The sequence below is a fragment of the Dipodomys merriami genome, unplaced genomic scaffold, assembly GCF_024711535.1.
Source record: "Dipodomys merriami isolate MVZ:Mamm:240054 unplaced genomic scaffold, mDipMer1.0.p SCAF_22, whole genome shotgun sequence".
In the NCBI taxonomy this organism is placed as follows: Eukaryota; Metazoa; Chordata; class Mammalia; order Rodentia; family Heteromyidae; genus Dipodomys; species Dipodomys merriami.
In genome coordinates this window covers 355,795-644,152 of record NW_027203604.1, presented here as the reverse complement: position 1 = coordinate 644,152, position 288,358 = coordinate 355,795, and the positions used below count along the sequence as shown (strand labels likewise).

Here is a 288,358-nt window from a genome sequence, read left to right as displayed (position 1 = left end):
CTTCATGCAATTGTTTCTAACATATGTATAAGATTATGTCTTTGTTGCTTTGTATGTCCCTCCCCCATGGTATAACCCCTGTTTTCACTATATATGATGTTGGTATATGTGGAGGGGAAGGGAAAAAACAAATCGTTAAAACAGGGATACAGGAGGACCCATTGCAACAATGAGATGTACAAGTCGTTATGTCAAAAAATGAACTTTACAACTTTGGTGGGAGGTGGGGGGGGAGGATGCAAAGGTATGGGAAGGGGAAACAAAGGAGGAGGCTACAATGCTTGATAAGAAATGTATTCATTATCTTGCCCATGTAATTGTAACCCCTCTCTACAGTATTTTCACAATAAAAAGAATATGGAAGCAAAGCATTTTTTTCCTGGGTATGAAGAGACATTCTAGAGTAAAGACACTAGCACAACCATGTTCACTGCAGAATTACTCACCATAGCCAAGACATGGAATCAGCCCACATGCTCCTCCAAGGACAAATGGATCAAGAAAATGTGGTATATGTACACAATGAAATTTTACTCATCCTTAAATTTAAAAAAGAAAAAAAGTATTGCATCATTTACAAGAAATGGAAGAACCTGGAAAAAACTATGTTGTGAAATCAGGCCCAGAGAGACAAAAGTTACATGTTTCCTCTCATATGTGGAAGCTAGTAAATACTTGAGGAGGCATCCAAATGTACACAAAAACTGAAATATGGTAGATTCAGGGCAGCGTGTGTGTGTGGGGGGGGAACTCTTGTAATTCTTTAGAAAGTCTAAGCCATGAGGAAACGTCTACTAGAAAGGGTTGAGGTGTGGTCAAGAGAGGAGTAGATGAAGAGAAAGTTGGGGCAGGGGGATGGAACTGCAGTCAAATATGAACGTATATCCAACAAAATTAAGAAAAGCGAGGGAAGGAAGGATTGGGAGGGAGGGCTAGAATGTTCAAAGGAGTGACCCTGACCAAGATGCATTGTATTTATAAAATGTTTTGTTGAATGGCAACCCCATTTGCACAACTACTTCAAGATAATACATCTTAAAAATGCTTATCCTCCAAAACAAAACATAACCAGAAAATAGAAACACATCAAGTAATTTGTAAAATTCTGGAAAATATAGGTGATTGTTTCTTGACATTGACAATAATCACTAGAAATACACATAAATAGTTAGGTTGTGGTTGGGCACCAGTGGCTCACACTTACCATCCTAGCTACTCAGGAGGCTAGGACTTGAGTATAATGGTTCAAAGCCAGCCTGGTCAGAATGATTCTTGAGACTCTTATCTCCAATTAACTTGTAAAAAGACAAGTAGAAGTGTGGTTCACGTACTAGAGGGATAGCTTTGTGAAAAAAGCCAAGCAAGAGCCCAGTCCAGCCCACGTGCCCAGCACGCACACAAAAAAAAGGTTGGAGAAATAATTTTTACAATAACATTAAGGGTTATTGAGTATATGAAGTAAATGTAGCCATACAAATGTTGGTTGAAGTACAGGTTGGTTTGCCAGTTTGAAGAGCAATTTGGGAATTACCTTGTAAAGATACACATATACCCTGCTGTTCACTATTGTACTTTTCTACCCTGGAAAAACTCAGGTACTCGTGCACATTTAAACAAGTTTTAACAACAAAAAAATGCAACCCACTCTGAATAAACACATCAACTATGGTTTATCCAAACAACTACTTGGTAAAATTACAATGAATGAACCAGATTTTCATGAGTACAGATGGTGATTTTAAAAAGTTAAATGCTGAGTAAAGAAGTTGTGAAGGAAAAGTATAAAATATTCATGTAAAAATTTAAAATGGTATAGCTCATGAATCTTACATACACAACAGAAGCACAAGAAATAACCATGAAAATAATATACAAGAGCTTAGGATAGTGGCTGCCTCTTGGGAAGAAAATGATGTATTTAGGATACAGATGCAAAATTCCACTTTTTTTTTTTTTTTTTTTTTTGCAATTGAGCTGTAGGACTTAATGTATTTTCATTATTAACACTTAGCAGACAGTTTGAAAATATTGCTCCCAGTTTCAAGCTGACAACTCACTGTTTTCTTGGTTGTGTAGAAGCTCCTTTGACTCAGTCCCATCTGCCTCTATTTGCTGTAGTTATGCCATTGGGGTTATCTCCAAAAAATCATCACAAAGATGATTGGTAGGAAAGCTTTCCTCTACATTTTAAAAGGTTTAAGTTTTTAGGTTTTATAAAAAATAAGTGGTAAAAACTGAACATTTCACAATACTACTTGAATGGATTGGTACTGTTCTACACTCTGGGCACTTTTCTGTACTGAGAATATTTGAAATGTTTTAAATATTCAAGAACTATGTCAGACAAGTTTACCATCCCCACCCCCCCAAGCTCAATATAGATCATTTCCACATGAAGTATTCTTCTGAGCCTGTTGACCTGAATGAAGTATTTGACCTACAGCTACTAAGCTTATACAACTTACAGAATTAAATTTCATTAGCCTGATGATCAATACCTATTCAATGGTTTCCCATCCATATTTCAAATGTCAACTATAAATTCTCCGTGTCATTTTATATCCTCAACTATTCAGTTCTTGCCAAGGATCACTGTAAATATAATCCAGGGAACCTATCCAGCTTACAAATTTCAGTAATAAAAGGATAAATGTCCAGATGATTTTTCAGTCAAACTTACAACCAAGGACACTTATCTCCAAGAAATCATCACCAAGATCATGGTTAGGATGCTTCCCTCTGCATTTAAAAGGTTTTATAGATTTCTTGGAGATAACATGTACATGTTTAGAGTTGTATATTCCAACTCTCCTACTTCCTAAATACACACAAAGCACATTGCTATTTGAATATTTTTGAAAAAAATATGACATCCAAAGGATATACAAAGAATGTGCTGTCTGATACAAATAGTTCTGCAAGTAAGCTAAGACGCAGTGCTTTTCAATGTAACACATATCCCTCCTCAGTCCTGTTTGCTCAGCTGGATGTCTACAGGGTCCAATTTTCTCTCCAATTGCCCTTGCACGCTAATATAATTGCTGTTCATATGGGTAATTGGTCAGCCTAGAGCAGCATTTGCATGCGCTTGTTCATCTATAGTATCTGGCAGCTTCTCAAATGATTTTTCAGTCATCCTATGCTATCACACACTTTTAGTTTTGTCTCTTTACAACAAGCTAAATAATGTCCATAAGGACACTATATTTTTAGTGTTCAAAAGCTGGAATGCATGAATATATATATATATATTCCCTTTTAATGTTTCATTTTTATTAAATAAGGAGCAAATGAAATCAAGTTTCAAATGTGTATTTTTCTGTTCCAACTCTATTGTTTTCCCCATACACAATTAAATTAACTAGATTCAAATAAATCTAGCTTCAGAAAGGTGACAAAGCAACTATATCCTAACTACCAAGAAGGATGAGAGCTGAAGATAGAGGTTCAGAGGCAGCCTGAGCAGACTCCTTGAGACGTCTATCTCCATTTATCTACCAAAATACCAACCTAGACAATTAGCTGTGGTAGAGCATTAGTTGTAAGGGAAAAATGTAAGAACTTGAAGCCTCGAGTTCAACCTCAGTATTGGCATGCACACATGCGCACACACACAAGTGACAGAAGTCCAGGCATGCTAGTGCATACCTATAATTTATGTAGAGAATGCTGAGGCTTCTAAGTTTAAGACTAGTCTGTGCTATATAACAAGTTTAAGACCAGTCTTAAAAAAGACTGGTCTTGTTATTATTATTTTCTTCTTAAAAAAGAAAATTAAAAAGTGGCAAGTTTTGTTTCACTTAATGATGCCCTTGATGCTTCAGTAAAAACTATTAAATCTTGCTCTTGAGCATATTTTTAGTATTGTTTAGCAAAATAGGAAGCATACATTAAGCCTCTTGTGTTAATTCCAATGTACAATTTTTTTTTTTTTTGCCAGTACTGGAGCTTGAACTCAGGGTGTAGTAAGCACTGTCCCTGAGCTTCTTTTAGTTTACAGCTAGCACTCTAACACTTGAGCCACAGAGCCATTTCTGGCTTTTTCTATTTTTGTGGTACTGAGGAATCGAACCAAGGGCTTCATGCATGCTAGGCAAGCACTCTACCACTGAGCCACATTCCCAGCCCTGATTACTTATTCTTAAGGGAAGTATTTGTGTTATAGTCTGAATTGCAGGCTGAGCCAGTCACTGAGTATTATTGTACACTTAAGAAACATAACTAACTGTGGACTAGGGATAGATGCATTTGTTAAAAAATGAGTTCAAGTCATTTGTGACTTCATGGAAAACCAATGACAGTATGCAGCTGCCATAAAATAGTCTTTGGTACAATAATAAATAAATAATGTGGCTATCTAGGTCCTCTCTAAAATATTATCTATGTAATTTCAACTCCAAGATGTACATTGAGTTTTTCCTAAATACTTAGAATCCTGTGATTGTGATATAACAGTAGCCTAGGGTCACCAATTATGAATACCCATCCAAATTGCATAAAGCTGAAAAATAAACCACATTTACCATAACTAGAAGTATAATAAATAAGAGACAAAAACCTGTTTTTAAAAAATATTTATTAAAAATAAGATTTCTAAAAATACAGTACATAATACATTTGAAGAGAAGTAAAATTCCACAATTTAAATTAAAAACAATCTGCAAAGAAAATAGAATATCATATGAATAAAACCAAATCACTAAAATAACTTAAAAAAAACAAGATTCTTAAGGTAGATGTATGGTTTGTTTTCATTTTAATAACCAGTGTAGACTTTTTATTAGAATAAGTATACTCCACCACATAGCTCCCTTCCCACCTACCATTTTCATCCATCTTCCTCTCTAATCTATTCTAAACTCACTCAACTACTGTCTTCCTTATGAGCATTAGCACTAGAAATATTAGTGATACTTTTTTAACTCTCTTGAGGAAGAAGACAAAATCAGTAGACAATGCAGGAAAATGGCCTCCAGACATACACATAGTATGTACTTCGCAAGAAAGGGGGGAGGGCAGGCAAGTGTAAACATGGGATTTTCATATGGCACTCAAAACAGACCATTATTAAAATATAGAAAGGTCTTTAATTTTAGGGATATAATGCTTGACAAAATCTGGTACAGAATATGAGGGGCCTCAAAATAACACAGATTTTGTCTATTTACTAAATTAGCAATTTGTAAAAAATACTAACTCGAAGGACATAAAATATGCTTACAGTACCATCCATGTGTACTCTCCTCCCAAGAGCTTATCTTTTTCCTCACATGTCAGACTTGCAACTCATTTGTCTGAGCACTGTCTGAGTATCTCTGGGTATAAAAGTATTTCCTCTGGTATTGTCCATTGCTTTCTTTCTACCTATGCTAAGGTATGTGTGTTTTTACTTTTCAATATTCTCTTTTTTAAATATGCTACTGGAACATGGTAAGTAGTAGTGATTTCTCTAACTCTGAAAAATAACAACATTCAGACACACTAATTTAAATGATGGATAAACTAATGAAATTATCCAGAGCCAATTCAGTGGCAACATAATTCAGGGAATATTGTTTACAAATTAAAGAAACATAATGTTGCTTCACTCCATCTTGTTTTTACATTTTACTTTCACCTTTAACATGTTGATCTGTCATGTTTCAAGTCATGATTCTTTTTTCCATTCAGAATTCACTGCAAAACCATATATTATATATACATTCAAGAAGGAATTGATTTTAATAATCAGTAATGAAAAAACATTTCAAATGTGATTGTCTACTTTTCCAATATATGTTATCTTCTTGCCAGAATGATCAACCATTTCAGCTGCACTTTTAAAAACAATAAATGAGTATTTTTTTTTAGAATTTAGAAAGAAGAATTATATAGATAGCAAAATCACAACTGGACAATTACATTTAAGGGATAACTTCCTCCACTTTTGTAAAATGAATCACTAAGCAAAATTAGATTTTAAAATAATCTTAATCCAAATTTTCAGGTAATTATAATATACAGACATTCTTTTCTTTTCATTTCTGTTTTTTTTTAGATAAAAGTTCAATGTTCAATTAGCAGTTTTGCTTAAATCAGGGTACATTTGTATTTCCTATTGGGGAAGTGTAGATATTAAAGTTTCTTTCATTTTACCTTTATCTTCAAAACAGACAAAAGCAATATCATTCTTTAAAGCCACTGAAGATTTGTACACATAGAGATCATGAATTCTTGATTTGTAATCGAACTGAACCATTACTAAACATCCATTTTAGCATTGTGTTTCAGTAGTCCTTAATAGTGCCCTATAAGTTATACAGCTCATTTATAGAAATAAACGTTGAGATGTTATTTTTTTCATTGCAGCAGAAATACAAATGAAAATTTCTTATGAAAGTGCTTCAATTATCTTCTGTAATTTCAGTCTATTAAATTACTCTTGAAAGTAGCCAAGCTATATTAAGCTACAAATCTAAAGTCCAAACTAACCTACCCAAACTGAATTTTCAAATTCAGTACAAATAAGGGACACATAACTAATTAAACTGAGGCAGCAGATGCAAAATATTAAGATCTGATCATCAAGCTGTTTTTAGTACCATTTGCTTCTTTAAAACACAAAAGATGTGAGAAGAAAATGAACTCTTTGGTACAGGAATTAAAATTGTCACTCTATGCTAAAGTGAATAATAGCACCAGGATGTTTTAGTTGTTGAGGTTATAAATCACTAACTTCAGGCACCAGTGGATAAAAATGTCACCTATGCACACACTGGCAAGAATGCAGAACTCGCGATAAGCAGACATTTTTCCTTTAGTGAACAGCCTACAAACAATTCAACCCTGTATTAAGTCTAACAGGTGAGCAAAACCACAAGAAAGAAACACCTTTTGTTGTTGATGTTTTGTCTACACCTTTGTTTATATATAAAGCTATTAATATCAAAATCAGCAGGGTCCATAAGCACTACATTTATGTGTAACAATTTAATTCAAAGTGACAATAGTGAACAGTTCTGAGGCCTCAAGCATTCCAAACGATTCCAAATATTAAAGTATAAGCCATCTTTACATATGAATGTTTCCTCTGGCACAAATATTCTTTAATAGTATTCTCTCTTTTGAAAAGAGACTCCTAGAAAGTTCCTAGAGGTAACCTCATTTCTCTCCTCTGCATCAAATAGCTGCATTTTTCACATCACTTTTGATATTGTATGTTAACATATACTACACAATTGTTTACTTAAAATTAAAATAATTTCTTAAAGAAATATGACCAACTGGGAAAAAAAGAATATGACTTAAGATTTAAAAAATAAAACTAAATGCTTACATGTAGGAACAACTTACAGCAATACAGTATGTATTGACAAGAGATGAAGCTACAATGACTACAGGAAGGGAATGCCGAGTTCACAGCAGCTGTTTCCTGTCAACTCTGCTGCTGAGATGTTGATTATCCATGCTTTTTAGCCTTCTCCTCATCTTTTGAACTTTTTCTACTCTACTAATCCAATTCTCTGGTTACATACTACTCATCTGTACTGGTTCTCTAAGAGTGGACAAAGGAAAAAGGATGTAGAAAAGTAAAAAAATATGATATGGAAAAATCAGTAATACCTGTAATACCAATTTCAAATATCATTGTTATTTCTGTTTAAATTTAGCATTAGTGGGTAGTATTGCAACATCTGAAAAAACAGATAATGGAGTGGTTTTTTTAAACTGCAATATGATAGGAAAGAAATGTGAGAAAAATCATTTTCCTAAAGCTAACCATCATTACCCCAAATGTAGCAGAAATGCTAAATATAGACAGTAAATAATATTTGTACAAAATACTTCAAGCAAGTAGGTTCTAACACTTTCTCAAATTCTATTCTAAGATATTCTAGAATTCAATTAAAAATGAAAAAAACACACTAAAATTTTTGATTTATAAATTCAGATGATGATTCCAACAATGAAAGTCAACAAATGTGGGCACTCAAGAATATACCATTCATTAATTATGTGGTTAGTAATACAAGCAAGCAGGACATACTGAATATACATGACTTACCAACTACATTTGTTAATATTTATATTAAAAGCAATAATAGAGTTGGATGAAAATCTAATATTTGTATCTATTTGTAAACTACTTAATTTTATTAGTAATTCTAGATATATCTGCATATCAGAAGTAATATAAAACTTACTTAATGGAGTAACTATAGTTTAGTAAACTTGAGCTAGGTAAGCAATTGATACAGGAAGCACTAAAGAAGTACTGAGAATAGAGAAAGCCTAGAGAGAAGCTAGTTATCTCAGTTAATAAATATCAATAACATATTAAACTATCACTACATATGTTGTGATTTACAGAACATTTTATTTTATAGAATATTCAAACTGCCCCATGATCTAGCACACATAAAATTGTGTGTAATAGACATTAGTTTGTACTTCCTGGTCGGAAGTGTTATTCGCACTTTAGCATTCATGATCAGCATTTAGACTCAATATACCCTTTTGAGCAAAATGTATTTCTAAGTACCCACTTAGATTGAAGTGACTAAAAATCTGATGACAAAAAGTGAGAACCAGCTACCATCTATAGGCTGGGAAGGTGGCTCAGTGGTAGAGTGCTTGCCTTGCATGCATGAAGCCCTGGATTCGATTCCTCAGTACCACATACGCAGAAAATAGCCGAAAGTGGCGCTGTAGCTCAAATGGTAGAGCACTAGCCTTGAGCTGAAGAACTGAGGGACAGTGCCCAGGCCAAGAGTTCAGGCCCCAGGACCGGGGGAAAATAAAAAGAAAATTTACCTCTTCATCAGTAAAAATGCAATCATGTTAATTCTGATGGAAGTTTTAACTCAGTTGTTTTACTGAATTTTATGTAGGTTTTTGGTGTCTATTTCATTTTCTTAAATCCATACTGGGAACTGAGACCAGGGTGTACATGTGCTGAACCAGCCTTAAAGTCCCTGTTTCTTTACTGTTAAAAGTTTTAAAAAAAATTCTGAAAAGGAGGCTTACATGTTGATTATGATTTTAAATGGCTGGCTTTTATGTTAAGTGCAAATATTTTAAAATTGCACTCTTAACCAAAATGGTATTTTTACTGTAATGGAGTATCAGCTAACGATGTTTAAGAACTCTGAGTCTAGCTTACAAAGTACGAGGAGATCTCTAACTAAATGCCTACTATTGGCTGGAGTCTCAGCTCAGTCTGATTTTGCCTATGGTCTTGAGTCTTACACGGAGCTCATGAACTTTTTTGTTTACAGAAAACAATGACTGACTTTTCAGTCAGGATAACTGTACCCTGGTAAAACCATTTCATTTCCAGAAGCCCAGTAAATGTGATAATGTAAAAACACCATTTAGTTAAACTTTAAATAAAATGGAAAGGTTTTAGACATTAAAAAATTAAATAAAAATAACTTTGCTAAAATTAAATGAGAAGTGTATAAATATTTCAAGTAATATACAGATTATACCAGTGATCTGGCTGCTAACAATTACTTTCAAATTCTAAACCGTTTTAGTTATATTCATGGTTATTCTGAATAGATGGCAAATGGGCTGTTGAAGATACTGGGATACTCTGACTGGGAAAGTTAAAAAAAGGACAAAAAGAACAAAAAGAACAGAGCTAGAGTTACTAATTAATCATTTGTTGATTTAGGGAAACAGATCCAGTTTTCAAAATTCATTCTAACTTGACAGGGAAAAATTAAATATACATTTTTAGATAATTAATTAAACAGTAGATACTTATTTGCTATTGTAGAATCAATTTCCGTATTTGTAATAAACTGGTAATTTAAAAAGGAATAGCTTTGTCTACTACTAAAATTTAATTTGTCAAAGCAAGGTTTAAAGTAAAATACATGAAATAGCTTAGTTTATCCTGATCTAGTATAAAGTTATGACTGATAGTAAAACTTGCACTAAAATATACATAAACAAAGCAATCACTCCATTCATTTGAAGTATAAATAGCATCCGAAACAGTAACACATTCACTTTCATAAATTTTCCACTTTTGTATATATACTCTTGTGTACCTCTGACCTTGGCTATGCAATTTACTAATGAGACAATAAACCTCGTGAGCCAGTATAATTACATCAATTAGCCAAAAGAGGGCGCAGAAAGAACACCAGACTATAATCCCCAAGAAACTGTCAATTGGCTTCTCTCCAATAATCTAACAATTACAAATTTATCATAGGGCTATGAGAATAACTTGAGAATACTGAAGGTTATGGGTAAATTATATATATATATATGTATATATATACTTTAACATAGGTTCTTATATAACTATGTTGATATGTAGCATTTCTGCAAATCAAACAAAATAAGGATTAACTTGTCTAGTACATTAATTTGTAGTCCAACAACTTAAGAGGAACTTCTTACAAAGAGATCAGGACCAGAGAGGATAAAGAGAAAGATGAGACTGTCCTAGAAGAGTTAAATCTAAAAAAAGAAAAAAAATGAACACAAATTCTCACAATGAGAAAGCGACCTCCCTGATTTTCACTGTAGCTACTACTTCTGCAGAAATATAAATATGTCCATAAAGCTCCTTTTGAGGTCTGTACTTGGCTCTACTATTCTTCTCAGGTTCTTGTATGAAACAAAGTATATAACATAAGACCATCAATTTACATCTACCTACATTATATATACATTGCTAAATTTTAACAGTTCTGTCACTAGTCAAATTTGGTCATTTAGTTTACCCAAAATTCAACTCTGTTGCCTAAAAGACACATATTGATTTTATATTTCATTAAACTTTATAAATATATTTCTCATATTAGACACTGTGCATCTTATCAGCACAAATAAATACTTTCATCTGCTAAATCTGTTTTCAAATAATAAAACATAATTAAGATCTGAAAGCTTGGTATTAATATTTGTGAACTTAGTCTAGTATTTTAGAGTATTTTTGTAGGATATTTATAGTTTCTGCAAAAAACTAGCCATAGTATAATTAGTTGACAACAATAACATTCGACTCATTATTTTTCCAGGTATGATTCCTTACTTTCAAAAATACAATAAAATTATGAATATAGTTCAAGAACAATAGACTCAATCTTCTTTTCAGGGTAAAGATGGAATTACATAAAATTTTACAACATATATGGGTTTGCAGTATTCTAATGAAAAAAATTAAAATCTGGTATTTTTCCAAAGCATACCTAAATGTCTTTTCACACAAATGTTCTATATACTTTCCAAGAGACCATCACTGTCAGCAATTTAAATCTGTGTAAGGCTAATGAGATAGATAATAATATTTCCTTAGGTTAAGGTCATTTTCTAACATCAGCTTCTAATAAAAGGTCTCTATCACAATGAGAATTATAGCTGAATAGAAATTTAACTTCAGTTTGAGTTTTCAAAACCTGAAAATTAGTCACTTACTTTTACTAGTAACTTTCTATTAATAAAACTTCAATATGAGTTGGCCAGTTTCTGTTATGTATAAACCTTCAGTGCATAATTTTAGATTTACTAGTAGACAAAAGTAAAAAGTATATACATTTTAAAAGCACAATATTCTTCTTTATGCTGTACATCACATATTATTTAGTAATACTAGCATTTTAAAAACATTCATTCTAATATAACTGAACTAGAATTATTGCAGATATTCTACCCTCTTTGCTCATTAAATCTTAGGTAAAATAGGAATACATGCCCACTGCTCACAAATTTTCTCCTGGGAACAAATATTACAATAGTAAAAAGAAGAGAAAAGGAAAACTGATGTCAGAGAAATTAATCTTTCCTTACAGTAACATAGGTAGTTGGTGATTTACTTGAGTGGTATTTTTATTTTGGTTTTGTTGGAAAGAAAAGGAGAAACACTGGAAAGTTACTCCTAAGAAAACACTGCCCTTTGTTGTTGGGCACTTCTCTGCTACATTAAAAAAAATCAGCACATATAAAAGGAAGTAGTATTTACCTTGTATTTGAAAAAAGAAATTTACACATAAAAAGGTATTTTGTAAAATCTTAAGAACTGATTCTCAGATTTTGGTTAGTACTGCTTAATTTTTTTTAATAAACATCTGATATTTTCCATAAATTAAAATCTGTAACACTGTCAGTACTAAAAGAAATTTATGTACAATGATTTCATCCCAATCATTGCCTTTTATGGTTAATAGAAAATCATTTAAAGAAATCCTGGTGGAAGCTAATTTGAAAGTAAACATGCTTTTAAACTTAAATATAGATCTTGTATTAGTACCACAACAGGATCAAGATCACTATTAAAATAAAGCCTGGGGCACATTATGATCCTAAGATTGGAGGGTGGATTTTAATTGACTTGAAGACTGTCATAGTTCTATTATCATAAAACCTGTAACGCATTTCCAGCATGGAGGACCCATCTGTGCCCACCATCCATCTGTTTAGACGTGATTGGCAAAGTGGTAGGGAACTCGCAGTGGTTGCCTCTGCCTGAAAGGAATGAACCACAGGATCTTCCAACGAGTGCCAAAAACTTCTGAGAAGGTCTGCTGCCATGGCTTTCGAGGCCTCGATCTACAGAAGACAGCATTATTAGTGAAAGACAGCACTCCCATGGTGCACTTCAGTCAGCTAAAACAATACAGGTTGGCTGGGGATCCATTACTGGACTCTGATGAATTGTGTCCCAGCATCACAAATACAGCTTTTCTTTCACTGTGGCATGCAGCTGAGTTTTAACTCTGGATAGCATATATTGTATCTGCATCGTCAATCAACCTACGGCAACTTTTGAAGCAGAGGAGAATCTCAGGATTAACAGAATGTGTGTCAACCACACAGTAGCAAATCTCTTTTGATGTACTTTCAGGACAAATAATTTAACTTACTTTAGTTAGACAAGAGAGAAAGAACAGTTAGTCCTTACTTAGTTTAAAAACTATGTCTAGAAGACCCCCTTTGGTAAGACTGGGGTATGTATGCTTCTAGCTCAGGCCTCAAGCAAGGCACCAATAAAAAGCTAGCATTGTGTTATCTTTCCAGTAGATGCACATAGCTGTTTCCATTTTAAAATGGAAAAAATCACATACTTCATTTTTATACTTACATTTCTTCACAACAGTTTGACATCTTTTCAATAGATGTTGTATCCTATTAAAAAATTAAAAAATATATACTCAGATATAACAAGCTATCAAGTTTTGATATTTTATGATTATGAATCTTCAGGATATTCTAAAGATTTTAAGTTTATATATCTTTAAGACTTTTAGGTTATTTACATTCACTGAAGTTCCATTTGGGGAAAAAAAATTAATGTATTATTCCCCAAAATTCCCAAATACAAAACCTCACCAAAAATTGTGGGATTTAGCATTGCATTTACCACACTTGCTTTTTCAAAAATTCTTTTAAAAGTTTAGTACTTATTTTCAACTCAACTGTTAGCAAATATGCACTACAAAATAGACACAAAAAGAGTGACTTGCAAGACAATAATAAACAGAAGATTACTAACATTGCTACTGGATTTCTGAAAACAATAAAATTTAACAAGGTAATCTAAGAATCTGCTATATTCCAACAACTATTACTGAAAACTAAAGCTAACAGATTAACATTCTTTTGTAAAAACTATTTCTTTTTCAGCAAAAAATCAACTTAATAATACAACTGTTTTTAATAACAAATGTGTAAGAGAAACAAAAAGGCAAGTTTTGGAATGCTGATTTAAACTATGTAACCAGAAGACCATTAGATTGACCAATTATTATAAGTAATCCAAATAATCAACTCGCAAATTGTACCATCTTTTTTTAGAATTGTTTTTTCATTTTTGGTGGTATTAAGGTTTAAACTCAGAGTCTTGCACTTGCAGGCAGACGCTCAACCAGCTGAGCCACACCCATAATCCTTTTTTACTTTTTTTTTGGGGGGGGGGCTAAGGTCTCTCTTTTTACTTAGGCCAAGCTGTACCTCAATCCTTCTATTTATCCTTTCTATAACAGGCTGGATAACAGGCATGTACTTGTGCCCAGTGCCCAGTATTTTATTGGTCAAGATGAAGTCTAACATACTTCTTTTGACCTGGGAGAGCCTCAAACCACAGTCTTCCAGATCTCAGGCTCCCAAGTAGCTAGGATTGCCAACACAAGCCACTATGCCTGGCTAAAAATATACAGTAGAAACCAAACACTTTGGGCCTGTAATCCTAGCTACTTTGGAAGCTGAGATCTGAGGATCCTGATTCAAAGTCATCCTGGACAGGGAAGTCTGTGAAACCCTTATTTCTAAGTAGCCACCAAAAAAAAAGCCAGAATTGGATCTGTGGTCAACTGGCATCATCTTTGAGTGGAATTAAACCCTAGTGCCAACACAAAACTAAATAACTAAATATTTAAATAATTAAATCAATACTACATTTTAAACTAACCAAACACAATACAAATCTTTGTGCATCCTTCAAATACACAAAACTGTTGTATAAGTTTTTCTTTCTTCTCTCTTAAGATCTTGCTCACATAGGAAAGAAGGTGGAAGGTACTATTAATCTATTTATGCCAATACTTGTGGTTACAACTCAAATTGTAGGAATTTGTCTCCAGAACTTTCTTCAATGCTAATATGCATCAGATTTAAAAACCTCTTTATAGAGACATTATATGAATGGCTCATAACACTAAGTTCTCATATATGATAGCTGAGTCACCAGTTACTCTCTATTAAAACTTGTCTCACTTATTTTTGTACTTTAGACAAACTAGTAACCAGTAACAGTTTCACTTACATACTTTCCAGGGTTTTGTAAACAAATTATCAATTAGCTTCATATTTTCTTTGTACTCATATACTGTTTTGTAGAATGGGACTTCTTGTACAACTACTTAAAGATAATAATTTTAAAAAATCAAAAAAGCTACATATTTGTTTCCCTACCATGCTTTAAAACTGATTAAATGAGAACTTTATCTGTAATTAACTATCCTTATTTCTGCTGCATAATTTCCTCAAAACATGTCTCTTTTTATGAAAATAGAATCAACAAATACATGAGGACATTAGTTAGAGTCTCAGAGAAAACCTGGGCTTCAGATTCCACATCTGTAAAGGAAATGAATGAAGTTGTTTAATAGTTTCTTAGAATCTAGTGGTGACAGACTGATCCAAAGCAATTAGGATAGCTGTGCAAACGTAAGAAGGAAAAGATGGGCTAAAACTCAAGAAGTGCTATCAGGATGGGAATATGAATAGCCTAAAAGTAGTGCCACAGTTAATATTCAAACTCTGAGAACTATTTTGGGAAAAGGAAATAAATTATATAATCAGATTTCTATAGAATATGAAGGAGAACTTTTACTACAAAGAAAATTACCACCAGCCTATTGCCTTGAGAACTTTATCTGTGGCACTGAATCAACTTTAAAGACTTCAAATTTAGATTTTATTACAATAAGGCTTTTTTTTTCAAGTGTTTTGACACTTCTAGAATCCATTTTAGGAAATAACTGGTACACTACCTTTTAAATCATCATGGGAAGCTGGTTATTCTTGCAAAAGATATGATATTTACTATCACTTTATGAGTAAGGTTAGTGTAGCTGGCAAAATAGGCTATTTCACTTGAAAGGGCAAATGTTCATCTCTGAAACTCTACTATCTGGGATAGTGGTATAAGAAAAAGGTAAACAATTTATATTTGAGCATCCAAATAGGTCATCAAATTTTTGTGTTGGATATTACACAGCATACTAAAGCAACACAAGTCATGCTATCACATTCATAAGCAGGACAGGACAGTAAACAGAGACAGAGAGATAGAAAGAGAGAGGTTGCTTTACTGAGAAGAATGAATCCACAAGTAATTTTCAAGTACTAAATTAGATTTATTTTGTTTCATTTTACAAAGAAGAAATACGATTTTTTGGAAAAAATTAAAATACCCAATTTAAATATTTGGTGTACATACTTTCAATATAAAAGACTCAACGCTTTTAATGTCTATTAGGAAAGGAGCAGTAAGACAAATACTACCTGAGTGAGACTGAATATAACTATTCAGAAAAACATCATTCTTCCAGGAATGATTTCTTAAAAGTAGTTATTGTGTTGCTGCAAGTAGGGTATCTTATTTCCTGAGAAATACACTTATGCCTGCTATGGTTTGGTGATCAAAATATCTAAAACTTCCATCAATCTATGTAACTAAGCAAGCTGTGAGAATGCCTCACTATTTTAAAAACTGGGAGTCTGGGGGTTTATTTTTAAAGAATAAACTAAAACCAGGAAGACCTAACAGAAATAAGTCTCATCTATGTCATCAATCAATACTTAATGTTCTCCTGATGATGGTCCTAGTCTACAAAATATTCTTTCACATCCAGTCTAGAGAATATCTTTTACTATCAAATAAAACCTTACCCTCAACTAGTAAGATTATTCCTGGAATGAAAGAAACAGCTCCTAATAGAAGAGAGATGTATCATTGGCCAGAGGTTGGAGAGGAATGCCGAAGAGCAAGAATTTACCATCAGAAGTTTCCTAATAGGCCTGAGAACCACTCTCTTTGCATATACAGCTAATGATTCAATCCATCCAACTGGTCCTACCAAGAGACACTTTGCCACATATGCTATCATATGGGAAGAAAAAAAATGCTACAGAATGCTCTGTCACACCTAACAATTATACATATATGAACAGTTGAGGGTGCATGCCTATAATCCTAGCTACTTTGGAAGCTGAGTTCAGGAAGGTCTCAATCTTCCTGAACTAGCCAGGTCATACTAAAGAGACACCTTCTCAACCAATAACTGGGTGCAGTGGTGGACACCTGTTATCCTGGCTTGTTAAGGGAAGCTTAAAACAGAGGGAACTTTGTACAGGTGTGCACCCAGGCAAGGGGTAAGAGTGTAAGATCATATTTCAAAAAATAACCTATGCAAAACAGGGCTGGAGCCTACAAAGCAAGCTCAAACCCCAATACTGCAGAAAGAAAGCAAGGAAGCAAGGAAGCAAGGAAGCAAGGAAGCAAGGAAGCAAGGAAGGAAGGAAGCAAGGAAGGAAGGAAGGAAGGAAGGAAGGAAGGAAGGAAGGAAGGAAGGAAGGAAGGAAGGAAGGAGGGAAGGAAGGAGGGAAGGAAGGAGGGAAGGAAAAAGGGAAGGAAGGGCGGACAGACGAACCCCTCTGTACATCACCTTGACAGTATTTTTTTTAAAGAAACATTCTATCTGGTTTTATGATATCTCTGTCATTGGAGGAAATAAAAGCCCTTGTTTCTAGGTCTAGTCTTGGACCTGATGCACTCAGGAAACAGTTTCAAAATCACATTTCTAGAACTGCTAAACTAAGACCTGATAAAAGTATTTTTTTTTTTTTTTACCAGTGAGAGAAGAACTCTTGAAGTCAGTTGGACTGAATCTCAATGATCTCAATTATCTAGTCTCAAAATAGCTCTTATTCATTGTCCATGTTCCTAACTCTGCTGCATATATTTACCTAATTCAAAGCGTCTATGTTGATTTAATTTAGAATTTAAAATACCATTCACACAAAATGTTTTCATAACTAGAGCTAATATACTGTACCTGTTCCATCTATTACAAATTTCTCCTAATTATAAGAGTTTCATTTGGCTTCTTAGCAATTTTGATTTACTTTTTAATTTTTTCAGAGCAGCAACTAGAATACAACATACAAAAATGTGTAACTTTTTTATATATTTATGACTAAGTTAATTGGACATGACCATAAACTGCATGATCAAAGTTTTACTTTTCTTTTGAAAATCCAAAGGCAAACAATGTTTGTTTAATCTTATCTTTCTCTCTCTTGAGGTGAGAACTCACTGTTTAACTCATTTGGAAGAAATTCTTTGGGCTGGGAAGGTGGCTCAGTGGTAGAGTGCCCGCCTTGCATGCATGAGGCCCTGGGTTCAATTCCTCAGCACCACATAAGCAGAAAAAAAAAAGCCGGAAGTGGCACTGTGGCTTAAGTGGTAGAGCACTAGCCTTGAGCTGAAGAGCTGAGGGACAGTCCCCAGGGCCAGAGTTCAAGCCCACAACTGACCAAAAAAAAAAAAAAAATATATATATATATATATATATATATATAAACCCTATATACTAAGTAGAATATTTCAAACAGTTGAAATGACTGCAATCAACACAAATTCAATTGCTCTTAACATTTATAACATCAAAATTATACTTTTGAAAAGACTTTTAATATCAACAGAATATGAGCATTTAATGTGTTCCTTTCCCTAGGATTCTGGGAAAAACTAATTTATCAATAGAATGTGACTGCGAAAAGTGTATTTGGGGGAAAAAAACCTATAAATATGATTTCACTGCTTTCTTCAGTGTCAGGATATTTTAAATTCAGGTTAAATTTTCATGTGGATTCAGATCATGAGGTGATCAAAAGGACTGCCTGGGAACCATTGCAAGTAAAAGCAAAATTTCTGTTTAGTTTCCTTACAAAAACATCAATAATGAAGAGCACCTATGTAATCACTTAGCAACTAGTAATGCTTTAGGAAAAGTAAATGTACTACCCTACAAAAATTGTTGAAACATTTAAATTGTTTTAAATTTACTTTTAATTTTATAAAAATAGTTCTAGCTATTACACTGAAATAACTCAATATAAATACAATACATAGCAATATATTTATGCTAAAAAGCAATTCCATTCCACACACAATAATTTTGATGATTCTTTTTGAAAGACAAATTTTTAAATGTTTCCATCAACTGTAACTTGGTTTTTACATTAGTGCTTCAGCAAAGGCGAGCTCAGTGTCTATAAATTTCTTTACTAAACCCAAAATTCAAAGAAATACAATGTTTAATAATAGCACTTAAACAGTATCTAACAAAAACAATGACATTTAAATTTTTAAATAACTTTTCTAGGTTTTTATGGATGTACTGAGATTATTGATATAATAAGTAGAAATACTATACTAGAAACAAACTTACTTTGTTTTTATTAAATGAATATATAACTTAGAAAGGAAAGCAAATATGGTATACAGAACTATAAAAGATAAGTGAGCTGCATGGAGCTCAGTAATACACAGATAACTTGTATAGTGGCTGCACTAAATGCTGCTAATTTACCACAATGAGTCAATGGGATAGTTGGCAAATTTAATTATAAGATTAATACTTCAAGTCAACATTTCTGGGTGCATATCAAAAGGCAAGTAAATAAATGTACTCAAAATCTGATATTCTTTAAATTAATTTAAAATTTGGGCATAAGATACTTCTCATGGCATGAGATAATCAATTTAAAATTAAGTCACTCATGCAGTTGTGATTCTCTCTATATTTAGCAAACATGAATACTGCAAATTAAACATGAACTTGTAACTACAGTACTTACTATACTGTAGCACAATAAGTACAGTACTTACTGGGAAAAATATTTTCCTCTCTTAATTTGAAAAAAAGAAAAGCTGTAATTAGTAATTCAACTAGAACTCACTCAACAACAGTACCTATGAGACAAAATGCAAAAAACCACCTATTTTTAAATGAAATTTAAGCCTTTTTTCAAAACTGCAACTAACTACAATTCTCCTCACCTTACCCCCGATCTCACCACAACTGAAAAAAGCATAAGCTCCAGAGACATTATCAAAAGCTCATGTTATAAGAGCTACAGTGCCAAGGAAACAAAATGAAGTGTCAGAAGAGTGTCATGGTAGACAATAGCTCATGGTCACAACCTCAGCAGAATATGCTGGACCAGCTGTTACAACACTTCCTCTCCCCAAGCCCAGTCACTGAAGACATGACTAATACAACCACCCAGCACTATTAGCAGTGGTGCTTATCAGGATGGACATTACTCCTGGCTGTGTGTGCACTACTGCTTCATAATTCCAGCAACATCAGTTACATTAATAACAACATCATTATTGATTTGATTTAGAAACAGAGAAAAGGGGGCTAAACAACCTCAGTAGAGACTGTCAAAATAACTTGCTTCTATAAATAAAAGAACACCTCAAAATCTGTTTTTGAAACATTTTAGCTTGAGCATTAATTTGTATTTAAATCCTATTTAAAACTAAATCTATATATAAAGTAAGCCTTTAGAATTGGGCTTCAGATGAACAGAAACAGCTGGTTGTGTTGAGATCATTTAACCTTGAAAATAAGATTAGAAATCCAAAAATTTTAAGTTTAAGTAATTTCTAATTATTTTATCTGGGTCACAGATAATCTACTCCTGCCAGATCTAAAATGACATCAGATTATCATTGCTATGATTATCCTGTTAACTTCTACAAAGACAGGATTTTTCTTATGCAGGAGAGAAATTAATTTATTTATCTCAAGTGAAAATGAATAATGAGGAAAATTACTGAAACTTCATACACTGCCTCCCTGAAACCACAAGCTAAACTTAAAATGAGGCATTAGTCTTGCTTGTTATGTGGTAGGTCTTCATTCAAGTTATGCAATCACAAAGTTTACACAATGAAATGACACTTCTAATAGTGTCAATGCTTCTTAATCTTCGGTGTCTAGGAGTAGGAGAAAGAGGAAGATGTCAAGGGAGTGTCTGAATTTACTGTGATTCCTTCTCTGTCTTCTTTTAAAAAAATATTATGCTACCTCACAAATTGATCACTTCTCCCACATTGTAAAAAAGGATCCTTGAATGCAGATTACAACAAAAATGTATCTAGATAGAAACTTCCTGTAGGTAGTCCTAGTTATGGTATACTAAGGGCTTTTTTTCATCATAAAATGAAGTTGAAAATGTATTTTATAAAATAAGCATAATCATTATTTTAACTTTAACATATTAAATACTATTTTATTTAGATGTTGATAATTCATTCAACTTCAAAATTAAACAATAAATCCATAGAAACTGTAAACAAGCCTTAAAGAACTTTGAATCATATGGAAAGAAGCACATTAAGTATATTCTACAAATATTTTATTTTTTAATAACAAAGAGCATTGTTTAAGCTGCAGGTAAATAGAATTAAACATTACAAAAATATTTATGATCTGAATTCAAGAGGTTAGTACAATGAATAAAGATCAGACTAACAAGTACTCCTTTAATACTTGCATTCTTTATTCCCATACATATTTTTATTGTAAAAATACTGTACAGAGGGGTTATAGTTACATGATTAAGGTAATGAGTACATTTCCTATCAAGCATTGTTACCTCCTCCTTTGTTTATCCCCTACCATCCCTTCCCTCCCCCCCTCCTTAACTTTTCCCTCCCCTCCCCCAAAATTGTAAAGTTCGTTTTCAACAGTGTCTTTTACATCTCATTGTTACAATGGGTCAACCTGCATCCTTATTTAAGTATTTTTTTATATACCTTCCCCTCCCCAAATTATAAAAATGTATATACAAGATGCAGGACACAGGAATCAGATACAGTGAAAACAGGGGTTATACTGTGGGGAACAAGAAACAAGAGAATCACATAGTGCATTATAAGTACATTAAAAACAATAGCAAGAAAAAAAAACACTTGTGTCCCTATCTTGGGGTTCATTTCACTTAACATCATTTTATATGGTCATATGTACATACCTTTTGACATTTTTTGCTTGTCCTAATTTTAAACATGTAATAGTTATTGCAAATACTGGCAAAGGACATAACTAGCAAGATCAATAGAAAGCCCAGGGACTGGGAGAACATCTTCACTAGCCATAAAATGGACAAGGGTCTCATATCTAAACTATACCTGGAACTCAAAAAATTAAATCCCCAACAACAAATCTTCAAAGAAATAACTGCCCAATAACTAAGTGGTCTAAAGACTTAAAGAGAAACTGCTCTGAAGAGGAAAGAAGGATGGCCAATAGACACATGAAGAAATGCTCTCTAGACATAAAAGAAATGCAAATCAAAACAACATTGAGATACCACCTCACTCCAGTTAGAATGGCTATAATCAAGAACTCTAATAACAACAGATGCTGGAAGGGATGTGGACAGAAGGGAACCTTGCTGCATTGTTCGTGGGAGTGTAAACTTGTTCTAAATCTAAAAATCTAAAATATACTTAGAACTCAAAAAATTAACTCCCCCAACAAATCCTCAAAGAAACAATTGCCCAATTAATAAGTGGGCTAAAGACTTAAAGAAATTTGCGTTGTGAAGGTTAAAATGTGTTTGTGACTTTAAGTATAACTATTCCAGAATACTGTGAAATATTCAAAATTTATGTAATCACCTAATCTCAATTTTTAAAAAAAGTGAGAGAAGGGATGGATTAGGGGCAATGGGTGACAATGTTGTCAGACACCTTGTACTCATAAACTGTTCTGTAGAATGGGAATTTCTTTGTACAACTACTTAAAGATATAATAAAAATGTAAAAAAATAAAAAGATAATGAGCAAGTACAAAGGTCTGTCATTTTTCTGCTGGCCTTCTGGAAGAAGAGGAAATGTCAAAATACTGGAAGAAAATGTTTGATATGGTAAAAAGAGGGGGGGGGAGAAAGAGAGAGAGAGAGAGAGAGAGAGAGAGAGAGAGAGAGAGAGAGAGAGAGAGAGATTTCTCTGAAGAGGAAATAAGAATGGCCAATAGACACATGAAGAAATGCTCAACCTCCCTCCCTAGCCATTAAAGAAATGCAAATAAAGACAACATTGAGATTCCACCTCACCCCAGTTAGAATGGCTATAATCAAGAAATCTAGTAACAACAGATGCTGGAGGGGATGTGTCCAAAAGGGAATCTTACTGCATTGTTGGTGGGAGTGTAAACTTGTTCAACCACTTTGGAAAGCAATATGGAGGCTCCTCAAAAGATTACACATAGCTCCGCTATGACCCACAATCCCTCTTTTGGGCATTTACCCAAATGATCACAAACAAGGTCACACCAAAGCTACCAGTACAACTATGTTTACCGCAGCATTATTCACCATAGCTAAGCTATGGAACCAACCCAGCTGCCCCTCAGTAGATGAATGGATCAGGAAAATGTGATATATATATATATATATATATATATATATATATATATACATATATATATGTAATATATATATACACACACACACGCACACACACAATGGACTTCTATGCCTCCATCAGAAAGAATGACAATGCCCCATTTGTTAGGAAATGGAAAGAGTTGGAAAAAATTATACTAAGTGAAGTAAGCCAGGCCCAAAGAAGCATTCTTTTTAATATTTCACAGATATACAATTTTGACACACATCTTTCAGAAGAAGGTACTTTAGGTATGCATAAAAAGGAAAAGCTTTTAGAGACATCACTACTTAACAAAGGTGTTTTCTGCCCAGTTTTAAAATACCACAAAAAAATTGAAATCTTTTTTACTTCATACAAGTAAATGTTCAACATTTCAGAAAAAAAAGAAAGCTGTGCAATTTAAGAATCAGTATTACCATATTGACAGAAGAGTTGAAATAGGACCTAAAATACATCCTTGGTAAATCAACAAAAATAATAAATAACTTACTTATTCTGCCCAAGAAGAGAATGCTAAAGTTTCAAAAGAGCTTGAAATCCTTGCTGCAACCCCCACTGGGATAGCCCTTACTAGAAAAATGTACTTAATGTAATAATTCTAAATGTACATTCCCAATCACTAAGAATAAAAATTTGAGTAAATGTGAAAAATCCTGAGACAGATACAAATACATATAAATGGTTTCAGTAAACTCAAAACTGGAAATCAAAAGATTCAAGCTTAATTTGACAATTTTGACATGATTTATGAGTCATGAAGTTCATGATTAAGAAATAATTAAGAGTAAGCATAAAGGTAGAAAGATTTTTAGGGTAAAGTTATGTTCATCCTTAGCACTGTTACTAATACCATTACACTATTTATCATAATCATCATTATTATAAAAATCACAAGGGATATTAGAAAATATCTCAAATGGAATAAAAATATATATTCAAAGAGACATTATATAAAGATCCATGCACAGCCAATATGTACAAGAAGTATCTAATACTAGTCATTGAAGAAATCCAATGAACCCCAAGATAAGGACTCAAATGTTTTTTCTTTCTTGCTATTGTTTCTAACATATTTATAAGATATTTCTTTGTTGTTTGTATATCCCTCCCCCATGGTATAACCCCTGTTTTCACTGTATTTGATGTAGGTATAATTTGTGGAGGGAAAGGGAAAAAACAAATTGTTTAAATAGGGATACAGGTGTACCCATGGCAACAATGAGATGTACAAATGAGATGTTATGTGGAAAAACGAACTTTACAACTTTGGTGGGGGGGGGGAGGGGGAATGGGAAGAGCTGGGAAGGGGAAACAAAGGAGGAGGCAACAATGCTTGATAAGAAATGTACTCATGGGCTGGGAAGGTGGCTCAGTGGTAGAGTGCTTGCCTTGCATGCATGAGGCCCTGGGTTCGATTCCTCAGCACCATATAAGAAAAAAGAAAAAAGCCGGAAGTGGCGCTGTGGCTCAAGTGTTAAAAGCGCTAACCTTGAGCTGAAGAGCTTAGGGACAGCACCCAGGCCCAGAGTTCAGGCCCCATGACCGGACCCAAACAAACAAAAAACAAACAAACAAACAAACAAAGAAATGTACTCATTATCTTGCCCATGTAATTGTAACCCCTCTGTACAATATTTTCACAATAAAAAAAGAAAAAGAAAATAAGATAGTATTAAAAACCAATAGAATAGTTACCATGAAAAAGGTTGACAACAAATGGCAACAAGGATATTAAGCAAACAAAATTCTCATATACTATTGGTGGGAATGCAATAATAGTAAAAGTATTTGCGTAAGTTTTTTTTAGAAGTGATAAACTGACTTTATGTGACCCGTAATTTTACTTTTAGAACACATTCATCATCCCATAAAAATGTATATGTGTTGTTTTCAAGGTTCATTTCTTTTATATTTTCATGGACAAATAACATTTTATTTATCCACTCAACAACTGATGGATATTGCTTGTAGTTTAAGTTTCTGTGAATAATCTTCTATAAATACATATGTACAAGACAGTTGCTAGTGGCTCATACTTGTAATTCTAGCTACTCGGGAGGCTATAATCTGAGGATGTAGGTTTGAAGCCAACCTGGGCAGTAAAGTCTGTGTGACTCTTCTAATTAAACTACCAAAAGAGCCAGAAGTGGAGCTGGGAGCTGTGGCTCAAGTGGTAAAGCAAAAATGTACCTAGAGCAAGAAAGTTCAGGGACAGTGTCAAAGCCCTAAGATCAAGCCCAAGAAGCACCATAAAAAATTTGTAAAAATAAACACATGGGCTGGGAAGTTGGCTCAGTGGTAGAGTGCTTGCCTTGCATGCATGACCCTGGGTTCAATACCTCAGTACTACATAAGCAGAAAAAGCCGGAAGTGGTGCTGTGGCTCACATGGTAGAGTGTTAATCTTGAGCTGAAGAGCTGAGGGACAGCGCCCAGGCCCAGAGTTCAAGCCCAGGACTGGCCAAAATAAATAAATAAATAAATAATAAGTACATAATGTACAAATTTTGTGTGCACATAGAAATGGAACTACTGAGTCTAATGGAAATTATGTTCAACTTTAAAGAACTGCTAAACTGTTTAAGTGGCTGTAACATTTTACATTTCTACTAGCAGGGTATTAGGGTTTGATTTCTTCTTTATCAACCACCAATGTCTGCTATTAACTGCCTTTTTTAGTGTCACTACTCTAGTGATATATTTTGTATTTTTGTTACTGGGGATTGAACCCATGGCCTTGTATAAGTTAAACACATGTTCTATCACTGATCTATAGCTCTAGCTCAACTCTACTGGTTTTGAAATACTGTGCCATGATAGTTTTAATTTGCATTTTCTTGATGATTAATGAAGTTCATTGTCTTGTCAGTGTTTATTGTTCATTTGCATACCTTTTTTTTGGAAAATCTTACAATCATATTTTCATTAGGCTATCTTATTTTCTTAACAAACATTCTTTATATATTCTAGATATAAGTCCCTGGTCAGACACACAGTTGGCAAATAGTTTCTGTGCTGTATTTTCAACTCTTGATAGTGTCCTTTGAAACACAAAAATGTTAATTTTGACTAAGTCCAATTCATCAGCTTTTATTTTTGGTAGTGTATGATTTTGATGTTATATCTAGCCTACCCTCATTGCCTAATACAAGGTCACCAAAACGATGTTTTCATTGAAGAATTATGTCTGGCTCTTACATTTAACAAATGGTTCATTTTGTCAATTTTTTGCATATACCAGAAAGCAAGGGTCCAATTTCATCTTTTTAACATATGGATACCTAGTTGCCCCAGTATCTCTTGCTGAAAACAGCATTCTTTTAATCATAGAATAATCTTGGCACTTTTATTGAAAGCCAATTGGTCACATGTATACGCCAAATACGTATAGTTGGCCCACTATATCCATGAGTTCTGTATCTGCTGATTTGCCAACCACAGATTGAGAATATTGGGGGTGGGGGGAACTGTACCTATAGTAAATTTGCAGTCATTTCTTTCTTGCCATTATTTCTTAAATACTGCAGTATAGCAAATATTTATATAAAATTTATATTGCATTAGGTATCACACATATTCTAGAAATAATTTAAAGTACCCTGGAGGATATGTTTTAAACACTATGCCATTTTACATGACAGACTCGAGAGTCCATTGCAGAACTTGGTATCCACTACCCACAGAGCATCCTGGAGCCAATATTCTCAAGAATACCAAAGTATGAATGGATTTTTCTGGATTTTCAATTCTAGTTCAATTATCTATGTTTATTCTTATACCAGTCCCATATTTTCTTGATTACTGTTGCTTTAGGGGATTTTTATGCACTTTCCTTACTGAGTATTTTATACTGGTTATATTCTGGTAAGTTACCTAATTTTTATATACAATATGTGTTATATACTATATATGTTATATACAATATATGTCATATACAATATAACTCTGGAACTCTTTCTAGCATACATGTTCATACACATTCAAATAAATATCCTCTTTAAGAGAACTTTGTATAGGCTGGTCAAAATGGCTGTGAATTTTTAATTTTGATAAACATTAGCAACTTCTCTTTCAAGGTTACCAATTTACACTCCCTCCACAAATGTAGAAGAAAACCTATTTGTCCTATATTTTCTGCAATATTATTTGTAATATTTTCTGTAAAATCTCACCATTAAAATCCTTAATATAATTTTTGTAATTTTAGACAATCCCTTGTTTCAATAAACAGATAAGAGTATGATAATTGTGAAGAAAGACTGATATTATACTGTATATTTCAATTTTACCTTCTATTGCTTCTATACTCCAGTCTCAAACTGGCCTATAAATGACACTCATGAAAATAGTACCTATGAGGGGACCAGTACCTAATAAATATATATATATATTACATACACACAACATATATATAATATTTACAAGTTGTTTAATGTAATTTTTCCAATTAGGTGGTGTGAAAAAATGACTAAGTCTATATAATAGTAAAAATAAGTAAATATTATTTATATTGTTATGTAAAAATATAAAAAATAGATGTTACTTGAAGAATTTTCTATATCAAATATAAAATATGGAACTGGTAGTCAACCTTTCATATAGACTAAACAAATCACTTTATTACATGACTTTGCACATCAATAAGTCACTAGGTATATGCAAAAAAAAGAATTGCTAATGAAATCTTTGCACAGATACCTCTGCTTTGAGGAATAAAACCTAAACAGTTTAAAGTGGGAAAAAATGTTAAATGTTGTAATTTAGGAAAAATGTACATGCTGAAAAACTGGTTATAATGGTATAGTCATCAAACCAACTATATATGTAATGATTAAAAGTCATAAAGTCTGTATAGATATATAAAGTCTGTAGTCATATAAAAATACTGTTTCTGGTTTAAAAGATATAAAATTGTATTAGAATTATATGCATATGATTATGCATGCATATAATCATAAATACTTTGAAGGCATATAAAAATAAAAATATAGTAACAAATATGGGTGATTTTTTCTCTAATTTGATACTTTTAAAAGTCTTTTAGAATTTAATCCATAACCAGGTAATATATTCATACATGTCACTTTATAGTAAAAACATACTTACTGTGATGATGCCAATTAGTTGAGTATAAAAGAGTCCAGATATTCCAACTAACATAGTAATGCCCATAAAGGCAGCTAGTCTCATTATGGCCAATTCATGTCTAACAACAAAGAGGTCCTACAAAGAAAAAGAAAATCTTAAAAACAATTTGAAAAGCTTCTTATTGTTGCAATAATAATCTAAATTTAGCCATGACATAACTTACTGTTTGGTTTTTTTTTTGGTCCATCATGGGGCTTGAACTCTGGGCCTGGGTGCTGTCCCTCAGCTCTTAGCTCAAGGCTAGCGTTCTACCACTTGGCCACAGCGCCACTTCCGGTTCTCTAAGTGGTTTTCATTGGAGATAAGAGTCTCATGGACTTTCCTACAGGAGCTGGTTTTGAACCATGATCCTCAGAACTCAGTCTCCTGAGTAGCTAGGATTATAGGCGTGAGCCAACAGCGCCTGGCTCTCTAATTATTTTAAAACAAAAATTCATAGCTATCTCTGACCCTCTTGATTTTGTTCTAGTTATTCAAAATATATCTGAAATTTTCAAAAATAATTTAGTAAGCTGAAAATGTTAAGACTTCACTGGTCTATGTAAAAAAAACAACAACAAAAAAAAAAAAACAAACAAAAACCCACCCTCAACTCCAAGGTTACGTTACCCTTGTTTTTAAACTAATTTAAATAAATCACAGATAGCAACTGATATTTAATCACAAAAGAAATTTCACTGTTATTAAAATTGATTCCTATTATTAAATTTCAAGTAATCCAAATACACTGAAATAATTTCAGGGGAATACACATAGTACGATCTTAAGAATAGCCCTCTTTAAGCCTCCCTCAATCATTCTTACACCTAATTAAATATTACACCAAATTCCACAAAGAACTATGATACTTAGAATGTAAAGATGTAAACATATCGCCTATGTCCTCAGAATGAGTTTTATTTACAAAGAAAACTCAATTTTGTGAAATTCCAGATGATACAATATGCATATGGGCAAGGAGAGGTGGAAATGGTGGAGAAACCTGATTTTCCGGTTGAGGACATGAAAATGAAGGCCAACTATGTACTGTGGGGGGATGGAAAAAATAAATTTTTTTAAAAAAATAAAAGAAAGAGGCATTTCATTTACCAGCAGTGTTAACCAAACAGAAGAGAGAATCATATAATTCCATTTTCTCCTAGAAACCTGTTGTGGTTGACTTTGGGGTAAAACACCCACAGTACCTAAGGTAAGAAATAGATTGGAAGAACCCCCAAAATACAACCACCTAGATGCTTTCTTTTAAAATGACTGACGGATTAGAGGTGTCTCAGTAGCAAAGTAGAGAGGGCACTGAAAATAATATACTTGCTTAAAACAAAGAACTGATGCTTTTCTATGTATTACATTGATACACCACTAGATTCAAAACAACTATCTGGATCCACAACCAAAAATCACTTTTTTAAAAAAAGTTAAATTCAGCAAAACATTTAAGTGCTACAATGTAGTCAAATATTAGGCAATTATTTCAAAACTTCAACAGAAGGGTCTTTTTTTCTATTTGTGTTAAGAAATGTGTCTGTATACAAATAAATGCATAAATTTTATGCTCAGTATTAAAAGGTAATTCTATCCTCATCTGAAACCACAATCAGCTTCCTGTGCATTCCTTCCCTTCACTATCTGTCCCTCACCTCTACCCTAAAGATTACTGATCCTTTCTTTACACACTCTGAATACTACTGGGTCAATCACATATAGAAAATATTTTCTCCCACTCTGAAGTTAACTAACTGTTCACACTTTTTAAGGTGCCTGTTAATATATGTAAGTTCTCAATTAATATAATCAAATTTATCTTTTCTTTTGCTGCTTTTTCTGTATCTAGGAAACTTTTCTTGACCCTAAAATAACAATATTCTCTTATATTATCTTCCAAAGCCTTCAAAAGCTTTATTACAAGTTTTGCCTTTCACTTTCAGGTCATTAATACACCCAAATAATGTTTTGTATCATCAGTGTATAGTAAAAGGCAAGGATTTGAATTTATTTTTACTAGACAAATAATTTTACTCTACAAGTTTAGTCAATTCTAATAAAGTTTACAGTCATCAAGTGTACATATGCATGCAGATGCCTGGATCTGATATGGCTTCTTATTCTGCTCCCGATTTGTTACTGTTCCAGTGAAGTGTCTGGGATTTGAAGAAAGTCTTGATCCCTAGTAGGTCAAATGCTAGAGCTTGAACTCAGAAGCACTTTTCCTTACTTAGCTCTTTCACTCAAGGATGGTACTCTACCACTTAGGTCACACCTCCATTTCTGCTTTTTGTTGGTTAATTGAAGATAAGTCTCATAGACTTTCCTGCCTGGACTGGCTTTGAGCAGTGATCCCAGATCTCAGCCTCCTCAGTAGCTACGATTATAGGCCTGAGCTAACAGGGCCTAGTATTATATAACCAATTTTTTAACTGGATTTTTAAATTATAACATATTCAGACATATATTCACATATAATATTCTTTCCAATTAGGTTTAAGTTCCACCAGGAAGTCATGTATTTATCTTATGTAAAAACAAGTGATTTTAAAAAATATTTTAAGGTTACAAGTTTAAAAGTTTCTTAAAAGTCCCAAAGAATCTACAGATTCATTATTCATATTATCTGAAAGTAATGCAGTTTTGTTTCTTTCAGCAGTTATAACTTCTTTTTCTTTCTCTTGCTTTAGTAAATGGCTAGAACTTCTAGTACTATGTTGATCACAACAGTAGTAGTAGTTACAAATGCCTAGTCCTCAAACTCATGAAAAGAAGTCAACACTGCATTCCAGCATGTATACGTGGTTGAGTATCTCATTTATTTTCTGGGAACCTTTCTATCATTTAGCTAATTAAGAAAGTTAACATCCGGTTGTAGTTTGCTAAGAGTTTGTAACATGTATCACACTGAATTTTATCTTTACTTTCATTCACTGAGATATTCATTTGAATGTTTCTGTCAACTCTGTTAAAGTGATAAGCTATATTGACTTCCAAATGCAAAAATTGCTTTTTATTTTTAGAAATAAAGTCAACTTGTTCAGTCTGAGTCAGATTGCCAATTTTTAAGGAATTGTTTTTGTTCATCAGACTAGTCTATAATTTTCTTTACTTTTCCTGATAGGTCTTATATCCAGGATAGGCTATATTCAGGAGTTTATATGGCTCAAATTATTATTTCCTTTCATATTTTATGGAGCTAGAACTTACTAGTTAGCATGTAAATTTGCCCTCAAGAAAAATATTACCTACTTACTTATGACTACAGGATGCTTCCAGTTTATTTTTGAAGCAAATATTTGTAGATCACAGAATTCAATCATGTAAAGATGTCAACTATTCACACTGATCTACAAAACTAACATAATCCTAAAACAAAAATAAATCCCTATGATAGTACAGAGCATATTGTGTTGGCAAGATTTTTTTGTTATAATTTTTAGAAATTGCTTTGCTGTTTCTAAAACACAAAGGATAACATAACACTCTTCCATGAATAAACAAGGGAAGAAGGTCTGCTCTATTGCATGCATTTTCAACAGGGCCAGGGTTGACCCCAAGTAGGAGAAAAAAATTAGCTGAAGGTTCTACACAAATAAATCTTACCTGACAGAATCTGTCTCTGTTAAATTCACTGGGGAGGGAGAAGGGGAAAATGTCTGAAAAGAATACTTCAGAAGACAATGATAATAATTTTAAAAAGACTGAAAATACTGCTTTACTAGATAACAAGATTATAAAACTATAATAAGGTTACAGTTATAATGACAGTGTAGTATAATCATAAGGAAAGAGGAATAGACCATGGGACTAGAAGAGAGTCAGAACCAGACACACACACATGTGGATGCTGATTTATGAGAAAGTAGGCACTGCACAGCAGAGGAGGAAAGAATTATCTTTTTAATGCATGATGTTAAGTCAACTGGATGTTCATCCATGAAACAATGAAACTCTGATTCCTATCTTACCAGAATCACAAAAAATCAATTCCAAGCAGAAATGTAAAAGTCAGAAAATTATAGTACCTGCATGACAACGTAAAAGGATTTTAGTTTAGAAAAACTTTTTAAATTGAGCTCAAAATTACTGCCCCCACTTAAATAAAGACTATTAAGTTAGAGTTTATTAAAATTTAAATTTGAGAAAAAACCTGAGAAATGGAGCTGGGGCTCAAGTTATAGAGTAGTCACTTTGAGCAAAAAGGTTAGCTATCCAGAGTTTAAGCCCCAGTACCAGTAGCAGTGCGTGCATGTCGTTCACGTACACATACACACACACACACACATGCGTGCGTGTGCGCACACATACACAGATCCTACAGAAAATACTTATAACACATAAAGAAGTTCTAATCTAAAACATCATGAAATTATAAGAAAAAAAAGTAGGCAATGTTACAATGGAACTTCCCCTTATCCAACTAATGTATGCTAAAAAAAAGTAGGCAAAGAGGTTGGGGCCTGGCTCAGGTATAGAGCACCAGTTGAGGAACAAATAGCAACAAATAGAGTTCAAGTTCCAGTCTCAGACAAAATAAAAAAAAGTAAAATATTTACATAGGTGCACCTCATCAAACATCTCATATGATTCATAAATATATGAAAAAGAGCTCAGTTCCATTAGTCTCGTAAGAAATGAGAATTAAAAGATTATGAAGTTCTGTTCACATGTATCAAATACCTAATATAAAGAATTCTCAAGTACTTATATATAAGGAATTCTTAAGTACTTATATGTAAGTTGAATTTCAACTTATATAAGTCTATTGGTAGTAACACTGAACATTAACCCTTGTAGCTAATCACAAGCATGAAACACACACACACACACACACACACACACACACACACACATGAACAGCAAGAGGCTTAGCTGAATAAGGTGGACTGAGGTTGGTGACCAGACTGGGACATGGCCCCTTCTCAACTACTAGCTGAACTTGGTGGTATGAGTGTATCAACTCAGCTATGGAGAAGGCTGCAATCAGAAGAACCAGGAATTCAGGTCAGCATGCGCAAAGAGAAAAAAAGAAAAAAGAAAAAAAAGACTGCAAGACTCCATCTCGATTGAAGTAGCTAGGCATAATGATGTGAGCCATAATGGTGAGCTAAGGTAAAAGAAAGGTAAAAGAAAAGAATCTCGGTCTAAGTACACGTCTAGGCAGGAAGTAAAACCTCAACTCAAAACAAACAGTACAAATAACAATAATACAAAACTAGGAAATAATGAAAGCATTAGTGCTTGAAGCTAAATGAAAATAAGTCAATTTGGCTACTTAGGATCTAGCAAATAGTTCTTCAATACCTGTCTGTGAATTTCTTAGACTCATTTCCTATAATCTTATCTCAATTGTCTGATGAGATAAGATCCTTTTTCCTTTTCCGTGCTGGTATCTGGAGCTTGAACTCAGGGACTAGGCGTTGTCCCTGAGCTTTTTCTATTCAAAGCTGGCACTCTACTACTTAGCAACACTTCCACTTTTGGCTTTTCTTTTTAAGTGACTAACTGGAGTAAGGAATTTCACAGACTTCCTTCCCAGTGTTGACTTTGAACTGTTATGCACAGATCTCAGGTTCCTGAGAAGCTAGGATTATAGGCATGAGCCTGGCAAAGATCTTGCTAACTTTTTGCAAAGGACCAGCCTCAGAACTCATGCCTCCCACCTAGGCTGAGATTACTGAACCTAGCATTTTAGTGGCCTAGTAAGCAGTCTTTCTTCTGTTGTGCTGGATCCTCACTTTATTCTTCATGTAATGAGAATCTTCTTTCTAAAAGGCAAATATAATCTTATTTACCTTCAATAGCTCCCCAAGTGCCAGCCACTTAAGAGAGCAAAACAAAGTCTCCATCTCCAGCTGTCACTTCTCTCAATCCATCTCATTACTCTCTCCATAATTCATACCACTTACACGTGGTTCTTACTGGTTCTTGAAAATGTCAAGCAAGTTTCTACTTCATGGTGTTAGCAATGGGTCTTTCCTCTCCCTAGAACACTCTTGCTCCTAGGAACAGTGACTCTGCTAGCTTCACTTCCAAGTCTTTGTTCAATTGTCACTACGAGAAAAACTTTCTCACTATATTGTCTATTATTTTTCTTGCCTGTCTTCTGCTTCATTGTATATCACATGACTCATGTTTACTATGTGTTTGTTTATCATCTGTCTCCCCATTTAGAATGTTGTTTCTTACATGTGGGAACTTAGTTTTGTCCACTGATGCATCCCACAACAAGGACAGGTACACAAAGGAAGCATTAAATATTTGTTAAATTACTGAGTGTCCTCAAAATTTTAAAGTGTTTTACAAATAAAATTTTACGCAGTGATAATAGTTTTTCATAAACTGACTATGAAGCAATTTTTACTACTAAACCACTGCCTGCCAATAGTTTTCTGTCTTTAATAAGGCTAGTTTGAAAAGTGACAATATGACTTATTTATGACTGTCCTCCTACTGGAACCACTGGCAATTTGGGCTAGATAATTCTATTGAGAGAACTGTCCTATACCTTGTAGGGTATTTAGTAGCACCAGGGGCCTCCATCTACTACAGGCCATTCCCCAGCTCTGGGATCAAAAATGTCTCTAGATCTAATCACCAAATATCCCCTGGTGGGCAACATGCCCCTCATCCCCAATGAGAATCAGTGTGTCACTGGTGAGTGATTTTGTTTTTCTGGTTTGCAATAAGAGAAATAACTTGGATAACATCCATGATATGTACAGATTTGAATTTTCAAAATGACTAAATAACCAGTTTCACATGCTAAGGTTGATTATTGACAATTACTCTTATATTAAAATAAACTTTAGGCATGGAATCCCAGTTACTTGGGAGGCAGAGATAGGACAGATGGCAACAAGAAAAGTCTGGCTATGATAGTACACATCCCAGCTACATAAGAGGCTGGGAAGTATACATAGGAAGACTATAGTCTAGTCCAGCCTGGACAAAAAGCAAGACTATCTCAAAAATAGCCAAAGCAAAAGTCATAGTCCAAGTGGTAGAACTTCTATCTAGCAAGCACAAGGCCCCAAATTCAAACCCTAGTACTGCCATTTTTTTTATCTTAAAATAAAAATATCTACCATATTTGCATGATTATCTGCATATTTTGGGCCTTAAGTTTATTACAAAATATAGGCAGAGAAGATACAGATTTATTCTGTAGTAGTTTTGTGGGGGGGGGGGAGTAGAGAGAGAGAGAGAGAGAGAGAGAGAGAGAGAGAGAGAGAGAGAGAGAGAAAGATTCCTGGGGCTTGAACTCAGGGTCTGGGTGCTGTCCCCAAGCTTCTTTTGCTCAAGTTTAACACTTTATCACTTGAGCCAGAGCTCCATTTCTAGCTTTTTGGGGGGGTAGTTCTCTGAAGATAAGTGGACTTTTCTGCCTGGGCTGGCTTTGAACCATGATCCCTCCTGAGTAAACAGGATTACAGGTGTAAGACACCAACACAAAGCTGTACTAGTCTGTACGCACATGCATATGCTCAAGCATGGGCCTCTCTCTTATTTTCAGTTTTATTACACCCTAATGGATATTAATATCCAAGGAAGGAGGGAGAAAAAAAAAACCTCCCAGGTTTGAACCATTAATGACATTGCCCCATTTGTTAGGAAATGGAAAGACTTGAAAAAAATTATATTAAGTGAAGTAAACCAGGCCCAAAGAAAAACAGGTCCCAAGGTTTCCCTTATTTGCAATAACTAGTATATGTCTGACACAAGCAGAAAAGGTCAGATAAGATGGTGTTGGGCGAAATGAACCCCAAGATAAGGACACAAGTGTTTTTTTTCTTTATTACTACTGTTTCTATTTATTTATATATTTATAAGATGATTTCTTTGGTGCTTTGTATGTCACTCCCCACAGTAAAACCCCTGTTTTCACTGTATTTGATGCTGCTATAATTTGGGAGGGGAAGGAAAAAACAAATTGTTTAAATAGGGATACAGGTGGACCCATTGCAACAATGAGATGTACAAGATGCTATGTCGAAAAACGAACTTTACAACTTTGGCAGGAGTTGTGTAGTCATGGAGATGGGAGGGCAGGGAGGGATGATAGGGGAAAAACAAAGGAGGAGGCAACAATGCTTGATAAGAAATGTACTCATTACTTTGCTCATGTAATTGCAACCCCTCTGTATGGTATTTTCACAATAAAAAACTTATTTAAAAATTTAAAAACCAATAGTCTTCTGGAAATTTTCTATGCTAAGTGCTTTTATATTTATAACTAATATACTACATAAACACATTTAGTGAGGACATTCATGTAGTTAACCAGGTATTGCAACACAAGATCAAGATTATTACGCTCTATCCATCAGTAAGCTTAGGGATATACTAACAAATACAATTGACAATTGTTGAAAAAACTGATTTAATCTGTAAATATAAACTGAAAATCTGGCACTTTAAGAAAAAAAAATGTCACAGAGATACTTTTTCTACTAACATTTCAGGACACATGAACACAAATGCCAAATAACTTTTATGCTAGCATTAAAAAAGATTTTTATTTCATATCAATTCCACACTATTCCTAGCAACATTGTCAAAAATCAAAAAAAGCTAAATACATTTAAGCAACTTAGTCCATTCTTCAATGGCTGCCAACAATAATAGATGGTATTAACAAAACCCAAGATTATTAAAGCCTAAATATCTGATAACAATAAATAGCAGACATTATAAGGCTACCTTAACATTATGTGAAAATATTAAAATAAATTATAAAAGATTTACAAATATTCAAAGCTACCTGCAAGTCTTCTGGCTATTCCTATTCTTCATTAGCCAAAAGCATAGACGAATAATTCTGTGGCGCTGTTCTGACATCAAATCCCTAGCAACGCTATTAGACATCAGCCAATTGGAATAATAATAATGTATCTTCCTAACACAAGAGTTGGCTGGGCTACTAAACATTATTTATTTTCCTCTTCTGAATATTGGCAGCCTATCCTTTATTGAAATTCTCCTCTCTTTCCCTTCTGTCACCCCCTGCTCTTGTAGAGGTTAGCATGTTAGTTTTTGCCCTATGCATAAAAATAAGGATAAAAGAATTCGAAATTATCCAGATCTACTTCACATAAAAATGATTTAAAAGATGTAACTTTAGAACTAAAGTGGTATGCCGCAAATGATTAGCTACATAAGCTCTGACATTAACAGCCATAAATTATCTGTTATTTTAAAAAGAACTTGGTTTCATATATATATATATATATATATATATGTATATACTTATATATACATATATATATAATGTTAACCTACTATAATGCCTTGTAAGACACACTAGACAGTCTCTATTTTGGTAACTCTTCTTTAATTTGCAAACTGAAGAAAATAACAAAACATTTCAACAATCTTTATAATAGAAAAAATATTAAAATATAAAATAAATATTAAAACTGAGTTGATTTGGTTAAAAAAAAGTGAAAAATACCAATGAATAAATCTACCAATCAGGAGGTTCAGCAATCATTCAGTGAAGAATATTTTGTGATGTTTAGTCATTTTAAATCTGTATTTAATTTTTTAAGTGCTGGAATAACATTACTTCAAATTTTCCTCAGGGGAAAATATAAGAAGTATTTGTAGCTTGATGTAATAGCAAAAATACAACTTAAAGACAAACAGAAATAAGCCCCAAATCACACTTCTGCCAAAAGGTTATTCTGTGACTACACTGACTATTGAATCTTCCTCAATCTCAGTCACCTTACCTATAAATAAAATGGAAACTACACTATTTATCTTCTTATAAAAAAGAAGACACTTTCCACTAATCCAAAGCAAAAATCCAGACTATAAAGTAAAAATTATGAAATATGCAACTAATAAAGAATTAATGAACCAACACATGGTGATTTAAGCAATTATTTAAGATATTATTTTTTAAAAAATAGTATCTTCCTTCACACTTAATTAAAAAGTTATAATACTCCTTTCTTTCTCTTTCTTTTATTTTTCATAGTACTGGAGATGGATCTTGTCCTTGCCAGGCAAGGGTGCTACCACTTCAGCTATACTCTCAGCCCTAAAAACTATAATTTTCTTATATTAGCTTTGTAAAACAACCAAAATGTTAATATTTCAATAATATGCCAAGTGAAAATTTGCATATGAACACTTAACCATATGAAATAATCAAATACAAATCTTGACCAAACATAGAAGAATATCACTTCCTTCATTATCTATTTTATCCAATTAGGATACCAAATCATTTTCCAATATACAAGTTAAAAAATTATAATAATTTTTATCCCACTACTTAACTAAAGCAAAATGTTATTTCAAGTAGGATTAAAAGTAACCAACATTTTACTGGCATAAAGGGTCAAACAACTTAATGCCTAACATTTACTAACTTTATCAGCCAACTCAAAGTCCAAAATCTTTACAGATTTTTCTGATTCTACCCAAAGCGTTTCATTTATCCCATTATTTTTTTGGGGGGGGGGGGAAGCATACTATCATAAGTAAAAACATAAATTTTTAAACATTCATGATAAGTATTTTCAAAGTAAGTATTAAGACAAAATCTAAAGGGCTAGGGGTACAGCTCTGTGATGAAGCTTTTACCTAGCATACACAAGGCCCCAGGTTCAATCTCATACCACTGCAGAGAAAGAAGAGAGGGGAGGAAAGAAGAAATGAAGCAAAGATAGGTCCCATAGTTTCCCTAATTTTCAATTACTAGTATATGTCTGAGACAAGCAGAAAAGGTCGGATAAGTTGATGTTAGGTAAAATGAACCCCAAGATATGTATTCAAATATTTTTTCTTTCTTGCGATTGTTTCTAACATATTTATAAGATGATTTCTTTGTTGCTTTGTATGTCCCTCCCCCATGGTATAACCTCTGCTTTCATTGTATTTGATGTTGGTATAATTTGTGGAGGGGAAGGGCAAAAACAAATCATTTAAATAGGGATACAGGTGGACCCGTTGCAACAATGAGATGTACAAATCGTTATGTCGAAAAACGAACTTTACAACTTGGGGCAGGGGAGGGGGGGAAGATGGGAAGGAAAGGGAAGGGGAAACAAAGGAGGAGGCAACAATGCTTGATAAGAAATGTACTCATTACCTTGCCCATGTAATTGTAACCCCTCTGTACGGTATTTTCACAATAGAAAAAAAAATAAACTAGATAGCTAATAATAAAAAAGACTAGAAGAAGGAGACAGAGACAGACATTTAAGTTACTGTGATACACATATGTGTGTGCGTGTGTATATATATGAGTCAATTGCAAAGAAATTACAGCTCAGAAAGCACTCTGCTAAAAATATAAGCAGAGGAAAGAGAAATGGAAAATCAAACTCCCAAACTGTTCGTTTCCCAGAATTTGTCAACAGTCTGCTTTCTCTCAACTTTTTTTCCCATGAGGTAATCATAATGTACTAGTTTCTTCTGAACAGAGGTTAAGTGATATTTAAAGGGCAACTCGCTTTTTCTTTTGTTTAATGAATAAACACTTTCACTTAAAAACAAACACCTAAGAGTTGTTAACACTTCCTTTTCCAAACCAGAAAATAAAAGCACCAGCTTCGGAATTTAAAGAGCTAAAAAAAAAGATACTATGCTGCCATCTATCTACATAAAAAGGTATAAAGGAACTTCAGGCTAAAGCTTAGTACTTCTGTGTTACAGAAGAATAGCAGGTCAAGGTCCACGGCATCATTTAACTGTATCATACTCCCACATGAGAGATGCACAGAAACCATCAGTACTATCTCCAAAGTCATGTGAGGATTTCTAGGTATCTTTATCCCAAGTAACAGAACTTGTAAAAAGGAATGGGCAAGATTTGACTATCTGGTCCAGCAACTGGACCCAAAATGAAGAACTGGAAATAGCTGTTTGTTATAGGAAAAACAAAAGGACACAAAGAACGCCAAAGGAAAAGAAAAAGACAAAAGAAAATAGAATACTGATGAAATAGGATTATTTGAAAAATTATGTACTATAAAACATTGCTTAAAATGCCAATGCTAAAAATGCTGACTTGTGTACTGAAATTCAAGGCAATTTCTTTATTAAAAGCGTATCATTTTCAGCTGGGTGCTGGTGGCTCACACCTGTTATCCTAGCTACTCAGGAAGCTGAAATCTAAGTTAACTCAGTTCAAAGCTCTCCCAGGCAGGAAAGTCCACGTGACTGTTATCTCCGATCAACTATAATAAAGCCCCATACTGACACACACAAAAAATTTTGTTTTCAAAAGACATGTTTCTAAGACTTAGCCTTATAATGTTTGCTATAAAATTTATATTTTGTAACAGATTTAGCTTTAAAGCCAATTATACCAGTTACTACCACAAGACTTTTTTTCTTGCTCAGCAAAGACTTGTTTCATCTTTCATTTGGTTAATATCTACCTAACATCTAAATTCTGTCATGAGTCTAACAGTTTTCAACTCTTGGGGCCACAGAAGTTTTCCACTGCACAATTCCAAAGGACATGATTTACATAGATTATGACATGAGTTACATAGAGTATGACATGAGTATTGCCTCCTGGCGTTGTGCAATTAAACAGCAATTATTAAAATCACTTGAAAAGAAATTTTTAAATACAGTGCTACCGCCATTGAGAATCATTTATATGAGACCTATAAGAGAATCATTTATATGAGACCAGCACTTTCATCAAGAACACTATGAAAATCCAGAAAAAAATCAAATTAATTATTAAACAGCTATTGGAAGACATGTGAAAACAGCCAAGTTAGCTAGAATTTAAATGGCTGAGATCCTAGAGAGTAGAATCACTTTCAGGTGAGTCTTGCATTCTGCATTGCTTTTTTCCTTGGGTAAGAAAAACTGGAGGGGATGATTCACAGTAACACCTCAGTTTTTCTGCTAACAAATCACAAGGAAACACCATAGGAATAAAAGCAAACTAAAACCAGTCCGTCACAAAAACCAACTCAGTAATCTTAAGCTTTTATAAATATTAACAAAAACAATGAATGTTATCTTCCAAAGAAGAAATACTAGTTAAAAACAAGGTTCTATTTTCTTGCATTAGAAAAACATGTTATCAAACCACTGACTGGATCAAGATGAGCATTCTCTTATACCTCACACAAAAATAAATGAATAGAGTAAATAGTATAGTTCGAATACCAGAATTCTTAAAATTTGAGAAGAAGTAACATTTAAGGTGATTAAAAACAGGACTGAGGATGACAGTCAGTAACAGAGTACTTGCCTAGTGTATGCAAGGCACTGAGTTTAATCAGCAGCACCACAGACAATAATAATAATCACAATCATAAAGCCAAGGCATTTCCATAGCTTAAGAATTTTATCAGATAAAATATTTAAGAAGTTGTATAAAGTATTCAATAGGAAAAATGCAAGAAGACAACACCACAGCATAATATAAAAATCACAGAATAACTGCTAATATGCAAAGATAAAAATAATCACAAAAGAAACAGTGAAAATACATTTTTTTTATACTAAGGCCAATAACCGCCTTGACAAAAGCAAACAAACAAAAACATAATGGACAACCAGTTTTAATACTGAAAGTAACTACCATCCTATAAATTCTTCAAAATGAAGGACTAATAAAGATGGTTCAGGTGTATTAACACTGGGAACATTTGTTTCAGCAGACTTTATGTAAAAAAGCCAACAATAATCCCAAGAGAAGCTTAGAAATGTATGAAGGCATGAAGGTCCAGGAAAAGCACCAATATGTAGATAGGTTAAAATAAAAACTGACCATATGTAATGTATGCACTGTAACATAAAATGTACAGACAACAACGTCTTATCATGTGATTTAGTTCTACATCTATTTTAGTTCCCACAATACCAAAAATGATCACGATAGTGAGTATTCCAAGGCTCTTCCATTCATAATATGGGCACTGGTAACAGACCTAGATTTCTTCAATTAAAAAAATCTTTTCCTTTCTGAGAAAACTATTCCAAAAAAACAGAGTGAAAGGAAATGTCAGCATTAGAGATAAGTAGAATTTTAAGTAAAAGTTCCAAAATAGTCAAGAAAAAGGAAAACACAGGGAACAAAGAATAGGTGAGTCAAATAAAAAAAAAAAACAGGAAAATGACAGAATGTTACACTAAATAAAAGTGGACTGAACATTTTAACTAAAATAAAAGACTATGATTTGACTAGTTCTTTAAAACTGAAAAACCTAGGATCAATAAGAAACACACAGGCATAAGAAAAAGATTGAACGTGGAAAGACAGAAAAGATATACTGCAAAAGCACTAACTGGTAATAATGAGATTTTTTTTAATAATAGGAAGAACTATTGCCATAGATGTAGAAGTGGGGATTTTTTGTCATCATTTTTTAAAAAGGGTTGGTCTAGTGAGAAGATACAGCACTTCTGAGTTTGTATATTCTTCTTGTTATAGCTTCAAACTGTCAAAGGTAAATCCATGACGTAAGTATAATTGACTTCTCTGAATTCAAGTGACTATTAAACATTCACTTTGCTGCAGATCTTGAGAATATTTTGGGTTATATACATTATAAAATACTTCCTCTGAGTTGTAACTCTGGTCCTAGTTAGCTTTACTGTATTCAAGTTTATCAAATAAAGTTGTCTTTGCATATATGACCAACACTGTGGCAAAACTCTCCTCTACATTTACCTAACTTCATAATTTTTATAAATAAATCCATTTGCTCAAAATTTATCATAGTTACGGTATTTTCACAATAAAAAATTTATCATAAGTAAGATGATGTGGAATGTTCTAACACAAGCTGAGTTTCCATGTCAATACTTCTAACAATGGTAAATAAGAGCATCCCATTATGGCAACAGGGCACCTTAAGCCTCAAGCCTGCTCCACACTACTACATATAAATAACTGTTAGATCCCTACAGTCACAATTGTCTGCCTATAAGTAAGTAGCCATAAGTTACTACATTTTATGATCATAAAATGCAACCATGATAAAAAAATATTATGTTGGAAATGATCTGTACAACGTGGGGGGAGGATGGGGAGGGAGGGGAAGTGGGAGAAAAATGAAGGAAGGGAGTGACAAGTTCAGCAAGAAATGAACTCACTACCTTATGTAACTGTAACCCCTCTGTACATCACCTCGATGATAAAATCAAAATAATTTAATTAAAATAATTTAAATTTGCTTTGCTTTGACAATGAATTGCTCTAATGAATAACAAGTTTGAGTTTTCAAAACCCAACTTGAACTCACTTTTGATACATTTTTTTCCTACTACTTTAATGTCAACTTCTATTATGCTACTAATGCTTTTTCAACATTCAGTGGATATGTATGAAAACACATATACTAGCAGGCTCTGTTGTCTCATACCCGTAATCCTAGCTACTCAGAAGGCTGAGGTCTTAGATTTGCACTTAGAAGCCAGCCAGGCAGGAAAGTCTGTGAGACTCTTTCTTCCAATGAAGGAAAAAGCTGGAAGTAACACTAGCCTTGGGTACAAAAGCTCAGGCACAGTGCTCAGGATCTGAGTTCAAGTTCCAGGACTGGCATACACACAAAAAAAAATCCCAAAATACCTATAATTGTTCACTCCATTAAAGAAAAGGGATTCTTGCTCCATCTAGCATTAATTTCTAAAGCTAATACCTATCATTTAAAGAAATCAATTTGTAATTTCAAATGTGTTAATCTTTTAAGTATTAAAATTGGTTATTTGAATTTCCTCCATCTGTCATCAGTTTCCTAGAAAACAAATGGTCAAAATATTCATGAAGATTAACAGGACTTAAGAAATGTACTCATTACCTTACTCATATAACTATAACCCTTCTGTACAGTATCTTTACAATAAAAAGGAAAAATAATACAATTCTTAAAAGAAGATCTTTCTTTCTGAGAATTTTCACTAGAATCAAATGCAAGGTGAATTGAGCATCTATTATCTACCATACAATTGATGTTTATTTCCTTATATCATTATTTCCTTTTTATTATTTCATTATTATTCCATTTTTCAAAAGAAATAAAAAATCACAGAGGTTTAACACTCTGTACAAAAGTCAGACTTTTCTTATTACAACTTAGTTGTGTCTATTTATATAGTTCTTTCCATTACCAGGGATTGGCAAAGGTAATGTAAAGAACACAAAATTAATACATAAGGTTTTGTTGACTATCAAGCCTCTCTGTCACAAGTACTCAACTCTGCTGTAGCACAAAAGTAATTACAGACAAAATGTAAACAATCGGAAGCAGATGTTTTCCAGTGAAAATGTATTAGCACAACACTTAAACGTAACCAAGAGCACAATTTGTCAATTTCGGCACCACACTAAACGTACTGCCTCTTAAAAACATTTAGTGCTTCATTAACAGGTCTAAATTTTCTTCTTACTTTTAAGATTTTATCTTAATCCTATTGCACAATTGTATTTCCTCTTTCTTATGCTCAATAATAATCTGCTTACTTAAAGAATTCTTGTATGTTCTAACTGTATGTCATTATCCAAAATTAATCAATAGATAGAATGAAACTATAAGCATGTGCTATTTTTGCAATGCAAAAATGTTAAATACCTATAATTTTTTCTTTTGAATATTTTAAAATTAGTACTTAAAATTGTTCATTGTTTAATAAACATAATCACAATTAAATGCACTAATACATACAGCCAAACAGCAATACCAAATAGTATTTCAACTACTCAAAATTACTGTGTATACTAAAATAATTCAACACATAGAAGTTGAAACTCTCATTTTTCCCCTTATTCCAAAATTCAACTGTATGTATCACCAGAATTTTTTTATTAAGATTTAAGCAGTAAAAAATACGCTATAAGGAAAGCATTATTCCCCTCTCCATTTGTTCTGTTTTTTCTTCTCCCTTCTTACCCTGCATCTCACTTATATGCTTGCGTACTTTTTATCTTCATTTTTCAACCTCTCTCACATACATATACACTTCTCATTCTCCCTCACACATGCTTTCACACACATTCTGTTTCGCACACAATTTTTTAATATAAACAGTAGCCACAGTTTATTTCTCACAGTTTTCCTGACAAATGAACATTGTACAATTTTTAAAAATATAAATGAAGGCTCAAATCCCAGCTCTACCACTAAATCTAATTAAATAAGTACTTCCTAGTTTAGTTTGTTTTTTTCATACAAGTGTGTCCATAGCACACACAAAGAATCAAAAAAATCCAGTTTCTGCTATCATTACCATCTCCACCATCATATTTTAAGTAAGTCTGAACATCTACTGTACTTCCACGACAAAATGGGAAAAGCACTGCCTCAAAAACATCCAGCAAATTCATCTTATAAATGCTGAAAGTCAGAACAGAGGTTCAGTGACATAGGAATCAGGAGGCAAAGGCTGGAGGAGCTTGAGTTCAAGGTCAGCCTGGGCAATACATAGGGATTCCATCTCAAAAAAAAAAAAACAAAAAGAAAGAAAAAAAAAAGAAAAGAAAAAGAAAAAGTCAGAGGAGAAAGAAACTCCTTTTGTCAAAAATTTAATTGTCCTTTAAGAACCTTTACAACATTAAACTATGAAACAAGTATTTAGCATTTCCCTTTTCCTTCTCATCATTTTAAATCTTTTGAAATCGACATGTACATTGAAAGATCTATTGTGTTATTTTGTAAAGAAAATCACTCAACTAAAAAATACTTATAATGAGATTTGTTTAAAAGGCAATGTCAACTAAGGCCTACTTTTTCAATTCTATTATCATTTAAAACTTACCAATCTGGGGTTTATTTTTACTGTTTTACTTTAGATCATTTGCACTTAGCCCAATAACTATATGCGCTAGAAGCTCTAATATTAGTGGATAAAAAAGAGAGCTTACCAAATTACGCTTTTTTAGTGGAAGAAAGTAGTAATAGTGGCAGAAAGAAAACATCAGTGCGTAGCAAGTTAGAAGTTCAGTGTAGAAACACAACTGCAGAAAAAGCCAATGATTATCTTCACCAACACAATTGTTTATCCTGAAGGAAACAAACAAACAATAGTTCAAACTTTAATAACATGTTCATTTCAGGATCAGAAAAACTCAAAGTTTCACATGTGCTTAATTTCATGGAAATATGCTGAAGCCAATCATATCTTAGAGCAAACTGTACCAAGATATAAACATACCACTCTAAATTTATAAAACACTCTTTACAACGCAAGATCATTTATATACTACCCTCCTGTAATTCACAGCAACCCCGTATAGCAGAGCAACCCAGTATGGAAGAACAGCAGATGGTAGGTAGTTCTTTGTTGCACTGATTAGGAAACAGAAACAAAAGATTTAAGCCACCAGTGAGAGGATGTGTAATTCGAAGCAATAGAAGCCAAGAGAAGACAACGGAAGACCCCTTTCTGATATTGCTTTTCCTGCGTAGTTCTAGTTATGGGGAATGATATGAATGCCTTCAAGTAAAATAGCTTAAACGTGCCACTCTGACATAGCTGCTAAGCATCACATTTTCAAAACTATCCCTGATTGATGAAAATAAAATGTATTCAAACTTATGTACACGTTGAGCTACATGCCATCAAAACAACAGTGAAGTGAAAACTTAGACAAAAGACTAATGCTATAATCCCACAATTTTCAAAACTAATTTCAACGGGGTATTTTAATGTACTAAAAGCCACTGTAGTCAAATCTGTGAAGAATTTTAAGATTACAACAGAAATAAAAACTATGGGGGGAAAAATCTAACAGGTTCTATTCCTAACTTAATAGCTTTTAAAGTATATCATTTAAATTACTTTTTAAGTCAAATACAAGACAGAGTGAAAAATCTTGTGAAAATATTTCTCCACATTAAGAACATGTCTTTTGTAAACAACGATATTCACTGTCTTGTTATTTGCCATCAGGACTTTTAAGAGAAATGAGCTCCTATGTGCCCTCAAAAAGGTTCTTTAACAGATGCTGCTTAAAAGCTATCCTTGTCTCACCCTTCTTGTTGCCAAAACACTTGGAAAAACCTACTGTGCTCACAGCACTTTGAACCAGGGTTCTTTAAAAAGGACTAAGGTATTCCACCTGCATATGAATTCTTTTTAAAACATTTAAATAATTTTGAAAGAATGATCAGAGAAAGAAATTAGAAAATCTTGAGGCAATCAGAATTTTCCCCCAATATCTGGACAGTTAAAACAGTGCTGTTTCTGAAAAAAGTTAAATATTCTCTTTGCTTTCTTTTGGGGTTTTCTGAGCAAGGTCTTCTTCCTATGTAACTCAGTCTGCCTTGAACTCAAAATCCTCCTGCCTAAGCCTCCGACATGCTAGGATTACACCGATCCGGCTTTGCTTCCAATTGTACTGCACATTTCCCTTACTCAACAGTGCTCTACTAGGAAATTCAGTCATAAATTCAATTTCTCAGTCTATTTGGGACCAGTGTATTCACTTCCAAACTCGCATTCTTTTCTGCGTCCCCCTCTCTCTCTTATCAATATTGAGAAGTTACCTAAAAACCTGAAAAGAATTAACCCTCTAAAGAGAGAAGTCATCCCAATATCATAATTTAAGCAAAACTTTACTTTCTCACCAACAATCAAGTCTTTATCTCAAGCACATTACTGTCTACAAATATATTTCCTAGCTGATATTTTTTTAAATCTCAAAACTATGGCATACTTTTACAAGGATATCAAATTCACCATGAAAACAAATTAAGATTTTTAGCTAATTCGATGTGCTACTATTAAAAGTGTTAAAAAGCACTTTGAGTTTTTCAGTGTGATTATCACTTATCTGAATATATGTTTCAAATAGCTTTGTTTAATCTATTACTTTGAGGTTTAGAGACTCACTTGAGAATCTTTCAAAGTTAAGGTATTTTTTAACACTATATATCATACACTATAGTATTTTATTAAGGAATTTAGGAAATTTAAAAATTTTGTATACAGTAACCAACTAAAGTTTGCTAATGACCTATGTCATCAAATGAAGTTATCAAAAATAAGAGAAACTCTAAATTGATCAATATTATTAGGCAAAACAATTTTTACTCTTCAAATTTAGAAAAATGCAGTCAGGTCACTGGTAGCTCCCACCTATAATCCTAGCTAATCAGGAGGCTGAGATCTGAGGATAGCAGTTCAAACCCAGCCCAGGTAGCAAAATCCACGAGACTCTTATCTCCAATTAAACACCAAAAAGCCAAAAGTGTACTTGTGGCTCAAGTAGTAGAGTGCTGGCCTTGAGCATAATGCCCAAGCCCTGAGTTCAAACCTCAGGACCAAAAGAGAGAGAGATAGAAAAAGAGAGAAAGAAAAAGAGGGGGGGGAAGGAGAGGGGGGGCAATTATAAAGGCTATTATATAGTTGACTTTGAATATATTGTATGCATTCATGTGTGTACCAACATAAACATTTATGTATGTAGTTATATTTATAAAGTGTTACAGTATACCAGTTTAAATATTTATACAAAATCAAATGCTAGGAAAACAGAATTAAATACAATATCTTATTCACAGATTTTTGTGACAGCTTTGAAATGAGACAATACAGAATTCTCACAGCATTTGTTTCTGAAGTTCTATTTTTCAACATATTTTCTTTAAGTATTACAAGAGAGCCCCCTATTGACCAAAATGTTGGCAATTCAGCAGCAGAAACAGCTAATTATCACCACTTAATACTTCCAACAGGAAGGAAATATGAACAGCTGCACCCAATATAAAATATTTTAGAAGGCTTAAGGGGGAAGATGGGTGTTTTCAGGATGTCTGAAATGTATTCTTCTTTAACTGAACAAGGAAAAGGGAATGCAAACAATGGGATATATATAGTTTGTACATCAGTACTTCCTACACATCAGATACTGTACCGAATGTTTTTACACACATTGCCTCATTTAATATAAACACCCTAAACCTTTTGTATATTTGGTGCATGATATTTTTTAATGTTCTATTCAAACATCTCCTTGTAATAAAAGATGATCTCTGGCAATATTACTGAGAAAGTTCATACCACCATATGATCAATAAAGGTATACTATTCAGAATTTCTTAAATAAGGTAACTTTAATATAAACTTTTTTTAACTTGAAAGTTCTAAGATTTTTATTGTTGTTTGCTTGCTTATCTGTATGGTCTTTTGAGACAAAGTCTTGTTGTATATCTGGCCTTGAACTCATAAATCTGTGCCTCAGCCTCCCAAGTGCTGAGATTACAGGCATACGCCTCTAAGCCTGAAAATTTCTCCTAGTATTTCCTGTCAAATTTTCGTCTTTGTTTTCTTAAAAATAGATTTGTTTCTTACCATGGACAGTGATGATCCATTCTCCTCACACAGTGGCCACAGCGGCTGCAGTGATGGGAACGCTTTGGTCTCATCAAGTTACACTTGTTACATAACTCCCAGAACTCCCTTTCTAGAAATGAACATGAAAATCCACTTGATAATGGCAAGTGAGCAATGCTGAAATTCAGCAACACTAGATCAAGATTTTATAGAATGTATATTTCGAAGAGATTTTTTTCTTCTGATTCTCCAGTGTAAATATCTTAGCCATAAATGTTGCTGTTCTATATATGTCTACAAGTATACTACAAATAAAGAAAAGAAAATAATATATGTGTGTTTCAGACATGTTACTAGAATATAAGTAAAATCTAGTGCCAAAAATCCAACGTATTATACAAAACCAAAATTTTATCTAGACAAGCTTATAGGAATTTTATGATCTGAAAACATTTAGGAAATAATGCTAAGTCCTATTTCAATTAATACATTAAAATAAATTCCTGTAAACTCAAGAGGAAAATAGAAATGGAACACACACACACACACACACACACACACACACACACACACACACACACACACACACACACACACACACACACACACACACACACACACACACACACACACACACACACACACACACACACACACACACACACACCTTTCCCTAAATCATTTCATTTTTGTTTGTTTGTTTGTTTGTTTTTGGGTCCGGTCGTGGGGCCTGAACTCTGGGCCTGGGCACTGTCCCTCAGCTCTTCAGCTCAAGGCTAGCGCTCTACCACTTGAGCCACAGCGCCACTTCCGGCTTTTTTCTTTTTGCGTATGTGGTGCTGAGGAATCGAACCCAGGGCCTCTGGCATGCAAGGCAAGTGCTCTACCACTGAGCCACCTTCCCAGCCCCATTTCATTTTTTTTAATATCAGTGTTCATTTGAACATGTTGGAGGTCAGATGGGTTTAGAAGGTGTAAGAATGGTTTCACAAATGAAGAAAATTTGCCAAAGTACTAAATAGTTCTTTTAGTCTGGCTGGTTTTTCCTTCTGATTTTGTTTTTTTGTTTGTTTGTTTTGCTTCCTTTGGAACAGATGTAAACCAAGCTGATCCTGAACTCATCATCCTCTTGCCTTAACCTCTTAAGTGCTAGCATTACAGGTCTAGGCCATCATGCCCAGCAGCAGAGAGGTTCTCTATACAGCTGTCTCCTGGCACCCAAGTAGCAATTCCCTCTGGTCTAAAGGAAAAGAGTATGCAATTAAATCCAGTGGCAAAAACATGAAGTTTGTGTTAGGAAAAAGTATTTGGTCTTCGTTATAAATTGTTCTAATCATATCTGTAAAACTTATGGAAGTTGTCTTCCAAGACAAAATAGCTTTATTATATAAAATCATACATTTATTGAAATGAAATTTTATAAAATTCTTTAGTTTTTCTAGCATTCAATGTTCACACTAAAGCCCATTTGAAGTATGGGCATGACCCATTTAAAGTATGGGCATGGTAAAATACCCTATTTCTCATATTCAAAGTGAGTATTAATACATGCAGTGTGACCCTAACAAACAGCAAGCAGTAGGGAAGGGGAGGGGGGAATCTGGAGAGGGGAAGGGAAGGGGAGGGGAAGGAAGGAATCTAAAAAAGAAGGTAATAGCAACTGTCTAAAGATTCCTTATTTGAATTGCATTATTTTAGTTTAAAGGCTGGGAATTCTATGCAGTAAGGTTCCAGGAAAAGTCTCTGAAGAAACCAATTAAGTACAAACATATCAAATAATTTGTTCCATCAATATTAAATGGTTATATTTGCAATATCATCTTAAAAGACAATGTTTCATTTTTTACTTACACTTATTATTTTACTGAAAACACATCAGGTGAGACCAACAAGACCAAAGCTTAAGTACAACTAAACTAATCTGATTTGGAAACATTCCACTGGAACATACTATATGACCACAAGCATACCATTCTTTTCTCCACTTAGCTCAATGCTCCCAAACATCCCAATGCTACAACTTGGAATTCACATACTGCAAGGAATATAGACAGGAAGGAGACTCCACAATAAGCCAATTTTCACAAATAGTCAATACAAAAAATCATGCTTATAATTTGTCCTTTAAAATATGGCAGTTTCACTGTAGTATTTTCTAAGAAATCAACGTAAAATAGTCTAAAGAATAAATGCTTTAGTTCATATCTAAAATGTTCTATCTTCAGAAAATAAAGTATTTGGGTATGGTAAGGGAAAGCCTAGAATTCCATAGTCCAGACCACAGGCTGGCAAACCATAGCGTCTGCAAACAAGGCTAGTCCACCACCTGTTTTCATATGACCCATAAACTAAGAAATGATTTTACAACTTTAATGACTGAAAAATAGTAATTTGTGACATGTAAGTATCATATTCCAGTGTTCATGTTGTTTTATTTGCTATATGGCAATTCACATTGTCTATGGCTGCTTTTGTGCAAAGCTGAGTTGTGGCAAAAACCATATGTACATAAAGTTGGAAATATTACTTACTACCAGGCCTTTACAATAAGAGTAATTTTGCTGCTCTATGGTCTGAATCATAAATTTCTTTTTTTAGCTAGCTGGATGAAAACATCAGAAAGAATGATATTGTACCATTTGTAAGGAAATAGAAAGTCTTGGAAAACAATTAAGTAAGCCATATCCAGAGAAACATAGGTTGTAAGGTTTCCCTTATTTATGTGCCTATAAATCTACAAGTAAACACACTGGCTGATATGCAAGGGATTACACATGAACTAACTGAAGTGTAACAGACTATGAAAAGTGCAATTAGTGTAATTCTTTAAAAAGAGCAAGTCAAAGCCCCAGAAAATAAGTACCAGGAAAGGGTACTTGCAAGAGGGGTACGTGGGGACAATGGGAGAAAGGTAGAAGAATGAAGGGGGAAGGGAGGAGAATGAAGGCAAGATTTCATTATACATACATATATATATATACACACACACCACAGTACTGAGAAATATAAGGGAAGGAATGGGTTAAAGGGAGTGAAGATGTCGAAATGATGACACAGATCAAGATGCACTATACACATAAACTGCTTTGTTAAAAAGGCAAGAAAAACCTCAATACACAGCTTAAAATTAAGTAAAGGGTGGGTTGGGAGGGATAGTTAGGAATGTTGAAGGGGGGCACTGATCAAGATGCACTGTATTCATACACTGCTTTGGTGAACGGCAACTCCTCTGTACAAATACTACAAGATAATAAAAATATTCAAAAATATATCTGGAAGCAGGGCTTTAGCTAAACTGAAGACAATACAGATGTATATAAAATGAAAGGAGGGACTGATAAACAGTTTCACATACATGCTTTTAAAAGCATACACAATACCTCCTATTTGTTCAGAAAAGAAAAAAAAATCACTATTGTAAAAATCTAGAAATGGGAAGTTGAGCCTTGGTTCAAGTGGTAGAGAGCTTGCCTTGAGTTGAAGAGCTGAGGGGCAGGGCCCAGGCCCAGAGTTCAAGCCCTACAACCAACAAAAAAACCAAACAAACCTAGAAATGTACACCGTCTGTGGTGGCTCATGTCTGTTATTATAACTGTATCAGAGGCTGATAAGAGCATGTCTGAGTTCCAGGCCAGCAAGGAGGGTGAGAGGAGAAAAACTTGTAAAACTCCATCTCAGTGGAATGAGCTGGACATAGTGGCACACACAACTGTCACCCAGGTACATACTGAAATGAAAGAAGTGTAAAACAGGAGGACTGTAGTACAGGTATATGCCTCAACAAAAAGTGAGACCCTAACACACACACACACACACACACACACACACACACACACACACACACACACACACACACACACACACACAAAGTGAGACCCTAACACACACACACACACAAAGTGAGACCCTAACACACACACACACACACACAAAGTGAGAGACACACACACACACACACACACACACACACACACACACACACACACACACACACACACACACACACACACACAGTCTAGCCTATATTCCTTGCTACTAGGAAGGCTGAGATCTGAGAAATGAGGTTCAAAATTAGTCCAAGCTGCAAAGTTCATGAGACTCTATCTTTAATTAACCAGAAAAATGTCAAACTGGAGGCATGCTCAAGCAAAACAGTGACAACTGTGAGGAAAAAAACAAACAAACAAAAACAAAAAACACCATGCCAGAGCTAAAAAGGCCTTAAGTTCAAGTTTTGGCACAAACACACAAAAAGAAAAAGAAAAAAACACAATATTAAAAAAAGGAAGGGGAAGCGAAGGTATGTTTTTACCTGGTATAGCAAGGTGGGGAGATCCATGTACCTTGTTTATTAAGAAAGCATTTAGAAATCTTATCCTGCTTCAGGGTTTGCTTATATCTAAATAGGATCTTGGTGATGGGTACATTCTGATATCTGCTGAATATCTATGAGATTTTTATACTAGTCATCAAATAGTATAAAATAAAAACCCAAAGGGACAGAATCCAACTGATAATCTATGATGCCTATAAAAAATTAAAAGCTAACAGACACATTTATGAGGAAGAAAACTCAAAGAATAAAGCAGAGAAAAAGATGGTTGAGTTTTTGTTTTGTTGCCAGTCGTGGGGCCTGAAACTCTGGGCCTGGGCACTGTCCCTCAGCTCTTCAGCTCAAGGCTAGCACTCTACCACTTGAGCCACAGCGTGACTCCTGGCTTTTTCTGTTTATGTGGTGCTGAGGAATCAAACCCAGGACCTCATGAATGCAAGGCAAACACTCTACCACTGAGCCACCTTCCTAGCCCTGGTTGAGGATGTTTAATTTTTTGGTGAATAACTAGAAATAAGTCTCATGCAGTCTCCTGCCCAAGGCTGGCTTTGACCCAGTTCTCAGATCTCAGGCTCCAGAATAGCTAGGATTGCAGGCATGAGCCACCAGCACCTAGCTATTTGAGTCTTCTTAAAGACTCACATCTAGCCAGATATAGTGACACACAATCCCATCAGGGAGAAAAAGGTAGGGGATTATGAATTCAAGCCTAAGCTACGTAGTCAGACCCTGTCTCAAAACAAAGCAAATTTTTACTGTATCTTAAATTATACTGTAATGTTTTATGGAGAAAAATATTACTTGAAACTACCAATATTATAGGTAGTTTGGATTCTAATCTAGATTCCCTTACACAAATAGTCTTCAGTGTAGGAAATCAATGTCCATTCTGTTACAGGAAGAAAAAGGAAAAAATGAAGGAACAGAAGACACTGTACTGAAGGAAATATACTCATTACCTGATTCATCTAATTGTAATCTCTCTGTGTATCACTACTATAATAATAAAGTAAATTAATTTTTTAAAAAAGAGGAAGGAAATGACAAACTATGAGTGAATAGATGACCTCAACTATCAATAATATGTATTCTCATGGCTTGGTGGGATTTTCTGAGGAATAGCATAAAAACTTACTAAATAAAAAGAAAATAACTTGGGGCCAGGCACTGGTGGCTCACACCTATAATCCTAGCTATTCAGGAGGCTGAGATATGAGAATCTTAGTGCAATTATCAGCCCAGGCAGAAAACTCTGTAGGACTCTTATCTCCAGTTAACTACCAGAAAAACGGAAGTGGCACTGGCTCAAGTGGTAGAATGCTTGCCTTGAGCTGAAGAGCTCAGGGCCAATGCTGAGGCCCAGAACTCAAGACCCACGACCAACCAAAAAAAAAAAAGCTAAGAGCTTTATCTTATAAAATGTGAAAGTCCTTTTAAATATATCTAAGGTGTTATTTTATATTTGCTATTTCAAGCACACGTGAATAATTTGAAAACTACACAATTTTAACAATTTCATCTACGTTCAAGTTTTGTTTTGTTTTGTTTTGTTTTGTTGGGGGGGGTCGGTCGTGGGGCTTGAACTCTGGGCTTGGGAACTGTCCCACAGCTCTTCAGCTCAAGGCGAGTGCTCTACCGCTTGAGTCACAGAGCCACTTCCAGTTTACTAATGGTTTATTGGAGATAAGAGTCTCATGGACTTTCCTTGCCCAGGCTGGCTTTGAACCATGATCCTCAGATCTCAGCCTCCTGAGTAGTTAGGATTACAGGTATGAGCCACAGACACCTAGCCTATGTTCAAGTTTTAAAATTAAATTTTAAGAATATATTCACAGGAAAATATAATAGTCCCTGAGGTTCCATTTGCCTTTTATTTAATGGGTCACATGCATATTAAAGTTATTCTTGAAAATAATAATGTAAAATATTTCAGAGTAACTGAATTAAAAAATGGTTAAAATCATAAAAGTACTAGAATTTTAAACATCCTTTCCTGAAGAACGCTTTTCCATTAAACTTCCCAGCTCCAAACATTCCTAAGTAAATGCCACTATTCTACACCTTCAACCATTTAGTCATGCTATATTATTTTTCACTATTAAAATTTTGTAACTTACTAAGTTAAACCATATTATAAAGAATTGGGTAGCTAGCACCAAAAAGTATGTAATGACTGAAATTGTCCCAGAATTGAAGCAATGAGCTAAAATTATTCATGCATCTACAAATCCATAGTCAAAAGATCATAGAGAAGATCTAGGTTTCATTAACTCTGCAACATTACAGGTATACAATCTGAGAAAGACCATCTGACTACTGACTACCCAGCCTCAATTATCACAATTATCCTTGATTATCATGGGGATCATGTGATGTGAGCTACCCCAAAGTCTTTAGAAACATAAAATATAATAATTTTTTTTCAATTTGGTAAGAGGGAAGTTTCTTGGATTCAGGGAAGAAAAACACACCAACTGTGAACACAGACAGAGAATATCTAAAAAGTCAGCAAGATGCCACAATATTCTCCCATCCCCCAGAGCTGTGTGTTAAATAAACCTCTTTTCTTCCTAAGTGGCCTGCCTCAGATATTCATTATGGTAATACAGCAGGCGCCAGTAGTTCATGCCTGTAATCCTAGCCATTCATGAGGCTGAGATCGAGGATCTCGAGGATCTTGGTTCAAAGCCAGCCCAGGCAGGAAAGTCCGTGAGACTCTCATCTCCAATAAACCACTCAAAAACCTGAAGTGGAGCTGTGGCTCAACTGATAGAGCGCTCACCTTGAGATGAAGAGCACAGGGACAGCGCCCAAGCTGAGAGTTCAAGCCCCATGACCGATCAAAAAACAAAAAAATAAGGTATGCTATATCTGGCATGTAACAAAATAACTTATTTTCTTTCCTTTTATCTTTTTCATTTCTTGTTGGTACTAACACTTGTTAGGCAATCATTCTAAACTCTTAAGTCATCCTCATCATTAATTTTTGTATTTGAAGAGTTACTATACAATGACTAAAAAAATGTCTTCAAGTGATACCAAAATTAAAAAATTACAAATTTTTCACAGAATTACTAGATGTTAGAGAAGATGGTGTCTATACTCCTATATTTACTCCAATGTCATGAGGGAAGAAGAAAATTTCTTTCATAAATATAGTATTCCACATATATACACATATATATGTGTGTATATATATATATGTATATATATATATATATATATATATGTATATGTATGTGTGTGTGTGTGTGTGTATATTTTGTTTGTTATTGTTGTTATTGTCAGTCAGGGCTTGGGCCCTGTCCTGAGCTTTTTTTGCTCAAGGCTGGTACTCTACCACTTTGAGTCACAGCTCCACTCCTGGTTTTAGGGAGGTTAATTGGAGGTAAGAGTCTTCAGTCTTTCCTTCCCAGGGTAGCTTTGAACTGCGATCCTCAGATCTCAGCCTCTTGAGTAGCTAGGATTACAGGTATAAGCCATCAGCTTATACCTAAGTGACAAAGGCTTTTGGAGACTAAGGAAACAGTATTAAACAAAGAGAAAACAAAAAAAAAAATCTGTACCATTATATTCAGAATAAGTGTGAGAGAAAATCATCATAAATGAATAAGCAGAAAAAGTCAAGAAATAAGAGGGAGGTGATGGGGAGGGCTTATGATTTTAAATAAAGAGAATTCTGTAAAGAAATGTGAGGAAAGACTTAAAAGAGCTACTAAATACACACACACACACACACGCACACACACACGCGCACGCACACATACACAGTATATACACCAAAGGAAACAAAAGCATCAATAAAGATGATAGTTCCTACAAAGGAAATTTGATAATTCAAAGCAGTACTATACCTCCATGTGGGATCTTAGGGTTTTCAGGGAGTCGTCCTGGGTCAGTTATTGAGGCCCTCACTAAGGCGACCAGACAAAATATGGAAATGCCATAGAATACTTTAAAATAAATAAATTAAATGAGTTAGTCATTTATCCTTTAAAAGATATTACTAAGAATCACATTTAAAGTTTAAAATGCACATTTTATTTCTTTTTTCTTCATTTTTTTTTTTTACCAGTCCTGGGGCTTGAACTCAGAGCCTGGATGATATAACTTTTTTTGCTATTTTGCTCAAGGCTAGTACTATACCACATGAGACATCCCTCCATTTCTAGATTTTTAGGGGTTAATTGGAGATAAGAATCTCACAGACAAGCCTGCCCCAGATGGCTTCAAACCATGATCCTCAGATCTCAGCCTCCTGAGCAACCAGGATTGTAGGTGTGAGCCACCAGCCTGGCTAAAACACATATTTTAATTAATATCAGGAAAAAATTTTCAAGAGATGAGATGGAAAAACTATGTGACTAACTCCTTTCACTTACCTAACACTGATAAGAAGTCTGTATGAGATGTATCTATTTAAAACATTATTTTACATTATAATGGATATTTATGTTACAAATCAGATTCTTTCACAATCGTTCCAAATAAACAATGGTATAAATTAATGGATTTCCTTTTTGAGTAAAAAATGAGAACTGTAATTGCTATAGACATATAAAATATATCAATTTGGGCTCCTCTTTAAATCATAAGGAAATCATCAACAATGAACTACTGAAGATTATCTTAATTTCAAAATGCTCTCATAATCAACAATTTTTTAATGGAATTTTATCTCTCAACACATACCATCTTCTTAAAACTTTCACATTAAGCCAGGCACAGTGGCACACACTGGTAATTCCATAGTACTCAGGAGGCAAAAACAGAAGATTACAAGTAGGGGACAGCATACAAGTAGGGGCCAGCCTACAGAGTGAAACTCTGTGTCAAAATATCAGCCAAAAAATTAGCTTTCATATTTGCAAAAATAGAAAACAGAAATATTAAAATGTACACAGACACATACCATTGGTACTGATAAGTTTTTATAAATAATCTTTATATTTTTCAGAGCTAGACAGATATGGAGGTAGCATTTTTATCTAACTGAAAATATATTACAAGTACTGTTTTTCAACTTCCATAGCATAGTCAGTAATATTAATATTACTAAAATAATATTCTAAAACATAAGCATGGTGCATTATATTTCAAATACATTCACAATGAGAAAAAGTGTTTAATTATACAAGGAAATAAATAAAGACTTAGAAACTTACTTATTATTAATATGCCTGGAATATGTCCTTCTTCATAGTGAGGAAAGAGAACAATTTTGGGAATTAAAACAATATTGTATAACCAGACAAAGACAATCAAAGCCATGCAGCACCAACCATGTGGGTCAACAACAAAGTGAATCCGGAGACCCATTTTGCAGTCCTACAACTGCTTGCCAACCCACAAGGAAGACAATCCTAAAAAGGAAAAAAAAGAAAAAAGTTACTAACAGAAAAGAAGTAATGGTTTAAAAATTACATTTATAGAAACTCCAAAATAATATTTACTAAGTTTCTTGACAAATTTCTTTTTTAAAAAACAGAAATTTTGGGACATTTAAATTTCACCAAATGCTTCAATAATTTAATTTCAGTTATTACTGCTATTAAGAGTGAATGCTGGGGCTGGGAAGGTGGCTCAGTGGTAGAGCACTTGCCTTGCAATGCATGAGGCCCTGGGTTCGATTCCTCAGCACCACATAAGCAAAAAAAAAAAAAAAAAAAAGAGTGAATGCTGACAATTTCTTAAGTTAAAACACATTTGTCCTAAACCAGCAATTGCACATCTAAACCCAAGAGAAATGAGTGGATATGTCAGCAAAAAACATGTATAAAAATGTTTAGTAACTAACCATAAGACTAGCTGATGGTCACACAAGTTAAAATTGTGGCTATTTGGGGGGAGAAAGAGTGTATTAACTGGAAAGGAACTTTAGACAAACCCTGAGAAGCTAAAAATGTTCTGCATCATGACCTTGGTAGAACTTTGTTGGCGTGTGTGTGTGTGTGTGTGTGTGTGTGTGGTGTGTGTACACATATATATGTATATTAAAGATAAGAGTCTTATGGTCTTTGTGTGTGTATATATGTATATATGCACACATATATATACATATATATATACACACGTATACATGTAAACTAACTAAGCTGTGCACTTGAGACTTGCACACTTCAAGTTGTAAATCACAACATTTTAAAAGTCATTTTTGGTGAAAATTTAAAATTACAATTGCTAAGAATACTAAAGTCTCATTACAATGTCCTGAAGAAGCTTCCACTTAAAATGGGGATTCATTTTCAGTTAAGTGTTAACAATCCACCAACAGATCTTCAAATGAGACACAGTCTCTAAGTGAGTTAAGATACTTCAATACATATGATATTGATATAGTGACTGAAAATATATCCATATGTTGAAAAATACAACCTACAAAAGCTTAAACAATAAATTACTGTTTAAGGTCTAACATAAAATATAATGTTATAATAAACTTGGACAATGGTTCTCCAGAATCAACTAGGGAGCTTTAAAAAAAAAAAAAAAGCAAAAAATTTTTTTAAAAACCCTAATTCCAGACTACATTCCAAATCTACTGAATCGTAAGTCTTCATAAAACTTGAAAATCAGTAAGATACTCTCCAGAAGCCTGATACAGCTGAATATTATCTAAGAACTACTGAACTACTGAACTTCACTCGAACATCAGTGTTACAGCCATGAGTTGAACTTCCCCAGTTCAACTAGATTTCATTGAGTCTCCAGTATCTACTAGTCATTTGCAAGACACTGAAGATACAGCTCTAAGTAAAACACAGACTTGTTTAATGAACTAACAAGCTAATGGGGAAAAGAGTCATAGAAAAGGTTTAATATTATATGCTAAAATCCAGATTTGTGGGCAAGTTGCCAGTATGGGCATAAGGCGATAGAGACTAGTTAAATCAGATTCAAGCAAGACTTCCTATAATAGGTCAATCATAAAAGTTAATCAAGCAAAGTGATAATAATGCACACAGAAGGAAGAGCAGGAGATATGTAAGACAGGAGATATATAAAAGGTGATGTTACAAACTACCATCACAAATCACCTAGCTTTCTGTGGACAGTAACTTAGAGAATATAAAGGGTTATAACATGAAGGACACAAAGATACCATTTAGCATGGTAAGACTTCATTCCGAGGCATGAGAAGGCTATGGGTGGGAGGAGGGCTAACATGAAAAAAATCTGTGCTTCAAACAAATTACTGAGGCTCTGGAATGGAAAATAAAACTAAAGACAGGATAACTTAGGCTAAGAGAAGACAAAGACCAAATCTAGTTTTAGAGCAGGGACTAGTTGAAGAAACTGTTAGAATCACATCAATGAGTCTCACTAATCGATTTGGTATCAGGTAGTACTGCAGAGTCAAGAATGATTCCCAGAATTCCAACTTACATTCCTATTTCATTCTAAAAATAATTTATCTTCAATTGAAGAGATTCCAGGTACCACCCCTTCGAGGCCTTGAAAATGTTCATTAAAGCCCTAAGTTACTGAAACAAAGGAAGGTTAATTTTAAAGGTCTAATCCTCCTCCTCATACCTAGATACTAGAAATTACTAGGGAACAGAAAAGGAACAGAGAGAGAGAGAGAGAGAGAGAGAGAGAGAGAGAGAGAGAGAGAGAGAGAGAGAGAGAGAGAGAGAGAGAATGAATTCAAATGAATGGAAAGATTTAAATCAGGTGTAGTACAAATTAGTGTTTGCATATGAGTTCTAAAGAATGATGCCTAGGCCTTTTTTTAAAAAAAAAAAAGTAAAAGTTGAATATTGTTCCCTTTTAATTAGGAAATCAGAAGACAGATCAGTATGGTTACAGTGAGCAGTGAGAGGGAATAAAGCATACTATGTAATTTGTTAGGCATCGCTCTTTTAAAACTAAAGGAACATTCCAACAAATGTGATTTTTGTTTTTCATTTTTCTTGGTCTTTTTGTTGTTTTTTAATACAAGGTCTCAGTATGTCACCTATGTTGGCCTTGATCCTCCTGCCTCAGCCTCCTCAGTGCTATCACACACATAGTAAGGTCAATTTTTGTTCATCAACTGTCAAATGCTTAAAAAACAAAGTGACAGGCTCTGTCTCTCAACATGCTCAGTATTACTAACTTCATGTACATTTAAGTTTCAATTCCACTCAGGACTCAGAACCAGAATGTAAACTTCAATAATCATATAAGATAGGAGAATTTTATTACTCCTTTCTAACTTTATTAATATTAGAAAGAAAAATATATTCAAGCCAATGAAATGAGGAAAACTACCAAACACTCATTCATTTTTTAAAATCTGTTTTCCCCCTCTAGCAGAAAATAACAAAGATCTCTCACAAAAGAATACATAGTAACAAATATCCTGAAATTGCTCTTTTTTTTTCTTGTACAGATGATAAGCTCTAAAAGAACAACTGTCCCCAAGGGAAAAATGAACGTTTTTTTCCACAGACACAAAAAACTGAACAATGAACAAGAAAGATATTAAATATTTAAAATACCTGATTAGTAAAATTAGTGTCGTATAATCCTCACAATAGGGTTGTACAGAGTAAACCAATGGTCTTCTAGGAGCTCCAAATCAGATAACAACCACAATCCCGTAACTGGAAGATGTGGCTGGATCACTCCATCTATCAGGCGTGGCTTACTGCTGCCCAGAAACTATTACACATCCTGAGCAACAACTGATGGATCACAGAGCTGCTACTCTGGCTGAGGGGCTGCATTTGTGAAATCTCTAGCTAATGAAAGTTGTTCAACATACTAATTTGGATATTAAATGGTGAGCTCGGTTCTCAAACTTTGATGTCACTACTGGATAGACTGGTACTTCCACATTTTTTTATGATTGCTATCTGGCACTATACTTGAAGGCAGTGAGGAACCTCATAAGTATGTAAATTACTACAGCACAAACTATTTTTAAATAAATTATAATTCAACTTTAGTAAAAGTAAATATTGAGTAAATATTTATGAGGCTTGAATTAATGGGACATAACCTTTACTTTTCTTCAGGCAATTGTATTTCAGTACATATTTCTTCAGGAAGAAAACACCAAAGCCAGGTGTTGGTAGCTCATTCCTAGCTACTCAGAAGGCTGAGATCTGTGGATTGCAGTTCAAATCCAGCCAAGGCAGTAAAGTCCCTGAGACTCTTATCTCCAACTAACCACCAGTAAACTGGAAATGGAGCTTGGCTCAAAGTGGCAGAGAGCTAGCATTGACCACAAAAGCTCAGAGACAGCACTCCGGCCTTGAGTTCAAAACCCCGCAACCACCACCACCAACAACAACAACAAAAAAAGGAAACAATCAAAGGCCACTGTACGATAAGAAAACCAACATTGTAAGGTAAGTTTTAGACAACCATAAAGATCAGTCAAAGGACTTAAAAAGAAATCTAGTCAAACATTTATCTCTAAACAGTTTTATAAAACTCTATATGAAATTTATAAGCCAGGAGCCAGTGGCTTCTGACCTATAATCCCAACTATGCAGAATGCTGAGATTTGAGGACTGTAGTTTGAAGTCAGGCTGGCAAGAAAGTCTATGAGACTCTTTAACTCCAATTAACCAGCAAAAAGCCAGAAATGGAGCTGTAGCTCAACTGATAAGAGTACTAGCAGTGAACAAAAAGAGCTCAAGGACAGCACCCCAGGCTCTGAGTTCAAGCACTAGGACTAGCACAAAAAAAAATTAACTTATAATTCAAAGTCAATATGTATCTCAATCTCCATATGAGTGTGTGTGTGTGTATGTACGCACATGTGCGCATGACATGCGCGTGTGTGTTACTAGGGTTCAAATTCAGGGCTTCATACTTGCTAGGCAGGAGGCAGGTACTCTATCACTTCAGCCACACCTCCAGCCCTTCCAGATTTAAATTCTTTTAGATGCCTATATTCATAGTGACTTCTTTTTCTCTTTTAAATTTTAGTAAAGAGCAAAAATACTGTAAAAACGAAAAATACCAAGTGTTTTTAAGAGCCTGAAAAGAAGACAGCAGGCCGGGCACCAGTGGCTCACGCCTGTAATCCTAGCTACTCAGAAGGTTGAGGATCTGAGGATCGCATTCAAAGCCAGCCCGGGCAGGAAAAGTCTGTGAGACTCTTAGCTCCAATAAACCACCAGAAAACTGGCAGTGGCACTGTGGCTCAAGTGGTAGAACGCTTGCCTTGGGCTGAAGAGCTGCGGGACGGCACTCAGGCCCAGAGTTCAAGCCACACAACCTACCAAAAAAAAAAAAAGAGGACAGCATTCACAACTAAGACACATAAAACCACACAAATTTGAATGTTTGAGCCCAAAACACAACAAAAGCAAAATTAAAAGAAAAACAATTGTTGGAAAAAATGTAATAATACATTGATAAAATGTAAAGTATATATATGAAAAAAATTAAATGCAATGGTTAAACATTACTGATTAGAAAAATATGAAATAACTAGGTTTTTCATCTATTCTCCAAAAGACGTTAGAAAGACAGATGATATCCAATGTTGGAAAGTCACAGAAAGAACACTCTCACGTATTACTGACATTCATGTAAACTGATGTAATCATCTTTAGAAGGTAATTAGACAAAATGTATCTATCAAACTATAAAACCATTTTACCAAAGTATTAGTGTTAAAAATAACTACAAAAGTACTCATAGAGTATACAAGCATATATACACATACAAAGATATACAAGGATACAACACATCTTGTAATCATAAAAATATGGTACAACCTATTTGTTCATGTAGAAAGGGGAATGGCAAAATAACTTACAATACATCCATAGTGCAGACTATTTCCAAGCTACTGCAATATGTGGGAGAGGAAAGGTCTAGATATACCTATGACTATCTATAATATAACCCTAAATGAAGGAAGTTACACAGGCAAAGGGGAAATCTATAACAGAAATCTGTAACTATTTCTAGAGGGAGATTATCGAAGAAGAAACATTAAGGGAACTTTCTGTGGTGAAAATAAAGGGCCATACATTTAGAGTTTGAGTACTCAAACTCTAAAAATTCAGCAAATGTACACTTAAGATTGATACATTTCTTGGTATGTAAATTAACACAAAAAAGCATGTAAATCAACATTGAACTACAGTTAATAATATGGATACCCAAGTACAGTTAAAGGGAGTGTACTGAGATCTACAATTTGCTTTGAAATAGATCCAATTCCTGATGGGTAGACATGGACAGATGAGTATATGATGCAGTTAGTTATAGAATCTAAGTAATGACCATTCAGATGCTGCACTACAAAAATTACTTCCAAAGCCAAGCACTGGTAGCTCACACCTCAGGAGGCTGAGCTCTGAGGATCATGGTTCAAAGCCAGCCTGGGCAAGAAAGTCCGTAAGATCCTTATCTCCAATAAACCACCAGAAAACCAGAAGTGGCGCTGTGGCTCAAGTGGAAGAGTGCTAGCTTTGAGCACAAAGAGGCTCAAGGACAATGCCTATGCCGAGTTCAAGCCCAAGAACCAACACTCCCACTCCCCCCGCCCCCCCAAAAAATTTCCATGCTTCTGAATGAATTCTTTCAAAGTTAAATGTTAGAGAAATCAAGTTGGAGTACAGTTTATATAATTTTTTGTTAGAAAATACATGTAAGTAATTTTACATGTAGTATAGGGGAAAAAAAGAAAATACAGGAACCAAATTGTCAGTGATTATCACTGAGCTTCTGGAAGAAAGCAGTGAGGAAGAAGGCTTTATGTAGATATTTGTGTTCTTCAAAGTTTATCAGTAAACATGCATAATTCTACATTTTTTTTTTGCAATCAACTAAAACTAGAAATAGCCAATTGGACACAAATAATCCCTGACCAACAAAGCATTTAATCTGAGCCTTGCTTTATCACTTAATGCTTAAAATGCAGGGCAGAAAGATCTGCTATAAAACCATATAGTTTAGAAAAATGGTTGTAAGACTTCTATTACTTACAGATTATTTCCTCTATGGAAAAAGTACTTAAGAAAATCAGCTTAATTAAAATTTACTATGAACATTTTTAAATAAGCAAGTTAATTATAGTTGCTAATAAACAATTACATGCATCTAAACATTAGACTCCAAGGACGCTATTGCACATACATCAGAAACATATTCCCAAATAAAATCAAATGCAAACTTACCACTTGCAAATTCACTGAGATATGTTGTGATTTTTCTGGAACTTGCATTTAGAAGTTTTATCTTGATTCATTTTTTTTATTACATTCCACCAAATAGACTTCTCTTCAACAACAGTTCTCCATGAGAATCTATTAATGGTTTAACAAATAATGATCTCTCAACAAAGGTAAAAATTGTAAGCAACCAAATATTCTGTGAAAATACCAATTATGAAAGTTTTAAATTCTGAATTAAGAAAAGATGACTCAATTCTACTTAATTCCTTGCTTTTATATTCTTTCTAACCCCCCCCTCAAATTTTGCATTTGATTAGCACCATATATGTAAATTCACTTTTAAGATCACTAACTCCAAGCCATGCACCCATGGCTCACTCCTGTAATCCTACTTAGGAAGCTGAGACCTGAGGATCATAGCTCAAAGACAGGCCAGGCAGGAAAGTCCATAAGACTCCCCTCTCCAACCACCAGAAAACCAGAAGTGGCACTGTGGCTCAAGTGGTAGAGCATTATCCTTGAACCAAAGAGCTCAGTGTCAACTAGTGTACAGGCCCAGAGTTCAAGCCCCACGACCCACCAAAAATAAAAAATCACTAACTCCTATAAAATCAAATATGCATTTTTCCCAGTGTTTGGATGTCACTAAATTTGCATGAATAAATCAGAAAATAACAATCAATTCTGAGATATTCTGTAAAGAATGAATATAGTTCCCATCCTATACTAGAAGTATCCAATCACAATTCATATATAATGAAGAGTTTAAAATAAAACTTTTTGCTCCTGATGTATGAAGACAAACTTGTGCTCTTGAAGCCATGTGCCAGTGGCTCACACTTATAATTTTAACTATTCAGGAAGCTAAGATTTGGAAGATACCAGACAGAAAAAGTCCACTAGATTCCATCTCCAAAATAACCAGCAAAAAGCTGAACTGGAGGCATGACTCAATCGGTAGAGTGCCAGCCAAATAAACAAGCTGAACACATAAGCTAAGCAAACTCAAGATACTGAATTCAAACTCTGCTACAGGAAGTGCTCCTTCCTTCTTCCTGTACTGAAACTACAAAAGTAAATTTCTACAGTTCAAACTAAAAAAACAATAGTAAACAATGTATACCAATTAATATTTTTATTCAACCTATGTGTATTAACTATGTACCATTCTTCGGAACATTATCCTCAATGGGGAGAGATGGTAAGGAAACAAAATAAATATTATGTAAGACAAGCTATGACAGAAGGCAAGAAGGCATCTCACATAGTACAAACAGCACTACATCAAACTTTTATCAGTTATCTGAATATTTTTATATGTTTATTTCATTGTATTACACTGACTTCATACAGAAAGTTATCTTCAGGAAAAGACTCCTAGAAACAATGCAGCTCTGAGTTAGCTAGATAAAATATAGAGGCTCTTCTGGCCAAGAAAGAACAAATAAAGGTATGAAAGTAGGCCAAAAAAATTACTTATTCTATTTTACTTTAATAAAAATTTTTAACACTGGTCACAGCCGTCTAAATTTGAGCTCCAGTTGCTCAGGTACAGTGAGCACAGGACTGAAAAAAAAACACTGAAGTTATGTCAGTGAATTTATACCTCATCCTAACATAACAGAAAATTATTGAAAATACCAATGGATTCGGGGGATCAAATTTCCACTTGGAGAAGAATGGCAACAAACTGAAGGCTGGACTTGGGTAGATGCATAAAGAACTGGGATGAACTATATGCAACAAACAAGCTAGCTATGGAAATGCTGAGTAGCAAGCATCCTGAAACTTGAGAAACTTTAAAGGAGGATGGAAGGGGTGGCATTGCAGAAAGTGACAGTTAAAGTACAAGGTCTAAAAAAAGGCTGATCCAGGAGAATTTAATGAATAAACCCAATAGGACCCAGTGGTTAATTTAGAGGCAAGGGTGGTTAATTTAGAGGCAAGGGCCTCCTAGATAGCTCCCAAGTTTTTGGCTAAGTGAAGGATGGAAAGAAAAGTTACAAATGTGTTAAGCATACTGCTTTGCACTGTGGCAGCAGTGCATATCCACAAAAATGGGGATATGAAAAATAGATCGGTCATTTCTATACCCCTTAATAAATTCAAGGAAATAAAACAACAATAACAAAAGTATCGCATTGTATATATAAACTGCTTTGTTAAATGGGAAAAATATCCTACAAAATTAAGAAAGGGTGGTTGGGAGGAGGGTGAGAATGTTGAAAGGATGACACTGACGGAGATGCACCATCTTCACAAAGCACTTTGTTGAATGGCAACATGTCTGCACTACTACGTAAAGACAATAAAATTCTTTTTTTTGTCTTAAGTACTGCCTATATCGTATCGCAGGGTCAATATTTTCTGTGGTCCATGATACACTGTCAAATGTCATTTCTTTCTACTCTAACTTTTTAGCATGCCTTAAAGTGGTTTCCTTGATTGTAGAGACCCTCATAAGGACAAAATATGGCATTCGAAAGTTAAGGAACTGCCATTCTAATAGTGAATGAATTCTTTTTCCAGATGAAAATTTGAAAGACCTAATGTTTTGAAATCTGCCCCAAAGTCAACAATGCTACTCAGGTCTTGACTTTACAGTGGCTTCCTATGTATTCCAGCAAAACAGCAGTTCATGACAGTAACATTATTAGGTATGATAAACACAGGCCAATTGTCCATGAATCAAAGCCAATCACTCACTGGCTTAAAAATCAAGAAAAACCTAACTTTACTAACCCATAGCTAATAAAAATATAACTAATATGTCTAGTGGCTAATAGAAATATTAGCACAAAATATTGATAACGTGATTAACATTTCAGGTACTGAAACCACTATAGCCAATATGGAATCAAATCTTATCTATGTGGTATAAAAGCAATGGCGGGTCCCACAATCTGATAGGGGATAACAATATGCCAAAGTACCAGAACTAACAAATGCCTCTAAAACATTTTTTAGGCTGGGAAGGTGGCTCAGTGGTAGAGCGCTTGCCTTGCATGCATGAGGCCCTGGGTTCAATTCCTCAGCACCACATAAGAAAAAAGCTGGAAGTGGCGCTGTGGCTCAAGTGGTAGAGCGCTAGCCTTGAGTTGAAGAGCTGAGGGACAGCGCCCAGGCCCAGAGTTCAGGCCCCACGACCAGAGCCCCCCCCAAAAAAAATTTTTTAACATTGCTAAGTCTGAAAGAATACAATCAACAATTCATAGGGTGAATTTTCAAACAACCACAAAAAACTCTTAGGAAGCAAGAGAAAAATGGATCCTATATTAGATGACTATATAAAATTCAAAGTATTTTAAATTTAGGAAATATAAAATTATAGTTTTATGGAATTAAAACATACTAATAAAGCTATTTGACTTTTGATTTAATTTGACTCTGAGAATTGATTAATCATGAGTTAATGCTATCTAACCATCATGTCTTTGCCACCTATAATTAGCAATGAGGGAAAGCGGGAACAGTTAACATAACATTGTACATATCACCCAATGCAGAAAACATAGTTGTACTGTCAAAGCTTATAGAATTCACAAACTTTCAAAACCAAAATAATGACAATTTGCCTTGTGAAGGTTAAAATGTGTTTGTGTCTTTAACTAGCCTACAATATCCTACAATACTGTGAAATTTATATAATCAATCTCAATAAAAATATTTTAAAAAGTATCACACAGGTATTCAATTTATTATCAACAGTGTAGAAAATAAAGCTTATACAGCTGTTAAAAATAGAAAGCCATGTTCATACTGTGACACAGCTTCCCCTGGCTTTTTCAAGATTTGACTATCTGCAGTCAACATACAGGTTATTGCCATGCTTAAATGAGAAGTTGCCGAGCAAGGAAACAGTGTCCCCAAAATAGCAACTTTAAAGGGAAGTGGGTTTGAGGAGAAGAAAAGAAACCTGAAGACTGGGTTTGCTTTTAGCTTTAATCTCCCAAATGAAAGTGTTTCTAGGTCACATCATTAGCAGTAGTGATACAACTTAACTATATCCCACTGTTTTCTCTAACACATGAGGCTCTAAACTGCTTGTGAGAAACAATGTCATATACTACAGCCTTTCAGCTAGTTTTACACTATAAGCACTAGGTAAGTTGTATTTATACACCTTACTCTTGGGTGCCTTCATGAAGGAACAAAAAAAGGAGAGAGGTTAGAGCTAAAATAAAGTGACTGAACTAAAGCTCATAATCTAAATCTCTTTCAGATACAAACAAGATGGTCTGCTAAGAAATGAAGTGTAGGTGAAAATCAGCACTTGTTTCAGAGGCTAATGAAGAATGTATAATTAAAGCAGGGAATAATCAACCAAGAGTTGATTATTATTTCTCCAAGAGTTGATTATTATTTCTCCAAGAAATTTTTGTAAAAATAAGGGTGGGGCAAAGTGTCAAACTACAACCTTCCATCATCATTAGTTTCAAGAATCAAGTCAAGAGAACAACTCTCTTAAATCACTGCACTAAACCAACACTGAAGTTTGCTCTTCTGGACACCTACCTCAAGGGTAACAAGTATAATACTGGACCTCTTTTAACAATCTTGCACCATAGTGAAAAGCTTCAGAAGAATCTCCTACAAGTTTGGAAATATCCATTCAACTGGCAAATATTATTTCAGTCAACACAAATAGTTTATCTGTTCATTTTTCTTTAGGGAGGTAAAAACAAAGGAAAAAGACCAAAAAGAGAGAAAGAATAAATGTAGCGTTAGCAACAAGCAACAAGGATAACCTCTGCTCAAAAACAAAAAAAAAAGGAAAACAGAAAACACACAAACACACAGACACACAGACACACAGACACACACACACACACAGACACACACACACAGACACACAGACACACACACACACACACACACACACACACACACGGGAACCCTTTTAGATAGGGTAAAAGGGAATGATTTTACTGGATTTAAAGACCAATGTTCATGTAAAAAGGAAGGTGAGTAGCTACTGTTGTACTATTACCTCCTGTACCAAGGCAGACTAGGAGAAGAAAAAGGGGTTGAATTAGATTGCTTTTACAACAAAATTTACCAAGGAAATTATGGCAAAGATCCTAGGTTCCAGTACTTCCTAGAATACTAACATTAAAGAAAAATCTCCCTTCACCCTGGTAAAAACCCTGAAGTATATGATAAAGTTATTTATTCTATAATTATAGGTTAAAAAAATAAAACTAAAAGCTCTGTGGAGATCATATGAGCATTTTAAGTTAAAATGAAAAGCAATTAGTGAATAGTAACATACTAATTAAAACATACTAGCCTGCCCTGCTATGAAAGGGGAGACAGATTGGTGGAGAGAGAAGATACCTTATTCAACCTCTGAAATTGGGAAGAAGGTTAATCTACTTTGAGAATAGTACAAGAAAAAAGTAAAAGACAAACTTTCAAAATGTCACATCTTCCCTAAGGGTACATCCAAAAAAAGAGAAACAAACCAAACCGACCACCATTTGGGATCTAGTAGGTGCTTACTAGTGTCTATGAAAACATGTTTCTTCAGCTAGCTGATTCAAATCACTATTCTGGCTATGTAAGAAACCAGTGTTGGCAGTCCCTATCTGTACTACCAGCACTTGGGAGGCTGATGCAGGAGGATCAAGAGAGGGAAAGGAGGAAAAATGAGGGGGGAAAAATAGTTGGGGTTTTTCCATTTATTCTTTTCACTTTTTACTTTATATATCCGAGGCAAACACACTACCACTGAGCTGTACCCACAGTCCCTCACCTGTATTTTTTATTTTTTCAAAAATACTTGAATCATTTTCAACTTCTGTAAGAGACATTTATGCACTGGTTATTCTACCACATGTGAAATAGCCTTTTATTTGAAAAACTGCATCTTTCCTCTATCTTACCTGTGATGCAGGTAGTACTACTACTCACACCCCAACTGTGGAGCTTCCTGGGCTGAAGATTTTTCATTGACTCACTCTTAATTAGGATTCTAGAAGAGAACTCTATGGAGTCATTACTAGATTTCTCAATCGTTTCTTCCCTAATCTATGGCATTGTGTTTTCATTTGCCTTCCCACAGGTTCTGAATCACCACTTTGAATGAAATCATGCAGTAGGCAAACAAGAAGAACACATGATTTGCTGATTATTTCTTGTCTAGAATTTGTTAAGCTGCTGTGTGTACATTGTTAGTGCTTTTTGCTTTTTATTTTTTGTTTATTCTTATTTCTTTTTTTAAGCAAAGCATCCCAACTGCGGGTAAACACAATCCTCTTCATTATCTTAAAATATTGTTTTAACTTCAGCTTCTAACGTACACTAAGTTGAACAGAAATGTCAAGAACTGGAAAATGTCTCATTGTTTTTCATCCAAAATGATGAATTGCGGTTCATCTGTGCTGGTACTGCATCAATATTTTACTGACTTCTCATAAGGCAAATGGTTTAAATGTATTTTCAATATATTGAAGGGCTTATTTACAAACACAACATTTGCCAAAGAAATATACAAAAGCTAAAAGAAAAAAACTATCCTCAAGGAGCCTACTAGTCATCAAGAACTTAGCCTACCTGTCATTCCAGTACTTGTGAAGGCCAGGACAGGAAGATGGAGAATTCCCTGCCAGCCTGAGACACAGCAAAACCCTATCTCCACAATAGTTGTTTAGTCTAGTAGTATGGATTAGAAAACAAACTGGGTCACTGACCTACCAAGACTCCACAGCTGGAAAGTGACAGAAATGGGACCATAAGCTTTTTTATCCTTTCCACAATACCATTTGGGTCTTTCATTCTAATTCATTTCTTAGTCTTTTCTTTTTCAAAACCTACTTTGTTATTAAGAGATAGAACAACTGAGATAAAAATAGAGCACCTCCCTGAATATTTAAAATAAATCTAACGAATTTTAAGAACTTGAGGCAGTACACCAAACAAGCACATACTAAACACTCATCAATGGTAACAATTATATATATATATATATTTTTGCTACAAAGTAGATAATTTTTTAGGCGCATCTATTAACATAGTAGGCAGAAGGCCCACGTATCTTTTTAACGTTCTTAATTATCCTTACTTTATTATTGTAGACTGTAACTTTACACCATGATTTATGACTCTCCCACAATGACCTTGATTTTTTTTTCCTTCCATACGTGTATGGACTGCTATACTTTCCAGATAATGCACTATTTTCAGGTCATAACTGGCCAGGTCCTCTTAGCCCTGGAGATGCAAACACCCACACCCTCCACTGATTCACCCAGGATCTTAAAATGTGGCCCACATCCCATAGCTGGAGAAAGACCATGATTTAAATGGCCTCTCCAGGTAAGATTCCGGCGACCTATGTCTGATGCGAATGGCTAACGCGTAAGCCATTTTCTCGAAACCACCCTTGCATGTGAGGGAGAGGGGGAGGAGGAAGGTCGATCCAAGGAGCCAAGTATGCCTCCCGCCTGCCAGTCCCGCCCAGCCTCACCTCTCACCCCCCACCACCTTATGAATGCAAGGCTCCCTCGCCACCCCGGGAGCCCCGGCCCGGAGCACGGCGCGGGCCTCCGGGAAGGGGTGCACACGGCAGGGTAGCAAACTACATTTGTCAGGCGAGAAACTCCGAGCCTGGAATATTCTCTCCCCGTCCCTCTCCCTCCCCCCCGCTTTGTGAGTACCTTAAATCATGTGGACCAGAGCAGAAACCCCACCCACCCGGCGGCCGGGCCGGGAGGGGCGCGGGCTGCGATGCTGAGCGCGCACAGGCCCGGGGCGGAGGGCGACGTGGAGCGGGGGAGGGCCGTGGCGCAGCAGGTGCAGGGCCGAGGGTCGGGGTCCGAGGAGGACAGCGGGAGGAAGCGGGGCCCGGAGCGCGGCCCGGCACCGGGGGGGGGGCGGGGACGGAGGGGCGGCCTCCGCGCCCCGCGCCCGCCCGCACGCACTCACCCGCGCCGCGGGCTCGCCTCCAGGGAACCGCGGCTCCGGCGACAGCCCGTGGCTCTTCCCCCACCCACCGCCTCCTCCGGCGCCCGCACCGCCGCCTGGGCCGGGCCGCGCTCGCCTTCCGCTTCCGGGAGCCCGGCGCGCCGGGGCCGGCAGAGCGGGTGTCCGCACGCGCCCGTGCCCGCGCCGTCGGCGTCGCCGCTCCGCGCCCGGGAGCCGCGATGGGAGCCGCCGAGGGCCGAAAGACCCGACACCTCGCCGCACACCCTCACCCCCTCTTCCACCTCCGCACCGAGCCGCGGGTCCGCGTGGGCCGCCATGCGCGCACCTGGCGCACCTCCGCGCGCTCCCCTACCCCCCGCCGCCCAGGCCGGCCCCGGGGCCCCACACCGGTCCAAGGATCGCGAGCGGGACCGCAGGGCCCTCGCCCCACTCACGCGCCCGGGACGGCCCCACCGGGGTACCTGGCTTCCCAGCGCGGCCTGGCAGCCTGAGCATCCTCTGCGAGCGCGCAGGAAGTGCGCGAGGTCTGGATCGGAACCCGCCGCGGACCAGGCTCTGCGGGTGATTCCCCGGGATGCGCCTTCAAGATCGAAAAGCACCGCACGAAAATGCGTGGCTTCCCCCACTTCACACCTTCCGCCGGCGTGCTGCAGCCCTCCGAGATTCTCCCTCTTCCTGCCGGCCACCCCAAGCCACACACACAGAAGCCTTACTTCTATTTCGGAGAGCTTCCAAAAGTGGCAACCTCCCCACTCGGTGCACAATGAGCAGTGTCAACAATCTCCTCCCAGGTCTCCTCACCGGACCCCGGAGATAACGAAAATCTTTTCCGGCCTCATCCCCGGCCGAACAGTGCCTTGGAAAGCTTATACCAAAGTACTAAAATTGGTGTTTCCTGACCCTATGAAATTGAAAGCCCTCCACAAGTGGGCCTGTTCCTCTCCCAAGTGATTTGGTTCATTTCCTCCAGAATCCCTTTGGTTCCTTCCATTAGAGTGCCCCCCTCCCCCACACACACCTCATCTTTTCTCTGATCTTAATACTGGCCAAATTTGAAAACGAACTGAAATTCCACCACTTTACTTGCACTCACTGTAACTTCGGGGTGCTTTTATGTTACTTTGTATTACTAAGGATTTTTCACATGTATCCTATAACAATCCAGCGTACATCTTCAGATCTTGAAGACATAAATGAGGTGTTTTTGTTTTTGTTTTTTCCCCAAAGTGTGGATCCCAGACCAGTAGCAGCCACATCCCCTGGGAATTTGTGAAGTATTGCACATCCCAGCCCTACCCCAGATTAGAAATTTTGGAGGTAGAGCTTAACAATCAGATCTAACCAGCCTTCCAAGGTAACCTAAGGTATACTCAAGTTTTAGCATTGTAGACCATTGTATCTTCTAGAAATAGGGATTGATTTGACTATATGCAAATTTGATTCTCTTTTGGGTTAACAAAAAGTTCCCCTATGCATTCTTACGTAGTTGAAAAGCGAGTCATAATTGCTTTTGGAACAATTAATCTTTGATTTCATAATGTGTTTGGTTTAGTAGGATTTTTTTTGGTAACTTGTTCAATTAGGCAAAAATAATACAAATAAGAACTACTTTGAACAAAAACAGGTAGACTCTCCTACCCCAACTCCAGCTACCCGACTGGCATTTTGTTTTGCTTTCTTGGAATACCTCTGTGAGAGGGAATAATTTGTATCACGTGGTCTCAACAAATGTCAAACTGGGAGTCAGTTGGGAGGCACATGAATGCACACTATTGGAAGTGTACATTTGTGTGTGTGTGTGTGTACGTGTGCGCGCACACACACACATCAAGTCTAAGACTTGAACTTAGGGCCTGAGCAATGTCCCTGACCTTTTGTACTCAAGGCTAGAGGTCTATCATTCAAGCCACAGCTCTTTGGTGAGTAATTGGGGATAAGAGTCTAACAGACTTTTCTGCTTAGGCTGGTTTGAAACTGCAATCCTCTGTTCTCAGCCTTGGAAGTGTACATATTTTTGATGCCTATGTTCATGAGTTAAACTTTCTCTTACCAGTCAAGTCAATTCCATAAAGAATTTCTAGGAAAATCACAACAGGAGAAAAGGAAAAGTAGTCTCAAAACCATGAGCTTGTGTAGCATGGGCAAGTACAAAGGCTTTTCTAGCCCTTTTACATCTCATTATAGTATTCCTGCTATATTCCTGCTAAGCATTGATTGTATTGATATACTCAGACACCTGTGTCACAATGAGAAAATACAGAAAATACAACAGCAAATAATCGTTTTGAAAAGGAAGCATTTTGTTTTTGTTGTTACTTGTTTTGTGATCAAACACAAGACCTAACACATGCTAGGTAGCTATTCTGCCACTAAGCCACACCCCCAACTGTAAGGCCTTTTCTGTGTAATTAAAGGATAGACCAAAAGATACTACGTCACACACTGTTTTCCCCTCCAGAATTCTAGTCTACTTTCTGGACCTGTGATGGGTTGAAGCATAATTATTAATCAAACTAATTCTATCTGGGAAAAAATAGTAGACAAGGACAAGGGACATTGCTGCCACTGCCAAATGAACTCTTAACAAAGGCACAGTTGAGGCATTTATGTAGATAAACTCAGCCAAATATCATGCTTCTGGGCTGTGGCTAGTAAGGAATGGATTTTACTGCAATTTCCAAAAGTCAGTGCAGTCCAGAGTTTAATCAGTACTGGCTAATAGCCCTTGGCAGCTCTGGGTGGATGGCATTCTCCACCTGCCCAGCTGGGTACCATACCCTAAGCACCCACATTTGATGCACATTCATGGTTTCTTGGTTGCTTATAGTCATCTTCTCCATCTGCTTGAGTGGCAGAGTGCCCATTCCACAATAGTCTAATAATCTAAAAGTTATTTACACCTTTTTGGGGTAACACATCTCTTTGAGCATGTGATGAAAGTTGTGGCTTCTCTCCCAGCAAAGTGCACACAAGACACGTACATAAACATACACACACATATAAAATTCAACACACTGCTTTACCTTCTGACAATTTCAGGAGGATTATAATGAATTCTTGAACCACAGCCCAAGAACTTTCCCTAGAACATAGAGATTAGAGGCAAACTAAACCTTTTTTTCCAAAATAACAAAGAAAACTCTAAATCACCATTCTTTACCTTGAAGATAAAACATAAGCAAAACTGAAAAGAGTTACAAGCCAAAGAGGACAGTATGTCAATGAAGTTGATCAAGAGTGGTGGGTTTCACAGAAAAAGGACCTTGCATCTGACAAGAGAGAATAAAATTTGGGTTTGGATTTTGGCTGGGGTGGGGAGGTAGGGGAGATGAGGGGGGACAAAGAGGTCTAGAATTAACCCCAGAGCCTCGTGAATACAAAGCACTAGGGTCTGTGTGGTACAGGTTAATGTAGAATAGATGGAAAGGTAGAGGAGAATGAAAAGAAACAGTCAAACTACAGTGAGCCTCAGAAGGAAAACTATTTGTAATGAAGAGCCATTAAGGGTTTGGTTTAGGAGTGATGACCTGCTGTAAGTTGGAAAAGATGACATTTCAAAAGATTTTCATGTCCTGTATTACAACCTGCTATTTGCTTGCTGTTCCCTCTACAAGCTTCCATCACAACAAACAAGATGAACTCAATCTTCTTACACTTGCTAAAATGTTAGTGGGGAAATACATCCTTATGGAAGTTCATGTGTGTTTGGATCCTGTACATTAATAGTGTTAAAACCTATCTGAGAGTGAAAGAATGAAAACCAGCTTGAAATAAAAAGAGGAAAAAAAAAACCCAGTCATTAACCAGGCTGGGAAGACAGAACAGCTTTATAGCTGGCTTTAACAGGAAGAACTGCTGCTGTTAAGAAATACTGCTGTAGTTATAAAATGCCATAAGGACTTTCTCTGAATGATTACAGACTTCTTACTGATAATTCTGACTGCTATTTTTACTTATTACTGGTGACACCCAGTTGCTCAGCCATCATCAACTCCTGATAACACCCAATCAATCTTTGGTTAATTCATTCTTCTCATCCCACTTTAAAACAATAACTAATTCAACATTGATCCATACTCTCTTAATCTCAACTCCAAATCCTTCAGGAGCCCGCTCTACAAAGGATGCCTTCCTCTCCTTCCTTTTCTAGGAATAAGTGCCCTCTATCCCTGAAAGGTAATATATCTGATTTCATCAAGCTTCAGGCTTGTACCTGGTAGACTTTGGCTGATTAAGTCTTAACAGCCGCTTTAACAATGAAAGGTTTCCATTGTCAGGTATGAAAGTTAATGTTCTTCAGGAAAAAAAAAAATTCTTCATCCTGTGTTAAGGACAGAAGAAAGTAGCTACCATTCCCATTGCTGAGTCTCAACAGTTCACATATGGTCTCTTCCCAAGTGGGAGGAGGGTCATGCTTTGGGCAGATTATCCTGATCCCTTATCCTTTAGAGAAATGTGAGTTAGAGGCTGGGAACGTGGCTCAGTGATAGAATCCTTGCCTTGCATGCACGAAGCCCCAGGTTTGATTCCTCAGCACCACATAAGCAGAAAAAGCCAGAAGTGGTGCAATGGCTCAAGTGATAGAGTGCTAGCCTTAAGCTGAAGAGCTGAGGAACAGTGTCCAGGTCAAGATCAGGCCCCACAACTGACAAAAAAAAAAAGAAAAGAAAAGAAAAAGAAAGCCTCTGAGGAGAAATGTGAATTAAAGTAGATGGTTGGGGGGGATGTTTTAATTTAGTGCTCAAGATTGTACCCAAGTGCTTTACCACAGAATTTTAATCTCAGTCTTTAATTTCTTTTTTGAGTTCTGCTCAGGCAGAACTTGAACTTAATGTGTAGCTCAAGTTGACCTTGAATTCAAGAGCCTCTTGTGTCCACTTCCCTAATGCTTTCCTACATAAATACCTATGGACTCTCTTCTCTTTTTTGGTTGTGTTATTTTATCCTTTGCTTTCAAAGAAAATGTGAAAGCATTCCAATTGGTTACATTTTGCAAATAGGGACAATAAGAAACAACACACTAACTTTTGACTATTTATTTTTAGTCTGTTTTCTTTTTCAATATGGACAGCTGCATTAATAGCTTAAGGATAAAAACTTGTCACGTTTTATCCCTTACAAGAAAGGCAAGGAAGATCGTGGATGGCTTCATTGGCACATATTTTCTGCAACAGGAAGGAGTGATTTTATGAAATAAAAAAAAAAGAATGTCTAATGTCTTGCTTGCAGAGGTTTGGCTATATGGGCAAAGATCATACATTTGTTCTCATCAACCCCTATGCAAAAAAGGAAAATGCCAAAGGGGTGCTAGAACCTTTTGGATGGGCTCAACAAAACACATTCTCAAAAGAATCAAATAGGAGTAGTTTTGAATTTTGTGAGCCAAATAGGCTTTGTTCAAATGATTCAAGTCTATGATTGCCACAAAAGTAGCAAGCCTTATTTAGCCCCAATATGTCAGAGTTTTCAAATCTTTGCTTTGTATATGATTGGAAACCTTAATCTCAAAAAAAAGTATATTGAAGAAAAGATGCCTGGATTTGTCCCTGGGCTCTATCATTATTTAATTACCCAAATGTCTCAGTTTTCTCACATATAAAAGGAAGATAGCAAAATAACCATCATGGACTGCATAAAGGATTTGTGAATGAGTCAATAGATGCCAAGTAGTTAGGCCTGAATATGGCCTGTGAAGAGTCTCGATAACTGCTAATTCCACCATCTTTACTGCCTTTGGCAGGGTGAATAACATCTATGTAAGATTTGAACCTTGTTTTGGATGAGAAATATGAGTAGATACAGATTTGTCACTGTTTTTTGTTTCTTGCTACCCCCAAAATTTCTACCTCACTGGAATTTTTAAAATCAAGAATCCTACTCCAGAGCACAAGGAGAAAATCTACAGTTTTAGTAGATCCTAAGAGAATGTTCCATTGTCCTTTGAAGGCACAAAAACAAAGTGCTGCATTCTGGGACAGAGAAAGGGAAGAGGAGAAGCTGAGCTCTGGAAAGGAAAGAAGAGTCTGGGGAAGATAATCACCTTGTTCACCTAGGGATAATACTAAAAAGGGAAATAATTCTTTGAATCCTTTAAAGAATATCCAGGTACCAGATGTAATTTTTTAAATGCATGTTTTCTGTTGTGACTTATATCAAAACACTTTCACAGTTAAACTTTTGTACTTTTCAGATAGACAAATTTAACACATCTACTTTAAATTAACAGTACCCATATTTACCAGCTGGAAAAGTTTAGACCACAAAGCATTCCTCTTTGGAAATTCTACAGTGTCACAACAGGCTTCAGCTTTTGCTGATTCAAAAAAAAAAATGTGGCTGTCATGCTTGCAACAGTTTGAGGAAATTCTCCAAGGTCATGATAGAAAACAGTCTAGGCCAATCAATACAGCATTAAGGAATTCAATGGAATCGATGGTGAAAGACTAACCAACTACTTGAAAGCATTGACCATATTTTGGATTTAATAATACAGTACTTGCTACCTTGGAGAATGATATGAACCAAACACACACATACAGCAACACACATACACCATTTCTATTGATATTCTTGTGGCTTGCTCTATCAGGCAAGTAGTTACTTTCACTTCCACTACACTAAAGACCAGAAAGCCAACCTCTTCCTCCACTCTCTTTTCTCTGATCACACTTTTGTTGCTTGGGAAGAACTTGAGGATATCAGCACATAGTGAAAGCAAGCCCACCTCAGATTTAGAAAGTACTGCACTCAGGAACCTTTCCCAAAACTTACTTGGGAAAGCCAGTAGTATTTTGAGAGATGCTTTCCTGAAGCAATCTGATCATAGTGGTGCTGTCATTTATTAATTGCCATGAGAGACACCAGCTATCATTATGAAGTCTTTTATAGGCACTCTGTAAATATTACAAGACTACATTAAAATTATACCGTCTGCAGCAGCAGCTGATGCTGTTTTATGGAGAGAATCAGAGAGCATGCACAACCATCACACTACAACTCCCGTGTTCCCCATTTCTTACAATTCCCCTGGAGCATGACTCTAATCACAATGTTAACTCTTTAATTACAGCAGGGAGTCATTTGACTGATCACATACCCATAAGCAAACCTTATCCCTTGAAACAGTGTTGTTAATGATGTGGATGCCTTGTATGTCTACATACCAGTCAACTTTCTAGAAAATATAAAATGGGGGCAAGAGGATTTTCTTTGAAGTTTACAGGGAAGAAAAGTGCTTTCTACTTTTCTTAGAGTTCGATGAGTGTGGGGGAATGCATCTGAGCTGCCCTAGGGCCTGTTCGACTTGGCTTAAGCTATGTGGGCAGTGGAGTTGACACTATGGCTAGATGAAACATTTGTATGACCTGCTTTGTGAAATCTGACTTGAGAATGGATTGTGCTGTAAGTCCTACTTGTTCTCCCAAATTCTCTACTGGCTCACCCCAATAACTGAAAATTCCACCTGGGTACTTGAGAGACTTAGATCCAGAAAGCGTCTGTTAAAATGAAAACAACTAGATGATACCTTGGAAATATTGTCAGTTTTCTTAGGACTGATAATGCCATTATTCTTATTACATAGGAAAATATCTACTAAATCCAATAGAGCTAAGGCTTCCTGAAGAAGACATCCTTTCAGTACCTTAGTAGAACAGGTGCCTGTTCTACTAAGGATCTGTGTATCCATTTAAAACTTCACCTATTTGTTGCCTGAAGTTTGAATGGGACTCAGGTTTCTTTTCAGTGATGTGACTATGCCATGTAAAAAGTGTTTACTAACTAGAAATTCCTGTTCGTTGGCTATTGGAATTGAAATAGGTGTGTTTCCCTTAGCTGGTGAACAAAAGGAGGTAGTCATAATTCCTTGAAAAGCATTAACCCAAGACTCCACCCATGGGTGGGTCAGTGGTGACTAGTTTCTTTTGGAGGGAAGAAAGGAAACAAAATACAGTAAAAGGAAGGACAGCAACAACATGATAATATAAGCCCTTTCCAGGAAATGTGGATGGGTAGGAAACACCTGTATTACAGGAAATGCCATCCTTTGCCTAAGATACCATTGCTCATCCTTTGCACCACTCAAACTCCCAGATACAAACCTTGATTTAAAGAAAGTGAATAGGATTCACCAATGAGTGTTTAAAATTCATCTTCTGTTTCCAGTGACCAATATCATCACAAATACTCATAAACTTTAGGGACTGAATGAATTAAAAAGGAAGGAAGACAGGAAGGAAGGAAGGAAGGAAGGAAGGAAGGAAGGAAGGAAGGAAGGAAGGAAGGAAGGAAGGAAGGAAGGAAGGAAGGAAGGAAGGAAAAGGAGAGAAGAAAGCAAGAAAAAGAAAAAGAAAGTTAAAAAAGTAAGAAAAACAAAAAAAGAAGGAAAGAGCTTTGAAAAGTGCTTTTTAGAACTTTTTAAAAAATGTCAGACCCTGAGTATTGTCTGCATACAACTTACTCCTAAACTTTTATTTCTTCTGAAACTTCCATTTCTTCTCACTTCCTTCAAGTTTATTTCCAAATGGAATATAATTAGTGAAGCTTCTGGTCCTAAATAAAATAATGGCATTCTATCATCACGATGTCTCTTCCTTTGACTTGTTTTCTTCATGGTAGTATCTCCATTGGCTCATATACTAAATATTTATCTTCTACATCTTCCATGAGAGTAGCTTTTCAAAATTTTTCATCACTGTTGTGATTAATATATGACCTGGCACATAGCAAGTATCAGATACTCATTTTGTACATGAAAAAGCTGAGGTTAAAAAGGTTAAGTAACTTGCCAAAAATAATAAAGTTACTTTGACCTAAAAAAGTGCTTTGTTAAGTGACTGAAGAAGGGAAGAGAAAGAAAAGGAAGGAAGGAAGGAAGGAAGGAAGGAAGGAAGGAAGGAAGGAAGGGAGGAAGGGAGGAAGGGAGGAAGGGAGGAAGGGAAGAAGGAAGGAAGGAAGGAAGGGAGGGAGGAAGGGAGGGAGGGAGGGAGGGAGGGAAGGAGGGAAGGAGGGAGGAAGGAAGAATTTTGAGAAGTGCTTTGTTTAGAGAATGAAGAAGTAAAGTGCTTTCTTTAGGGATGAGAAAAGAAAGAACAAAGGAAGGAGAAAGAAGACAGAAAGGAAGGAATGTGAAAGAAAAAAGAAAGAAAAAAGAAAGGGAAATGAAAGAAAAAGGGAAAAGAAAGAGAAGAAAGAAAGAAAGAAAGAAAGAAAGAAAGAAAGAAAGAAAGAAAGAAAGAAAGAAAGAAAGAAAAGAAAGAAAGAAAGAAAGAAAGAAAGAAAGAAAGAAAGAAAGAAAGAAAGAAAGAAAGAAGAATGAAAAGTCTAGGAAGGGGAAAGGAATAGAGTTTCTAGTATGTGCCAGACCTGGGGTTCTATCCCCAATACCAGAAAAAAGATAATGAAAAGCCTTCTACAAGACAAGAGATAGAAAGTACTTGAACACAGTTAAGTCTCAGTAATAATTAGTAGCTCTTACTATTACTGCTGTATTTACTGTCTTATAGTTTACATGGGTTATCCCTGATATTCCATTGTAAACCTTGGGATGGCAGAAAAATGTATCTTATTTACCTTTCCATCTCTTAAATTTAAGTATCTTTCACTAAATAAATTTTTTCTAAAAATTCAGAGACTAAATGGCCTTAAATTAAAAAGGAATACATTCTACTGATAAAGGAAATTGTGTTCTTCACTTTTTTATTTTTTGGTCAGTCGTGGGGCTTGAACTCTGAGCCTGGGCATTGTCCCTGAGCTCTTCAGCTCAAGGCTAGTGCTCTACCACTTGAGCCACAGTGCCACTTCCAGCTTTTTCTGCTTATGTGGTGCTGAGGAATCGAACCCTGGCCTCATGCATGCGAGGCAAGCACTCTACCACTGAGCCACCTTCCCAGCCCCTGTGTCCTTCATTTTTACAGAGGTTTAAAATTAAAGCATCATTCAACCTGAAATCAGGTTTTTCTGAAGTATAAGTAAAACCATTTGTTACTTTTAGGACAATCAGTAAGAAGCATGTTTCCTGTCTGTTTCCGATAGTAAAATGTTGTATGTGCAAGAAATAAACCCACCCTAAATGCCAAAAAAAAATTACAGTGAGAAAAAAATGATCAGAGCTAACATAACTTCTCTCTGCAGACAATACTGATTGGCAAATTTCTAAAATACAAATAAAATATTTGGGAACAAATATCTACAAACTTGTAAACACCAGGCAGGAAAAGATGACTGGAAAATATTCTTGGAGAATAGGTGATTAAAAGTACACAGCTTTAAGAACCTCTTCTCAGAGACTACTCAATCAAAAGTAGTCAACCCATAGTACAATTTCTTTGCCTCCCACTTATTGCTGTCTGCTAATTTTGGTTGAAGATGATTGATTAATTGATGAGTTTATTGATTTTCAGAGTCCATGCCTCCTCCACACCTTCTAAAATGGATTTTGTTTGACATACACTCTTACTACACCTCTGACCCCGCTTCTCCAGATCTGAACCCATACACACCTGCTGATTGAAGTAAGCACATACACAAAAATAATTCTATATATTATCTCCTGCTACCTATAAGAATGTGCAAAATCAGGGGCTGGGAATGTGGCTCAGTGGTAGAGCGCTTTCCTTGCATGCATGAGGCCCTGGGTTCGAGTCCTCAGCACCACATAAGCAAAAAGAAAAAAGCCGGAAGTGGCGCTGTGGCTCAAGTGGTAGAGTGCTAGCCTTGAGCTGAAGAGCTGAGGGACAGTGCCCAGGCCCAGAGTTCAGGCCCCACGACTGGACCCCCCCCCCAAAAAAAAAAGAATGTGCAAAATCATGAAAGGGGACCCGAAGAATAAATCTCTGTGGAATAAGATGTCCACTAGATAGAGGTTTGAGGTATGGAAATCAGCCTGCTTGTTAGAGAGTTATATCTGTCTTTTTGAAACCATCTTGCTATATAACACAGATTGGCCTTAAACTCTTCATCCTTCTCCCTCAACCTCCCAAGTGCTGGGATTACAGGTATATGCCACCACACCCAACAGAACTTATTTATATCTGAAACAGGCTTATTTCTTTTTTTTTTTTAGAAAATAGATTAAACACACACAGTGCCAAAATGCTAAATATTTTAATGATGGGAGTTCGTGTATTTTGTATCCTTTTGTTCTTCCTAGTGCCTTTTACATTTTTCTAAAGCAAGTGATAAAAGTCTGAAAGGAAAAGAGTGGATTCGTTCCTTGATTTTCGGGTTAGCAGGAGCTAAGGCACTCTAAAGTGCTGTTACTTACCCTTGATCACCATCATAATTCTGAGGTAATTATTAGCAACCTTATATTTATGAGAGGAAATGAGAGGGGGATTTATGAAGGCGCTTGCTATGGGATCCAATCAAGTCAGGGCAATGTTGGGCTGAGAACTTGACCCAGGATGTTTTATCTTTCAAGAGATGACATCAGGATACTTCAGATATAAGAACTAGGTCAGAGGTTAAAAAAAAAAAAGTTAGCACTATGTCCTATAGGTAAGAGACTTGGGAGACATAAATCAAAACCAATGGAGAACGAATGAGAAAATGTTTTAATCAAAATAGACAACACACTGTGTGTGATCTTAAGTAAATGGCTTCTACTTGAAAGACTTCCTTTCCTCACCTGTAAAATGGAGACGTTACCTACTTCAGTCGGTTTTCATGACTTGATTGTGTTACCTTTTTCAAAAGACACAGCACAATATCTGGAATATAATAGCGATTCACTATTTGTATGTTTTCTCTAGGTTTCTTATGCTCCCACAAACTGCACTGAACCATTGACAAGTGCCCCATTTTTTGGTGAGTAAAAATTACTATAAATGGGCAATTTCACAAGGTTCATGCGATTAATCCATGAACATAAGCTATCCCATCTGGAATTTACACATGAAGGGAGGGCAGGCCAGAGTTTGAATAAAACTGATAATTGGGCATAAAAGTCTATTTGCAACTGTAGATAAAAGGGGTTTGCAAGGACGGAAGGAGAATAGGAGATTCCAATTGGCAGAGATAGGTTTACATAATCAGGGTTAGGCAGTTGCAAACTAGACAGCTGTTCAATAGCTTTTGGCACCAAAATATATTGACCAGCTGGGATATCATTAATGCTTAACAATTTTATCCTCATGACCACATCTTGGCCAATTAAGTTGCCTTTGACCACCAAAGGGTATAATACATTCTGCTGTAAAGGCCACATGTGTATCTGGGAGGCTCATATTCTGTTAAACTGATGTGTTGCATAACACACACTAAATATACATGCATTTGCTCCTTCACAACACCATGTTAGATGGTGATTAAAGAGGAATAAAATTAAAATATATACAAATTTCTTCTGTTAAATAATAAGTCATTACTCAGAAATATGTGAGTGTGTGTGAGAGAGAGACTGTGTGTATATGTGTGAGTGTATGAGTGTGTGTGTGTGTGTGTGTGTCTACTGAAAGTTAAGGGACTCAAAATGAGTGATTTTCTTAATAATCTTTAGAAAAATTATTTTTTAAACAAGTAATTGAGCTGAAGAAAGCCAGTTCTCCACAATATATGCATACAAGTAAATGCAGGGGGAGTGAGACAATTGTTTAAGGACTGACCGAAAGCCTTAAAACACAGAAGGCTGCTAGCAATATCAACAAAAGCTCACAACTAAGGTCATAAGGCAAGGAAGGCATCTCAGAAACACATGGATCTGGGCCATGTCCCAATAGTAGCTATCACTTATGAAACAGATGAGTGAGAACAAAATAGAATGCATTTTCATGCCACAATATTGCCAAGACTGCTAAGATTTAAAACATTCATATATTTAATATTTGTAAAACTTGTCTTTGTAGCATTTGCTCAAAGAGAATTGTCACACATAATTTTATAAAATAATAATAAAAACAGAACACATCCAATCACAGAAACTTTACTTGATAAATCCAAAAGGATATATATATGAAATGTGTATATATATGTACATATGTATATATGTATATACATATGTATATATGTACATATATATGTATCTATATGTACATATATATATATATATATATATACACACATTTCACCAGCAAATTGTTTCCAGTCTAAGCTATTTGCAATTTATTTAATCTGACCCCTGGCTACTTTCCTTAACATCTCTGGAGTAGCCTTGGAAATTGATACCGGTCATATGTGTTTCTTTGCTCCTAATATTGGTACTTGCTTGGCTACCAGTGAGTGTCCTCTTTTTCATGTAAATACTAAGAGTAGAATAAGTGTTTCTTATAAAGTCAGAGACCTGACAGTAAGAATTTTACATGGGAAATATTTTTTAAAAATTTAAGAAAGCAACCAAATTAGTGACTTCTCACATCTATGGAAACAGTTGTCTAATAGAAGTTAAAATAGCTCCGAAGACACAAAGGTAACTACAAGAACAAGGACTCTTTTTTTAAATAAAAGTTTTCCTTTTTTCTTCTCTTTTTATTTTTTCTTGCTGGTGATTTGAAAAATGATTAACAAAGCCCGTTTTCATGGTTGAGCTTATTTCTTTTTCTTCTTTACCAAAAATGTATATATTAGAATTGAACAGGTTTTTAACAATCAACCCACATCTAATCCTTCATTTATAGGTGAATAACTTCAGATGAGAAAGCTTCTCCTGCTTATTAATAATCTACAACCAGAGCCAAGACTAAATTCTAGATGTGCATCAATATCTAGACGAATACCATTTCCTCTAAAGTATACTCTTACAGCTACTTTTTTTTGACAGTTGACTTTTTTTTATTTTGAAAATACTGTACAGAGGGGTTACAATTACATGGGCAAGATAATAAGTACATTTCTTATGAAGCATTGTATCTTCCGCCTTTGTTTCCCCTTCCCATCCCTTCTTCCCCCACACACACACACCCAAACCTCCTCCCCCACCCACCAAAATTGTAAAGTTCGTTTTTGACATACGACTTGTACGTCTCATTGTTGCAATGGGTCCACCTGTATCCCTATTTAAACGATTTGTTTTTAAATCAGCTTTCCCCTTAGACATGAACCCACTTTACATTTCCAGACTACACAGTCATCAGCTTGCTGCTGAGCTTTCTTTTTTCAAAACAAAATTGTGGGCTACCATTTTAAGTTGAAACTCCTGGAATAAATGAATCCTGGAAGCCAGCCTGTAGGAACTGTCCATGTCCATGCTCTGTCTTCACTGTGCACTGGCATTCTTCTACCTGCATCACCACCTTGACCACCGGAGTCAGGCCAGTGCAATTCAGCTGCAAGTGCCTCATGGTGAATTTGGAGGGTGAACAGTGGGAACAGAAGGTATGAGGGTGTGGGGCAGCTCCAGGAAAATGAACAGATCCACACTTTCCAAAGCAAAGGTTGTTCTGGACAACTACTTTTTCACAGTCCTCGTGGAAGATAGTCTAAAAAAAGCAAACACATTTCTATTACATTTTCTGCGACATTTCCCCAATCAGTGTGATTCAGAAGCTACAGAAAGCTTTCCAGCTTGGAATATATTTTGCAATATCCGGGTGATCGTATCTATCAGTGCAGCACATGAAAGCTATCTCAACTAAACTTTTTTTTATGGAGTCAATTATTAAATTAGCCTTTAGGCAATATCCCTAAGTTAATATGGTTTACACTGTAAATGTCAAGGTTTAAGAAATTTTGTTTTGTTGGATACAACTAGCTATAAAAATCCTAATGTCATTCTTCTTACTTACTTGTCTTAGTTTTCTATTCCTCACAGTGCATTGAACATAGTAGGTTCTGCACACATACTTGTTCAATTGATGATAGAATAGACCAGAACATCACAAACTTAATACTGTCTTATTTTGCACTCAATCTATGACGTCACATGAGGTAGAACTACAGATCATGTACCTGTATGACATCGCCACTGCCTCTCTCTTAACCACATACAGCTACTTTCATGTGTCAGGGTCAAATACATTAATATTAATCTAACCAGAAAGGGAGTTCAAAATAAGAATTTCAAAGGAAATTTGACTGCCTGATTGTTAGGAGCAATTCTCTAATTGCACATGAGCCAACAGCGTAGTCATTATTATTTGATGATTGACTTGCCATTGCTATATATTCCTGCCTTTTCAAGCAGAATACTTAGCTTCCATGCACAGTCAATTGCCTTATGATAGGTCTGCTGAAGTGGGTAGTGTTACTGGGCTGTTAAATTTTACTCTACTCTGCATTGCTTTTGGTTCAGTGTCTCCATGATTAAGGACCTGGTGCATGTTCTCTATTTGAACATAGCATTTGAAATGTGGAGATTGCCAGGACCAGAAAAAAAAATAGATGGTAGAATTCCCTTTGTTTGAATAGTATAGAATTGATTGTGATAAGAACAAAGCAGCTAAAACAACATGAATCAGAACACTGGATGAACCAGATGAAGGGGGAGATGTGTTTGCACATTAAGATTTTTTAGTGGGGAGGATGGGAAGGGATAGGAAGGGGAAACAAAGGAGGAGGCTACAATGCTTGATAAGAAATGTACTCATTATCTTGCCCATGTAATTGTAACCCCTCTGTACAGTATTTTCACAATAAAAATAATAATAATAAAAGATTTTTTGGAAAGTTTATGAGAAAAGTTTTTGTTGTTGTTGTGATCGTAAGACTAGAAATTATATAGCACCCTTTTTCCTGAGAATTCAACATTGTGGTTGTAGGGTAACTTTTTAAAAGTTGAATAGATTTGATAACTACTAGAGAAGAAGAATTTTATTAATCTGTGAAGTCGTTACGGGCAATGAAAACCATCAGAAAGGGATGTGAAGACATCTGGGAGGAGCCCAGTATAGCCTGCCTTACCAACAGATGGAGTTAATCTGATCATTACATCCTCAGAGTGCAGAAATGTGGCTGCCCAGAAATTCTGGAGGTTGCTGTACATTCTCAGTTCCCTAACTAAATACAGCCTGGCCTCTATGGAGAGATCAGTTCCACTAGAGACAAATAAGTAAAACAAAGCTCTGTGCCATCAATATGATGATTTCTGATGTTGACAGCTGCAGCACACTATTCTGACCATTTTTAGCATGGCAAGAACCAATAGAGAGGTAGGAAGGAAACTTACGGGAGATCAGCCTACTCAGCCAAATCTTTGTAATGAGTGCCCAAGGTCCACAACTGGCGTTGGATTAGACTCAGGCTCCTATTAACCTCTCTCGGTCCCCTCCATCTGTCCCAGCTTTCCCCGCTCCCACAGACCCTGGTGTGCTCTCCCCTTGGACACACATACCTGGCTGAAGGGTACTGTCCTACACGTCTCCCGGTGTACCTCATGGCTTTTGATGGGTAAGATGACACCCTGGGAAGCCGGGCCCTTTCTGAGCATGAAGTGGCGCCAGAATTTCTTGGCTTCTTCCCTAAGAGGAGATTTCTCCATTTTCATTCCATCCATTGGCTGAGGGAGGTCCTGGATCCTGGGTGGGAAGCGTTCTCTTTCCAGTTCCCTGGTAGGGTGCAGCACTCTCTCAGGCTTCTTCCACAACTTTCCAAACTTGGATAGCATCTTCTCTCTCTGCTTTTGCTCTTCCCCTGCCAGGCTGGTGCCTATCAGGTGTGGCATTGCCACAAATAGATCTGGCTTGTCCTCAGCATCCTCTTGATTGTGCAAAGGGAGCTCCCTGCGACTCCTTTCCAGGAGCACAAGGGAAAGAGAACTCTGACTTCGTCTGTCATCCCGGCCAAGGCTGCCCTTCCCTAAAGGCAAAAGCACAAGCAGCTGGAGTAGGAGGAGATGCATGCTGTCAAGGGTTCAATTCACAGATGGAGAGGATGACTCTGCAGGACTTAGGAACAGGACATTGTATATATAGATACCTGCCGGAGGAGGAATGGCAAGGCAGGTGGTCAGCAGCCAGGCAGAGTAAACACATGGAGTGTTTGTTTGAATTATGTAGTGCTAATGATGTCCTGCCTTCACTTGGCTTTTGTGTGTTTTGGAAGGCCCCAGTGAAAGCCTGGGACACAGAAGGGCAATTAGCTGACAGCTTAGCTGTTGTCTGAGATTTAAGGAGCTATGTTAACAAAAACAACTCATTCCTTGCCTGGATTTCCCATCATTGTTATCAGAAGGAGAAACATTTGCTGCGCATCTGTATCCAGCTAGGATAGAATAGACATGGTATGTTTTAATGACAGAAGGAAGCTTATCAGATAAAAATTAAGACCACACTTTTAGCAAAACCACATGCTTTACGACACACACACACACACACACACACACAAACACACACACACACTCACACACACACACACACACACACACACACACACCACTAAAGAACTACATAAATGGTACAGAAAGGAAGAAACAGAAGGAATTGTTGAGCCAGAAACTTATTGTTTCTTGTTTGCATGTGGATTGGGGCTGTTGCCGATAACAGAGTACATTTTCCTTTTCCACACATGGAACTGGCAATTCCCCTGTTAATCCTCTCACATTAAGACTCAAATACTGGGTGCTAAATTTCACAACTGATTAGTCCTCAGTAAACTCAATTGTTTACAAATTCCTCAACAGGATCCTAAATATTGTAGGCTGGTAGCTCATCAGCTTCAGGAAAGATAGGGAAATGTCCCCTATAAGCTACTTTATCAAGTTGTTTTCTTGCTTTAAACAGAGCTAGACTTGAGAACGTGGATTCTGAGAACCAGGTTTGGTAGCTTCAAGCATGAAGCTAGAAGTCCAGTCCCTTTCCTGACTGAATCCACATTCTCCTCCTTTATTTTGTAGTTATTGATGATGAGATTAAATAAAGATTGAGACTAACGCAAGTGTTCCGCCCAGATATGAGAAATGTATCTATAAAACTAAAACCCAAGAATGTGATCCAATCCAATCCATCACGGCATTCCAACAGTCTTCACACTAGTAAGCAATGCTGTATTTATTTCTATCATTCTCATCATATCCGTTTCATTGCCTTTCTATAATACAAACAATCCTGGAATCCTTAAACTTTCTATTCAAGAAGTAGTTCATTGGAATGTATTCTTCCACCCGATTTCTTTCTGTGACATAAAGTGTTAAGTTAGTATGCCTTTGTAAGCCTTTATTGACAATGATGAACTATTTTTAAATCAATCATCATTTTTATCAGAATTCTATGAGAAGACATACATTTTAGTTGCAAATATTCAGAAGACCTAAGTTGAAATTACTTTAAGGTACTTCTGTTTCATGCTAAATAAACATAATAATTATTGCCATTTTTCACTTTTACTTTTTTTCTTTTTCTTTCTCTTTTTTATGTCCTGGTCCTGTGGGGTTTTTTTGTTTTATTGTTTTTTTTGGTCAGGTCGTAGGGCCTGAACTCTGGGCCTGGGCGCTGTCCCTCAGCTCTTCAGCTCAAGGCTAGTGCTCTACTACTTGAGCCACAGCGCCACTTCCGGCTTTTTTCTTTTTGCTTATGTGATGCTAAGGAATCGAACCCAGGGCCTCAGGCATGCAAGGCAAGCAGTTTACCACTGAGCCATCTTCCCAGCCCCTGGTCCTGTGGTTTTAAACTCAGGGTTTAAACCTTTTATTTTACTCAAGGCTAGCACTCTGCCATTTGAATCATAGCTCCACTTCTAGCTTTTTGGTAGTTAATTTGAGATGAGTCTCATATACTTTCCTTCCCAGACTGGCTTTAAATTATGATTCTCAGGTCTCAGCTTCCTGAGTAGCTAGGATTAGAAGCATGAAACACTGGCACCTGGCTTGTTCGCAATTCTTACTGAGAAAAATATCCTGAAGGGTAAAACTGTCAGTGAAAGCTTTCTCTAATGAGAACTATGCAACATAAGCCTGCCATCAGCTCTAGTCTCTTACAACTAGAATGGATGACACTTTCTCTGGTATTTTGTTCTCTCACTACTTCTAAACCTACATATGTGATATTTATCAGGACCATAAATATTTGATACCAACCCATGCAAAACACAAACCAGTGAGATCCTCTCAAAAAAAAACAAGCCTGGCATGGTGTTTTCACATTTGTAAGCCCAGCTTTATAGGAAATATAAGTGGGAAAGTTGTAGTCCAGGCAAAAAGTGTAAGGCACTGTTTGAAAAATAACTAAAGCAAAAGTATATGGGGACATAGTTCAAGCACTATCTAGCAAGTGCAAGGGCATTTAGTTGCTTTCCCAATTGGGACAAACCAAATGGAAGCAGATGTGGAGGAGACCTCCAGACACAGCAGGAAGTTGTCGTGAAGAGAGATCACCACAAATTGTTTGTGTACTTTGTGCCAAATGCTACGATGAGACATATGGCTGAGCTTACAGGAGTGAAAGGCTATATCCACTTTCCTGATCCAACCTCAAGCATGTGTGGAGGCTGGAGCAAGAGCAGCCAGCCTCAGCCTTCAATTACTGCGAGGGAAAACACAAGCTTCGTATGAGCTAACTGCTTTCAAGTTGACCTGGTTGTCAGAGACACTGAGATGTCCTCAAGGTGTCACAAAGATACCTAAATAAAATGCTCACTGTACTGGTGGGACTTTTACAAAATAGAGAGAGAGAAACTCAGAGAGACCTGTCAAGGATGTGTATCTTGGTGTCTGTGAGAAGACTGTGTTTTCCTTTTTTTTTTTTTTTTACAGAGTGAGCAGGAAGCTGGGAAGACAGGCATCTGCTGCTTTTTGAGGGAAGCAAAGAGGCTGACTTCCCTGCCCCACCAACACCACTCTCAAATCAACAAAAGGTGAGAGGCAGTGTTTTGAAGCAGGATAGGGCATGAGAGTCGAAAAGCACACCTAACAGCTGGCGAGTCAAGGTTGATAGATTTGTGAATGATTGCACACAATTGCTTCATAACTACTTCCCTTTACAAAATACTTTGCTGAGAGTTTTGATGATTTTGAAAATCTCAAAACAAAGCAAAACCTTTCCTCTTGTTTTTCAAAGGACAAGAAAAGAGGCATGGTTAAGTGGCTTCGTTCTTAAACTATTTTATCAGTAATTTAGCTTAAAGAACATATTTAAGCCATAGAATAATTAGGCAGTTACAGTGGCTCACTACTGGAGGCCATGATCTGAGGACTTATCTCTAATAAAACTTATGGGGAAAAAAAAGCCCATGTTCAAGTGGGAAAAAAAAAAAGCTCAGGAACAGCATCCAGGACCCTAGTTCAAGCCCTAACACTGGTACTAAAAGTAAAATAAAACAACCAAAAAGAGAGTTCTTCCTGCTAGCATCTACCCTGATCACCTTGATCATCCCTGATCAAGGCCCTTTCTATAGAAAGAGTTAGGAAGAGTCTCATTCCCTAGATTCACTTATTCATTTCTTTTTTAAAAATTTTTTTATTGTACAGATACTATACAGAGGGTTACAGTTACTTGAGTGAGGTAATGAGTATACTTCCTCTTGAACATTGTTACCCCCTCCATTGTTTTCCCCCTACCATCCCCTCCCTCCCTCCCTTCCCCGAGGTTCTTTTTTTTTTTTTTTTTGATTGTGATTAAGTGATTACATAATTTCTGGAAATTCACAGTATTGTGGAATAATGATGCTCATTTAAAGTCAAATTCATTCTAACTTTCCTGGAGCAAATTGTCTATCACAGTCTGTAATATATAACGGTGCTCACATGTTATATACCATATATGTGATCAGCAGCATGGGGATATTTGGTAGTGGTTCAACCAGATGAGTGGGAGTTCTTTGTTTCTTAAGTCCTGTTAGTTTTGTCATATCACCTAACATTTTTGATTTAGCATCCACTTATCAGGGAGACCATGTACTGTTTGTCTCTTCGTTCTTGTCTTACCTCGCTCAACATGATTCCTTCTAGCTCCATCCATTTCCCTGCAAATGCCATTATTTTGTCATTTCTAATGGCTGCATAATATTCCATTGTGTATAGATACCACAATTTTTGGATCCATTCATCTGTGGTGGGGCATCTAGGTTGTTTCCATATCCTAGCTATTGCGAACAGTGCTGCAATAAACATGGAGGTGCACGTGTCCTTGTATATTGGTTCCTGTTGTTCAGGGTAGATGCCTAGAAGTGGTATGACTGGGTCGTAAGGGAGGTCAATCTTTAGCTTTCTAAGGACCCTCCAGTCACTTATTCATTTCTTTGTCCATCTATCCACCTATCCATTCATTCATTTATTTGTCATGCATTTGAAACCCAACTCTATGCTAGGTTCTGGGGATAATGAAGGCATCATTGTCCAGGACTGTAAATTGTGCAATCTGTAGTGAGAGTCTACTTTATTCAAGAAGAATTATGCAAGGAATTAGGTAGCCAGATAAATGTCTATGCTAATCATAAACTTTCAAGAAGTTCCAATACCAAAGACACTGTATGGACACTGTGTTTGTGCCAAATTTGTTCCAAAAACATTTGTTCAGTGTAAGGAAGCATCATAGACATTATGCAATAAATTTCTCTATTTGTATGTACATATTTAGTACACATAGTAACCAGATTGCAATAACACACACACACACAAATATTGCCCTATGAAAGGCAGGTCTTCCTCTGATCACTAACTCTCTCTCCCCCACCAAAATCTGTCTACTCCTGCATGGTGCCCACCCTCATCATTAATTCCTGTCATTGATTTCTGTTAACCAGTCTTTCAAACTATTACCCAAAGTGACCAAAATGACCAAAATTTTCTGTTAAACACAGATGGATGCCTGAATTTCATTATTAGGTTTATAGTTTTAGTGATCCCTAGTTGTGTTCTCTATCCAAAACCCACCCACACCATTGAAAAAGTTTCTGTTTGTGTAATTGGATAGGTTTTTTTTTTCAGGAGAGAATGTATCTTTTAGTTTGTGTAAATCAAAGACCATGCCAAAAGGCATCTGATCAGCTGCTTACTAAGAATTCAAAAAGGTATCCTGCAAATTGGAGAGGTAGACCAAGATAAGATGGGTTTCACCATAACCTCCACCTTCCTATGAACCCATCTGCTCCTCACCCTATACTTCCAATCCACTCCAGATGCCTTTTGTGATGTTCCTTCTTCAAATTGGCCTGGATTATTTTTCATTCTGAGAAAGCTGCTCTGTGAGTTAAGTTATATAAGGAGAATTAACTCTGAAGTTAAAGTCAGAAGAATTAGATTCAGATTTCTAAGTTTGCCCTACAACTTGTAAACTATATACTCTCAGGCACTAGGTCCATGCCCCTAAACATGGCCAGAAACAATTCTTCTTGCCCTGCCTTTCTTGTCACCCCCAAATCTACCACCATTCTAGATGGCTTTGAGGCCCACAGGATGGATCTGTCTATGCTGTACTGATCATGTCCCATCAATCCCATTTTATTCCCTACCTGAAATCCAATGGTCCCCACTCCATTTGGCCTCCTCACTCCATTCCATTCTGGCATGTCATTACCAAGACCCATACCCACTCTGAACAGACTTACATTGTACATGCTCATGACCACATTTTGTTGTTTGGATTCTTAGTCCTCAAAATCCTAATATATATATATATATATATATATATATATATATATGCATATGCATATATGCATATATATTCTCTATTTGTATCATAGTACTGCCACAATTGAAATGAAATCATGTTGATGTGTAAACACTTAACATTCGTCTCCACTTTAAATTTTAAAGTCTGCAAAAGTATTAGCTGAATCTTTCTTAATCATTTTCTTAGTCACTATCTTCACATAGTAAATGCTCAAAAAATACCAGTTTCATAATGAAAGAGGGAGTTAATTGATTACTTGGTAACTAAAAGTTCTCTGGTCTTCATTTTCTTTCCTATGGAGCATGGATTTATAATCCATCACTTCCAACTTTCTGTAATATTCCCAACTTCTTGTAAAATTTCAACTCTAGAGACACCCACCTATCTACCTGCTGTGGGCCCATACCTAAGGTATAGAGTGCTGCCACAGACAATGACAAAAATGGGAAAAATTTATTCTAAATAAATTATTCCATCCATGCTAACATGCCTTATCAAGTAGTCTCTTACATTTTGTCCAACTTGTAGCTGCCTCCTTTGGCATTTATTTTTTGGTCATGGGGCCTGAACTCTGGGCCTGGGTGCTGTCCCTCAGCTCTTCAGCTCAAGGCTAGCACTCTACCACTTGAGCCACAACACCACTTCTGTCTTTTTCTGCTTCTATGGTGCTGAGGAATCGAACCCAGGGCCTCATGCATGCAAGGCAAGCACTCTACCACTGAGCCGCCTTCCCAGCCCCGCCCCCTTTAACATTTTTATAAGGCTTGGTTGTTTCATATTCTTTAAAAAAAAAAGTCTGTTGCTTCTGCAGAAGCTTTCAGGTTCTGCACATCACTGCTTTAGTCTGCTTTCACAGGTCAAATGTTGCAGAACGTTGTCTAAGCCAAGCTACTTATCTTACTTCTACTTTCTTATCAATCATATTTTACCCAGTAAAAACTGTCCTTTGTTCTGGTACCCCTTTAAATCTTCTGCCCCAGAACCATCCCTGCCTTTAAAAAAATAGTTACTTGAACTCTCTGCCAACATTTCATTCATTTCTGAGAAAACTGGTCCTAAGTAGGATGGATAAAGGAAGAGATACCAGAGTGGGCCAAATCTATGAGCATCTCAAAGTCCTAAGCTACAAAAGCAGATAGATGATCCAGCTCCTAAGGAGTAGAGGATTTATTAGAAAGGGGCCATTACATTCATAATGATGTAGCTTATTTTGGTTCTGGAAGCTATATAGCTTCTTTTTAGCCATTTAGTGCTTCCTTGGGCTTGGCTGAGTTGGGTGTGCCTGCCTAACCAGGGATAGATGATACTTCAAAGGGCAGAGACAATGTTTCCCCAGCCCACTCTGAGCACTTGGATTTTGTTAAAGACATTTTTCTGTTTCTTCCTCATCCCTGACCCTCACTCCACAACGAGGAAGTTACTAAATGGTTATTTTAACTTACCAAATCTACTACAAATGTGGAAGGAAACTTGTGACATAGGTCCTTGTTATGCTTTACTTTCTAAGAAGTATCTCTTTGTCCTACAGAATTTATCCTTAATGCTCTGTGCTTAGACTCTATTTTTAAAATCAAATTTCCACCAAATATGGAAGGATTCAGAATAAGCCATTCTTTATTTCTCAGTCTGGCTACAGTCTCAAAATGGGTCTTTGAACTTGTCATATTGCCACAGTTCCTAGACAAGTCTCCTGAAGGATAATGACACTCCTTAGAAAGGTAACTCATGCCAGAGGACGGTCTGTCTGTCTGGTAGTCAGACTGCTTGTAAATTGGTGTACTCCAGTTGGAAAGTGGAGGTGGTGTATCACCAACAGAAATGAGTACAGGGGGCATCTGTCTGAAAACTGTTCCCCTCCTGGCCACCTCACCAGTTTTTGCTTATATAATGCAGGCAGCTTGAGGGAGTCATATTGTCCCTCTAAGCTCATAACACATGGACAAATGATTAAAAACACATGGAAAACAGTTCCACAGCTAAGCTGAAATTCAGATGGGAATGGAAAATCCACTTGCAAAGCTTTCAACTGACTCAGGGCCAAATGTAGGACAGAATGTGAGGAGAGGTTGCCAAGAGAGAGGGAAGTTAGGGAAAAGCAAATCGCGCAGAGCAAACCTTACACAATGACGCCTTGTATCGACAATTCTTCCTTGAGGCTTTCCAAGAGTAGGCACCAGAATCAACTCTGTGGAAATATTAAAACCTTCATTTCGTGGAAGATTTTTTAGACAGATTTATATTTTCTACCTTCTATAAATACAAGTTGGCTTGCCTATCTTTGGCAACACCTATGCTGAAACATAATCTTTGAAGTGTCTGTACCGTAAATATTAAAATATTACACATTTTTCCCTCCGAGTTGCAGGAACGAAGTAACCAGGTGACATGAGACAAACTGTAAAATAAAAATTGTGACAATAAAATGCAAAAACATAACAAACTTTCCAGGCAAGAGTAGGCCTTCTGTTGCTTATCTGATACCAGGCCCAGGTTTTCCTGGGAGGCTGGGGAGGGCTTAGACACATTTGCCAAAGTTCAATTGGATTCAAATAGGAAACTCCTAGAAGCTTTTATTTGTATCTAGTCACTAAAATGAGCCCAAGGATTCTGCTAAGAAGGAAAGCTGAGACAAGAAAATGGTTTACTGGAAGCCTTTCCCTGCTGATTCGCTCTGCTAATTAGCTTTCTGCCCTGAAGCCTGCCTGACTCCCACTTTTCTCACCACTTAGCACCCTTGAGATGAATGTTGATTCGGAGCACGATTTGTAAACACAGTCCTCAATATATGCAACAAATGTGTTTTTAAATGCTGAAATATAAAAGGGAAATTAGAAAAATGTAGCTCCAGGAAGAAGCCATGCTTGGAAAATAACTCAGCCAAGTTCAACCCATTAGCAAAACAAACAATTCTTTTTGTCATATGAAAAGTTACCTACTGTTTCTCTATAGAATGGGATTTGTATGTCATGGTTCTTGACCCGGGGCAAAGCGCTCTGGGGTTCTAAAAAGGACTTCCTTAGTCATCTGAACAGCTCCCAAAACTTGAACATTTCCATGTTCAACACAAATGTCCTGACATGTAATCCTACCTACTCAGGAGACAGGTCTATACCTCATAGTTTGAAGCCATCCTAGGCAAAGAAGTCCTCGAGACTCTTTTTTGTTGTTGTTTTTATTTTTGGTTTTTGTTTTGTTTTGTTTTCTGATTAACTACCAAAAGAGCCAGAAGTAGAGCTATGGCTCCAATTAGTAGAGCATTAGCCTTGAGGGAAAAAAAAAAAAAGCTCAGGGACAGCTCCAGGCCCTAGTTCAAGCCCCAGCACAGGTACAAAAACAAAAACAAAACCCACAATCCTACTGGATTAGGCAGGCACTGGTGAAAATAAGAAGTTTGAAGCTGATATTCACTTCCATTTACAGATGTTGGCTTAGCATCTTCCCCCCCCTCCTTTCCTCCCTCTTCTCGGTTCCCTCCTTCTCTCCCTTCCTCCCCCCCTCCTTCTTCCTCCCTCCTTCTTCTCCTCCTCCTGCTCCTCCTCTTTCTCTTTTGTCTGTCTCTCTGTCTCTGCCTCTATGGCTCTCTGTCTCTCTCTCTTTGTCTTGGGCATATCCTTTGTCAATTCACATTTAATTCTTTCAGGAAGCTATTGGTATCTTCATTTTATGCAAAACTCTTAAGTTTATGGAATTTATGACACATGGTTAGTAAATGATAGAACTGAGCTATTACCCGCTTCATTTTCTTCTCATCAGTTTGCCTATGGCAATATAGCTATTAAGATAGTAGACATAGTATTTTATATTCTATTTTGAATTCAAATTATATTAAAGAACTATCATTTTAATGAGGCAATATAACATTCTATTAAGCATTTTTCTGCCACTAGACATTTGAATCATATGGTTTTCCTCCAAAGTTGTATTGTCCTGAACTACATGTGTGTCAGTTTCATTTCTCCTAGGAAAAATTCCACTATGTTGTGAAAATGATTTTACTGATTCTTTTTTCTTTAAATAGACTTCTGAAGCTGATTAAAACTGACAAATAGTAAACTACACATTTAACATGTATAATTTGACAGGCAGGGTATATGTACATATATGTATATTATAGTCAAGATACTGAAAATACCTATCACTCTTAAATGTCCCTTTCTAATCTCTCCCTCTGCTCTTTCCAGCTTCCTTCTCTCATTCCTAGGTTAATACCTGATTTGCTTCTGTCACTGTTATATAAGTTATACTGCTAGACTTTTCAATAAGTAACATATATATTATGTATGAAAGTTTTTATTTCTTTTCTCTTCTATAAATATCTAGAATTGCCATAGCTAGATCATATGGCAGATATATGTTTAAATTTTTAGGAAACCATCAAAATCTTTTCCAAAGAGTGTATACCAATTTAGAGATCTACTAGGTGTGTGGACATGTCCCAGTTCCTCTCTGTCATTAACAATACTTGGTATGGTGATATATTTCAGTTTCAGACTACACACCATTCAGTACAGGATAGTTTTCTCATTGTGGGTTTACTTTTCATTTCCCTGGTGACTAATGAATTTGGGCATGTTTTCATGGGATTATTTGTCATTATATCTCTTTTGAGGGAAAAAATATGTTCAATATTACTCTGACACAGAGTACACAGAGATAGTAATAAAAAAGTAAAACTACATAGCAATATTTCTATAGACTATAGATAGAAAAATTCCGAAGAAATTTTCATCAACTCAAACCCAACAACATGTACAAAGGAATAATATTTCTTTCTTAACCTAAGCTGCGTGCATACCAAGTGAGTGTTCTACCACTGAGTTACAGCATTATAGATCTATACAATGATTTAGAAATTATTCCTTTCTCTTTTGGTTCTCCAGATGAGTTTTTGTGGCATTAGTTCCATTATTTTTCTCTTTAACATTTTTAGAATTCAACAATGAGCTAATTTTTCCTTCTGAGCAAGTTTTAAAGTAAATATTTCATTTTTTCATTTGTTACAGCACAACTGCAAGTTTTTTGTTTACGTAGTTATTTGTGCCTATCCTGAGACTTAACTCGGGCCTGGGTGCTGTCCCTGAGCTTTTTGCTCAAGGCCAACACTCTACCACTTGAGCCACAGATCCATTTATGACTTTTTTGGTGGTTAACTGGCAATAAGAGTTTCACAGACTTTTCTGCCTGGGCTGGCTTTGAACCTCAAGCGCAGATCTCTGCCTCCTGAGTACCTAAGATTACAGGTTGAACCACCAGTACCTAGCTATTTATTTTTGGTTAAGCTATTATATGTTGTGTTTTGAAAATAATTCATCTATTACATTAGAATGTTGAATTTATTGACACTATTTATGATATTCCCTTTCTGACCTTAGAATGGCTAAAGAAACTGTAATAATGCCCCCTAATAGTAATAATCTGTCTCCTCCTCCTCTCTCTTAAAACTAATGGGTTTACCTATTTTTAATATTCTGTAAGATAGATTTTTGTTTTTATTTATTTTCCTCAATGTTCTTCAGTTTTCTATTTCATTGATTTCTTTTCTGATCTTTATTATTTCCATATTTCTGCTTTGTTCTATTTTTATTTTTGTAAAGGCAGAAGTAAGATTATTAAGACTTTTTGTTCCTTTCTAATCTAAGCATTTAGTGATCAAATTCCCTGAAAACACTGCCTTCATGACATCTTACAAATTCTGCTATGTTATGCTCTCATTTTTATTGAGATCAAGATTTTTTTTTGTGGGGGGGTGGTGGAGGGACGGGGGTCAGCGATAGGGCCTGAACTCTGGGCCTGGGCACTCTCCCTCAGCTCTTTAGCTCAAGGCTAGTGCTCTACCTCTTGAGCCATAGCTCCACTTCTGACTTTTTCTGCTTATGTGGTGCTGAGGAATTGAACCCAGGGCCTCATGCATGCGAGGCAAGCACTCTACCCCTGAGCCACCTTCCCAGACTGAGATCAAGATATTTTTAATTTCTTTTTTTCTTTCTCCAATAACTCTTCTGTTAAAAAGTATATAATTTGCAAGAATGAAAATACTTTTTCTATAAGAGAGGCTTAGTGTGATGTTAGCTGGTACTGGTATTTATATTGTTATGAAAAAAGTTGCTAGGTTTATGGAATTTCATGTCTCACCTACAGTTGCGTTGACTGGGCCAAACCACATGATTTTGTCAGCTCTCAGTCTGGATGTCCCCTACCTCTGACTTAATGTATAACCCCGGAGGGATCTTCCAGAAAGATGCTGTTACTGATTTCCAATAATTCCACTATAATCAAAGAATGTATTTTGCATGACCTGAATCCTTTTAAACTTACTGAAACTTGTTTTACTTTCCACAGAATACTCTGCCTTGGTTAAATAGGTCACGTGTACTTGAAAAGGAAATACATTCTGTATTTTTGAGTAAAGTGTTCTATAAATTTCAACTGTGTTAAGTTGGTTAATAGTGTCCACTCTTCCACATCCTTATTGATTTTTCTGCCTGCTTACATTTCAAACTGTGAGGATGGATTTGTCTGTTTCTTCTTTTAGTTCTATTAGCTTTTGTTCTACATATTTTAACCTTTGTTATTAGATGAACCTGTTTTGAATTATAAAGTTTTTTTAATGATTGGTATTTTAATATTGTGAAATAACCTTTTCTGTCTTTGACATCATTTTCTATTTTCTTTGCTCTCAGTTCTACTGTCTGTTATTGATTTAGCCATTCTGACAAGCTTTAGAATGGAATATTTTTCCCATTCTTTTGCCTTGATGGATTTGTGTATTTACATTAAAGGTATGTTTCTTATAGGCAGCTGGATCTGAACTTTTTATTTTTTATACATGGCAAGTTAAGATTGATTGCCTTTGGAAAGCAAAAATACAGGTGGAAATAGAAGAAAAAGGTGGAATCATGCGTCATTTCTTGGAAAAAGATTTGAGATTACTATGAGGTCTTTAATGGAAGTGTTGGTTGATTTTTGTTCCTTTCTGTCTTAAGATAAACTAAACTTTATTACCTAGCAGAGCATAAGGCCTATAAAACTACTCAAAATGAATAGTTATATGTTTAAGTTATGAGGCTAGTATATTCATTTCCTGCATGATCTTGCTATAAAGGCTTGTAAGATTGCTTTTAAGAAAATCATGACATCCAGACACGTTCTGCCATCAGTAACAGTTCTTTTTCATGACTGATGGAGGAAAAAGGAGAAAAATATCAATAATATAGCACTTTGAATTTTAGAATATGTCAAATAAGCTTTCCCCTCTCCTTTACCAACTATATAAACAAATAAAAATCTGGGTAAGGCAAAAATTGGAAGGTGTATCTTATAAGAATCACATAAACACACAGCAAATATAGCATCCCACTTACAATTTTTGAAAATACATTTTATATGGTCATATTTAATAACATTTTATTGTAACACATTATATAGAATATAAATTTCACCAGTTTCAAACATTTACTTTCAAGGTGGAGAGTAGCTCAGTGGTGAAAGGTTGGGCTAACATATCCTCAATTCCCAGCACCACAAGAATGTTTTTAAAAGGTTACTTCTACAAGCTTTTAATTATGTTGTACAAATATAACCACTCTCTAACTCAAGAATGTTTCCATCTTCCCCAAAAGAAATGCCCTACATATTAGAATTTAATCTCAATTCATCAATACACTGATACCAATAACCTACTTTGTCTTTATGGATTTGTCTACTCTGGACATTACATATAAATGGAATTATATTATTTTCTTTCACTTACAGTAATGTTTTTATGTACAAGGCAAATTTTTCAGTCCAGTGATATTTTACTAAAATAAAGCTACCTGTTAGAATAGTACTAGCTATGTGGTAAAGCAAAAGAAGATTCTACCTAACATTTGTGGGCCTTCATTTGGAGCTTGATTTCTTCAAACTGTAACTTCTGCAAACCTCATTCTTCTCTGCTGTAAAATGAGGGTATTAGATAAGGAGAGAGCAAAGATCCTTTAAGTTCTGTCAACCCCCAGGAATCTTTGTGGTACAGAAACACATGCTGCCTCTTGTTTCAGAAAAACAAACTGGTATGGAATTGATAAGCTAGGTTCAAGAACTTTAGTTCCTAATTTGATGCTTGGCACAAGTGCTATTAATCATACTTAGACTTGACAATAACCTTGAGCAGTTAGCACTCAATCAGGAGAGAAATATAACAAAAGTCAACCTAAGCTGTTTGTATCCCTTCAATACTTCGTTTTGTTTTGTTTTGTTGGTTGTGGGGTTTGAACTCAGGGCCTGGACGTATCCCTGAGCCTCTTTGTGCTCAAGGCTAGTCTACCACTTGAACCATAGCACCACTTTCAATTTTTGAGTGGTTTATTGGAGATAAGAGTCTTATGAGGGCTTTCATGCTGGGGCTGGCTTCTAGCCTTGATCCTCAGATCTCAGCCTCCTGAGTAGCTAGGATTACAGGTGTGGGCCACTGGTACCTGGCCTTCAAGCCTAAAAAGGGATAATGTAATCATGACCTCCACTGCCACTTCCTCCCTGCAAGGCTTCAAAAACTCTTAAAAATTTGTGTGTATGTGCTATACTTTCATTTTCTTATTCAATTCATAATTTTATCTCTGATATATAGAACAATAACAGGTACAGAGGTAGTAACATTTTATACTGGGTATTTATTTAATAAATGCTGTACAGTTGTATGGAAGTCATATCATAAAAGCTGAAGAAAAGGTATATATTGAGATTTCTCCCCTTTCTTACAATTGGTAGAATCATTAACACCTACAACCTATGTTCTCCTAGGAAAATACAAAAAGATTAAAGACTAAAGATCCAGTATTTGAGAACAGAAGTAAATTTATTTTATGAATTTTAATACAATACAAAATACCATAAATTTAAAAGGCTGCTTTGTTGCAGAAATTAATCAGCACCAGTTTATGCTTTAAATTACATAGAACCACGGTGTTTATTAAACTAAGTGCATATCTTTGGGGCTGTATTAAAAATAAATGAAAACACAAATGCAAATAAATGTCACCTGGTTCATTTTCACCACCCCCTTGGAAGGAAATGAAATAATTATATGCTTTAAAACTTTATTTTTAGCAAGAATACATGCTGTGTGTTGTTGGAGACCAAAACTCAGAAGATTATGAAAAGTTGCACACTATGGAGCTAGATTAATGCCTGTGGATACAGGGCATTTCCTGATTCAACATTCAAATTAGGAGAGTAGTGTTGAGCATCATCAGGCCCTCCTTCTGGATGGTCTCCTTCCTAGCTGCCATCTTTCTCATCCCTTTCTACTCAACTCTCCATCCTCTTTGCCTTCTATAACCTCCCATTCTCACTCCATCCATACCTGATTTCCTCCCAACTTTCTCCCACCAGAACCTGAAGGGGAATGGTGAACAAAAAAAAATGCAGGGAGCGTGGAAATGACAATCATATACAGCGTCTTTTTCCTGAGTACAAGCCCAATGGTGACAAATCAGTAACAGTCCTGATGAAAATTGCCCAGCACCCACATTGCCTAATTTGTGTGTTCTTTCAATTACTTGGATTTGACTTCTTAACTTGATTAATGCTTTCATAATGAGGGATATTTTAAGATATTCGTTCAGCATTTCAAGAGAATTATTTGCAATTTTATGAGAGAACCATTTGCAATGTTGCTTTCATTGCAACAACATGTAATAAATCTACCATGCCCACCAGGTTCAACAGAGAAAGAAAATAGAAAGACAGAGAAAATAGAGAGACAGAGAGATAGAAACAGAGACAAAGAGAGAGGGAAAGAGAAACACAGAGTAAGAGATAGACTCAGAGAGAGAGAGAGAGAGAGAGACTGTACCAAAACTCTAGCCTATTGTGACCCTCATTTCAATTCTGAAGTTACACTGGTACACCATAACAAGTTACATTTGGTACAACCATATTTTTCAGTGACTATTAGAAGAGTAAAAATTTAACAAGCATTTCAGAAGTAAAATAATTTCCTATAATTAAACCTTGATTACAAAAGGGATTTCAGTGCGGGATATAGCCTGCCTCATTGCTATACAGATGTTTTACTCAGCTGAGTCTATAAATTAACAAAAGGCCTTTCCATTAGAGAATTAGTTTATACAATATTTCTTCAAATATTAAAGAAGTAAGGGGTCAAAACTGCATCCAAAATCTTTCTGAGAAGATAGCCTTTCAAGGGATTTGTTTTCAATGTTATTTTCTCTGCTTATCAGCATAGTTCATAGGGACACTTCTGAGGATGCAGGACTTTTCTCTTATATGTCAACTGTCATTCATACATGTCTCATGTCAAGTGCCCTTGAGAAAAGTTTCTCAGTAGAAAAAACTCAGATGCAAATTAAAGATATTATGTTACTTCAAATTTCTCAAGGGTGGAAGGCCAGAGAAACTCAATCTTTCACTTTGGAATGGCACAATGCCGACATTCATATTAGAAAAGGAGATTTTTATCACGAGCTATTATGGGTAGCTCACTGAAGTACAGTTAGCCCCCTAAATTCTCACCTGAACTAAACCTGTGTCAAATACTCTGCCATCTTAGAAAGAACTCTCCTTCTCACCCACAGCATCTAATTTTAGGGTTCCCATTTAAAGAGCTCCAAAGGGCAAATCCAACCCTTAGGATTTCAACCTCAGTTTAATGAGCTGGCAGGGTTAGCTTCACTCAGACTGAAGTAGTAGGAAGACTGAAGTAGTAGGAGCCCCCACAACATTGATGTCAGATTTGAGACAACGGGGGGAAAAAATCTAAGAGCAACAAAAATTGGTACTGCCTGATATTTGGAGAGGGTGAGGGTGCAGGTCTTCAGGAATAAACAATTCTTATACTTTATAATACTGCAGACATTAATTTTTTTTAAGATATTGTGATACAAAAGTTATATCTCAACTTGTAAGAAATAACCATTTATCAATCTTCCTGGAATGACTAATCTAGATTTCATTATTACTATATAAAATCACAAAGATATGCAGAGCCAGTCACAACAATTTGATTTCATTTGGGCAATATTCCTAAGTCCTGTAAATAAGTACGTGAGACATCTCAAGTGAGCACCTGCAGAATCAGTTACATTTCAAGTTTCCAGGAACAAATAAAATTGTGAGGCTTGCCCTTCCCACAGTTCTTTGTTTGCCATTTCCCTTGTTTTTGCACCAAAACACAATTCTTTCCAGGCCTTGAGTTTTGAGGGCGCCCTCTCCTCCAGTTGGTGAAGGCAACAGGTTCACCACCAATCCACACCCAGCGGCCAGCATGCTCTTGGTCATTCAATCCTGTGAGCCAAAAGAACATGCCAAACAATGCTATGATATTTACTCTTAGCTATCTTGTCTAGTCTATTGCAGTAAGTGTAGGAGTCAATTACATGCATGCCCAGGTTCTATAACTAGGAATCAATAATACTACAAGGCACCATTAAGACTATAAGGCTTTAGGGAAAAGCAGAAGCCAGTCCAAGTTCAACTTTCTGGTTGAGCCTCTTTGGGCATCTAAGGAATGAGTACGAAAATAGCATCTGTAGGAATATGACAGATTAAATAAAATAATATATGTAACAGCATATGTAAGTGTTTAATAAATGAAGTTATAATTATTATTATATCATCATACCTCACAGCTCCTATCTTGGGAAAAGGTATTTTTGGTCCATTGGTTTTTATATTTGGAAGTAGCTTCTGATATATTACTTTTAGTCAGGAATTTAAGATGTTTCAATCTGCTACAATTCCAATAAAAACAAGTTTTTCTCCTTTTGCCTCTCTATTCCCACTATCAACTTCTACAAATTACTCTTTAATGGTGTAAAGCTTCTGCAATATGTTCTTTGTTGTCCTTGATGAAGCATTTTTCCCCCTCCTTCTCATTCACAATAGAAATTAAAAAGAAAACATTGATAAAAGGATCTCCTGCAATAACAACATTCTGACATCCTCCAACTTGAAGCTGACCATGAGAATAGTCCTGTATTACACAGTAAATTAACTTTGCCTAGCCAATCTCAGTCAATATTTTTGGGTGGAATTAACAGAATTGTTTTTAGTTAGGCATATTCTATCTAACTTCACCTAGATTGCTTCTTTGAATTATTGATTAGAAAACACTACATCTAAGAATGTTGTGAAGATACAGATTTAAAATCCACCTTTATGGATTAAGAGAAAACATATTCCAAACTAATGTGATACATTTCAATTCATTTTTAAAATATGAAGACCTATTGAGGTTTACAGAAAATTTGAAAATCTAACACTGGCTTTATTAGAATTTCTTTGGTTCACCCTGAGACTTCTATTTCAAATGTGGCTTGAAAAGATTTGTTCTGCTGGGCACCGGTGGCTCATGCCTATAACCCTAGCTACTCAGGAGGCTGAGATGTGAGAATCGTGGTTCAAAGCCACACCAGGCCGGAAAGTCCGTGAGACTCTTATCTCCAATAAACCACCAGAAGACCAGAAGTGGTGCTGTGGCTTAAGTGGTAGAGCACTAGCCTTGAGCTGAAGAGCTAAGGGGCAGTGCCCAGGCCCAGAGTTCAAGCCCCACACTGACACAAAAGAAAAAAGACAAAAAGAAAAGATTTGTTCTAGTGCTCAACATTATAGAAAATATTAAAAATTTCAGAAAACAAGGTGTAAAATTCAACACACCTATACTTCTTGACTAGAGGTAAACCATTTCTAACTCTTTAGTATGTATCTCTTTATGCTTATATTTATACATTACCACATTTATATTAATTTTTATTCTCAATTATTTCATGCTTCATGTGACTTTTGCAATGCATTATATAATTTATAACTTGTATCTACATGTATTTATTGAATCAATTAAAAAGCATCAAACAATTGTTATGCCTTTAATAGAATCGTATAAGCATTAAGTAATAAAAAAACTGTACCTTTATCTGAAACACATTATAATTTAATTCATTATATAACACTATAAAACATTATATAGCACATAATTCAAATTACAGAAATTTTTAATTTTTTAGAGGTTGGACTTACGATTGCACTGGATTCTCTTAGCAATCAGCCTGACCACATCCCTAAGTATTCTTTTAGAATAGATGTCTAAAAATAAAAATATTGTATCAAAAGGTTTAAGATGAATTTTCTTTTTGTAGTGCTCGGGATTAAACCTAGGTCCTGTTGTATGCCAACCATATATTACCACTAGGTTATATCCAAAGCCCTTAACATGAAATTTAAAATTCAGGTGTTTAGGGTATCCATCTAAGCATTGACCATTACTACAAACTACAATTATTTGCCTTCTGGAAGGGAGTAGCAGGTGTCAGAAGCCATGGTCTTGCACTCTGCTCAGTGTAGTACAGATACTTGCCTATCCAAAAGGGTTTTTTTCCACTGATGTGCCACAACCACTGCATGTGTTGCCTGGAGAATACAGTGACAAGGTTGCCCAGGTGTCTGCATATAAGCAAATGAAATTAAGAGCATTAACCAAAGAATTTTACAAGGAAATACAAGGCAAAAAAAAAACTTTTTGAGATTTTAATACCCTATTTTTACTTTCATGAATATCTGCAGTCAGGAGGTAATAACAAGGAAAATCTAGGCATTACAGCACCCAGGTCCCACAACCGAAAAAAAAAAAAATCTAGGCTTTAAAACATAGTCCACCTGGGAGTGGACTTAGGGAATTAGGGAAGGGAAGGGGAACAACAGAATGGTGAGAAAAAGGCCAATGGGGGAACCAATGCAACAGCGATATTCACAAGACAATGTGTTAGAAATGATGTGTACAACTTGGGGGGAGGGAAGTAGGAGAAAAATGAGGGAAGGGGTAACAAGAAATGTACTTATTACCTTACTTATGGTAACTGTAACCCCTCTTGTATATCAACTTGACAATAATTTTAAAAAAAACATAGTCCAGTATGATTTAAACCTCTTTGTGGAAAATTAGTAACTAACTATTTATCAAGACTGATTACTTACCATCTCACTCCAGTAAGATTAGCTACCATCAAGAATAAGAACATCAACAAATTATGGTGATGGTGTGGAGAAAAAGGAACTCTATTGTGCTGTTTGTAAGAATATAAAGCAGTGCAATTACTCTGGAAGGCACTTTGGAGATTGCTCAAAAAACTAAACATAGAACTACTATCCTATGATGCAACTAACTATAGCACTATGGGGCATTCACTCAGAACATTACAAGTTAGGATACAGTAAAGACAGTTGCACAACCAAGTTCATTGCTGTATTATTCACAATACCCACGTAAGGAACTTGCCCAGATGTTCTACAACTGATGAGTGAATAAAGAAAATGTAGCATTTTACTCATCTATCAGAAAGATGAATGTTATGTTATTTGCAAGTAAATGGATAGATGTAGGAAAATCTTATTAGTCCAATAATTATGACCTTCTTATATTTAAAATTAGTTAAAACATAAAGTTGCAGAGCTTCTGCAGGGCAAAGGACATAGCTAGCAAGATCAATAGAAAGCCCACGGATTGGGAGAAGATCTTTACTAGCCATACAACGGACAAGGGTCTCATATCTAAAATATACTTGGAACTCAAAAAATTAAACCCCCCAACAACAAATCCTCAAAGAAACAACTGCCCAATAAATAAGTGGGTGAAAGACTTAAAGAGAAACTTCTCTGAAGAAGAAAGAAGGATGGCCAATAGACACATGAAGAAATGTTCAACATCCCTAGCCATAAAAGAAATGCAAATCAAAACAACATTGAGATATCACCTCACTCCAGTTAGAACGGCAAAAATTTTCTCTGCTTTTTATACTCTATAGTGAACATAATTTCCATTTATTGGTTGTTTCCCCCCATTAATATAGCATTTTGCTGCTCTATTAAGCAATGATGCCTTCTGAGCCTCTTGTGATATGTAAGACTATGCCTGCCACTGAATGGCTTCAGGTTGCTGAATTTGAGTTTTATAACTTGGTTCTAACATCACTATTTACATAATATCATGGTAATATTTAGAGCATGTATGATGGGACTTCTCTTACTCCCCTCTCAAATCAAATGTGTTCAGTCTAATGCACATTGGGCTTAGAACTCAGAATAGCAAACATGTTAACTAGGCCAAGGACTTGAGTGCTGTCCTAGTCAACACTACAGAGCTCTGGACTGAGAACAAGAGGATAACACCATTTCCTCTTCTGCTTTGCAGTCCCTTCTGCCCAAATCCCTTACTGAGCCAATTTCCTTACTAAATCTCCCAACCTCATAGCCTCATGTTCACTATCAGGATGTAATGAGTTTACTGAAAAACAAATGAAGAAGTGGCATTGTGACTCAAAGTGACAGAGCACTAGACTGCAGCAGAAGAACTCAGGGAAACACCTACGCCCGGAGTTCAAGCCCCACAACCACCACCACCACCAACAACAACAACAACAAAAATGCTTTTGCTTGTATCTGCAGATTTTTGACTGTGCAACTACAGACTTCGGTTGTTGCTTGCCTTAAGATAGTGTTCTAGCACAAAACTGGTATTACTTTCATCCCAAATGGGCAGCGCAAGCCGAAAAAACACAAGAAAAATGGCAAGTCAGGGTATCCTCAACTCCCACTCATGATAATCAGGGGACAGAACAGATAATGAATAATCTAGAGGAGAGTTCCCAGAAAGCTCTACAAACACTACTGGTAAACATGGCAAATGAAAAGACTGAAAACCTGCAAAGGACTCTGTATGAACGTGATAGAGAGAGAGAAGAGGCAAACCAAAAGTCAATACAGGAATATCATGAGCATGAGGAAGCTACTCAAAGATTGATACAGGAATTACATGAACAGCTTGAGAACACTCAAAGAGAAATAAAGGAATGGCATGAGCAGGCTGAGATAAGTCAAAGAGATAGACAGGAATTGCAGGAGCTGGCAGAGAACAGACAACGAGAAAGTCAGGAATGGCATGAGCAGGCTGAGAACACTCAAAGAGAACTACAGAAATTGCATGATCGTGAGGAAGCTAATCAAAGAGTAATACAGGAATTGAGAGAGCAGGATGAGAATACACATAGATCACTAAAGGAATTCATGGAATCCATAAACAGAGAGCTGAAAGAAGTCAGGGAGACCACAAAGGCAATGCTGAATGGAGCCCAACAGAAGGAATGGGAGTTCAAGAAAACCATAACCAATCAACTAAATGATTTGAGAATAAACACTGAACACCAAATTAAGGAAGTAAAGAAGTTCATACAAGATCTAAAACAAAGCTCCAACAAAGAATTTGAAGCCATCAAAGCCGACCAACTAGAAGGGAAAAAAATAAAAAACAAAGTAGACAGTCTTGATGGTAGGTTAGACCATGCAGAAGATGGAATTTCGGGGATTGAAGACAGCCTAGATATTATAGAGAAAGAACATACAACCATCCAAGACAAATCCAAGAAATATGATAGATCTATTCAACACATGGAAGACACCATCAGAAGGCCTAATCTGAGGATAATGGGTGTAGAGGAACACCTAGAGACAGAAGTTAATGGTCTAGGAAATTTGTTTAACAGGATCCTAGCAGAGAACTTCCCAAACATGCAAAAAGATAGGCCTATTCAGATACAAGAAGCTTTTAGAACTCCAAATAGACCACGCCAGAACAGGACATCCCACCGTGACATTATAATCCACACAGGATCAATTCAGACCAAGGAAAAGATCCTTAAAGCTGTCAAGGAGAAAAGATCAATCTCCTCTAAAGGGAAACCAATTAGAATCATCTCAGATTTCTCAGCAGAGACAATCAAAGCAAGAAGAGCCTGGAATGATGTATGCCATGCCCTAAAGACAAACAACTATCAACCAAGAATACTGTACCCAGCTAAACTCTCCTTCATAACTGAAGGTCAAATAAAAACCTTCCATAGCAAAGAAAAATTGAAACAATGTATCTCCACCAAACCAGCCCTACAAAAGATTCTTAAAGATATCCTACACATAGAAAACTAACAAGACCACAATAAAGGCCAAGAAATGGTACCCAAACTGAGAATCCAAGGATGAATATCATATTGTATGCATTTTACAACAACAACAACAAACCCAAGATCTTTGTCTGGGATAACCTATTCTTTTTTTCTTTTTTTTTGTCAGTTGTGGAGCCTGAACTCTGGGCCTGGGCACTGTCTCTTAGACCTTCAGCTCAAGGTAAGCCCTCTACCACTTGAGCCACAGTGCCACTTCTGTGTTTTTCTGTTTATGTGGTGCTGAGGAATCAAACCCAGGGCCGCATGCATGCTAGGCAAGCGCTCTACCACTAAGCCACCTTCCCAGCCCCCAAACTGAGAATCCAAGAACCATGGAAGAACCCAGTTACCGCAGCCCCCAAGAAGGTGGATAAAATGGCAGGAACTCCCAAATACCTCTCAGTCCTATCTCTGAACATTAACGGACTTAACTCTCCAATTAAGCGACATAGACTGTCTAGTTGGATTAAAAAGCAAGATCCTTCTATCTGCTGCCTTCAGGAGTCACATCTTGCCCATAAAAACAAACACATTTTCAATGTAAAAGGCTGGAACAAAATCTACCAAGCAAATGGCCCCCATAAACAGGCAGGAGTTGCAATCTTGATATCAGATAAAATAGACTTCAAATTAAAATTAGTGAGAAGAGATAAAGAAGGTCGCTACATACTAACTAAGGGATCTCTCTTTCAGGAGGTTATCACAATTCTAAATATCTATTCACCAAACAATGGAGCATCCAAATTTATCCAAGAAACACTACTTTCCCTCAAATCCCACATAGATCCAAAGACATTAATTGTTGGAGACTTTAACACACCATTATCCCCACTATATAGATAAATGTGGCAAAAACTCAACAGAGAAACTGAAGATCTAAACAACTGCATAGATCAACTAGATTTAACAGACATCTACCAAATATTTCACCCAGCAGCATCAGAATACACGCTTTTCTCAGCAGCACATGCAACATTTTCCAAAATAGACATTTTAGGCCACAAAGCAAACTTGTCCAAATTCAGAAACATTGAAGTTGTACCTTGCATTCTCTCAGACCACAAGGGAATAAAATTAGAACTCAACACCAAAAGCCACCAAAGAAAGTCCTGTAACATATGGAGGCTGAACAACACACTGCTGAATCATGAGTGCGTCATGAAAGAGATTAGAAAGGAAATTCAAATGTTCATGATATTCAACAACAATGAACACACAAATTACCAGCTCCTCTAGGACACAGCAAAGGCAGTACTCAGGGGCAAGTTTATAGCTCTGAGTTCCTACATCAACAAATTGGAGAGATCTGAAACCAACAATTTAATGAGACATCTGAGCCTCCTTGAAAAAGAGCAGCAAAATAAACCCCAATCCAGTAGACAGAAAAAAATAATTAAAATTAAATCAGAATTAAATGAATTAGAATCCAAAAAAAACATAGAAAGAATCAACAAAACAAAGAGCTGGTTCTTCGAAAAAATTAACAAAATTGACAGATCCTTAGCAAATCTTATCAGAAAAAGAAGAGAACACACCCAAATAAATAAACTCAAAGATGAGAATGAAAACATCACCACAGAAACAATCAAGATTCAGAACATTATAAGGGAATACTTCTCAAACTTTTATGCTAATAAGTTTGAGAACTTGGCAGAAATGGATCTTTTCCTAGCAAATATTGACATGCCGAAACTAAACCAAGATGAATTAAACCATCTTAACAGGCCCATACCAAGCATTGAAATAGAAACAGCAATAAGAGACCTCCCATCTAAGAAAAGCCCAGGACCAGATGGTGTACAGCAGAATTCTACAAGGCCTTCAAAGCAGAGCTCACACCAATACTCCTCCAACTCTTCAATGAAATTGAAAGAGAAAGTTCACTACCGAACTCATTCTATAAAGCCATCATAACCCTCATCCCAAAACCAGGCAGGGACTCATCTAAGAAAGAGAATTATAGACCCATTTCTTTGATGAACATCGATGCAAAACTTCTCAACAAAATTTTGGCCAATCGACTTCAACAATTCATCCAAAAAATCATACACCACGATCAAACAGGATTCATTTCAGGGATGCAAAGCTGGTTCAATATATGCAAATCAATTAATATAATTCATCACATCAACAGGAGCAAGGATAAGAACCACATGGTTATCTCAATAGATGCAGAAAAAGCATTTGACAAGATCTAACACCCCTTTAGGATGAAGGTTCTGTAAAAATTAGGAATCCATGGAATATTCTTCAATACAATAAAGGCTGTATATGACAAACCTACAGCTAGCATTATACTTAATAGTGAAAAACTAAAGCCATTTCCTCTTAACTCAGGAACAAGACAAGGATGTCCACTCTCTCCACTTCTCTTCAATCTAGTATTAGAATGCCTAGCTACAGCAATAAGACAAGATACAAACATAAAGGGGATCCAAATAGGGAAAGAAGAAGTAAAACTCTCCCTCTTTGCAGATGACATGATTTTGTATTTAAAGAATCCCACAGACTCCATTCCCAAATTACTCAAGCTGATTAAAACTTTGCAAAGTAGCAGGGTATAAAATTAACCCTCAAAAATCAATGGCTTTTCTGTATGCCAACAATGAGAAAAGTGTGGCTGAAATTAGGAAAGCAACTCCATTTGTAATAGCCCCACAAAAAATAAAATACCTAGGAATTAACTTAACCAAAGAAGTGAAGGACTTCTATGATGAAAACTTTAAAAACCTAAAAAAGGAAATCAAAACAGAACTTAGAAAGTGGCAAAAACTTCCCATGCTCCTGGATTGGAAAGATCAACATCGTGAAAATGGCAATACCTCCCAAGGCTATCTACAAATTCAATGCGATACCTATCAATATTCCAACCTCATTCTTCAAGGAAATAGAAGAGGCAGTCCAAAAATTCATATGGAACAATAAAAGACCCCGAATAGCAAAAACGATCCTCAACAGAAAGAACACTGCTGGAGGAATATCAATACCAAATTCAAACTCTACTACAAAGACATAGTAATCAAAACAGCTTGGTACTGGCACAAGAGCAGACCTCAGGACCAATGGAATAGAACTGAAAACCCAGAAATGAACTTAAAGACCTATAGCCATCTAATCTTCGATAAGGGAGCTAAAAAAATAGAATGGAAGAAAGACAGCCTCCTCAGTAAATGGTGCTGGCAAAATTGGTTAACTACTTGAAGAAAACTAAAGCTAGATCCTTATATATCACCCTGCACCAGAATCAACTCCAAATGGATCAAAGACCTCGGAGTCAAAGCAGACACTCTGAAAACATTACAGGATGGAATAGGAGAAACCCCAGGTCTCCTTGGCACAGGCCGAAATTTTCTGAATAGAGACCCAGAAACACAACAAATCAAAGAAAGGTTGGACAAATGGGATTTCATGAAATTGCAGAGCTTCTGCATGGCAAAGGACATAGCTAGCAAGATCAATAGAAAACCCATGGATTGGGAGAAGATCTTCACTAGCCATACAACAGACAAGGGTCTCATATCTAAAATATACCTGGAACTCAAAAAATTAAATCCCCCAACAATGAATCTTCAAAGAAACAACTGCCCAATAAATAAGTGGGCTAAAGACTTAAAGAGAAACTTCTCTGAAGAGGAAAGAAGGATGGCCAATAGACACATGAAGAAATGCTCAACCTCCCTAGCCACAAAAGAAATGCAAATCAAAACAATATTGAGATAGCACCTCACCCCAGTTATAATGGCTATAATCAAGAACTCTAATAACTACAGATGCTGGAGGGGATGTGGAGAGAGGGGAACCTTACTGCATTGTTGGTGGGAGTGTAAACTTGTTCAACCACTTTGGAAAGTAGTATGGAGGTTCCTCAAAAGACTCCACATAGAGCTTTCCTATGACCCAGCAATCCCACTTTTTGGCATTTACCCAAATGTTCACAAACAAGACCACACTAAAGCTACCAGCACAACTATGTTTATTGCAGCCTTATTTACCATAGCTAAGATATGGAACCAACCCAGATGCCCCTAAGTAGATGAATGGATCAAGAAAATGTGGTATATATACACAATGGAATTCTATGCCTCCATCAGAAAGAATGACATTGCCCCATTTGTTAGGAAATGGAAAGACTTGGAAAAAATTATATTAAGTGAAGTAAGCCAGGTCCAAAGAAACATAGGTCCCATGGTTTCCCTTATTTGCAATAACTAGTATGTGTCAGTGTCAAGCAGAAAATGTCCGGTAAGTTGATATTAGGTAAATGAACCCTAAGATATATATTGAAATGTTTTTTTCTTTCATGTGATTGTTTCTATCACATTTATAAGATTATTGCTTAGTTGCCTTGTATGTCCCCCCCACACCGGTATAACCTCTGCTTTCACTGTATTTGATGTCAGTATAATTTGTGGAGGGGAACAAATTGTTTAACTAGGGATACAGGTGGACCCATTGCAACAATGTACAAGTCATTATGTTGAAAACGAACTTTACAACTTTGTTGGGGGGGGGAGGAGGTTCGTTCGGGAGTGGGGGGGGGGGAGATGGGAAGGGATGGGAAGGAGAAACAAAGGAGGAGGCTACAATGCTTGATAAGAAATGTACTCATTATCTTGCCCATGTGATTGTAACTCCTCTGTACAGTATTTTAACATTTAAAAAAAATGCTTTTGCTGGGCACTGGTAGCTCATGCCTATATTCCTAGCTATTCAGGAGGCTGAAATTCAAAGGCTGCAATTCAAAGCCAGCCTGAGCAGAAAAGTCCTCATGAGACTCTTACTGAAAACTCAAAAACCAGAAATGGAGCTGTGGCTCAAAGTGGTAGAGCACTAGCCTTTGAGATCTTCAGGGACAGTGCCCAGGCCCTGAGCTCAAAAAAAGATTATTTTGGAAGATTCCTGTAATTAAAAGCATATTTTAAAGTGTGTTTTCAATGTTTAATTAGGTGTGTGTGTGTGTGTATAAATGTGTGTTGTGTGTGTGCGTGCTGATACTGAGACTTGAACTCCCTGAGCTCATTTGCTCACTCAGTACTAGCATGCTACCACTTGAGTCACAGCTCCACTTCTGACTTTTTGGTGGTTAATTGGAGAAAAGAGTTCATAGACTTTCCTCCCTGGGCTGGCTTCAAACCTCAATTTTCAGCTCTCGGCCTCCTGAGTAATTAAGACTACAAGAGTGAGCCACTATTACCTGGCAACAATATCTTTTTGACTCTTCAAAAAGCATGAAGCCTCCAAAGGTCCAGACAGGAAAACAGCTGTGCTTAGGCACATAGAATATTAGAGTATAGTTATTCACAAGAGAAATAATTTGGTCATTTAATAACAGTATCTTTTCTTTGCTTTTGTACATGTACCTATTAAACACAGTAGGTAGTCCTTGTAGAGATAAATGTATAGATGTATGTAAAAAGAAATACATAGGTTCAAATACACAAAAGTCATTCAACAATTCTCAATTTTAAAGCTTACAAAGCACAGAATTAAAAAAGAAAACTTGCCAGGCACTGATGGCTCATACCTGTAATCCTATAGCTACTCAGGAGGCTGAGATGTGAGGATCACAGTTTGAAGCTAGCCCAGGCAGAAAAATTCATGAGACTCTAATCTCCAATAATTAACCATTGAAAAAAAAAGCCAGATGTGGAGCTGTGGTTCAAGTGGTAAAACACAGCCTTGAGCAAACTAGGTCAGGGACAGCTCCTAAGCCCTGGGTTCAAGCCCCAGGACCAGCACAAAAAAATAGCTAGATAGCCAGATAGATACCTTAACTTTGGAAGTGGTGGGGGGATGTAATTATAATATTCAATATGAAATTTTTAAAAGTTGAGGAGAAGAGTTGGGAAGGATGAGGGAAAAAATAAGAAAGAGAATTAAAACATGAATTAAAACATGCATTTAGATTTCCTGGGTAAGGAAAGTATTCCATGTCCAACTGAATCTATTGAATATATGCATTTGGAGAAAGAGATTAATGATTACTTTTAGGCACATTATTGTTAGCCTAAGTATAATTTTTTTTATTTTTTTATTTTATTTTTTTTGTGAACCTAAGTATAATTTTGACATAATGCTCAGAAAAAAATTTGAGATGATTTTTCTTTCTTGGAATCATACAAAAGTAGACTGGCCTAGATACTGTAGTCTGAGAAGCTAGTCTTGCAGGAATGGAATAATTTGAAGGATATCATCTACTTTATATTTTATACATGAATAGGTGAATATATATTTCATCGAAATGTGTAGTTGGCATGTATATAATCAGAATTATGGAAGGATCATATTTAAAAATCATAGTTTTGCATTGAAAGTAAATTATGCTTTTTAATGGGAATTGAATAAGAACAGAAACATTCACTTTTCTGGTTATAAAAATAAACATCTACTTCTTTAAAAGTTGTAAAGACCGGTATATTTTAGGGTAACTCCTGGAGGGGTATGGCAGCAGGGGTTCCAGACACTCCTGTGGGAAGTCAAAATGGTTTCATAGATAATGATCTATAATAATAGAATTACCAATGTACAGTGTCTGCCTTAGGAAGTAAGCAGATGAGATTACAATATGTAAATTCAAGAAATGCCTAATTTAGCAGTCTGGCTCATTTGGGTTAGAAAAATAATAAATATCAATGGGGAGGAGAAGAAATTGAAGATAAAAATTGAGTTGGGTTAGAGGAATAAAGTAAAATTTGCTATTTTTTAAAGCATGGGCATAGTAAAAGACATATGGCAATGTATATCAGCCCCAGAAAGCAAAGCACACAATTCAGTAGTGACAGCTACATTCAAGTAAGGAAACACACAATGTGCATACTAATTCTAACTATGAAATCTAAACCCTTAACTTCAAAAATACCTAGGGAAAAGTGAATCTCTAGGTTATAAAATGTTGAACTGTGAATTTTGTATCACAGAAGGAATCCACAATTTCCCAAGGACATTTCAAGCCAATAGGGTTGGAAAATAGAATGAAATTAACTGAAAAGTATTAGATGAAGGGAAGGAAAAAGGTCCAAATATACAGAATGGAAGACTTGGGATTCAAGTCTTACACTGAAAAGGTCTTTTTACCACCAAAAATATTCCTGTTCAATGACTGATCCAAAGGAATATATCAAATCTTTTATTTTTATTTTAAGATGCTTTTGAGCTGTTGATAGTTTATTTTGATATAGCTATGACTAGTATATATGCTCTAATCATTCTTCTTGTCTTTTTAAAATAAAGTACATATTAAAGTGCAATACAAGTGCAATCAAATTTTTTGTCTATTTTTAAGTTAACCCTTAAATTAGAAGCTTTTAATGACATTTAAATTTTTATTAATTAGTAGCTATATACATTGGGAAGAGTTTATTTTACTGATAGAGAAACTAGTCTCTCTCTAAAGTATGGTGGGAAAGCTCTACCTGTTCCTAAAATTATTTTTCTCTTGTTCTGACAGTTTTCTCAGTTTTGTATTTACAAAGAAGCATAAGTTTAGATCTTGAAATAACTCCTGGAGGTTAAACAAACTAACTTCAAAAATAATTTGAGGGGGTAGGAAGGTGGCTCAGTGGTAGAGTGCATGCCTTGCATGCATGAGGCCCTGGGTTTGATTCCTCAGCACCACATAAGCAGAAAAAGCTGGAAGTGGTGCTGTGGCTCACATGGTAGAGTGCTAGCCTTGAGCTGAAGAGCTGAGGGGCAGTGCCCAGGCCCAGAGTTCAGGCCCTACAACCAACAAAAAAAATTTTTTTTGAACAATAGTTTTAAATCTGCTTATAAAATCACATTTGATCTGTTAGATATGACCACTGTGTTACATATAATCCCATGGAGTTACAGTGGAGGTAGAATCCTTTCAGGTATAATAGATTTTGTAATAATTTATTCAAGAACAAAATGTTTACTTAATATATTCTGAATGCCACTTATGACATTAAGTTAATAAGTATTGTTTGTAACTAATTAAATTTAGGTCCAGATTCTGTGTTTTGTTACTGGTGGTGGTTTGGTTTGATTTGGTTTGATTTCGGTTTTGTTTAAATTTTTTTGTTTGTTAGGTTCAATTTTTTTGCCCAGGCTGACTTAGTCTCCAGAGAATTACATGTATATGTCACGATATCTCCTCTCTAGGGAACTTCTTAATTATATCTACAGCATGGCACCATCAACTCAATAAATACTAATCTTGTCATTTACATTCAGTAACTTTCACATTCTTAACAAGCATTTTGGAGAGGGAGTATGGGAAAGGAATTATCCAGGTTGTATATTATTACTGATATGACATGTAACATTGAGGACTTTTCCTACAGGACAGTTGGATCAGGGGAACTTGGGGATGTGTTTTCTGAATGAATGAGAAAGATTTCAGTTATTGAGTTGTGGAGCTAACACTAGAGAACAAAATTTTAAAAGTATAGTCTGCTATAGACATTTCTAGCATAACAGGTATTCCAAATATCTGTTAATAAACAAATTTATGAACTCAGAACCTGACTACACTTCAGGTTTAGTCAGAAAGGTTAACTTGATTCAAATCCAAGGAAACTTAACATCTATAATAACAAAAATCTTATTATTTCTTTGCTGCATGAAAAATAAGAAATTTTGAACAAATAATTTTGAAAACTATTGGTTAGCTCAAACAAAAGTTAAAAGTTAAAATAGACATGCTTTTTGATATATCTGTAATAAGGTCCCCATATTGACAGAGCTGTTTTAGCATAATGCAAAAATTAAGTCCTCTCTCTCTTTCTCTCTCTCTCAACATTTTTTAGACCTAAGATTTAAAGATAATAATAACTGCTTTCCTCACAGTAGTGATGGAAGATCAAATTAAGTTAGCTTATTTGATCTTCCATCACTACTGTAATTCTGTAAATTACAAAGTACAATATAAAAGCAAGGTATCTATTATTGGCAAGGAGGTGGATAAACTAGGTCAGTTTAGGTCATGGATTATGATGCTTCAAAGCAAGATGCCCATGAAGCCTTAGGTCAAGCACAAGAAGAAATAGCTTTAAAAGTAATTTGGGCCTTACATTTAATAGTAGGATGATTGAGTTGTGCAATATTAGTAGATCTGGTCTAGTAAGCTATGATTAGCTGGATCAATAAAATAAAACATATTGGGAGGCTAATTTGCATCTGTCTGCCAGAAAGCATCAACAATTTTACTGTCAACTGAGAGTTTTATACAAAACTGATTTTTACCACTAGGAATCTAGTGGTAAAAGAATAAAGAATAGTTGGCAGTGGCACTGTGGCTCAAGTGGTAGAGCACTCACCTTGAGCTGAAGAGCACAGGGACAGCGCCCAAGCCCAGAGTTCAAGCCCCATGACCAACCAAAAAAAAAAAAAGAATAAAGAATAGTTGTTCTAACTGGAGATACTTGGTAACCTCAAACTAACACCTATGAATGGGCAAAGGAAATCTCTCAGTACATAGTCCTTATATTCTCATAATTGAAAAACAATGAGAGGCTAGGGTATGGCTCAGTGGGAGAGCACTTGCCTAACATGCTTAAAGTTCTGAGTTCATCCATAGCACTGTGGATGTTATAAAGAAATATGGACAGCTTCATAACAGCCAACATACTTCTTTAGATTGTGCTGTGAAATCATTGGAGGATCAACAAGTCTGATTTCAGACTTCAAGTTGGAGGGTTCTCTTCTTCAGTCTATATTTTATCAATAATCCCTATAATGATTCCATCTTGGTAACCTAGCCTGGAGTTTAAGTAACTGCACTGTCCCTTGTTTTAGTCAACAAAGAAACCATTTGGTAGCATACTGCTATTCTCTCCTTGCTGGTTCAGAAAGTTTTTGATTCTGTGTCAAATATCTTTCCTAAGGGAAGAAAAGAGATCATCCATAATACTCCTACTAAACTCTTTTCTCTCTTTTTTTTTTTTTGATGAGTGTGTGTGGGTGTGTGTTTGTGATATTTGATCTCAGGGCCTTGCACTTGTCAGGAGCTCTACTGTTTAAGCCACATCCCTATCAAAGTTTTCAATGAACCAGGACAAGCTTTAAATAAAAGGAGGGTAATTATTTTTTTCTTAAAGAATCTCTTATGATTTTTTTGTAATCACATAGCTTTTAAGTTCTTCAAGTATTTGGTCTTATTTTCTGTCACTAGCTTATGAACAAAATAAAACCCTGAAAGTCACTGAGTAAAACTTCTATTATAACTCTACTTGTAGTTAGGATTTGAAATACACCAGTGAAGAAAAAGTGGTTAATTTTTCCAGTGTTTAAGTATTTTATTAGTCTTTTTTATCAAATCTAGACATAAACCTGGACATGGTGACACACTTCTGTAGTCTCTGAAGAGGCTGAGGCAGAAGGATTGTCTGAGCCCAATAATTTGAGGCCAGTCTGGACAACACAGCACAACACAGTGAGCTCCTATCTAAAAAAATACCCTAAACTCTAGGTATAATTTATATACAACAAAATTTCTTTATGTATTCAATTTTAGGAGTTTGACAACTGTACTTATGTTTATAAAACAATTATACAGAACATGACCTTTCTATCACTCTAGAACATTAGTTGATAATATTTTCTAGTCTCTCACAATCTTTGCCAGAGATTATCATTATTATTTGTATTAGATCCATAATAGATTTTCCTATTCAAATAGAATCATAAAATATATATTCTATTACATAAGGCTACCTTTTCTATATATTCTGTAAATGATTTACCCACAATTCACTAACATTGTTGTAGTCATTCCATTTCATTGTTTATAAAAGTTTATATAAAAATGTGTTCTCTGGGGCTGGGAAGGTGGCTCAGTGGTAGAGTGCTTGCCTTGCATGCATGAGGCCCTAGGTTTGATTACTCAGCACCACATAAGCAGAAAAAGCCAGAAGTGGCTCTGTGGCTCAAGTGGTAGAGCACTAGCCTTGAGCTGAAGAGCTGTGGGACAAAACCCAGGACCAGAGTTCAGGCTCCACAACCCACCCGCCCCCAAAAAAGTATTGTCTTATTGATGGAGAAAATATTAAGTACTCCAACAAATTAACTAATAATAAAAATTAATAATAAAAAAGACACATGGACAAATTATTACTGTGAATAAAGTTATGAAATTTGTTTGTGTTTTTAGCATGCATTTGTATTTCTCCTTAGGTCACAAGGTGCATACCTTTATACAGTCTACAAAGTCATAACATTGTCTGCTTCCATCAGGAACACATAGGATTCTACTTATCTGTGCCCTTGTCAACATTTGGTGTTGTCGAATTTGTGATCTTCATTATTTTAGTGTGAAGTGGTATTACACTGGAGTTTTAATTTTCATTTACCTGATACCTATTGATATTGAGGATGTTTTGGTATATTCATGAAGCAACTCTATTTCCTCTTGGGAGGACATAAAGTTATTTGTTAGTTTATGAGATATCTTTTTTTTTTTTTTTGTCGGTTGTGGGGGCTGAACTCTGGGCCTGGGCACTGTTCTTCAGCTCTTCAGCTCAAGGCTAGCGCCCTACCACTTGAGCTACAGAGCCACCGGCTTTTTTCTACCTATAGTGGTACTGAGAAATTGAACCCAGGGCCTCATGTATGCGAGGCAAGCACTCTAGCACTGAGCCAACTCCCCAGCCCATGAGATATCTAATGATTTTTTTTTGTAGTTACTTTTGTATTTTTTGTCTTCATGACCTTTATCATATATACACTTTGGTAATAAATTTTCCTGCATGTGGTTTGCCCTTTGGTTTTCTCACTGGTATCTTTTTTTTTTTTTTTTTTTTTTTTTGGTTGGTCGTGGGGCTTGAACTCTTGGCCTGAGCGCGGTCCCTAGCTCTTCAGCTCAAGGCTAGCACTCTACCACTTGAGCTACAGCACCACTTCCAGTTTTCTGGTGGTTTATTGGAGATAAGAGTTTCTCGGACTTTCCTGCCCGGTCTGGCTTTGAACCGCCATCCTCAGATCTCAGCCTCCTGAGTAGCTAGGATTAAAGGTGTGAGCCACCGGCGCCTGGCCTAACTAGTATCTTTAGATGAGCATAACTTTTTAAAATGTGATGAAGTACAAACTCTCACAGAAATGAACTAGATATTTCTCTAGTCTCCATTTCTAGTCACACAGTATATTAGTTAATTGTATTGTCTGGATACTATCCAGGTTGGTAAATTAAAAAGGAAAGGCACAGATGGCTGCTTATTCTTTGTTGTTGTTGGTGGTGGTGGTTGTGGGGCTTGAATCTGAGCCTGGGCACTGTCCCTCAGCTCTTCAGCTCAAGGCAAGTGCTCTACCACTTGAGCCACAGTGCTACTTCCAGTTTTCTAGTGGTTTATTGGAGGTAAGAGTCTCATGGGCTTTCCTTCCCCAGTTGACTTTGAACCACAATCCTTAGATCTCAGCCTCCTGAGTAGCTAGGATTATAGGTGTGAGCCACTAGGCCTGGCTACTTATTCATTTTTTAAAAGCCTTCTGGGCTAGATAAGTTTTGTTGCCATTATCTGACCCAAGTCATCTGTCACTAAATGTTCTATTATCCAATGTGCCTTTGTCCTACTTGTCTAGCTTTATAAGCATCAGAGCCTTTATATTGCTAGAGGCAGGATGCCATAAGGCCTTTCATGACTATTCTTCAATTAATGGTCAGGAGTTTCTATCATATTAAAAAAAAAAAAAAAGGAAACTATACCACCTGCAGTGTTGCTGACTCAGAAAAGCCCCTTCTCAAAAAGACCCAGATAGGATTTGTAAAAGTAGGGGAAGGGGGGAAGGTTTACTACCACACAGCTTTAACAGATAAAAGCTCAGTCAAAATACCTTATCCAAACCGATTTGCAACTGTCCTTGATAACCTGTAACCGATTGGGGCTCTAAAAAACAAAGCCAGATAGACACTCAATATTTGTTGAATGAATGAAATAGACCTATAGATCCATGAGAAAATAAAGAAATGGTGGGAGAAAAAGGAAAAAAAAAACCAATCCAGTGTGACATGGGGTTCCTTACTGTTCCCTGCAAGCTCGTGTGGCCAGGACCCAGGTGCTCTTCTGTTCCGTGATCAAGGTATGGCAGTAGCCTGAGTGAAGGTGCCATCCAGCTGGGCAGGATTTGTCTTCCACTTCCTGGAAAAAAAGAGTTCTGCATCTTGAGAAATGCAGTGGCTTTTTATACAGCAAATACAACCCCAGTCAGACATGTTCCAATGTTAAACCTTTAATAAGTGGTAAACAAAATAAGTCAACATCTTTTTTAAATGGAATAGATAAAATAATATTTTGTGATTTTGAAAACACTTTGGATTATGTTTTGCTCTTGGCATTCTGGGTGAGAGAAGGATACGCAGACAGTGTAAGTTGACAGCCACCCACCAGATCACTGCACTCTATCAGCTCAGCAGTGCTCAGCTGCTTAGCCTGGGTCCCTACCTTGGTTTGGGGGCTCCAGATTTTCCAGGCAATTCCATTGCATTGATACAGTTTCTGGTTACTTTCTTCAAAATGGAGGAGTCCTTTTATCTCCACCGTGCAATTCTTTGGTAATGATGGCAACTGGTTCTACAGGGAGAAAAGGCAATTTAAAATCGATTTAATGTAAGTTGATAGCATAACTTATCTCTTCTGAGTCTACACTTGTTGAAAACATCTGGGTTGAGTAATCTACCCCCAAGCTTGGAGGCTATTTTGTGAATTAAGAGTGTTTATGGCCCAGCCAACAGATTGTTAGGAGGTAAATAGGAAAGACAAAAGATTGTCCTACCTGTCTGGGGAAGTGTGAGGCACTTGTGGATTCTGTCTCTGCTGGAGGCAGCTCTGCTGCTTTGACTCTCCTGTGTGGCTGACTCAGGATGGATACTGTAGCCTTCCTTTTGTGAGTGGGAAAACTGTCATCTTCCAGTCTCAAAGAAACCACCCCATGGTACTTGAGGAAACCAACAAACACAACAATAAGGGGCGGGGGGGGGGAACAAGCATCAATGTATGCTTTTAAAATTATATCAATACAAAAAGATGAAAGGGGGGCTGGGAAGGTGGCTCAGTAGTAGAGCGCTTGCCTTGCATGCATGAGGCCCTGGGTTCGATTCCTCAGCACCACATAAGCAAAAAGAAAAAGCTGAAAGTGGCACTGTGGCTCAAGTGGTAGAGCGCTAGCCTTGAGCTGAAGAGCTGAGGGACAGCGCCCAGGCCCAGAGTTCAGGCCCCACAACCAGATGAAAAAGATGAAAGGGCTTTTTCTGACCCCCAAATTCTCACATTTCAAAAGAAAAATTTCAGGTACGTAATTTCAAAAGATGTAATAGTCTTGCTAAGTATTTTTTAACCATAAGAAATTTAGCAATTCTCTGACTCATGCTTACATTATAGATGATGTCTGTTCCATTTTTATAAACAGAGGATGGTAAAACCTAAAATCAAGAGAGACAACATATGAGATATATGGGCTGAATAATAACTAGCAATAGAATAAAATACTTCCAGTAAGATCTTATTCATATTTGAAAAATAGCAAAAACATTTCTTTTATTTTTTGTCAGTTGCGGGGCTTGAACTCTGGCCCAAGGCTATCGCTCTACTCCTTGAGCCACAGTGCCTCTTCCGGTTTTCTGAGTGGTTTAGGGCTGGCTTTGAACCGCAATCCTCAAATCTCAGCCTCCTGAGTATCTAGGATTAAAGGTGTGAGCCACCAGTGCTCAGCTTCAAAAACATTTCTTAAGATATTTCATGCCCAAATCATTGGAATTTTTTAAAACACAAGTTATGATTGTAGTGTGTATTTGGGGATATGAAATCCCAATTAAAGAGAAAAGATGCCTTTGTAATTATTTTTGTTGCTATTGTTGTTATTTAGCACATCTATAGTACACAAAGGCTCAAGAACACACTCACATATATACTTGAAAAGTGCCTGTTAGAATGCCGTACTTAGTAAGTCAAAGTGTTGGCTCCCACACTCTAGTGGGGCACTTAATTTCTTGCTGTTCTAGGGTCACTGATTATTCCCTATCTGTCTGGATACAAAAGAACCAAAATAGAAATCATATGGATGAATCAATATATCTATCACCTCCTTTAGAATAATTAATGTAGCAGGGCAGCATTGTGATCTTTGAATACAAAAGCCATTGCATGATCCTGCAATGAAGCATGAGAATCCACCATTCCTTTGGTGTCTCGGAGTCCTTATTAATATGCATTCACACTCCCATTCTCCAAAGGTTCCCATCACCCTTACTGCCTTGCCGTTCCCATGGGTCCTGAGCTTCCTTTGAGAAAGAACTGCAGCATCAAAGCTCCGCAGGGTGCTCCCCTTGGTGACCACTAGCTGCTTAGAAGATGAAGGGTATCTTCTTTCCAGATGAGGGAAACCACCAGGAATGGATGAGGAGGAGCCAGAGGGCAACAAGGGCCAAATACCCTTTTCCCATGCCTTGTGCTGGCTGTGGTTGGAGGAATAGGAAGTCAGGCACTGTCCTGGAGGCAAGCAAGGAGGCAGGCAGTCAGTACATTTCACACTAACACATCAGTAATCACAGGGACTCTGTCCTGGAGAAGCTTGTCATAAAACTTAGATGAATGAACTTCCCACCAGATGTTGCCTTTGTGCCATTTGCCAGAAACTCCTTTAACTCTTCTTCTTCCAGAAGACTGATGCCATTCCTGACATTCAAAGGGTGATGGATTATAAAGTCATGAAATTGATTTCACAAACCATAAATGCAAATCATTGTCATGATTTTATAATCATGCATGCACTTGGACAACAGCCTCGCATCCCTTCCTACTCCAATCCTGTTGGGACTACCAGATTCATCCACTGACTGACCACAAGTGCTTCGCCAGCGTTCCCTTTCTCCTGATCTTCTCTAGGTAGAAACTGGAATCATTTAAAGATGTCATAGAATCAAGTAACAGTTATAAAAATTTGCAGTCAACTGTTGCAGAACAAAAATACAATAAATCTTAACAGAGCTGCTTCAACTGGAAACGTTACCAATTTCTGGGAAAGCATAAATAAAAAAGACAAAAACCTAACGTGAGAACCTTTGTCTGAGTCTTTTCTTTCTTTTTTTGGTAATGTTCTGGATCCAACTTAGGGCCTTACACTGGCAAGCCAAATAGGCAAGGGCTCTACTGTTGAGCTATATCTCCAGCACCTGATATTTTACATTTCATATAGAGTTCATATTTCATATAGTTTGCATCCTTAATGTAACCAGAAAATTCAACTGCACTGGAATATAAATAAATGTGATGAGGAAAAAGGCAGAGAGGAAAGATGTAAACTTATAAAAAAGAGATTATAAGAGAAACAGAATGGTTTCCATTTTTATTATAGGGTGGGAAAGAAAAGAGACAATAGAGTCCAAGTAAAGAAAAATATGGATCACAGGGGACAACCAGCATAAACACAAGGACACAAGATGGACACTGCACTGGACATATCAAGGGCAAACTAAACAAGGAACTAGAAAGAAATTGGCAGAGAATAAAAATCAGAGCATCAGAGGACTTTAGTTCTTATCCAACAACTTTTCACAGGTTGTTCTTTAGCATATACTACCCCAGGATCTGTTTGGCTCTGCAACCAAAATCATTCATTAATATTCTCCAGCTGCTCCTAAATCCCTGTGGGCAAGCTGCATCTTCACATCTATATCTATATCTATATTTTTTTCTTTCAATTCCTTCTCTTAGAATTTTCCTGGTCACACTACAGTGGGAGCTCAGTTTTAGGCATTGAGAGCTTTCTTTAACAGAGGAAGATAATTACAGCCCTGCAAACTCTGGGGAAAATAATTGTCGATAGATTCTCACCAACATTGTTTCCCCCTTGGTGAGAACAACAAACGGTTAGGAGAAAAACAACTACGGCACTGACTTGTTGCTTTTCTCCAGCGATAGTTCCTAGCAGGAGGAAAAACCACATGAAGCAGAAAGTAGAATAAAGGGCCTACATCATGGTGGAGGTTGCTTTCTTGACAAGAAATTAAGCATTTTGATTTGAAGGTGTTATCAAGCATGTTAGCTGTTGAAAGCCAGCAGCCATGGCGCCAGGATTGCTCCTGATTTCAAGATGAGGATCAAAAGAATACCTCCTTTTGAGTCCAAAATTTTCACTGCAGCTTTTGTCTTTGTGCCAAGAACTGCATTCACAGGGGAGTTCAGAATTACTTCAAAGACCTCATCATCTTCCTCTAATCCGTCATAGGTAATTGCTATATTCCACATCTTAGTTGACATTCCTACAAGAAGTAAACATTTTAATTACTCTTTAATTGCTATTTCAATCACCTAGGTGTCAGAGAAATATATTAATTAACATGTCTACAGCTAGACTGCAGTAGCCTGAGTGAGCTATTGTACTGCCACCAACTCACTGAAGCCCCGCTGTTCTCCCCAATAATATGAAAAGACCACATTGGTTCCTGGACAATGATGATTCCATTTCAATGCAAACACTGTAACCAAAAAAAAAAAAAAAAAAAGCAAGCTGCTTTATACAAGGGATGAAAACCAATGCTTACCAGATGAGATCCGAAATGTAATTTTTTTTTTGGCCTCAACTTGCCCCTTCTTGTGTTAAGAATAAACAGCTACTACAACCTGAAAATCTGAAGACTTAAAAATTCTTAAATGGTTCCTGCAGACAAACGTGATTATTGGATGGTACTTGATGCTATTTAGGGAACTCTTGAAATGATTGATTTCTAAAGACAGCTGTCTGCATCATTGCCCTGCTACCTGAGATCCTTCTAGGCTTCAATGTTTTTTCTGATCATATACCACTCTGCAGTTAGACATCCTTCTAGAGTGAATTTATGGACTGGGGGCCAGGGGTTGCTTCTAGAAATGGCCTTGCCCGTCTCCCCTGAGACAGTATTGCCTACTTTCTGTCTGCCTCTATTCATGGAGTTATAATGAAGTTTGGCTCATAGTAACTTTCTGAACATGACACAAGGTAGTTCTGATTTTAAACAACCAATTTCCAGCCATGCTGTCGCCACCAGGATTGCAGGCAAAGCAACCTCAGAAACAAAAAACATTAAAGCTGGAAGCCACTTCTGAAATGGTCTAAGCCAGTTTCCACGATGTGCATTTCAGGCCATCTTCTTGAGTTTATTTAGCAGAGAAAGCGGAGGCAGGAAGTAGAGGATGTTGTTTAGTGGTGAAAGAAGGCTCTAGTTTAAGAGGGGGAAAAGAGATGTTAAATTTACAGCTTAACTTTGTAGGGATACGTTTGTAAAGCTTTCCTGCCATTTACTTATTGGCGATTTAAGTGCTTTTACGCTCATAAATCTGCCTCTATAACCTTTTTTTCCCCTTCCCTTCTGAAAATATGACTCTTACTTGCTGATTACTTTCTACAGATTTATACCTCTCAAATGTGCCATCTACACAAGAGCTGCCTTCTTAAAGGTGAGTATTAGAAGTATAACAGAAGCCATACTCTGACCTAAAGGAGTTTACAAGTTCTTAGAGGAGATAGGGATAGAGATATCCTATGTGTATCTTCCTATCATTTCTCATAATTACCTAGTACAGTGTAAATTTTGTCTTACTATAGGAACTAATGACAAGAAACTTTGAAGCCTAGACATGTTTAATATAGAGACAGCATTTTGTTTCTTTTTCAATTATTTTCATATGTGCTTTGTTGAATCGGTGACACAGAACCCCTGGATACAGAGGAACAACTGTACCAAAAATACTCACTTACCATTCAAAGCTATGTGTCAATAGCTGCCAAAGACAGAGATAGATGACATACAGTATATGTGTGTGGGATCCAGAGTTTCAGAAGGAGGAAGTAAAAAGACATGACAAGTAAATGAAGGAACTTAGAAAGGTAGGGCGTGGATAGAAAAGTGTGAGTACATTAGCTGGTTGAAGTTGAAAGGCCACATCTATAGACAAAAGGCCATAAAGCTGCAGAGATATTCTGTAGCTAGACTACAGAGATCTTTGGGTACTAGTCACCATAGTCAGATTTAAACCATGGGTGAGGGAAGGCTTTCAAACTGGAAGTGATGTTGTGAAAGCAGATGCTTCCACAAAATGAACTGTGCATAGGTCTGAGTATCCAGGCAGAGAGGCAGAGATGCCAGACATTGAGAGACGTTAGAGGCAGCAGTTGCTATAAAACTGGTTTGAAAAGATAAAAGGTTGCCAGTGAAGAAAGTATATAAATACTGAAACTGTCAGTATTCACAGAGCTGTTTTGATCCTTAAACGCCATGAAGTTAAGCATTATTTAAATAAAAATCCAATAGACTGAAATATATTTTCAAGCTTCAACCATTGCCTCTTATTTTAAGAATCATTTTATAAAATATAGTATCTTCTCTCTGGGGGGGGGGGGAAGGGAGAGAGAGAGCGTGCCCTAGATCTTTGTGATGGGCCTTATGGAGGAAAACCAGATGGTTAGGCCAAATCTATTCTGTGTTTCACTTACGTGTTTCAGATTTGTTTGTCTGCATTTCAACTTTGTTCCTATACCTTCTAGATGTGTGCATAACCCTCTTTCTAGGTTAATGAGATTGAAAGTCAGAACTTCACTGCTGTTGTTTTTCCCCCTTTTCCTCTTTCACTTTCAAGGTGCAAAGTATTTGTTAAATCCCTGGGATATACCTGCATTTTTCAGGAGGCTTCAATTTGCCCCTCTCCCTGTTTCTACAAAGTCAGAGAGATACTGTGTTGACCTACAGACTATGTTTACACACACTGTAGGTGAATTCCTTACATATTTTCCCTGCAAAGCAGATTTCTCTATTGAAAAGTATTTTTCAGTATTGTTTAAGTAAATGTCACATTAGAGATCTGTTCCTTTGGAATACATTTGACTCTTAGGAATGATAAAGTTTCAATTAAGATTACAGAAAACTTTTCAAGAACATCTATTTTTAAAAAAGGAATGCAATCATTTAGGAATATTTCCACATCCACTCAAGATTAGTCACCATAGCTCAATGAAGAGAAGTTAGAATCTGTGGTTCTGTTTGGTTCAATAGTTATAAGGCAGGCCTTCCTATAGATCCCAGAGTTCTCCAACCTCCCATCATTCTATTAGGTCACTCAATCTCCGTTTCTTCAGGATTGTAAAAGCTGCTGTTTTTAGAGAAATAAAAAGACTGCAATGTGCAAAAGGGATGTGTCTTGGACTGAAGACAATCAGACCCTAAAGAGACAAGGACTGAAAGTAAGAAAGAACATAAGCATTCACTGTACCCAAGGATGTGGGAAAGTTTAAAATTCCCTAAATAAAATTTCCCATTATGAAACTGTTTGATTTTTAAAAATTCCAAATCAACAAAAAACCAAGCATATGGGTGATTTTTTAAATTATTTACAAGGTAAGTTTCTATTGTTTTCTAAATTCCTAAATTATTTCTAAAATCATGATGGTTTCAACTCCCCAGAAGTCATTAGTATCTACTCAAAACAGCAAATAAATTCATGTTATCAGACGAGCATTTATCTTATCTAGTGGAATTCTAAGAGGTAGATCTCAGAGTCTCCCCTTAGTGCAATAGCTGCAAGTTCCTAACAGTCCAGAGCACCTGGTGAGCTTCTCAAAACAAAATCACCCCTGATCTTGTACAAACAAACATCAATCATTAGGACACAAAAAAAGAGACTTCCAACAGTGAAGAGTTTTCACGTGAAGTTACAAAATGGCAAAGCGTCAGTGTATCAGATCTTTCATGGTAGCATGGACCAGAAGAACCTACAGAAGCCTTGGGATATCAAACATGCAATAGGAACAACTCTTTCAACAAAGTGTAGTCAGCTAGAGATATCAAGCGACCCAGGTTAGAATGTTCACTAGCACACACACAAATCCAGTAACAATACTGGAGATATCAACAATATTGACATATCAAATTGAAAGTTCATTGTTATATGTTGAGTTGTAGCCCTCAAGAATTTCTAAGTGATCCTAGGTCCTCAGACATGACCTCATTTGGAACCAAGATATTGCAGATGTAATAAATTAATATAAGGTCATCCTAAGAATAGAGTTGTCTCCTTAATCCATTATCACTTGTTATACAAAAGGAAAATTTTTCCACAGATACAAATACAGAAAGCATACACATGAAGATGAAGGTAGACTGGGGATACCAGGCAAAAGCTAAGAATCAGCAATGATTGTCTCAATCCATTGGTACATTGCAGTAGGCCAGCATACATGCTCCTTTACATAAAGCCCCAGAAGGAATAAATGCTGTGACACCTTCACCTTGCAGGACTTGCAGCCTCTAGAACTGTGCAGTGATAAATGCCTGTTTTAAGCCACTCAGTTTGTGACATGTTATTATAGCAGTTCTGGGAAATTAATAGAATCATCCAGTGTCATTCCTCCTTGTGAACCACAGTTCTGTATTAACATTTTCTATTTTGGAGTGGTGATGTTATTTAGGCCCTTTCTTTTGGCCTTTGCCCACAACTGTATGCATTAAGTGGTGAACAAAATTTTCTGAGCATAGGAAAGCACAAAGTTAGACATTTTGTTGACTTCCCCAGGACTTGTCCATTGCTCTTAAACAGATGGATGACCCAGCTTTTTTTCCAGCCCAGAGAAGGGAGAAGGGGGGGGGTGGTGAGAGAGCGCATACTACATAGAGGTAAGCTGCTTGCCCCATTCATAGAAGCCAGGAAGAGAGGCTGGTGTTCAGTCAGGCTTGAGGCCCATGTCCCCAGAGGTTGTATCAGTGCTTTTGTGTCAAACCTGCAGTGTGGCATTCCCATCTCCTTCTGCCTGCTACCATATATACTGCCTTCCTTGGGATGCCTTCCACAATTTACCTTCAGTCAGAACAGTGGCTCACACATCTGGAGTCAAATGAACTACTATGAATGTCTTCAGATCTGTGTCCCATTATCTTTTTTCTTTTCAGTATTGAGATTTCTATGAAAGGCCTCAGGGTTGCTAGGTGATTGGTCTTCCTCTTGAGCCACACCTCCTGCCCCTATTTTTGCACTGGTTATTTTTGAGATAGGACTAGCTTAATTTTCAGGCTGACCTGGATTTTGATCTTCCTATTTGTGCTTCCCTGAGACTCTGGGATAACAGGTAGCACCCAGATGCCTAGCCAATGGTTCAGATGGAATCTCAAAAGCTTTATTTTTGCCAGTGCTGGCCTCAGACTGCGATCCCTCATCTCCATCTTCCAAGAAGCTAGGGTTTCAAGCTTAAGCCATCACTCCTGGCTACAATAGAACATTTTAAAAGAAAGCACCAGGTTTTGCACCCCTTTTTTCACCTAAGAAAACTTTTCCACACATTTAAAACAAAGTTCTACAAAATTGGATAATTCTTTCTCTTGGTATCATATCATATCAACCTGTCATAATAGGGGATGACTTAGAAAGTCTCAGTAATCCAGGTGAGTATAACATTCTGCAAATTTTCATTAGAATTTGAGGTAACTAAGTTTTTATAATATTTTTTTAAATTAACTTATTTTCCTGGATTATATTCAATATTTGCTTTGGTATTTTATATTTAGTATTTGTTACAATTTTCCTTCTTATTTTAAGTAAATTTAAAAAATGAAGAATTGAGATTTTTCTGTACAACTGAAAATAGTTAAAAAATAAAAATGAAAATAAATAAAGAGGAAGAAGAACTTCAGTTCCAAACTCATGTAGTTTGGAGTAGGGTGATATAGTTTCCTGAAGCTGTATAGTAGTTTGTCCCTTCTAGTCTCCAGACTTGTTTACAGAAACATAAAACAAACTGAAGTCACAAGACATACCTGGATCAAACTGAATGAGTTTGGATGGAGTCACTGTGAAATCTTTTCCAACTGTCGCTGACACTTGGTTGACCTTAAGTGGGGAGAGAAAAGGTCTCTTTTTTAATAAAAGTAAATATTTTATACCAGAGAAACATTCTCCCTCATACTAAACTCATGCTCATAAATCTGCTTTTAATATGAAGTAGCATTTAAAAATTACAATACACCATTTTAGATCTGGGCTGGATTTTTCTTCAAGTCAACTTTTTGCGTTTCGTTTTGAAATGATTGGGTCACTGGAGAGAGCCATATAAAGTTTACAATTTAATTTTTCTCTTTGTTATGAGCACAACTTTTTAGTTTACTACCTTCCCTCTCCTCCAATTTGGTTTTTGAAACAGTGCCTCAAGGGAGGGAGGGAGAAGAGAGAGAGAGAGAGAGAGAGAGAGAGAGAGAGAGAGAGAGAGAGAGAGAGAGAGAGAGAGAGAGAGAGAGAGAGAGAGAGAGAGAGGCGCCAGGAAAAGAGAAAACACACACTCCCTGCAAGCCGGATGATGATCTGTCAGCCAGCTTTGATATCGTGCAAGCTCCTCCAGGGTACTGACAGCCTTGAGACCAGATTAACGCGAACAAGTCTGGTCCGTTTTCCTGTCTGGATGAAACCATCACTCTTCACCGACATGAATGAAGGCTTTGTGGGACTGACAGATCTGCTGAACAGCTACATAAAGGCTATCCACACCCAGAACACACAGCTTTTTAGAGGCTCTCATCAAGTAAGTTGTAAAAAGGTAGAAAAAAATTGTTGTAGTCAAAAGAGACTACTGACTACTTCCTTGTTCCTAGGACTAAAAACCAAACAGGCAATTTCATGGTCCCCAAATCTCTCCCTTCAGAATGTGCCTAAATATGTGTTAAGAAATGTCCTTGTCAGGCAACAATGATATTCACTAGACACTATGTTGGAAATGAACTTCATAGCTTGGGGAGGGGGAAATGTGGGAGAAAATAAGAGGGGGGTGGTAAACACTGTTTAAAAAAGAAATGTACTCATTACTTTATTTATGTAACTGTAACCTCTCTGTACTTCACCCTTAAAATAAAATTAAAAAAACACACACTAGGAAAAAAATATCCTTGGCTGGTTTGAAAAAGAAGTCAAGTGAGTTCCTATGAAGACATAAGAAGCAGTAGTTATTCTTGTACATTTTTAAGAGGTTGAAGATGGTCAAGAAAAGTAGATGAATACATTCCTGGATCTTCAAAAAAAAAAGGATAAAGTGAGCATAATTTAAAACTTTCTTTTCTAGTGTTTCTCCTCATATGGCTCCATCTCTGCATTCCAAATCAAAGGTACTAACACTAACATATGCTAAGGTATTGTCTCCTAGGCTTCCATTTTGTTCTTTGTATACAGTGCCAAGGCTCCCCCAAACCACTTTTCTTTGAGAAAACATAGCCCATTGTACACCTGTATCCACCATATGCTGGAAGTTGTATCTCCCTGCATGCTTCGTGCACATGCAATTACCTAGTATTTACCACCGCTGAGTTTACAGAATCCTGCGTGAGAAAAACAATGTCTGAGGCAAAGGTGTTTAGAGGAAAAGGTCAGGTAAAGATGTCCCATTCAAATCAGGGCAAACAGCCTACAGAGAAAAGACCTTCCTTTCTCTCTATGCCTAGTCACCTAGCCAACAAGCCCTTGGATAAGATAGCAGGTTATACCATGGGTATTGTCCCTAAAGACTCAGGGACTGTATTTGACACAGCTCTGCACTGCTAGTTGGAAGCTGTATGAAGTATACTCAGCTTACATAGATGAAGGTTTTGTGCAAGTTCTTTCTACCCAGCAAGGCAAGGGGTAGTGTGGTCCCAAACTCTAAAGAATAGTTTAGAAAGCTACCCAAGCAGATTCTTTCCTTTTCCATAAGCATCTTCTGGAAAGTTAGGAAGCTTACCAAGTTTTCTGCTGTTTTCACAACAAAGCACTAACAGGGCTAGAAAAAGGAGTGCCTATGTCCACAGGAAACATATTGGATCTGGATACTAAATTTCAGGTACACAAGTTTCTGAGAACTTGAATTCACTATTATAATAGAAACTTAACAGATAACATTATTTCCCCAAAGGCTAATGTCAGTGTCGTTTTCAGACTGAAGAGAAACATTTTTAAGCATTCTACATCACTGGTACTCAAACACCTTGTAAGCTCTCATTCTCTTGAAGGACTGTTGTCATAAGAACTCCTAAAAACAACCTTTAATTCTAGAAGCCATAGATTGTGCTCCATTGTAATATTGATGGAAAAAAAGAACATGTTGGGCTGGGAAGGTGGCTCAGTGGTAGAGCACTTGCCTTGCATGCCTGAGGCCCTGGGTTCCATTCTTCAGCACCACATAAGCAAAAAGAAAAAAGCTGGAAGTGGCGCTGTGGTTCAAGTGGTAGAGTGCTAGCCTTGAGGTGAAGAACTGAGGGACAGTGCCCAGGCTCAGAGTTCAGGCCCCACAACTGGACCACCCCCCCAAAAAAAGAACACGTTGATTAAATCAAAAGTCATTATATGATGATTCTTTATGTGTCAGGTGCTCGCATTTATATCTGCTCTCCTATTTTTGCATGACCTGGATGGGTTTTTCTGTTTGGTTTGTTTTTTGGTTTTTGGGTTTTTTTGGTCAGTTGTGGGGCTTGAACTCTGGGCCTGGATGCTGTCCTTCAGCTCAAGACTCAATGCTAGCCCTTTACCACTTGAGCCACAGTGCCATTTCCTGGATGGTAACTAGTACATGTCTGAGACAAGCAGAAAAGGTCAGATAAGTTGATGTTAGGTGAAATGAACCCCAAGATAAGTATTCAAATGTTTTTGCTTTCATGCAATTTTTTCTAACATACTTATAAGATGATTTCTTTGTTGCTTTGTATGTCCCTCCCCCACTGTATAACCCCTGCTTTCACTGCATTTGATATTGTTATTATTTGTGGAGGGGAAGGGCAAAAACAAATAGTTTAAATAGGGATACAGGTGGACCCATTGCAACAATGAGATGTACAAATCATTATGTCGAAAAACGAACTTTACAACTTTGGCGGGAGGTGGGGGGGTGGAGGGATGGGGGAGTGGTAGGGAGGGGTGGGGTGCAGGAGATGGGAAGGGATGGGAAGGGGAAACAAAGGAGGAGGCAACAATGCTTGATAAGAAATGCACTCATTATCTTGCCCATGTAATTGTAACTCCTCTGTACAATATTTTCACACACAAAAAAAAGAGACAGGTTAGTCTCCTGTTTTGCTTCACCTACTGACACCATAGAAGTGAATCTGTTGGGGAGCTGAAGTTTGCTATGAACACCCACAAAATGTGTTATCTAACTAAATTGAATATATCACCTTATGAATTCAAACTTCAACACTTAAAGAGTACATAGAAACAAAAGACAAGGTTTCAAAGCTGGAATGGAACCGGATTCTAAAAGCACTGCATTTAGGAGTAAAGGACCCTAGGGAAGGGTTGGAGGGTGGGCAGGGACATTGTAAAGCTGTAATTTTCAGAATAGTATTATAGACTGCAGTGGGAAATTTCCTTGGTCCCTTTAAGTTTTTCTAAGAAAATTATCAATGGCATCAACCAACAACATAAATTTTAGCTTGATAATTTGCATTTTTAGAGTTGTTACCTTTATGCTCACGAAGGCCGAATCCATGGAATAGCCCCTTCTGGTAACTTCCAAGGTCAAAATACCCACATTTTCACAGACTTCATATTCAGACTGTGACCATTCAATATGAGACCACTTCAACTCCAAACTGCATGAAAAGAAAAAAAATCTTAAAAAAAATTAAATATGTGGAACTCTAGTAAATGCCTGTTGGGATTCTCAGCTGGCTGGGTAGGAGACTGAGCTAGTGCTTCCTGTCATCATGACCAAGATGGCTGATAAACTTACACCATAGGCTGGGAAGGTGGCTCAGTGGTAGAGCGCTTGCCTTGCATGCCTGAGGCCCTGGGTTCGATTCCTCAGCACCACATAAGCAAAAAGAAAAAAGCCAGAAGTGGCACTGTGGCTCAAGTGGTAGAGTGCTAGCCTTGAGCAGAAGAGCTGAGGAACAACACCCAGGTCCAGAGTTCAGGCCCCACGACCAGACACCCCCCCAAAAAAAAGAAAAACTTACACCATGTTTGGGGAACACTTAGTCATATCATATCATTGGATCCTTTAATGACCCTGGGAAGTAGATAGAGCAAGTACCAGAATTGTGTTTTACAAATGAAGAAATTAAGGTGAAAAACCTAAGCAGTATCACACAGCAATAACAAAGGGAAGGGCCCAGCAGCTGTAAAGCTCAAGGCATTACACACTCTAGAAAGAATATCTTCTGGGCTTCCTCACTGATACCACAAGATCTGTTCCAGACACAGATCTTTTGTGAACTTGGGTTCCATTTAGTAGCAAGTTATCCTTTCACATATACCTAAAAATTAAAGTGTGTGCATTCTTAGTAACTGCTGTTTCTTTCTTTGAGCCTATAATAGAAACGATTGGTATCACTTAAAGGCAACTACAGTCACTCCTCAGATCTCATGGAAGATTGGGTCTAATACCCATTGTTGATACTGAAGACAGTAGATACTCAAGACCCCTATACAAAATGATGTGCTATTAGCATCAAACCTCTACACGTCCTCCTGTAGTCTCTAAACCACATGAAGATTACATAGACCATCTAATACAGTGTGTAAATGTTATGTAAATAGTTGATATACTATCTTATTTAGGGAACATAACACATAAAAGCAGTCTGTTCTGCTTAGTACAGACAAAAATTTTTATCAATAGTTTTGGTTTGCTCTTGGCTGGATCTGTAAAATCTTTAGGATATGGGAGGGGGCTGTAGTCAATTGGAAAGCCTTATAAATATTTCTACAATATTTTCAGTGAGTCTAACGTTGGAAGGAAATTTTCTTTTCTCACTTTTTCAAAAAAGAAGAGAAAACCAAGCCTCAGAAGTGTTAAATAACAAGTTCCAAGTCAAAAGGTACTAGTATATAGCAGAGATGATATTCAAGCATAAATTTGATATAAAATTTTCTTGTCCTCCTCTCTCACTCTTCTTCCCAACTAAAATTCCTCCTGATTTGTGCTTGAGCCCAAGCAGAGAAATTCAATTCTACCTTCATCCTGAAACTTAGTGAGGTGGAATGAAATGTTTCACTGCGAAATTCCCCTATAACTTTTTTTAACCCTGCTTAAGCTTACAAAATATAACAATATTAAAAATACAGGCAAGCCTTCCCAGTGAGAGTCAGACATATTCCCATTGTTTTCATTTTATTCCCTTTTTATTCCAGAGTAACAAAACCTTTAGTAGTTATTGCCTTCTTTTACATCCAAAACCTCTAGCCACATTCAGAGTTTCCTCTTAGTTTTAAATTTTACTTTTTACCAGTTGTTCTTCAGAACTAGAAAATGTGAGAGCCTCCAGTATAGAATACGAGTTCCCACATTTTCCAGGCTCTCTTGAGGAGCCATTCAAATTAGAGAGCAATTTTATTCTCAAATAACTACTTTGGGTCTTTACATGGATTGTGTGTCCCAATTCCACCCTATACATTAAATTTAATGCTAAGATAAACCCAGTCACCCTGGTTTATACCTAAGGATTATGGTACACTGGGTAAGGGTCAAGGATAACATCAGAGCATGGAATTACTACATTGATTCATGACAAGATATAACATGTCTGTCTATAAGTATTTAAACATAATACATGTTTATTCAATCAATAGACATAAAACACTGTTACTGCATGGTGGACTTTATAATAACTTTTGAAATGAAAAGAGAATCCTTGTATTAAAAACATCAGGAGCTTCATGGATATTTAAATTCATCACGAAACAGATCAAGAAACATAGAAATAAACAACTATGCTTAAGGAATTATGAGGTGATATGCAGCAAGTATATCATACTTGCCAATAGAAACAGCATGTTGTGGAGGGTCTCCAAAGCATCCCAGTAAACAGAAAAGAAGCAAACATCAGCAAGAGGGATTAGGGGAGAAGACAGGTGCGAAGGAAGAGGTGGCAGCAGAAAAGAGGACAATAGATGAATCAGGATGGATTTCAGTTAACGCTTATAAGGATCAAATGAGTTTCAATGTCTAAATCACCTGTGAATCCTCCTATTGCTGATGCTAACCATAACAAACATAGACCCATCAACACCTCTCGACAGATCCAAATGGCCTCAAGGCCTAAAATGAAATACAATCAGATTGCTGATCTAGATCCAGAAGGGAACTGATTCAGGGCAGAGGGCTATTCAGCTGCCACACACAGAGTCTCAGTATTTGAGACTGTGCATGCATCTCCCCATGCAGAGTCAGAATGCTGCAGAATGCTTATAGCTGAAGGTTGCTTTACACAACGTCCCATTTGATTTTCTTAAAATTACTCATTACACATAATAAAGATCTATTGAAAAGCCATGAAATTTAAGCCAGAATATATGTTTTACAGAGAAATATTTAAATAGAAAAGCCCTTCTATAGTGACAGGATAGGTATAACATATGTTTTGAATATGTATGTGTGTGTGTGTGTATGTATGTGTGTGTGTGTGTGTATGTATGTATGTGTGTGTGTGTGTATTATTGTTGCTGTTTTTCTCCAGCACTGCATTTGAGAAGATATTTCTGGGCTGTGATTGCTTAAACTACATAGACTTGTAGAAGAAAAGCTATGGTCAGTCACTTTGGAATTCTCCCTACAAAATTATATTTACAATCAGGTAAGTATCTAGATGCCAGAGAACAATCTGGAAAGTTCTGGATGTGTAAGTGTAATGGGTGTAATGGGATAAGAATTGGTTCATGTCTTCATGTTTTGACACTGTCAGAAATGACACTGTCAGAAATAAAGGATACCAACACGCTATATGTGAAATTCATATGGTAATCATTTCAGGTCATTTAGCCAAAGATGGAAATTTCCAAAACCATTAGGTCAGGGTTTCTCCAGCTCAGCACTGCTGACATTTTGGACCAGATAATTAGAATGGGAGGTCACAAAGATGTTTTGCAGCCACTCTGAACACCACAAATCAGATGTAGTAGCATATTTTCCTCTAGTTGCAACCATCAAAATTGTCTCTTGACTTTGCCAAATGTCCACTAGGAGTAAAGTCACTTCCAGTAGACAATTGCCTCCATAAATTATTTTGTGGGACTTGTAACAATAGAAAAGCTGATTCTGAGTGAAGGCTTAATTTTGGTTCCCAGTAACCACTTTGAGGAATGGAAAACATTAAAACTGAATAAGAGACCACGAGGCTTCTATTCCCTCTGCCATCTACTAACTCTAAGCATTTAGGCAAAAGAGAAGCTGTTTAGAAACCCAACTCAACCATGCAAGTGCTTTACAAAAGCACAGTGCCTTCAAGTTCACCATACCCTGACCAACACATTTATTTCTCAAAGCATTTATCATATATAGCACAGTATTTAGTTTACTCAGAAACATTGCCTGCTCCAGGGAAATACTGTCTTGGTTCACTAATGCATTGTCCTTTGGAGAGTCTGTAGGATATATTAAGTGTTCAACAAATGTTTGTCCATTGAATAAATGGCTCTTATTTGGTCCACTGTTACCTAAGCTAAATTGATCACCAAAATGGCCCCCACCATTAATGTAATTTTTCATCCACATTGACAAGATGTTGGACGATCCTGGTTTGTTCTTTTTAACTGGACTTACTCTGGATTCTCCACCATTTTACTTCACAAGAGAGAAAGATAACATTGATCAAAGAGCATTTAATTGTAAATTATCCTTTTTTTAAAACACAACAGTGTGCTATTTTCTCAGGCATGTGTGTAGTTCTCAACATTTGGCACTCTCTGGGGACAGCTTGACAATTGTCACAGCGGGCTGGAGGGTTGCACCCACATTCAGTGTATGGAGGCCCGGGAGCTGCCCACCATCCCCAACACCCTGCCTTGCAGAAGACACTGCCCCTTGACATTTTTCCCAAAGTGCTTGGAGTGCTATGGTTGTCAGCCTGTGTGCTAGAGTTAAAATAAAATTTGTAAAAAAACCAAAAAACAAAAACCCTCTGCTCTCTATTTCTTTTAGTTATTTTGTTACTACTTGGTTCATTTATATGAAGGAACAATGAGCTAAAAGGAACACTTGGGGTTAAAAGGCCAATTTGGGATTCAGGACATTAATCTAGGTTAATAAGAGTCTGAAAAAGGTGCTTGGCTGCAGTTTCCTCATTTCTCCAAGTGTAATGATAATGAGTCCAGACTTCAAAGGGGTTCAATGAACCTGTGCCTTAATGATTTGGGGCTTCCCAGTAAAAGGTTTTATAGAAGTTGAAAAGGTGATTCAATTATTATTTTTATACTGAAATATTTGTTTATAATCAAGTAGTATCTGCCTTCAGAAAACTGAAATGCTAAAAAAATATTGTTCCAAGTGTTCAGTCTCGGATTTGTCAATTCAAAGATGTGCAATTAAGCGCCACGCGCTAAGTCTTTGAACACCTGTTCTCCGTTTTTTCATTTTTCTTCTGATAATGGGAAAACAGTGGTGAGCTAAGAGGCAGCTTAGCAAGGACAAAAAAAAAGAGCTTTGGAGTCAAACACACCTTGCAGCCCCCGATTAGTGAGCAAAATACGGTCAGTGCTGTGGTCTCTCTGAGCCTCAGTTTCATTATCTTAAAGTGAAGAGAATTACACTCATGTCAAATGATGAAAATTAAAATTAGGTAATGTAGATAAAGCACCTGTACACAGTGGGTACTTAATAAGTGTCATTTTCTTTCTCTTCCTCTGTGCTTTCCTCAGATCTAGACTGAGTAAACACACTGGCTGCTGGCTTGCAGGTAGCATGCATGCCTTCGGGAGCCAAAGCTTTCAACCTCTTGCCCTACAACGTGTTTCATAAAAGCTGTGAGAACCTCACAAAGCTCCCCAGTAGAAAAAAATCCCCCCACCTCTTTTTTTTTTACATTTCTTCTGTCTCTTCTCTTTTCAGGGCCAAGCATGATTAATAGAATGTCTCAGCTGAGATCACCAAAAGGAAGACAAGAAAAAGAGTGCTTGAAGAGTTATCAAAACCATCTGCAGAGAACAACTTTTCTTTTATGTTGTCTTTTTCTCCAGTGCGTACAAGAAAGAAGACCACATAGAAGATGTATTGGGAAAACTGACTGGTCAAAGTTGGCTACATTCTGTGGTCTGCAGAGGTTTTAGTGTCATAAAACATGCACTGCTGGTTCATGCCTCTAATCCTAGCTACTCAGGAGGCTGAGATCTGAAGATTGTGATTCGAAGCCAGCCCAGGGAGGAAAGTCCACAGAACTCCTATTAATTAGCAAACTCGAATTAACCAGCAAAAAGCTGGAAGTGGAACTGTGGCTCCAGTGGTAGAGTGCTAGCCTAGCACTCAGGAATGACACCCAGGACCTTAGTTCAAACCCCAGGACTGACCAAAAATGTCTTCCAAATATATTTTTTAAACTATGCTGCTTAGGGAGAGAAGAGGAAAGGCGGCTCTTTAGTTCAGCTGGAGTGAGATATGCAGGGTAATGATCCCCTCTCAGATATTCAGTGAGTGTAAATATCTCAACAATTTTGGGACATGTTACAGCCAAGTGACACCAACTATCCAGTGGGAAATGACTTGAGTTTCACTTCAGCCAATATTCACCAACATTTTGTCAAATGGAATATCTATTGATCCTTCAGGACGGATCCTGCGTAGAAATGCTGCAATAGCAAAACACAGCATTTAGCTTTTTAAAATTAACAATTATATTGATTGTTCACTTTGTGAATCATCACAGAATTGATGAGCCTTTGAATCCCTCAAATGTTTCCTGAATATGTCTTTAAATAGTCCATTGCACGAACATGAATAATCATAGTGTTTAACAATAGCAACCACCAGCCAAAAGTCTTCCTTGTCAGACTTGAAATACATAGGATGCATTCATATCTTTTATCTCATTTGTTTTTCCAATTGCCCCCATTTTATAGATGAGGTAACTTAAGTCTTGAACCATTACTTAAGTGAATGGTAAAGCTAAGGCTTGAACCCAGTCCTTCAACTCCAAGTTCAAAAGCTCATTAGTTACCACACTATATGGGGACTATAGTATTGGTCACTCTGTGTGTGTGTGTGTGTGTGTGTGTGTGTGTGTGTGTGTGTGTCCTGGGACAGAAACTCAGGGCCTAGGCACTGTCCCTGAATTTTTGTTCTCAAGGCTAAGTGTTCTACCACTTGAGCACAGCTCCACTTTCAGTTTTTGGTAGGTAATTGTAGATAGGAGTCTCAAGGACTTTCTTGCCCTTGCTGGCTTCAAACCACAATCCTCAGATCTCATCTCCTGGGTAGCCAAGGTTACAGGTAGCCTCCTGAGTAGTTAGGATTACAGGCATGAACCACCAGTGCCAGCTTTTTTGTTGTTTTGGTCTGATACTGGTGATTAAGAGTTTCAAAAAATACCAAAGAAAACATTTAGGTCCTTCACAGGTAAGTACTGCTCCTTTCTTAGTGCCTGGGCAGCCAGTATCTACAGGGAAAGATGCAAGAACAAGCTTAGTGCAACAGGGCAACCATGTACTCTAAAGCTACACCTTCTGAGATGCAGCTGGGCGCCTCACTAATTAGCTGGAAAAGTCCCATCCCAGCTGGGTGCTTCAGTTTCTTCATCTGTAAGTTCTGGATTACCTAACTCATGGATGGTTGTAAGGAGTAAATGAATAGCATGAAATATAGAACAAAGTTTAATAAATTTTAAGTGTCGATAATTTTATTGTTTTTATTTTTATTTTTTGCTGGTCATGGGGCCTGTACTCTGGGCCTGGGCACTTTCTCTCAGCTCTTCAGTTCAAGGCTAGCACTCTACCACTTGAGCCACAGTGCCACTTCCGGCTTTTTCTGCTTATGTGGTGCTGAGGAATCAAACCCATGGCCTCATGCATGCAAGGCAAGCGCTCTACCACTGAGCCACCTTCCCAGACCTAAGAACTGATCATTTATATTGTATGTGTGAGTACCTCATGCTGGTTGTTTTGAGAAGATAAAACACTATTTAGAACATCTTTCTTATCAGAAAAAAATGTGCAATTAATTTCAGGAAACATCAACTTACAAATGAGGCTGGGGATAACAACCCCACCCAGATAGAATAAAGGTAGGTGATGAATAACTTCTACTGCTCACTCTAAACAACCTACTATACAGGAGACTCTAATCAGTTACTTCTGCATTGCTCCTGAGAAATCATATGCCTCAGCATTTTTATTCAATGGGTTCCAATCATTTCAAAGTGAATGAGAACCATAGATACATGAAAACTGATACCCAACACAGACAGGAGCCTTAAAAAAAATAGCCTCCAAGTTATAGTTACAGTAAGCATATCTTGCTTAGTCTTGCATGCTTTTGAGTGTTAAAGACATCATTCTTTAAAAGCCATGACTTTGGTAATGCCAGAGAATGACAAGGGCATATGGGGAAGTAGCACATACCTAGTATCATGGTTGGGGTCTGAGTAGGAGTTCTGTCATTTCTGCTCTGTTTATGTGTAGCTACTAGAAGTCAGCACTAGCTCACTGGCAAGACTGTTCAATACTATATGTCTTTTAGATAAAACATTTTAAAAACAAAACAACAGAAAACAAAGCAAGAAACCACCATAAAACCACGTGAAGTCACTGTATTATATTGGAAGCCGATTTAAAAAAAATATTCTCTTGAAAATGGAAAGGTCTGTCTATAATTTCAAGCATTTGACATACTTTCTTTAAAGATTGGGATCCTAAGAATCTCTCTTAGGAAAACTTTTAAGTTAAATGAGTTTAGTTTTATAATCTTAGAATTATATTTTTATATTTTTCAGAGGACAGTTCTTTTTACACCTATTTCAAAATTTCTAGCACTATGTCTCTAACATATAGCACCCATGACACAAAAGTTTGTGGAGTTAATATTTGCTTTTTGTTAGGTTTCTGGTTTTTTTTTTTAATTTAAACTTTATTGTAAAGGTGATGTACAGAGGGATTAGTTAGAAAATGAGTACATTTCTTGTTGAACATTTTCTCTCACTTTTCCCCCCTCTCAGCTGCCTTCCCTCCTAAGTTGTAAAGTTTATTTCCAACATAATGTCTAGTGAGTATCACTGCTGAATTGGTTCACCCTTTGTCCCACAGTTTCTGTGATTTCCCTTCTCTTCCCCAAATCAGATAGGAGTGTGCATTTTTCCTAACCGTGACTACAGAGACCTCTACTGGCTATATGTTTGAGCTACACTTCAAAATGACAGCACTGAAAACACTTGCTCAAGCTTTGCTTTTGTTCATATTTGTTCATAAAGGAGCATAGTAACAATGAGGCTACAGACATTTATGCTGTTTACTGTGTCTAGGAAATGACGACTACAAAAGTTAGAAGTGAGGAACTCCTCCTTGAGGTGTCTGGGAAAGGAATGAAAATTTTAAAAGCTGGGGGAAAACAGCATAAGGAAAAGTGAACTGATAGACCTTTGTAGGCCCGTCTGTCAGCAAGTAAAATTATTTATCACTGACACTGAAGATGAGGCTGGAGTAGGGACTCAGTTCATGAAATGACTATGGTCTGTTTGTGGATTTTGACTATTTGTTATTCTTGTGATTCTGAGATTCATAACCTTTATTATGCTTCTAAATATTGCTTAATACCATCTCAAGTCTATTTTCCACTTTATGCTATCTTCATCCTGCCTGGGATAAGGTTATACTGAAGGCAGTTTTAGGCTGACCATTTCATTCATTCTCCATGCTCTATTGTAGAGGACTCTGATTACTAATGTGGTCTTAGAGTGACCTCTGGCTGCACAATTTACACATAAACCTCAAGCTTCAGCCTGGATGCTAGTGGCCTGTGCCTGACTGTGAAATTCTGCACATATGTGCAAAGTGTGACACTATTTACTTAACCTTTGAATGTTTCCATATAAAGTTAATAGCTCTTTTTACTCTGCCGACTTATGGAAATGTAACCCTTCTGTTTTTAGCATTTTCAAATAAAAAAAAAACAGCAGCAGCAACAACAACAACAAAAAGCTACTGGCTTTCCTATTAGTGAGCAATTAAAACCTAAAAGTCTTTCTCCAAAACAAATTCTATGAGATTATGATATGATCTATCAACTTATCTTGATAATTTTACTTGAAAAAGATCACTGAACTTTCCTAGTCAGATCAATTTTGAACATGATATGCAGAGCTTTTGAATCATCAAAAGAATTTACATTTCAGGGGTTGCAGAGTTCCCTGTGGGGTCGGTGACTTGAAGTTCCATGAAATCTGAATTTACTTCCAAAGATGGGTTTATCATATAAAGAATAGTCTTACTGTTCAAGTCCTTTTGGCTAAATTTCTCATGGATAAATTCACCTACAGAAATAAAGAAACACATAGCTTTTATGAGTAATCAAGCTAAACATTTACAGAAGAGATGGTAAAATTGCTTATCAATTTGGGACATGGTTTTAAAGAATAGCTAAAGAACATAATACATTTTTAATGAGTTGCAAAGTAAGTACAATACAATCAGACATGGTTCTAGGTTTGGTAATATTTCAGCAGAGTGACAAAGAATCCAGATTCATGTTCCTATTTGTACAGGACAATGAGAAGAAATGTATAACAACCAAGTACTTAACTATGTTTTGGGCTAACATCCATTTTAAAAAGGAGGTAAGTGTTACTGGAGCTGCCTTAAACTCTAAGGAATGAATTTAATGTAAGCCTTAAATTTACTTGGGTTCAGAAGTGCTTGACTTAAAAAATGCATAAGGGCTGGGAAGGTGGCTCAGTGGTAGAGTGCTTGCCTTGCATGCATGAGGCCCTGGGTTCGATTCCTCAGCACCACATAAGAAAAAAGAAAAAAAGTGGAAGTGGCGCTATGGCTCAAGTGGTAGAGCGCTAGCCTTCAGCTGAAGAGCTGAGGGACAGCGCCCAGGCCCAGAGTTCAGGCCCCACGACCGGACACCCTCCCCCCCCCCAAAAAAAAAGACAAAAAATGCATAAATAAAAAATTGGGACTGAAGGCTCAAGGTTGTAATCCTAGCTACTCTGGGAGGTGGAGATTTGAAGATCAAGACCGAAGACCAGCCTGGTCATAAAAGTTCTCAAGATTCCACATCAACCAATTTTTAGGCACAGTGGCAGCTACAGAGGAAGTGCAATGGCCAGGCACAGTGAGGTATGCCTGGCAAACACTCAGCTCAGGCCAACCCAGGCCTAAAGCAAGATCCTACCTTGAAATTAACTAATCAACTGGAGAGCACCCCCTTGCAAATGTAAAGAGCCTGAGTTCAATTCCTAGTACTGCCTAAAAAAATTATATATATATATATATATAATTAGTTCATGTATATAATATATAACTCATATATATATGAGTTATACATATATATGTATACATATATATGTATGAGTTATACATGTATACATATATATGTATAAAATTCATATATGTATGAGTTTTATCTATAGATATATGAAAAAGGTAGTAGAAAATTATAACAATTATTCTCTATAATTCCATATCATCTTGTATAGTGATATATTATCATAGTATTATCATAGTATTCCTTTTTTACATTTTATTTTATTGTAAAGATTATCATATATGTCTTCATAAAGCAGAAATAATACAAACTCCAGAGGAAACATTAGGAAAAAAAAACTATTTTTTTTCAAATAACCAACATCACTTAGAATTTATAGTGGAAGAAAAAAGTCACAAATATGAACCTGGCTCTGGCAATGTATATTCTGAATACCATCTGGCTATTGAAAAATTGTAAACCATCAACAGCTGTTTACCAGTATTTGGTTCTTTCTCCCAGTCAAGATGAATTTAGAAAGGTTGGGCTACCAACCCTTCTTAGCCCTGCTATTGATTTATAAACTGCATCCATCAGGAGCCCTAGGGAGCACTCACCAATGGGTCTGCACATAATTAAATTCATCTCTAGCCCTGTCAGCCACTGGGTGGTTTACAATGAACAATTATAAGGATCAAGAAAGCCAGTACCTGTTGTTGTGTTCTCCAGATGTCCATGTAGTGGGCCTCGTAAAATCTTAAAGATAATCTCATCATCCTCGGTGTCGGGGTCTGATGCCTTCAGCACATGGGAAGTGATGTAAATCCCATAACAGCCATTTTTTAGGAGGCTCACATGAGAAGGGAAATGCAAGTGTGTGATCCGGGGGGCTGTTTTGTCCAACTGGTCTACCTGAATTGTCAATAATCACATACAAGGTTATCCAAAGGCTTTTCATCCATGCAATGTGGAGCTCAGGTGGGCTTTCATGATTCAATAATGATGAACTTTCTTAAGCATCAGATTCCTTAAATACCCTATTTGTTTGTTTCTGTTAATGCTTATTTGTTTACAGCAAATGTCACATTATCTGAAACAGGTCAAATTTCCTTAGTTAACCTTGTTCCCAATTCTATGAATCTACCTGACCCCCATTTCTCTCTTAGTAGGTAAGCTTCATTGAGAGCATGTGCTGTGGTATACAAGGCCTGGGCCACAGCAAGATCCCAGGAATATTTGTTGAACAAATTCACTAATACTGATCCAAGAATTCTATTGGCAAATTAACATTAGCACCACAGAAGGGTTCTTCCCTGTTTGTAGTGTTTGATGATTTAAGAAACAGAATTCTAAGTCTTTCCAAAAACAGAAAATTTTCATGGGCCTTTGTTCACCTGACAGAAGTATTCCATAAGTATAGAAATATCTCCAGGCATTGGTGGCTGACACCTGTAATTCTAACTACTTAGGGAGCTGAGATCTAAGTATCACCATTCGAAGCCAGCCCAGACAGGAAATTCTGTGAGATTCTTTAATTAACCACCAAAAGTGGAGCTATGGTTCAATGACAGAGCACTAGCATTGAGCCAGAAAAGCTCAGAAACAGTGACCAGGCCCTTGGGGGTCAATCCCCAAGACTGGCACAGAAAAAAAAATGGAAATACCTCAGAACAATGCCAATATGATTACAGTCAGGATTTGCATCCTCTTTCCTTGAAGAGGAGGACCAGCTGACTCCATATGTGGATTAGACTTGTGAGGACAGAGGACAGGCAGCTGACCAAGAGTGAAGACAGAGGACAGGTGCAGACCCTACATGACTTCATCTTTATGTAATCGTGTAGTTATTGCTATGGAACGCAACCTACCTTGCAAATGGTTGTTATAGGTCATTCTAGATAAAGCAGGTTTGCATGGATTAGCACAAATTCATCACTGGTACCAGAAGACAGATCCAAGAAAGTTACCTCTCTTTCTGTCACTCCTAAACTCTTAGTTCTCAACCTTACTACATCTGCAATCCTAACTACTTAGGCGTATTTAGTAAGAGTACAAAGATTGCCATCTGAGGCTCATGCTGGTCTGTGCAAAAGAGGGAGACTTTGTTTAAAAAATAAAAAAAGTAAAAGGATCAATGGTGTGGCTCAAGTGGCAGAGTGTTCCTCAAGCAATTTATGACCCTTCAGTTAAACTCGGTAACAAGAGGGGGTTGGGGGAGATGGAGGGAGAGATAGCAAAAAAGGAGGAGTAGGAGGAAGGGAAGGCAATGGGGAAAGGATGGAGGACATAAAAGAGGGAGGGTAATAAATAAAAGCAATAAATGCTTGCTGGGGTCATTGGTTAAAAAAAAAGTATCTAAACTCGAGTTGCTTGGTCCTCTACTGTGCTTCTGGTCATAGTCATGGTCAAAAATATCCTAGTCTTATTAACCCTTTAGCTTTTTCCTTTAAAAAATCTCACAGCCTAGGCAAGCTCTATTAGTTCATCCACACTCTCAGCACTAAGCCATTTCTCAGTATACCAAAAGTATCTTAAAACACTGGGGTGCAACTTTTTTTAAGGAGGGCTGTATCTTTTGATTACTCCTATTAGATTTACTAAAATGCTTCCCACACATGCCAGGCCCATAGAAGCAATGGGAGGGTCCTTTCTGCCTCACTTAAGCTCTGTTGCCTTTACAGAGGCCCTACAGATTGCTACCAAAAGAACGTCAGGCTATGACCCACTGGAGTCAGTCCAGTATCTCTGTGTTTTGCTCTCGTTACTTCTAGCAGATTTGCCCTTAGAGACCCATAGCCCACCATTAAAGCAGTTCCTCCATCCTTGGTACACTTGTTCAGAGCAATGCATCACTCAGTAGCAGTAAATGTTAAGATTGTCTTGTCAGGAAAAGCTCGTAACAGCAAAAAACAGAAGATGCTATCTTTACTATACTGCTGGCAGGGCCAGCCATTCCCTGAGCCTCTTCATCTCTCTGCACAGAGACACCAGGGGTACAGGGAAATTTCAGGATATCATCTAAGCTTTCCTTGTGAGGTTTTTACACATAATGATGTTAGGATTCCTGCACATTAAGATGAGTGTAATATTGGGAGAAATGTGACTGAGTTATGGAACTTTCTACAAAAGCCACCGCAACTTCTATTTCTGTCCTAGAATGCTGGATGAAGCTCTATGTCTTCACTCAGAATGTATAACTCTTACAAATCTGAGCCAAACATAACCTATCAGTGACACTTATATCAATGATGTAATGTTTCTCTTCTTAGCCAATGTGTCATCATTTCACCATATTTTCTGGACAAGTACCAAAGATTTGTCTAACTCTCAGTCTGTTATCATGACTTCCAACCCTAGATAGACACTCTGGAGGCTGATTTTGTGAGCCAATATTGCTAGGTTATGATGTCTAGTCATAATACTACCCTGGTCAAACATTAGGCTAGATGCTTTAGTGAAGTTATATTTCCAGCTGTGATTCTTGTTTCAATCAATAGACTTTGAGTAAAGTGGATTTCTTTCTCTAAAGTGAGTGATGAGCTCTCACAATGACTCATTCCATCCACCATGTTCCTTAAGAGAAAAGATCATGGGCCTCCAATGAAGAACGGACTTTGCCTTCATACTACCTTTGGATTCACAACGGTAATATCAACACCATGGAGATTTTAGCCTATTGGCTTGCTCTGTACATCATGGACGTGCCAGACACTACATTTGCATGTGCCAGTTCCTTAAAATAAGTCTTCATTTTTCTCCCTCTCCTCCCAAACCCTCTCCTTCTCTCTCCCTTCCTCCCATTCTTTGTATTATCTATTCTAGACAAACATATTCATACTATATACATCACACACACACACACACACACACACACACACACACACACACACACACACACACACATTTTCTGTTTCTCTACAGAGCCCTAATGCAGACACTAAAGAACAAGGTGAAAATAGAATTATTTTACTAGTTGGAGAGTATCCTGAAGTAGAGACAAAATTCCAATGTTTTAGCTGTTGGAAGTGTGTAGACTGGGGTGAACTCCATCCAAGGGGAGGAGATTTGTAGATTTAAAATATTGAGAGCCAGAACATGCTTGATGTGTTTTGACTAAAAGAAGAAAAACACATTATGTCCTCTAAGAATCATCGAAAGAGACAACAAATGTGCAGTGGAATGCCATAGGAGGAATACAGAACTTGCAACCAGAAAAATTCGAGGCCTTTGTGTGGATGTGATCAAATCATGTAGCTTCTGAATTTCAGTTGCTTCATTTTCAAAATGTAGATGATAAAAACTAACCTCATAAGATTCTCAGGAGAATCCAATGAAGTTTATGGAAAATAGGTCTGTCCTTTAGTTAACAACAACACAAAATGGAAGTTGCTGCTTCTAACTGCATCATTAGTATATTGGACATACTGATGTTGCCCTGTAAGCTTTCACATGTTCAGCTGAAAACTATGAAATGCCAAAAGGAAATACAAACCAACAAACATCACTCTAAGAATGTAGCTATTATCTTCTTGAAATTGGATATTAAATATATTTCAGGAAATGCTACTACCTGGCAACCTAAGCTGGTTATAGACATGCTTTGTCAAAGAAAGAACAGTAGATTTAGAAAATGCTAAATAACTCGAGGTTTCACAGCTAGCAAATGACAAAAAGAAATTCACACCTAGGCCTGTTTAACTCTACTGCCCATGCGAAATGTGCCACCACCAACTCTTAATATCAGTCTGTACCCCATGAACAGGTACCATGACATTTCAGCCATATTGATGTGCCTTCCATGCTGCAGATACCCAAGCCCATACTTGCCTGAATGGTGAATGAAACAGGCTCTTCCTGCACTCTCCCATCCACAACAAAGCCACGGTTTGTCCTATCTGTGACCACAAAAGTAAAGCAGTCTGTGTGAGAGTGACCTCCTGAGTGCTGATAGGCCACCTTCCTGCTGTCCACATCCTGCTGAGTGAAATTGAGTTGGATCAGCACTGACCCCCTTAGGTAGAGCTGGCCATGCTGTGGGAGCTGATTCAGGATGAAGGTGAGGTTTTCTGCAGAGGTATCTGGGTCAGTCACTTGGAGTTGGTCAGGGGAGAGCAGACTCATGGCCCCTTCAGCCAACCTCAGCCCTTTGTTCCTGGTCACCACAGGCAAGGCTTTGTCCACAGTCTCCAGTATGATTTCAAACACCCCATGCTTTGTCTGCAGTCCATTACTGATGATGAATCTGGCAAAGAGAGGCAAGGCAGCCTTCAGCATGGATTCTTGTGTCACCAGCTACTGGAATGAAATGATAACAATACACACCTTTACTAAAGGATATATGGTGGTGTGACTCAAATGAAAAATCAAGGGCAGATCTTTGAGAAGAATGTCTCTTTGTCAGTAAACCTCCCACTGGTAACACACAAAGGGAACACTCTTTGTCCAAGAGGACCTTTCTCAAAATTGATGGAGCAAGTGAGTTTGTCTGTTCAATGTGGTTCCTTATCCCAAATAGGAATTTTACATCCAATTAGACTTAGTGTATGAGTTAGAAGCATATGCTCATTTTTATATATTAAGAAATTTGCAATTGTATTTTTCCATGGGAATATAGTAAGCTGAACTTTGAAGACTGATAGAGAGCCAACAGAGGAAGTACCAAAAAAAGGCTGAATTTGATTAATTTGTCTATTCATATGTTTCCCTGGCAAATTTCTTAAGGGCAGATCACATTACTCAGCAATATCGTTTTAGCTACATCTCCTTTCTGGGCCTTGTTTCTACGCCAATGAAGGAGCTGGAACAGGTGATCACTGAGTTCCAACTCTACAATACTTTGCAAGACTCTGAGCTCTAGCCATTTACATGTTCTTTTACTTTGCTCCTTTTAAGGTGTTAGAGTTGTGTTAAACAAGGAGTCCTTCCCTGTCTGAAAAAAAAAAAGAAAGAAAGATTCAGAAACTTGATGGGAGAAGATAAGGCAGGTACAATGCTGAGTCAGGACTAGAACTTGAGCCTTTTGGCCCTATTCCTTCTACTCTAAAAGAGTTGTAACTAAGCGCTGGTTTAGTAACCTGCTGAAAAAGAGTTGTACACTTGAATACCACGAACAAAACGAGGAAGACAAGGTAAAATAATACCTACTAAAGCATGTCATCTCTTATTGTATTGGGTTTATGATACCACAACATGCTTTTGATGGTATTGATCACTAAGTCCCAGTTTATCCATTGCAATCATTTTCCTGGTAACACTAATTTAAGTGAACTTTATAACATTTCAACATGTTCATTTTATTTTAAAGAAAATCATGAAATTATTCAATTAAGATGCAATATCAAAACTCCAAAAAGTTAAGAAACCACTACTATTACATGAGATTGACGATCTACCATAAACCAAATGGGGATTTGGGGATTAACCACAGTCAGGTCTTCTTCATTTCCTTCTGTACATGTACATAGTTGCTAGAAATATCCATGAGGAGTACAGTTACCATCTCCAAAAACAGTACTAACTTTGCTGGTAAGTTATCTTTCGTGAAAAATTCTCTTTGAAGATTTTTTTTCTAGACTAGAGATGAAGCTTATCTTTATTTTACCAGTCTAACAAATTCAACTAACAAATTATTTTGTTTGTAGGAGTACTGGGATTTAACTCAGGGCCAGGCACTGTACGGCTCAAGTCAACCTCCAGTCCTAATAATTTCTTTGTTTCTATATTTTTTATGGTATTGGGGATTTAACTGAGGGCCTTGCACTTACGAATTAAGCACTCCACCACTTACATCAAACTCCAGCTCCCAGACTGTGTCTGGTCATTTAAGGTTTAGGGGTTAGAACTTTCATCTAACCATAAAGAAACCTGAAACCAGGTAAGGGGAACACACTGGACCCAGACAAAGAATCCAGGAAGAAGACTAATTCCACAAAAAGTAAAGGAAGATAGGTGGGTTGTTGAGTATATATTTTGCTTTAAAGGCAAGGCTAAAGGATTTGAGTTTTCTAATTAGGCTCACTGAGACTATCTACAAGATAGTGATGTAATACCCAGAACAAGGAACCAATGCCCCTCAAAGCTGAAATGACTAAATGAGATAAACATGCAAAGTGAAATGTGACATTTCACATATCTATGTTTGTAAAGAATGTAAGTTACTTTATTATCCAACAGCAGCATTTTCTTCAGGTTCTCAAGTTCCTTTTAGATGGGGTAAAATCACTTCCCTTAAAACAAATCAGTTTTCCTTTTGTGAAGCTAAATCTTTGATTAGTATATTCTAAGCAACTAAGGCAATTTTGTTGCTCAAGAAGTGTTATGAGACTTAGTTTTGCATTAAACAAAAACAAAAACACACAAAAGAAGCATACCTAGAAGATATTTTATGTTATTTCAAATTTTACTTTAGTCACCTGGGCAGAGTCTACCTGAAAGTCATATATACTCTGGATATAAAATCATACTGTATTTCTCAGGTAAAACCTTTCATGAAAATGTGCTTTTATTCTATTCTTTCTCTGTTACTTTTCCATATTCTGCCCTCCCCCTAGACTCAAGGTGAAATAAGAACTTAGAGATAGGACTTCCAAGCTCTCTTTTACCTAAATCACGCCTGAAGTAGATTTCCCATTGCCCATTTAACCCTATTTCACAAGTGAAATGGCTCTCTCTCTATCTCCTGCCTCATCCTAATATCCAATGTGCTTCGGTAGAGTTTTGAATCAGCCATTGAAAATGTAGCATCAGTGTAGGCCAAAGGACATAGACGTTTAGTATTAGCAATAATTGGGGACCTTTTAAAGCTTTGTGCCCCATTAAAAACCTGTCAGGTATCAGCATAGAAGGAAAGAGAAGAAAGGGCAAACAAGGAGAGAGATGAGGATCAATGAACACCAGGCTCCATCTGATGCAGCCATTTTTAATGTCTAACTCTGATTTTCCTCCATAGAGACACAATGATGAAGATGTCCTTTGAGGCTAAGGTCCTCCAAGCGTGGTGTCAGGACTGCTGCATTTGCTCGACATGTGTGTGACCTCCGTGTGGGCACTGACGTTGTCTCATGATCCGGCTGTCTAGCTCAGACTCCTCCTGCCCGATGCTGGGGATCTGACCACACTGGAAATAGGCAGCCTGCCATCAGACAGATGGGAACGAGGGCATGCAGGCCAGGGACCATGGAAGTGAAAGAAATATGTTTACTGAGGCCAGTGTTCCCAGCTGGGACACAGAGGCAGCTGTCTGCACTGACCTAAAGCTAATAAGCCAGGGGTGGAAGGGGATACAATCTCTAAACATGACTGGATCAAATACATCATTCCACTTTCGTGAGTAACAATGCACTGCAACTCACCGGCAGAGCAGCATTATCAGAAAGGGACAGAGTGAATGGTTATGGTTGGGTTCCCAAGCAAAATGAAGCTAGCAGAGCAAGTGAGACAAGGTCAGTGCAGCTCAGGTCTGCAAAAGTGGACCAGATGATATTCCAAAGATGCTCAAACACACACGCGCACGCACGCGCACACACACACACACACACACACACACACACACACACACACACCAATTCTGCAAATATATTCTCAAGATTTAAAACAATGGTGCCATTGCTATGTGGGTAACCATCCTATGGTAAAAATCTGGCTAAATAAAGGGAGCAGGGCCCTCTGTGGGTGCATTTTGCTTAATTTCTCCTGCCATACCCACCCCTGCAAAAAAAAAAAAAATTAAAAAGCAGCCACAGCTAAGATGACCACGCTTTTCATAAAATTTGGGGGAATGACTTCAGATTTGTCTGGGGTATTTGCCTGGTCTGATTTCACCATTACCATGGTGCTTTCAGGCTTTTCTGCATTTCCTGGCAATAGAGTTGGCTGAAGAATCTGCCATCTGTCATGGCATTTAAAAGATAAAAATGGAATCATAAATAGCGCTAGCTCCTCAGAAAGGAAAAAAAAAAAAAAAAGTCCAGCCGGCCTGTCAAAATGGAGGGCATTAGCATGTTCTTTTAGTACCCGGCTGCCAGCAGCTGAAGTCAGCTTGCTAATCACTTGATATCGTCTGTCCTAGAACAAGCTGCCAAATCTCTCTTCCAGGCCAGCAGCACCAAACAATGCAGGAGAAATTTATGATTCACAAAATATTTTTGCAGAAGGTAAAAATCCAACCATTAAACTCTCCTGTTTAATTAATGCTGTCATATCTTACATTAAAAAGAGGGGGAGAGAAGACTCCTCTACCACAGAATTTATCTCTTCTACCCAGCCAAATTCCTTGCCAAATTTAATAGCAAGCCACATAAATTTAGGTGATTAGATTGGTTGCATATATTTAATTTTTAAAAAGCGCCCCATCACACTTTCATTAAGACAGGCTTTCAGCTTTGGTTCAGAGCCACCTGACAAACAACACAGTGGTCTGTGATTGGGTTAGTGAAATGACAAGATTAAAATGCAGATCTTGGGCAGATGCTAGGCTCTTCCATTATAAATATGTAAAACTGCTGGCCAAAAATCAGAATGACACACGGAAGAGGTTCCTTCCCACCAAGGCATAGTCCCCAACAATTTTCGGTACAACAAGGTATTATGGAAAAACTCTCTACTGAAAATGAGCTCTGAGCTTCAAAGTGAGCATTGTTACTCAGTTATGTGAATTTAGATATCTTCCTTTGGTCCTTAGAGCTTCGCTTATCTTGTGCATACATTGGTAACAAGGGTATTTCTTTTTCTCACACAGAGAGATGCTCTATATCAATTTACTTTTTTTAACCTTTTAAGTAGTGGAAACCATAAATTTTACATACTAAAATCTTAATTTCATAAATGACACAGAAATAAACCCAAGAAAACAATATTTTTAATTCTAGCTGAATATTACTGTCAAAAGATCAGGGCCTGCAGCCTGCACTCTCTTTGTTAAAAAGTCAAAACTAAGTATGAAGAGCAGAGCCACAAAGATGTACAGGCACCAACCTGAGATTTCATTCCTTTAGGGCCACGCTTCGTGTGTGTGTGTGTGTGTGTGTGTGTGTGTGTGTGTGTGTGTGTGTGTGTGTGAGTGTGTGTGTGTGTGTGTGTGTTTGCCGGTCCTAGGGCTTGAACTCAGAGCATGGGCTATCCCTGAGCATTTGTATTCAAAGCTAATGCTCTACCACTTGAATCACAGCTCCACTTCTGGTTTTTTGGTGGTTAACTGGAGATAAGAATCACAGCTGGCTTTTAACTGCAATCCTCTTGATTCCCCTTTTATGAGGTTATTCCCTGCCCCTATACCAGCCCACATCATCTTGTATCTCTTTGTCACCACTGATACAAATCAATGGCTTTAGGAAATAAAGTAACAGTCTTTTTGTTAAAGAATCCCTGACCCAAAAGTCCAGTGTGAAACACAGAAGGTCAAAAAACAAAACAAAACTAAGTCCCATAAGTAAACTGTGATAATGGCCCAGAGCTGTACCCATCCAGACATAGAGACATTCCTGGGACAACTAAATTTTAAGATGCCTTCAACTGTGAGGGTTAGTTAGGAGGGTTTTACTGTATCATTTTCTTACACAAAGATTTTCTTTTCTATTCTCATCAGCTCATCAATCCTTAACCTTCATTTCTCAGCATCCATAAACATTTGCTTGCTAGGTTTTCCAGCAGTGTAACATGCTCATTAATGACTTTAGCAGACTTCCTGGTAGATATTGACTTGGAAAAGCAGGAGTAGAGAGAAACAAGAAGTTCCAGAAATTGGGTGTAAAATTAAAATGTATCTGACACATATGTGTTAAGGCAAGAAACATGGGTCTCCATTAGTGAATAGAAGAAAATATCCCAAGTTTGCTCCTCATCCTCACTTCTTTTCCCTTCCAAGGTCAAGTTTCAAGGTAAGGATGGAGAGAAGGAGGTCAAGGAAAGAATATATTTACTGTATAAGGAACATAATAAAGTCAGCTACTGCTTATTTAGTTCTGCCCTATGCCCCAGGTATTGTTTTATGCACTTTACATGCACAAACTCACTTCAACCTCCCAGTGATCCACCTTGACAGGTGCATTGAGCAACACCCTATTTTTCGTAAGAAAAGAAACAGCTCCATAGAAAGGCTGTGTAACTCAAGGGACTCCATAAGGCCACAAGTCACAGGTTGTACCTTAATCCAACACCATGCCATGTCTCAAACCAGCTGGAAGAAGAGCAAATGAGCCCTTCTCTCACCTGCCCCCCCCCAACTTCTGATGCTATAATGAACATTTAACTTGGCTAAGACATTGATCAATTAAAGTATCCACTTCTTAAAGAATATTCATCGGCTGAGGATGGTCCTTGGAGAGCTAGTTCTAAAATTTTCACATTAAGGACCATCACAATAGATTTAGCCATGTCCTGCTTAGTCAAAAAGAAATGCTAGATCAATCTAATTTACATAGTGTATAGATTTCACACAACATAACTGCATCTAGAATACAAGGACATTTGTGTGTATCAATACATAACACATGCCTTTACCTGTCACATATAAATGTATTAATGTTGAATATAATGAATATTTCAAATGCCTGCTTATAAAATTTGCCATATAAAAATTTTAAGTTTTTTCTGAAAAAAAAAAAGAATATTCATCAAGAACAAAATGAAGATATTATTAGTTCAAGCATCCCTAGATTCTTGGTTTAACACTTGAACTATCAAGATTATGTTTCAGAAATCATTTTAAATGCTCCAAAGGTGGACAAAAAAAAATCCTCTTTCTGACATTTAAACTCTGTTTAATCTTAGCAGCCATATTGAATTTAGATAGGTAAAAGGATGCTAGAGGAGAATGGTGTTTGAGCAAGGATGCCTTGGTAATACTCTGTCATTTACAAATCAGGTGGAGTTTGCTATATTTGTCTTAGAGGCTGTATTGAACATGGGGAATTTGACTAGAGCTAGAGGCCCTGTGTATATGGTAGAGAAATCATTGCTCTTATTCGGTTAAACTCAAGGCTGGTTTATGTATCAGGTTCCTGGAGGGCCAGTCCAAGCTGCCCTAATCCTCACCCGGTCTGTCAACCTCTACCCACACATCTAGGTATAGCCAGCTTTGAGAGCTGCCAGGAGAGATGATAGATCTAGAGTTTTTCTTGCTTTATGGGACGTGGAGCTAATTTCCATATTCTAAATGAACAAAAATTTTTATTAATGTTGTATCCTTGCCTTTTTCATCGGACTGTTATTCACTTCAATGATATATTTGATACAAAATTCTTGACCAGGTGCATAGTCCCTAGTCATAACATTGTTTCTAAGGGGAAACAGAATCCACTTTGTGACAACATGATTTATGACACACTTACAAGAACACTGTGAGTCAAAAGGCAGTGTCTGCTTATGCCAAATTTATTATGCTAATAAATGCCTTTCCCGCCGATGGAAAAACATACTCAGAGAGGAGGGAAATTACTTTGTGTGTCTTTCCTTGGCCAGAGCTCTCAGCGTCTCTTACTCATCTCTGAGAAGAGCTTGCTTTAGACCTGCAAGCTGCATTTTTTTTTGCCACCCACAGACCCTAGTTTCTTGCCTTGCCACTATCATTTTAACTATGCACATTCATCTTTCATGCAGCTAAAACACACAGCTGCAACAAAATTACACTGTCCTATTTCTCTCCCTTTTTTTTTCTATTTGCAGCTTGCAGCATTGAGGTTTGAACTCAGGACCTCCCCCTTTCTAGGGAAATGCTCCATTACTTGAGCTGTGTTCCCAAGTCTTATTGCTTTATTTTGGAAATAGGGCCTTGAGTTTTTGCCCAGGACACGCTGGATAGGGATCCTCTTATTTGCCTCCAGAATAGCTAGGATTACAAGTACCTGCCCCCATGGCTAACTTACTGGTTGAGATGAGGGTCTTGCTAACTCTTCTCCCAGTCTGGCCTCAAACTATGGCCATCCCAGTCACCACCACCCATGTAATGTGATTATAAGCATGAGCTACCATGCCCAGCTTTTCTTTTCCTTTCTTTCTTTTTAAAATAAAATTTATAATGCACACTTAGACTATACAACATAATGTTATGAGAGAGACATTACCAAATTGTTACCAAAGAATAGCATATGAACATACCTGCTTTTCACTTTCTAAGAATTAATGAAAGGAAGAGATTCAGCAAAGTTTCCAAGTGGCTCACCTGAAGCTGTCATGGCAAACTGCTGCCTTGCTCATGTGAACGTAGCAAACTGTCTGTCCTGCAACATCCATTTGACTGAAGCTTGTGATGGGGACTCCAGGATAGCGGACGTATTCCACCTGGCCATGCTGTGGCGGGGAGGTGATGACATACACCAGTTCCTCAGGCCTGTCTGTTGCATCCACAGCCAGGAGCGTGGAGGTCGTCAGGATCCTCCGATCACCTTTAGACACCACCAGTGGTTTTGCAAGAATGACGATGTCACCTATGTAGAAGACAAGATTGTGGTCAGTAACCATATTTAAAAATAGCTAACACTGAAGGTAAGGTAAAAAAACAAAGAAAGGCCAAAATATACCCAAATCAAAACTATTGAAACATAGAAAGCTTTATATACCTATTATAGATAAAAGGTGTATGCACAAACTGAGAGGCCTTTCAGAAAAGGAAGAGAAAACACATGCAGACATACTTGGGTCTCCTTTCTTTCTGGCTCATGGCTCACATTTCTACCACCTAGTTTCCCTGAATTTGCAAACCCATGCCCTAGACAGGAAGTACATTACCTTCAAATCCAGTTGACGAAATCCTACTCATGACATTTCCCTCAACATCTCATTTTCTAAGTAAGTGTAAGGCCTTCAGAGATTGAGGGCGAGGGAGGATCCACATAGAAAAGGTCCCAAAACCTGCACAGAACTGAGTTTCCCTCCTCTGCTGTGACCCCATCATGCTAAGGCATTCGAAGAGAGCCCACCCTTCTTCATTAACTGTCTGTGCCCATGATTTGCAATACATTTTTGACTGAACATGTAATGAACATACTTTTTGTCAAGAGAAATTAATGTACAAAATAGCATCTATAGTGTATCACTTATTAGAAATTCATCCTACAACAAAAATAAGCAAAAAAATATAACCACAAATAAATATCTCAACATCAACTAGTTTATAAAAAAATTATTTCAAGACAATTGTAAGTACCACACATTTAATCACCCAATTTATTTCCAAGTTACCTGGTAGTCAAAATTTGAGTGAGAAGACAGACAGACAGAGACAGAGAGTTGGAGAGAGGAGAGAAGGAGGAAGAGAGGGAGGGAGGAAAAGAGAAAGAGGGAAGCAAGGAGGGAAGGAGAGAGGAAAGAAGGAGAGACAGGAAGGAAGGAAGGAAGGAGAGACAGGAAGGAAGGAAGGAAGGAAGGAAGGAAGGAAGGAAGGAAGGAAGGAAGGAAGGAAGGAAGGAAGGAAGGAAGGAAGGAAGGAAGGAGAGACAGGAAGGAAGGAAGGAAGGAAGGAAGGAAGGAAGGAAGGAAGGAAGGAAGGAAGGAAGGAAGGAAGAAGGAAGGAAGGAAGGAAGGAAGAAGGAAGGAAGGAAGGAAGGGAGGGAGGGAGGGAGGGAGGGAGGGAAGGAGGGAGGGAAGGAGAAAGGGAGGGAGGGGGAAGGAGGGGGGAGGGAGGGGGAGGGAGGGAGGGAGGGAGGGAGGGAAGGGGGAGAGAGAAAGAAAGAAAGAGAAAGAAAGAAAGTCAGAGAAGCATGAACAAGATAGGATTCATACTATCTTCACACAAGCTGTAGTGACAATTCAACACCAATAGTGTCTACTCTTAATTGTCTAGTGGGTTTCACAGATTTTTTTCCCCTTCATTTGCCATTTATAAGCTGCTGACTTGTATTAGTATGTGAGCTGCCTAATAAATTAAAGTGAAGCTTATTCTCTTAGAGTGAAGCTTAATATTTTAGTGCTTTTTCTCTCCCTACAGAGTGTGCATCAGTACTTTTCAAAGTGAAAAGTAATGACTTTCAACTTCTTTCAATGGCAAACTTCCTTCTGTTTATTTCTTTATTAAAAATATTCCACTTTCTTATTTTTATATTGCAAACATTTTTCTTTTGAAATATTATTTTCAAATGGTAATTCACCTCCTGAAGACAAAATTAGAAATACATCACTGTGGTAAACTCCTAATCATTAAAATGGCTTTTGTAGCCACATTCTGGGAAAGGCTAAATTTCTAATAGGAAATAAGATCATCCACTCTCAAGAAGACCACAAATCCCAGAAAGAGCAGGTGAGGTGTCCAAATACGGAGTGACAATTGAGAGAATTTGATAGATGCATAATGGAAGGAAGAAAGAAAAAAAGGAGAAAGAAAGAAATGTTGAATATATATGTGACAGCTCACTTCTGGTTATAGAAATGGGTGTCAAGAAACACTAGTAGACATACTTTTACCTTTTCCCATGTCCTTAATGATGATGTGACAATCATATGCAGGTGATCTGTTGTCACCATCCCAGAGGTAGAAGGTAAAGCTATCTCGATCGTGGGAGTCAATTGCCCCCGTGTGTGTATATCTCAGCAAGTTCAGATCCACATCCATCTGGGTGCATTTCATGCCAGGGGAGAGAGGGACCCAGCCCCTTCCTATCTGAAAGATGCCAGGAATTAGTCAGCTGCCCCGGGTCTCCTCAGAAACTCCAAACTATATCTTTCCATGTTACATTATATTTTTCCTTTCAAATAAATATGCTAAAATAATATAAGACATTGGGGGGGGGAATAATCTTTAACCAAAGGACTTTTAACAACGTTATGTGACAATTCAACGGCAATGGTATTTCCAAAGTATTTATCATATGCAATCATGGATGATTAAATATTCTAATTAATGAGAGCAGGTGGTTAATTTACCTGCTAGAATGGTTTCTTTACAAATTAAATGTGTTTTTCCCCCTTTAAAAAAATCATAACACTATACAACTAATCCAACCTATTTTTTTAATGGTTTGCTACCAGGCTTAGCTGATAAAAGGAGAAATTGAATGACTGCATTTATTCCTCAGGCTATTTTTCAGTTCTACTGAGACCTAATAAAAATGATCAGGACCCCAACTCTCCTGACCTTTATATCCTAAGTTAGCAAAAATATAAGCTCTCAATACTATCAGAATCTTCCAAATACAATCAACAGTAGGAATTAAATATTCTGCACAGAGTTTGATGTAGAAATTGTAGAAATCATTTTCAATTACAAATGGTTCTCATGCTGAAGGACTGGCCAACAATTGAGAGCATTCGAGTGAAAAAAAATAAATCTTTGTTGTGTTATTCTCTTAGGACACACACAGCTTTCCCTACCAATAGCTCCTCAAAAGTTATTAGGTATGATTCAAGTATAATGCCAAGATTATATTGAATTTTTTTCCATCTGAATAACAGAAATTTAAATCATTTACTCTTTATTTCCCTTTGGTTATCCCACAGACTTTCTGTTCCTAGAGAGAAATGTTTGTCCTTTTTTTACCCAGGTATATTACCATTTCTCATTCTGCCTGATACAGTTCCTTCCTCCTTAATACTTCTCCCTGCAGATGTAAGTTCAACCAGGGCTCATTGGATACAAGTTAATTATATTTTAACAGCTACACAATATTTGTTTCCATCATAATATCTATTTGCAAGTAGAACTTTTCAGATGGACCCTCCTTTAAAATTTTGAACTAAGCTGCCTGAAATTTGCTTACACATTTCCTCTTTGTAAATCTTGACAAAAATTTAAAGAAGTAATAATCTTTTGTTCTCTTCACCTCCATCTAACTTCTTAGTTATACATGACTTGACAGAATGACAGGAAAGCCTGAAATAGGAAAATAAGAGTCTGCCTCAAAAATGAGAAGACAAGGAAAACCAACAAGAAAACAAGAGCCTTTGAGAGAGTTCAGAAGACTTAGGCAGCCAACCTGGGGAACCCTGAGGGGGCTGGGGAAGAATGGGGTGGAGCCCCACCAGGCCCCCGGTCCCATCTGGATTTTCACATATCCAAAGCAGTTCAGTTCCCAAGCCACCTAAATGGGTGAGTGTTCACTGCATTTCTGCTTCATTACTCCCTGAAATGAAATAAGGGCACAGCTGTACCTCAATTTAAATCAGTGACTGCTCTTCACTGTGATTTTCTATGGTGCCTATAGACTAAGACAATCAAGCTGTTCCACACACACACAGAAGGAATCCTTTCTGAATTCCTAGGACTGAGTCTATGTTCATGAAGAGTTACATATTCGCTCACATAATCACATTGGAGATGGCAAGTGGTTGCTGCTTGTCTTAATCCACTATTCAAATAAACATTTTGATCGATTACTGGAAATTACTTTCCTTAAGTGACTGATCCATAACTAATGGTAGGTTATCCCTAACACAGTCTGAATCAGACTGAAATTTTGCTATTCTAGAAGCGAAGTGAAATACGATCAGACCATGCTCAAGCTGTTGTAAGTCAGCAGTGGAACCCAGTGACTTACCTTAGGTACATGGGGCATAGTATGATGTTTCTGATGTTTCCATTAGAGCAAAAGTAATATTTCCAGAACACATGCAACTCCAGGAATGTTAAGTTACTTCATTATGCAGTTTACTGGATTCAAATATGGCAGGTGTTAAAATCTAATAGATGTCAATGTGGGTGTTATGGCCTCCATGTAAAGCTCCCCCAATGGACTTCATGGCTCAAGACTTAGATCACCCAGACCTTAACCTAAGGAAGGGAGTATGGGATTGTGGATAAAGGTCCCAACCTTTCCGGTTTAAAGTCTCTCTCAGGGGAATTCAGACAATTTGGTGTACATTGTAGACTACGTTGCTTCCCTAGAGGGAGGTGAGAATTCTCCCTGTAGAGAATCATCAAGAAGGCAGGAATGGGTAATATTAAGACTTGGTAATACTTGGAGTCTAAAGGGGAAAGAGCTTGTGTCCCAGGTACTGCCTTCAGTCTCTGCACTACAAAAGCAAGATCAGGCAGAGACCATTGTTGGGTTAGGAGAGAAAGAGCTGGAGGCTGCCACAGGCCCCACCATCATAAAAAAAAAAAAAAGATTATTTTTTGCATGCTTCTGAAAGTGGGAATCAAACATGGAGAGGGGGGGGAGGGAAGGAGGGAGAGAGAGCAGACAGACAGGAATTGATTGTTGGTAGATTTGAAGGAGTTTTATGATTGAGGTGCTAGATTCTAAAAAGGAAAGTGATGTGGATCCATAGTTAAAAATCTGAGGGAAAGGGGCTGGGAAGGTGGCTCAGTGGTAGAGCCCTTGCCTTGCATGCCTGAGGCCCTGCGTTCGATTCCTCAGCACCACATAAGCAAAAAGAAAAAAGCCAGAAGTGGCGCTGTGGTAGAGCTCTAGCCTTGAGCTGAAGAGCTGAGGAACAGCGCCCAGATCCAGAGTGCAGGCCCCACGACCTGACCCCAAAAAAAACAAAAAAACAAAAAACCTTTAAAAAAAATCTGAGGTAAATAAAGATGTCTTAAAAGCTACCAATTCTCTTCAGAAACTAGACAGCTTGCTTTTCCTGGTAACTTCTTCACCGACAATCCCCCAGAGAAGGAAGCAGTGAAAAAAACTTAACAACATTGATTAAATTTACCTGGCACTGACTAAGAAATTTTAGAAGAGCCTAAGTTTAACCCTAGGCTAGGAAAATCAGATTTTCTACTCTTGGACAATAAATAGGACTATTAGAGAAGAGTTAGAATTGTATAAATGTGTATGTTGAAAATATTTTGACCTGCCTTGCTCATTTTGAACAAGAAAGATAAAAGGGCCCTCACCTTAAGTTGAAGTTGTCCATTTTGGGGAAGCTTTTCAAATAAATAGTAAATCTTTTCCCTGGGGGAGTCTTTATCTATGGCAGAAAGGACAGCACTTGACAGGATACGAGTATCACCCACATTCACCACAACTTCAGCCTTCCTGAAAGAGGAAAATGAATGGTAAGGTTGATAGAAAACTTGGAGGTGTTCCCTGAGGAGGGTACACTGACACTCTGTTAGAATTCCCACCTTCCAACTCATAAAGGAATGTCCCAAGAATTCAAAATGATTAGTCAGGCACATGACTTAGGATTCAGTTTGCTCTTGCTCATTTTGCTTAGCACATAAAAGTCTGAACAAGAAGACAGTGGCTGTGAATAGGGTACCAGGTCGCTAAATACTTCTAATTGCTGACATGTTAAAAAATCATTTTTTAATTTCCAATATTTCATTTGGTACTCATAACAATATCTCCACCAAATAGAGGGGCCAGTAACAATCCTTGTAATCTTACAGACAGAAACTTCCTGAAAATGATTTACACTGTCTCTGAGTTCAGTGCTGTTTTTAGATTATCTGTGACCCTGTGAATTGCTCTTGCTGCCCCTGGTAATGTCCTGATGGTTGTGTTCTTACAGAGATTCATCTTCTCTCAGGGCTAGAGAGTTGGGCTAGCAGTTGGCATGGCAAACAGCCGAGAGACACAGGGCACCGGCTGGGCTGTGAGCAGCTGCTGCGTCTACCATGGATGCTGCTGCTTCTATAGCCAGTACGGCCATTCTCCCTGGTCTCACCCAAGGAAGTCATGGACCTTTCTCACCAGTGTTTCTAACTCTCCACAGTAGATCCTCACACATGCTTCTTCTGTCCACCGTAACAGCTTTGTTTCTCGAGAAATGTCTGGATGGTTGCAATCCTTGGGATACAGATCAATGACACTGGGAATCACCAGCTGGCATCAGCCTTCCACTCCTCTATCAAGAAGCCAAATTCCAATCACCTCCATTTCAAGCTCTCTCACCCAGGGAGTGCTTCTTGCCAACCCAGAAATTTCATTTTCCCTGAAGTAGATTTTTCCCGTCTTTTAACAGAGAATAGTTAACCCTAGTATTCTAGAAGGCTAAGCCTCTTGGTTGGGAGTTAGTAATGGAGATTAGTGGTGCTATTTATATAAAGAGATAGATTAATCAAAACAGGAAGCCAATAACATGAAGAAGATAGGGGGTTGGGTAGAAAGGAAGTATCAGAATCAGATGTCAGAAAAGTCAAAGATATCCTAATTTAGTCACCCTAAAAGGGATTTTATTTGGAAAGTGATCACAGGAAACAGAAGAGAGGGAGTGAAAAAGGAAGAGGAGAGGGAACAAAGTGTTTTGGCTGCTTTGGGCAGTTGGGAACCAGTCTTGCTTGAGGTTCATTTTATATTCTGTTATTTTTTTTAAGAGATAGGATTTCACTACATTGCCCAGGATGGACCTGATCTCTGGGCTGAAGAGATGCTCTTGGACTTAGCCTTCCTGAGACTACATGCATGTAACACCAAGCCCAGATGCTGGGGATCTTTGGAGGAACCATGCAGAATGTGACTAACTTTGTATATTTGCAGGACAGGGAGCTGGGATACTTGCCCTATCCATCAGCCCCCTAGGTTAAGGGCTACCATCCCCCAGAATTCTCTCTACTATGCCTAGACATAGGCTGAATGTGCCGCTGAAGTTCACAGAGGCCCTTGGACATATTCCTTTACTGCGCCAGAATAATCAGACATTGGGTGGGGAGGGGGAAGCATGGTAATTTGGAGAACTAAATGCATTTCCTAGAGCACATAGAAGGACTATTAAAGAAATGGCATTGGTATACTACTGGGCACCAGTGGCTCACATCTGTAATCGTAACTACTCAGGAGGCTGAGATCTGAGGACTGCTATTTGAAGCCAGACAAGGTAGGTAAGTCCATGAGACTCTTATCTCCAATTAAGCACCACAAAAGCAGAAATTAGAGCTCACAAGGCAGAGTGATAACCTTGAGCAAAAAAGCTGAGGTACAGTGCCTAGGCCCTGAGTTCAAATCCCAGGACTGGCACAAAAGAAAGGAGAAAAAAGAAATTGTATTAAATGCTCTAATAGAGCCCAGTATGGTGAGACAAGCCATTATATTGGGTGAGAGTAGCCTTAATAAAGTGGTAAAGGTTGGAGACAGTGGGCAATAATGGAAGAAGCTGGCGAAAGCTACTCTTCCAAAAAGTTTGGCAGCAAAGGAATAGAGGACTGGATTATCTCTGTGTTTTTAGAATGAGAATATCTACCTGAAATCATGGAAATAATGAAACAGGATCACCCAACATGCACTAGCTGGTCTTTTCAAGCACTTCTACACATCTGAATTGACAATCTATGACCTGAATACTCCCATGCACAGACCAGTTAACAGAGAGGTGAAAGCAGAAAGAGCAAGTTCAAGCTCACTCCACTGTTACATGGTTGAATAAAACCTGTCTGAGCCCATCATCAGCTCTCCTAACTACTAACTATATCACTAAGTCTCAAAACAGAAAGACTAGAAGGAGGAAATTGGAGATGCAGGACAGACAAACAGGAGAGGATGTTCTGAAAGAAATCAAGGTGTTTTACTCAAAGACACATGGAAGAAAAAGAGGGAACATGGCTTCTTCTCCACAAGAGAGAAGGAAAGAGGAAAAGGAAAGGGAGGGACTTTGAATCACTTGCTAAATATCAGAGATATTTAGATATGCCAAGCCTGATCTCACCATTGCATATGTACATGTGGATTGAAATGTTCTATGCATCCATGTACACTTACAATTAGTAAGGAGGGAGACTTTTGAAGCAAGGTTGAATGAGATTTGGTGGTTGGGTAGCTATAGCTATTTCAGGAAGATTAGTTTTTGGGTTTTTTTTTTTTAAGGATGTGGTCTTTGGAGTCAGACAAGCTTGAAGAGTTCCTGGAGTATGTTTTTTGTTGTTGTTTATTTTATTTTGTGCTGGTCCTAGGGCTTGAACTCAGAGCCTGACTATACCTGAGCTGCTTTTGTTCAAGGCTAGCATTCTACCACTTGAGCCACAGATCCCAGCCTCCTGAGTAGCTAGGATTATAGTTGTGAGCCACCAGCGCCCGGCAGAGTAAGCTGTTTTAACTCTCTGGCCTGATTTTTCTCAGTGAGGACAATAATACTACTTGTCACAATTTGAATGATAAAGGTAATATGTATCAAAAAACTTTAACATCATGTCTGTCACATGGTAAATACTTCATGCTAATCGTCAGTCCTCTTAGATAAAGTGAGATTAGCAGAAAAAGGTTTTGTAATAATGTAAAAATCCTTCTTATTTTTCATATTTAGTCATCAAAACCAAACAAATCTGACATGCCAGCTTCTGAATAAGAATACAGAAATTTCTGGTATTTTTAGTCAAACTGATGTCTGTGAGGCCACTTTCCAAAAAACTATCACCAGTATATGTCCTATAATGCTTTTGAAGGAACTTAGGGAACAGTAGCAAGTGGTTGGGGTCTTGCTTAAGCCCCCTGTGTGCATAGTGCAGGACATTGCAGATATTTAGATGTTTTCAGGAAGGTGTTCAGTTCCTGATAAAACCCGGACTAGCCAAGCACTGGTGCTGGTAGCTCATGCCTGTAATCCTAACTACTCAGGAGGCTGTGAGCTGAGGATCTTGGTTCAAAGCCAGGCTAGGCAGAAAAGTCTGTGGGACTCTTATTTCCAATTAACCACCAGAAAACCAAAAGTGGTGGTGGCTCAAAGTGGTAAAGTGTGAGAAAAAAAAAAAAAGAAAAAAACCTTAGAGACAGCACCCAGGCCGAGTTCAAGCCTCACAACTGACAAAAAAAAAAAAAAAAAAAAACAATACCCAGGCTAACTGACACCTATTGCTGGTGTGCCATTGAGAAAAGAACAAGGTATTTGCCTATGGATGGTCCTGGACAACCTCTGGGCCTCCTCAAGTTCTGTATCATCTGTGTTCTTAGCACAGCTCTGCACAGTTGCCAGTTCTAAAAGGAATGGCCAGAACTGTAAGACTACAACTGACAAAAACTCTCTCCTATAAAGAAACCCTAAGCCGCTACAGAGGGAGTTTGCAATTAATAATACACAGTTTTCTAAAGTAGCCATGAATGGTGGGTTTCTGATCCATACACAATATAGTAAAAGACCAGAACCAAGGAGCACTGAACTGATAAAAGCAGCAGCATTGGTTAGTCCCTCTATTACCTCTAATCAAGGTTTGACCAAATCCATTGGGATCACTATCTGCATTGTGTCTGTCTGTCTGTCTGTCTGTCTGTCTGTCTGTCTGTCTGTCTGTCTGTGTCTGTGTTTAATCTTGATTGTGAACTGATTGGATTGAGAAGCCCAGGAAACTGGTAAACACGCCTCTAGATGCGTCTGCAGGTGTTTCCAGTAAGAACTAATTAAAGTGGGGGGAAGGCTCACACTGATATAGGCATCACCATCCCATAGGATGGAATAAAAGAGGGAAAGAGAAAGTATTCAACTCAGATATATTCTCTCATCTCTCTTTTCTCTCTCCCCTCTCCGCTCTCCCCTTCTCCCCTTTCTGTCTTCCCTGCCCAGCCATCATAATGTGAGCTGCTCAGTTCTACCAAACCCTCTTCACCAGAATGGAATGAAATTTCTGAAACTATCAGCCAAAACAGGTCCTCCCTCCTTAAGATTTCCTCATTTCATCACAGTGAAGGTAAAACTGACTAAGATAATGTGTTCAAGTATTTAACAAAATGTGCACAGCTCATTATCTAAGACATTTAGAACTAAGCCAAGAGATTACACTAACTAGTATTTGTACTAAAGGTTCCAATGTATACTGCATTATCTAACTAGGACATTTAGAACAAAGTCAAATAAGTCAAATAATTAAGGTCCTAATGCTTTAGGAGAGATTACATTAACTAGTGTTTGTACTAAAGGTTTCAACTATCTAAGTGGGTGGGGTGAGTTGTGATAAGTTTGGACAGTGGAAGACTTGCTTCTCGGAAGGGATGCTCAATCCCTCTGCACCCAGTATTGTGGACTTCATAGAACCCTCTAGAAATATGGAAGAGGCTCTCTTCAAGTGGCTTACTTGCTTAATGTTGGTTTCTCATCATTAACCGGAAAGACCTCTACTGAAATCATTTTAACTATCTTGTGTTTCCCATCTGACAACTGGACAGCAAAGTCGTCAGCTAGGCCCTCTGAGCCATCGTGCACATATGACAGCTTCAGTCCTGCAAGAAAGAACACACAGAGAAAGTAAATCTCCCATGTGATAGGCCTACCCGGATGCGTTCCATAAATGATCTTATTTAATTCTGCGGCATGGGTGACAGCAAGAATTCACCAAACAGTTCAGCAAGCAAAGTAAGAGAGATCTGTAACGTAAAGGAATAGCTTCAGAGCTTTTAAAAGATTATTTAGCAATGTAGTATTTGAAAAGGGCTTTATATGAAATCAGTATGGAAAGGACATAGTAAGTAAATTGCATCTATACAAAGGTGTTCAAGTGTTTAAATAAAACAGAGAAAAATACTTTATTGAGGAAAAGTAGAAAATTAGACTCTTGCTTTGAGTCAGCTACCAAACTAAATTCTAAGAGGACCAAAACTGAAATACAAAACCATATATTACTTATTCTAAAACCTACTTAGAATTTGTATAAAAATGAAAAAAAGCTGAGCCCTGGTGGCTCATGTCTGTAATCCTACAGGAGGCTGAGATGAGGATGGCAGTTCAAAGCCAGCCCACGCAAGAAAGTCTATAAGAATATTATCTCCAATAAACTACTGAGAAAAACTAGAAGTGGCACTGTGGCTCAAGTAGTAGAACACTAGCCTTGAGCAAAAGAAGCTAAGGGACGGTGAGTTCAAGCCCCAGGACTAGGAAAGAAAGAGAGAGAAAGAGAAATAGAAAAAAAGAAAGATAGAGGAAAGAGGGAAATAAAGAGTGAAAAAGAGAAAGAGAAAGAAAGAAAGGGAGAGGGAAAGAGGGGGAAAAGGGGGAGGGAAGGAGAGAGTGGAAGGAAGGAAGGAAGGGAGAGAGCCCAGAATAATCAAAACAGTCTCAAAAAAGAACACAGCCACACTTTCTATTTTAACACATATTACCAAAAAAAACTAATAGCTACCAATAAGTTGGTAACTGTTAGCAATAGAAAACTAAAAGGTGTGCACCAAGAAAGATGACAAATGTTTATTGACCTGTGAATTTTAATACAAAGAAGTGGAAAATTATCTACATATTTTTAAATAAGAAATAATTATACAAAATTATAATAGCTTTCATCCATGCAATGAAACAAGATCTCTGTCCCAAACTATATGTCAATGAACACTTAAATGGCTATATTAACGTATAAAAACAGACTACGTAGTATTATAGCAGTTTGGTTAAGCCCTGTGTTTGTGTGTGGAGATGATTATAAGAATACACTAAAAATTTTAACTTTTTATTGTAGTGACAAATGAACCAAAACTAAAGTCTGAATCAGGACTGTTTTTTTCCTTTGTCTTAAACTTGAAGTGAAAACATACATTGTAGCAATATAGTCTATAATTGCAGCATACAGTTAAGAATTTTGTAAGGCATATTCTCTAGCATTTTCTTTGCAATTGTTAAAAATGGAGAAATAGATGGATTTTCTTTTCAAACTAGGATGAAAAGCCAGCACTCTCACTGGAAGAATGCAGGAGGAAAGTCAAGCAAGTGCTGAACCAAAGTAAGCAAGCAAAGGAATGGCTAGAGTCCCTGGGTAAGCACCTCACACAGGATAAGACACATGAAAAAAAGTGTGTGTGTGTGTGTGTGTGTGTGTGTGTGTGTGTGTGTGTGTGTGTGAAAGAGAGAGAGAGAGAGAGAGAGAGAGAGAGAGAGAGAGAGAGAGAGAGAGAAATTCTAGAATTTTAGTAATGCTAGAACTGAACTTTTGCTCAAATTTTGGAAAGTATTTTTGTATGTGGAAAATGGGATGAGACCATTTTTTTGAAAGAGTAATTAAAAAATCATTTAGGCTGCTATTCCAATGTGTCATTTCCCTCAAGAGCAAATTATCTGCTGAGAGACTAATGAGTCATTATTATATGCAGTTCTATATTTGTTTCAACTGTGGGAATTTTTGGCAGGCAAATCTCTTAAAATGTAATCGCATGATCTCAATAGAGTTAAAAAGGATTTTTTTTTATCACATTAAAAGTTGTGTGCTAAAATCCCGAACAGCACAGATAGCATTTTAATGGTTCTTTACAACAAAAAGAAAACAGTATTGTCTTTTAGTAAGGCACCAGTGGCCCTCACCTGTAATCTTAGCTGCTCAGGAGCCTGAGAGCTAGAGAAAAGTGGTTTGAGGACAGCCTAGGTAGAAAATTTCACTAGACCTCATCTCTAAATCACCAGCAAAAAGCAGGGCTGGAGATATGGTTCAAGTAGTAGAGCACTGTAAGCAAATATGAGACCCTGAGTTCAAACTCCTGTACCATATACACAGAAGGCAAAAAGGAAGGAAGGAAGGAAGGAAGGAAGGAAGGAAGGAAGGAAGGAAGGAAGGAAGGAAGGAAGGAAGGAAGGAAGGAAGGAAGGGAGGGAGGGAGGGAGGGAGGGAGGGAGGGAAGGAGAAAGGGAGGGAGGGAAGGAGGTAGGAGGGAAGGAGGGAGGGAGGGAAGGAGGGAGGGAGGGAGGGAGAGAGGGAGGAAAGAAGGGAGGAAAGGAGGGAGGGAAAGGAGGGAGGGAAAGGGAAAAATACATTACTACCTTTTCAATAGGTTACTGTTTCTAGCCAGGGCTTCATGCTATACATTAATCTATAACCCAAAAGCAACCTTCAAGAGATAAACAAATAAGGTAGATGGGGCTGTTTTTTACTTATATTTCTATAAGTTACTACTATCTTTTCTAGGTTAATGTATTTTTGTATGTATTTATGATGTGCAACATGATGTTTTAATACATATTTATCCTATAGTATGATTCAACCAAGTTAATATGTGACTTAACATACTTAAACTTTTGGGTATGGAGAACACTCTCAGCAACTTTCAAGTATATCTTACTATTAACCATGTCCCATGCTGTACAATGGATGCCTTAAGCTTCTTCCTCACCTCTCAGTGAAATTTTATACCTTTTGGCCAACATCTTCCCATTCCTACAATGCCCTGCCTGTGGTAATCACAGCACTCTATTTAGATGAGTTCAACTTTCTTAGAGTCCACATGGAAGCATGGGTGAAATTATTAAGTCAACAAGAAGATATAAATTTTCAAGACATCATACCAGTCTTAAGAAGGTCCATGGAAAAGTTATGAATGAGCTCATGTTTCTGGTGAGGGTTGGCTAGCTGGTTATTTGGAGGAGTGTTTTCACTGGGTCCCCCATGGATGAGGAGACCATGATGTGGTTTCTGAGAGATGCTGAAGAGTAAGTGGTCCTTAGGAATGTCCAGGTCAACAGCACTGATGATGGAAGAATCCAGCTCTACCATTCCACCCTGGCACACCTGAACAGGAGCAAGCCAGGGATTTAGCTAAGTGTGAAATGCAACTTGTCTACTAGTTTCTTTTGACAAACTGCCAAAAAAAAAAAAAAAAACAAAAACCTCCTTTGAAAACATCTTGTCTCAAATTTTCAATAACATCCACATGTAATGAGTCCTAAACAGAAATTGCTGGCTTAGTATCTATTAAACTACCTCACATTTTTTTCTCTGAAGATCTTGAAGCAATTTTTATTTTCATGTCTGACCAAAGACTTAGGATTTAAAACATGTATAATGTTAATAATTCCAAGTTGGGGGTTGGGCAGCAACCAAAAAGATGCTTACTTGCTGGAAGTCAGAATAATTCAGTTGTGAAGCTATATCTAGAATCTTCGCAATTAGATTCCAATCTGTTTTTTTAACCTCTCAGATCTCATCATTTCCACAATTCTTATGTCTCTAATTGCTTTAGAAATAGCACAAATGCCAGCTACACACATACTGGTTATATTTGGTGCTTTGTATTTTCATTATTATGGTAAAAAAAAACTTCTGTATTTCATTGTAGTCAACAATAATTGAGAAGGATATTTTGGGGAGCAAATAGTACATGTTTTAATTCTGGGTCCCTCACCCACCTCTCCTAATTCTCATACCTCTTAATTCTTTAGAACCATCCTTCCCTACATCTCAGCTCAGATTTCATAATTTTTAAAGCTCAAAGACAGTATAATTTTATTGTTCCATGAACAAGCTAGTCATTTAGAACTTGGCAATATGATACTTAGCTGTCTTGGCCTTTTTTCTTATAATGAAGATAGGGAGAATAAAAAAATATTTTTGCTTCCTATTTTGAAATATAGCAAGATCCAAGTAACAAAAGCTTACAGATACTATACACATTCTTGGAAATACACAGTGTCACATGAATATTTCTACGTATGGGTGAGAACTGTAAAAATATTTCTTTTCAACCCTCTATTGATTGAAAATTACTTACCATCTTGATACTAAAAACTTACAGCTAAAATGCAAATGGCATTCTTTTATCTGGATTTACTTATTAAGGACCAAAGTAATATCATAGATTAATTTATGCTACACTTATTTAATTATCTTTGATGATAACTCCCCTTTTTCTCCAGGAACTTTAATAAAGCAGCTTTAAAAATGTTGTAATTAACCTTCTGCATAGAGCTCAACTATGAAAATCTTTGCTCTCAACTTATTGTATGATAAGTTCATGCACAATATTACTAGAAAATGTCACTGAAACAAAGTGAGCTTCTTTTTCTGAGACTGACATGTTTATACTATGACAATAAAAAAAAGTTTAGATCAAGCCTGTCACCGGTGGCTCATACCTATAATCCTAGTTACTCAGGAGGCTGAGATGTGAGGATCACAGTTCAAAGCCAACTCAGGCAGGAAAGTCTGTGAGACTCTTGTCTCTAGTTAACCACCAAAAAGGTGGGAGTGGAGCTGTGGTTCAACTGGTGGAATAGCTTTGGACACAAATGTTTAGAGACAGTGCCTAGGGCCTGTGTTCAAACCCTACACACGCACACACACACATGTAGATCAATATACATAAAAAATACCTTTTACATCTGGATACATTTAGAAGGGATTATCATAAATTAAATCATTTGCAGCACAACTTGATGAAGCATATCTATACAATAAATGCACTTTCTCACAAGAAAGTCAAATACAGTTATCTAAAAACCTATCTCATAAATCTTAGCATCATCTCTGTGAATGATGAAAGGGGCTCTGTGTTTGTCACTCCATAGCAGCTTCTCTAGGAAGACACAGGTAAAAGCATGATTATTTCCAGACAAGAACAAGAGACAACTTCCCAGTGGCCTAATTATTTCAGAAGTCCAAGCTCTAGACAGATACAAGACAATAGAAGTAGGTATGGTAGGAATGATTTGTAAAAAAAAAATTGTCTCACATAATTATTGAAGTGCTCTCTAGAGAAACCACGAGCCAACCAGGAAGAAAGGCTGGCTCTTAAATTTCATGTTGAGATGACTCTCATGTGCCATTAAGACTCAGTAGAAAATTAAAATCAAATAAAGACTTTCACATTCAGAATTTGATTATTTTTAGTAAAAAATAAGAAAAAATAATTACTTTGATCAATATCAGAAGAAAAAAGGCAAACATTACAGTGACAATAATACTGACTACACTCTGTGCCTAATCATCTGATTCATCATGGCTATCCCTTAATGAAGATTCTTTACAGATTTTGTAGTTTAAGAAACAGAAGCACAGAGAAAAATAACAAGCATCCTATACTTATTAAATGCAACACCTGAGTCCCTTTAATTCCAAAGCCTCTACTTACTCCATTTCTTTAGAATTTGCTAATACATATGTCTGGGTTAAATACCCTTCTGTACATATATTTTCACATATATATCTATATACACACATATATGTATACACATACATATGTATTTGCTTAAAATTAAAAATTAAAAATAAAAATATTTTAATATAATTTTGTTTTAGAAAGTGATAAATAGATTAAGAAAATATTATATAATTCAACATCTCTGGACATAAAAGAAATGGAAATCAAAACAACATTGAGATTCTACCTCACTTCAGTTAGAATGGCCATTATCAAGAAAACTAATAATTACAGATGGTGGCAGGAATGTGGCCAAAAGGGAACACTACCACATTGTTGGTGGGAATATAAGCTGGTTCAACCACTCTGAAAAGCAGTGTGGAGGTTCCTCAAAAGACTACACATAAGCTGGGTGCTAGTAGCTCATGCCTATAATCCTAGCTATTCAGGAGGCTGAGATCTGAGGATCAGGTTCAAAGCCAGCCTGGGCAGGAAAGTCCGTGAGACTCTTATCTCCAATAAACCACTAGAAAACTGGAAGTGGCACTGTGGCTCAAACGGTAGAGTATTGGCCTTGAGCTGAAGAGCACAGTGACAGTGCCCCAACCCAGACCGAGCTCCCCTATGATCCAGCAGTCCTAATCCTGGGCATTTACTTAAATGACAAACCAGGCCACACTAAAGCCACCAGCACAACCATGTTCATTGCAGAATTGTTTACCATAGCCAAGATATGGAATAAACCCAGATACTCCTGAGTGAATGAATGGATCAAGAAAATGTGGTGTATATATACAAATTCCATACTTCCATCAAAAGAATGATATTGTATCATTCATAAGGAAGTAGAAAGACGGGGAAAAAAAATATATTAAGCAAAGTAAGCCAGACCTAGAGAAACATAGGCTGCATGGCTTCCCTCATTTGTGGTAGCTAGAATGTGCCTATATATCTACAAATAAACATACTGAGTGGTAATAAGGGGTTACAAATGAACTAACTAAAGTAAAATAAACTCCTTGGAGAGCACAATAGTATGATTTTTTTTAAAGACTAAGTCAAAGCCCAACAAAATAAGTATGAGGAAATGGATACTTGCAAGAGGGGAGGGGAGGGCCAAAGGGAGAGAGGTAGAAGAATGAAGGGGAGAAGTGGGGACAATACAAGCAAGAACTCATTGCAGATACCACAGAATTGAGAAATATAAGGGAAGAGGTGGGCCAAAGGGGTGCATGTGAAGATGTTGAAGGATGACACAGAACAGATCAAGATGCATTGTATACATAATCTTTGTTAAACTGTAAAAATTCGATACATAATCTACAATTAAGTAAGGGAAGAGGTGGGTTGAGAAGGGATGGTTAAGAATGTTGAAAGGGAGCTGGGTGCTGGTGGTTCACACCTGTAGTCCTAGCTATTCAGGAGGCTGAGATCTGAGGATCTCCGTTCAAAGCCAGCCCAGGCAGGAAAGTCTGTGAAACTCTTATCTCCAATAAAAAACCACTAGAAAACCAGAAGTGGCATTGTAGCTCAAGCGGTAGAGTGCTGGCCTTGAACTGAAGAGCTGAGGGATGCGCCCAGGCCCAGAGTTCAAGCCCCACAACAAAAAAGAAAAAAAAAAGAATGTTGAAAGGGGTAACATTGATCAAGATGCACTGTATTCATAAACTACTTTGGTGAAAGAAAACCTGCAGGGATGAAAACAGAAGTGCAGAATAGTAGGTATAATTGCTAGTTTGTAAGTGAAACATATAGAAAAGTCATAGTATGCATACACATTATTAGAGGTGTATAAACTACTTAGGCTACTTAGTTAACCTCTTTGTTTGCCTCATTTTCTCAGTTCTGAAAATGACAATAGTCATGTCATCACTCTAAAAGCCCATTGTGATGATTAAGCATGAATGCATGTGAAAGGCTTGGAACCTATAACTAGTAAGTACTTCATCCTCTTCCCGTGCAATCAACTCATTTCACCCTTGCATTTATGTGTATTAGCACTTATTATTATCATTACTGTGAGAGTAATGGTGTTCAAGTGCCTGAGTTACAGAATAAAAGATACTATCGTCTCCCTGTCTTACTCTTCACTCATCAAAGTAATGTTTACATGCCCGGGACTGAGGTAAAACAAAAATAAATACATAAAATTTCAAAATCAGACAATAATTGAAATAATTGAAACAAAGACAACATTCTGAGGTGTTTCTTACGGTAAGGTTCTGCACTACAAAGTCAGGGGCCTCATCATTGGTGGGGTTGATTCGAATGTAAAATGATGTCTCAGAGGAGCGTTGTGACCCGTCTGTAACAGAGACCACGAACTGATCGGCAGTTGGTTCTATCCTCAGATGCTTGGATTGCACATAGTTAATGTGCAAAGACTTCATGTCTCTCCACTGAAATGAAGCTAGAGCATACCAAAACAGAACATAAACGTAAGAAAAACATGGCTTATAAGTTACTGTTCCTCATTCTTTAAAAAAAGAAATTATCATTAAGTAGTTGACCTAAGGAGTCGCTATTCATCAACGTAGTTTATGAATACAGGGCACCCTGATCAATGTCACCCTATTCAACATTCTCAACCACCCTTTCTCAACCCACCTCTTCCCTTACTTAATTGAAGGTTATGTATTGATTGGGGGGGGGGCAATTTAACAAAGCAAATTGTGTGTACAATGCATCTTCATCTGTGCCATCGTTTCAACATCTTCACCCACCCCTTTGGCTCAACTCTTCCCTTCTATTTCTCAATTCTGTAGTATCTACAATGAGTTCTTGCTTTTATTCTCCCCACTTCTACCCTTTATTCTTCTACTTATCTCTCCTTGACTCTCCCCTCCCCTCTTGCAAGTACTCACTTCCTCATACTTATTTTGGGGGGCTTTGAGCCTCTTACACAGCTTGGGATGGAGGCACATACTACTATTCCTAACTATAACAAGAAAGGGTCTCTCAAACTTTTCCTCCTAGACTATCCTGGAACTGCAATCCTATTCTCAGCCTGTCAAGTAGCTAGCATTATCCACTTATTTTGATATCATCTTGCATGTATGTCATGATAAAAAAAATGAAAAATAAGATTCTAAGAATCAGTATAATAAAAACAGTATACAAAATCTCTTAACATACATGGTGATTTGAATGTTTTTGAAGTCCTTAGTTACTAAACATTATCTGACCAATCACATCCATAAACATAGGCAAGACATTGTTGGTCATCACTTACATATACTGATGCCCATGTTGCTTTTCTCAAAACCAGCGGAAGGGAGTGTGTTTTCAAGGTAGCCAAATTGAGGAGGAGAAACCAAAACAAATTCCAAGTCATCTGCAGCAGTGTCAGGGTCAGTGACAGACAAGTGGTTAATGGTAATGGCTGCAGAGAAGCCTTCATCTACAACGAACATGGTACCTGCATACAAATAACCACACAGTTATGACTTAGCATGGAATGGCCTCATCTGAATAGTAAGGACAAAAGGGAGTAATTGAAATTCCAATTCAGAGAAGCCTCCCATATGCAAATATGCTTCCATGGGAGATGTTCATTTCCTTTGGCATAATTCTCTTTGCAGAAAAAACATTCAGGGGTAATGGGTGGATTTAATATGACTTATGGAATTATGTATTTTTTTCTTGCACAAGCAAGCCAGATGATAATGAAGCACTGAAAAATACTAAATGTTTTACTACAGCCCTTTAGTCATTCTCAAGGAACTCTGATTTCCCTTGTGTCTCTATAGAAGTGACAAATGAAAATAAGAATTGCCAAACTGTTTTAATGATAAGCCACTAAATGTAGTTTATGTACTCTTCAAGATCAGTTGTTACCTCTGTTTGTCAGAGCGTTAATTGCCTGAGAGCGATTATGAATTGCTCATAACGAACATTTGTTTCATGCCTTGGTGCTTAATTATTCTGCTGGGATAATGCTTCCTTTCCAGAACATTGCTTGGGAGATAGTTTGCAAATTACAATAACATTCATACATATGCTTCTATTTTTTTCTGAGAGACAGAACATATACATAATGCCTATGAAGAGATGACTTTCTAAAAAGCAAATAAGGTTAAATGTATATAAAAGGTCTCTCTGGTGTACTTACATACTCATTCCTCTAATAGAAATTATTATGGATAAACTAAATTACTCTCTCCAGCAGGCAAATGATTCTTTCCCATGTGAAATAAAAGCAAACTATTTGAGGATTCCAGTGTCGTCCTTTTCCCAACAACCACACACAGACCACAGATACTTGTATTTTCTCCTTATACAGAAATTCCTAACATTCTAAACACGTTTTGTCTTATAATTTTCCATAGATTTGAGGCTTATTTCTTTCTTTCTTTTTCTTTCTTTCTTTGTCAGTTGTGTGGGTCTTGAATCTGGGCCTGGGTACTGTCCCTCAGCTCTTCAGCTCAAGGCTAGCACTCTACCACTTGAGCCACAGTGCCACCTCTAGTTTTCTGGTGGTTAATTGAAGATAAGAGTCTCATGGACTTTCCTGCCCAGGCTGGCTTTGAATCGCAATCCTCAGATCTCAGCCTCCTGAGTAGCTAGGATTACAGACATGAGCCACCAGCTCTGTAGATTTCTCTTGAGGCAATTAGAGGACAATTCTCTAGAATGGTTTTCTAATTCAGGGTATTATTTCATTGAACTACAGAGGCATGACAGTAAGAAAGGCAATAGTGTTTTAACATAGAAAAACTTTGTCACCAATTTCAATGGAAGGTGGTTGATTGTCTACTGGATGCACTGTGATATTGAGATCATACACTGGAAAGCCTTCATGAAGAGCTAATGGATCAGGCCTGTGGTAGCAACAGCCATTGATAACAGGGCTGGCTTCTCCATCCAAAACCACCAATGTAATGGTGTCAAAACAAGGTACCAGGCCAATCTCACCACCTGAAAAACACAATGATAGTAAAATTCTGACCATTAAAAAAATGTAGAATACCAAGATGAAACCTCCTCACAGTTCTTCTACAAGCACTAATGACAAGGAAAGGAACTTACGGGATATGTAGATAGATAGATAGATAGATAGATAGATAGATAGATAGATAGATAGATAGATAGATAGATAGATAGATAGATACATACATACATACATACATACATACATACATACATACATACATACATATATACATATATGTATATACACACGTACACATACATATACATTATACATATATCAGCATTATCACTATGAAATTAAATATAGTCATGAAAATAATGTAAAAATGTTTGTCCATCTGTTACCTCTGGTGAAATCCCTTCCAGCCATCTAACACCATATGGAAGGGCAAAACAGGACTAACAAAGGTCTGACAGTTCACAAATGAATAAGAAAGAGGATGGATTCATTTGTTCCTCTTAATCCTTTGGTGTTACAAACAACCCCGGGGAGAGGAGGCAGGTACCCATGTCCACTTGGTAATTGTCTTTCCGTTTCCACTAATACTGAGATAAATAAACATCAGCCACATAGCAGTTATTAGAAATAGAGGGCATAGAATAGGTGGGGGGGGAAGGTAATCTACATTTTGGTAATTTCTTTCATAATTTTCCTTTTTTGTATATTAACCAAGATTTTTTTAAAGGTAGCAACAGTGTGTGTGTGAAAATGGCATTTACTTTGGATTCTTCTTACTTTTTAGATCTTACTCTATAAGATTTAAAATGGTCCCAACTTGAACAATGAGATGGAAAGAAGAAAATGACAGGACTCTGTCACTTAAAGGAAGAACAAGAATCTCCTAGTTACTATCTAACAGCACAGTGAAGGAGTCTGTACTCTCCAGAGGACAGAAAAGCCCTGCACTGTGTTTGGTCATGTTCATATGTCACCTTAAAGAAATGAAGAAGGAAACAATTAATGCTGGAGTTTCCATGAGATGATAGCACAAAGAATTGTCATCTCTTTTCAAAAAACACGTTGGCCAAATCTAAGCAAAATATTGTGTTTAGCATAATTCTCCTGTTTCAAAAAATTGAGTCACACAGTGAGACCAAAGGAGGACATTCTTAGGAGAGGATCACAAGGGCTCAGTAGCTCTGAACATATAACCATATCAAATGAAGCTGATCAAAATGAACTCCAAGAAATGGAAACAAGAGGTTTCTTTACTGTACTGCTTGTGGTTCTTTTTTTTTCTTTCCTTTTTTCTTTAGTTTATTTCCTTTGGTCACTGTATTTGATTTCTGTACCCTTTATCTTATATGTAAGTTTATCTGATTTGGGGAGGGGATGGGGAAAAATGGAAATGGCAGGACAAAGGGTGAACCAATTCAACAGTGTTACTCAATAGACACTATGTTGGAAATGAACTATACAACTTGGGGAGGAGGGGAGATGGGAGAGAATGAGGGAGGTGACACTGTTCAAAAGGAAATGTACTCATTACATTACCTTTACAATAAAATTTTTAAAATAAAAAATTAAAGAATAAAATTAAAAAGAAAACAACAACAAAAAAACACCTTGAGATTATATCATTGAGCAACCAAATAAATGAAAAACAGGAAATGTAAGTCTTCAACTTGTGGAAGTGTCCAAAGTAAGAGGTCTCTCACTTGTACATATGGATATAAAAATGGCTTAAGATACTTAATCATCCACATTCACCCAATAAACACTTAATGCCTACTATGGGATGATTAGTGTCCTGGAGGTTCCAGCAAAGAAAAAGAACATGTAGGGGCATCAACAGAGCAGCAAGCCATATTGCTCTTCCTCCACTCTCTGAAATTCACTACAGTTCTCAGATCAATCACTCTTCTAGCCAGGGTACATCAACTATGCAATGAGATATAGGCAACGGCACTAGTCACAATGCTGCACGTACCTGTGTGTCTGTATGTCACTGTCCCTGAGATAACATCGGCCTGAGAAAACCTGTCCACTCTCACTCCAGCCTTCCTCACCATCCCATGCTGAGGTTCTCCAACAATCATAAACACCAGTGTCAAGTCATCACTGTCCATGTCAGTAGCACAAAGATATTCAGGGGTGATGACCACCTCTCCACCCTCAAGGCAGGGCATAACGGCTATGAGGTCAGCCTTTAGGACTGGTGGCTCATCATTTACAGGGAATATCTACACAGGAAACAAAATGCACAATTTCAAAAAAAAAAGAAATGAAGACTTGCCCAAGTGGTAACCCATTGCCAATAGTCCCAATGTCAGGCATTTTGGGGTCTTTCAGACACATTAAACAATAGCCATGGAATTTGGCCAGGCAGCCCGTGTCTTTCAACTTCCCCCATATGTATCATCTAGCAAGGAATGCCCCACATGAGCAGCATTTTAGGCAGGAATAAGAGTATTTGGTTATGGTTTGGGGCTCAAAGCTCTCATTTGTTTCCAGGCAGACAGATATAATGTAAAGCACTCCTCATCAAAACCAAAATCCTCCTTCATTAAGTTCACACATTTTCCTGATGAATCCTGGTCCTCACACATCTCATGCAGGTACATCCACAGCTTATGAATTACTTTTCTTTCTAATTATTATTTAGTGATTTAAAGCTTATGATTTCAAAGCTTTACTTTACCCTAACCTTCCTGCTACTCGGCAAGTTTCTTTGGAGCCACCATGAGCAACAGCTGCATTTCAAACAGCTGGAGTTACAAGTGAAACCTACCTCAACATGTAGAACAAATTCTGCTGAATTTTTGCCATCTGTGACCTCCAAACATATGTCATCCTGAAGAACCTCAGATCCATCATGTTGATATCTGTGGGGATAAGATTTGTAGTAATCTTCCTATTATTGTGAGAATAATTTGAGATTCCTAACATGAGTTCCTCAATGGCTCTGGATTTGTTCTCTGAATGAATGAGTGAATGAATGGATGAATGAGTGAATGATAAGAAATAAGAAAACAAAAGCATATTCAAGTATACCAAAATGTAAAATTGTTCTACCCTGGGAAAATGTATTGATAAGTATTAGTAATTTTTCCTCAAATATAATTTCTATTGCTTTGTGATAATAAGAACCATTTGGTATAGTCCTTCTAAATTCTAGAATATATCTGTTGGGGAGAGAGAGAAAACCTAAGACTGAACAGTACACAGGGGAAAGTAGGGGTCTATGTGAATTTGATGATATCCTCCTTTCTTACTTTTAAAGTTAATCCTTTTTGCCTGTGTTCTGGGTTTATTAAGCTCTTCTCTAAAACCTTTATCTATGGATTGTGCAGTTCCTCCTTCCCACAATTTTCCCTCTTCCACTTATAAGATTTCTTGTTCTGAACTTATAAAGAACCTCAAATCTCTCCCAGACTTAAAAATACCTTTCCTGCCAGGAGCCAGTGCCTCATGCCTGAAAGCTTATCTACTCAGGAAGCTGAGACCTGAAGGATCACAGTTGAAAGCCAGCCCAGGCAGAAAAGCCCATAAGAATGTTATCTCCAATTAACCCTTTAAAAAAAAGCCAGAAGTGGAGCTGTGTCTCAAGTGGTAGAGTAATAGCCTTGAGCAAAAGAAGCTCAGGGATAGCACTCAGGTCCTGAATTCAAGCCCCAGGACAGGTACAAAAGAAAAAATGCTACAATATATTGAACCTATAAAATATTCATCTATCAAAAAAATAGAGCTAAATTTTGCTCGAAATAGTGTCACCAATAGATATCATAGAAACTCAGGTAGAGGATTCCATTTCAATGCCAGGGAAGACCCACATCCCATCTCTCCTTTGTCCCTACTACCTCCACCACTATCTCACTCTCCTTTGTACCACACTACATCCTCTACTTTATTTTTGCCACACTTCTACAAAATAGATTTGTGATGCTATTTACTCTGTTAGTGCCCCTAAAAGAATCAACTGGACTTCACAATACACATTCAGGGCATGCTGTGTAGTTAAACAGATCTTTAAGAGCCTGACTCCATATACTAGCAAATTTCTAATATCTTTGTTAAGTTGAAGACAACTATAAGAATAAAACTATCCACCTTACTAGACTTGATTACAATGAAGATTAAAATTTTTTCAAGCTAATTACAAATCATTAGACACGTGCTTGAACACATAGTTCTAGAAAATACTGATAATATTTTATTTCTATCCATTATTTACTCATAGTAAGAATGCCTAAACAAAATTCCCTTTTAACATGTGGCTGAGAGCTAAGATCTCAGAAACAAAATCACAAAAGGGCAAAAGGGAAATTTTAGTCAAAATAGGTGAATGTTTTTCACTGCTCACCTACTGGAAAGAGGTCAAGAAATAGACAAGTATAAACCAATGATGTAACAAAACTATCAGAATTAAACTTATCTTCTTATGCCCAATCCTAGTTCCTAGAGAACTTCCTAGTCAAGTTTAAAACCAAGCCAAACCAAGCTTGATGCCTAATATTTCCTACTACACTTTATCAAGTGGGCCAGAGTTTCCGTTAATATCTCAAATTTTCAAGGAAGAAATTACTCTATCTGATCATTGCTTTTTTTTCCCTTAAGTAGTTTGACTTGTTTTCTAGAAATGTTTCACTATACTTTGCAAAAGAAGTTTCTTTCAGAACTGAATTCAGCAAATGAAATGAAAGACATCAAGGTTAGGAGAAATACTACAGGACCAAGAGGCAGGATATCTCCATCCCCGGCTCTCACAACTTGAATAGTGCTCCATGGCGGACCAGCCATTCTGACCCTACATGCTTACCTCCAAACCCCTACCCCATAGAATGGAATTGATGCTTACCCTAAAGACATTGATCAGCATGGTTCTATCCCAGAGTTTTCAGGGTTATAAAGTTGGTTTTCCTTAGAGCCAAGTTCAATTATGTAGATTAGTTTCATACCTAATTTTTAGTCCTTATCATCTACTTTGTGGTATGTGCAGTTACAGTAAGTTTAATATTTGTAGTAATTAATTTTTATTGTTCACATACCTATAAAGTCATCCTCACTAAACAAACCAGAGATAAAGAAAATGTCTGAAGGAAAACAAAAAAATATCTGTCATTTCTAGTTTTCAGTCAACCTTTGAAAGTATGAAGCAACATGCCAGAATCCCTGAAAGAATTGAACAAAACTTCTTTTCTCTTATTCTGCCTCAAAGTTGACCTAGATGAGGAGCTAAGGCAAATAAAGGGGGAAAAATCCAGGAAATGTTCTAACCTAACTTTTAAGGTATGAAGGTCTCTCCAAGAAAATGTATCCCCTGGATTTAGGGGAAATCCATTCAGCTCCACCCGTCCACTCAGCGGGGTCCCCGTCAGAGAGAGGTAGATATTGTCCGGTAGGGTGTCCACATCAGAAACATGGATGTGCTCTGTGTCCACGATGCATTGACCTCCCTCAGCCACTCTCAGAGAGTTGGTGAAGACCTAGAAAGAAGGAAGGAAATATGCAAAGCCTTGCTCCGTGAGGAATCTTGAACCCAGAGCTAATTAGATCATTGTAAAACTTCTAGTACCATCTTCATAGGCTAATTACTTTTTCATGACTATATTAAGGCCTGGAGGGGGGGCAGTTGCTCCCATCTATAATCCTAGCTACTCAAGAAGGTTAAGATCTGACGATCATGGTTTTAAGCCAGTCAGGGCAGAGAAACCTAAAACTCTTGCCTCCAATTAGCTAGCAAAGAGCTGGAAGTAGAGTGTGGCTTATATGGTAGAATACCAGCTATGGGAGCAGGGTAGGAAAGTTGACCCAGACCATGAGGCCCAGAATTCAAGCCCCAATACACACACACACACACACACACACACACACACACACACACACACACACACACACACACACACACACACACACACACACACACACACACACACACACACACACACACAAGTTTAGAGTTGTCCAGTTGACTAATAAGGATTTATTTTTATTAAATATTTTAGGCATTGATGGAAAGAAAGACAAGAAGCTCAGCTATTTCAAGGTCAGTATCCCTTACACACAGAAAAGTTTGATCTGACTAAAATCTAATCAAGTTAACTCTATAGATATCCTAAACCATTTTTATCACATTTTTACATGGCCTGGTCTCTGAGAAAAAAAGGCATCACAGAAGCAAATGGAGCCAGTGTAGATGCCTTGGAGTGTTTTAGATTAGAGCTAGTTTTAGATTCCTTTGATGTGCTTCATACCTAACATTGCAAGCTTGTCAGCCTTCAAGGCCAACCCCATGATACAAATGAGTATGACATGTTCATGAAGACTTTGGTGGGTAGAGATCATACCCTGTCCCACAGCTGCATGAGGTAGGTGAGCTCAGTAGTGCTAGAACTTCTATATTTTTCAAGAGAAATCTCAAGTCAAACATGACAGAAAACTTCTTGGATTTTTAAATGTTGATCATTTCTTTTTATAAGATATTCTTTATACCTATCAGACTACTTCTGTATGGTGGACCATCAAATAAATCATTTGTTCTACAACCTCAAGCAAGAATAGATATAGAGTGAGAAATGACCAGGAAGAAGGCCACCAGAGATGGTTGTGAGATGAGGCTCTGCTACATAGTGACTAGGAAATGTTCTTTTATCTTTCCACTTTTAAGGATAAAAGTGCTCCCAATAATAGCTATACTAACAAAGTGTAGCACTCTAAAGGGCGCAGGGGTGGGGGGAGAGAACAAACTCTTAATGCAAACCTCAGCCTCACAGAAAAGAGGCACAAACTACCATTGCTTTTGTATCTCAGTTTTAAAGAAAGACTCAAGGTCTGTGAGACTTACATAAACATTGGGCAGTGAAATAGGGCAGGACAAAAGAGTCCATCATAATTCGTTTGGGAAAATTAAAGAGCTTCCTTGGATTACATAGCAGCACGGTTGGCCTGCGGTGAAAGCAAATAAGTTTTCCTGGTTGCTAAGAGACCCATAATTTAATCCCCTTCCCCCCATGTGAAACTCAGCCCTAAAGAAAAGGAGATGAAGAGATTTTTGATAAAGCTTTAAAAAACAAGTGCCAAATTTAACAACTGGACAATCTCATTTTTTTAACTCAAAGTTCATTTGAAGTCTCTTCCCTACCTCCCACCTCTTACTTTTCTCCTACACTTCAATTGGAAAACAAAATGTTAGTCTTTTCTTTCATTCCTTCCCTCCTTTTCATCCTCCATATCAAACGTTGTACATACCTCAGGAACTTGATTGTCCACTGGAAGAATGGTAATGTTAAAGCATATCCCATGCAAAGTGCCACCATGTTGGTTACTGATAGAAACTGTAAACTGGACGTGTTGGAGATGGGGCCCAATATCTTGCATAGGGGGCATGTAGGCCACTTTCATATGGTTCACAGCATGCTGCAAAGTAAATTCAGATGCATCTATGGGTGTTAATGTGAAAAAAAATTTGAAACTTTCCAAGACCTAGGTTCAAATCAACCATAGTGCTAATTGACATTCAACATTATAAATGAAAAATTCAACATCAATTGAAAAATTCCCCCGAGTTTCTAAGTTACTAATCACATTTTTTATTTTTTAGTACTTTCCAAGTGTAATTATAGATTATTTGTGCAAATAGTGCAGAGAGGAACAAGTATACAATTATTTGACAGTACCAAGTGCTTGATCCATGGTGGGGGGGGGAGGGCAGGGTGGAGAGGATGATGAGCGAGCCTATTTCTTTGGCCAGCCTCACAGGGTTGGGTGGAGACGGAACTGAAACTGATAAAGGGTCCCAGGGTCCCAACCCCCAGAGCAGGGGTCCCCTAAGCCATGATACCCCTCATCAGATAGACCACACACATTCCGAGGCAGATGCGGTATGGTCCCTGAAAAGTCCCATTCAAGATGGAGGTCTCTCCCACAGTTCCCTGAGAACCCAGACAGCTGGGGTATGTAATCAAATTTTTTATATATGGAGGAAAAAATGACCAAGAAATTAAGTAAATATAGTCAAACGCTGAAGCCAGTCAACTTTATAAAAGGCAGATTTGTATTTCAACCCTACTCCACACATAATAGCTACATATTGGTCATGCTACCTCTCTTTAACCTGGAAAAATGAACAAAGTAATAGCACTTGTCATGTGGGATTAATATACTCATTTACAACCTCTAACAACAGGGAGATTAGGCATAATTAATCCCAAACCACAGAAGTTTCTGCTGCCTGATCGTTATGATTCCCCTCAAAATACACTGATGTCTTAATCCATTGTACCTCAGAATGTGAACTTATTTGGGTATAAGGCCATTACAGGTGAAATTATTTACAGGAAGGTCATATACTAGGCTAGGGAAGACCTTTAATCCAGTATAACTGGTGTCTGTATGGTAGGAGGAGAGACTCAGAGGAAGAAGGCTGTCATGTGACAACAGACAAAGATGGGAGTAATGTATTGGCCAGCCAAGAATTGCCTAGGATTGCTGGCAAACCACCATAAGCTAAAGACAATCCAGAAAGATTACTCCACAGGGTTTTGGGGGAGAAAACACAACCCTGACAATACCATGGTTTCAGACCTCTAACTTCCAAAACAAATGAGAACATAATCTGTTGTTTTAAAACCACATAATTGTGGAACTTCATTATGGCGACCATTGGAAACTAATGGGGAAAAAATAATATATATATATATATATATATATATATATATATATATATATGTATATATAGTAAAATACCGAGGGAGCAGAATTGGGTGAAATAAAAGCATAGACATGGGGACCCTGAATGAGTCCTGCTGCTGGCAAGACAATGCAAAAACCTGAATTTAATTATAACAAGATTTTGGATCTATCCAACTTTATAAAGCATTTTCAACAGACTCATATGGTCAATGCAAATGTGTGGCAGAAAGAATAAAGATATCAGGGTTTTATGGCAGAGGTCAATGGTCAGCATTCTCAGGTGCAAAACTAAGCAATGCCATATTGTCTCAGAAGACACTCACGTCAAGTTTGATAGCATTGTATAAGTCAGCATACCTGAGTAAATGACCTTAATCCCAGGGCTACTGGGTTTTTGGTTAGCTTCGGTATGCTGTCCACCATGAATAACTTCCCAGCATCTGAGTGTCTAAAGAGAAATACACATCAGATAATTTTCCAGCTAAAAGAAATTAATCAAAGCTAGCCATGGTAGCACATGCCTATAATCCCAGCACTGGAGTGGCAAGACAGGTGAAGAGAGAAGTCCAAACCAATCTGGGTGACATACAAGTGTGAGCCCAGCTTGAAACACATAGTGAGACTCTGTCTTGAAAAAATAAAATGAAATAAAAAAAACAAATTGAAGAGTCCATGACCGTTTTTTTTTTCAAAAATGGTCATTCGTTATATTATCTTTATACTGTGGGCTTATGGCCTTATGTCTTAACATCATTACTCATCAGGACTACAAAAAGTATGCCCAAAAATGTTTTCTGTCATAGAGAAAAGAAATCATTATTCTCATTCTAAAAGATATTTCCTCATTAGCATGTGCACATCACTGGCCTATGCAACATTCATGCTAATTATCTCATCTGAGATCATAGATAGGACCATTTCTTGGCCTGTATTATCTAAAACTAATGTTTAAAAACCCTCATTAAACTTAGTTAACAAGAACAATAAGCTTTCCCTTAGAAATAGGAAGTAAATAACTAAGGCTAGCTATGCTGAAAACATTACAAGTCACAGGTCACTTAGTAATTAATATAGATTTTGAAGGGAAGCACAAGACAAGTTTGAGATAAAGTAATTGCAGACATTTACAAGAAAAAAAATAAAAAAGAATTGCAGAATTGGGTATAAATTCATGTCTGATCAATGAAGCCATTGAATCATAGCACTTATATAGGATACATTCAACTCTGGTCAATAAACCAAAGACTAAAAGATCATCTGATGACTTTCCAAAGATACCTGGGGCCGAAAGAGAAAAATGGAGGTGTTGTTACTGTGTAGAGCAGCTCTCTGTCACATGATTCCATATCTAGGAAATGTAGATGCTTCTTGGTTATGCAGGCCACCTCTGTTTCCTTAACAACCAAATGTCGAGAGACTCCAGGAGCCTCTTTTGGAAGCTGGTCATCTACTGGAGTGATATGGATTGTCACGACCTGGAATAAAAATATCTGTATTATTCACTGGAGTACCAAGACTACATCAGAGAGAATATCCCTTGCCCACCTCGTGACTGTAGCATGACTGACATTTATAGTGCATTTCGGTCAAATGATTCAGGAGCGATAGTGGGTATGAGCTAAAAATAGAACATCCTGTACTCATTGTATGCTACATTTTAAAGAATATTAGTAACTATTATAACTAATCCAGTTAGGAGTACACATAAAATACAATATGCTCCTGCTTTTATTTTATCTCTCTTCAACCAATAATGCATGCTTTCATAGATGCCTCCTTCTAGTCTATCCTAGACACCTTGTAAGTCTTGGTTTTTCATTCTCTATCCATATATAGCACAGCATGGGGTTTCTACTATAAAATTCCCTCCATAAAGGCTGCCCCACCCCTAGTGAAAGTCTGTTGCTACTGGCCTAGCTCTCAGAATTTCTTTCTCATATGATTGCAATAGACTTCTGTCGATGCTAATCTTATTGATATCCACATTTCGTACCTCTAGCATTATGTTTAACTTACATAATTAATTCACTACCTCAACAAACTTAAACAGCCACCCAGGAAGTATAGAACCTTAACACACTATCCAAGATCTTTCACAGGTTAGACATGCTCTGTTATTTTTCACTGTCTTCCCACATGAGTCTGACAGTTCTCTTGCACAGTGGATCACGACCTTTCCTTCAAGGACATTTCTGCTAACAACCACCTCACTTCTTTAATCTTCAATGTTTTGTTCTTGCTTTCTCTAGCAATATGAGCCTCACTCACTTTCCAATGGCTCATCTTGAAATGTCATCCAGTCTCTCACTTGGAATAAACTGTTGCTGAATTTTGCATATTTTTGGCCATACTATGAATGCCATACTTTGTGCCTCCTCAGCAATTCATGGCAAAACCTAATTCTTCAGTTCTTCAGTACTGGGTGGAGCTTTCAGGAGGTGATTAGGGCCATGAGGTCTCTGTCTCCCTGAATGGTATGACACATTATAAAAGGGTTTGCAGGGATGGCCTTGGCCTTGCATCCCCTCTGCTTTATAAGGACATAGAGTCAATAACCCGTGGAGGATATGTAACAAGAAGCCATCTGAGGAGCAAAGAGCAGCTCTCTTTGTCTTTGTGCCTCCAGAACTGTGACAAATAAGTTCTATGATTTATAAATTAGCCAGTCTCTGGCATTTTGTTTAGGCAGCATGAATGGATGACTAAATCTGTCGAATAAAACACTTATTTCATTGCCTTGTATCAGCAGTTTGCATGTCAATCTTCTCTTAGGCTGAACGTTCCATGACATCATCATTGGGATAAAGTACAAATCACACAGAATTTGATAGTAAACACTTAAAGTTTTCAGTGTTCTATTTACACATTAGCAGCCATTTGACCCAACATTTTCAGGGTCATATTTCTTACTTGGTAACTTAAGCATATTAACAAGTTCATGGAATTCTACAAAGATCAAATATCACTGTGTAGATAGTAGGTATTCAGTAATGTAGGTACAACATCTGGCAAAAAACCCTGTTGCTTAAAGTCAATTCATTAATATTGCAAACTAAATGAGTCCACAGACACTGTGATTTTAGGCAGGCTTCAAAACACACTCACCCACTTGGATTATGCTAGATGGTAAGGAGGATGGGCCAAACAGCTTTGATCAGCACATTTATTCCATGCTATGTATTTACATACATATTTATGTGTGTATATATGTTAAAGCTAGTATTTATATATATATTTTTTAATACATCCGTATAAATATGAAAGCTAATTTCCTCTTTCTAGAAATGATATCTTGCTTGGCAGTGTAGACCTTCAGTCTGCCACATAGAATTACTGTTTCTACACTTCTGATTTATTTTGATGTCATTAAGGCATAGATTAACAATGACAATTTTGTCTACAATGTTGTTCCCAATATACAATTTGAAGATGAACAGAATTTGTTCACTTGATACACAAAGCAGAAACTGACATGGTTAAACTTTTGCTATGATATAAAGACTTAACATCAGCTTATGAACTTCTATGCCGTGGTTCCTAGGGGAAACTATAACCCTTTTGGGAAAAAGATTTTTCCTTTTCTGTACAAAAGCCATTTTTTTTTGTAGTTCATGGGGCTTGAACTCTGGGCCTGGGCGCTGTCCCTCAGCTCTTCAGCTCAAGACAAGCACTCTACCACTTGATCCAGTGCCACTTCTGGTTAGATAAGAGTCTCATGAACTTTCCTGCCTGGGTTGGCTTTGAATGATGATCCTCAGATCTCAGCCTCCTGAGTAGCTAGGATTGCAGGTGTGAGCCACCAGCGCCCAGCCAAAAGGCACTATTACAATGACTATTAGAGAGAAATATTGTCATGATCAAGCAAGATAATAGTCCAGTGAGTACCTAATACATAGTACATGCTCAATAAACTAATTCCTTGTCTCCTTTTATTATGTTTAGAAAAAGCTTACAGCATATTTACCATCTATTATGAAGCATTTCAATAATTAAAAATTAAAGACAGTGATCAAAATAAAAGAGCACAATGGCAGTCATTTCTCAAGTCTCCCGGAATCTCTGACATTTTTTTCTAATTATAGTATTTTGCTAATCTACAAAGTTCAGAAATTCTCTATGGGACCTCCTAGTCATAGTGTGGATCAGTGAGTCGCCACTTAATTGAAAAGCTGGATTTAATAAGGAAACAATAGTTATTGTGCCTTCAAAGAGACCATTTTCCATGCTAATTTATTCTCCAATGTATTCTTTATGTAAAAAGAATGTACAAGCATGCTTTTTTATACCCCTGTAGTAATTCTTGGTGGGCACATTTTTCAACATGCTTTATGATTGCCCAAGTTGATATGTTTTTACATATTTATGCATGTGCAAACAATTACTGTGTGAATATCTATGGGCAAGAAAGCCATATTTTAACAAACTCCTCAGAGAAATAAAGCCTTCTCATTGTACTAAAATGTGGTGTAACAAAAGGCATTATTAAACATCCATTCCCAGGCAAAGAATGCAAAACAAATGCTAGACTCTTTCTCCACTGCCTACCCCCCCAGATCCTTCCCAATGCATCTCCAGCCAAAGCACACACAGAGTTATAAGGGATCAGAACACAAAGCAAGAGGTCAGCCTACAAAATGACAAAGACTGACTTCAACCTTCAGATTCCGGCTACACTCTCATACTCTTTTAGCTGGTAGCTGACTGAATTGTGGGCCAGAATTCCTGATCCTGCCCTCTCCCTGGGCTCTGATTCCTGCCTGCTCTTTATTTTTCATCTACTTTTGAAAATATCCACTATTACTTCTCACTCCTAGGAACTAACTACTTCCAAAGTTAGTTTTCTCAATCTTACTAGGTACAAAAGTTTTGTGCAGGTTTTTGGAGAAGTAAGTGAAATATTCTTTTATGCAGATACGTATTTTGAGGTAGATATGTAGACTTGTCAGATAAAGAGATAGGTACATGTCAGTCTGAGCTGGAGAAACACAGTCATCTTCTAGTATTCATAAGGAATGGGTTCAAGAACCTCTCGGGGATGTTCACATTCCTTATATAAACTGATATCCTATCTGTACAGAACCCAGGCACATCCTCTTGTATACTGTACTGGTTATTTTATTTTACTTTTGGCTTGAGACAGGGTCTTATTATGTTGTCTGGGCAGGCATTAAATTCATGACCCTCCCACCTCAACCTTCTGAATAGCTTGGATTTATAGGCATGTACTACTGTTCTCAGTGGTACAGTGTACCAACCATTTTATGCATTTTTAAATCATCTCTACATTACTTATAATACCCAATACAATGTAAGTGCTTTGTACATATTAGTTATGCACCATTGTTTAGGGAATGATGAAAAAGAAAAATAAGTTTATACATGCTAAGTACAGTTGCAATCTTTTTTCTAACATTCTCTATCTTCATTTGGTCAAATCTGGGATGTGACTGTACTTAGAAACTAGAGAGTACATGGTTCATGAGCACAGGTCACAATTTGTAGATTTTTATTGCTCTCTCTGTCTCTATTTTATTTATTTATTTATTTATTTATTTATTTATTTATTTATTTATTTATTTATTTATTTATTTATTCGTCGGTCATGGAGCTTGAACTCTGGGCTTGGGCGCTGTCCCTCTGCTCTTCAGCTCAAGGCAAGCGCTCTACTGCTTGAGCCACATCGCCACTTCTGGTTTTTTAGTGGTTTATTGGAGATAAGAATCTCACGGACTTTCCTGCCTGGGCTGGCTTTGAACCTCGATCCTCAGATCTCAGCCTCCTGAGTAGCTAGGAGTACAGGTGTGAGCCACCGGTGCTTGGCTCTGTCTCTATTTATTTATTCTGTCTCTGAGCAAACATTTTTTAAAAATAGAAGAGTTTGGTATAACTTCCTGAGATTTAAAAATAATTCTATTTCTAGTAATTATCTTTTTATAACAATTGTATTATTAGAAATAATACTATTTCTAATAATTCTGTTTTCCTAGTAGAGAAATCAAGGCATCACTACTTGTATGTTTGATACACATAAAAATAAATTGCTAAAATTTCTGCTTGCAAAGTCTACTAAAAAGGATATGGTGTTCTAGAACATACACCTTGGGTTGAAAACATATACAGAAGATTTAGAAGTAAATCATATGAATAGCTGACATTTTGAACTATGAAATTAATTATGGTCTCAAGCAAAGATACAGAAATAGCATATAATGCATTGATGTGGAGAAGAGGCTGCTATTTGAGAATGAGTTGACTTTTAGTTAAAAGAATACATACACAACCAAAACAGAGAGTTCTCTCCTTCATTCTCCATTTAATCTTAAAAGGAATCATTTTCTACTCACTTAGAGCTTTCTGGCATTATTCTTTCTGATCATCCCTTTCTATTACACTCATCTCAGATGAATACCTCAGTCTTCTATGCACTGGCTAACATCAGTATATGACTATAAGAAGATATTACATGACAAGTAGCACCAATTCTATATCTAACAAAAAGGACGTCAAAGCTAGGTGATCATGAATGTCAAACGTCCCTTTTGTGAATCTCAAAGAATAATAATCTACTTCTAAACACTTCAAGGAGTTTACCCTTTAATAACTGTCCAGAAACTACATTTTCTGTAATTTTTATATGATAATGTTGGCTTCATCCCATTTGTGCTTTGTATAGACTTAAATAATTTCTAGTGATTGTTAAAAAAAGAAAAAATTTAGATCTCCAAAACAATAATAACCAATTTATTTATTGACTGTTCACTAGGTAACAGAATGCATTGTATCACTTACCCTCACAATGACTCTGTGAGGAAGGTTCTAGTATCATCATCTAGTTTACAGATAAGGAAACAGGAGCACGGGTTGATGGTTAGTGTCACAACCAGGATGAAATCTCAGACAGTCCAAGCCCAGAATCTATCATTTAACCACTACATATAAAAATAAGTGTTTTCTTGGGTTTTAGGAAGCAAATAAATTTGGTGAGGTAGTCAATATAAAAGTGAGGTAGGGGCTGGGAAGGTGGCTTAGTGGTAGAGTGCTTGCCTAGCATACATGAAGCCCTGGGTTCAATTCCTCAGTACCACATAAACAAAAAGAGCCAGGAGTGGCGCTGTAGAGTGCTATGCTTGAGCAAAAGAACCTCAGGGACAATGCCTAGGCCCTGAGTTTAAGTCCCAGGATTGGCAAAAAAAAATGGTGAGGTAACCTTAGAGACACTGGATACAGAGAAAATTACAAAACATTTTTAGAAAACTAAGTGTTCAAATCATGTCATTGCAAAGAAATTGCCTTGCCTTTACTTAATCCATTGCTTCTCAAACTTTGAAACTCAAAACCTGTTTCATGTACTTCTTAATAACAACTCCAATGTGGACAATGTGCATTGTTGGTGGGAGTGTGAACTTGTTCAACTACTTTGGAAAGTAGTATGGAGGTTCCTCAAAAGACTCCACATAGAGCTCCCCTATGACCTAGCAATCCCACTTTTGGGCATTTACCCAAATGATCACAAACAAGACCATACTAAGCGACCAGCACAACTATGTTTATTGCAGCATTATTTACCATAGCTAAGGTATGGAACCAACCCAGATGCCCCTCAGTAGATGAATGGATCAAGAAAATGTGGTATATATACACAATGGAATTCTATGCCTCCATCAGAAAGAATGACATTGCCTCATTTGTTAGGAAATGGAAAGACTTGGAAAAAATTATATTAAGTGAAGTAAGCCAGGCCCAAAGAAACATAGGTCCCATGGTTTCCCTTATTTGCAATAACTAGTATATGACTGAGACAAGCAGAAAAGGTCAGATAAGTTGATGTTAGGTGAAATGAACCCCAAGATAAGGACTCAAATGGTTTTTCTTTCTTACTTTTGTTTCTAACATATTTAGAAGATGATTTCTTTGTTGCTTTGTATGTCCCTCCCCCACAGTATAACCCCTGTTTTCACTGTATTTGATGTTGGTATAATTTGTGGAGGGGAAGGGAAAAAAACAAATTGTTTAAATAGGGATTCAGGTGGACCCATTGCAACAATGAAATGTACAAGATGTTATGTCGAAAAACAAAGGGGGGCAGGTAGGCATAGGGGAGATGGGAGGGTAGGGATGGTAAGGGTAAACAAAGGAGGAGGCAACAATGCTTGATAAGAAATGTACTCATTACCTTGCTCATGTAATTGTAACCCCTCTGTAGGGTATTTTCACAATAAAAAAAAAACTTAAAAAAAAAAACCCTCCAGATGCTGCTATCAGTATATAAAACTCTGGGAAGATGTTAAGAAATGGTCTCTCACCTGTGGCCCTGACAGATTTGGAGGCTCATGGCTGTCCCACAGAACAAATTCAAAAGAATCTTCAAATATTTCTCCACCGAAGTGACGATAGGAAATGATTCCATTAAACAGATCTCTCTGAAGGAAGCCTTGGACAGGGTAGCCTATTAGGTCACAAAGCACACATTTAGGTATTGGATGACAATGACCTGAGAGTTATCTCCAAAAATCTTCTCTATCTACTATGTGGAGGAATCCAAGATATTTGCCTTAAGTATTTTTAGCAAAGTTTATAAATACTAAAGCAGAAAAACTAAAATTGCTGTGTGTGTGTGTGTGTGTGTGTGTATGCTAGTACTGGGGCTTGAACTCAAAACCTGGGCATTATCCCTTAGCTTTTTGCTCAAAGCTAGTGCTTTACCACTTGAGCCACACCTCCAATTCTAGCTTTTTGCTGGCTAATGAACTTTCCTGCCCTCACTGGCTTTGAAATGTGATCCTCAGATCTCTGCCTCCTAAGTAGCTAGGATTACAGGTGTAAGCTACCAGCACAACCCATCTTAATGTGTAGAAAAATTAGCATAGGAAAACATTTCCAAGAAACATATTCTTAACTGAAATATACAAAGTAACACTACTTACTCCAGCCCTATTTTATATACTTCTCAACTATCTCCTTTAAGAAGTAATTATGGCCAGGTGCCATATCTTAGCTACTCAGGAGACAGATCTGAGGATCAAGGTTCGAAGCCAGCCCAAGCAGGAAGTCCATGAGACTCTTCTCTCCAATTAAACACCAAAAAAGCAAAAGTTGAGCGGTGGTTCAAGTGGTATAGCACTAGCGTTGAGCACAAAAGCTTAGGAAAAGTGCTCAGGCCCTGAGTTCAAGCCCCAAGACTGGCACACACACACACAAAAGGAGTAGTAATTTAAATGATTCTATCAAAATGTAAGCAAATGCTGCTCTTGGCACTTATTAATCATGAAGAACAGGCCAAATATCTCTCTTCCAATTTATGTGTCCCATCACATTAATTGACAACCTCAACTTTTTGGTTTTGGTTTTGGTTTTGGTTTTTTTGACAGTACTGAAGTTTCCACTCAGTCCTTGCACTACCTAGGCAAGCACTCTACTGTGGAGTGGCACCTCTGGCCTTTATTCATGCAATAGGCCTTGCTTCTGCTTAGGTGTACACTGGGACTGAGATGCACCTGTTTGGGGCTCTCCATCCTAGCAAGGCTAACAGGAACAAGTTATCATGCCAGGCTTCTTTTATTGAGATAGTCCCACAGACTTATTTGCTCAAGGCTGGCCTGAAATTGTGATCCTCCCAATCTCAGCCTCCCACAAAGTAAAGATGACAGGCATGCACATATGTGCCCAGCTATGGGTTGAGAAGAGGTCTCATTAACTTTTCTGCTTGACCTGGCCTCAAATTATGATCTTCCTATTCTCAGGCCCCAAGTAGCTAGGATGATGGGTGTAAGGGCTTCTGTGTCCAGTCCAACTAACTTTTTATACTGAAATAGTTAGCTGGAGGCACAGCTCTAGAATTTATTTGAAAAGTCAAAAATACCTTGTGACTTGGCTGGAATCATTGTTAGAATGTGTCCTAAAGTAGACATGCCATTTATGAAATAAGATACAATTATTACTCCAATTTTACACAAGGGAAGCCTGAGGTTTAGAGAAATTGTTGATCCAGCCAAGATTGTGTATGTAGAAAATTTTAGATCTTCACTGCCTGGAACATACCTATCAGTCCTGGCCCTGGCTTCTTCATGATCTCTCCAGCCTGTGGGAGCTTTGTGATATTATAGAAGATGTAGTCATCACTGGAGTCCATGTCTGAAGCTCTCAGCATGGACCTTTGGATCAGGACGGTCTGCCCCTCTTCCAGTTCAATCACAACATTGGTTATAAGGAATGGAGGACTGTCATCTTTGGGTAAGATATTGATGGGAAATTTGTGGCGGGTGCTGTGAAAGCCATCGAATATCCTGAATACCACAAAGTCTTTGGTGGAGTCGCTGTCATCGTGATGATAGCGAACAACTCCAGCTTGAAGGTCAGCCACAGTGAAGAGGAATCCTTTCTCCCCTGGTAGAGAGAGTAGAGATGGGGCCCACTTAGTCAGGGAGAAGAAGCAGCAGCTGCAGGAAAGCATTGCTATGTGGAGGGCAGTAGGAAAAGTGGGACCACTTGTCGGTAATACTGTCACATGGAAGAAACACACAGATCCTGCTTGACTTGCAGTAGAATCCCATTCCATAAACCATCATAAGTTCAAAGTTTCATAGGTTAAAAAGAAAGCTCCAATGAACACCTCATGAGATAAAAAATAAAATCCTAAATCAAGAACTATAGATGGTTTTGTGAGCTCTGGTGTTGAATACTGGTGTTAACAATAATTTATGGTGTGGACCTGACTGGCACATTTGATTTAGTTTAACTATTCTTTGAAAAATAACAAACTGAAATGATTAACCTTCTATGTCAACTTAACCGGCCCAAGGGAAGCAAGAAACTACAGTCTTATATCTGAGTGGTTCTGTGAGGACAGTATTTCTGGGAGAGACTGGCATTTGAATCAGTGGACTAGGAAATTCTCAGAATTTATCAGAATTTGTCCTTTCTTACATTTTCTTAATTCTTAGTCATAAATATCAACAAATAACTCTTCTTTACAGTTTGTAAAACTAAGGGGTTTGTTGAATTTATTTAATCCTCTGAGCTCATAACAAAAACAAATTATAGGAGGGGAAGTATAATTGTGGAAGTGGGAGGGAAGGGATGGTAGGGGAAAAACAAAGGAGGAGGCAACAATGCTTGATAAGAAATGTACTCATTACCTTGCTCATGTAACTGTAACCCCTCTGTACAGTATTTTCACAATAAAAAACTTATTAAAAAACAAACTATATTATCATAAAGCATGAATATTATTTTATTAGGATTATTACCCTGTCAACTATGGCAACTAACAATTACAACATAACAGCATCAGCATTATTGTAAGGTTAAAAACATGTTTTTGTGTTTTTCAATGTTTTTCTCTAAAGCAGAAGAGAGGGAAATATTTTGTCATGCAACTGGAAAAAGATAAGCAGTTAACTTAGAAGGAGTTCTGTGTGGTTTCCAAAAAGCAAAAATGAGGTTGAGGTAATGAGCCCAGCATAAGATGAACACACATGGACTTGAGCTGATGGTTCTAAGCACTCCAAATATTTAAAATATGACATGGGGCTCAAGAAGTGCTGCAAATCTCCTGTTATATGTGACTTGCTTTTAAAGAAAATATTTCTGTACTCCTTTTTAGATTGCACAGGTTGGTCATTCACCTCTTACGGTAAGGCGTCCATGCCGCAGGCCATCGACAGTGACCAACTGGACAGCACCAATGTCATCATTGTCAACAATCTGAAACTGTTCCCAGGTGATGGCCCGAGACTGCCCCTCCAGGAGGTCCAGACCTACAGCAGAACACAAGAAGTCTGTTGTAAAGTTCTGTGGCACTTAACATACCAACTTAAGAAAGGGGTCATGAGTTTTTATTTTTGAAACTATCTGAAAATTGTATCTCCAAATGCTTTTCCTGAAACTTGAATATAGTTTGTGATTAGGTAGGTAGATACGTAGGTAGGTAGATAAATAGGTATGTAGGTAGATGGATGAATACATACATACATATGTACATGGGTAGGAAGATGGATGGATACATACATACATACATATGTAGGTAGATAGGTAGATGGAGAGAGAGAGAGAGAGACAGAGACAGAGACAGAGACAGAGACAGAGACAGAGACAGAGAGACAGAGAGAGAGAGACAGAGAGAGAGAGACAGAGAGAGCAGCACTAGATTTCTAACTCAGGGCCTGTGCTTGCTTGAGAAACACTCCTAGCCCCTTCACTTCAATTATTTTTCAGATAGTGTCTTAACACTTTTGGCTTGGATCTAACTGGACTGAAATCCTCCAACCTATACTTACTGCATAGTTATTATTAGAGTATGACCACCATTTGTTTGTTGAGATGAATTTTTCCCTTACAATTATTTTTTACATTTTTCCCCCATACATTGGCCTTGAATGGAGATTTCCCTTATCTCCACAAATCCCTTTTAACATCTCCTTAAGTATGATGGTGCCAAAAACTAAGGAAAGAATACATGCCATGCTCATGGTGATCTTTTGTTTTAAAATATAGACACAGAATTTTTCAAAGTTTCAGTGGATAAGAGTCAGAAATGCTTTTACATATGATTTATGAGATCAAATATTAAAATATAAAGTGGTTCAATACATTTGTACAGGGACACTGTGCCTAACAGTTAATGATGTTAGATGTAGGATGTCTGACATTCGACACACATATAGATATTCACATGTAAGTATATATGTATATATAGGCATGTATACATGTATGTATGTGTACATATGCATATACATACATGTATACATTTATGCATATCTATGTATATATATATATATATATACACCTTTATAAAGAAGGATAGTTTAAACTATAATATGGAAGAAACTTTCTTTTTGAAAAAAGAAGAAACTTCTGTAACTAAAGGAAACAAAACCTTCTCATTGTACCCATTGGAAACCTGAGGAAAGATGTTCATTTTTGTTCTGGAGTGGTGCTGGGATTTTGATCTATGAGACCATAATTCAGCCCATGACAAAGGATGGAGATGCCACAGAGGAACCCAAAGAAAACTGGACATATGTATAGCAAATGATTAATAGTGTATCTTCATGGTGGAACAACGAACCATCTTGATTCTATTTATTGTCTTCTTTAAATTTTCAATTACAATTAAGTTCAGAATAAGCAAAACTTCATCTAAAAAGCATTTTAAAATCCAAAGCAAGCAAATCCATTCCTGGAGTTCCCCTAACAAATCCAGGTGCCACAGAGCACTCATAAGCACATATTACTCCACCTCCACACCCAAAACCAACGATGGACACAGTGTACAAATACTACACGTTAGTGAAAATTCCTTCTTTTATGTCATTATTCCTTTACTAGAGGTCAGCAATGGGCACAGAATTACAAATCAAGGCTGCAATGTTAAATCAGACATATTTTCCTCTGAAATAATCTCCCATAATCACTATTAGTCATGTTTTACTTTTAAGTATGTTTGGAATACTATCAATATGATTAGTGAAAATGAAAAGAAAAACACCTTCATTTATAGTCTACATTTACATCTGATCTGCATATATGAATGTCATTATGAATCCACTTAGAATTGAGTGGCAGTGCAGAGGCCTTTTTTTAAATTTATTTAGTATCTTTTAGTACAACGGAGTTGTATTTAATGAAGCAGTTTATGAAGACAACACTGTTTAGGCTCTCGTTCATGTATTTTGGCTTCTGTGCAACATATAACAGGAGCATGAACTCCAGTCTGCTCCTAGTTCCCATCCCTCTGAACAACTTGAGCTGAAAGCCTTCTTGCTCCCAATCACCTATGTCGTAATACCATACATAGACACTTCTCTGCTTCACTCTTCTGAAAGGTGTCATTGAACTGCTGTCCTGCAGAGGAAAGAACATGGCTGTGGGACAAAGGATACCAGATTGCAGTACACCATCACCAAAAACAGAAACAATTACCTGATGTCCTTGGCCCTCTGGGTTTCAGTTATGTGTGTGAGCTGGGAATAAAACTACCTACTCTCCACCATTCCCTATGGACTGTGTCACGTGATGCCCCTCGAGACTCTCACCTGTATTCCAGGACACTCGGGGAGCATTGGTGTCTGCTGTTCGGATGGAAATGTGGACTACGATGGGGGCACTCTTCCCAAAGAAGAAGTCCAACACCTCCAGCTCAATCTGTAATGAAGGTGTGTGTAAACAGGTTAATTCTGGGATGCAATTACAGAGAAAAGATGCTTCCAGATTGTTTTCTTTCTAATGGTGAAGTTGATTTCCATTTTTGAAATTGTTTTCTCTGTATAACCATTTGAGACAAATTTTACCCATTATATAAAATCACTCACTTTAAGTAGACATTTCAAAGTTTCTAACACATTTGCCAAGATGTACTACTATCACATAAAGAAGCTTCAAAGTACTCCATGCATCCCCTCGTTACCAATAATCGGCTCTCGGTCACTCTAGATTTGCCTGAATTTCAATGAAACCATACAGCTCATGATCTCTTGTATCTGGCTTCTTTCTCTAAATGTTATATCCTAAGATTCATTTGTGACACCACAGCTCTCTGTTGCCCATTCCATTTAACTGTTAAGTATTGCATCATATGAATATATTGCTATTTGGTCATTTTCTGGTTGATGGGCATTCTATTTATTTCAGAATTAAACTCAGGACCTTATGCATTCCAGACAAGTACTCTACAGCTGGACTAAATTTCCAACCCTGTGTATTGTTTCTGATTGTTGTTTTAAATATTATTTTTTATTTGAATGGATATCAGGCACCAGTGGCTAACACCTATAATTCTAGAGATTCAGGAGGTTGAGATCTGAGGGTTGCAAGCCAGCCCAGGCAGAAAAATCTATGAGCCTCCTATCTCCAATTAACTATCCCCCCAAAAGCTGAAGTGGAGCTGTGGCTCAAGGAGTAGAATGCTAGCCTTAAACAATAAAGCTCAAGGACAGCACCCAAGCCCTGAGTTCAAGCCCCAGATGGACATAAAAAAAAAAAAGAGAATAAAAATGTTGATAGGTGTGTAATTGCACATATTTGGATGGTGTATTTGACATTGTAATACATGTCTGCTATAATGATCAAAGTAGGGTAATTATTAATTGTAATTATAAACTGATATTAATAATAAATCAATATTAGTTAATAATAAATAATTTAATATTTAACAAAAATATTAGTTCTAACATTAAATACAATGATAAAATTATAGCTATTTCAAATAATTACTATTTTCATGTGTTGGGAATATGCAAAGTCCTCCATAGTAGCTATTTTGAAATATTGAATTAGATGTTGTCAATCCTAGTTACCCACTGTGTAGTCGACCTTCAAATTAGTTCTCCATCTCATTGGACCCTGAATCCAGTCACCGGTCTCTTCATCCTATCTCCCCACACCCTTCCCAGACTCTGATGTATACTACTCCATTCTTTGCCTCTATTTTTGACAACTTGATTTCACTTTTCAAGTTCCAGATTTTGTTCCTTAGTTCTTAAGTATTTTTAAAAGATTTATTTTCTGAGCCAGACACCTGTGGCTCATGCCTATAGTCCTAGCTACCCAGGTTAGATCTGAGGATCACAGTTCAAAGCCAGCCTGGGCAGGAAAAGTCTATGAGACTCTTATCTCCAATAAACCACCAGAAAACCAGAAGTGGTGCTGTGGTCCAAGTGGTAGAGTGCTCCTCTTGAGCTGAAAAGCTGAGGGACAGCTCTCAGGCCCAGAGTTCAAGCCCCACAGCCAACCCCCTTCCCCCACCCCCCCCCCAAAGAAAAGATTTATTTTCCATAAAAGAACTAATCTGAAACTAGCTAATCTGGAACTAGTGTTCCCTTCATTTGTTAAGGAAACTGTCCTAATCCAACATCAGAGCACTCAAATCTCCCTCTAGGAGAGAGTCTTTGTGGCAGTGGTTCTTAAGGAGGGCCATTCTGTCCCTTGAGATATTTGGGAATGGTTTCATTGATGAGCCAGTAGGGAGAGGTCTGCTACTAGCATAGTAGTGGGCAGAGGCTCAAAGATGCTACCATGCTACCACTCCCAGGCCAGTGCCTACCACAGAGTGTTATATGGCCCAAAACATAATCACTACTGATTTTAAGAAATCTCAGCCTTCCTGGGTTCGATTCCTCAGCACAACATAAGCAAAAAGAAAAAAGCCGGAAGTGGCGCTGTGGCTCAAGAGGTAGAGCGCTAGCCTTGAGCTGAAGAGCTGAGGGACAGCGCCCAGGCCCAGAGTTCAGGCCCCACGACCGGACCCAAAAAGAAAAGAAAAAGAAAAAGAAATCTCAGCCTTAAGGGTTTCTAAAAGGATGGATCTTTGTTTTGGAAACTGTAAAAGTCACATTAGCTATTTTGAAATGTAACAATTAAATGTCAATCATCATTCCACTGGATCTATTACAAATATTGAGAAACTTTTGTTCTCATGAAGTCTATAACTAAAAGAAGCCAAGGGCCAATCCCACCTTTATAATTTGAATTCTGTTGACTGCCCTTGGGGCTAACCCCTGTTGCCTAGATTGCATAAAATACTTTTTATTTAGTAGCCCCAGATGAACAAACTCATCTAAAACTATTGCATCTATGTAAAACAAAAAGACTGTTGCGGGACAATAGTTCTCAAACATGAGTGCCTCAGACATATTTTGTAACTGACACAAGATATGTAACAGTTTGCAATTATGTCTTCTGTATTTAAAAAATTGGAAAAATTTTACAAAAATAATATATATTTCTAACTTCTCTGGACTAGTGAGAGCCAGAGTGGGTGTGCCTGTATTCTACATGGTGACCAGCAGTTTAAGCTGGACCACGCTGCTCACTCAGGCAGACGCTCTTTCCTCAGTCTCTCTGTACAGGTTTGCTCATTTTTGCACCACCTGCCTGACTCATCCTAGCATTGACTTTACACCTGATTTACAGCATTGAATCTTCTGGGACAGTCCACACAGCAGGGCGCCCAAGGACTAGTGAAAGTGGCCTCTTGAACAACTCTCTGCATATAAATGGGGCTGAAAGCTTTGTGCTCTTCCATTGTACCTCATAATGTCTCCTCTCAGAATGGCTGCTATTTGGTGGCTGATAGGCAATCTGCAAGTCACTGAGATCTCTCCAGGTAAATGAGGAGATGGGTCTGGTGTGGTCTGACAGGTGAGTCACATAACCCTGGAGCGGAGCTTTAGTGATGTTGAACACCAGCAAGGGTTTAGGGGTCTCATCTTCTTCACAGTCCAGGACCAACGTAGTCAGAGAGGTGAGGATGAACTGGTCCACTTCCAGAATAAACATGGCCATGAACGCCGCCCTTGGAATCTGGTTTGGAATACCAGCTCTGATGAAGACAGGCAACCACGCCCTCTCAGACTTTTGAAGAAGAAAGGAAGTACAAAAGAGAAATAATAGAAAGTTAATGGTGTGTACAAGAAGGTGACAACTTTGAGGCAGCCTGGCTGCCTGTGAGAATCAGGAAGGGGAGCATTGTGATTCTATCACCAATACTTACTCTTGGTGTGACTTGAGATAAGAGCCCTAACCCATCTCATTTCTGTCTATAAATGGTACCTCCAGACCCCCCAAGGATTATCAAGTGGAGACTAAAAGAAACAGTCAATGAGAAGTGCTCAGCAGTGTCTGGCACAAACATACTAGCTTTCAGCCAGCCTCCCTGTCCGCTCTGGTGGTACTGAGGATTAAGTCCAGGCCTTGGAAATGCAGAGCAAGAGCTCCACCTTAAAACCGTATCCCCAGCCAGCGTGCTCTGTGGTGTTAAAAAGGGTAGAAGAAGGATGAAGGAAAATGTTTCCCTAACCCTGTACCCTTGCAACTGAAGGAGGGTTGCTCAGCTGTCTAATAGAGCAAGTGGATTCCAAGTGACTTCTCAAACTGGAAATGTGTACTTCTAAAACACAGGAGCTATGAGCAAGAGAAAAATGGAAGACACCAGGAGAGGGCCTCATAGGATCCATCATTATAAGAGGTGAAAGGGAAGAGTGCTCAGAGCAGTAGGTGCTGGCTGTCATAGGATTTGGTGTGTCCCATTGATGACAGTATTAAGCTTGATTTTCAACATCACCTTAGTCCTATGCTGCTGAACTCTGGATATTGGACTAGGAGTGGTCCTCTGTTAAAAATCTATTTTATTGGCTCAGTCTCAACTGAAGTTCAAATAGAAGAAACATCAGACTTCAAAGTGAATGTAAGACAGAGGCTATATTCAAAACTTTTAAGACAAATGGTCTAGAATCAGTTCCAGGCTCTACTGTAAGAGTATTAAAATGTTGAAAGCAGAAACAGGGGCAGGGGGTGGAAGTGGGGGAGAGAAATGCTGGGTCAGGCTACACCACTTCCCTGATGCTCACACTTCATCCTCCCAAGAAGCAGGGAGGATGGGTCAACATTGCCTCCCTATTCTCTGGTGTCAGGAGGGAAGTTTCCTTGAGATAGCTTAAAATGTGTTTACAGGTGGAACATGCAGAACACTAATTCAGGGCTCATACATAATTCAGCAAAATGGCCCAAAGCACAAGAATCATGATGGCTGTGCTGGACTTGACCTGTACTTTTTAATTTTATTTGGCAGCATGGGACAAAGTGCTGCTCTGGGGTCATCCTGGACCCTGACCTGTAGGGAGTCTCCTTCAGAGGCCACAAGCTCCACAGCATAAAGCTGGAAATAGAAAACATCTCCTAAAGAGCACAGGAGAGCTTACAAGTGACTGCTAGACCTGTCCTCCCAAGACAGACAGTCCCACAAGGGAGGTCTCCAGAGAAAGCACAAAACTGCCACGAGACAACCAAGGGGCTCAAAACATCTGCCAGACTCAGAGAGCATACAATTATATTCCATCAATGCCTGAGCAGAGGGGACCTCTCCAGCCCTCCCCCCAAAGCATTAGCCAACAAGGCCTGAAAGAAGAAAGACACCAAACAGAAAATCAGAGAGGTGACCCTCCCCGACTATGTAGTGACAAAGACAAATAAACAAGACACTGAGAGATCCCAGAAACTACAGTATCTATTCTTCACACTTGAAAAAAATAAAAATGTATAACTTCAAAACATAAATGGTTTTAAAATCATGATTTAAAGGGCTGTTGCTAAACACTACACTGATTTGAGTCTACAGTTAAATCTAAATTAACACATTACTTAAATGTGTCCACAAAATGAATATAAATGTCAAAAGCATTTATTTCATGATATAAGAATAATAATACATAACAACCATATGCCTGAAACAATCATCTATAACAACCATATGCCAGCACTGAAATTGCAAATGGCAATGAACAAAACCCTGAAGGTGAGCAGTTTCCAGATCAGTTGGATCAATCTACATATATCCATATATAAATATATACATGTATGTGTATATGTACATATATAACTATTTCCATGTGCATATATAACATAGATATGCTTATATACACACATACATAACATATATACACATCATATACAGAAAGAAACCAAGAGATCCTTTTATTTTTTACTTTTTTTTCTTTTTTTTTTTTTTTTGCTGGTTGGGCTTGAACTCAGGGTATAGGCTAAGATACTTTTGCTCAGGACTAGAACTCTACTACCTGAGCTACATTTCCACTTCCAGTGTTTTTGGTAGGTTAATGGAGATAAGAGTCTCACAGACTTTTCTGCCTGGGTTGGCTTTGAATGACTTATGATCCTCAGATTTCAGCCTCCTGAGTACCTAGGATTACAGGTGTGTGCCATGGGTACCTGACTTTTTTTTTACTTTAAAAAAAACAAGTAAATAAATAAATAGGAATTTTTATTATTTATTTTGTTTTAAACTTTTAAAGTTTTTTTATTATTTATTACATAAAGTGAAATAAAGTAAAGAAAAAGACAACAAAAACATAATCTATTTTGCAAGACACTTTTTGTGGTGCCAATTAACAAGGCCCAGGACCTTGTAATGTTAGGAGGGTAATTTTTTAATTAGTAAGAACAAGAAGATAGACAAATCCACATATATCCATTACTGTAAATGTAGTCACACTTCCGTATTTGAGAAGAGTACTCTGAAATTTAGTGAAAATATTTAGTTACATATGTATGCCCACAAAAGAGACTGAAAATCATCTAGAAAGATTAAAAGTAAAAAGATAATCCAAATTTATCATCTACCAGAAGAAAACATAGTGACTACATTCATTTCAAACAAAGACAAACTCAAGACAAGAAACATTAGAAAAGACTATGTGTGTGATTGAGATGGATAAAATGTATTAGACAAATATGCATATAAGCAGCATTATATTTAATATTATGCTAGCAAAACCAGTGGGGATTAGCGCAGAAATAAGAAGAATAATTACAGAAAAAGAAGATACAAAATTATAATCATTAGTAAAGATGTAATTATGGTCTTTGAACACCCAAAGAATTTAAAATTTCTTAAAATAATTGAATTCAGGAAAGAAGCCAGATAAAAGTAAATTATACCCCCCAAAAGATTTTTTTCTTTATCATCAATAACCAAGGAGAAGATAACACAGGGGGAAAAGATTCTGTTCACAATAATGTCACAAAAACAAACTGCCCAAGTCAAGTGTCAGTGGCTCACACCTAGCTATTCAGGAAGCTGAGATCTGAGGATCACAGTTCAAAGTCAGCTTGGGTAGGAAAGCCCCTGAGACTCTTATCTCCAATTAACTACTAAAAAGCCAAAGTGGAGCTTTGGCTTAAATGGTATAGCACTAGCCTTGAGTACCAAAGCTCAGGGACAGCACCCAGATCGCTCAGGGACAGCACCCAGATCCTGAATTCATGTGTTAGGACCAACACACACACACACACACACATACACACACACACACACACACACACACACACACATACACACACACACACACACACACACACACACACACACACACACACACACACACACACAAGAATTGACTCTGCCCAGAACTAGATTTAATAAATGTGCTCAACTTTCATGAAGGAAATGACAAACTTTACAAAAGCACATAAAATAATGATTTAGCATAGGAAGTGAGAGAGACAGCACTCCCAGTGAGTCGACTCAATAGATGAATTTCTAATATTCTCTTTCTCAATGTACTTATAGTTTTAACTCAGTAGTAAGAAAAATCCTTAGGTGCATTTTTATTTTAAAAAATGAACATAAATTATTTCTATTTATTATAATGATGACAGTAAAAACTATGATTTTAAATTACTTGAAACTAACAAGTGAGAAAGTGTAGGAAAACTCTAAACTAAGTGATGGAGAAGAACTTGATTGTGATGTACAAAAACAGAGCTATCATATTTAGAATAATGTGTAACTAGGTAAAGCTAAGGAACAAAAGAACTAGCCTTGAATTAGTAACCATTACATCTTTCTATATAATAAAAGAATCATCTACAATCAATTGTTTCTATTGTAAGAAATACTGTTGCAAATTTAGAGATTTCATTGAACAATAAAATGTATTTCAGGGGCTGAGAAGGTGGCTCAGTGGTAGAGCGCTTGCCTTGCATGTCTGAGGCCCTGGGTTCGATTCCTCAGCACCACATAAGCAAAAAGAAAAAAGCCGGAAGGGGTGCTGTGGCTCAAGTGGTAGAGTGCTAGCCTTGAGATGAAGAGCTGAGGGACAGTGCCCAGGCTCAGAGTTCAGGCCCCACGACCGGACCCCCAAAAAAAATGTATTTCAGGTGAATTAAACAGCAGATATAAAGAGAAAAACCTTTAAAGATGTAGAAATTACAGGTGAATGATCATTTGATCCCTAGATGAGCATGAACTACACAACCATAGGAACAATAAAAACCAAGATATAAAATTTCACATACAGAGTAAATTCGGAAGCAGTTCTGGTATGCGTGTTGCCTACTGTGTGTGTATGTATGTATGTCTATCTCTCTGTGTATAAAAATGGTATCAATACCACTAACTTGATTTTCCTTCTTATTTTTCTTTCCATTCTTTAATATTTTCTGTATATATTTAATATTTTTCCATATAGCCAGGTGCTCATGGCTCAGACCTGTAATCTTAGTTACTTAGGAGGCTAAAATCTGAAGATCTTAATTTTAACCAGCCCAGGCAAGTAAGTTCATGAGATTTATCTCCAATTAAACACCCCAAAGCCAGATGTGGAGCTGTGGTTCAAATGATAGAGAGATAGCCTTGAACACAAAAGCTCATGGACAGTACCCAGGCCCTCAGTTCAAGCCCAGGAATGGAACACATACGAAATAAACTCTCTCTCATATTCACAAATGAATTTGCTTTATGACATACAACACTGGCTAAATAAAACACAAATGATGGTCATTTAAAGGGATCACTTCCTAATAAAACAGACCTATAAGCATAAATAAAACCTAATTTAATATATTGAAGGAAAAATACAAGACAAATCAGCCCAAAAGTGTCTTGCTTTAATGGAGATAAGAAATCCAAAAGGGAACATTTTGTGTCAAAACAAGCAAATGTTGTCTATTACTAGATGGTAGGCCTAGAATTTTGGTCCTGGCCTAGTCATAAAATAGCCATGTATACTGAGAAAGGCTCATTATTTCTCTGAAGCCCCACAATAAAACAAGAAACATGAACTATATGAATGATTCCAAACCTGGCAATCATAAGTTCATTATGTGGTGGATATTAAAACAAATAAAATATGCATACACACTCAATATGTACAGGCTTCATATGAAACATTTTACAAATATTGTCTCCTTATCTCATTCAATCTTTTCAACTACTCTAAGAAGGTAGTATTTCTGAATATAACTTCATGAGAGTAACTCCTGAGTTATCCTCATTTTACTATAAAACATGGACATAAATTCAAAGTCACCTAGCCAATCCAGTAAACACTTGAACTCAGGCAATTTGGGCCTGCTTCATGCCCACGGAAATTTCTCCTTTGAAAGGCTCCTAAACTAATTTACCTGATTAAACTAGAGTTACCTCAGTTTTACTTGTAGATCTTAACTCTAAAATTCTGTGGTCCTGTTGTGTAATCTCATTATCATTGCAGGAATTATCAGTTTCTTGGGAGTAATAATGTTCTGTATTTGACTAGGCCTTTTAGGAGAAATCCCAGTTGGAAGGCTACCATGTAGGCAGAAGTCTTTCCAAATGTTGTCTTGTATCATCTCACATCATCACAAAGTCTAAGCTGCTTCAATTGATGCAGTGTTGCTTTAGTTTTCCAAATAAACAAATAACATGTTAACTATTGTATAAGTTGATTTATCTTTCATTCATCATTTTAGTGTGAAAAGACCAAGGGAACAAAAGTCACGAGAAAATGTTTAAAGATTACAAGATTGAGAAAGCCTTTGTGGGCCCACTGGCGGGACCCAGCCCTCCATCTTGAAGTCTGAAAAGAGAACATGATGTCATTTGATATAACCATGAAAGTGGGGCTGAGGTACTCCTCCTTCCTAGTTTTCTGTGACTTTGCAGAGTGGACCCTCTGATGTCAAGAAGGAGAAGAGACATCAAAGAGAAGGGGATACAAAGAATAAACTGACAAGCTAAAATGTGTTGGAGGAGTCTGGAGAATAGCTCAATGGTCACTTCCATAGGTCACTGGGTTAAGTCCCAACATAGATACAAAACAGTACTGGAGGCAAAGAAGGAAGATGGTTAACATGTAACCAACCTGTCCTTCCTAAGGATCATTAACAACACAGAACTAGAGGGAAAGTATAAGCTAATATCATATACAAAGTGACTACTTGAACAGAACAAACAAGCCTGTAGCTTCTGACATCCTAGCGGTGCCATCCTCCATAGCATAGGTACTCTCCCTGGCATGAGAGCCAGCCTGAATGCCCTGTGGAATTCGGTCACCTGTGAATGAACTGGCAACACAATACAGCCTCAAACTCTACCTTGTACACGATTTTACTCCTGCTGTCCATGAGGTCCAGTTGGATGGGGATATAATCAATGTTGGGGGAGGGGGGCTGCATATGTTGATAACGAAGCCCCATCAGCAGGAACTCCTCACAGCTCACTTTGAGACTTCCTATTTTCTTCAATCCCAGGGCACAGCTTCCACCTGGACACTTCAGTTCTGTTCCCAGTTCTAGAAATGCACAACACTGCATTAGTGGCAGCCACTTAAACACAACAATTGTAAAGGTGAAAAACCAATCGTCCTCTTTTGGAGACTCTCTCACTGTCCTGAGAACGTGATATTTACTTCTCAGGTCAGTCACTGAATGGCTGTTATTCTGAATGCTTATAATTTCCTTTGCAAAAAAAAAGAACAATTGACTACGTGTTTCATCAGGCCTTCTTTACCAAGAGTTAGGCTGAGAGAAAAAAAATAGAATATGCTTTCTGGTGCCTGGACACCTATGGCAAATAAGCCAATTAGCTCATTGAAGGCCTTCCAGAATTTAGCTCCAATCTTCCTTTAAAGTATCAATTTCATGATGCCACTCTATAAGGTCTTCTAGATTCTTCTGCTCCTCAAAATCATTGTCCCAGTTTGCCTATCACACATTCAAAGCATGCATATCTTTTTAGGTCCAGTTGGCTTTTTACTAAACCATCCCTTAAATATTCTGTCCAAATCATTACTGTAGTAACAATGGTCACCCCTTTGTATTTCCTGATCTGCCCATGGTTCTTACAATACTATTATACATATAGGAAGTATCCGCAATACGTACTCTGACTCAGTGAATAACAGCATCATGATCAGCTCTCACTGATTAGACCATGACTGCTACTGACTAGTTTTGCTTCAAACTAGATCATAGCCCAACAATATTTAATGTAAGTAAAAACAACGCTTACTACCACAGCCATTGCTATTTCTACTAATAGCTGATGATGAATGGGTACTTCCTATGAGTCCAATACTGAGTTAAGGACTTGTTATGTGTGATCTCCTTCACTTCCCCACCCCAACACAAACCCATGGAGCAGATACTATCTTTCCATATCTGACAGAAGCTTAGACAAGTTGAGAGATAAAATAATATACAGGAACTAAATGTCAGAAGCAGTTGTCAAATCCAGATCCTTCTGATTGTAACGCTTATATGCTTAACCACTAACCTACATTTGTCAACCAGCTAAAAATCATATTAGATAAGTAGAATTATCTGTCATAAGGGGAATATGACCTTTTTTGGCCCCTTTTAGTAACAACTAGACAAGTATTAAAAGATATCATACGGGACTCGGGGAAAAAACTGTGTGGCTGATCTCCACGAGGTCCTTCTGGAAGAGGTTCCACCACAACCATTTGGCCATGGGCTGGCAGCAGGGTTGTCAGGGGGTCTAGCCTGATGGTACATTCCAGGTTGGCTGTCCTGTCATAATCAAAGCTGAGCAGGTTCTTATCGATGGTTCTGGACAGGCCATAAAATTCAGACACCTCCAGCACTTTGTCACTCATGTGGATGATGTTACAGTCTGGTTCCAGGAGATGGACCTGCAGCTCAAAGGTTTCCGTGAATGTGTCTGTTTCAGTAAATCTGTATTGAGAACAGAAAAAGAAGTCTCTACAGATGCTTAAGTTCTTCTGATATCTATGCACGTGGCTTGAAACTTAAAGGTTGGCCTTCAGAAAATCTACATATCAGGTGGAATTTGGACATTATCTCATACTCTATTCTTACCCCTTCTTTTTTTTCCTACCACTGTTTCCTCCAGCCATCTTTGTCTGCATACCTGCTCTCAAGCTCATTATCCACACTTCTAGTGAAGGACTTCTGAGAATTCAGTCACACATCCAAGCATATGAAATATCAGAGCATGAAGCCTGTATAATTTTTAGGTCAAGTACCAATTCAGGATTTAAGGAAGAAGGGCTTATGAAGTATACAGGTCATGTTGATCTTCAGAAATATCACGAGATAAGTGTTGGCTTAGGAACAGATTGGGTACACAGCTCAGAACTTGCCATGTAAATTTTGTCAGTAATTGTTACTTCCTTCTCTTCCACCCCCTAGTGACTGTTCTCAGGGTGTTTGCAGAGGGTTCTAGGGCTGTTATCTCCTTTATCGTGAGAAATTAAGAAATGATGAGTATATATTAATAATGCAGTCATGGATTATGAGTTAATGCACTTTTATTGTGCTGCAAGTCTTTTCCGCAGTATATTTTTCATTGCTCATAAAATTCTATAACAAGAATCATTCATCCCATTTTCCGGGTAAGGAAACTGAGGTATAGAACAGAACAGGAGTTTGCCAACAGGATTGGGGAAAAGGTTAAGAGCGGAATAGGCATGTTGCTGGTCTTCTGAGCATTCTAGCTCAAGCATCTTCTAGGTATCACCTAAATATCCCATTTTATGGACATACCATTCACCAGGCGGATTAGTTCAACTCGGTTATTATGAAGAATGTTGTTATGCACAAGTTTTTATATACATAGGCTTTTATTTCTCATATATATTATATATTATAATATTGTATGTTATAATAAAAGATAAAATATAATGCTATATTATAATGCTAATATATTATAATAATATTTTAATATTCCTAGGTGCAAATGCGTATTGATAGATATACCTAGTAGAGGACTTGCTGCATGATATGACCACTCCATTAACTTTATATTGACTTTAAAGACATTTATATTATTTAATGTTTAAAAAGGAATTTATTGCACTGCTTATATCTAAACAGCTAGAAATTTTAAAAAATCCATCCAATTTTGAAACATATATTCCACTTGATTCTCAAGTTTACAGTTGGAATTCCAGATACCTATGCAAGAACACCAGAGAGGAAGAGAATAAAACTAATAATTTATAAAAATTATGAAGACAATTGGAAATTGGCTACCATTCTTACCTCAACCACTCAGACCTTCAATTTCTATCAATTACTTTCTTGTTTGGAATCTATTAAGTCATCCTCCCCACACATACACACGCACACATCAAAAGAGAAGAACACAGCACAATGATCTGGAAATATCAGCAAAGCTCCTATGCCACTTACCTGTAAAGCCTAAGCTTCACAGTATCTTCATCAAGGATCGGACACCCATTGTGAACGTACCTTACTTCATTGGGAAGGAAATGGCAGTCAAAGACCTAGTTCATGTGAAGAAATGAAAAAAAAAAATCTGTAAGAAAATTGGTGCAAAGTTCCATTTTCCCAGCTAGATTATGGCTCAGAAAACCTGTGGTCTCTGAGTGTAGTGTGACTGAGGGGATGGAGAGATCAATCACAAACATACACCTCTGCCCTGTGCCTGTGCCCACTCACTATCCTGCTTAGACGGCTGTGTCTTGTCTTGTTAGTATCTAAACTATGAATCCAAACTGGCCAAGCAAAGAAACTAAAAGATACTTATTTCTTCAAATAGTTGTCCTTTGATAGACTATAGTACTTTTAAAGATGCTCCCATTTATCAAATTTTTATTTAACTCCTCTAGGAGTTTAGAGCAGTTCAGTGAGAAATCATTCCATGTATTTCAAGAAACACATGCGTTGGCTTACCCACCTCTTCTTTTGCAGAGAACACTGACACAATTCAAAGTTGAAACTACCAGCCATGGACATTCTGTGGTTGGCCAGAGTCAAACATAATCCACAGTTGTTTCTCATTAATGGCTTTACTAGTTATGAATGGCACAAATGGCCCATGAAACACAGAATCTAAAGACAACTTCTTGTGTGTAAATTAAGTTATAATTAACTGCATCACCTCTCTCAAAACTGTGAAGGAAATGTCTGATTTATTGAGGAATCCTAGGTTGTTTGTTTGTTTGTTTTGATCAAGCACGGGGCTTGAACTCTGGGCCTGGGCACTGTTCCTCAGCTCTGCAGCTCAGGGCTAGGGCTCTACCACTTGAGTCACAACACCACTTTTGGTTTTCTGGTGGTTTATTGGCGATAAGAGTCTCACAGACTTTCCTGACTTGGCTACCTTTGAACCGTTGTCCTCAGATCTCAGCCTCCTAAGTAGCTAGGATTACAGGCATGAGCCACCAGCACCCAGCTAAGCAATCCTAGTTTTTAAAGAAGTTTTCCCTTCCACCTGTATCATGTCCCTCTGCTGCCCCCTCTGCCAATCTGACTTAGTATTCTGAGAAATGCCCTCTCTCTGGAGCTCACAGTATTTTCTCTGTACCTTTCTCAGCTTCAGTCATTTTCAAACAAGACCTACACTTAGAAGGAATGATCACTAATAAGAATAAATTTCTTGTTCCATAGATATTACTACTTCCTAGTTTTAGTTGGAAAGTAGGAAGAAGATAAAAAGAAGCCCTTTCCCGTATCACAGACAAATAGTCATGGTAATAAAGAGACAATCTGCTTTGTTAAAAGAAACATCTGTTTTATGTTTCCTAATATGTTTTCCTTTTATAAAAGGCGACAACCATAATTGTCCATAAATTTACTAACTAAAACAAAGGAGAGTTAAATCCTTTTCTAATTACTGTCTAGCTTTGGTTTTTTCCACTTCAACTGCTTTTCAATTACAATTTATAATTAAATTGTCACACACTCCTAACTCATTACTCACTTTAATGACAGTAAACTGGTTGAAACTAAGGATATGTTCTCACCACTGTATTTCCTATCCAAAGAAAGCAAGCTCAGCACTAAACTAAGGTATTTTTCCACCCAGGAAACTTGCTGTGGACCAGGTGTGACCAAGCCTCATCTTGAAACACAAGGAAAACCTATCGACCTTGTCTAATTGATGATATCCAGGGGTTAAGTAAACAGAAGGTACTGGGGTGCATTCATTGCAGTCCCTTTCTGAATATCCAATAGGAAAATGAACCTGTTGGTTCTACGGAAAACTTCAGTAATGAAATGAAAACACTAATTGAACAGATGTTAAACAAAACATTTTCTGTGCAAATCACATGAAACTGCTCATTACACAGCAGGGTGCTGTTAATACGGTGCCCTCCCTGGGAGTGGGTTCACATAAACCTAGCTTTACAGCTTATTCTGAAGCTCCATTAAAGCATCATGTTTAGATGGTGTATGTGTGCTGGTGTGTGTGTGTGTGTGTGTGTGTGTGTGTGTGTGTGTGTGTGTGTGTGTGTGTGTGTGAGTGTGTGTGTGTTTGTGTCCTTATGTGTGTTTAGACAGTGTATGTGTTGTGTGTGTTGTGTGTGTGTGTGTGTGTTTGTGTCCTCATATACATTATTTGGCCATGGTTCATCCCTGGGGAGAGCTGAGCCAGACACTAAAAACCAAGAACAAATTTTTCCCACTCTCAGACCTTCCTTGGAAATCTTGTTTTCATTGAAATTACCAGAAATAATAATAATAATAATAATAAGCTGGGCACTGATGGCTCATGCCTATAATCCTAGCTACTGAGAAGGTTGAAAAATAAGGAAGCTAACCCAGGCAAGAAGGTCCATGAGACTCTTACCTCTAATTAGCTACAAAAAAAAGCTTAAAGTGGAGCTCAAATGAATGGCTCAAGTGAATAAAGCTTGAAGTAGAACTCCAGTGAAGTGGCTGGAGTGAGTAAAGCACCAACTTTGAGAAGAAAAGCTAAAAGACACCAAAACAAACAAACAAAAGTCACCTGAAAGTTTAAAAAAGAAATATTTCCTACTTTATAAACTCTCCTATTACACAAAGTTTTTATATTTAACTATTGATGAACTCCACATATTAGTAGATTTCACACATAGAATAAATTTTAGAAGATATAAACTACGTATCCACTTTAGATTATATAAATCCAATTGAGGCATCCTATTTGTTTCGAGGCATACACTGAGAATGCAGGATATGATTCTACTTAAAATGAGCACAAAGCTGGGTGCTGGTGGCTCACACCTGCGATCCTAGCTACTCAGGAGGCTGAGATCTGAGGATTGTGGTTTAAAGCCAGTCCAGGCAGGAAAGTCCATGAGACTCTTATCTTCAATAAACCACCAGAAGTGGTGCTGTGGCTCAAGTGGTAGAGCACTAGCCTTGAGCTGAGGGACAGCAGGCTGAGTTCAAGCCCCATGACCAACAACAAAAAAATAATAATAATAATGAACACAATAAAATTGGTGCCAGTGGCTCACACTAATCCTAGCCACTCAGCAGGCTGAGATCTGAGGGTCACCAGCTGTGGCAGGAAATCTGTGAGACTCTTATCTCCTCTAAACTACAGAAAGAAAAAAGATTTAAAAAAAAAAAAAAAAAGGCAGAAGTGGAGCTGTGGTTCAAGTAGTAGAACACTAGCCCTGAGCAAAAGAAAATCTGAGACAGAGACCAGACCCTAAGTTCAAGACCCAGGACTGGCCCACAAAAAAGAGAGAAAAAAAGAGAAAGAGAGAGTACAATATACTAGGTGTCTGTGTGTTTGGGATGTTCCTAACCTATCAGCTAAAAAATTTCCTATCAGCCCCATTATGTGCTGTTTCTGTTCCATATTAACTTCATAATAACTAGACTTTTACCTTAAAAACAGAGATGTAGATAAATTGGAGATCAATTCCAACCCTTAATCCCTGTGAGCATGTATATTTTTTTGATCTAGTTCTGGTCATTTGAATCTCTTTTGCTCTCTTATTTTTCAAAACAGGTAGAATAATTGGAATCATTAAAATATCACTAAAAACCCATCCAACTCCATAGGGACTGGGCATAGTGGTAATGTGCTTGCCTATCAGGAGTGAGGCCCTGGGTTTGATTTCCAACACTGCAAAAACAAAAACAAACAGCAAAAGACAAAAATCATGGAGGCAATTTTGTTCATCTCAGTAAGGGCCATGAGGATTAAGGAGTCAGAGGCTCTCTAAGGTGGAGGTTGGCCTATGTAACAATAGATCCTCTCAAACTGCCTTCTAAGAGAAGAAAGGAACCAGTGAACAGCAGGCCCTTTCCCCCTGAGTCTGAGCAAAATACAGCTAGACAACAGACAACTTGCCCTTGGGAACTGCCAGTAGGAATTTTACTTCTCCTTTCTCCCTGCTCCTCCTACTCCAAGTAATCAGACTAACTCCTATACAAGTGTTGAACATTTATATAAATTTACATATATATAAATTATATATATATATATGTATGTATACACACATATGGAGAGAGAGAAAGAGAACCAAATTATCAGTCCAGTCCATCAGTCTTTATAAGGTATCAGGATCAGTATGTATCGGTATGTCCATAGGTCTTTGCTTTCCCAAAGAACCTAATCTTCTAGAATCAGAGTCCTATGTTGCTGCACCTCAAAACTATAAATATTTTCATTTTGCTCTTAATTCTGGTTCCTATAGTTGAGAACCCATTGCCTCATGCTGGGCTTTATTTGAGCTCCGTGATACCCTATCTCGATGCCATAGTTAATCTTGACTGTCAACTTGATTAGACTGAGAAATGCTTAGGACATTACAATAGTTGGGGAGGCAGGGAGGGAAGGATTGGTAGGGGAAACTAAAGGAGGGGTAACAATGCTTGATAGGAAATGTACTCATTACCTTACTCGTGTAACTGTAACCCCTCTGTACAGTATCTTTACAATAAAAATATATATTAAAAATAAAAAAAGAATAGAGCACCTCTGGGTAGGATATTAACATAGAACACCTCTGGGTGTGTCTGTGTCTTTCAAAGACAATTAAATCAAGATGGCCCTCTACTATATATGTAGGGCTGTGACTCATGCATGTATTCATGCCCTGAGTCCCAGAACCAGAAAAAAAAATTTTTTGAATAGACTATTAGGAAGTTGTAGAGCTATAGCAAGTAGACCTGGTTGAAGGACGTAGGTCACAGGGAACAGAATTTTCCTGGTAGCTGATGATTGCTCTGGCCATTTCTTGTTATTTCTAGGCTTTGCTTCCTGGCTGCCAAGAAGCAAGTTGCTGTACCCACCATATGTATTGAAACATTTGAAATTGAGAGCTAAGATAAATTCTTCCTCCTTTCAAATTTTGCTCTTAGGTATATCTTGGTTACAGTGACATTAAAGTCTAATATACGAGGTCTCTCTTTTTCCCTGACACATACTTCCACAGGGCATAAAATGTTGGAAGAAAGTCAGGAGAAGTTACTACTACTACTGAACACTTTGGAATACAATGTTGAAATACCTACAGCCACTAGTATATTCTAACATTTTTAATGCCCATGTGTAGCTTTTTAACTCTTCAAAAATTCTTAAGTTCTTAAACAGAGTCTCGTAGGAAACTGGAATGAGTCATTTGATTCCTATCATACCATGAAATTTCCTTCTATAGTATTTTGGTGTTTCTGAGTTTGTCTGTAATTTTAAGTGTTGTAAGAGAAATATCTAAGGATAACAATTTGAGCTAGCATTTATCTAAAACTCTTTATTACATCTCTTCCATGCTCAGTAACTTGGAGTAACCTCATGGAACATGTTTCTTTACCCAAATGGAGAGGAAATGAAGTTCCTAGTTAGGATTGGTAATGGTCCATTCTCTAGATGCAGCAATACTATCCAATGTTGAACACTCTTAAGATCATTTGTAAAGTTAAGCTATGGCAAGAACAAGTAACACAATCAGAAGCAATTTACTATTGTATGCAAAGTCAACCATTACCTTAAAATATATGAAAAGAAATACCTTAAAAAGTATATGAAAATTAGATTTAAACAGTAACTCTTAGCTGGGCACTGATGGCTCACACCTGTAATCCTAGCTACTCAGAAGGCTAAGAGCTGAGGATAAAGGTTCAAAGCCAGGCCAGGCAGGAAAGTTCATGAGACTCTTATCTCCAATTAATTACCAGAAAACCAGAAGTCACACTATGGCTCAAAGTGGTAGAGTGACAGCCTTGAGCAAAAGAGCTGAGAGACAGTGTCCAGGCCCTGAGTTCAAGCCCCACAACTGACAAAAAAAAACAAAAATGACAATAGAATATCCTTAAATAAAGAGGTCCCTGAGGTTTTAATTAAGGAGAAATATTAAGGCAGACATTTATGAAGAATTGAATATCTATAGTTCTTTATCTCTCTCTTTTAAAAATAAACAAAAAAGCCTTCATGTTTAACCTTTGCTTTTCTGAAGTCACAAGTACATCTCAAAAATGTCTTGCAATTTTTATATCTTATGCAAAGCCACCCCTGACTGGCAATGAGTAAGATAATTCAGGGCAGGACTCATCCCTTAAAGATTAATGATAGCATATGCTACAAGTAGTTGTCTATTGAAATCCTTACGAGTTTGTCCTGTCCTGCTTGCTTGTGTTCTCTCGTTCTATCTTTCTCTCCCTTTCTTTCTTGCACACACATTCTCTCCCTCCCTCCCCCCTTCTTTTGCTCCCTAAAAATGAGAGACCTGAACCATTCCTACACTCTGCTTTATAATGCATCCTTAGCTAACCTACAAGGTCAAGATACATAAAAGTTCTCTTCAATAAAAGCTAAAACGATGGGAGTTGTTATGAAGAATGTGTGCATCCACATTAGTCTAAACCTAAAGACATCAGGAGCCCCACAGATGTCAGCCCCACGTGGAACAGAGCCTGCCCACTGCAGACCTGTTCTCTGAAATCAGTTCAGAAGGGTGCAAACCATAGTTCCACCTCCCAGAGGAAAGCGGTAGGATAGCACGCGGGTGAACTTCAGCGGTGCGGTTCACCTTCACCCATGGGAACATCTTACAGTACTCACCTTGGTGACCGCTTGAGAGAAGACCTGCTCCCCGTCTCACCCATCCAACTAGGGACAGAGACTCTCGCCCGGGACCTACCTGTGGGGTGAGCTTTCCAACCCTCTGGGTTATCGGCTCATTCCTCACCACCTCCACTTTGCAGGCATCTTTCTCCCTGGGGATGGCAAACTTCAGGTCTTCTGCCGACAGGAAGGCGGAACTGCCCTTCATCACCCTCATCCCTCGGTTCACAGTGATGAAGGTGGAGCTGGTCCAGTCCAAGAGCAAGAGCAGCAGCAGGGCCTCGGGCCGGGCCCAGCGTGGAGCATTCATGCTGACAGGGCCCAGTGGCTGTAGCGACGGCTGGAGTCCTTCAACAAAGGCGTGCCCCTGGGCTTCGGCGGGGAGGGTCCGATGGCTGTCCACGGGGCAGGGCCAGGGGTCCCCAGGGTGAGCCCCGAGATCTTAACATGCCCCTTTCATTCAGAACCAGACAAGGACGCTTTTCAGTCAGTCCTGGGAGATTTAATAAAACTCGCTGATCACTCCTGACAGCGCTGGCAAGATTAATGAGCCTTCCAAGTGCTTTTCTAATCCTGCAAGCGGGGAGAAAGGGTGGAGGAAGGAGAGGGGGGGTGCTGCTAGTCAAAAGGTCGCTACTGACAAAGGGATCTTTCAACTAGCCTATCATTTCAGCTAAATTAAAAACAAATAAACTAACTTGACCTCCAGGCCCAGGTCGCTTCATTCCTCTGCTTCCTGATGATCCTCAGATCCCAATCGGATGTCAACTGTGTGGTCCCGCAGGAGACTGGTGCAAGCCCGGGGCAGCTGGGGGCAACCACGCAGCAGCAGCAGCAGCGGATGATCCCCTGAGCTCCAAGTTACAGGGAGCTTTTTGCTTCCCGTTTCTCATTTGTTAAATGAGTACTGCGAACTAATTCATGTCAGAGAGCTGGGAGGATTATTTGCACATTGCTTGCAAACGTGATTAACTCCTGAACTAATACAACCCAGTGAAGAAATAAGCTTAGCAATTTGTCACCCAGACCAACTCTGCTAGGCAATGAAATTACTTAAGAAACACCGAAGTGGGAACTGGAGAGGTCAGCTGTTCCCTCCATGTACATGTAATTCTTGTTGATGTGCAAAAGAGACCATGATCAAGTGACAGAGCCTCAGTGGATACAGTTAATGACGCGGTATGTGTTCCTGTATATCCAACCCAGACAATATTGATATTATCTACAATGCCATTACTTTATTATGTACCTAAGTTACATAAATAGCTTTCATTTCTACTTTAGCCTTTTACAATTGCATATTTAATTTATCTTCTTGGAAACTGAAATGATTGCATCCAAAGTAAAATGTAATGAAATATAGGCTGAAATTCAAAGTATTTTTGAAGTAAAGCAATGACAGTTTGCTAAGGGTACCAAAGCCTTACACCATGCTGGGGGGCGGGGCTGCTCAATAGTGGATTGCCTTGCCTAAGATTTTAATGATGACAACACATTTATCCATACAAGTGAGAGACAACTAAAATAAGTATTTGTCAGAGGGTCTACCCAGACATGTCTCTGACATTCTTCCTTCCCTCCCACCAGACCTTACTCATAACTATCACCACCTTCTAAAGGCTGCCAGGAAGGTGGTGACTGGAAACGAATAGAGGTTCTGATGAACCCATAAAGATAGCAAGAACAGGAATGGCTCTTCCAGACAGGAGTGCAATGGCTAGATTGTTTCCCCTCTTGTGACAACAAAACCTTTACCGTGAAAACAGAGAGAGCACTTTGAAAAATACCATTTTTTTTCAAACCTGGTAGAGAAGTTGAAGAACTACAGCTGATGGAAAAAAAAAAAAACAAACCTCAGAGCAGTTGATAACTCTAGAGACACTACACTGGCTGGCTCAGGAAAGTTGGAGTGCCAGAGACAGGAAGTGTCAAACAGTGTCTTCTCTACTATGATGGAAAGGTAGAATGGTAATGCCATTACTTTGGGCAGGAATTAAATTAGAGAATGAACCAGCCAGTCTCCACAATGCCCCTGGGATTTTTTCTTTATCATCATGTTAATTGTCTTCATTGCAGATAAAACCTTCAATTTTAAAGTGTTAGTTTAATTAGAATCTTCTCTTTGGTTAGTAAATAGATATTTTTGTGCTGCTTTTACAAATGCCTCTATTAACTACCTTTAAGGCCCGGTCACGGTTAGAACTATTTTACTCTCGAAGCAGCACCTTGCCTGTGCACCTCAGACGGTATGCACTTCACAGACTAGCCTGGTTTTTATAGAGTTAGTCAGAAAAAATACCTGTTCACACCCTCCCCTTGACCATGTTGCCTGAGGATGAATCAGTGTGGCTTATTTGTACAAAACCACAAATGTGATAGTTGAATTTTTCACAACAAAGTAACATTTTTGTTTACATTTGCAATCTAAGACCATATAGAAAAGAAACCTATTCAGAGACAGGAGAAGTAGGTATGTCTCCAAACTGGGAAATAAGAGAGAAACATGACTTTCTGAGATTTGATCTAGTGAAATCCACATAAACACTCTAAGGAAATAATCAGTGTGGAAATACTTTCTTTATTATAAAGCCCCATACAAGGGCAGGGAGCAGTAGCACATTCTTATAATCCTAGCTACTTAGGAGGCTATGATTTGGAAGGATAAAGGTCTAGGCCAGATAGGGCAGAAAAGTTCTCAAGACTCCCTCTCACCATAAAAGACTGAGTATGGTGGCACATGTTCTTCATCTAAACTATGATGGAAAAAGAAATGGGGGAAGGCATGACTAAAGTCATAGAGTACTTCCTAACAAGCTGAAAACCCCAAGTTCAATTCCAGCATAGCCAAAACAAAATAAAATACACAAATACAGAAAGCCCCATATAAATGTGATGCTATCATTATGAAATATATCAAAAAATAAAAGATTAAAGCTTCCTCAGGAAAAACAGAATAGCAGAGATTAGGCCTCATATGCACAGCAAAATTAGGCTCACCAAAGCAAAGAAAGGGATGACATTGTCTGAAAAAGAATTGCACTCATTACCTACAGATGAAATGGTTATCTCTACCTTAATAATAACAATAAAATTATATATTTTTTAAAAAACGGCCAAAAATCAGGTTCAACAATCATCAGAATGTGTTTCTTCCTCATGTCTTAGTACAGGTAAAAACTTGAACTTTACTATTTCCAAAACAAGCAGCAAACATGTGCTGATGGCTCACATCTGATCACAGTTCAAACCTCGCCCAGGCAGGAAAAGTTATAACTTGTCTCCAATTATCCATCAAAAAGCTAGAAGTGGAGCTGTGGCTCAAGTACTACAACACTAACCTTGACCAAAAAAGAAACACACACACACACACACACACACACAAAGCCAAGAAGAACTAGAAGTAGAGAAAGACTGCAAGAGTAACAGTTTAAAAGTTCAATATCAATGGGCTGGGAAAGTGGCTTAGTGGTAGAGCACTTGCCTTGCATGCATGAGGCCCTGGGTTCGATTCCTCAGAACCACATAAGCAAAAAAAAAAAAAAAAAGCCGGAAGTGGCACTGTGGCTCAAGTGATAGAGTGTAGCCTTGAGCTGAAGAGCTAAGGGACAGTACCCAGGCCCAGAGTTCAGGCCCACGACCGAACCCCCCCCCCAAAAAATAAGGTTCAATATCAAACAACATACATTGTTTCATCAGCAGAGCCTGGGTAATGACTATAGAATTAGCTGCCATGAAGATAAAAAGAATACATTTTGAATTTAAAAATTCAAATTTAAAAGTGTTCAAGCATAAACATGGAACCATATAAGGATCCGCAGGACAACTGAATTGAATCCAAATTGTACATCATGTAAGTTGATCCACCACACCAAGGGGCACTGAGCTGTCAGTGAGGAAGACTGGATCCTCCAGCAACAGCTAGCTAAGAGAGCGTAGATGGAAGTGGTAGACATGGTCAGTACAAGATCTGGCTGAAGACAGCTGGAGCCCAGATTACCCAACTCCAGGACCCTGCATCTAACTGCTTTATGGTATACACTTTCTCACATTTCAACAAAACTTTACCCTCTTTGCAACTGCTTCACTAGCCCCCTACTAACTACTACATCCTATTAACCCTTACAGTAAAACCTCCTTTATGGCTGCAGATAGCAATCAGTGGCTGTGGAGAGAATTAGTTTCATTGGAGGCAATGATATCCAAAGGAAGTAGTTACTACTTTAAGAGCATATAATTAACATGGACTCCCTGTCTACCAGGATCTTAATGTTCCAATTTCTGACAGTTTAAGCATAATTTAAAGGCCTCCAGGCAAACCAACCACTTCATAATTGCAATCTACTAAATCAATAAAATGTGTTGATTCTGTCTACAGCATTCAGTTTCCCCTTTCTGAATTCTTTTTAGTAACTGTAATCTAAATCACAGAAAGTACAGCTTAAGAAGTCAACTAATTTATATCTTTCATTTTATCTATTTACTTGCTTCCTCTGAAAGTAAGTTCTTGTCTTAAAAGAAATATGTGCTAATTTGTTAAAGGATAAAAAAACAGAAAAGGTAAAAAAAAAAAAAACAGTACTTTCCAATACCCAAAGAAGACATTCTTTGGTGTAAGAGCATTTACATGTGCATGTCTGAGCCTGCATCCAGTTTGATAATTTAATTAGAACCATAGTACAAAGAGTTGTTTACCATTCTTTTCTATTGACACATTTTCTGTTATAAGCTTGTTCCTTATTATTAATCTTTCTTGTTACCTTTTCATCTGTGCAGTGCACATGCTGTGCAAATGTACTATGGGTTCTGCAGCCATCACACTGTTACATTGAAATGGTTACTAATCACTATGCCAATAGATTTCATAATTACTTAAGCAGGTACTCTACCACTTGAAGCATACCTCAAATCCTTTTTGCTCTGTTTTTTGGGGATTTTTTTGTTTTTTGGGTCCAGTCGTGAGGCCTGAACTCTGGACCTGGGCGCTGTCCCTCAGCTCTTCAGCTCAAGGCTAGCGCTCTACCACTTGAGCCACAGCGCCACTTTCGGCTTTTTTCATTTTGCTTATGTGATTCTGAGGAATTGAACCCAGGGCCTCATGCATGCAAGCCAAGCACTCTACCACTGAGCCACCTTCCCAGCCCTTACTCTGGTTATTTTTGAGACAGAGTATCACTTCTTGCCTTTGCTGGACTGAACCATGGAACTCCTATTTATACTTTGGGATGAAAAGCATGTACCACCAAACCTAGCTTTAAAAAAAAAATTGTAAACTTTTTGTCCAGGCTGTCTTGGAACCATGATCCTCCTCATCTCTTTCTCCTGAGTAGCTGGGATTATAGGCATGAGCCATCAGTGTTTGGCTTGGATTTTTTAATTTATTTTAAAAGGCAGGGAGGAGTGGGTAAGAATGTTGAAGGGGGTGATATTGATCAAGATATATCATTTTCATAAACTGCTTTGTTAAAGGCAACACCTTAGCACAACTACTTAAAGATTTTTTTAAGTACACCAAAAAAGTTACCACTAGAATGGTGGGTAGAAGTCATGGAACATTCATCAGCTAAACATCACAATCTGTACTACAAAGAATGAATCCCAATGGAAACTATGGGCTGTAGCTTTACTATACCAATGGTACCACTCTAATGCAAGGAAGCTCATCAAGGGAATCTCAAGGGCCAGGAGGGAAATGTACAGGAACTCTTACTTTCCACTCTACCTTTCTGTAACCCTACAGTGTTTCAAACAAAAACAGAGCACATTAATTCTTAAAGCTGCAATTGAGCCATCCTTTCACCTGTCCCATGGGTTAGGCTGAATCAACATTCCTGTGACCACCGGCAGAGCCTGGACACCCTTTGTGGAGCAGTACAGGGATTTCAGCAATGAAAACAAAATGACACAAACCACAGCAAGCCTTACACAGCCTTTAGGGACTGGGTTGGAGTCTAGCTGACTTTCAGAGTTCCATCCATTCTGGGGATCCCTAGCTACTCAAGGATGATCAGATCTCATTGACTCACAAGGAACTCCCCCACATCAAAGCTCCTGCAGGTGGACACACACTAGTGCCAGTAGAGCTCATCCATCCTAATGGCCTTAAGAAAAGTGAACGTTAATCTACCTACTTGGGCAGAATTTGATGTGGGCTGTAGAGTACATGGTAGGAGGGTTTTATCAGGTGATGAGATTGAAAACACTATAACTGATTTGAAAACAGTCTCCATACACATCATAAGCTGAAAATAAAGAACAAAGATGCATAGGAAGATATAATATATAATACATATTATACTATATATAAGAATTACGTTGCAAAAGAATAACAAATAATCCAGGCATGCATGCTGGCATATGCCTGTAATCCCAGCATTTGGGAATGTGAGGCAGAAGGATTCCAAGTTTGAAGCCAGACTGGCCTTCATAGAAATATGCTGTCCCCTTTCAAAAAAAGAAAATAAACAAATTGCAAATACCAGTAATTCTGAGAAATGTTTTGAAAAAGAGAAGCAATCATGGCTCAAACACTTAATGGAATCTCTGAGACACAACAGACTATATTCAAATGTTGGTTTGCGGTTTGTCTAAAGGAGGGAACATATTTATCCTAGGCACAGTGTCCCAATTGGCTGAAAAAGTTCAGCTCAAACTGTGAATCCATGAACACTGCCTAGATTCATTATGATAGAATGCATTTCTGGCATATTTGTAATTGCTTCACTGGAATATTTGTCTTATAAATGTATCTTGCCTATGTGCCTTAACCCAGAGACTTAATAAGTCTGATGATTTTCCAGAAGGACCTAAGGCTCTAACTTCCGGCTTTAGATACTAAAGTACAGTTATAGCAGTGATTCTCATTCCTGGTTTCTCATTGAAATTACCTGGAAGACTTCTGAAGTTAGATGCTTGGACTTCATCCAGACAAAGTAGATCAGAAGATATGGAGTGGCACTTGCTTCACTGAGTCTTGGTCAACTCATACAGCAGATACCACAACATCATTCATGTGGAAACCATGCTGTGGTGGTACCCAGACACTGCTCACAAAGACCACAATGTACAGACCACCCCTGGAGTTGTGTGCTATGGTGGCCTACTCTAAGAAAAGTCTTGTTTCAAAGAAGATATCACTGTCCTAGCTTCAGTTCTACTCTAGGGCCCCTGAAGGAAGCAAATAGTTCTGTGAGGGCTCAGAGAAGGTATCTGTACTACCATTACTGACAAAAGGAACCACATGGAGATGCAAAAGTTGTCTCAGCTACCCTCTAGTGGATTCCATCTTTACTTTCATATTGCAATAGCCCAAGCCACCACTCCAGACCTTCTGATCTACTTTGTCTGGATGAAGTCCAAGCATCTAACTTCAGGTAATTTCTATGAGAAACCAGGAATGAGAATTACTGCTATAAATGTTCTTTAGTGTCCAAAGACTGAAGTTAGAGCCTTACTTGTTTCAGGAAAATCATCAGACTTATTAAGTCTCTGGGTTAAGGCAGAGAAAGGGACCAGGCTGGAGATGCGACTTCAAGATCAGACCCATAGGAAAGTGAACACAAGAACTAGTGTGGAATGACTGGAGGCGGGCAGAGAGACTCCAACACATAAGGTAAAGAAAGGTTGGAAGTCCCAAATCTAGCATCTCGGAGGAACTTTCCATTGAACTGGGTAGATAACCCTTCCTATAAAACCAGCCACAAGTGTAAGATGAACACACAGTTCTGTGTTAGCAAAACCATCAGAACTAAAACTTTATGCTTTAATTTGTCAGAAAATCAAGGTGGAAAATGAGATAAATAAACATAAAATTTGGGGCTGGGAAGGTGGCTCAGTGGGAGAGTGCTTGCCTTGCATGCATGAGGCCCTGGGTTGGATTCCTCAGCACCACATAAGCAGAAAAAGCCAGAAGTGGAATTGTGGCTCAAATAGTAGAGTGCTAGCCTTGAGTTGAAGAGCTGAGAAACAGTGTCCAGGCCCAGAGTTCAGGCTCCACAACCGACAAAAAAATAAAAATAATATAGATATAGATATAGATTAGAGCTAGAGATAGAGATAATGGAATTCTATATCTCCATCAGAAAGAATGACATTGCCCCATTTGTTAGGAAATGGAAAGACTTGGAAAAAATTTTATTAAGTGAAGTAAGCGAGGCCCAAAGAAACATAGGTCCCATGGTTTCCCTTATCTGCAATAACTAGAATATGTCTAGGACAAGCAGAAAAGGTCAAAAGCTATGTACATATGATCATATAACCTGATGCTAAGCAAAATGAACCCCAAGATAGGGACACAAGAGATTTTATCTTTCCTGTTGTTCTTTTTAATGTACTATGTGATTTTTTTTCTGTTTCTTTGTATGTTCTTCTTCCATGGTACCGCCCTTGTTGTCACTGTATTTGAGTCCAGCGTCCTGCATCTTGTATATACATTTTTCTAATTTGGGGAGGGGAAGGGAAATAACAAAATGCTGAAATAAGGATACAGGATGACCTATTGTTAACAATGAGATGTATAAGACACTATGTTGAAAATGAACTTTACAACTTTGCGGGGGTAGAGGGTGAGGAGGAGGAGGAGTTAGACAGTTGGGGAGGAAAGGGATGCTGGGGGAAAAACAAAGGAGGGTGTAACAATGCTCAATATGAAATGGACTCATTACCTTGCTCACGTAACTGTAACCCCTCTGTACAGTATCTTTACAATAAAAAAAAAGCATAAAATTTAACTAGAATTTTGTACTATCACTTTGCATGTGAACTTTATCCCTTGCTGGAAATCTTTAAAGACAAAGGTAAATAAATAAATATGCTACATATAAATACATAAGATAGCACTATATTTTATTATTCACAAGGCAGATATTTTCTCTTGCCTTTTTCCCCTTTATGGTATTTCAAGATCAGATAGAAATGACACAGTTCATTTTAAGCAGGAAGTAATAGATCTCCCTAATTACTTGCAAAATTATTATTGAACTTCAAGGAGATTTGAAGTTATCTACTGCAAAGCAAAAAAAAATCCCTCTGCTTGGGATAAGCAATCTCTGGTCTCTTCTATTGAGCAACAGAAAACAAAGACAAATTTCTGAAATTAAAAAAAAAAATGAGTCAATTCCTTGGTTTAGCAAAATGGATTTTCTTAGAGTAAGAGAAAGCAAGGTCATGTTATAAAGCATTGATGTCATAAACTTTTGCTCATGGAAGTCTGGGTAGGAAAGCCTTATTTCAGCATGCTTTTAAAAAGAAAAAAAAACACTTAGTGTCTGTGGAAAGAACTTCAACCTGCAGCATAGTTATTTGAACTTTCTCAGCCTTGATTTCATCATCTATCTAGTAGGGCTTCACAATATGAACTTCACACGATTGTTACAAAGATAGCTTTGGTTTTATGGACTGGGAAGTTGTCACTCTTGGGTACACATGCTCCTTACTGTGATATTGCCTTAACATCCTTAACTCTGAATTTCAGATTTGTGGCCATCAGGCTAACACCACAGTTGTGGTCCTTTAAGTGCTGGGCAGTCTGTGACTGCCAGCCTGCTGTGAAGCACTGTGTGATCTCGGCCTGTGTCCCACTTGTCATTGTCATTCTCAATGTGGACAGACACTGGCTCAGGGAAAGGATAGGCAAGAACCAAAGTCTTCCTACCAATATGTCCAGTAGCTTGTGATTTCCACACACTACAAAGGGCCTGGCATCAAAGCAATTTGCAGAGCCTAGGATCAGGAACTGTCTCTTTATTGAGGGTTAAATGGAGACCAATAGTTCCCAATAAAACAATTCAGCAATCACGAATGAGTAAGGCCACACCACATCTGTAATACAAAATGATACACAGAGCACCCTGCTTACTCCCAGCTAGAACCAGCAAATCAGCACCACATGGGCTTTATAACCAAATGAGAAAGATAAAATGGGTTCCATCTGGGGCTTTTGAAAGATAATATAAAAGTGCAAAGCTAGTTGGACTGCCTGAGGAAATTCCCCTATGCTTCCATCCTGTAGCCAAAGTTTATGATCTGCCAGAGCATATCATGAACTGATTTTTTAAATGCAGGCTATGTGACTACGGGTTTGATTTTATTTCCATTTACTGTAGCACTGGCTAAATAGTTTGGAAGATCCACTAGCTAACACCAGGAAAAGGTATGACTGACACAGCCTCAGGGTGAGCAAGGCATAAATAAGATATAAAACAATGTCAAAGTCTTTGCTAACTACTTCAAATCTAAAAGCCATGGGACTATTACTCTTTGCTTACTAATAAATCACTTAGAAGTGATTTTTTAATTCCTAGTTTAGCACCTTTGGAAATGGCTGAGCTTTTTTAAATCATTCCTAAAGTCTAGGGACTTAAGCCATCAGCTATTTTCCATATTTAAGTAAAATTGTGTGTGTGTGAGTGTGTGTGTGTGCGTGCGCGCGCACACGCACGCACACGTCTTCCAACAGGGTTTGCAAACTCACTTGGCTTTTCTACTCACAGCTCTGCCATTTGAGCCAAATCCCTAGTCCAGCATTTTTTCTGGTTAATTGGAGAAAGAGTCTCAAGAACTTTTCTGCCTGGATAGGCTCTGAACCATGATCCTCAGATCTTATCCTCCTAAGTAGCTGGGATTATAGGCTTGAGCCACCAGGACCCATCTAAAATCATTTTTCAAAAGAGCTGTGTGGGTTCATTCCCATGTATTGTGTAAAAGTAGACACTAATTAACATAGCAGAAGTCAATCAGACAGGAAATCTAAGTTCTTGAGCCATGATATGAAATGATCTAAAGTCTGATTTCCTTCAGCTGAAGGAAATACTAAATTAAAAACTAAACCATCAAAACAATGAAGTGTGAGAATAGGTAATTGAGTCTGTAACTTGAAACAGGTTGTTGACACTTCAATTGCTAGAGAACTTGTCCTTAACATCACATTCCCTTAACATATTATACATTTATATTAAAAATGGGGGCCGCTTCATACTGCCTGTCTTTTCTTCCATCTTTATTGAAATTCTCCCCATTTATGAAGACCTGGTAAAATGTTTCCTCCAGGGAAACTTGAGATTTGATCAACCCATTTGGAAAGATTCCTTTCTTGCCATTGCAGAAAATTATAGTTTATTGACGCCCGTCACAGGCTTAAATTATCACATCCTGCCTGGTGGGACCTATTTATCTATGTGTTTTGAAAAGAGGACAAAACTGTTGCATGTAGTATCACTCAACATAGCGATTAACAACTGAAATCAATAATTACGGTGTCTTTAATGTTATTGTCAAAACAAGGAATGCACTGGTATCTCCAAGCTCTTTTCATTAACCTTTAGACATTTCTTTGAGTATAGTTATAGAGATACTGTGGTTTGTGGCCTCTTTATAAAAAGAATTAAAGAAGGTTTCAAGGTATCATTTCCCTTAAGAAAAACGTCCAGAATATTGTCTTTACAACTGTTTCTCACTTTCTCTGGTTAAATATTTCTTTAAATACTTAAAGATACAGAAGACAAGTCTGCCCTTTGGACAAAGAGCACAAACCCAAGAGGGCTATCATCACTGAGGACACAAACTAGATCCACAGCCTTGATAAGCAAAGGCTGGAATGATGGACTTGAGCCAATGCATTAGCTTTCAATAAGCAAAAATGTGTAATCATATCTCCCCAAATTAACTGCACATGTATGAGAAACAGCAGGCCTGCTTTGACAGTAATTTATGCAAAACAAAACAAGAAAGGTTTGTCTTCAGATATGTAGATATGTGACCCTACTGTGGTTCTAAGGTATGGAACCAGGGAGAACAATTGAAAGATTTGCTTGACTTTTAGAAAGAAAAAAATAATAATCTTCAATGTTCTCTGCTAATAATAAGGGCTAAAGTATAGACAAAGAATGGGGCTCTTTGCTACAGGAAAGAAGTATAGATTGTGTGCTCTGTAGGGTCCTCTTTAACTGTGATATTGTATTTCCCTGTTGGCTCGACCCCTGCTCACCTCTCCAAGCTCTAGTAAGACTGTCCTGCCAGCACTGACATATTGTCACACTGAACTCCTTTCCTTCTTTACCCACACCAGACTGTCAGGCCAGCTGCAGAGTCTATGCATGTTTTGTGTATGCTGCTCCACTTGCCAGGAAACTCTCTTCCTACTCTACCAAGTTGCCAGGGTGAATTCTACTTCTCTTCAGGGTCCAGTGCCCTACCCCCATCAGTTTTATATGCTTACTTGTTATGGTGGGAAGCTGCACACCTACATGCATTTTATTGTTAATTTGCTTCTCTCTCTGGTCTGTAAGCTCCTCCCAGATTTTTTGACAACCTTATGGTTCTGCTTGCCCACGTTTCTCTAGGGCAGAGAAGCTTTGTAAATGTTAATTGGCTGACACCCATGTAAACATTAGACTTGTTAGAAAAAAATAGTGGAAGAGACAGAGAGAATGGGAGGGAGCCTCAAATGTACTTTCAGAAAGAACATTTCCTCAAGGTTAACCAGTAAGGGTAAAGACAAAGAAAGGCAGAGACAGAGAGAGACAGAACTCCACCTGTTGGAATGGCTGTTCTTCCATTTGGTGATAGTTGACAGGCTCACTATGGTGCAGCCCCAAAGTTTCAAGTTCTCAAATAAACCTTTCTTCCTAAAAGTCAGTTCCTTGCTACAATGGAGCTAAATCCCAAGATCAACAAAATAATTTACCTCTATATATATTTATCTGAAATAGCCAATACAATTCTCCAGTTCTATAGAGACAAGAAGAAATACAGACAGGATGATTTTCGCACTTTCACCCTGTGAGTTCACAGATCTGTTTCAGACAACTCAGCCTACAAGAAAAAACAAGAGAGAGTTGGGGGGTTGTTTTTTTGTTTTTGTTTTTGTTTTGTTTTGTTTTTGGTCAGTCATGAGGCTTAAACTCTGGGCCTCAGCACTGTCCTTTTGCTCAAGGCTAGTACTCGATGCCTTTGAAGCACAGGTTCACTTCCAGTTGGGGGTGGCTAACTGGAGCTAAGAGTCTCACAGGGATTTTCCTTCCCAGGCTGTCTTCCAACCACGATCCTCAGATCTCAGCCTCCTGAGTAGCCAAGATTATAGGCATGAGCTACTGGCACCCAGCTCAGGGAGAAAATTCTATAAAACATAATTAAAGCATGTCTACTGTGTTACTATGTTGTCTAAGAAGTAGGATAATTTGTATAAGAAAGACAAATTGGGTATATGAGAGTGGTTTAATAGGAAATGTCTGATAACTTTTAAAGTTTGGATCAGAATGCTGGGTGCAGGGGTTCACACTCATAATTCCAAATATGAAAAAGGATCAAAGGATGAGGCCAAGGGATGTCAAGAAATGTGAGAGCCTATTTGAAAAGTAAAGTAAAAAGGACTGAAGTAATGGTTCATGTGGTAGATTGCCTGCCTATCCTGAATGAAGTCCTGAGTAAAAATCACACACACACACACACACACACACACACACACACACACACAGAATGAGAGAATGAGTCTTCCTGCAGGGTTTCTGTTCTTTCTGAAATCTTCTTAGCTTTACAATAAATCATTTGGTCTATAAATCACAAAATGAAGCTTCTCTGTGTATTAACAAGAAGTTGAGGCTTTGGAATGAACATACCAAAGCACTGAGCAAGACCTCAAAACACAAAAATGTGACCCAATTATTTGAAGTAGAGTGAAGAGCATTAGCATTTGTAAGTACTGAGCAGCTGGTAACACTTGATGGAATACAGAGGTATGTCCTAATGGAAGGCTGAGACTTCATCCTGGAGCGTTTTTTATCCACTCCTCTGCTTCTAGAAGCAAGATAGGAAAATTCCCAGGATAGAACTGAAAGTGAAAAGTGACATCCTCTGGATGATACACAAAAGGACTACTTTTGAATCACTTTTTAATACACAATTCCAAATATCATCAAACCCCTACTTTAAAAGAACAGTTAAATGAACAGTTCAAACAAAAAGTAATTGTTGCTTTGTATAAGAAAAAAATGAAGGGCAAGAAACATTCAGTTTAAAATATCCTAATTTTCAAGATTCGTATCATTATCAAGTCAATAGTTTACCACATGTGGTATATTCAGACAGCTGGAGGCTACCTTTGCCCGACAAGCACATAGATCTTTCTTATCCTGCTCACCAAGTTTTAGAGCCCTTTCAAATTGGTGACCCAGTCACTACACTAAGAGAAGCCACATCACTGATGCAGGACAATACAGGCAACATTGCATTAGGGAGAAGACTTTTTGTTGGCTTTTTGTTGCTCCCAGCCCTTCCAAGGCCTCTGCTTGAGCGTCTCACCTGGCTGCACAAAAGCTGTTGCAAGACTTGAATGGAAGGGTCAGGTTGCAAGCTGTGCAAGCCTGGAGGCAGAGACTGCAAGTCCTGCTCAGACCACCCAGCTCTCCAAAGGGGGAGCTACATCAGATTCAGACATGATAAGAGGCGCCCTTCCAGGTGACCTGGCCCAGCGAAGCAGCCTTTGTAGTTACATGATCCTGTTGGGAGTGGTGGCTCTGAAAAGGTGGCATTTGTCTAACTCAGTATACCAGTGATTCTGGTTCTTTCTGAGGAGAAAACTTACATGCTATCACTTTTACGTTTTTGAAGAAAAAACAGTAAGCTAAGCCTTGAGCCTAGTCCCAAAGCAAATGAAAAAAATAAAAAGCCATACGCCCTATCTGTGTTTAGGAGAGTGAAAATTGAATCCACCACAGTCAGAATATGGGACACTCACACTCATTTGGCTGACAGTGAAAGGGAAGTTGAGAGCCAGTAGAGGGCCACCAAGGTTGAGTGCCAATAGTTAAGACTGGAAGCACCATAAGGGTAAGGACCCTCTCCTTGATTATTTCAGAACCCTTAGAAACTAGTACTGAGCCTGGCTGGCACCTAGCAGGCATGCCCAAAACACTCAGGATAAGGAGAGCGAAGCAAGGAAAAGGTTTTAAGTACTACATCCTGTTTTCTTTTTGCTATAAATGTTATAAAATTTGAGGCTAGGCACAGAGGCAGCATTCTGCCTTTCATATGTTGTCAAAGATGGACTTTAACATAATGTACAACCACTTCCTGTTTCCTCAATCCCTGGGGATTTGGGCCAATACAAACTCAGTTTCTAGGAATTCAACTCATGAACTGTCCCAAGAAAACCAGCCCTGCTTAGCCCAAGTCAGCCCAGACCAGCCCAGTCCAGCCCCAGGAGCACATCTCCAGAAGACTGATGATAAATGAAGAACAGCCCTGGGTTTCAAGTTTCCAAGACAAATAATGCTTGGCCATCAGGGGCAGATCATGCTATCAATAGCCCAACATGTGGCATCAAGGTGATATGGTGTCCAGATAGCTCTAGCTAATTTCCTTTCTCAATCATGGAAATGGAAAGGCAGTGACGGAAAAGGAAACAGGGCAAAGACAGATAAGTTGGTGGGAAAGTGGTTTAAAATGTCCTAGATCGGCTGTCAAGCTTGAACATCATGCATGTGTTATGTTCAACATCAGCTCAGACTCAGGTTGATTATTTAGATGGGAGGTTTGGTATTAACCAAGTACATGATAAGAGTTTAACTGTCAAGTCTACCGTTGAACACTGTTTACCCAAGGCAACGAAGGTGATATCACCAGCATCAGCTTCACCTGGGTGATTTCTGGCCCTACCCCAAGTCTTGAATCCTCCAGGGGTGAGGCTGGAATCTACCTTTCCACCAAGAACCCAGGAGGTTCGTTTCCATCTTGATTCCCTAACAGAGGGGTAGTTAGCCACTTTCCTGAAGTTGCACAGAAGGCATTTTCATTAAGTAGCAGCAGGAATGGGGGGAGGAGAGTAAGTAAAGCGTACAACTCTCCAAACTTTAACTAGAGACAGCAAGGGTAACAATTCTCCACATCAGAAACCTGAAAGGCTGCTGGATGTCTAGGTCTGGTATGCAAAACAGCCCTGAAGAGGTTAATCTCTCTAGCAAGATTCCCAGCCAATAAACACCAACCAACCCCGGAAACGCTCTTTTTAAGCTTTATAATTCACACCATGCATCCAGAGAGAATGCATTAGTTTTAAAAAAAATAGAAACTAAAATTAAATGCTTTGAAAATGATTTCCATGATCCAGATGAAAACTCAAAGAAATGATTGATTTTAGTCCCCATGTCTCTAGCCCACATTGCAAGCCTAAAAACCAAGGGAAAACTTCAGAACAATGTGATTTCTTTGCCTCCCCAGTACTGCCCCACCCTTATAAAATAGAAATCACACATTCAAGTACAACTTTACAAAAGCAAAAGCTATCCAGAAATCATCTCCAAATTTCTAGATTTTCATACCCTGAGAATATTTCTGTTCTGTTGGTTTTTGCATCTCTTTTCTTTATCTTTTAACCTAGCTGAGAGAAAACATTTCTAACTTCAGGAGGAAATCTTACCAAAGTTAAAATTAGTGATACCATTGGTATGTGGCCATTGGAGATGCATCCAGAGAGTTAGAAATATATGTCAATCCCATTCTTGGCATTTGGTTTGCTACCACTTCTGAGTTCAAAGGAAGATTTAACTTTTGCCTGCTACTTCTCGAGTCTTGCATTGTTATGAGACCTCAAGTGGCCTTTGGGTCATTCTGCTAAGAGAGCCCACGCCATGAGGATGAGAGGAAACACAGAAAGAAAATACTTACAGGTAGTGGTTTTCCTTTCCAAGCCAAAAAGCTAGAAACCTTTGGAACTGGAGGGCTGGATAGAAGTCAGTGACCCAGTAATCTGGTTTAAAGGGCTCTGAGAGGAAGGGGGAGAAAAAAAAAATACCCCAGCAAAGGAAGAGAGCTGAAATTCCAGTCTTTCAGGTCAGCTGAGTTTGAATTTTCTTTGTACTAAAAATCCATTAACCCATACAGAAAAAAAAAAAGTTCACATACATGCTCCACTCCTTTTGCTGATCTGTTCTTCTCTTCTCCAAGGCTGCTACTGCCGCTCAGAAAACTTCCAAGCAGCAAGCTTCAGCACTCACTGAGAAAAGGGGTGTTGTGGATGCCTGCAACTGTTTGCAGGGAGCCAGACCTCCCTGGCTGACAGCCACACTCCCCGTCCCTTCTGCTGGTTGGTCCGTAGGGACAAGGCTGAGCTTTTGTTAATAGGTCGCTTGCTTCCCTTCCCAGCTTCCTTTCCCACTATTAGTGATGTACTAACTGCTCTGCCACTGGCTGAGCTGAAGCAGCCTCTCTTAGTTGGTAGCACACAGGCATGCATACACACACACACACATGCATTCACAAGAATGCATACACACCAATGTATCTCCACATACATGTACATCACATTCACATATGCTACACACACAGACATTTACAAATGTGCTCACAGACTCTTCAAACATAATTGTTCCCCAACCCTCCCCCCTCCATAATGATTTTCCAGAAACAAATTCCAGTCTGAAAGGTCTGTATTCAAATTTAGAGGAGAGGCTGGCTCAGCAATAAAGAAAGGAGGTAGAGACTCCTGGCCCTTTGTAACTTTTAACATTTGTCAAGGCATTTTTTAAAAAGATGGAAGAATAGACCTAGATTCTAGGGCAATGTTTTTAAATATCACCTTAGTTCTTTGTTTATAAAAGTTTATGTGTCTAGCCACAGAGATCCTATTACTCTGATCTATTTGCATAGAGTTCATGACCCCACTGACGTGAACATAAAACAGATCAAAAACTGACTCTCCACGGAGATGCCTCTAGCCAAACTTCTCAAGATTTCAGTTGGTGCTGAAAATCTTTCCTTAATAACTGTTTAATAAAATGATTCCTTGTATTTTAGCCCTACCAGGGGAGAGAGTTCATGGTTTACCATCTGGCCTAACTTTTTTTTTTTCAGTTGTGGGGCTTACACTCAGTGCCTGGGAGCTGTTCCTGAGCTCTTTTTGCTCAATGCTAGTACATTATATCACTTAGAGCCACAGCTCCATTTCCAGTTTCCTAATGGTTAACTGGACATAAGAGTCTCACAGACTTTTCTGCCCAGGCTGACTTTGAACTGTGATGCTTAGATCTCAGCCTACTGAGTAGGGTTACAGGTTTGAACCACCAACCACAACTATCAACAATGGAATATGACCTCACTGGTATAAAACTGTTCAGACTGAGACTTATCTGGCTAGTCTTAAACTTTAGCCCAAAGAAAAGTCACTGTAAGTTCATCCAATTCAACCTGCTGTGCTTATTTCTGAGAGTCACCATGCCATGCCCTTGTCCCTAGACACAAAGAGGGGAGAGAGAGGAAAATGAAAAAGAAGGGGAAGAAAATTGTGAGGAAAGGAAAGGAGGGACGGAGGGAGAGGTTAAAAAAAAAAGTGAAGAAATGAAAAAGAAGGTAAGAGAAGAGCAAAAAGGTCATGAACATCATATCTTAAATAGATTAGCATAAAGTCAAATCAATACATAAAATGAAAGCAAAACGAATGCCACTGTATGCCCCCTCCCCACCAAAAAAGACTCGAGATAAAAGTTGAAAACATCATGGCAACACATTTGGGAGAAAGAGCAACAAGGAGAGGCACACAAAAGGAGGGGAGGAAAGAGGAAAGAGGAACAAATGCAGTCAATATGTTCACTGTTCATTATGTAAACATTAAATTATGTACTATAACTTGAAGACAGGGATGGGAGGGAGACAATGAAGGGTGTGACATTGATCAAGATGCACGGTATTCATAAACCTGGCTATGGACTTATAACCTCTTTGTACAACTACATACTAAAAATAAATATAAATAAATAAATACTAGATAGAGCAAGGCTGGGGAGAGCTCACCTACCTTGCACAAGGCTCTGGCTTCCATCTCCAGCATCACAAATGCACCAAAACGTTATGGTAGCTTGGACCAAGTCAAAGCACTCTAAAATCAACAGACTCAAACCTTTCACATCTTACACTGATGCTTTTTCCCGTTGTTCCCAACAAAACAGGAGAAGGATGGGGGAAAGGCTGGGCAGGAGAGTTACGAACTATGACAGGAGTCTAGTTCAAAAACATGCTTTTTCTCTCTCAAGAGTTAAGGGCACAGATTTACAGCATAAGCAAAATATTTAAAATAAAAGAGGAGCTCAAAGCCAGTCTGGATTGTGTCACAGGAACCAGAAAATATTGATCCCTTCCAAGAATGTTATTAAACCCTAAACAAAGCCAGGTGCTGCTAATTGCTGGAGGGGCAGCGGTGAGTCTAACCTGCAACCTATTGTCAGAAATCTTACCTAGAACTAAGTTATAAATGCACAAGCAAGCACATATGGGTTTGTGTGCAAGTAGACACAACTGTGTTAAATTAAATATCATATTTGCAGTATAATTCCTTAGAAAAATTCAGAGTCCAACAAAATGAATACCACGATACTGCCTCTTGAAAGCTATGAGAGGAAGTCAAGGGGAGAGAGGTAGACTAATGGAGAGAGGAAGTGTAGGGGAGAATATAGTCATAAGAGTCAATGTATAGCCTTTGAAATTAACAAAATTGAGGAGTTGGATTAGGAAGAACAGAGGTAAATGATGGAAGGGGTGACATCAATCCAGATGCATTGTACTTATGAACTGATTTGCTGAATGATAACTCCTTTGCACAAAGGAGTTTATTTAATGATAAATCAAATGAAAAATTTTAAAGTAAAAATAAAATAATTCCTATTGAAATGACTTTAAACTTCAAAACATACATATTAAAAGGAATTATTTCACCTTAAAAATATATTCTTGGGCTGGGAATGTGGCTTAGTGGTAGAGTGCTTGCTAACATGTATGAAGCCCTGGGTTTGATTCCTCAGTACCACATAGCAGAAAAGGCCAGAAGTGGCACTGTGGCTTAAGTGATAGAGTACTAGCCTTGCGCAAAAGAAGCTCAGGGACAGTGCCCAGGCCCTGAGTTCAAGCCCCAGGACTGGCAAAAAATATATATATACACATATATATGATATATATCATATATATATATATATATATCTTGTTGAAGAAGTAAGATAAGAATAGGAAGAGATCATTGTAACCTCTGCAACGCCATTCTTTTTATTAACTGAATTAATTTGATGAATTAAGCTTTAGTAAATGGTTTTCCCAAAAGAAAAGAATACGAAGAAGGCTAGATGTTTAGCTTTGCTGTAGAACATGTAGCCAGCATGCATGAAGCCCTGGCTTTCATCCCCAATATCAAAATATATACACAAATATTATATATTGAGCTATAAGGATAGCTAACAATTATTGAATATGTATATGCTAGTATACATTTAATTGGCCCATTTGATCATGACAACAATTCTATCACCTCATGTGAATTTAGGGACTATAAACTATTATATCAGTTCTCTTCCACTCTGCCACTAAGGTCTGTCTCATCTTTACTTTGCATTTTGACATTATTGTCCCCTGCCATACATAGGCTTTCTCATGAGGAAGAAGAGCACCAAGGTAGTGTAGCCAAGGCCTACACTGCTATGGGTGCAATCCAAAAGGAAGAGAGTCACTGTTCATGTTAGATTCAGAGAAAAAAAAAAAAAAAACAGGGAAGGGTTAAGGGCTGTGGATGTTATGCATCAAGACCACAGGGAGTGGGAAAATACAATTTTCCCACTGACGATTTTCCCCATTGTTCCAATGAAACAGGAGGAGAAGGATGAGGGAAAGGCTGAGCAAGAAAGTCATGAACCATGATCAAAGTCTAGTTCAATTTTCAAGGTCACCAAGAGCCATTGCAGGGGTATGAGTGGAGGAAAGACAGCTCTTAAATCAACCATCCAGCAAATAAACCTTGTCCTCTGCCCAGAATCTCCATCTCCTCGTGGCTTTGCACTTCTCATTGAATATATAACCTCCATTAATCTTCAAAATCAAATCTTTGAAGAAAATACTTCTTTTTTAAAAATAAGTTTTTTTATGGTGAAACTACTGTACAGAGGGGTTACAGTTACATGAGCAAGGTAATGAGTACATTTCTTATCAAGCATTGTTGCCTCCTCCTTTGTTTTTCCCCTACCATCCCTTTCCTCCCACCTCCTCAACTACATTTCTCCCCCACCCCCTGCCTAAATTGTAAAGTTGAAGAAAATACTTCTTTCCCCCATTTTCAAGATAAAAAAATTCCATGGTATCTCTAGAGATTTGGGAATGTCAAGTATCTAACACACAATACTTACTATTATAAGGAAAGAGACATTGTTATACAACCCCCATTCCCAAAGAATCTACAGTTTAATGCATTCTTCCTTGCCACATAAAATGAAGAGTAACACCAGGCAGTACATCCAAATTACACGAGAGATATGAAGGCCAAAGAGAGTCTCTCTGGGAACGTAACATGTCTGAAAAAAATATGGCTAAAGTAAGAATTCTAGAGTCTGTTGGTAGTGCTGGACACTATCTTCATGCTGGCTGTGTTAACAGTGCACATAGCACACACTAACAACTATGAAGAGTTTGGGCTTTCCCCTAACTGCAAACCATCATAGATTATCCCAGGAATGTTCTGCCATAATTTTAGAGATGCTAGAAGATTGTGGGTCTGAGACAAAGGACAGTTAATAACTCATAGCAACAACAGTAATCAATATATTAATGTTTGTATCCTCCTCTGAAACTCAATATGAAGTTCCACAAGATGAAATAAGAGGTCAGACAATACCTGCATGTGCAATGGTCTGCATTATAAGAGGACACTGGGGTTGATGGATGTTGCTGAGAATTGAACCTAGAGTCTCCTGCATGGTAGGCAAGCATTTACTAACCTAAAGCCCCAGGCCTGAATATTATATTATGGACAGTATATCAACCTGCCTGCCCTTTGCCCTGATGTAAAACATTATCTTTCTTACACAAAATTGTAGGTAAACTAACCTTTGCACAGGAGGAAGATTCTATGTCTATCTACCATGGATATTAGAAAGGCTAGTAGAGAACACAGACGATTGGTGCTTTGCTTAAGAGATATAAAGAAACACAAATGCACATAGATATTGTCTTCCCAAAATACATCCCTGGTTTCAAGAAATGTTGAGCCTCAAATAGGAAGCAGATTACTAAAATGGTACTATACTTATTACTTAACTATAAAATTATAGGTATATACAAGATATCCTAGACAATTAAGGGATGGATGTGGACCAACCAACTGTGGAAGGAGAAGATTCAAAGATGACTTCCAGGAGAAGTGAGTTGCAGGACTGACTCAGAACAGAGGACTAGGAAGGGATAGTTAGAGAAAGGGAGGGAACTTATTCAGTTAGTCTCCTGCAAAACCAAAGGTATAGGACTAAGTGTGGTTTGTTAAGGTAACAAACCAAGAAATCAGTGTCACTGAAGCTTAAATCAGAAAGTCAGAGGTAATGGGCAAATATGGAAGAAGTAAGTGAGATCTAGAGTTTAGAAGGCCTTTGAAGTCCTGTCACAGAGCTCAATCTTTGCCCTGTAGGCACTGGAAAGCCACTGGAGAGCAGAAGCAAATGGCCAGATTTTCATTAGATAGATCATTCAAAACAGAAAAGGACCTGTGTCTCTAGTTTAGGATTGTGATTTTGATATGACACCGCTGGCCCTCTACGGTCTCAGATGACTCCCAGCAATGCGCATGGCTGCTGTCAACCACCATTTTATGTGCTTCTTTCATAATCCGGGTGACTGTGCTTCACTCAATCCTCACCAAGGTGTTGCCTCTGTCCCCGTCAGCCTCGGTCTCCAACACGGCACTGTAACTATGCTTCCTACAGTACTTGTCAACCCACAGTCTTTAGAGTACTTTTCCTTTGTTCCCTGGAGTTTTATAGTCATGATAAGGGTAACTATTCCAGTACTTTCCTATGATTTAATTTCCTCCTCTGACACATACTGTCACTGGAAAATGGATGGAGAATTTCCTGACACCTTCTATTTCCACAGTCTCTCTCCACCACAGTCTCCAGTCACAGATAGAAAGAGAAGCCTTTCTAATCTCCTATCTCTGGGGAACAGGAATAAAGTCTTTTTATAATTCTTGGTCTTGGGGCCAGAGGGACATTTAATTATACCTCACCCAGCAGTTGTTTGGACCTAAAATATACTGTAGCTACTTCACTATTATCAATATTCCAAAACAGTTCTTAGATTAGTCACGACGATGCTTATCAGGGATCAAAAAAAAAGAGCTGACAGGATCCGGATCCCAGGAGCCCCACTGCCCCAAACTTTCAAGGCTAAAATTTATATGATACTCTTTCTCTGCTACATTTGACCCACATCATTTTAGCAAAATAAATGCTCATAGCCAAAGTGAACTGAGTAGAAATCGTCTACCTAGGATCTATGCTGTTTTTCTCAACTTTGGCTATGGCATCTTAGAGCCAGTGGGGTAGTTGTCCAGGGTTTTTATCTTCATGAATAGCCAACTCTCTAGGACTGACCCTTCACTAGTAGAAATATAAATCATTGTAACTCCAGGTTCTTATAGTGGTACATACTTAGGATTTTATTTCTTTATTATTATTTGGGGTTTTATGGGGGGAGGGGGCTTAGAAAAGTCTTTCTAGGTAGCCCAGGGTGGCTTCCAACTCACAAGCCTCCTGTCTCAGCTTTCAGAGTGCTAGATTACAACTATGCACTTAGGATTTTTAACTGTATAAACTACTGTATTCTATAGGAAGCACTGTTAATTCAGTACATGATAAGAAGGATATAAGTGACCTACACTGCTCCAACATAATTAATCTCAAATGAGTATAAATTCTACTAACTACAAATAATAGATACAATGCAACATTTTCTGTCTCCAAAGCTATTTTACAAATCTATTAACTAGTTTAATCATTATAAAACACTGCAATTTTGGCATTTCTGTATCCATCTCACAGATAGATGAATCACTGACATATCTTTCCACAGCAAGAAGCTTATCCTCATAGACTATATCCACAAAGTTCCAAGAGATATTAGCAATGAACTGTTCATGGATAGACCAACCATGGCTCTTCATTATGAGGAAGAGAAATTCAATACCTAGAAATGTGTCCAAGTTCCCCAGACTAAGAGTAAAACTAAAATATAAATTCATGTCTTTTTATCTAAGCCAGGATTTCATATCATAGGGTTTGTACCTTTGCAATACATCCCATAATTTTCTAATTCCTCTGTGGTAGGATGAGAGGAGTAGATGACTAATCTTAGCAATTGGGTGAAGAGATCTTTCAGTGTGTATGAGGGTCACTAGTACTCTAACCAGCTAGATCTAGAGGTGACTGTTCATCTCAAGGCCTAGATCTAACGAGGCCCTGTGGTGTTGATTCTTAGATCTGAGAGGATCTTCTAAAGAAACTGAAGACTATTGATATGTTGAATTCAGTAGTGACATGTAATAGATATACAAAAAGACAACAGAAGAAGTGAGTTTGTAGTTTAGTCACTGGTTTCATAAGCAAATCAATAGAGAAATAAATAAGTCAGAGTCCTGTTTTCCTGGTCTCAAAAAGACAGAAGTGAAATAAGAGAAAACTCAGTTCCTCTAAAAAATTATATATATATATATATATATTTGCTATAAAAATTAATGTTGCATTCATAGGAGATTGTCATTCATTTATTTTCTTAATTAATAGCCTATTACGATTTTTATGCTTATAAACTAAAATTTGAGAACATTGTCATTCTGACAGGGGATACACTCAGTATAACACTCATCGCAAAATGCCACGCATGCCCACAGATCACAAAAATAATTCAAAGCACACCCAGGAGGTTTACGGAGCCATTTCAGGACAGCCATTACATCAACTTTATTTTTATTATAAAAGCAAGATATTCTTGTCTTTGTTCACTCTTATTTCCTCATGAGTATAGAATGTAATTTTCCAGAGGCTACATGACATGGAATATCACAAGAGATTAAATGCAAAAGCAGATGTGAAAATCCAGCTGCTTTTAATTGTCAGCCATTAGAGATCTTGCAAAAATGTAAAATATTTCTTTTTTTCTTAATGTTTGGTTTCCCAACACAATAACTGTTTATCAAACTATTTATTTATATTTACATGTAATAAATGTGCTGTTCTTTTTAAATAAATAGGTACTTTAAATAGTTCTCAGTTTTGTTCCTAATAAAGTAAATGCACATAGATGTGACTAAAATAAACAAATGCTCTTTGAGTCTTGAAAAATATTTTCTAGAGTTAAATCAACCCTAAGGCAAAGAAATTTGAACACTGTTGATCGAAGCAAATATCTTGCAAATAATCTCACTTTCTTTATGTAACAAGTTCCTGGATCAACAGTCTGGCCCTAGTCATAAGTATCAGAGAAATTAGCCTGGAGACATTGAATGCTAGATCTACAACCACAAAACTAACAACTTTGCTTTAGTAAATATAGTAACAAATTCTCTTTGTAAAAAGGCCAACCACTACCATCTCAATTTAGGACAATTAGTCATCTGAACATTAGAAGATAAAGCAAGCCTTGAAAAAAATGTCATATCAAGCTTTTGCACTGTCCCCAAACTCTGCCACAAGAAAGCATTCCTGAACAGTTGAAAAGATAGGGAAACAATTTCACCACAGTAGTTCATGGGTTTCCTCATCTCTTTTCATACACTGCTGCAAAGAAAAATCCTTCACTTGTGTGTGAGGTGGGCGGGGAGAGGTAATGTGTAAGTGAGTGGGTATGCACATGAGTGCGTACTACTACTTGGGATTGAATTCAGGGATTGAGCACTGTCCTTTAGCTTTTTCATTCAAGGCCAGTGCTCTATCACTGAGTCACAACTCATTTTCCCATTTTGTAGTGGTTAACTGGAGATAAAGAGAATGTTACAGACTTTTCTGCAGTGGCTGGCTTTGAACTAGGATCCTTAGACCCTCAGCATCCTGAGGAGCTAGAAGTATAGGCATGAGCTACATCTAGGCATTTTGAAGCATCACTGAGTTTATCTGTCCCACAAAAAAGAAGTTATCATTAATGTATATAAATGGTCCCTTTCCCACAGATAAAAACCTGAGAGAGAGCTGGAATTTCTTTCTTCCTTTAAGTCACACTCTCCTTCTAACCAGATATTAATGCAATGGCACATTGACTTCCCATTCCTTATTAGAAATTATAGTGCAAACTTTAAAAGTATTTACAAGAATGCATAAATATTAATTAAATGGATGTTTCTTTAAAGATTAGATTTAATTTCACTGTTCCATAAATCTCAGTCAAGTAAATATCTTTAGACATTTATGGTGGTTTCGGCCCCACAGGCTTAGTTTTCTTGAGCTCTGTTTTGGGGGAGCACAGCATCTGCTTACTATCAAGAGGCAAAGGAACGCATTTTATGGTGACTGCTTCCTGGAGAGAGAAACAGGAGGAAAGTTTTTTTTTAGTTTAATTTTTCACCATCTTTCTTTTCAACTTTAAATGAACAGCACTTTTACAGTACTGCTCTGGTTTTACAATGAGAAACTAGCTGAAGGAAGTGTATTTCTTTTATGACTACTTGAAAGTAGGCAGTTGCTTTGGTGGTGGGACATATTAGCTACCTTTTCAATCAACACATGACTGATTTAAAGAAGCAAGAAATAGCCATGTTTTTCAGATATGTTTGATTCCCAGATGATCTTAGCATGTTTACAGCGTTTTTATGCAAACAAAATTGTTATTTTTGTTAGTTTACTAATTGAGCCCAATAAAATGTCTTTCATCTCAGAGTCTTAGGTTAGAATCTAACTAGCAGAGGGCTCTTCTTTGGTAGCCTTCCAGGCATATGCAGTCAGGTGGCGGGGCATTTAGGATTTGGTCATTGGGCGAGCAGACTTGTTTACGGAGTCATGGATTCTAATCCTAGGACAGCTTCAACCTTCCACGAAATTTGCTTTCTATGAATTACACATTTGAAATAGTCACCTTGTATATATTAAGGAAAACATGTGTAGGGTACACATTTATTTATCATAAGAAGGTGGTTTTTGGAAATATGTTTAGTGGTGATAAAAAAATTTTTTAACTCTGGGCCTGGGCACTGTCCTTCAGCTCTTCAGCTCAAGGCTAGTGCTCTACCACTTGAGCCACAGTACCACTTCTGGCTTTTTCTGTTTATGTGGTGCTGAGGAATTGAACCCAGGGCCTCATACATGTGAGGCAAGCACTCTACCACTGAGCCACTTTCCCAGCCCTGGTGATAAATTTTTAACTCATTTATAAAGTGTGTAGTGTGTTAGCTACCTTTTGTACATTCTAAATCAGTAAAGTGAGACATAATACAATTGTAAAGAGGTTATTTGAGCAAAAAGAGATGATGAATCAGGCAAGCCTGGACCACTGGTTCAGAAGGAAACATAGAAAACACTTCCAGAACAGAGACACAGAAGCAAAGCAAGCATACTAGATTTGTCAGTTTTATAGTTTCCTTATTTGGACCATTCCTTTTGAAAGTCTTGGTAGTATTTTAAATTTGCTGGCTGCTTCTGACAGGTTGAGATTAACTCTGGGTTTTTTTGTTCATGTTTTGGTTTTGGTGTTGGTTTACAGGCTTTTTAAAAGAAATAATTTGTGTTTCCAGGAATAAGACAAGGATGTCCACTCTCTCTCCACTTCTCTTCAAATTAGTATTAAAATGCCTAGCTACAGAAATAAGACAATATGCAAACATGAAGGGGATCCAAATAGGGAAAGATGAAGTAAAAGTACCCCTCTTTGTAGATGACATGATCTTGTATTTAAAGAACCCCATAGACTACACTCCCAAATTACTTGAGCTGTTCTGAAATTTTGGCAAAGTAGCAGGGTATAAAATTAACCCTCAAAAATCAATGGTTTTTCTGTATGACAATGAGAAGAGTGTGACTGAAATCAGGAAAGCAACTCCTTTTGAAATAGCCTCACAATAAATAAAATAGCTAGGAATTAACTTAACCAAAGAAGTGAAGGACCTCTACAATGAAAACTTTAAAAACCTGAAAAAGGAAATTAAAGCAGAACTGAGGAAGTGGAAAAACCTCCCATACTCCTGGATTGGGAGAATTAACATCGTGAAAATGGCAATACTTCCCAAGGCTATCTACAAATTCAATGCAATAGCTATCAATATTCCAACCTCATTCTTCAAGGAAATAGAAGAAGCAATCCAAAGATTCATATGGAACAATAAAAGACCCTGAATAGCAAAAATGATCCTTAACAGAAAGAACAGTGTTGGAGGAATATCAATACCAAATTCAAACTCTACTACAAAGCCATAGTAATCAAAACAGTTTGGTACTGGCACAAGAACAGTCCTGAGGACCAATGGAATAGAATTGAAAACCCAGAAATGAGCCCACAGATCTATAGCCACCTAATCTTTGACAAGGGAGCTAAAAAAAATAGAATGGAAGAAAGACAGCCTCTTCAGTAAATGGTGCTGGCAAAATTGGTTAACTACTTGAAGAAAACTAAAGCTAGATCCCTATCTATCACGCTGCACCAGAACCAACTCCAAATGGATCAAAGACCTCGAAGTCAAAGCAGACACTCTGAAAACATTACAGGAAGGAATATGACAAACTCTAGGTCTCTTTGGCACAAGCCGAAATTTTCTTAATAAAGACCCAGAAACACAACAAATCAAAGAAAGCTTGGACAAATGGGATTGCATGGAACTGCAGAGCTTCTGCATGGCAAAGGACATAGCTAGCAAGATGAATAGAAAGCTCATGGACTGGGAGAAGATCTTTACTAACCATACAAAGGACAAGGGCCTCTTATCTAAAATATACCTGGAACTCAAAAAATTAAATCCCCAACAACTAATTCTCAAAGAAACAACTGCCCAATAAATAAGTGGGCTAAAGACTTAAAGAGAAACTTCTCTGAAGAGGAAAGAAGGATGGCCAATAGACATATGAAGAAATGTTCAACCTCCCTAGCCATAAAAGAAATGCAAATCAAAACAACATTGAGATACCACCGTAGCCCAGTTAGAGTGGCTAAAATCAAGAACTCTAATAACAACAGATGCTGGAGGGGATGTGGCCAAAAGGGAAGCTACTACATTGTTGGTGGGAGTGTAAACTTGTTCAACCACTTTGGAAAGTAGTATGGAGGTTCCCCAAAAGACTCCACATAGACCTCCTCTATGACTCAGCAATCCCACTTTTGGGCATTTACCCATATGATCACAAACAAGACCATACTAACGCTACCAGCACAACTATGTTTATTGCAGCATTATTTGCCATAGCTAAGATATGGAACCAGCCCAGATGCCCCTCAGTAGATGAATGGATCAAGAAAGTGTGGTATATATACACAATGGAATTCTATGCCTCTATCAGAAAGAATGACATTGCCTCATTTGTTAGGAAATGGAAAGACTTGGAAAAAAATTATATTAAGTGAAGCCAGGCCCAAAGAAACATAGGTCCCATGGTTTCCCTTATTTGCAATAACTAGTATATGACTGAGACAAGCAGAAAAGGTCAGATAAGTTGATGTTAGGTGAAATGAACCCCAAGATAAGGACTCAAATGGTTTTTCTTTCTTGCTTTTGTTTCTAACATATTTATAAGATGATTTCTTTGTTGCTTTGTATGTCCCTCCCCCACGATATAACCCTGCTTTCACTGTATTTGATGTTGGTATAATTTGTGGGGAGGAAGGGAAAAAATAAATTGTTTAAATAGGGATTCAGGTGGACCCATTGCAACAATGAGATGTACAAGTCGTTATGTTGAAAACAAACTTTACAACTGGTGGGGTGGGGGGAGTTGTAATGGGGATGGGTGGGGAGGGGAGATGGGAAGGGATGAGAAGGGGAAACAAAGGAGGAGGCAACAATGCTTGATAAGAAATGTACTCATTACCTTACCCATGTAATTGTAACCCCTCTGCACGGTATTTTCACAATAAAATTTTTTTAAAAATAAACAAAAATAAAAAACAAAAAAACACCTTTCAAAAAATAAAGTTCCCACCTCATTATACATATATGACTTTGATAATTAAGGAAGACAAAGTTTAAAAAGAGAAGAAAAGCCAGCTGCTCTGTAAGTCACAACTTTCAACAGTCTGCTAGTGTGATCTGCACTTGAAGGTAGGATCAGCCAAGCATGCAAGCTGCCAGCAGCCAGAGGCTGTAGGAGTTTGCCATGTCTGTGTTTGTTTTAAATGGGAAACTAAAAACAGAGGAGGAAATAAGAAGAAAATATTGATAAAGTGACAAAGGACTAATATTGCATACCGAATACAAGCAGCAATTGGGTAAAATAGACACAAATCATTGACGAGGAGAAGCTCACATATAAAACAGCTGTGTTCAAGACCTAGGTATGATGGGGTGAGTTTTCCAGCACAGAGAGGAATGTAAAAATAACCCAATGGATCAGCTACTTTGCAGAACTGGAAAGTGATAAAGTCTAGGGAGATGAGCTATGAATCAACCCTGCTGTCTGGCAGTGGTCCTCAGACCTCACAGCATCTAACACCAGGGAAAGTTTAAAGCAAATAGAAACCAGGCCCCACCTTAAAACATTAAATTAGCATTTGGGGCAGAGGAGATGATGAAATCCTAGTGAGAACCACAGATCTAGCCAACATATAAAGGGAGGCCTTAGGGGAAATTTTCAGACTTTTGAATATGAGAGAGAGAGATGTCAGCTCTGCAGTTTGTCACCAAGTCGTCCCATTGGTGCATATGACAAATTATATCATCTTTGTCTCCTTTATAATCATCATTGTCACCATCACAATAGCTTCTCTCCTGTGTCCCAGAACCCATGTGAGGTATTAATATCTTTAGATGTTTTATTCCTTGCATCAGTCTTTCAGACTGGGTGTTATATGGTCTTTGTGGTTGATGAAACTACATGCAGTACAGAGAAATTAAAAGACGTAGTCAAGCCAGGTGCCAGTGACTCACACCTGTAATCCTAGCTACTCAGGGGGCTGAGATCTGAAGATCATGGTTCAAAGCCAGCCTGGGCAGGAAAGTCAGTAAGACTCTACCATAACCAAGATATGGAATCAACCCATATGCCCCTCAGTGGACAAATTGATAAAGAAAATGTGGTATATATATACACAGTGGAATTCTATGTTCCCACTAGGAAAAAAGAATGATATTGTACCATTCATAAGAAAATGGAAAGACTTGGAAAAATTTGTATTAAGCGAAGTAAGCCAGACCCAAAGAAAGATATGTTGCATGGTTTCCCTCATTTGTTCTAAATCTACAAGTAAACACAATGTATGGTAGAAGACAAAAAAATTAGAGTTGGACATGATGAATTGTATGAGACTCTAAACATTCATACAGTGAGACTAAAACAGGATATCCTTGGAGAGGATCAAAACCACTGAATTTGCATAACTATAAAATGATGCTTATCAAAATGAACTCCAAGAAATGGAAATGAGGTTTTCTTTTTGGTTATTTTCCTTTTTTCTCTCTCCTCGGTTGTCGTTTTCTATCTCTGTACCTTTTGTCTTGCATGTAAATGTATTTGTTCGGAGGAGTGTAAAGGGAGCACAGAAATAACGGGACAAAGGGTGAACAAATGCAGTGACACTCACTAAACAGCATGCTGAAATGAATTATACAGCTTGTGAGGGAGGGTTTGGGAGGGAAAAAAGGAGGGAAGAGGTGACACTTATTAAAAAAAAGAAGAAATGAGGTTGGAATACTGGTAAGTGTTGCATTGAATATGTAGATAGCCTTGGGAAGTATTGCCATTTTCACGATGTTGATCCTTCTGATCCAGGAGCATGGGAGGTTTTTCCACTTCCTTAGTTCTGTTTTAATTTCATTTTTCAGGTTTTAAAGTTTTCATCGTATAGATCCTTCACTTCTTTAGTTAATTCCTAGGTATTTTATTTTTTTGTGGGGCTATTACAAAAGGAGTTGCTTTCCTGGTTTCAGCAGCGCTCTTCTCATTGTTGGCATACAGAAAAGCCATTGATTTTTTTTTGGGGGGGGGGCCTGGGCGCTGACCCTCAGCTCTTCAGCTCAAGGCTAGCGCTCTACCCACTTGAGCCACAGCGCCACTTCCGGCTTTTTCTGTTTATGTAGTGCTGAGGACTCGAACCCAGGGCCTCATGCATGCAAGGCAAGCACTCTACCACTGAGCCACCTTCCCAGCCCAAGCCATTGATTTTTTTTTGGGGGGAGGGGTCCGGTTGTGGGGCCTGAACTCTGGGCCTGGGCGCTGTCCCTCAGCTCTTCAGCTCAAGGCTAGCGCTCTACCACTTGAGCCACAGCGCCACTTCCGGCTTTTTTCTTATGTGGTGCTGAGGAATTGAACCCAGGGCCTCAGGCATGCAAGGCAAGCACTCTACCACTGAGCCACCTTCCCAGCCCCAAGCCATTGATTTTTGAGGGTTAATTTTATACCCTGCTACTTTGCCAAAGTTTCAGATCAGCTCAAGTAACTTGGTAGTAGAGTCCATGGGGTTCTTTAAATACAAGATCATGTCTTTTGCAAAGAGGGAGACTTTTACTGCATCTTTCCATATTTGGATCCCCTTTATGTTTGTATCTTGTCTTATCAAACCAATAATTTAGTGATGCCCCTTAAACTCTTTGAAAGAGAACAAGACAAACCCCAACCCATAGATGGAAACAAATAATTAAAATTAAATCAGAAATAAATGAATTAGAAACTTAAAAAAAAACTATAGAAATTTGATGTCAGTATAACATGTGGAGGAGATGGGGACAAACAAGTCGTTTAAGGATTCAGGTGGACCTGTTGCAACAATGAGAAGTACAAAATGTCATGTCAAAACCAGCTTTACAATGTCGGTGTGGGGGGGGGAGGGGGGTATAATTGGGTGGGGGGAGGGGGGTAAAATTGGGTGGGGGGAGGGGGGAGGCGGGGAAGGGAAGTGAAGGGTAAACAAAGGAGGAGGCTGCAATGCTTAGTAAGAAATGTATGCATTATCCTGCCCATGTAATTGTAGCCCCTCTGTACAGTATGTTCTCAAATAAAATAAAATAATATTTTTAAAAAAAACTATAGAAATAATCAACAAAACAAAGAGTTGACTCTGAAAAAATTAACAAAATTGACAGGCCCTTAGCAAATCTGACCAAAAAACAAGAGAACACTCCAAATAAATAAAGTTGAAGATGGGAACAAAAAAATCGCGACAGAAACAAGCAAGATGCAGAACATTATTAGGGAGGCTCTGAAGAAATGGAAGAAATCCTAGCAAATATTGATATATCCAAGCTACATCAAAAAGATTTAAACTAACTAAATAGATTCATAACAAGTAATGAAATAGAAATGGCAATAAAAGATCTCTCATTCAAGAAAAGCCCAGGACCAGATGGATTCACTGTCAAATACTGTAAGGCCTTCAAAGGAGAACTCACTCCAATTCTCCTCAAACTCTTCAATGAATTGAAAGTGAAAGATCACTAACAAACTCATTCTATGAAGTCAGCAGAACCCTCATCCCAAAACCAGATATGGGATCATCAAAGAAAGAACTATTGGCTTATCTCTTTGATGAACATCAATGCAAAACTTCTCAATAAAATTCTGGCCAACCAACCTCAACAACTAATCAAAAAAATCATACACTATGAGCAAACAGGATTCATTCCAGGGATGCAAAGCAGGTTCAATATATGCAAGTCAATTAATGTAATTCAACACATCAATAGGAGTAGGACAAGAACCACATGATCATCTCCATAGATGCAGAAAAAGCATTTGACAAGATCTAACACTCCTTTATGATGAAAGCTCTGGAGAAACTAGGAATCCATGGAACATTCCTCAATATAATAAAGGTTAGCATTATGTTTAATGGTGAAAAGTTAAAACCATTTCCTCTAAAATCAGGAATGAGACAAGGATGTCCACTCTCTCCAATCCTCTTCAATACAGTATTGGAGTTTGCAGTTGTTTCTTTTTTCTTTTCCACCTTTTGGTTTTTTCACTGTTGTCACTGTTTTTTGTGTATTTCTTTAAATTTCTGTAAGTTTATATGTAAGTTTATCTGATTTGGGGAAAGGAAGTGCAATCACAGAAATGGTGGGACAAAGGATAAACCAATTCAACAGTGATACTCACTAGATACTAGGTTGAAAATAAACTTTACAACTTGAGGAGAGGGAAGTCGGGAGGGGAAAAACTAGGAGAAAATGAGGGAGGGGTAACACTTTTTTAAAAAGAAATGCACTCATTACCTGACTTATGAATTGTAACCCCTCTGTACATCATCTTTACAATAAAAGTTAAATTTAAAAAAAGAAACAGTGGTGTGTAATGTCAGCTCAATGTGTTTTTGAGCTCTTTGGAACTGGGATGTGTGGGATAATTATTATGTGTTTTGTTATTTTTGTTATCCTTTGCAGAATTTTGTTTGCATATATTGTTTTAACTGCCAGTAGTAGAAAAACTCTAATACTTTTTTGTGGGTTCATCAGAACCCTGCTGACTTGGAGACTTCTGTTTGTTATTCTTGCTCACAATTACACCAACTTTCTCCATGTCCCAAGTTTATTATAACAACTATGATTTGCTGGATATCATCTAGTTCTATAGAGGTTATCTAGCAGTCCAATTCCCAAAGTTGCTCAGTAAATTAAGAATCCTCAGTTTTATGGCAATTAGAACTATATGCTGCTTATTTAATTAGCACTATCAAGCATAATCTATACATATCCCTTTGTACTTAAAAACTGTAATAAAGTATAAACCAGTAAATATTTTCCTGCAATAAAAATAAAATTATTAGTCCCTTAAATTCATATCTATTTCTATAAATACCAAGAAAAGGGAACAAAAATAGCCTAGTCAAACAATTCAATCCTGCACACAAACATGCTGGGAAAAAAGTCTCTAGAACACTTTATAATATATGTAGTTCTGCTGAGAAGTTGGCTCAGTGGTAGAATACTTGCCTCACATGCATGAGGCCCTGGGTTCGATTCCTCAGCACCAACAAGCAGAAAAAAGCCGGAAGTGGTGCTGTGGTTCAAGTGGTAGGGCTCTAGCCTTGAGCTGAAGAGTTGAGGGACAGCGCCCAGGCCCAGAGTTCAGGCCCCATGACCGCCAAAATATAAAATACAATACTGAAATCATATACGTAAAAATCATATATGTAGTTCTTGGGCCACAAACCTTAATATTTCTTTCTGATGGCGACAATAGCAACACTCTTAAGCATCTAAACAAGGGCCTTGTAATGTGATCTCCACATACTACAAACTTGATTAGCGTATGTAATTACATGGAAGGGAATGACACAGATAAAATCAAAGAATTTCCACTCATGATGATGGCTCACAATCTCTGATGGCCTTAGGGATTTCATTGCTTCTAGAAATTAACTAAAGCACACCAACCAAACACTTGAAGGAGAAGTCTCTGCAAGTTCATATAATAATAGGAATTTTCAAGCATTCCAAATTACTAGTGTCTGCTTTTCAGCCCAAAACAGTCTGTGAACTGTCTGACTGAGTTAGGAAACACTCAGAAAACAGAATGTGAACTTGCCAGAAATCCCTGCTTCTTCACTCAATATGTATGGATGCAAATGCATATGTATGTTCACTCTCTTCCAGAAAGAATTCAGTGCATCCATGACATTTCTCCATCTGTACAAAGAAATTCTCTTTTTGTTCTTTTCACAACCTGAAAATATTTATTTTTATTCTCAACCCAAAACACCATAGCAATAATATTCAAATCTTCTAGTTTGATATCTTGGAAGAAAATACTTGTTTTTCTTTTCTAAAAATGGAATGCAGATAATGAAGAAGTTTGGAGATATAGAGAGGGTTGGAGATGCTGGCTATCATAAATTTTTTTTAAAAATCTGAAGCAATTGGGAAATTAATAAGAGCCATTATAAGAGCCATATTCACAACATCTAGAATAGAGAATGAACCAAAGTGTCTATCAATGGATGAATGGATAAGTAAAATGTGGTATACATACATATGCACACAGACATATACACACATTCTGGAATATTTGGTAACCAAGAAAATGGGCAACATCATGTTAAATGAAATAAGTCAGACACACACACAAAAAAACAAATACAGCATGTTGTGTTTCATATGTGGCTGGGATGGATGAGGAGGGTGAGGAGGGACAAAGGGAAGTTGGATAACAGGCATGAAAGCATAGACAGAAGGATATTTCACAGTGTAAGAGATGACTGTAGTTCAGAACATCTTATTATATATTTATGAAGGCCTACTGGAGAGAGTATGAAGGCCCCAAACATAGACAATAATGCAAAGAAGGAGGTGCTGATAACTCTGACACACTTCATACATGGGTTGAAATATCATGCTAATTCATGTTAGAACAAAGAGGAAAATATAGGTGTCATAAACCAAAATAATAATAATAATGAGCCATTGTCAGATAGATGTGGGCCTTATAAAACTTAATGCACAGAATTTATTTCCAAATAGAACATACTGTAGCTTCTACATATTATTAGATCATAATTATGTATTATGTTTTCAGAAACAGGCTTCAAAAATACCTCTGGGGATTAGCAATAATTTCTCCCAAAGTTTGGGGAGGTGATGAGATTCAAGACTAGGAGTAGAGAGGACGAAGTGATATCATCCATTATAGTTAAAGACAAAATTACATATATATGGGCTGGGAAGGTGACTCAGTGGTAGAGCGCTTGCCTTGCATGCCTGAGGCCCTGGGTTCGATTCCTCAGCACCACATAAGCAAAAAGTAAAAAGCCGGAAGTGGCGCTGTGGCTCAAGTGGTAGAGTGCTAGCCTTGAGCTGAAGAGCTGAGGGACAGTGCCCAGGCCCAGAGTTCAGGCCCCACGACAGGACCCCCCCCAAAAAAATTATATATATATATATATATAATATATATATATATATATATATATATATTATATATTATATATATAATATATATATATATATAATATATATATATATAATGTATATATATATATATATATACACACACACATATGTGCTATGCTATTGTGTGTGTGTATATATATTCACATTTACAGATTTGGATATGTAAAAGATAAGGGTGGAGGGATATAGTGGCCATGAGTAGGGTGGTAGGGTATGCTGGACTAGATCAAGAGGAAGGGCGTGTGTTGACCTACTTCTTTTCCTCACTTTACTCATAAATTAGAGGCTGTTCTATAACTCTCTAATGGGGACTTGAAAAATTCCACAGACATGCATTCTCTGTGCCCTATTGCTTAAGCCTGTAGTGTATATCAGGATAATGGACAGAATTTTTTGGTTTCTTGTACATTTTTGCAAATCCTAGAGCTTTGGTTCTGTGGGGGAGGGGGGGAGGTGTGAAATAGGTCGGAAGAAGGATAGAGGAGGGAGGGAGGGGAGACAGAGATTGTAGCCTTCTGTCCATCTTGTTACTACATTTAGAAGAATCTAAGTTTGAAAAGAAAACTAGATCAGTTAGAAAAGAAAGCCTATATCCAGCCACAAGAGATTGACTCTTGTTGTTGTTTTTTTTATTATTCTCAAACAATTGTTAAAAAAAGAGAGAACATTTTTTTGTTGATCATGGGCCTTGAAATCTGGGCCTGGTCATTGTCCCTGAACTTTTTTGCCCAAGGTTAGCACTCTACCACTTTGAGCCACAGCTCCATTTCCAGTTTTCTTTTGGCTAATTGAAGGTAAGAGTCTCAAGGACTTTCTTGCCCTGGCTGGCTTCAAACATCAATCCTCAGATCTCAGCCTTCTGCATCACTAGGCTAGGCACGAGCTACTGGCTCCTGGCAAAACAGAAATATTAAGAAGGGAAAATTCCAGAGAACACTGGGACATCTTGTCTAGAGAGAACATCTTGTCAGAGTAAGAGACCAGGACTTCTACCAAAACTCTCAGATCATCTTTCTGGTTGTGGTAGAGGGTCCTGGATAAAGCTCACCACTCAAGACCTGTTGATAGGCCAATAGTAGATTTTAGGACACCCAAGGGGACTAAAACATCAACATTGCTCATCAGATGTCTTCTTATCTCAAGAATCTATGGGATAGACATTGGAGTTCCTGAAGACCTGAGTCCTTATGCCCTCCTTCAATAGAAAACAATTGTCTAAACTTTCAACTGAGGATCACATGTAGAGATCCCTTCTTTTTTGACTTTTGTAAAATGTATCCATAAACAATCTGCTTAGCAATGTTGGAGAATAGCTTCCACTTGCCCCCTAAACCTTCTAGCTGATGAGGTTGGGAAGATTAGACACTGCTCTCTTATTCTCAGTTTAGTTCTAGGGACACAACTAACATGGTGTCTCTGAGTATCTCAGCAATTGAAGTCATCATAGGCAAGGATGACAGATGATTCCACAGCCTCTTCTACAGATAAGAAGAGGGAAGAGAAAAATATCAAAATTTCCAAAGTGAAAAGGCATTGATGAGATATCTCCCTGTCATTGATTCTAAGTTAACGAGCACATGCCAATATCATAATGGAAATAATCTATGAGTATCAAAAAAAGAATGAAATAGATTACTCAGGCTCCTGTGTCCCGTAATTTCTCTCTAGTCAAAAGTAACTAAAAGCTGATGTTTTCATAAAGCTGCTTCACTATTAAATCCTGTGATCTTTGCCAGAACCTAAAATGTCCTCCAAAACATTTGGCCTTTATGATTGCCTCTGATGGATTATAAAACAAACCATGTGTCCATTTAATATCCAATCACAACCCTCACCTCCTTTTAGAAGACATTGAATCATACTATCTCGAAACTTACAACTGGAAGTAGTCATTTGGACATATCTTCAGAACCTAGTTATTTGCTCCATTTGGTTTTAAATGCCCCCAGGTATGTGACGTTTTTTTCTTCTTTTTGTTTTCTACATTGAGACACATCCAACCATTTATTAGGAGCCTTAGCAGGAGATTCTCGGTATTGCTTGCCTTCTGCTGCTTAGGTTCTAAAAGCTCCTGTTCGTGGGCATCTCCACCACACTCAGAGCAGGATTTTCTCACTGGGAAAGAAAGGAGGAAAACTGTGCTTGGAAATAAATGGGTTAGACTCCTTTCTTGTTCCCTGGACACCTGACATTGACCTTTCCCAAGCCCTAGGACTGATCCTTCTCACCCTACCTGTTTATATATCTATCTCTACTATGTCAGTAGTACTTAAGCAGATCCCTAAATATTAAATATTTACTAAGGTGCCTGGTGAAAAAACACCTAAATCCCTTTATTGTGGCATAAAAATGAAATGTTTGTGCTTTGCTGTGTGATTTGCTTTTCAGACATGTTGAGAATAACACATGGGAATAGAATCCTTTTGTCTGGCCAGGCACCAGGATGGTTCCCAAGATATGTGTGAATTGGGCAAATGACTTAATTTCTCTGAAGTAGTTTCTTCATCTGTGAAAAGAAGATAATAGTACTTGCCTAGTAGGGAGATTAAAGAGAATGAATAATCTCTGAGATTTGCACTAGATAATTAGAAGATAATCTAGGTGTAATTATCATTATTATTTGTTAGGATGATTTTTTGTTTAGCTTTGACAGGTTTTGGTTTTAGAGACAGGGTCTCACTATGTAACCCAGACTGGCCTTGAACTCACATAGGTAGCCTAGGCTGGCCTCTCCAATTTTCCTGTTTTAGTCTCCTAAAACTTTGTTAAATTGCACTGAGCAATATAGAGAATCAGATTTTTCTCTTTTTTTTTTTGAATCAGACTTTTCTATAAACCTGTTGAATTGCAGACCAACATGTCTTGTAATTACATGTTAATCTAAACTGTGACATGAGTTTTGTTGTTTTATTCACTGAAGGAGTTCACCCTCACATTACAAGGCACAGATATACACATCTAGCTTTCATGTCAGTTTTTTCTAGCTCTACAATTAGCTTGTCTCTCCTTGATTCTTAGGACTAGAGCCTCCTTTCTCTGAGAGGCTTTAGGCAAAGGTTTTCATTATTTATTAATGGATAAATAATAAGCAAAAAACAAAGAAACAAAAGCTATGGGCAGGAAGTCCAAAGGCCTTGCAGAAGCCAGTCTTATTTCAGAAAGAATTCTGTATGAGAGATAATCCAAACCAGAGCCAAGGTCCTGGCTCCATGTTCTGAACCTTTTTAAACCTTAGGCCAAAAAAGAAAAGAAACAAACACGTGCCCTACATCCTGTTTCTGGAAGATTGGCTCCTTAAGTGGACCAGTAGGTTCATTGCCACAAACAACATTTGTAGGGTTTGCTGTCACTAGACTGACCTGGTCAGGCCATTATACAGCATGCATGACCCTGGTACGGGAAACTCAGTGATATCACAAGGACAACTGGCAGTAATTATGAGTACAGGTGATGAAGCAAATCCTGCGGCTCCCATTTTCAGCATCCTCTGGTACAACCACAGATCCATTACATAGAATCAGGGCTTTCAAAAGGATTAGGAGTGTTCCCAGTTCCTTCCTCAGGACTATGACTTCAGCATCTTGACCATTCATGTTAAAAAGGGTCTCTGACTTTAATCCCAGGAGACTGACTACATGGTTTCTTGGTTACAGTTCAGTTGAAAACAGTAGATGAAACTTTCTTACCACCAATAATGGCAGCCTCTTGTCATATGAGAATAGAAAATCCCATAAGAAGTGTAGCTAGGGGCAAGGTTTAGAAAATGCTATAACCACCTTGATTCTTTGATATTAAAAAGCTTGGACTTCTTTGTGGTATGTGAAAGACAACTTAAAAATGTGATAAAGTAGTTTTTAGCTTTCTTACAATGACCACAGACAGAAAGGCCAAATATACAGATGGCTGAATGTACACACACACAAAAAAGAAACTATTTAGGATACTGAGTGTTATTCCCACCAACAATGAGGTCTTAGAGGACAGCACCAAGACATGGTCTTGCCTCTTCACAGATAATTAGGAATGGAAATGCGACCAGCAGAACCTAGTGCAAAATTAAAAATCTGCATGTATTTGTTCAAAACTTATTAAGCATTTCAAGAAAGTTACCACAGAGCATTAAACCAAGTGTACAGACCTTCTGAGTCCAAGTCACTGAGCAAATATTCCATGACGTTCTGCAAGTGATATTTTCAGAGTTTCAATAGTATAAGGATTTATCATTCTATTAATATTAGTTGTTAATTCCCTGTCATTTCCCGGGGAAGATACTTAAACAAACTAGACATCTGGCATCGAACAACAAAAGGCCTTGTTGTTTGGATGCAGAGGGATTGCCGAGAAGCACAGAAGGAGAAAAGGAGACAAGATGACAAGAAACTATAAAACCTGTGTCACTCTCGTGGGTCTCAGGCTGAAGTTCAGGCGTGTCTTTCTTCCATTTGATTATAAAGGTAAAGAAAAGGAGACAGAGGACAGTTCTGGATAGTGTAGCTTCCTGTTACTCATTCTCTCCCACCCCATTTTGTCCAGTCCCTGGGCTTGAATTCAGGGCCGGATCGCTGTCTCTGAGCTTCTTTTGCTCAAGGCTAGTGCCTTGAGCCATAGCTCTATGTCTGGCTATTTGGGTAGTTTAGTGGGAGTCTCACTGACTTTCCAATCTGGGCTATGATCCTGTAATCAACAGTGATCCTCAGATTTCCACCTTCTAAATAGCTAGAATTAGAGGTGCAAGCCCCCAGGCAGCCTTTTCCTAAAGAAGCAACTGTTGATAGTCAGGATTTCCCCAGGAACAAAGAAAAAAAAAAAACCTCTCTTGTTTCCATTTCTTGGAGTTAATTTAGATAAATATTAGTTTATATGATCAGATGCACTGTGAATGCCTAGAGACCTGTATAATGTATCATGTTTGTTGCTGTTTTGGTTTTCTTTTCCTTTTGTCTTGTTTGTTCACTTGTGTGTCTTGGAGGGTAAGCGGGGGCACAGAAATGGTGGGACAAAGGGTGAACAAATGCAGCAGTGATACTTACTAGATACTATGTTGACAATGAACTATAGAGAAAGAAAAACTGGAAGAGAGCAAGGGAAGGGGTGACACTGTTCAAAAAGAAATGTACTCTTTATCTGACTTATGTAACTGTAAGCCCTCTGTACATCACCTTTGCAATAAAAAAGTCAATACAGTTAAAAAAAAAAAATTTCCCAGTGCCAGCTATTGGCACAGCCTCCTTCCATCAGCCTTCCGTCATCTTAAGAAAAACTTCAGCACCTGAAGGCTCAATTAGCCACTCCAGCATCAATGTGATGTTGAGTATGAAGAGGAGGAAATTAGGAAAACAAAGGCCATTTCACTTGGACCTTCTTCTTGCAGCTGCTCACCCTCCCTTCCCCCAACTAGAGGTCAATAGTAGGCCTGAACAGGCAAGAGAGAGCAGCCTCCTCTCCAGGATGCTGCACTTTTAATTAGCAGCTCTGGATTTGGCAGGGAAAACCTGGGAAACAAACAAGAATCTTTCATAATGGGTCTCAATGACATTTATGGGGAGATTTACACAGACTCATAAGGTTTGGCTAAACAGCAGTCATTAATAAAATACACTTTATTTACCCAAAGTCCTCAATGCAGCCCTGGGCAGAATCAAAATCCTACATTAATGAGGTTGAGAAGAAATCAAACTACCAACTGCAGCACTACTCCCCCACCTCTGAAGACTTCAGTCAAAGAACATTAGGTGGCTTTTTCATAACAAAGAGTCACTGTTAACTTTCAGGGTAAAAAGCTATTGGACTTGGAAGAATTTCACAAAGATTAAGATCCTAACTTCATTGTTTTCTTGTTTTATGACTATGGACAAGGTTGCTGTACCTCCCTAAGCCTCCACCTCCTCAACTGTAAAGCGCAGATAGTAATACAGTGTAACAATACATGTAAGGGTGTCATGAAGATTAAACGTGGTGTTTATGCAAAATGTAACTGTGGTAGAATGAAAATAAATACTGAGCAGTAGTAATCCATATTACCTTGCTACAGTCTTTCTAGACGGTTGTCATGAAATTGTCGACAATTTCAGATGGATTAATGGTCTCAAAGTCAACACTTCTCTTGTTACCCAAACCGTCATCAAAAATCCAGAGGGATGCCCCTCCATGAATTGCTAAAAATCAGTTTGTTTACAATACTAGATTCTAAGCTTCATTGGAACTAAGACTAAGAATTAATGATTCATCCCCTTCTCCAAAAAGGATAAATTGCTTAATATAGATATAGATATAGATATAGATATAGATATAGATATAGATAGAGAGAGAGAGAGAGAGAGAGAGAGAGAGAGAGAGAGAGAGAGCTTTTATGGTTTTCAGGTACTATGTTGCTGTAGTAATTATTTCAGACAAAGCAGATATTCCTTGAGGATACGGTACCCTGCCCTAGTATCTTTTTTTTTTTTTTTTTTTTTTTTTGCCAGTCATGGGGTCAGAACTCTGGGCCTGGGCACTGTCCCTGAGCTCTTCAGCTCAAGGCTAGCACTCTACCACTTGAGCCACAGTGCCACTTCTGGCCTTTTCTGCTTATGTGGTGCTGAGGAATCGAACCCAGGGCCTCATGCATGTAAGGCAAGTGCTCTACCACTGAGCCACCTTCCCAGCCCCATGCCCTAGTATCTTATGCCTGGTAAATACTTAGTATGGATTTGTTGACTGAGTCCGTGATCTATACTGATGAGCTTGTCCTGATCCCTTGTACATGGGCTATCATTGAGCTATATCAAAGCTTATAATCTTTCTTTACTTTTCATTCTTTTTTCCTTCTTTCCTTCTTTCTTTCTTGTTTTTGGTGTTTTTTGTTTGTTTGTTTGTTTGTTTTTAACCAGCTATAGCTGGGCAATGGTGCCGCACGCCTGTAATCCCATCTACTCAAGAGTCTGGAATCTGAGAATAATGGTCCAAAGCCAGCCTGGGCAGAAAAGTCCATGAGACTCTTATCTCCATTTACCTAGCAAAAAGCAAGAAATCAGAAATGGGGTTCAAGTGGTAGAATACCAACCTTGAGTGAAAAAGCCAAGTGCAAGTAGGAGACCCTGAGTTCAAGCCCTGGTATAGACACAAAATAAAAAGGTAAATAAAATTGAATTAGATAAAATACAACCTACAGCCTTTTACAATGATCACTTATCTATCCTGGTACTTTCTGAATTAGAAGGCTTAGAATTGGAACTAGACGATGACTCAACCACACTCAGCAGCTTCAGGCTGGAGAACACTGAGTTGTGTGAGTGACAATAGTCGCTCTCTGAGGCCTGGAGGCCTAGACTGGACAGACACTTCCACAGAAGATCTCTCACATGGAGACTGGCCCTCCATTTAACTGCAAGAGGGGGCGAGCTCAAGTTAACAGTCTTTCTAGACTGTTGTCATGAAAGCTCTTTTTATAAACACACTAGCAATTTTTTTTTACATTAGATTTACAAAGCTTACTAGTTTAAAGAATTCCAGAAGGAAACATGTCATTGGCAAACCATGGTAGATGAATGAAATATATGTGTACAATATTGTCTGGCTTGCTTTAAGGTATGAAGGGGGGGAAAAAATGACACTATGTGGTACAACATTGTCCCTCTTACTTTGGTGCCTTGATTTCATTCCTTCCCTAGCCCTTAAGTAGAAAATGGAAAGCACAAAACAGACATTTTCTCCTGTAGACATGTGCCTTCTTTTGAAAACAAACAAAACTGGGCCAGGCAGGAGTGACTGCAGTCACGTCTGTAATCCCAGCCGTTCAGGGGGTTCAGCGTGCTTTGAGACTTCTTGGTTGCAGGCCAGCCTAGGCAAGGAAATCCCAGCTATACAGGAGGAATACCTTGTCAGGCTAGTAATCCTAGGCCTGACCTCTAGAAAAAAATAAGAGACTGTGTCTAAAAAAATACTCAGATGTGGCTCTGGGAAGGTGGCTCAGTGGTGGAGCACTTGCCTCACACATGCAAGAAGCCCTGGTTCAATTCCTCAGCACCACATAAACAGAAAAAGCCGGAAGTGGTGCTGTGTCTCTAGTGGTAGAGCGCTAGCCTTGAGCTGAAGAGCTGAGGGACAGTGCCCAGGCCCAAAGTTCAGGCCCCACAACCAACCAAAAGAAGGAGGGGGGGAAGAGGGGAAGGGGAAGGGGGAGGGGCAGGGGAAGGGGCAGGGGGGAAGGGGAAGGGGAAGGAGAAGGAGATGCTCAGGGACCATGCTCAGGCCCTGAGTTCCAGCCCCAGGACTGGCCAAAAAAAAAAAAAATACTCAAATGCAAAAAAGGGCTAAAGAGCATGGCTCAAATGGTAGGGCACTTGCTTAGTAAATTAAACCCCAGTTTAAACCCCAGTGCAGCCAAAAAAAATATATGTTTTTAATCTTGAGCAATAAGTCCAGGTGGGGAGTGCTCTGTGAGAACCTTACAATGTGGACAAGCATGTCTACTTGAATGTTTTAGTTACTCCTGCATTTGGCCTACCAATGGTCTGATGGCCTTGGAACAGCTAAAAGTGTTGTGAAATGATCATACAGCACAAGCAAGCACACACATATACACAAATGCATAGATGCATGCATACACATATGAACACACAAGAAAAAGAGAAAAGGCTTGCAAAAGGCCAGGTGGTGGGTATAGACAGCAAAGGCTCCAGAATTCGAATTCTAGACTCAAATCCACATATGGTCATTCACTTGCTATGTTATTTGAAGCACATACCAGAGCTCATGGTCCTATATGTCTCAAAGCAATGCATTATTCCCTTTGACACTGAGAGTCTGTAATGTCACCACTTGAAAGGCAGAAACACAAAATTCACAAGTTCAAGGTTAACTCAGGCTACATCGCAACGTTCTGTTTCAGAAAACTAATGGCTAAGTATATAGCACAGTGGTAGGTAATGTGTTTGCCTAGCATGCATAAGGCCCTGGGCTCAATTTTCAACACTAAATGGGAAAATAAGAACTGGAGAAAGCAAAATTTTCTGTGGACATACTCATGTGTCTCCCCTGTGGCTCTTCTCAGAACACTACCTCCCACAGGCATAAAAATCAGCCATGGTTTTGGCAAGGGCTTGAATAGACTGTCTCTTTCTAGACAAAAGCCAGGCCGGGCAGAGCACAGAATGGAAATGCTTCTAAAAACCAGTCCCAGGAAAATGAAGTGGTTTTTTATCACTGGAATGTCAAGAGGATGAAAAAAATAAATCCTGACTTAGCTCAAAATACTAGAAAATAAAACACAACAGATTTCTGAAACAACTCAGGATAATAAGTGCTCTATAAATTATCAAATAAGGCTGGTCCTAAATATGCCTGGGTCCAAGAGAAACCAGAGCTGTAGTAATAACTTACTGAATACTTTGAATTAAAAATGAGACTCTTATCTATGTTTCTTTCTTTTTGGGTGAGTATGGTGGTATTAAGATTTGAACTCAGGACCTCATACAAGCCCTTTTGGTTTTTTCGTGCTTTTTATTTTTTGTTTTAGATACAATCTTGCAAGGGTTTTAGAAACATTTGCAGAGGTTCAGTCTCAGGTATGGATGTTAGCTTTTGTCTGTCTCCCCTAATCCGCTTTTCCTTGCTGCCCTGCTCTACAGCTTGGAAAGCTGACCTGCAAGGGCTGATCCTCCTACTCCCTGCTGTGAACCCTGGCAAGGAGAGACAGGAGAATCAGGCTCAGTATATATACCTGATTCTTTCCCACAAGATGGCTTAGCTACGCAGCTCCACTGTGGGCCTATCACCTGGCACCACCTTCTTATCCATTCTTTATAAATCAAGGACTTCCTCAGCTCCCTCTTCAATTTTCATAATTTACTAGAATGGCTCACAAAACTCAGGAAGCCACTTTACTTGTATTTACCAGTGTATTAAAAATGATACAATTCAGGAGCAGCCAAATGGAAGGGATATGTAGGGTAAGGCGTGAGATGAGAAGACACAGAGCTTCCATGAGCCCTCTGGACCCTCCTAGTGCCTCTGCGTTCATCAACTCAGCTCAAGTTCAAGAGTTTTCCTAGAGCTTTATCTCCAGGCCCTGCCCACCTCTCTTCTCAGAGAAAGTGGGGGGGGGTCTCAATATTCCAACCCTGTGATCACAGTGGTCCTTCTGAGCTATCCAGGAGGCCCCCCACCAGCACAAACTCAATCAAAAGAAAATTCTTACAAATGGCAAAAAACTTATCAACCTAGAAGTTCCAAAGGTTGTAGAAAGTCTGTGCCAAGAAGTAACAACAGCAGTGGTAGACTTGATACTACACTATGGAAATCAGAAATCCAGTCTAAACACTAGTTCTGCTAGGACTAGTTCCTTGGCTAGTAAACTTGAAGGAATAAGTTAATATCTTAAAGGAGCTTTAGTTTCTTCCGCTTTATTGTGAGATCGGAATTGTTTACTGGGTCACCTATCTGCATATGAAATAATGTTTTTAAAAATCCAGCCAGACATCTTTAATCCCAGTACTTAGGAGGTAAGACAGAGGACTGACAAGCTTGACACCATCCTGGACTATGTAATAAGACCCTGTCTCAAAAAATGAAATGAAAGAAGGTAATCAACAAGTCCTAATTAAATCCATACCTTTAGCAGTGCCACAATTATTACTGATAGATATATCCCTGGGATGTCATATCCTAACAATCTAGCAATATAACAAGTTAACAAAGCCATATTTTAGTCAATCCTGAGTGATTAGAGCAATGGATCCCAATTTTAAATGTGTTTAGGAATCTTGCTAAAAATGTAGATTCCTGGGCTCTGCCTATGAAGATACAAATTTTCCAATACTTGTGTGGACTTAAACTCTAGTCTTAAGTGCATTTCTAGCAAGCATCTTACATGGTGTTGATGCCCACACAATCATTTGATGCACATGGTCTATGCATTAGGTCAAACATGAAACCAAAAACAGTAGCAAAATTTAATTTGAAGAAAACATTTTGACTGAGAGACTAATAGCTCTAAAATCTAATATATAGAAAGCCAGAAGGAAAGAGGTAGATTGAGGCAAGTTTCATAAGAGTTGTAGGCTCTGATGGCATGAGGAGATTGTTCACAGAATGAGACCATCTGTGTATCTGGAGTTCAGAGTGATTTAAGTATGTTTCTACTTGTTTTGATGTTAGAAAGAGCTGAAATCTATTTTTCTTCCCCACCCCCACTGTCCAGCTACCACTACCACAGACAGACCTTAGAGCAATGTTTATTTCAAAACCAAATGTAATCCATATGTTTGTCTTACTTAAACTTGAGTCAAAAATGATGTTACTGTTAACTTCTAAGTAACACAAAACCTTTACCACGAAGGCAACAAGGAGGAATTTCTCTACCTTTAGTAAATATATCTGAATGATAAACATTCAGGATTGAAGAGTGGCAGTTAAAAATGAAGAAAGGGAAGGCAGGAAATCAAAAACAATTAGGAGGTTTCTTCCTAGTTGTCTTTAATGACTACTTCCGTTCAGCTGAACATTCTCAACTTCTTTGAACTTTTAATTTCTGCTGTCGTATACCCTCTTCTCACTGTGGCCATATGAACAGGCACAGTTGAACCAAAAATGAATTCGTTTGATATCTCAGCATGAGAGTTGCATTGCATTAAGCTATTTTTTTAAGGAAGCTTTTTTTGTGCAAGAAACTAGCCTTTAATTACTAGCAAGTTACAATGCTTTTATGTCTACTTTTTGAGGATGAGCCAAATGCACTAGAAAAGTAGGAACACTATACCATCTTGTAGGTCTCAGCTTAGTCTCTGCTTCTATACAATTCTTTCACAAGCCAAGTACACAGCATAAGAGTTTCAGAGACCCAAAACAATGAAAGACATTTTGTTCCCTTGGTACATCATAGAATATTGAAGGTTCATAAAGAGAGGATGGCCAAAAAAATCTACTATCCTAATGTGCCCCTGGCCCCAAAAGAGCTCTACCAATTACCTGAAGTTCTGGGGGGACTCACACCTGCAATCCTAGCTACTCTGGTAACAACAATAGAAAAAAATAGAAAATGGCTATGAACAAAAGAATAAATGTGAAAATCACTATCAATAAATATCAGTTTGCTAGATCCATGTGAGTCAAGCACCTAGAGAGACACGTTCTTTTAGTAACACACCTTCAATGGCTCCTCTTTTTGCTTCTGCTTTTTCTTTTTCAGCTAATATTTATTTATTTGTTTACTTGTTTATTTATTTTTGTTGGTCGTGAGGCCTGAACTCTGGACCTGGGCACTGTCCTTCAGCTCTTCAGCTCAAGGCTAGTGCTATACAACTTGAGCCACAGTGTCACTTCCAGCTTTTTCTGCTTATGTGGTGCTGAGGAATCAAACGCAGGGCATCATGCATGCAAGGCAAGCACTCTACCACTAAGCCACCTTCCCAGCCCCTCAGCTAATATTTTTTGGAGAAAGTAAAGAGGCACATTTGCCCACTATCTTTATGAGGCAAACTGGACGTGCCCAAAAGCATTTCTGTCCCCCATTTGAACTTTCCAAACATGTGTTTGATGACCTTAAGCTAAGCAGGCCCAAAAATGTATCTTCCATCTTTCCTTCTTAAACTATGATCTTAAACTGAGAATGCTCATGAATGTGCCTACCTTTCAAGTGATTTCATATGTGAATATGCATAGACTCCCTTGATAAAAATCCACACACACTGTGGCTCAAGCGGTAGAGTGCTAGCCTTGAGCCGAAGAGCTGAGGGACAGCGCCCAGGCCGAGTTCAAGCCCCACAACCAACAACAAAAAAAAAAAAACCTCCCTACAGCTCCAATGTTCAAGAAGGCATATTTGGAAGAAGAATATCGGTATGCTCCCCTGACATTCATTTATTTATATTTATTCATATTTATGACCTGCTGCAGGTAATGAATTTTTCACTCTTGTTCTTCTTGGCAGTGCTTGGTTTGGCTTTGCATCCATCAAGATGCAAAAACCTGTTGTATTTGGTTACATTTTCATATTATTAAAATTATTCTACAACATCATTTTCCTAATGTCATTTAAGCTATTAAAGTTTGCCTACACAAGATTTATAGGCTAAATAACAAGTTTTAATGGTCATTAAATTGATAACTACAATATTTAAGACTGTTGCTTTTAATAACTGCCAAGTAGTTGCTTTTAAGAGTAGAAATAAAATTCATGGTGCAGGTGAATCACACCTGTAATCCTAGCAACTCAGAAGGCTGAGATCTGAGGATCCAGACCTCTGGTTCAAAGCCAGCTTCACAGGAAAATCTGTAATACTCAGATACCAATTAAGCAGCAAAAAGCCTGAAGTGGGGCTATGGTTCAAGTGGTAGAGCACTAGCCTTGATCATAAAACCTCAGGGACAGGGGCTGGGAAGGTGGCTTAGTGGTAGAGCACTTGCCTTGCATGCATGAGGCTCTGGGTTCGATTCCTCAGCACCACATAAGAAAAAAGAAAAAAGCCAGAAGTGGCGCTGTGGCTCAAGTGGTAAAGCGCTAACCTTGAGCTGGAGAGCTGAGAGACAGCACCCAGGCCCAGAGTTCAGGCCCCACGACCGGACCCAAAAAACAAAACAAAACAAAACAAAAAACCTCAGGGACAGCACCCAGGCCCTGAGTCCAAGCCCCAGACCCAGCACCAAAAACAAAAATCAAATAAAAAATAAAACCAAACAGAAAAAAAATACCCCAGGGGATAAAAACAGAAATATGACTACTAACTTTACTGCTAAGTACCTTAATTAAGCAGAGTATTAGTAATCTCTCGGAGCCTATTCAAGGCAACCTTCACATAATTCCCATACTGAAATTAACTTCATCCCAACACAGTAAAGCCTATGTTAGAGAAGTGTCACTAAGAAATAAAAGGAGGAATATGTGATAGACAGCCACATGCTTATTATATTAAACTAGACAAGTACATCTCAGCTGTTTACAGAGGCCCCAAACATATCTGTTAACTGACAAATCAATTATGAAAGAAGTCAAGAAGAAAAATCCTGACCTGTTATTGGCTGCACAGATAGAAAAGTTACAGAGAAAAGGAAAAGGATAGAGTATGCTTTCAGTAATTCTCTATCAGATCATGAAGGAGTGGGGGGAAACCAATTCAAAGAGACCATATGTAGATACTCCTTTTTCACATTTAAGATTAGCTTTTTCTAATTGCAAGAATATTCCATCAATAGGAATGGATCAATTAAGAGTTGAATGGAGGGTTAGGAAGGTGGCTCAATGGTAGAGTGCTTGTCTTGCATGCATGAGGCCCTGGGTTCAATTTCTCAGCACCACATAAGCAGAAAAAGCCAGAAGTGGCGCTGTGGCTCAAGTGGTAGAGCACTAGCCTTGAGCTGAAGAGCTGAGGGACAGTGCCCAGGCCCAGAGTTCAAGCCCCATGACCAACAACAACAAAAAAAAAGAGTTGAATGGCAACACATGACATATGTAAGGATCTTTGGAGAAGCATCTTTGATGACATCTCTTATGAAGTAACATTCCTGGAAGTACATGTTCTGTTGGACTGATGTTGACAGACTGTTCAAGCTATTGAGAGCAATGCCTGCCCGTTGGTACTAATGGAACTCTCTGGCAGAAAAAGAAAAAGAAAAGACGTGTATGGGTTAGCAAAGTGGAAGGAAAATCTTAAGTCCATTGTGGTAGGGATTTTCCCTATTTCCCCTGAAGAAACCAGCATGCAAGGTTGAGAATCCTGGCAAATAATTTTTAACCATGAAGAAAAAATAGTAACGGTGAACTTCAAAATTGTTTGTTCTGATTCAATGTATGATCCATTTTCTAAATACCCACAAAGGCCACAAAAGGAAAAAAGATGTAATCATGCATTATTTAATTCTCTTTCTTCTTTTTTTATTTTATATAAACTAGAAAGCAATTGCCCTAGAAAGGACATATTGTGACATTTATGTCACAAAAGACTTCTAAGGGAATGTGGCTAAAATCACTCTTTGGAGATGTTTGAAAACTGAGCTCATTGAAGTGAAGCTTAGAGGCAAGAATAGTTAGATGCCTCTTCCAAGACCCCAGGAATCTGGTATGAAGCACAAGCCCTCAGTGTTTGAACAGCATCCTGTGCCTGGCAAAGAATTTAAGAAGTTTAATGTCTTTAGTAATCAAAGTTAAGGAGTCCAGGTATTCAATAGCATTGCCAGAACCTTAGAGCTCATTGATGAATTTTAATGGATGAGCAACTTCATGGAGGGTAGAGCAAAAGACAGTGCTTTGATGAAAGACCCAAATTTTTCCAAACATTTCTGTAAACTTCTATATTTCTATATTTCTTTACTAAGGTCGTAGTCTGGAAATGGATTTTAAGCTTTCTACAGTTCAATAGGTTGTCCTGTTACGGTTTCAGAGATGCTTGTAGGAGACGTAGGATTTCTGGTTCAATGGCAAAGAAGTTTTTTTGTTCACAGCACAGCAAACCACACAAACTATCTGACACTTAGCCCACTTCAGATTACTTTCCAAGTCCTACATGGAGAGCCTACTTGCATGCCTGTGCACAAGAAAGGAGCACTGGACTTGGGAGACTCGCCATTTTATAGTAATAAGCAAGCCACCTCTTGGTTTCACAGGGAGAACATTGCTGCATCCCTCAAAGGCTGCCCATTGCAGACAGTTTGAGAAGTGGCTTGGACATAAAGCAATGGTGGCCCTGCATTCTTGACATATGGAGCAAACTTGGTAAACATGCAAGAAAACTGTGCAAACTGTAGCCCCCCAGACCTTCCGCTCATTGCCTTCATTATCCTATCTAACTGCCATTCCCCTTTTAAAGCTGGGTAAAGAAACTCCAGTAAATAGGCTCAGATTCTACTCACAGCCTAGCTGCCAGGAACTCAGAAGTTCTTCATGCTTCCAGATACTAGAGATATGTTGTCATGCCATGTAGTCCCTTCTATGGACAACCAAGAGGAAAGTTGGCTGCTCTTCCATTTTCTTGGTTTCCTTGAAGACTGGCCACCCACAGTTTTAATCTGTGCTCCGTGCTGTCTTTCATCTCTGCTTTCTGTTTCAACAATACTGGAAATACCTTACAACACTTCATTCATAAAAATATCCATTTTCTCAGTTCTGTCTCTGTTTGAGCACTCTATCCAAGGCTGAGAAAGACAAATTGCAACAGATAAAACCTGGAAGAAAATGTCTGGTAATAGGAAAAGAGTTAATACTTCCTGAAAGTGCCTCCTAGGTTCTACTAGACACTGTGCAAGGCTATTTCTCCCATGTCATCTCACTACCCACAATCCTTCAGGTAGGAATCATCCCTCTGTCTTTCAATTAAGAAGATAGATTTAGTGAAGCAGATAACATACCAAGATCTCACAGTGACTGGATCATTGCTGTTACCGATCCAAGTGACCCATGTACTTCACTGGAGTTGTTCAAAATACTAAGGAGTTTTGACAAGTGGGACAAATGATTTATAAATGTTTCCTGTTGCTCAGACCTATTTATTTATTCATTTGGGGCATTTGTTTGGGGGATTTTTACTTGTTTTTCAGTACTAGTGATTGAATTCAGTGCCTTGTGTTTGCTAGGCAGGCACTTGACCACAGTAGCTCTACTCCAGCCCTTTTGCTTTTAGTCTCTGGCCCCTATAGCATCTCATGCTAACTTTGCCTCAGACTACCTCTGACTGTGATCTTCCTGTCTTCACCTCCCAGTGGCTAGGACCACAGTTGTATGCCACTATACCCAGCTTGTTTTTGAGATAGAAATTCACTAAATTTTTTGTTTGGACTGGCCTGGAACTATGATCCTCCTGTCTTTACCTCCCATGTAGCTAGGATTACAGGCATGTATCTCCTCATTTGGTTGCTGAGAGCTTTCTGTATGCTGTAGGAAAATACAAACATAAATACTAAGTACAAGGCATACTGACCACTTGGCCAAAAGAGAATGTATTGCATTTTTGTCCTTACGCTCGCGCGCGCCCGCACACACACACACACACACACACACACACACACACACACACACACACACACACACACACACACACACACACACACACACACACACACACACATCCCTCTTCATTCAGCTTTGCATCCAAACCTAAAAACACATGTTTGTTAAGCATTTGTTCTTTTTTGTCTAGACTATCCTATGCAAAAATGAACGGTGGTTGCAGACTCAGCTATCTAGGTCACCTAAGAAATGAGGAAATAGAAGCTAAGGGGGTAGACGTGCTTTGTCCGGATCAGTGTCAGGCTCCACCATGCATGCTCTGTCCATAAGGCTGCAGCACTGTGGAAGAGACAGCCTCCCAGCTACCTTCTAGAATTTCACGTATCATTACAAGGAGGCCATTTGCCCATTTGCTCCATTTTCTAAGGCCCACATAAATAAATACAAACTTAACTGCTTAACTGGGGATGCTCTGAAGTACAGTGCCTGCCCAGTACATGCTAAATCCTGCTTCCATTCCCAGGACCACAAAGGAGAGAGGAGAGAGAAGAGAAAGGGAGAGGAAAGAAGAAGAAGGGAGAAAAGGGGAGAGAAAGTGAGTCAGAAAGAGGGAGAAAGGGAGAGTGGAGGGGGGAGTGAGGGGAGGATGGGAAGAGAGAGAGGGAGTGAGGAAGAGGGAGAAGGAGGGGGAGATGGTGAGAGGGAGGGAGAAAGAGCGAAAAGGAGAGGGAGAGAGAGGGGAAATGAGTAGGGGGGGCAAGGGGAAGAAGGTGAGAGGGAGGGAGAAGGAGGGAGGAGAGGGGAGGAGAAGGGGAGGGAGGAAAGGGAAGGGAAGGGGAGAGGAGGGAATTTAAAAGACATAGAAAGAATTGGTCTATTAAAAAATCCACTGAAACAGAAAGCTGGAAAATGAACATTTCTGAGAGAGCAGCATCAGCTTCTTATCATGAACAATTTTAGGAAAACAAGAAATCTTTCTTCCTTCAAGGTTGACTAGTATAAAGAGAAAAATTTTATCGAAAGAATTCTAACTGGATACTGGTGGTTCACATCTATAATCTTAGCAACTCAGGAGGCTGAGATCTGAGGACGGCAGTTCAAAGCCAGCTCAGGCAGACAAGTGTCCATGAGACTCTTACCTCCAATTAACCACTCAAAAGCCAGAAGTAGAACTGTGACTCAAAGTGGTAGAGCACTAGCCTTGAACAAAAGAGCTCAGGAACAGTGCCCAGGCCCTGTGTTCAAGCCTCACAACTTAAAAAGAAGGAGGAGGAGGAGGAGGAGGAGGAGGAGGAGGAGGAGGAGGAGGAGGAGGAGGAGGAGGAGGAGGAGGAGGAGGAGGAGGAGGAGGAGGAGGAGGAGGAGGAGGAGGAGGAGGAGGAGGAGGAGGAGGAAGAGGAGGAGGAGGAGGAGGAGGAGGAGATGATTTGTTAAGACTTGTTAGGTCAGACTCTTTCAGTGCTTTCTACTAAATCATGGAACTTAGTTCAGAAAAGGTGGAACACAATTTTGTCCTTAGAAAAATAAACATTCTCAAACTATTTAAAGAATCACAACTCCAGGGCTGGGAAGGTGGCTCAGTGGTAGAGCACTTGCCTTGCATGCATGAGGCCCTGGGTTCAATTCCTCAGCACCACATAAGCAGAAAAAGCCAGAAGTGATGCTTTGGCTTAAGTGGTAGAGTGCTAGCCTTGAGCTGAAGAGCTGAGGGACAGCACCCAGGCCCAGAGTTCAGGCCCCATAATCGACAAAAACAAAAAGCAAACAAACAAAAAGAATCACAACTCCAGGATATGGAAACAAAAGGTCTTTTTCTTTGTTACCATTTTTTCTTCTCTTTTTATCTTGTTTGTTTCCTTTATCTGTCTTTGGGAGTGTAATGGGGGGCACAGAAATGAAGGGACAAAGGGTAAACAAACCCACACTTGACTATGTTGAAAATGAACTATACACAAGTTGTTTAAATAGGGATACAGGCTGACCCAATGAGGCTGCAACAATGAGATGTACAAGATGCTATGTTGAAAAATGAACTTTACAATTTAGGCGGGGGCAGCAGGGGGAGGGGAGAATGTAGTTGTGGAGATGGGAGGGCAGGGATGGTAGGGGAAACAAAGGATGAGGCAACAATGCTTGATAAGAAATGTACTCATTTCCTTGCTCATGTGATTGTAGCCCCTCTATACAGTATTTTCACAATTAAAAAAAAAAGAAAATGAACTATACAACCTGTGGGTGGGGACAGGAGGGAAAAATTAGAAGACAGCAGGGGAAGGAGTGATAGTATCCAAAAAGAAATGTACTCTATACCTAACTTAGGTAACTGTAACCCCTCTGAACATCACCTTTATAATAACAATAAAAAATTTTAAGAATTACAAATAATAAACCTCAAATTCACAACTACTAAGTTCTGTGGGAAGGTAAAAATTGTTTGAGTGAGAAGAAACAAAAACTAAGGAAAGAAAGATGAAGGTAGTTGGGGGAGGGAGAAGGGAGTAGAGAATATTAAGGGAAGAGGAGAAAGAAGTAGAAGACAAAACTAAGAGACAAATGAAACAAGGACAAGGTGAAGGAGAAGAAACATTACATTCCACTACTCTGTCATTCACTTAGGATATAAGTAGATGTTAGGACACAATACCAATGCAATGCTTCTTCTTACAATATCTAGCTAATTGTCTGACATACACAGTCTCCAGAGTCTCTTATCAAATCCTCAGTTTTGGTAGCAATAAGTTATTCAGAGATTATTGCTTTCACAGTAAATAAAAATAAAAATTTAAGCTCAGCACTGTGGCTCACACCTGTTATCCTAGCTACTTAGGAGGCTAAAATCTGAGAATCGAGGTTTGAAGCCAACACAGGCAGGAAAGTCTAGGAGACTCTTAACTCCAATTAACCAACCAAAAACTGAAGTGGAGCTGTGGACAAAATGGTAGAGGGCTAGCCTTGAGCAAAAAAACCTCAGGAACAGCACCCAGGCCCTAAGATCTAGCCCCACAACAGACAAAATAAAATAAAATAAAAATAAATTTTTTTTAAAAGTTGGTCTAAATTAGGTGCTGGTGGCTCACACCTGTAATTCTACCTATGCAGGAAGTGGAAATCTGAATATCACAGTTCCAGGCCAGACTGGGCAAGAAAGTTTATAAGACTTTTATCTCCAATTAACCACACACACACACACACACACACACACACACACACACACACACACACACACACACACACACACACACACACACACACACACACACACACCCTGAAGTATTGCTGTGGCTCAAGTGACAGAGAAGTTTATAAGACTTTTATCTCCAATTAACCACACACACACACACACACACACACACACACACACACACACACACACACACACACACAACCTGAAGTATTGCTGTGGCTCAAGTGACAGAGCGCTAGACTGGAGCAAAGAAGAGCTCAGGGACAGTGACCAAAGCCTGATTTCAAGCCCCAGGACCAAAACACACACAAACATAAGAAGCTGATCCTCAAGTCAGAAGTTGCTGGAATATTGTCTGTAGAGAACTAGTTTAGACTACATGGCTCAAATTTCAGTTTAGTGATTAAACAGGCACACACACATACACACACACACATTGACACACACAGAGTCTATCTGGAAGTACACTATTATGACACATTCTCAATGGATCTATTCTTAGCTGGAGTCTAGCTGTCCCCCTTGTGTGGGCAATCCTTATCTTCAGGATAGATAGTCCATCTGTCTTTCTTCTAGTCAGTAAGTTCTGCTGGCTTAGCTTGTCACTCCTTAAAGAAATCCCTGAGGTATTTACCCCACCATGACAACATGTAAAGTGACTCTCCCAGCCTCAATCATCCTAGCTTTCCATTCATTGCTATTTTATTTCCAGGAATCAGGTAATAGTAGCATACTTTTTAAGTTGAAATCGTTCCAAGTTCCCTAAATCTCCATGAGCAACTTTACAGATTCATATAACACGAAATGGAATTTTGAAAGCAGAATGAAGCTGTTTTGGAATAGGCAGAAAGTCACCAGATGTGGCTATTAGAAGGAATATAAAATGCTTTCTTCTAAATGTGTATGTGATTAGGTCTTGGGAAATGACTCCATCATTACAGTAATGGCAAGGGTTTTTTTTTTCTTACCAAGTTGCATTTTTCCTACTCCAAGTCTCTTTTGACTAAATGAATTTCATATGTCTAATCAAAACATCATGTGTATCATTGTACTTGGAGTTAATTTGAGCAATTTTTGTTCAAACTTACCCACACGGTAAAACACTCTTTGAAAACAATTTCATGAAAGAGACATTTTAAGTTATTATTTTAAATATAACCATGCCTCTTTGCTTTAGCAGCAGGACTGGATGTCCTTAGATACATCGGTGTGGTAGTTACATTTTGGTTCTTAAAAAATGACTAGGTTTCATATTACTGCGCAGGGAAATTTCAAAAGTTCCTAGAAGTAAAGGGAAATGTTCTAAAAATATAAATAATAATGAACACTTGGAAACAACATCAACAATGTTTATTCATTCAATTCATCCCTGTTTATTAGGTACCTACTTTGTGGCAGCATTGTACTAGACCTCTAGAAAAGTCCCATCTCAGGGCTGGGAAGGTGGCTCAGTGGTAGAGTGCTTGCCTTGAGCTTAAGAGCTCAGGGACAGTGCCCAGGCCCAGAGTTTAAGCCCCATGACCAACAACAAAAAAAAGTCCCATCTCCTGTGGACTATAATATTATACAGACACAGAAAAATGGCTGCATGAATAATGGATTCAAATGATGGAATAGGGTATGTACCTATTAAGTGAGGTTGTACACGTCTCTTTATTACCAAGAGTAACATTTACAGTATTGGTAAGTAAATATAGAGATGATTACAATGTAATAAATTGTATTTAGAATGTAAATATTAGCTGGGTGCTGGTGGCTCATCTTGTAATCCCAGCTACTCAGGAGGCTATGATCTGAGGATCATGGCTCAAAGCCAGCTTGGGCAGAAAAGTCCAAGAGATTTATCTCCAATTAACCAGCCAAAAAGCCTGAAGTAGAGGTGTGGCTCAAGTCAACCTCAAGAGAAAAAGCAAAGCTTGAAGCCCCAAGTTCAAGCCCCGGTATTCATTCTCTCTCCCTCCTCCCCCTCCCTCTCTCTCACACACACACATACACACACATATTTTAAATAAAATAAAATGTAATAATAATAGAAAAGCTAATTATTATTAAGGTTTTACTTTATAAAGGCGTTGTTCTAAGTACTTAAGATAAACGGTTTCATTTTATCCCCCTTATGAAACTGTACACCTTTGGAGTTTATATCACTAATAATCCAACTTTATAGTAGAATGTAAATTAAGGTGGGAAGAGATAGATTATCTTACTTAAGTCACATAGCTTGTAAGTAAATGGGCTGGGATTTAAGCTAAGAAGTTTCGTTTGAGAGATGGCCATTTGATAACACATGAAGACATAAACATCTCTGGAAAGATGCGGAAAAAATCTTGCCTACCACAACTCTTCACCGGCTCCCACTAATGACAACACTTAGCACAATAGAATTACCAAAGCTAGTGATTTAATATTAGTTCGGTACTGGGGTAGTTAAGCTACCCCTTTACTCATAGTCTTTTTCTATTCTAAAATCCAGTCAAAGATCTCATATTACATCAATTGTCATGTCTCATTTGTTTCCATTCTATTGCAGTGTCTCAGTATTTCTTTGTCCATCATGACCTTGAGATATGTGAAAAGCACTGTCAGCTATTTTGTTAAATACCCTTTAAATAGCCTAATGTTTTGTCATGGCTAGATACAGAGGGTTTTGTTTGGTTTTGTGCTATTTCATTTTGGCTAATAACTGCAAGAAGTACTGTCTCTTTTCAGAATGTCAACTGTGAGCAACACAGTGTTGACATCACTTATTACTAGAAATGTTAAGTTGGATCACTTGCCTAAAATAATGTCTGTTGGGTTTTCCACTGTAAACTATTTTTCCTCTTCATAATCCTCCAATAAAATTTTTCAGAAGATACCATGAGATGGAGAAAAATATTCTTTCTTTCTCAAACCTTCCCCCATTAACTTTAGCATCTATTGGTAGATTTTGCTTGAAGCAATTTTCACCCTGGCATTCTATATCATTTTTCTATATCCTCATTCCATTAATTAATCAAACTCCTTATTAATTAAAACATTCTATTGAGAAAGGCTGTTCATTCTTTCATATTTATTCAGTTATTTCTATCAGTATAGACCCATAGGTATTTACCTGATTCCGTGACTCTAGTTCAATAATATTCATTTTGTTTCCCCTTGGCCCTTGGGCACTCTTTCAGATTGGCTCCTGCGTTCTTTTGACAGGCTCCCATTCTCTTCTTCTTTCTTTTGCTTTTCTTTCCATTCTTTCTTCCTTTCATTCTTTCTTTTTTCTTTTTCTTTTCTAACATTTTATTTTCTGTCACAAAAAGTTCCAGGTTCATCTTGCATTTGCTTTGCCCCAGGTCTGAAGTCAATCAATCACTTCTCCAAGGAACACTGACTCATACCATGACAATATGGGATTTAGACAAGCTCTATGTGAGCTCACTGTTACAATGGACTCTTGAGTGCTCACAAACTTCTCTCTATGTCTGTTTTTCCCTTCCCACTACTTCTCCTCTCTTCCCTCTCTTTCTCCCTCTATCACTCACTCTGTATGGGTGTGTATGTGATTTTAAACTAATACCTCTAACCATAGTCCTAGAACAGCCTTCCTTTACCTTTTGTTATGTAACCACCTTTCTCTAATAATGAAAAGAATGGTTCTTATTACATACTATGCATTTAGTATATTTATTCAATCCCAGCACAATACAATGCAAGCTCAGAAATTCTAACCCATATAATTTTACTATCAGTAGTAGTTGCATACAGTTTTTTTTTGTATTTAGCCCTAAAGTATTCCTTTCGAGTCAACCACATACACTCTCTCTACTCATGGCAGCTACTTTTACTTTGCATTCTTATAGTTTTGCTTTTCCAAAATGTCATATGAATTGTATTATATAATATGTAGCCTTTTTTAATGCTGGTAGTAGGGCTAGAACTGGCATTCTACCACTTGACCCACATCTCCACTTTCATACGTAGCCTTTTACATCTAGCTTCTTTCAACTAGCAAAGTACATTTAAGATTCAGATATATGGGGCTAGGAAGGTGGCTCAGTGGTAGAGCGCTTGCCTTGCATGCATGAGGCCCTTGGTTTGATTCCTCAGCACCACATAAGCAAAAAGAAAAAAGCCAGAAGTGGTGCTGTGGCTCAAGTGGTGGAGCGCTAGCCTTGAGCTGAAGAGCTGAGGGACAGTGCCCAGGCCCAGAGTTCAGGCCCCATGACCGGACCCAAAAAAAAAAAAGATTCAGACATATTATCTTGCAAATAAATAATTCCTTCTGTATTTCTAAGTAATTTTTACTCATCATATTCCATAGTTTAGCTATTCACTAGGTGATAAAGATACCTTACTAATTTGCATGTGATTTTTTGTTGTTATTTCTTTTTGCTAAGTACCTAGGAATACCATTTCTAGCTCATGTAGTAGGCCAATATTTAACTAATTAA

The 288,358-nt window shown here is 37.8% G+C and overlaps 3 protein-coding genes across 10 annotated transcripts; all 3 read right to left on the bottom strand.

Annotated features, from left to right (window-relative positions):
• Positions 1 to 4,559: 4,559 nt before the first annotated feature.
• On the bottom strand, positions 4,560 to 74,543 carry Zdhhc21 (zinc finger DHHC-type palmitoyltransferase 21). Of its 6 annotated transcripts, XM_070033154.1 has the most exons (10): positions 73,488 to 73,811; positions 65,833 to 65,961; positions 58,984 to 59,064; positions 58,867 to 58,896; positions 57,556 to 57,654; positions 49,387 to 49,498; positions 45,956 to 46,094; positions 28,081 to 28,197; positions 13,082 to 13,125; positions 4,560 to 12,549 (listed from the first exon to the last, which is right to left on the bottom strand). In XM_070033154.1, exons 3-10 carry the CDS (start codon positions 59,018 to 59,020, stop codon positions 12,417 to 12,419), a joined length of 711 nt encoding a protein of 236 aa, XP_069889255.1. In that variant the 5' UTR covers positions 59,021 to 59,064; positions 65,833 to 65,961; positions 73,488 to 73,811; the 3' UTR covers positions 4,560 to 12,416. The 6 variants fall into 6 exon arrangements, with proteins under 6 accessions (XP_069889255.1, XP_069889253.1, XP_069889252.1 ...); XM_070033152.1 differs by lacking the exon at positions 73,488 to 73,811 and adding an exon at positions 74,217 to 74,543 and having other exon boundaries at positions 58,867 to 59,064; XM_070033151.1 differs by having other exon boundaries at positions 58,867 to 59,064.
• Positions 74,544 to 87,712: 13,169 nt separating this feature from the next.
• Cer1 (cerberus 1, DAN family BMP antagonist) lies at positions 87,713 to 90,523 on the bottom strand. Its single transcript, XM_070033074.1, has 2 exons — positions 90,017 to 90,523; positions 87,713 to 88,166 (listed from the first exon to the last, which is right to left on the bottom strand). The coding sequence occupies exons 1-2, from the start codon at positions 90,521 to 90,523 to the stop codon at positions 87,870 to 87,872; spliced, it is 804 nt and encodes a 267-aa protein (XP_069889175.1). The 3' UTR covers positions 87,713 to 87,869.
• A 14,357-nt stretch (positions 90,524 to 104,880) lies between these two features.
• On the bottom strand, positions 104,881 to 244,022 carry Frem1 (FRAS1 related extracellular matrix 1). 3 transcript variants are annotated; one of them, XM_070033150.1, is made up of 37 exons: positions 243,702 to 244,022; positions 227,122 to 227,618; positions 220,430 to 220,524; positions 218,649 to 218,950; positions 217,349 to 217,545; positions 210,509 to 210,832; positions 207,517 to 207,625; positions 205,108 to 205,239; positions 203,522 to 203,866; positions 201,787 to 201,929; positions 194,762 to 194,958; positions 193,841 to 193,931; positions 192,041 to 192,208; positions 190,070 to 190,278; positions 187,584 to 187,677; positions 186,783 to 187,035; positions 184,645 to 184,836; positions 183,152 to 183,337; positions 182,133 to 182,329; positions 177,350 to 177,572; positions 174,168 to 174,312; positions 169,065 to 169,206; positions 165,695 to 165,890; positions 163,458 to 163,722; positions 155,129 to 155,543; positions 151,012 to 151,213; positions 149,219 to 149,363; positions 139,595 to 139,724; positions 135,939 to 136,011; positions 130,272 to 130,421; positions 128,411 to 128,649; positions 127,536 to 127,583; positions 126,938 to 127,099; positions 126,607 to 126,735; positions 126,188 to 126,303; positions 109,579 to 109,664; positions 104,881 to 107,510 (listed from the first exon to the last, which is right to left on the bottom strand). In XM_070033150.1, the coding sequence occupies exons 2-37, from the start codon at positions 227,353 to 227,355 to the stop codon at positions 107,305 to 107,307; spliced, it is 6,540 nt and encodes a 2,179-aa protein (XP_069889251.1). In that variant the 5' UTR covers positions 227,356 to 227,618; positions 243,702 to 244,022; the 3' UTR covers positions 104,881 to 107,304. The 3 variants fall into 3 exon arrangements, with proteins under 3 accessions (XP_069889251.1, XP_069889249.1, XP_069889250.1); XM_070033148.1 differs by lacking the exons at positions 104,881 to 107,510; positions 109,579 to 109,664; positions 126,188 to 126,303; ... (7 more) ...; positions 149,219 to 149,363; positions 151,012 to 151,213 and having other exon boundaries at positions 155,521 to 155,596; XM_070033149.1 differs by lacking the exons at positions 104,881 to 107,510; positions 109,579 to 109,664; positions 126,188 to 126,303; ... (25 more) ...; positions 203,522 to 203,866; positions 205,108 to 205,239 and adding an exon at positions 207,148 to 207,325.
• Between the last annotated feature and the right edge of the window lie 44,336 nt (positions 244,023 to 288,358).

What these genes read in the sequence shown, in the direction of transcription:
- Zdhhc21 (XM_070033152.1), bottom strand. Translation starts at nt 59,020, where the DNA reads ATGGGTCTCCGGATTCACTTTGTTGTTGACCCACATGGTTGGTGCTGC. An exon ending in ATGGATCATCACTGTCCATG is followed by an intron (nt 46,095 to 49,386) that starts GTAAGAAACAAA and finishes TGTTTCCTTCAG; the next exon opens with GATAAACAATTGTGTTGGTG. An exon ending in TCAAACTGTTGTGAAGAAAT is followed by an intron (nt 12,550 to 13,081) that starts GTAAGTATAAAA and finishes TGTCTTCTGTAG; the next exon opens with ATCGAGGCCTCGAAAGCCAT.
- Cer1 (XM_070033074.1), bottom strand. Translation starts at nt 90,523, where the DNA reads ATGCATCTCCTCCTACTCCAGCTGCTTGTGCTTTTGCCTTTAGGGAAG. An exon ending in GGACAGTACCCTTCAGCCAG is followed by an intron (nt 88,167 to 90,016) that starts GTATGTGTGTCC and finishes TGCTTTTTTTAG; the next exon opens with ACTATCTTCCACGAGGACTG.
- Frem1 (XM_070033150.1), bottom strand. Translation starts at nt 227,355, where the DNA reads ATGAATGCTCCACGCTGGGCCCGGCCCGAGGCCCTGCTGCTGCTCTTG. An exon ending in GGAGTAAAATCGTGTACAAG is followed by an intron (nt 210,833 to 217,348) that starts GTAGAGTTTGAG and finishes CTTCTTCAAAAG; the next exon opens with TCTGAGAGGGCGTGGTTGCC. An exon ending in AGTGACATACAGACACACAG is followed by an intron (nt 184,837 to 186,782) that starts GTACGTGCAGCA and finishes TGTGTTTTTCAG; the next exon opens with GTGGTGAGATTGGCCTGGTA.